Below are 288,358 nucleotides of genomic sequence, written 5' to 3'. Positions count from 1 at the left end.
CATTTGAGGAGAGCAGCCTGAGTTTACAGCATAGCTAGAAAACTGACCACACTGCGTTATCCTGCTTAGTGTGGTCAGTTTCAATAGGAAAGCAGAGGGACTGGCAGTAACACTGGGAATTGTACAAGGGAGAAATACAAAGAGAACAGGATACTTTTTCATACAAGTACATTATACAGCAGGAACATATACCTGGAATATAAAGTGTTGGGGTAGAAAATGCTTCAAGGTAAATACAATAGGTAATATAGACTGTCATGCTTGGCCAAATATCTGCATTGTAGATTATGGGAAGTTAGCATTAGGGTCTCATTACCACAGCCAGGTAAACCATAATACAGCAAGTATGTTGCACAAAACTGCACCTGGGAGTCCAAGAGTGGGTGGACAATCACATCTGGGAAGCCTGCACAAAGCAATGACAGAGAGATAATGGCTGCAGCTGCACACCAGTGTCTGGATAAGGGACAGATGATCATCCCTGGACACAAACTACTTCAGTCCAGAGGTAATCAGCAGTCCCTACTCACAAGTAATCGCTCCCTGCATGACTATTTCTGTAAACCAGTGGACCATTTTGACTGCTACCAGCCCATCATTACTTTGTACAGGCTTCCTGGCTGTGGATGTTTGATCACACCTAGGATCCCGGGTGAAGTTTGTCACAACATACATGCAGCACCTCAGCAAATTTGAATGATTTTTGAATGGACATAATTGGAGTCCTGTTTTAATCTTTGACTTCTCTGCCAGACTGCTATGGGCTTTCCTCACAGCATTTAACAATAGGATTAAAACATATAAATCTTCATGACTGAAGTGTACAAAAGACTATAAGCCAGGGGTCAGGGTCAGGTTAACTTCCACTAATGATGATTTGTACTAGTAATACTTAAGACTCAATACATTTTCTTAATCTACTGACTTTTGACATGAGACAAAAACATGGCTAATTACCAGGGATGAGCGGATTGATTTCACTCTCTGTGAATTTTTTCCAGAGCAGAAACTCCTAATTTCATTCCTTGATCTGCTTAGGCGAAATTTGTTTGAAAAAAAAAATATTTAGAGGGTTTTTCTTTGGGAGGCATTGTATTTATTTATATTTTTTATTTCAAGCATTGACAATTTGCGCAGCGCTTTTTACATATATATTGTACATTCACATCAGTCCCTACCTTCAAAGAGTCATGAGTCAAGAGTCATTCATGCACACACATGCTAGGGCCAATTTAGAAAGGAGCCAATTAACCTGCCAGCATGTCTTTGGAGGGGGGGGGGGGCCCACGCAGGCACAGAGAGAACATGCAAACTTGGTGCAGATAGTGTCATGGTTCGACGGGATTTCGCTCAAGCTGTCTTGCATACACACGGTCACACCAAATTCCGACCATCAAGAGCGTGGTGACATACAACACATATGACGGGATTAGAAAATAGAAATTCAATGCCCAGTAGCCAATAGCATCCATCTCGTAGTTGAATCTGAGCATGCATGAGTTTTTGCGCATCGTATTTGCATACACACGATCGGAATTTCCGATAGAAAGTTTTTCCATCTGAAAAATTGAGAACATGCTCTCAAATTTTTGCTGGCGGGAATTCGGCCAGCTACATTCCGATGGAGCATACACACGGTTGCATTTTCCGATGAGAAGGTCTCATCGGTCTTTTGTTGGCCGAAATTCCGATTGTGTGTACGCGGCATAAGAAGTCCTGTTTGCAGTATGCAAGAAGTCAGCAAACGTAAAATAAGATGTTCTGGTCAGATGAGACCAAAAATTAACATTTTGGCCTAAAAGAAAAACGCTGCACATCACCTTGAATACACCATCCCCACTATCCCCAAACATGGTGGCGGCAGCATCATGTTGTGGGGATGCTTTTCTTCAGCAGGGACAGGGAAGCTGGTCAGAGTTGATGGGAAGATAGATGGATCCCACAAGGTTCTCATGAATGCAGAGTGAGGGGCTCCGCAATGTTCATGTTGAGCAGAGAAATGTGAACTAAAGATTTCCCCAGGTTTTGGTATTACCAGATAGGGTTCTGGAGTTTAAAGAGTGTTGGTAGGAAAGAAGCCTTTAACCTGATGTCCAGGTCTTACAGGGGACTAATAGGCTGTGTGTGCAAGTGCACATGCCCTTTATACTCATAGGCCTTGAGTACTCTAGGTAGCTCAGTGATGCTTCCTGTCAGTGTGTAACTTCCTGCCCGTACGAGGATGAGCAGACAGCTTACACTGACAGCCTGCAAGGGCCCTTTGCAGGCTCCTAGTAAAAAAAAAAAAAATACACATTTTTTCTTTTTACATTTTTACAAAGGTGAATTCATACTTTAAACTTTTTTTTTTTTTTTTTATTTCTTCAGTTACAAGTGGGTATAGAAAAGGTTCACCCCTATAAAATAATCACATTTGCAACCTGAAATGAAGACACCGTTTTTGTTTTATACAGCTGTATTTACTCTTATAACACCCAAGTGAAAGATGTAACACCAACATGTCAGAAAAAAGCATCATCCCCCTCCTAAAAAAAATTTTGTAAACTCAATCAGATGTAGCCAATCGCCTTCTCAATGACACACAAATCCATTTGACTTTCAACTGTGATCACTTGCGGTCATTTTGATTAGCTTAGCATTAAAAGAGATTTCCTGGAACATTTCAGCCCGGGTAGTGCAACTGAAGCGAACAATCAACTAATGGTGGCAAGGCACTGTCAAAAGATCTCCAGGATAAAGTTGTGGACAAGCACAATTTCAAAGGCTTTATCAATGCTTAGAAGCACAGTAAAGTCTATTATTAAGAAAATGGAAGGTATTTGGTACAACACAGACCCTCCCTGGATCAGGACATCACTGAAAACTGGATTAACTAGCCAGAACAACTGGTCAGAAAGGCTACCAAGCGGCCTACAGCAACTCTGAAGTAGTTGCTGGAATTTATGACAAAGAGTGGTCATTGTGTGCATGTGACAACAATATCACAAATTCTCCATAAATGTGGCTTGTATATGAAGGTTGCAAGGAAAAAGTCACTCCTCAAGAAAGGCCACATGCAGTCATGGGCTTTGCAAAAATGCACCTTGAAGATTCTGAGGCTACATGGAAAAAAGGTGTTGTGTCAGATGAGTCTAAAATTTAACTATCTGGCCTCAACACCAAACAATATACAGTATCTCACAAAAGTAAGTACACCCTCACATTTTTTAAAATATTTTATTCTATCTTTTCATGTGACAACACTGAAGAAATGACACTTTGCTACAATGTAAAGTAGTGAGAGTACAGCTTGTATAACAGTGCAAATTTGCTGTCCCCCTCAAAATAACTTAACACAACCATTAATGTCTAAACCACTGGCAACAAAAGTGAGTATACCCCTAAGTGAAAATGTCCTACTTGGGCCCGATTAGCCAGTTTACCTCCCCGGTGTCATATCACTCATTAGTGTTACAAGGTTTCAGGTGTGAATGGGGAGCAGGTGGTTTAAATTTGGTGTTATCGCTCTCACTCTCTCATACTGGTCACTGGAAGTTCAACATGGCACCTCATGGCAAAGAACTCTCTAATGCCCCGTACACACGAGAGGGATTAAGTCTGACAGACCTCCAAAGGAGTTCCGCCGGAGTTCCGACGGAGTTCCGACGGAGTTCTGGCGGACTTTTCGACCGAACGGACTTGACCACACACCATCACACCAAACTCCGACGGAGTCGAACGTGATGACGTACGACTGGATTCGACGTAGGAAGTTCCTAGACAGTAGCCAATAGCTGCCCTAGCGCCGGTTTTAGTCCGTCGGAGTAGCACACACACGAGCGGATTTTTCAAAGGGGACCGGGTCCGGCGGAGTTCCGTCGGGAAAATTTAAAGCATGCTTCATTTCTAAAGTCCGTCAGACTTTAGCTTCGCTAAAGTCCGTTGCAGCCCACACACGATCGGATAGTCCGCCGGACTCAGTCCGTCGGAGTTTGGATGTCGAAAAGTCCGCTCGTGTGTACGGGGCATAAGGATCTGAAAAAAAAGAAATTTTGCTCTACAAAAAGATGGCCTAGGCCAGTGATGCCGAACCTTGGCACCCCAGATGTTTTTGAACTACATTTCCCATGATGCTCAACTACACTGCAGAGTGCATGAGCATCATGAGAAATGTAGTTCCAAAACATCTAGGGTGCCAAGGTTCGCCATCATTGGCTTAGGCTATAAGAAGATTGCCAAGAGCCTGAAACTGAGCTGCAGCATGGTGGCCAAAACCATATAGCGGTTTAACTGGACAGGTTCCACTCAGAACGGGCCTCGCCATGGTCGACCAAAGAAGTTGAGTGCACGTGCTCAGCATCATATCCAGAGGTTGTCTTTGGGAAATAGCTGTTTGAGTGCTGCCAGCATTGCTGCAGAGGTTGAAGGGATGGGGGTCAACATGTCAGTGCTCAGACCATATGTGGCACACTGCATCAAATTGGTCTGGATGACTGTCGTCCCAGAAGGAATCCTCTCTTAACCTCCCTGGTGGTATTCCCGAGTCTGGCTCAGGCTGGAATTTCAGTACCACGAGCGGTAACCCAGAGCCAGACTCTGGATCGCATCGCAGGATACAGGGAGACTTACTTACCTTGTCCCCTGGATCCAGCGATGTCCCCCCGCTGTGTGTGCGAGTCGTCCTCCGCTCGATTCACACAGTGCCCAAGTGCCGCCGAGCTCCATTCCCTGCGATGTTACGATGCACGGGAGCGGAGATCAGCGCCAAATTCAAAAAAGTAAAAATACACAATACATATACAGTACTGTAATCTTACAGATTACAGTACTGTATAAAAAAAAATACACATCCCCTTTGACTTTAGTGGTCTGTCCAGTGCCCTGCATGCACTTTTATATTATAAATACTGTTTTTTTCTGCCTGGAATTTGGAGATTGTCCATAGCAACCAAAAAGTGTCCCTTTATATCAAAAGTGATTTTAGACCAACTAGAAAACAGCAATAATAAATTAAAATCACTTGCACAATTGAGCGATAGCAATTTGTGGGGAGATCCATCATCAAACACTAAATCTAATGACAGCGACAATTGTGCAAATGAGCAAGTTTCAGTGTTTTTGGATTTGATTACATTATTGAATAATTTTTATTATTAGTTGTTATCATTATTTATAGTTATTTATTATATTATAAACGTTATCATACCCGGGATGTCTACTAGACCCTTGTTTGAACAGATTTAAGAGAGTTATTCCTAAGAATTGCAGGCCTACAATATAAAACGCCAAATTTCAATGCAAAATAATTGTACCGCTTTCAGCACCTAAAATCAGAAATAATCATACCGCCAGGGAGGTTAAAGATGATGCACAAGAAATCCCGCAAATAGTTTGCTGAACACAAGCAGACTCAGGCCGCGTACACACGGGCGGACTGTTTGCCCAACTTTGTCCGCTGAACAGTGTTTCAGCGGACAGTCCGCTCGTGTGTGGGGTTCAGCGGACAGTTTCAGCGGACAGTCTGACGAACAAAGTTTTTCGGAATTCCCGTAAGACAGTCCACTGAAACTTGGTTTGAGCGGACAGTCCGCTCGTGTGTAGGCTTGTTCGACAAACTAAGTCTCGCGCATGCTCAGAAAGAATTTACACGGCGAAGGTTGCATTGCAGTGTATAGGACGTCGTTTTTCGAGTCCCGTCGTACGTGCCGTTCACGTCATCGCGCACGCTTTCAGCGGACTGTTCGTTCATTGTGTGTGGTCAAGTCCGTTCATGCTAATTTTGAGCGGACTGTTTGTCGGATTGTTTGACGAACAAGGTTGGGCGAACAGTCCGCCCGTGTGTACGCGGCCTAAGGACATGGATTACTGAAACCATGTCCTGTGGTCTGATGAGACCAAGAAAAACGTATTCGGTTCAGATAGTGTCAAGCATGTGTGGCGGCAACCAGGTGAGGAGTACAAAGACAAGTGTGTCTTGCCTACAGTCAAGCATGGTGGTGGGAGTGTCATGGTCTGGGGCTGCATGAGTGCTGCCAGCACTGGGGAGTTACAGTTAATTGAGGGAACCATGAATGCCAACATGAACTGTGACATACCAAAGCAGAGCCTAATCCCCTCCCTTCAGAAACTGGGCTGCAGGGCAGTATTCCAAACACACCTCCGAGATGACCACTGCCTTGCTAAAGAAGCTGAGGGTAAAGGTGATGGGCTGGCCAAGCATGTCTCCAGACCTAAACCCTGTTAAGCATCTGTGGGGCATCCTCAAACAGAAGGTGGACGAGCGCAAGGTCTCTAACATCCACCAGCTCCGTGATGTCGTCATGGAGGAGTGGAAGAGGACTCCAGTGGTAACCTGTAAAGCTCTGGTGAACTCCATGCCCAAGAGGGTTCATGTAGTGCTGGAAAATAATGGTGGCCACACAAAATATTGACACTTACGGCCCAATTTGGACATTTTCACTTAGGGGTGTACACATTTTTGTTGCCAGTAGTTTAATCAATAATTGCTGTGTGTTGAGTTGTTTTGAAGGGACAGCAAATTTACACTGTTATACAAGTTGTACACTCACTACTTTACATTGTAGCAAAGTGTAATTTCTTCAGTGTTGTCACATGAAAAGAGAGAATAAAATATTTACAAAAATGTGAGGGGTGTACTCACTTTTATGAGATACTGTATATCTGATGGAAATCCATCCAAATAACAGGATTCCCACAGTAAGCATGGAGGTGGTAATATCCTCTTATGGGAGTGTTTCTTTGCAGCAGGGACTGGAGCACTTGTCAGGATAGAAGGAAAAATGGATGGGGCAAAATACAGTGAAATTCTTGAGGACAATCTGCTACCCTCTGCCAGAAAGTTGTCAATAGAAAAAAGGTGTACCCTTCAACATGACAATGGCCCACAGCACACAGCAAAAATGACCACACAGTGGTTGAAGAAGAAAAAGGTGAATGTCATTGCATGACCTAGTCAGAGCCCAGACTTAAAGCTGAAAATCCATGGAATGATTTGAAGACTGCAGTCCACAAACTGTCACCATCAAATTAACTGAACTTGAGCAGTTCTGTAAAGAAGAGTGGGCAAATATTGCAAAGTCTAGATGTGTAAAATTAGTGGAGGCATATCCCAACAGACTAAAGGCTGTAATTAAAGAAAATGGTGATTCAATAAAATACTGACACACGGTGGTAATCCTTTTTCCAACCCAGTGATTCTCTTTTTGAATTTGTTTTATTATTTTCTGACATGTTGGTGTTACAGTGCCTTGAAAAAGTATTCATACACCTTGAGATTTTCCAAATGTTGTCATGTTACATTCAAAAATGTAAATGTATTTTATTGGGATTTTATGTAATAGACCAACACAAAGTAGCCCATAATTGTGAAGTGGAAGGAAAATGATAAATGGTTTCCAATTTTTTTTACAAATACATATCTGAAAAGTGTGGCATGCATTTGTATTCAGCCCCCTTTTCAATTATACCCCTAACTAAGCAAAGCATAATCATGTTTTAGCCCACGTACACACGGTCGGAGATTTTGCCAACCAAATCCGTCGGATTTTGTCCGACGGATTGTGTCCGAAACTGTTGCATACACTTGGTCGATCCAAGTTGGCGAAAAATCCGATCTTTCAGAACGTGATGACGTAATTTCGTTACGATGGGACTACATTCAGGCTAGTAGCCAATAGCTTTGATGTAGGAATTTGATCTGAGCATGTGTGGCACTTGGTCCGATGAAAATGATCTACACATGATCGGATTAGGTCCGTCCGGCCCAGTTGGTCGGGAAATATTTCCAACATGTTGGAAAATTGGGTCGGACGGAGATTCGGATGGAATCAGTCCGATGCATACCACACACAGTCAGATTATCTGACGTCACGGTCCGATAAGACTCATTCCGACAGATTCTCCGACCGTGTGTACAAGGGCTTAGAATGGCCCAGTCAAAGTCCAGACCTAAATCCAATTGAAAATCTGTAGCAAGACTTGAAATTTGCTGTTCACAGACGCTCTCCATCCAATTTGAAAGAGCTTGAGCTATTTTGTAAAGAAGAAAAATGTCACTCTTTCGATGTGCAAAGCTGGTAGAGACATCCCCAGAAAGACTTGCAGCTATAATTGCAGGTGATTCTACAAAGTATTGACTCAGAGGGGCTGAATACAAATGCGCGTCACACTTTTCACATATTTATTCGTAAAAAAAAATTCAAAACAATTTATCATTTTCCTTCCACTTTGGAATTATATGCCACTTTGTATTGGTCTATGATATAAAATTCCAATAAAACACATTGACGTTTTTGGTTGTAATGTGACAAAATGTAAAAATTATTACTTTTTCAAGGCACTGTATATCTTTCACTTGGAAGTTATAAGTAGCACTTTGTTAATACAGCTGGATAAAACAAAAACTGAGTCTGTCTTCATTTTAGGCTGCAAAGCAACAAAATGTGATTATTCTAAAGGGGTGATTTTTTTTTTTTCTATATCCACTGTACTTTCTAGTTTCTGTCCTAGTTTATGTCATAAATACAATGAGTCTTCATGGGCAATTTTCTTTTTGATCTGGAGGAAGGGAGGAGAGGCTTTCTCAGCTAAGCACACCCTCCTGTCTGCATGCCTACGCTAAGGAAAGATGGATTCTAGGAAGTAAATGCTAAACAAATCAATAGCGTTTACTCCAAGATGGCCGTAGCTAAAAAAAGGTAGAGGGTGTTTTTCAAAGTGATTTCTTGACAAAATAAAAGCATGAAGACATGGATAGATGGGTGAGTTTGCTGTGAACATTAACAATAATTAAATCACATTTTCTGTTTGTGGTGCTCAGATAAAGATAATTTCTGCTTTAAACACCGAATTACCTTAAATGGATTGTCACTGTATATTAAAAAAAAAAAATGTAATCATTTTATTTATTTAGATTTTTTTTAAAGAACTCTTTCTTGTATACATTTATGTTGCAAAGGTAAATTGAATTTCCTAGTTGATAAGTCTGAGACAGTCTACCGTATTCATTAAAGGACTTGTGTGTCATTTGGATAAACATTAAAAAGTGGACCAAAGATAAATTAAAAGAGAAAAAAAAAACTTTAATACACATATTGCCTACCTGTAGTAAGTGTGGCGGGATGATGGCTTTCGGCCTTGATGAGATTCCCAGTAATGCTGAGGTTTTATGGCTCTATGTAACCACAGCTAGACGTAGCTGCAGCTTAACACATTTTCATTACAAAGTCTCAGATACTGCCAACTGCACTATGGCACATCCTCATATTTCCATGAATGAATATGCAATGAGGCTGCAATAATTTAAAGCACATATTTAAAATGTGTGTTAAGTCCATTTGGCACAATGTGTTGGCTTCCCTTTGTTAAAGATGTCTTCATAAAACTGTGCAGAGCATTTTAAAATGAGTAAAATCCCACTGTCTAGGCCAAAGCCTCTTACAGACCAAGATAATAACTACTCAAGAGAGATATCCTGGCAAACAGCATTGAGGAAAATGCTACATAGACTTTGCCTCATTGTTATTTATAAATACAATAATAGGAATATTTCCATTTAGTGTAGGCTAGCTGCACATGACAGTTTGCCTTTGGGACATACTAATCCTGAGAGCAATTTTTGTATTTAATTGTTGTTGTTTTTTGTGACACCGCATTAGAACTTTATATGTTTTCTTTAGATGTTATGACGTGTCCTGAAATACCAGAATGTTTATAGGGAACAAAAAAAATCCTATAGCCAAACTGGATGTATGCACACTCCAAAACATAACAAACATTAAAGATAAAGAGGATAGCTTTATAACTTAAATTTACATTAAAGACCACTTATCATAAAATACAAGTGGAATGGGAAAAGGCATCTTGAAGCAGTTAAAGGATAGTAGTCACCAAGGGCCAAACTGTCTTTAAATTTCAGAGAACCACTCTGTAGGCCCAATTTTCTTATGATTTATTTGTTGTTTTTTAACTATAGCCAGCATGGCCACTTTAAAGCTAGCATCGACACCGGTTGTTTGGATTTTAGGAAACAATCAGAATCACTACTTACATACATTTGTCGGCTCATATCTTATGTCTTATATTCTAATGAGAGGGTTTCCAATAAAGAAGAAGTGTGTTAAAAAATAATTAAACATATGTAGCACCCTCTACTTAGGTAGGTGCTAGAGCTGGGATTTTTTGTGAGAGTAGGTAAATTTAGGCAGGCCTAGCTGGAAGCTAGGCCTGTTTGTTTTGATCTGTGTGGGCTGGGAGTGGCTCAGAGTAGGCTGGTGACTTACAGATAGCATCACTTCTTGATTACCTCCTTCTGGCTTCTAGAGGATTAGTGAAGCTGCCTGGGGTGTTCAAAGGAGACCTGACCAATCCCCAACCTAGATTGGCAGGGGGAAGGCCTCCTGAAATACCTAGCTGGGGAGTTGTCGGATGGAAGAACTGAGGATGGAGTGCTAGGTTTTCGGGGGGCCTTTTAAGCCACTCCCCAGTCTAGGGGGGTGACCTTGGGCCTGGGGCTCAGGTGCAGGAAGGATCCATTCAAGAATGCATGAAGGATCTTGACAGAAGGCACAGAGAGGAGTCAAGGAGGACAGCGGGAGCTAGTACTGCTGGGCAAGTCTTCAGGAGGGATCCACCAGTGTGTGTGAGGCCAGGAGGGCCGATGAGTGGCAGGCACAGTCATGGAGGCATGCCTGAGAGGACTGGGAGTTTGCAGTCTAGGATGGGTGCAGAGCCATCGGTAAGGACTGTTATATCACGGGCAGTGGAGTTGGGCAGCTGCAGCCAGGAGGGATGGCAGGGCCTGAAGAGGGATTACTGGTAGTAGTAGTCCACCATAGGACAGCTAGCACTAAAGACTTTCTATTCTATTTTTGCTACACCAAAAGGGACCCACGGTCCCTGCCTACAAATGGCAAATTCTAGGGCCTGACTGGGTGAGTGTTGGGCCAAATCATGTGCTAGCTGTGCCTGGAGTCAAGTGTTGTGCAGGAGGGAAGGAGGGAGGGAATGATAGTCTGCAAGCAAGTGTTGTGCAGGAAGAGTTTGAGGAAATATCGTGTACAAGGAGTTTTCATAGTTCTGTCCCAATTTGACTGTTCCATAATTCTACTGGGAATCTACTGGGAATCATATATATTTCCATCCCTATCCAAGTTTAAATTCCTCAATAAAAAAAAAACAAGCATATGGACTGTTCACTGTCTCCGAAGTGATTGGGAATTGAATGCTGGGCTGGGCCGTGTGACAGGTGGGCCACAGCTTTCAGCAGCTCCTATGGGGGTACCGCTACATTTGGGGGCTTGTCCAGGATCACCTGGTCGCACATGATCTGCCAGCTGTTGCTCCTAGCAACCGTAAAAGCGTGGCGGGAACTGTGTTTTTTCTACCAGTATTGAGGAATTGAACCCTGGGAATGATTTGTGTGCTCTGCCTGCTATTCAGAACTGTAAAAATAATGCTGTTTCCCATAGCAACCAGCAGAGCCATTGTTAATTATTGCCATCTGCCTATCCAGCTGCCTCAACCAGCACTGGGTCAGACACTTATACTGTCAGGAAAGGTTCCCTCCGCTGGTAATATCAATCATGTGGCATGCAGTACTGCGATCCACCAGCAGGTGTCTCCTGCTGGAATTATGTCATCTTTGGTCCGCAGTACTGGTGTCCACCAGCGGAGGGATCCTGGCAGTATGGAGCAGGTATTGCCCTCTGCAGTCAGGCGTCACATGACTGACAGCAGCCATTATAAATACCCGGCAAGTTCATATACACTTCGCCTTGGTATTGTCCTTGAGCCCTGACCTGCAGCCTGTTTGATACCTGATACCTGATACCTGATACCTGATACCTGATACCTGATACCTGATACCTGATACCTGTTACCTGTTACCTGTTACCTGTTACCTGCATCCCTGATCCCTGCATCCTGCCTCCTGTACCTGTTCCCTTCTCCTTGTCCCCCCATCTGCTGACCTCCTATTTATGACCCCGGCCTGGCTTGACTACGATTCCGGTACTCCCTTTTTGTTACATATACTGGTTTATTTACTGTTCGTATTGGTGGTGTGTTCACATTTATATGCGTTTGCTTAATAAATTTACCTTCACTTATTTGTGTCTGGTTCACTTGTCGCAGTCACACAGTTCTGGTCACATCTGGTTCATGACAGAATACCAAGGCCATTCCTGACCAGAAGTGGCTGCACAAGGGAACCATTTGCTTCAGTTTGGTTGCAAACATGAATGCTGATGAGATCATTTATCTTTCTCTGCTGGCATCTGAGAGTGGTGATTATTGCCGCCAGGCTTTGAAAGGATGGTCTAGTGACCAGTTGTTTGCAGCTATGCGTTTGGCTCACTCCCTGGTCGATCAGGGTTATACATTGTTTGAGGAGGTGCAGCCTTTGATAAAGATCTGTACTGAGCTAGCCCTGCCCTGTATCCCAGATGGCCGTGATGATTTCACTCCTCCTTTTAATATGAATCAGGTTGTATCTTTAGTATGGCTTTTTGAAGATGATCCTTCTGATTTTTGTGAACACTACTCAGCCTGTTCCCCACAGGTGATTGCTGAGTGCATTGTATCTGCTCAGTCTTGGGTTAGACAGGGAGGCTTAAAACTTCAGTTTGTACAACCCATACTTTCAGCATGGTCTGACATGGTGCAATCAGCCCCAGCCAAACAATCCACCTCTGCCATCAGGTATGAGCCTACCCAAAAGTATGTTTCCCCACCAGCCATGTCAGCCTCAGTTGCACCCCAGTACACGCTGCTCCCAACCAAATACTCCTATCCAGTCTCTACTCCCTGTACTTATCCTGCATTCAACCCACCTGCTTCCTCTCCGCTGTCTACAAACCCACAAGTTCTTTCCCCAGCTACTGGTACCTCTTCTCTGCCATATCACAATCCTCCTTTCCAGTCTGCTGCACCCCTTATTTACAGTCCTGTAGTCACCTACAGAGCTTCAGTGGCTAAGCCAAAGAAAAAACGAAAGTTTTTCCCAACCAAAATGGTCTTACCATTAACCCAACCTGCCTCCACACCTACCAATCTGTCCCAGCCCGGAGTGCCAGAGCCGGAGCTCCAGCCCGGGGTGCCAGAGCCAGAGTTCCAGCCTGACACCTTCCAGCCTGATGTCCCGACCTTCCAGCCTGACGCCTTCCAGCCTGATGTCCCGGCCTTCCAGCCTGACGCCTTCCAGCCTGATGTCCCGGCCTTCCAGCCTGACGCCTTCCAGCCTGATGTCCCGGCCTTCCAGCCTGACGCCTTCCAGCCTGATGTCCCGGCCTTCCAGCCTGACGCCTTCCAGCCTGATGTCCCGGCCTTCCAGCCTGACGCCTTTCAGCCTGATGTCCCGGCCTTCCAGCCAGACGCCTTCCAGCCTGATGTCCCGGCCTTCCAGCCAGACGCCTTCCAGCCTGATGTCCCGGCCTTCCAGCCAGACGCCTTCCAGCCTGATGTCCCGGCCTTCCAGCCAGACGCCTTCCAGCCTGATGTCCCGGCCTTCCAGCCAGACGCCTTCCAGCCTGATGTCCCGGCCTTCCAGCCAGACGCCTTCCAGCCTGATGTCCCGACCTTCCAGCCTGACGCCTTCCAGCCTGATGTCCCGGCCTTCCAGCCAGACGCCTTCCAGCCTGATGTCCCGGCCTTCCAGCCAGACGCCTTCCAGCCTGATGTCCCGGCCTTCCAGCCAGACGCCTTCCAGCCTGATGTCCCGGCCTTCCAGCCAGACGCCTTCCAGCCTGATGTCCCGGCCTTCCAGCCAGACGCCTTCCAGCCTGATGTCCCGGCCTTCCAGCCAGACGCCTTCCAGCCTGATGTCCCGGCCTTCCAGCCAGACGCCTTCCAGCCTGATGTCCCGGCCTTCCAGCCAGACACCTTCCAGCCTGACGTCTTGCAGTCTGATGTCCCGGCCTTCCAGTCTGACATCTTGCAGTCTGATGTCTCGGCCTTCCAGTCTGATATCTTGCAGTCTGATGTCCCGGCCTTCCAGTCTGATGTCTTGCAGTCTGATGTCTTGCAGTCCGATGTCCCGGCCTTCCAGTCTGATGTCTTGCAGTCCGATGCCCCGGCCTTCCAGTCTGATGTCCCGGCCTTCCAGTCTGATGCCCTCCAGTCTGATGTCCCGGCCTTCCAGTCTGATGCCTTCCAGTCTGATGTCCCGGCCTTGCAGTCTGATGCCTTCCAGTCTGATGTTCCGGCCTTCCAGTCTGATGCCTTCCAGTCTGATGTTCCGGCCTTCCAGTCTGATGCCTTCCAGTCTGATGTTCCGGCCTTGCAGTCTGATGCCTTCCAGTCTGATGTTCCGGCCTTGCAGTCCGATGCCTTCCAGTCTGATGCCCCGGCCTTGCAGTCTGATGCCTTCCAGTCTGATGTCCCGGCCTTGCAGTCTGATGCCTTCCAGTCTGATGTTCCGGCCTTGCAGTCTGATGCCTTCCAGTCTGATGTTCCGGCCTTGCAGTCTGATGCCTTCCAGTCTGATGTTCCGGCCTTGCAGTCTGATGCCTTCCAGTCTGATGTTCCGGCCTTGCAGTCTGATGCCTTCCAGCCTGATGTTCCGGCCTTGCAGTCCGATGCCTTTCAGTCTGATGCCCCGGCCTTCCAGTCCGATGCCTTCCAGTCTGATGCCCCGGCCTTCCAGTCCGATGCCTTCCAGTCTGATGCCCCGGCCTTCCAGTCTGATGCCTTCCAGTCTGATACCCCGGCCTTCCAGTCTGATGCCTTCCAGTCTGATGCCCCGGCCTTCCAGTCTGATGCCTTCCAGTCTGATGCCCCGGCCTTCCAGTCTGATGCCTTCCAGTCTGATGCCCCGGCCTTCCAGTCTGATGCCTTCCAGTCTGATGCCCCGGCCTTCCAGTCTGATGCCTTCCAGTCTGATGCCCCGGCCTTCCAGTCTGATGTCCCGGCCTTGCAGTCTGATACCTTCCAGTCTGATGTTCCGGCCTTGCAGTCCGATGCCTTCCAGTCTGATGTCCCGGCCTCGCAGTCTGATTCTTTCCAGTCTGATGTCCCGGCCTCGCAGTCTGATTCCTTCCAGTCTGATGTCCCGGCCTCGCAGTCCGACGCCTTCCAGTCTGATGTCCCGGCCTTGCAGTCCGACGCCTTCCAGTCTGATGTCCCGGCCTTGCAGTCCGACGCCTTCCAGTCTGATGTCCCGGCCTTGCAGTCCGACGCCTTCCAGTCTGATGTCCCGGCCTTGCAGTCCGACGCCTTCCAGTCTGATGTCCCGGCCTTGCAGTCCGATGCCTTCCAGTCTGATGTGCCTGCTGTCCAGCCTGATGCGCCCGCCTTCCAGCCTGACGTGCCGCTGCCCGCCTTCCAGCCTGACGTGCCGCTGCCCGCCTTCCAGCCTGACGTGCCGCTGCCCGCCTTCCAGCCTGACGTGCCAGCTTCCCGGCCCGATGTGGTTCTGTCTGCTGCCCTGCTTGAAGTGTCTGTTACCCAACCTAATGTGACTTTGCCCATAGCCCAGCTTGACGCAGTGGACTTTCCCCAGCAACTGCTAGTTGGAGCGTCCGGAGGTCGCTCCTTTGAGGGGGGGTACTGTCAGGAAAGGTTCCCTCCGCTGGTAATATCAATCATGTGGCATGCAGTACTGCAATCCACCAGCAGGTGTCTCCTGCTGGAATTATGTCATCTTTGGTCCGCAGTACTGGTGTCCACCAGCGGAGGGATCCTGGCAGTATGGAGCAGGTATTGCCCTCTGCAGTCAGGCGTCACATGACTGACAGCAGCCATTATAAATACCCGGCAGGTTCATATACACTTCGCCTTGGTATTGTCCTTGAGCCCTGACCTGCAGCCTGTTTGATACCTGATACCTGATACCTGATACCTGTTACCTGATACCTGTTACCTGTTACCTGATACCTGTTACCTGATCCCTGCATCCCTGATCCCTGCATCCTGCCTCCTGTACCTGTTCCCTTCTCCTTGTCCCCCCATCTGACCTCCTATTTATGACCCCGGCCAGGCTTGACTACGATTCCGGTACTCCCTTTTTGTTACATATACTGGTTTATTTACTGTTTGGTTGTTTGGTTTGTTCACTTGGTTCGTATTGGTGGTGTGTTCACATTTATATGCGTTTGCTTAATAAATTTACCTTCACTTATTTGTGTCTGGTTCACTTGTCGCAGTCACACAGTTCTGGTCACATCTGGTTCATGACATATACCAATTCTGCAATTCAGGGACTTTCCACCATCTGCTATCACCCGTGGCAACCATGGCAGGCGATCACACCCATGGATTACAACTATGTCCAGCGTTCTGCTAATTCTGGATATTTCTCACTGGATTAGAAATATGCCCAGCGCTCTGCAAATGCTGGGCATCTTGAATTTTTGCTCCAAACTCCTGCTATAGACAGTAAAGTATGCCTGGAAGTGTCTACTGTGATCAGGGTAAGCCTGCGGGTGCCTGCAGGTGGGACTGTGTTGAGATAGTGCCCTTCAGTGAGACATTGGTTACAAACTTTATTGTTGCTACCAGCAACCATTGGGAAAGTCAGCAGTAATCTGTCTTCAGTTGCTCGGGCACAGTCAGTGATGGGCAACATGCCTGGACAAGTTCTGGTAGCATCAGCATGCTTGCAACCTTCAGTTTGTCTAATAAGGGGTTACAGCAGCGTGCCCAGGGAGGAGCCTGCCTATCAGTTTCTCAGACGCCAGCCTGTCTGGAAGCAAAGAGGGCAGTGCCACGCCCTGGAGGAGACCCAGTGTTCCCTGCTAGCATCAGACACCACAAGGTGAAGGAAGATGGCGGAGGGTGATAGTCTATTGCCAGCCTTAACCTGGTTGCCAAAATTCTTGGAGCAGACACTGGTGGACACTGGTGTTCGATTGGAGCACCGTGGGGTATTTGCCTTAGGAATAGTCGACGGGACGGAGCAACTCTGTCTACTATGTCCCGAGTGCCGGATACCAACTGTGGTGGTCAGTGCATGGGTCCAGTGTGGCCATTGCGGCAAACTGCTAAAATGGCTAGCATCTGCCCAGGAGGCCCTTGAATCATCCCTTAAAGGAGGAGTGGAGTTGCGACCTGGTGACTCCCCCGCGAAGATAAAAGATGTCAGAAAAGAGAGGACTGCCATGACCCGTGGCCTGGTCAGGAACCTGGTAACTGTGAGTACTGCCCAGCGGGAGCCAGAAGTCCCTGAAATGCTGGCTGCCCCTATGCCCCTCACCATCCTAATTCCAGCCGAGCCAGTGCAGGAGGGGGGTGCGCCCTCAGGTGTACTGGATGGGAAGTGTGAGGGCAGGGTCATCGATTGGGGTTCCCCCAGACTATTGGCAGAATTTGGGTCCCTGGAGAAACTGGTAGAGTGGTCATCCCCTGAGAAGAGTGATATTGGGATTGGGAATTGAATGTTTGCTGGGCAGGGTGACAGGTGGGCCACAACCTTCAGCAGCCCCTATGGGGGTACCGCTACACATACACCCTGCTGCAGCATCAGTCTGTTTGCTTAGGTTTTCTTTTATTATATAACCAATAGCCCTTCCTTTCCCAACGCAATTTTTTATTTCCATTATGAATGTTTACAGCCCTAGAGAAAAGTTGTAGGATCTCATGGCTCCATAATGCAAATCCCACATCAGCCATTTATGAGCCACCTTGAGGTCTCCTGGTTCTTTCTAGGAGAAATATTGAACCCATATGAATAATGTGTCAACAATGGGGACAGCAGGCAGCAACAACATACTCATCGTCCCTGTTCAGGGAATACAAATGGCGTTAATATCCTAGTGCAGATGTGCTCCCAGAGCAGTTGGAATTGTCCCTGGTTGTAAGTAGCTGGTTGCTAGTAAATAAAACACAACTTTCCGAATGTGTCCTCAAGCCAGAGGTCCATTCTGTTCAGGTGTCTATATGTATTGCAGGTATAGCTATAACAGCTTCTAATCATCTTGCATTTCATAAAAAATTACTATACATTTACAAATGCAAAAAAGCCTCAAATATTTAATCCTTTCACACATTTATTTTTCAGTCTAATATGCCATCAGGTTGCAATAGATTCATATATAGCATAGACATTCTTATAGATAGCTCAAAGAAAAATTAAAACCATATACAAAGGGAACAACACTGCCACCTCCTGGCCTTAGCAAAAATGTGTTTTAATACTGTATCAATTCAGTTACACTCTTTATTTACTGTTCACAAATTTGAAATTACATTTTCTTTCCATTTGCTTATTTCATCTGTTTGGGGAAAAGCAGACATTACTTTTTTGTCTGAACAGCTTTTGCAGTGTATGTAGTTTAGCAATGGTTTGTAACAGCACACATCAGTGTATTAGTATTAAAAGAAAGAAAGGACCACCTGCAAATACAAATGAAAAAAAAAAGATAGAAAAAATAAAATAGATAACTAACCCTTTCATTACCAAGGTAGCTCTACACTCAGCCACTGTTTCGTTCAGGGACATTGCTAGTAAAATACCTGTGACACCCTTGGGCACATAGTGGTACAACAACGTTAGTTTTTTCCCTTCCTCTTCTCCTCATCTTCCCTTCCCATTGGCCACTAGCTCACACAACCTTGTTATTGGTCATATCATTAATCTAATTTATTCCATCCTATATACAGATATATTTATGTATATACAGACATCTAAATATATTTTTTCTTGCTGTTTGCTTCTCCCCATGGGCCGATTTGGTGTTTTCTTCTCCCCACGGGCTGGGCAGACTCTACCGTTGGCCACCCACCTATAGGTTCTTTAGAGTTGAGAATATACATTCTTTTGAAGGTGAACGCATTTTTTAATAAATCATATATGTACACATGTGTGGTTACATATTTGTTTGTTTTATTTATGTTGTTTTATTCTTCTTTTCCTCTTCTCCTTCTTCTTTCTTTCATTCCAAAGCTGATGTAGGATGTATATGTTAAGAAGAACTTCTTTTTTCTTTTTGTGTTTTTTATTTATTGTATATCTAAGATTTTGTATAAAATATCACAACAATAATAATCTTCATAAGTATTGTTACAGCACTTTTACATTTGACATCCCAGGTCCTGATGAAGCTAGGGTTCCCACGAAACATGTTGATCTTGACAGGACATTGGGTGGCGGATATGGATATTGTTTTGAAAATGTTTTTAACTCATCTATATCTTATGTGTTGAAATAAAGTGATAGATTTTAGCATCATATATTCTTTGTCTCTATCACATCATTGGAGGTATATTCAAAGTCCCATATTCAGTGTACATTTGCTTCTATTTATTGTATCAGGCATGATACCTCCAGTGGTATACACTTACTGCATATGCTGGCAATTAATTCAACACACTGTCCCTATACATAACAGGGTTCTTTTCAATAGTTTCTAAGAGTACACAGCAGTGTATTAGTATGAAAAGAAACGAGGATCCACAAACAAAAAAAAAAAAAGAGAGAAATAGAAAAAAATAAAATAGATAACTAACCTTTTCATTGCCAAGGTGGCTCTACAATCATTCACTGTTTATTTCATTGCTTCTTCATAGAATAACAATGCATAAACTGTGTGAGCTAGTAATGTTCCTATTGATCTGAACATTTGCTGCAGGTTAGTAATCACTGGACCTGATAGTAAAAGACCCATGGGACCCTTGGGCAAACAGTGGAACAATGTTAGTGGCACATGTTGGATGCTTTGGTGAACAGTAAGCTTTGCTAAAAGGGCCTGGTTTAATAAAACGTAAGCCCACCTACTGTATATGCTACCACAGTCCCAGTATGCACAAATTATGACTTGATTGCTCTGCCATAAGTCCCATAGACACACATAAACCTCAAGACAAAAGACCTTTTTTTCCATTATACTGTATAGACTGGTGTCAGTGGGTGGAAGGCTGATCTATACATTCAAGGGTCTGTTGGAGTTAAAATGGCCAAGCATGACCATCAGTGTAAAAAAAGAATGCCCCATCATTGGTGCCAGCAGTAGGGGCTGCCCCTAACATTCAAGGGTAATTGGGAGGAAGCATTGCTGCCGTGGTGTGTATGTCTCCTGTTCTGCTGAGTCTCATAGGATTGCGGGCATTCTCAATGGCTAGCGAAGCCTATGTGTCTGGATCACTCTCTGCTGCTTATGTCACTTGTCCTAATGACAAAGTGGCCAAAGACATTGCCAGGGGTCTGGTGGAGAAGAAGCCGGCAGCCTGTGTGAACATTATACCACAGATCACCTCCATATATGAATGGAAAGGGAAGATCGAGGAGGACAGTGAGGTATTACTGATGATTAAGACCAGGTCATCCAAAGTTCCATCTCTAACAGAATATGTCAGGTCTGTCCATCCATACAAAGTGTGTGAGGTGATCAGCGTCCCCATAGACCTCTCATGGGTTGAAGATACTGTGCCAAAATGAGACTTTGATATCTCCACCATCGCTGTGTGATGATCTTTCCAGTATTGGTGTCAGTGAGAGGAAAGGTGCTCCGATATTAGTGTCAATGGTAATTTACTTAGAAGATAAGAGAAGACACTTGAAGTGACATCAGCAATGAAACTATTCAGCCACCATCTGGAAAGAAATCAATCTGCTGGACATTGCCTGCAGCTAAGAGAATACAGTGATGATAAAATCTTGGCTTGCTTTCTTACTACTATACACTGTTTGTAAAAGTTAGTGTTAAAGTCTAATTTTAATGGGGAAAAAAAACCTTAGCACAAGGGACATGTTTACCTAGCAAAGTGAATGTTAGAAAATAAGGTGAAGCTGTGTTCCCTTTATATTTGAGGAAATTAAAAAAAAAAGATTTATTTTTAGCACATGACCCAAAGCTACACAGATGTATCCTCTTTCCTAAAATTCTCTTTGCTACTGTAGCACAACCCCTGTAAGGGCCACTGGTGAATGTGGCCATTTCCCACCCTGCACAGCCAGGCACACACGTTCTTGCAGCTTTGTTTGTTTTTTTATTAGGAAAATTTAACTTGGATAGGGAATGGATGATATGGGATGCCCATTTGATCAGCGGAACTTGTGAGGGGCTAGAACTATATAAACTCCAGTATATACATACACATTCCTCTTCTACCTCCTGCACAATCTTGATTGCAGCACAACAACTCCCAGGACCAGCTAGCACAGCTTTTAGATCCATCATAGATTCAGCTCGATCTTAGCAGAATGCCCTTTGCAGGCAGGGGCCGTGGGCCCCTATGGTGTAGCAAAAATAGAAGTCTTTGCTGCTAGCTGTCCTATTTGTGGCTACTGCTCCCAGTACCATTTCTTCAGGCACTACTAGCCCTCCTGGCTGCAGCTGCCCTTTTTTACTGCTCGTGCCACCACAGTCCTCCTGACTGGCTCTGCACCCATCCCAGACTGCGGCCTCCCAATCCTCTCAGGCATGCCTCCCAGTCCTCCTGACTGTGTCAGTCACCAGCCCTCTTAGCTGTTCCTTGTCCTCCCAAAGAATTGCCTGGCAGTGTACCCCCCTGTCATCTTTTTGCTCCCGTGCCTCCTGGCCAGGACACCTCTGTGTGTCTTGAAGAGGGTCCTTTCCACACCCAAGCCCAGGCATAAGGCCCCCCTCTAAGGCCACGACAGCCTAACACTCCAGCTTCCACCCAAACTCTCCTCCACAGCTGGGCTGACCCAGAGTATTTCAGGTGGCCTGCCCCTTGCCAACCCAAGTTGGGGATTGGTCAGGGCCCTCAGAATACTGCAGGCAGCTCCACCTTACCTCCCCCACCATTCTTCTGGAAGTTTCCAGCAAGTTCAAGAAGTAGGGGAGAGATCGCAGTGATGTTGCCTGTGAGTCAAACAGCTCTCCCTGGATCTCTGTCCAACCCAGGAAAAACCACAGACCTAATCTAAGACCTTACACTAATTAATACTTTTTCTACTGGTTACTCACTGACTCTACATTGGGAGATCTAAGCATCGGAATAACTTTTAGTGAATTTGCCCTACTTGTATTCAAGAAAAGTTATATAAACATCAGAGCTGTATTTCCATATTAGCATTGGTGACTAATATCCAAGACAACAGGGTTAGGGAGTCAGCACTAGACATGTGCGATTTATTTCTTACGAATTGAAAATTTGTACGAATTTCCAAAAATTCGTACATTCGTACGAATCTAAAATACAAATTTTTATCCATATGAATTCTGTATGAAATACAAAATTTTGTTTACGAATTTTGGATCCAAATTCATAACGAACTTTCATTATTTTAACAAAAAGTTAACAAAACTAAAGTTTAAAAACCCAGGAATTCAGCACAGCACAGGGATGGTTGGAGCCCCTCATAATGGGCACAGTGGGTGTACTCTTAGACCCGGGAACTCAGCACAGGGATGATGGGAACCCCTCATAATGGACACAGCAGGTGTGCAGACCTGGGAACTCAGCACAACCCTATGGGAATTCCTATGTTTACAATGATCTATATGCAGGTATATGCAGTTAATAAAACTGACGTGATCACAAAATGTTGACATGTGCTCAGTGTTATACTGTATATTAAAGTGTGTGTAAACGTGAAATCCAGAAATTTTTATCCCTTTCATGACCAGGCCATCACAGCAGAAGCGGCACACCAATCTTAGTCCGTAGGGTTCAATGTTGAGTTGGCCCGCCCTTTGCAGCTATAACAGCTCCAAATCTTCTGTCTATGGGAATGTTTGACCATTCTTCCAGAAGCACATTTGTGAGGTCAGGCACTGATGTGGATGAGAAGTTCTGGCTCGCAGTCTCTGCTCTAACTTATCCCAAAGGTGTTCTATCAGGTCGCGGTCAAGACTCTGTGCAGGCCAGTCAAGTTCCTCCACCCCAAACTTGCTCATCCATGTCTTATGGACCTTGATTTGTGCACTGGTTCGCAGTCATATTGGAACAGGAAGGGGCCATCCCAAAACTGTTCCCACAAAGTTGGGAGCATGAAATTGTCCAAAATGTCTTGGTATCTTGATGCCTTAAGACTTCCCTTCACTGGAACTAAGGGCCCAAGCCCAACCCCTGAAAAACAACCCCACACCATAATCCCCCCTCCACCAAATTATTTGGACCAGTACTCAAAGCAAGGTCCATAAAGATAAAGATGAGCAAGTTTGGGGTGGAGAAACTTGACTGACCTGCACAGGAAGAATGCAATTGAGTCCTGACCTCAACCCAATAGAACGCCTTTGGGTTAAATTAAAGAGGAGACTGTGAGCCAAACCTTCTCATCCAACATCAGTGCCTGACCACACAAATGCGCATCTGGAAGAATGGTTAAACATTTCCATAGACACACTCCTAAACCTTGTGGACAGCCTTTTCAGAAGTGCTGAAGCTGTTATCGCTGCAAAGGGTGAACCAACTCAATATTGAACCCTACAGACTAAGGCATGTCAATAAAGTTCATGTGCTTGTAAAGACAGATATCCCAATACTTTTGGTAATATAGTATATAGAACTGGGGAGATTCCACCAAACGCCTCCATTTATAAAAAAAAAAAAAAAAAAAAGATTGTAATGATTTAATAATGGATAACCAGCTTAGTAAAATGGAACGACACTGCAGCACAAGGGAAAAATGCTTTTTCAATAATTTTTAATCTTGAAAGCAAACTTCCCCAGCTATCCATGTTTCCATGCTTATTTGCTGAGAAAGCATTCTGAGAAACACCCCCTAGCATGTCTGGCTATGGCCATCTTGAGTAAGGGCAGATATTTCATGTAGCATTTACTTCCTGAAGTCCTTCTGCCGTTAGCTCGGGCTTGCAGGGAGGAGGGTGTTCTTAGCTGAGAAAACCCCTCCTCCCCTCCATAAGACTCCGGGGATGTATGACATCATTTGCCCAGGCCTGGAAACCAGGAAGTAACTGAAGAAATGTAAAAAAAAAGTTTAAAACAAGTAAATGTGATAAACTTTCCTGTCTATTTACTAATGTTAGCAGCTTAAAGCGGAGTTCCAGTGAATTTTTTTTTATATACAATGATCAAGATCGCTTGTTAAAAAATATACATTTCTTACTATTATCTTTTATGCCTCCGTTTGCGGGCGTTTCCATCCTGAATGTGGGCATGTGAAGCCCAATCGAGATCACTTCCTGGAATAGCTTGGGAGAGGTGCATGCTGGGTAACCAGCATGTGCCTCTTGATGCGCGATTCAACGGCGGCTGTAGCGCCGATTGTTTCTAATATTGCCATAACAACGGGCAGCGATGGAAAAAGGTCCCACCCCATTGTTATGACAACTTAGATAACAACACTCTGAACAAAGATGGGGCTGTGATCCGCCTTAAATAACATTATTTGCTGTCAGGAAATAACTGTCAGGAAATAACGCACAGTACTGCCCACAGAAATTATCATTTTCCAGGAGCACAGGCAAGGGAGTAAGTCACCAGGAGCTCTGCGGACCAGGAAGTGGCAGATTACAAGGACTAGATAGCAAAAGGGCCTTTCTGGGAAGTATATAAAAAAAGTGTCCTCCAAATGATTGTTTCTAGATTAAAAGGAGTCTTTTAATGTCATTTTTTTTTTAGGGTGGAACTCCGCTTTAAGGATTGCACATAGTCAATGTTGATTGAGAGAGTCAAGTTTTGCTTTAAGGTGTAAGCCCTTGTACACACGGTTGAAAATTCTGACCACAAAATCCGTCAGATTTTTTCCGACGGATTTTGTCCGAAACTGGTGTTGCATACACACGGTCGGACAAAGTTGTCGGAAAATCCGATCGGTCGGAACGTGATGACGTTCGTTCGTTCCAACGGGACTACGTTCAGCCTAGTAGCCAATAGCTTTGCTCTCGTACTTTGATCTGAGCATGCGTTACACTTTGTCCGACCAGAATTCTCTACAAAGTCGGTTCGGATTTTGTTGTCAGAAAATTTCAGATCCTGCTCTCAAATTTTTTTCCATCGGAATTTCCGACGGAAAAAGTCCGATAGAGCCCACACACAATCGGAATTTCCGACAACATAATCCGATCGGACCGCTTCCGTTGGAATTTCCGACCGTGTACAAGGGCTATCTCTTACATCTGCTTGGACCTAAGTTTTGACTCGCCATCTACTAAACGCTGATATTTCTGTTTTGGGTGAACTTATTCTATAAAATTTGAGTTCTTGTCATAGAACTATCGCTTAAAGGATAAATTCACCTTTAAGAAAAACATAATAAATGCACATTTTTTGCAGGTAAAAAAATATGCATTTATTATTATTATTTTTTTTAATATGTTCCACCCTAAAAACAGGTGGAATGTGGAACATATCCCCGAAGGTGAACTTATCCTTTAACACAATCTTGTTGATCCATCTGGCTTTATTTAGGGGGTCATTAGTAATATTAAAACTATACAAAAAACAAACCCAAAGGTCTCACAACAATAAGAAGAAACAAAATGTCGGTTAACAAAATGAATGCTCTAAGACATTTAGATACGTTGTTTGGGAAGACACATAGATCTTGGAGAAACATGTATAATGGAAAGCATTACAGGAAAGTATTCTCATCACTTAGTAACATAATGATTAGTTCCATGAAATATTTCTTACCTCAGGCTTTCACACATCCTTGTTCACCCTCGGATTGGATCAAGTTGTGAAAACTCCGGGGAACCATTATCATTTGGTCTGGGTATAATCTAAGCAATATGTAAAATGCAGTGGGCCAAATTCCCCTCAGATTCTTCTAGTAATATGTAAATTCTTATGCTATGACTAGCCCAACACTAAAAAAGAATCTGTCCCACGAAATGACTTTACTCTACAGCCATGGCCACCAGCCAGGACCAGATTTCCATCTCAAGAGCTTGCACCTAAAGAAACCTGGCACGCCATGCAAAGTCCTTCCTTTAGGGTGGTGACCCTTTTTCTCTTTTTTTATTATTTTATTACAAGGCATTTTCATTTTTTCTTGGCCCTAACTCAGCTTAGATAATAAATGAACAACCTTATATGAATTAACTAATCTGGCTGAGAATGATAATAGTGTATGGCCAATAAATATGCATGAAAAAGCTGTCTTTTTGCTTCTGGCGCCTATATGTGTATACATATTGTGCTGATAGTACATCTCACTCTGATACTAGTCTACTGATTTTTTATTTTTTTAATGAAAGCACATATTTAACAAAAAAAACAAAAACAGCATGGAGTTACCCTTAATATTCAACCCAGACCTACACTATATTACCAAAAGTATTGGGACACTTGCTTTTACACACACATAATTTAATGGCATCCCAGTCTTTGTCCATAGGGTTTAAAGGGGTTGCAAAGCTTTATAACCCCTTTAGAAGGGGTTGTAAAGGTTCAATTTTTTTCTTAAAGTAACAACCATATCATACTTACCTCCACTGTGCAGTTTGTTTTGCACAAAGTGGCCCCGAACCTCATCTTCTGAGGTCCCTTGGCAGCTGTCTCGGCTCCTCCCCTCCAAGAGCTAACCCCCCTCTGGGAAGCTCTCTCCCAAGGGGGTTAGCTTGTGGGTGCGCTCCCCTGTGATACACTTGTATATCACTTGGCCCCACCCCCCCGGCACTCCGCGTCATTGATTTGATTGACAGCAACGGGAGCCAATGGCTGTGCTGCTATCAATCATACGATGAAGAGCCCACAAGAGCTGGGGGAAAGCAACGCGGGATCACGTCCACAGAGATTCGGGGCTCAGGTAAGTAAAACGGGGGCTCGGTGGGGCTGGAGAGTTCAAGTTGTTTTTTCCCCTTAATGCATAGGATGCATTAAGGTAAAAAAACACAAAGCTTTACAACCCCTTTAATATTGAGTTGGTCCACCCTTTAACTCTTCTGGGAAAGCTGTCCACAAGGTTTAGGAGTGTGTCTATGGGAATGTTTGACCATTCTTCCAGAAGCCTACTTGTGAGGTCAGGCACTGATGTTGGAGAAGGCCTGGCTCACAGTCTCTGCTCTAATTCATCTCAAAGGTGTTCTATCGGGTTGAGGTCAAGACTCCACCCCACACTCGCTCATCCATGTCTTTATGGACCTTGTTTGTGCTCTAGTGCACAGTCATGTTGGAACAAGAAGGGGCCATCCCCAAACTGTTCCCACAAAGTTGGGAGCAAAAAAATTGTCCAAAATGTGTTTAGTAAATATGAACTGCTAAATAGCTTTTTTCATCAGCTGTATATAGCAGTCATGTGATGTCATCAGGTATCAGCTTCTATTAAAGCTTGTTGGGGGGGTTTTCATTCTCCCCTGACTGTCCTATGTCCTATGTATATAGCAGTCATGTGATGTCATCAGGTATCAGTTTCTATTAAAGCTTGTTGGAGGGGTTTTCATTCTCCCCTGACTGTCCTATCAGGTTCAATACCCCTTACCTTCTGTCTGGACAGTGTTGATTGACCCTGTGCTGATCACATGCACCCTCCCAAAGAAAAAAAAAAAACTCTAGCAATACACACCAAACTGAGCATGTGCAGCCTGACTCTATATACTCTGTAAATATCAGGTTATTTTTTGGAGTATGTGGAAGAAGGATATGATCAGAGAAGACATGATCAAACATCCTTTTTAAACAATACGGAGGATTAACCCCTTAGGTTCCACACTAAGGGGGTATAACAAGCATGCTTTACTCCATATACAGACTTATTTTACAGTTGTGGGTTTAATAACACTTAATCATTCACCTGGGATGGTATCTTTATTGTTAACTGAGTGTTTCATATTTCATTAAGCCCCATCCACAGACTAAATTACCCACTGCAACACATTTGTGGGGAGGAGACCCTTGTTCTCTCAACATTGGAATAAGTACTTTGTCAATGTGGGTGTTTGGAAGCTGGCAGCAGTTTAAAGCGGGGGATAAGGATGACAGGAGGTAGGGTGTTAGCAAGGTGACAGTGGGGTGCCAGGTGTGATGAAGATGAGGATAAGGATGGCAGTAGGTAGAGTTTTATCAAGGTGACGGTGGGGTGCTTGTGTGATGAGGATGAGTATGACAGGAGGTAGGGTGTTAGCAAGGTGGCAGTGGGGTGTCAGGTGCAATGAATTTGAGGATGAGGGTGACAGGGGGTAGGGTGTTATCAAGACAACAATAGGGTGCCAGGTGTGATAAAGATGAGGGTGACAGGGGGTAGGGTGTTAGCCAGACGACAGTGGGGTGCCAGGTGTGATGAAGATGAGGATGACAGGAGGTTGGGTGTTAGCAAGGTGGCAGTGGAATGCCAGGTGTGATGAAGATGACACATATGAGGATGAGGGTGACAGGGGGTAGGGTGTTAGCCAGACGACAGTGGGGTGCCAGGTGTGATGAAGATGAGGATGACAGGAGGTTGGGTGTTAGCAAGGTGGCAGTGGAGTGCCAGGTGTGATGAAGATGAGGATGAGGATGGCAGCGGGTAGGATGTTATCAAGGTGGCAGTGGGGTGCCAGGTGTGATGGACATCATAGCTGATTGCTGCACGTGTAATATACAGCGCAGTAGTAATTTACAATGGTGTTATCTTGTTTATGGGAATAACTGCCTCTTTAAACACACTACAGCCTGTGTCCTCATGCTTTTATGGAAGGGGAGGATCTGTGCATACAGGATCAAACAGCCTTTTTACATAATGCAGAGGATTAACCCCTTAGGTTTGAAAGTGAGTATAACAAGCATGCTTTACTGCATATACAGATTCATTTTACTGTTGTGCGTTTAGTAAAACTTTAAGAGTTCCCTTCACTGGTGTATGTCAGTTTACCACCAAAAATTCTCAGCTGCTCTTCCCCCCCCCATCCCAAGTACAGAGCTCTCCCCCCAAACACACCTAACACACCTTTCCAGTACAAAGCATCCCTTCTCACCCAAATCTCTCTCCTCCATCTAGAGGATACCATATAGAGGAGTGAGGGGCAGCTACAACTTACAGTTTCAAAGCTTGAACAGGGTGCGCAGAATTCAGAACTGAAAAAAGCCCTGCATATGATACATTAACATTAGTGATGGACAAACTTCCGACGGGACGTTTCGCGAACGCGGACCATGAGCGCGGCCGATAGTTCGCGAACCGGAACGTTCGCGGCGGGCCCCATTGACTTCAATGGGAGGCGAACTTCGCAAACCTACAGGTCAAATTTGCAGCCACAAAATAATTAATAGCTGTGCAAACATAGTCCCACCACATGGCCAATGACATAACACATGTATGAGGTGAATCTGGGATCGACAACTACAAGCATTCTTTTTTTATATGGGAAATTGTTGTGACAATTCAGGACTGTGGAGCGCATGAAGGCAATGGAGGAGAGGGAAGGTCAGGGACCAGGGTAGGCAAAGAAGGGGGTGCAGGAGATGATCACCAGCAGCATGACATACAGCAATGACACCTGCACCGTGATAGAGTCATCTGACAACAGCACCGTGATAGAGAGCACTGACATCAGCAGCGTGACATAAAGCACTAACACCAGCACCGTGATATACAGCACTGACAGCAGCACCGTGATAGAGAGCACTGACATCAGCAGCGTGACATAAAGCACTAACACCAGCACCGTGATATACAGCACTGACACCTGCACCGTAAGCAGCCCCAGGAGGAAGTCAGCATAGCACAGGGATGGTGGGAGCCCCTCATAATGAGCATAGCACAGGGATGGTGGGAGCCCCTCATAATGAGCATAGCACAGGGATGGTGGGAGCCCCTCATAATGAGCATAGCACAGGGATGGTGGGAGCCCCTCATAATAAGCAGCCCAAGGAGGATGTCAGCATAGCACAGGGATGGTGGGAGCCCTTCATAATAAGCAGCCCCAGGAGGATGTCAGCATAGCACAGGGATGGTGGGAGCCCCTCATAATAAGCAGCCCCAGGAGGAAGTGAGCACAGCACAGGGATGGTGGGAGCCCCTCATAATAAGCAGCCCCAGGAGGAAGTCAGCACAGCACTGGGATGGTGGGAGCCCCTCATAATGAGCATAGCACAGGGATGGTGGGAGCCCCTCATAATATGCACAGCAGAGGTACAGCCCCAGGAGGATGTCAGCACAGCACAGGGATGGTGGGAGCCCCTCATAATAAGCAGCCCCAGTAGAAATATGACACCGCTCAACCTCTTCAAACAGGAGGGTACAGGCATATAGTACGGTTTGCTTTTTTTGGACAAGGAAGTGAGCCAAATGAAGAAAGAAGGTCTTTGTGCTCGATTAAAAAAAATGTTTATAGACATATACATGGTCTACTGGTCACATGTGTTGAATTCCTCCGAGATCCATGCCTCATTCATTTTTAGAAATGTGAGGTAGTTAACACTGTCGTGAGCTAGGCGAGTACGCTTATCGGTCACGATCCCCCCTGCTCCGCTGAACGTCTTTTCGGACAGGACACTGGATGAGGGGCAAGCCAACAGTTCGATTGCAAATTGGGCAAGCTCTGGCCAGAGGTCAAGCCTGCCCACCCAGTAGTCCAGGGGTTCATCACTCCTCAGAGCGTCCACATCGGCCGTTAACCCGATGTAGTCGGACACCTGACGGTCTAGGCGTTCCCTGATGCTGGATCCGGATGACACCTGTCGATGGGTCGGCTGAAAGAATGACCTCATATCCGAAGTCACCAACACATCTTCAAACCGGCCTCTTCTTGCAGGCGCTGTTGGATTGGTACCCGCAACTCCTTCTCTGGGAGTGGGAATTGCTCCTCTGCCAGCGCACGCAAAGGCAGAATGCAGCATTTCTCGAAGCAAGGCCTGGAAGTGCTCCATTCTGCCAGCCCTCTGTGACGGCGGTAACATTTCCGCCATTTTGTGTTTGTACCGGGGGTCTAAGTACGTTGCCACCCAGTACTGGTCCTTGACCCTTATGCTTTTTATACGGGGGTCCCTATTAACACTGGAGCATGAAGGCCCACTAAAGTGGAAGCGGTGTGGTGGCCTGGCTCCTGCTCATCATCCAGGATAATGTCGTCCTCTTCATTCTCCTCTCCCCATCCACGCACAACAAGGATCCCAGAAAGGTTTAAAGCATGCTCTTCTTGCTCCTCCTCATCCGCCCCGGCACCATCCTCCTCTGACTCCTCTTCAGACTCCTGTTGTTGGCTTGTCTCAGATAGAGTAGCCCCCCCTGGGAATTCATCCAGCATTGCAACTTCCTCATCTTCCCGCTCCTGCTCCTCCACAGCTTGATCAATGACACAATGCAATGCACGCTCCATAAAGAAGGCATAAGGTACCATGTCACTGATGGCGCCATGGCTGCGACTGACCAGTTTGGTGATCTCCTCAAATGGGCGCAGAAGTCTGCATGCGTCGCGCATGAGCAGCCACTGGTGCGGTGAAAAAAAACCCAGCTCCCCAGAACCTGTTCTGCAGCAGAGTTCCTACAGGTAGACGTTAACTGCACGTTTCTGCTGGAGCGGCCTATCAAGCATATAGAAGGTTGAGTTCCATCGCGTCGGGCAATCGCAAATAAGACGTCTGACCGGCAGATTGTGTCGCCGCTGAATGTCAGCAAGGCGAGCCATGGCCGTGTAAGATCTTCTGAAATGGGCCGAGATTTTCCTTGCCTGCCGCAAGATGTCCTGGACCCCAGGGCATTTGACAAGGAATCGCTGCACGACCAAGTTTAAGACGTGTGCCATGCATGGCACATGCGTGATTTTGCCCTGTTTCAATGCGCTAAGCAGATTGGCACCGTTGTCACACACCACTTTACCAACTATCAAATTGAGCGGTGTTAGCAACTGATCTGCCTGTGAACGCAAAGCTGAAAGGAGTGCCGGGCCAGTGTGGCTCTTGGCTTCCATGCACAACAGACGCAGCGCGGCATGGCAACGTCTCACCTGGCATGACGAATAGGTTCTAGGGAGCTTGGGCGGCGCAGCGGAAGAGATGCTAGCAGCGGAAAAGGAGGAGTCAGCCGAGGAGGAGAGGGAGGAGGATGGAGTAGGAGGAGGAGGAGAAGAAGAGCTAGGCCTGCATGCAATCCGTGGCAGTAAAACCAAATCTACACGGGTGCCACGGGTTACATGCTTGACGGCCGCCAGAAGGTTCACCCAGTGGGCAGTAAAAGTGATATAGCTAACCTGCCCGTGTTTTCTAGACCACATTTCTGTGGTCAGATGTATCTTGGCACCGACACTGTGTGCCAGAGATACATTCACTTGCCACTGAACATGGCCATATAGCTCTGGGATGCCCTTCTCTGAGAAATACTTCCTTCCTGGGACCTTCCATTGTGGTGTTCCAATGGCCACAAATTTGCGAAAGGCCTCCAAGTCCACCAGTTTATATGGCAGTAGTTGGCGGGCTAGGAGTTCTGACAAGCCAACCGTCAACCGTTGGGCAAGAGGGTTATCCGGCGTCATCATTTTTTTACACTCGAACATTAGGCCCACGGAAGCCTGCCTTTTTGCAGAAAAACGTGAGCTTGGCGTGATGGAAGGTGGAGTGGAGGACAATTGTGAGGAGAGCGGAGAAGGAGAAGTAGAAGACGAGGCTGGACGGTGAGAGCCTGGAGTGTGGCTTTGTGTGTTCCATTGCTCCCACTCGGCTCGGTGATGGCTGCTCATGTGCCTTCTTAAGGCGGTCGTCCCTAGGTGAGTGTTGGGCTTACCGCGACTAATGCGTTGACTGCAAAGATTGCAGATGGCAACGCTATTGTCAGCAGCGGACACGTTAAAAAAAGCCCACACTGCGGAGCCATGTGCCGGTGTCCTGGGAGCACCAGATGTGACCGTACATGGTCGATGACTCGCTCCTGATACATTTGCAGTCTGCTTTGTCCCTCCTGTGCAATGTAAGTTATTCCTGCTTCTCCTCCCTATCTGCTGGTCCATATCTCCCTCTGAACTCCCCTCCTCTTCCTCTCTTGTGGGCACCCACGTGACATCACTAGACACGTCATCGTCGACGTCACCTTCTCCACCGCTATAAGTAGAGATCTCGGAGTAGGCAGCAACACCGGGGACCAACCTCCTCCTTGGGCTGATCTGGGTACTGTCGTCAGACTGCTGAGTAGCGGTTGTTGCTACCTCCTCTGCCTGATCCAATACCAAGAGTGGCTGCGCATCAGAAATGTCTTGATATGGATCGGAAAATAATTCCTGTGACTCAAGCGGAAGGTATGTGGTGGTGGTGGTGGTGTTGTTGGTGGTAGTGTCTTTGGGGGTGCACATAGCAGATAGTGAAGAAGAGGGTGCAGATCGAGAGGATGAGGAGGGTGCAGAAGAGTAAGGCTGAGTGAGCCACTCAACCAAGTCTGGTGCGTCCTTTAAAGTAATTGAACACACCTTCTGCAACTTCCCACTTTGGCTCAAGCCTGTTGCTCCTGCCCTACCCCTACCACCCCTGCGGAAGGGCCTGCCTCTTCCTCTGCCTCTCATTTTTTTAAATGACCCTGTGACAAAACTCTCAGTCCCTATACCGATGAAGGACTGCTGCAGTATAGGGCAGCGGTCAGCAGTAGTGTACCTCAACCCTATGTATTGTGGACCTATACCAGTCCTTATAGAATGGCAGACTGTACCTCACTCAGCCCTATGTACTGTAGTACCCTATACCTTACCAGTCCTTATAAGGACCTTTGTGGAACAAGTAGGTTGTGTGTGAGTGATTAGCAGCCTGTACGTCAGTCCCTATACCGATGAAGGACTGCTGCAGTATAGGGCAGCGGTCAGCAGTAGTGCACCTCAACCCTATGTATTGTGGACCTATACCAGTCCTTATAGAATAGCAGACTGTACCTCACTCAACCCTATGTACTGTAGTACCCTATACCTTACCAGTCCTTATAAGGACCTTTGTGGAACAAGTAGGTTGTGTGTAAGTGATTAGCAGACTGTACGTCAGTCCCTATACCGATGAAGGACTGCTGAAGTATAGGGCAGCGGTCAGCAGTAGTGCACCTCAACCCTATGTATTGTGGACCTATACCAGTCCTTATAGAATGGCAGACTGTACCTCACTCAACCCTATGTACTGTAGCACCCTAGACAGACCAAGTTACCAGTCCTCATAAGGACCTTTGTGGAACAAGTAGGTTGTGTGTGAGTGATTAGCAGACTGTACGTCAGTCCCTATACCGATGAAGGACTGCTGCAATATAGGGCAGCGGTCAGCAGTAGTGCACCTCAACACTATGTATTGTGGACCTATACCAGTCCTTATAGAATGGCAGACTGTACCTCACTCAACCATATGTACTATAGCACCCTACACCAGGTTATTACCAGTCCTTATAAGGAGCTTTGTGGAACAAGTAGGTTGTGAATGATTAGCAGACTGCAGCAGAAGGACAGCAGTCAAGTATTATATTCTTTCTATATTTGGAAGAAAGAATATTATACGTGTACAAGCCTATTACCATACCACTGATACCAGTCCTGAAAAGAACCTTTGTGGACCTAATATAGTAACAGCTACTGATTAAACTGACCCTCACTGCCTCACACACTGCTTCCTGCCTATCCCTATATAAACTGACAAAACAGAGGCTACTGGAACAATAACTGGAATAGCACTTTTGTGGACCTGATAGTAACAGCTAATGACTAAACTGACTGTCCCTACAGCAGACACATCTTCCTGTCCCTTTCTCTTAACTGACAAAAGACACTCAGGCTGCTGCAACAATCAGTAGCACAGCAAACCTATATACACCTAACACCTATACCAGTCATGAAAATAACTTTTGTGTACCAAATAGCTAGTGATTTGGGTCACTGCAATCTCTCCCTGCTCCACACAGCAACCTCTCCCTATAGTGACAGAAGAAAGAATGTAAAATGGCCGCCGGATCGGTTCTATTTATAAGTTAGGGGGAATGTCCAAGTGTCCATGTGCTGTAATGTCTCAATTGGCTGTCCTGTACCCCATGATGGATGTGTCATCATAGGTCAAAGTTCTTTTACTCAGTAAACACGGAAGTCCGCCGGGTGAACGGCGCCAATAGTCCGCCGAACGGGCGGACCGCGAACAGCCGAAATTCGCCGCGAAACGACCGCCGTCAAAGTCCCTGCCCTCAAACAGCTTACAGTCTAAGGTCCCTATCTTATAGATATGCATTCTGTGTATGTTATATGTGTTTGGTTTTAAAGGAATTACGTGGAAAGCATACCTACAAAGATGCCGATGCTGAATGGTGCCTTAATAAATGTGGTGCAATCCTTCAGAATAGAAAGGAAAGGAAGATAAAGGAATTGTCAGGGGAGCACTATGATTTCTGTGAGAGATAATACATGTCAACTAGAGATGAGCAAACCAGGTTCAGTGAACCCAGGGGAAGTCCCTGAACCCCAAAACTAGTGCCAACGTCTACTGAAGTTTATAGGAGACAAAACTAGCTATTTTTTCTGTCCCTTTTCAAGGCTAACAATTGTTGAAAAAATGGCATGGGTAGCTGGGCACTGCCATGGGTCATGTACAATTGCAAATAAATAAATAAATAAATAATACCATTTAACAATGAGAGAGTGTTTTCAGGTGACTTAAGTCTGCACATGGTATTACAGAATAGTACAGAGTAGTCTTTTAAAGATGGCATTTAAAAAAGGCCTTGAAAAAGTATTCACACCCCTTCACATTTTCCAAATTTTTGTCATGTTACAGCCAAAAAGTGTAAATGGATTTTATTGGGATTTTATGTGAAAGACCAACACAAAGTGGCACATAATTGTGAACTGGAAAGGAAAATGAATATATGGGGATGTCTCTTTGTTGAATATTTTGGGATGTCTCTTTACTTTATTGGGCTGTCTCTTTTAATATATTGGGGTGTCTCCTTGCTGGATTGGGCTGTCTCTTTGCTGGATATATGGGGATGCCTCTTTGCTGGATTAGGTCATCTCTTTGCTGAACTTATGTGACAGTCTCTTTGCTAGGTATATGGGGAGGGCTGTCTGTTTGTTGGATATGGGAGGGCTGTCTATTGGTGCTGGAAGAATCTATTCTTGCTGTGGTGGGTCTATTATTGCTTTTACTTGAATAAGAAGCTCTAAGGGCTCATTCTAGCCCCCCCAAATTATGTTTGGTTCCCTCTTCTCTAAAGGGGGTGGTACTAGAGGGGTAGCTCTAGGCATGGAGACAAGTGTGAGCTAGGTGAAGGGGGTGAGTTCCTGCACCTTCTCTCTGAGAAAAAAAAGCCCTGATCATATGTAAAAATACTGTATAAATTGTTGGTGCTATATAGAGTAAAGTAAACAATACAATTGCAAATGTTTTATTTATATATGTTTTGTTAACAGAGATAAGATGGCAGCCCGTATATGAGGCAACCCTGTATATGAGTCAACGGTGGGCTTCAGCCCGCTGATAGCTGAAAATGGGTCCCAGCAGAACAAACTGCACTACTGTGATCCACATGGATGTAATAAACATTAGGTTTAATGTCACATATATCTAAGAGAATTAAATATAATTTAAAAAAAAGTTTAAATTGTGCATATAAAAATAATTTGATTACTTACCCCTGACAATTTAAAAACATTGATTAATCATTTGGAGTTTGTAAGGCAAAGTGGGAAATATATAGATTATACTGGAGCAGCTTTAAGACTATTTTGTGCAAGATGATTGTAATTATAGAAGGTTATATATTTTTTTTTCAGGAAAACTTTGATCAGCACCATTTTATGTTAATGAATTAATGCCTCGGGGTAAAAACCATGAAAATATTATTTTTGTTCCAAATCATGATCTTTACACATATAAAATAAATATCTGTGTTATAATAGAAGTTCCATGCCTCCCTTCATTTCTTTAATTTGCTAATACTGAATAACATGCTCTCTGCATAAAAATAATCTACATAAATTGTATGTCTTGGATCCACCCTTTAGCTGACCTCATCACACACAGGCATGTTTCAAAGCCCTTTTCATCAGGATAAATTTTCCCTTGATTCAAGAAATTGCCCATAATATTTAACATTAACCATGGCTAATATGGGTTCTACTTATGGATGATTCAGTGTACAATTGAATCATACTGGAATGTGTGTCTAGACCCTTTTTCCAATACATTTTTCATAAGAGAAAAAACATGAATCACTATTGAATGCCCATATCAACATTAAATAACATTTTATTTACATTACATTTAATACTAGCCCTTAGTTTTATATTAAACACATCTCTGGATCTGACTAAAATGACCAAAGTACAGAAATTCCAAACTACTAAAATCACATGTTGATCAGTTACAATTTTTTTAGGAACAGGATCACAGATGTTACAGTAGTAACTGCACCACCCAGCAAGTCCCCCCCCCCCCCCCCCCCAGCAAGTAAATGTGATGCCTGCAGACATATTCAAAAAAGAGTTTTAATTATTAAAACAAAACAAAACAAAACAAAAAATTAATAAATGTGTTTTTTAAACCCCTTAATGCCACCTCCTGGTGGCCCTTTAAGTGGTCTTTAATGCCAAAGAGTCAGCATGGCTTCTATATCATGTGACTGCTGTGATTGGCTTTCCCAGTGGTCACATAATCAGTAGTCTGTCCCACTAGCTCCTGATCAGAAGCCGTGACCGAAAGCTGTTGGCGAAAGCTCAGTCAGTGAAATGGGAACGCACAGGCAGCAAACAAGTTCAGACCACTGTGGATGGACGTGGATGTGGCTGGGAAATAAAGCCCACTTTTCTTGCCACTGCATATACATGTTCTTGGCCGAGACAAAGTGTTGGAGGGTGGATGCCGGAGGGGTGGTTGCCCCTGGCACAGTGAACTAATGTATGCGAGGGGGGTGAATGGTGAATTACTACTGCTGCAGGAGTGTTGACAGCAAATTCCTGACAACAGTGACAGAGTGGAGGAAAGTGGTGCGGGCTGAGTTCTCCCTATTCCAGCAACTCCATCTTGTCAGAACAGCACCTCTTCATAGAGGATATAATACAGGAACGTTCAGATCAGGAATAGTACAGGGTTTGATTACGTTCCCCCTATATCCTAACTAGACTGTGCTTCTCCCAGCAGCAGAAAATGTGGTAAGAAGCAGGTAATCAAATTTGGAAAAGTTCCGATCTGAGACTGTTCTGGTGTCATCCTCTGTGTGCAGATTGTAGAAGGGATGGCACAGCCTGCACCTCCTCCCAGTTCTCTCCTCCATTCTGCTGTCACTGCTCATGTGTTTCAGGGAGGGAGGGAGGAATTATACTGGGGAGCAGGATAACAAACATTTGGGCTTGGAATGCCTTTTTGTAGATTATCTCCCCATGTGGTTTAATGTGAGAATCCAGATGGTAATTTGTGTGGATTCCTATTCAGAGAAACTCCATCCCAGGACATTGAAGCATGTCAACATCAAGATCATCATCAACATCACATAACAAACCACAACAGTAAGGCATTTACACATTCTTGGCTATATCATTAAACCAGGGTTGTCCCATATATAGCCAACACAGAAATCCATATTTCACCATCACAAAAGCATGTATGATAGGATTTCGATAAACTCTCTTGGGGGAATGCTCCTGGTTAGTACATGGTAAAGCCCAGAAAATATCTGCCATTCAATAGATGTTCCAAAAAGTCCCAAAGGTATAAGATATACTTATCAGGCTCAGTTCCCATCAAGACACATGTACATGGGAGAAGCAGGTAGTGGTGGCTACATGACCCAGTTCACCAGTATAAATGGCTGCTCAGAAGCCCATTAATGCTTACCCTATTCCCAGGGGTTTTTAGTGTATGCTGGTGCCATCCAAATTGTGTTTGCACCAGACAGCGTGTAGCATCATAATGCAATCCTGTCATGTAGCACCATGGCATCATCACACAACAATGCAAAGTGTTTACGGAATGTAATAACATTACTCTGCAAATAGAGTGAATGTCACTGTGAGATACATGCCCATACCAGGGCCAAAATACATCCATATGTTGTAAATACACACAAAACTCAATTTGAGGCATACTGTAAGGGCATTCTAAATCTCTTAGAGCCCTTTCACACTGAGGCAATTTTCAGGAGTTTTAGCACCAGAAAAAGTGCCTGTAAAGCGCCTAAAAACTGCATCCCATTCTCTGCAATGGGTGCTTTCACACACGGGCGGTGTGCTTGCAGGACGTTGGAAAAAGACCTGCAAGCAGTATCTTTGGGGTGTTTTGGGAGTGCTGTATACAGCGCTCCCAAAACATTGGAATGAATGGGCAGCACTTCTAAAGCGCCGCAACATGGGAGTTTTTAACCCCTTCTTTGGGGTTAAAAGCTCCCCGCTAGCAGCTGAAAAGCACCTCTTAAACAGCGCTAAAGCGCCGAGCGGCACTTTAGTGCTAACGTGGCCCCAGTTTGAAAGGGGTCTTACAAGGCCACAGCTGGTGATCAATATACATCATTTACAAATAATTATATTATTAATGTCAATATCCAACTGATCACAATGGTTGGCCCATACATTTTCTTTTTTGGAAATAGCCCAAGTTTGAAATGTATAATTTACAAATAAGATAGTTACCTACACCTTCTTATATTATTTCATAATAATAATAAAAATAGCAAATACAAAAAAAAAAATTGCTCTTTGTGATTGTTCTTTTATTGACTTTTATTGTTATTAACATTTTAACAATGATTATATATAAACATGCTAAAAAAGAACTAAAGCTCAGACTATAGCTCAGTCATTCAAACTTGTAGATACCTCTAAATCCCCTATATACGGCTTATGGCTGTGGTGTGCACATTGGGGAGATGTCTCTTCACTTGCTGTTTCAGTGACAAAGATAACAGAAAGTGCAACATACTCAGAATTTTACAGCTTTTACAAGAACAGGGGGAATATCCCAAAAGGGGCACCAATTCTAGTGAAAACTGACAAAAATGGACTTTCCCTCACTTGGTAAATGAATTCTCTTTATCGCTGACGTATCTGCAGTATTACAGATAACACTAAAAATCTTCCTTCCTGTACTAAAGAAGCTCTGTCTGTTAATGTACCTTAAATGTGCTTTAAAGAATCTTCATTGTTCCATATATTAATATATATATATTTAACATTTAAACAACATGCCTATGGGGTGTCTTAATTTTGCCTATGAATGGAGCATCTATGCGATGTACAGAAAGTGCAGAAAAAAAGTTTTAAAATTGCAAAAATGACATTTATTGATAGCACAGAGGCCCCTCCAAGAGTCTGCTATGTATTTATGTATTTTGGGGACCTTTTTTTTTCTTTGTAAATGTCATTTTTGCTGTTAGCACATCGTACATCAAGCATGAAAATATATTACAAAGAGACCCCCCCAAAATACATACCAGACCCTCTGAGTATGGATTTTAACCACTTAAGGACCAAGCCTCTTTTTGAGATTTGGTGTTTACAAGTTAAAAACAGTTTTTTTTGCTAAAAAATTACTTAGAACCCCCAAACATTATACATTTGTTTTTCTAACACCCTTGAAAATAAAATGGCGGTCTTACAAGCGCATTTTTTTTTAAAAAAAATACACGTTTTTGAATTAAAAAATAAGACAACAATAAAGTTAGATCATTTATTATTATTTTTTGTGAAAGATAATGTTACGCCGAGTAAATTGATACCCAACATGTCACACTTCAAAATTGCGCCCGCTTGTGGAATGGCACAAACTTGCTCATCTCCATACCCAGCAAGGGAGAACATCCGGTCGCCTTCGCCACTACCGATGGCTCCGGTAAGCAGCGGAGGGCACCATAGCACGGTGGGAGGGGGGCGATAAAAGTGATCTTGTGATGAATCCGCTGCAGAGACCACTTTTATCAGAAAGCAGGCCATTGGCCAAAGAAGAGGATGCTGGGGTTATGGCAGCTAGCTGCTGCCATAACAACGATATTCCTCTTCAAAGTTAGGACATATATCAGTGTACGGCGGTCCATAAGTGGTTAAGCTGGACTACACGTAAAATAGAAAAAAAGCATGAGGTCCCCCTAAAAATCCATAACAGACCCTTAATCTGCCCAGGAAGGGCCAAATATCCTCCACATGAGGACCCTTCCAGCAGAGAACCCTGTCCCTATGTTGATAAAGACAAGGGCCTCTTCCCCACAACCATTGCACAGTGGTTGTGGGGGTCTGAAGGCAGGGGTTTATAGCTGAACTCTGGGCACAAACAAAAAAGTATTTCAATAAATTTCTTTAGAGCCACAAAGGATGTGTGCATTAAAGAGGAGCTCCAGGCTCAAATGCTGTAGCTGCTGGCTTTTAACATAAGGGTGCTTACCTGTCCAGGGATCCAGCAATGTCCTCCCCCGAGCTGATTCTTCATTCAGCTTCGAGTGCAGGTGCCATCATCTCTAGTAAGGGAAACAGAAAGTGAAGCCTAGTTTTCCCACACTAGGAGACAGAGCAACAGTGACCAGTTTTTAGTACAGGAAGCTTCTGCACAGAAGCAACGTTTCATACTGGATTACTGCACAGGTCTGGAAAAAATTCACAAAGAACACCAAGATTACACTAATAATACATATAATTTAGACAATTTGTGCTTATCCCTGAGCTCAGATTCAAATTTATATCCAGTTAGGTATCTACAGCACCCTATCTGCTGGTACTTTCCACCAGCCATGATTTCCCTACATTAAAAAAGGAGAAACACAACCAACACACTCAAACAATACATATGGCAAGGTAAACGAGCCAGATGCTCTATTAACAAACTTGTACCACACAGAAAAGTGGGGGGGGGGGGGTGGGACTTCCTGACATCAGAGACTATTATTGGGCAGCTGTATTGACACAAATGAAGCATTGGTTCCTACAAGACTCTGAACCACTGTGGGTGAACATAGAAACATCTATGGTTAAAACTCAACACATAAGCCTCCTTCCCTTAGCAGACTCCTGGAAAGTGAATTCATTGACGCATTTCTCCCCAACCATCCAAGCGACAATATTAGCGTGGCGGCACCTATTGCATCAAACCCCATTAGACAGTTCCAGATCCAATATTAAAATTCCAATCCAAACTTTCGAGATCTTACTCCCGTATAGTCCCATCAATAAATGGAGGGAAAAAGGAATAGAATGGGTGGATGACATATATGACCGAGGGCTTTTAAAATCTTTTGACGCTCTGAAATCTACATATAATATTCCACACACCAACAGCCTCTTGTAAAATCAGGTGAAATCTTTCCTTTCAAAAAATCCTCCGCCATCCATAGAAAAAAGCAGGACTGTATGGCAATATTACATGACACCGGACACCAGCAGCAAAGGCATCTCGCTCATATATAACGTATCCCAACACAAACAAACATTTTTTAAATCCCCATCCATCCTAGCATGGGAAAAGGATCTACATCAATCTTATGGAGAGGACCAATGGATCAAAGCGATCCAATACAATTGTATTGCTACACACTGTGTTACCCATTGGGAGCTCACACAAAAAGTACTTCATAAATGGTACAGAACACCCTATCAGTTAGCTAGGATATTCCCTACCCACTCTTCATTATGCTGGAGGGATTGTGGCATCTCAGGCACTATACTGCATATATTCTGGCAATGCAAAAACCTATCTAGTTATTGGAAGAAGTTATTTAGTATCCTAGCAGAAATCACCGGAATACTGAATCCTCCAAACCCTGCATTAGCGGTGCTCCATCTTGGAATAGATAATTACCCTACAAAATACAGTATAGTAGTAACTCATATTTTGATCACTGCAAAATTGGTAATAGCTAGACACTGGAAAAACACTTTATCCCCAAACCCCTCGGAAGTACTGGTACAAGTAAATCTGAATTATCAGTACGAGAGACTATTAGCTATTAGGAACTCCTCTTGTCATAAATTTGATGTACACTGGAAATGTTGGACAGATTGGTATAAAAAGTAAGGTCACTAACCCCATCAGGAGTGATGTCTGGGCAATAGCAATGCAATTATACTATCATAGTGGATTAAAGATGGTGTAACTCTGTGCGGCCCTCCGGCACAGCAAGATCCCAGTTGGGGTGCCGGGGGTGCCAACAGGGCATACTATACCAAACTTTTGAGTCAACGTAAGAGAATGTAATTTGGAGATGTAGTAAAGAGATATGTTTTATAGTAATGTGGTAACTTGGGATGTCCAGAGATAAGAGATTTAAGGGTACAACTACAAGCGCTATGTTGAAACATGTATTTTGGATTGTTTTTCACTGCATGTTATATTGTTATAAGCGATGTACTGGAAATATCTAATAAAAAACATTTAAAAAAAAAAATTAAAAATAAAAAAAAGGAGAAACACAGAGACCCAGTGATGACATTATTGGGTCTAAAATAATATATATAATGAAAACAGAAATACCATATTTATCGGCATATAACACAGTAACTTTTTCCCCCTGAAAATAGGAGGCAAATCACGGGTGCGTGTTATATGCCAATAGTGTACCTCGGAGGGGAAGGAGGAGGACGAGTGCCGCTGGAATTCACTGAGCCGTCATCTCCTGTATAATCGGCTCTCACTTGGCTCTGACGTGACACACACAGTCCCGCCTTGGTCACCGTCATTGGACCAGTGCTCTGTCAATCACAGGAGCTGGTCCAATGCTGATGGCGGAGGCAGGACTGTGTATGTGACTGCCGACTGAGAGCCGAGTAAACAGGAGATGACAGCTCGGTGAATCCTGCATGATTTTACTGCATGAGAGAAGGTGAGGCTACAGCTGGGCATCAGGCTGCATTGATGGGAGATGGGCGCATGTCAGGTTGCAGATGGGTGCATATAAGGCCGCATTGAGGCTGCAGATGGGCACTAATCAGGCTGCATTGAGGCTGCAGATGGGCACTAATCAGACTGCATTGAGGCTGCAGATGGGCACTAATCAGACTGCATTGAGGCTGCAGATGGGCACAGATCAGGCTGCATTGAGGCTGCATAATTTTTTTTCGGAAACATTTTTGTAATCCAAAGGACTCGTATACCAAAGCAAATTTTCCCATAAGATATAATGGAAACTCAAATGAACTCAAACCATTTATTCATAAATCTTTCAGTTTATAGTCCAAATAAAAAAGATTATAGCAACGTGATAGGTTGTGTAACCATAAAATGTCCATCCACAAAAGGCTGCCTCCACAAGGGGATTAGAAGCAAAATCCAGCAGGAGCTACAGAGTATAAAAGAGAAGAGAGGCATCTCTAAGTGTAGCAGTATGGTTACATTTAATGAAGGTACAACATTTAGCAACTCACATGGTTGATGATTAAAAGAGGCACATCTAAGGATGCAGACATCCGAGGTAAAGCTGTCCACATAGACCGTCCTCCGCACCGCCGGTTCTCACAGCTATAAGTCTGCAATCATGACCAGGAAGACTACCCTGCAGTAGAGCGATCTGAAAGCGAGGCTTGAAGGGCTTGTGGAGCGCAGCTTGGAAGAGATGACGTCAATGGCAGTGGACGGTCCATGTGGACAGTTTTACCCCGGATGCATGCATGCTTAGATGTGCCTTTATTCATCAACCATGTGAGTTGCTAAATGTTCCTTTCTTCTCTTTTATATTCAGTTGTGACATGACACTCTTATATCAAGACATCGCTTGCATATCAAGTCAAATTTGCTTGTCTTGCAAAATGCTCTCAAACCAGTGGCGTAACTAGAACCTTCAGGGCCCCAAAGCAGAAAACCATGGCGCCCCCCCCCCCCGACCTCCGGACAGGGCTCTTTTCTCCGAGCCCGATTGTGGAACACCAGGGCCCAGTCCCAAGTGGGTGCCCGCATATAAACGAACCGATTTAAAAAACATCAATTACAGCCACTGTGCCCATCAAACGCCACCACTGTACCATCTAATGCCACCACTGTACCATCAAATGTCACTACTGTGCCCATCAAACTCTGCCGCTGCGCCCATCAAGCTCTGCCGCTGTGCCCATCAAATGCCACCGCTGTGCCCATCAAATGCTGCCAGTATACCCATCAAATGCTGCCACTGTGCCCATCAAATGCTGCTACTGTGCACATCAAATGCTGTTGGTGTGCCCATCAAATGCTGCCACTGTGAGTTCCCACCGCCCGCTCACTGTCTGCCCGCCACTTACCCTGTCTTGGTGGGGCAGCGGGTAACGGCCATGAGCGGGGTCCTCCATGCATATACTGCCATCCTCATCTCCCGTCCTCTCCTCCTGATGGGCATCCAATAGCTGTGTCTATCGTTTCAGCCAATCAGGTGATGGGTAAAAGACCCACACACCTGATTGGTGGAGAGGCGGTTCAGTGTTAGGAAAGTGAATATTAATTCACTTTTCTAACATACCTGGGTAGACTGTGAGCGTCAAGCATGGCGCTCGCAGTTCACCTATTTTGAAGCCTATTAGAGCCCATGGCTCTAATCAGGTGCTGCAAAAACACCACCCGCCGCTGTAATTCAGGCACCCGGCACCCCAAAAGGGACCAGACACCTAAATATGGGGGTGGCAGCCGTGGCCATGGATAGATTCATGCTATGCTATGCATGAATCTATCCATTGGTCATAGAGGGGGTGGAACCTGTGCATCCTTTTGGATGCTCCGCCACTGATAAACACATGCACACACACATGCATACATACACATACATATATGAACACACACACACATACATGCATGCTCTCACACACACATACAAGCATGCTCACACACACTCACACACATACAAGCATGCTCACACGCACACATACAAGCATACACACACACACACACACACACACACACACACACACACACACACACACACATACACAAGCATGCTCACACACACACATACAGTAATGCTCACACACACACACATACATGCATGCTCACACACATACAAGCATGCTCACACACACACACATACATTAATGCTCACACACACACATACATGCATGCTCACACACATACAAGCATGCTCACACACACACATACATTAATGCTCACACACACACACACACACATACATTAATGCTCAGACATACACATACATGCATGCTCACACACACACACATACATTAATTCTCACACATACAAACATGCTCACACACACACACACATTAATGCTCACACACACACACACATACATTAATGCTCACACACACACATACATGCATGCTCACACACACACACACACACATACACACACAATCATGCTCACGCACATACAAGCATGCTCACACACGCACACATACAAGCATGCTCGCACACACACACATACAAGCATGCTCGCACACACACACATACATTAATGCTCACACACACACATACAAGCATGCTCACACACACGCACACACATACAAGCATGCTCGCACACACACACACATACAAGCATGCTCGCACACACACACACATACATGCATGCTCACACACACACATACATGCATGCTCACACACACACATACATGCATGCTCACACACACACACATACAAGCATGCTCACACACACGCACACACATACATGCATGCTCACACACACACATACAAGCATGCTCATGCACATACAAGCATACACACACACATACAAGCATGCTCACGCACATACAAGCATGCTCGCACACACACACATACAAGCATGCTCACACACACATACATGCTCACACACACACATACATGCATGCTCACACACATACAAGCATGCTCACATGCTCACACACACATACATGCATGCTCACACACACACACACATACAAGCATGCTCGCACACACACACATACATTAATACTCACACACACACATACAGGCATGCTCACACACACGCACACACATACAAGCATGCTCGCACACACACACACATACATGCATGCTCACACACACACATACATGCATGCTCACACACACACACACATACAAGCATGCTCACACACACACACACACACATACATGCATGCTCACACACACACATACAAGCATGCTCATGCACATACAAGCATACACACACACATACAAGCATGCTCACACACACACACATACAAGCATGCTCACACACACATACATGCTCACACACACACATACATGCATGCTCACACACATACAAGCATGCTCACATGCTCACACACACACACATACATGCATGCTCACACACACACACACACACACATACATGCATGCTTACACACACGCACACACATACATGCATGCTTACACACACACACACACACACAAGCATGCTCACACACGCACATACAAGCATGCTCACACACACACACACATACAAGCATGCTCACACACACACATACAAGCATGCTCACACACACACACACACACATACAAGCATGCTCACACACACGCACATACAAGCATGCTCACCCACACACAAGCATCCTCACACACGCACACACAAGCATGCTCACACACACGCACATACAAGCATGCTCACACACACACACACACATACAAGCATGCTCACACACACACACACACACACACGCACACACAAGCATGCTCACACGCACATACAAGCATGCTCACACACAAGCATGCTCACACACACACACACAAGCATGCTCACACATACGCACATACAAGCATGCTCACACACATGCACATACAAGCATGCTCACACACATACAAGCATGCTCACACACACACACATACAAACACAAATACAGTAGATAGTATAGATAGATAGATAATAGCTGTGTCTATCGTTTCAGCCAATCAGGTGATGGGTAAAAGACCCACACACCTGATTGGTGGAGAGGCGGTTCAGTGTTAGGAAAGTGAATATTAATTCACTTTTCTAACATACCTGGGTAGACTGTGAGCGTCAAGCATGGCGCTTGCAGTTCACCTATTTTGAAGCCTATTAGAGCCCATGGCTCTAATCAGGTGCTGCAAAAACACCACCCGCCGCTGTAATTCAGGCACCCGGCACCCCAAAAGGGACCAGACACCTAAATATGGGGGTGGCAGCGGTGGCCATGGATAGATTCATGCTATGCTATGCATGAATCTATCCATTGGTCATAGAGGGGGTGGAACCTGTGCATCCTTTTGGATGCTCCGCCACTGATAAACACATGCACACACACATGCATACATACACATACATATATGAACACACACACACATACATGCATGCTCTCACACACACATACAAGCATGCTCACACACACTCACACACATACAAGCATGCTCACACGCACACATACAAGCATACACACACACACACACACACACACACACACACACACACACACACACACACACACACACATACACAAGCATGCTCACACACACACATACAGTAATGCTCACACACACACACATACATGCATGCTCACACACATACAAGCATGCTCACACACACACACATACATTAATGCTCACACACACACATACATGCATGCTCACACACATACAAGCATGCTCACACACACACATACATTAATGCTCAGACACACACACACATACATTAATGCTCAGACATACACATACATGCATGCTCACACACACACACATACATTAATGCTCACACATACAAACATGCTCACACACACACACACATTAATGCTCACACACACACACACATACATTAATGCTCACACACACACATACATGCATGCTCACACACACACACACACACATACACACACAATCATGCTCACGCACATACAAGCATGCTCACACACGCACACATACAAGCATGCTCGCACACACACACATACAAGCATGCTCGCACACACACACATACAAGCATGCTCACACACACATACATGCTCACACACACACATACATGCATGCTCACACACATACAAGCATGCTCACATGCTCACACACACATACATGCATGCTCACACACACACACACACATACAAGCATGCTCGCACACACACACATACATTAATGCTCACACACACACATACAGGCATGCTCACACACACGCACACACATACAAGCATGCTCGCACACACACACACATACATGCATGCTCACACACACACATACATGCATGCTCACACACACACACACATACAAGCATGCTCACACACACACACACACATACATGCATGCTCACACACACACATACAAGCATGCTCATGCACATACAAGCATACACACACACATACAAGCATGCTCACACACACACACATACAAGCATGCTCACACACACATACATGCTCACACACACACATGCTCACATGCTCACACACACACACATACATGCATGCTCACACACACACACACACACATACATGCATGCTTACACACACACACACACATACATGCATGCTCACACACACACACACACACACACAAGCATGCTCACACACGCACATACAAGCATGCTCTCACACACACACACACATACAAGCATGCTCACACACACACACATACAAGCATGCTCACACACACACACACACACATACAAGCATGCTCACACACACGCACATACAAGCATGCTCACCCACACACAAGCATCCTCACACACGCACACACAAGCATGCTCACACACACGCACATACAAGCATGCTCACACACACACACACACATACAAGCATGCTCTCACACACACACACACACACACACACGCACACACAAGCATGCTCACACGCACATACAAGCATGCTCACACACAAGCATGCTCACACACACACACACAAGCATGCTCACACATATGCACATACAAGCATGCTCACACACATGCACATACAAGCATGCTCACACACATACAAGCATGCTCACACACACACACATACAAACACAAATACAGTAGATAGTCTTATTAACCACTTAACAACCGGCCCATAGCCGAATGACGGCTACAGGGCGGTTGTTTAACTATGGGAGGCTGTCATATGACGTCCTCCCAGAATCCCCAGGGGGCGCGCACTCGAGAGCATCCGTGACCACAGGACCCGGCGCATCACGGATCATGGTAAACTGCCGCTCATTGAGGTCGTTTACCACGTGATCGCTCCGTCAAATGACGGAGTGATCACTTGTAAACAAACCGGTGTCATGTTATGACGCCGGTTCCTCCCTCCCCCTCTCTGTACCGATCGGAACAGCGGAGGGGGAAGAGATCGGTGTCAGCAGCGCTGTGGGCTGCATCTGCAGTGCCCACATCGCTGCTCACCGAAATGTAACCCCTCAATTCCCTGCCAATACTCTGCATTACTCTACAATACTCTGCATTACTCTGCAATACTCTGCATTACTCTGCAATACTCTTCATTACTGTGCAATACTCTGCATTACTGTGCAATACTCTGCATTACTCTGCATCACTCTGCAATACCCTGCAACACTCTGCAATACCCTGCAACACTCTGCAACACTGCAATACCCTGCAACACTCTGCAATGCTCTGCAACACCCGCCAATACCCTGCAACTCTCTGCAACGCTCTGCAACACCCGCCAATACCCTGCAACACTCTGCAACACCCGCCAATACCCTGCAACACTCTCCAATGCTCTGCAACACCCGTCAATACCCTGCAACACTCTGCAACACCCACCAATACCCTGCAACACTCTGCAACACCCGCCAATACCTTGCAACACTCTGCAATGCTCTGCAACACCCGCCAATACCCTGCAACACTCTGCAATGCTCTGCAACACCCACCAATACCCTGCAACACTCTGCAATCCTCTGCAACACCCGCCAATATCCTGCAATGCTCTGCAATGCAATACTCTGCAACGCCATACTCTGAGATACCCAGCCATACCCAGCCATAGTCGATGATACCCTGCAATACCCAGCCATAGACATCCCCCCCCCCCCTCCCGCCGCCCTCTGGTGCTTCTACCGACTCTCCAATACGATCAAAGCCAGGATCTTTTTTTTTTTTATTATTTTTTTTTTTTTCAGGCTTCCCAGCTTAGAGGTGAGATGCGGGGTCTTATTGACCCCATATCTCACTGTAAAGAGGACATGTCATGCCATATTCCTATTACAAGGGATGTTTACATTCCTTGTAATAGGAATAACAGTGATTAAAAAATTTATTTTTGGGGAAAAAAATGTCAAACTAAAATAAATAAAGTAAAATAAACAGTAAATTTTTAATTTTTTTTTAAAGCGCCCCTGTCCCCATGTGCTCGCATGCAGAAGCGAACACATACGTAAGTCCCGCCCACATATGAAAACGGTGTTCAAACCACACATGTGAGGTATCGCTGCGAACATTAGAGCGAGAGCAATAATTCTAGCCCTAGACCTCCTCTGTAACTCAAAACATATAACCAGTAAAAAAAAATTAAATCGTCGCCTATGGGGATTTTTAAGTAGCGACGTTTGGCGCCATTCCACGAGCGTGTGCAATTTTGGAGAGTGACATGTTAGGTATCTATTTACTCAGCATAACTTCATCTTTCACATTATGCAAAAATTGGGCTAACTTTATTGTGTTTTTTTTTTTTTTAGCACAAAACAGTTTTTTTCCAAAAAAAGCATTCGAAAAATTGCTGCGCAAATACCGTGCGAGATAAAAAGTTGCAACGACCACCATTGTATTCTCCAGGGTGTTTGCTAAAAAAACATATATAATGTTTTGGGATTCTATGTAATTTTCTAGCAAATAAATGATGATTTTTACATGTAGGAGAGAAATGTCAGAATTGTCCTGGGTGCTCCAGAACGCCTGATGGCGCTCCCTGTATGTTGGGCCTCTGTATGTGGCCACACATGTGGTATCACCGTACTCGGGAGTAATAGCAGAATGTGTTTTGGGGTGTAATTTGTGGTATGCATATGCTGTGTGTGAGAAATAAACTGATAATATGACAATTTTGTGAAAAAAAAAAAAAGTAAAAAAATCTTGATTTTGCAAAGAATTGTGGGAAAAAATGACAACTTCAAAAAACTCATCATGCCTCTTACTAAATACCTTGGAATGTCTTCTTTCCAAAAAGGGGTTATTTGGGGGGTATTTGTACTTTTCTGGCATGTTAGGGTCTCAAGAATTGAAATAGGCCGTCAGTACTTCAGGTGTGATCAATTTTCAGATATTGGCACCATAGCTTGTGGACTCTATAACTTTCACAAAGACCAAATAATATCCACCAATTTGTACTTATTTTTACCAAAGATATGTAGTAGTATAAATTCTGGCCAAAATTTATGAAGAAAAATTACTAATCTGCTAAATTTTATAACAGAAACAAAGAAAAATTCATTTTTTCACAGAATTTTCGGTCTTTTTTCTTTTATAGCACAAAAAATAAAAAACCGAGCGGTGATTATATACCACCAAAAGAAAGCTCCATTTGTGTGAAAAAAAGGACAAAAATTTCATATAGGTCCAGTGTTGCATGACTGAGTAATTGTCATTCAAAATGTGAGAGCACCGAAAGCTGAAAATTGGTCTGGTTATTAAGGGTGTTTATGTGCCCAGTGGTCAAGTGGTTAAAAAAACACGGCAGACATTTACCTTTGCTCTTCCTGCCGGGTACTGCACTCTAGGGGGAGACAAAGAGCACACGCTGCTTTCACTATGCCTAATGTGAGGAGCTCCCTGCACAGTGCCGATTTCAGCTCGGCTGATGATTGTGAGCTCCTCTCAGCCTTCCCTCCTATCGAAGAGTACAGGGGGCCCTCAAGGGCCCCCTGCAGCAAGGGGCCCGGTCGCCATGGCGATCTTGGCGACCCCTATAATTCCGCCACTGTCTCAAACCAAGTTACTCTCAAACTAAGGGTTTACTGTATACTGTTTGCAAAACCACACCTTCCAATTAATAGACCAGATTGAAACAGCAATTAAGAGACATCCAAAACAGCAGGTGAGGTGTAGCGCTTGGCAATACAAACATGGACAATACTTTCTAGCAATGGATGTACAGTTGTGCTCATAAGTTTACATACCCTGGCAGAATTTGTGATTACTTGGCAATTTTTCAGAGAATATGAATGTTAACACAAACTTTTCTTTCACTCGTGGTTAGTGTTTGGCTGAAGCCATATTAATCAACTGTGTTTACTCTTTTTAAATCATAATGGCAACAGAAACTACCCAAATGACCCCGATCAAAAGTTTACATACCCCAGTTCCTAATACTGTGTATTGCCCCCTTTAACATCAATGACAGCTTGAAGTCTTTTGTGGTATTTGTGGATGAGGCTCTTTATCTTATTAAATGGTAAAGCTGCCCATTCCTCTTGGCAAAAAGCCTCCAGTTCCTGTAAATACTTGGGCTGTCTTGCATGAACTGCATATCTGAGATCTCCCCAGAGTAGCTCAATGATACTGAGGTCAGGAGACTGAGATGGCCACTCCAGAACCTTAACTCTGTTCTGCTGACCGGTTTCGTCATTCACTGACTTCACTGAAACCGGTCAGGTGACCAGCACACTATCCCGGATGTGACATGTACGCTCCACCTAGCCATTGCCATCCACCGGAAATGTTTGCAGTGTCTGTAAAGGAATGCATACTCTCCCCTGATGGCTGGAACATGGTGACAGCACCCTCTGGGTGATTTATATTTTGCTTGTTGATAATTTATGTGATGTACGTAGCTAGTATTAAGGGGGCTTCTGTTGTATGGGGAATTATATCATAAATAAACACAATTACACTATTAGTATTATTCTTGTATTTTATGGTATGTGTTTGAGCTCCTGTAACCGTCGTTTTCTGGGTTGGTGAGGACCAGTGATTAAAGCAACTGATATATACCAAACCTAAGGCTTGCATATTAAAGGCATCTGGTGAGTTTGACCCCCTGGGGCAGTGTAGTGCACATGGTGGATTACGGATCTTTCTATTCTCTGGTGGAAGGCATGCTTGGATAACAACTATATATTACCTTTAACACCTCAGATATTTTGAACTTTCCCTTACACCCCGAATGTCTTCAATGCTTTGAACTGTTCTACCTTTACCGTCTGCTACATATGAATTGGACTAGGGTGTTTTCCACTGGTTTATAATATTACTATATTATTAATATAATTATTAGCGCTGTTTTAGTATTTATAACATCCAGTGTTTTGAACTGTTTACATTTATACTACCGGTTGCCAGCAATGGATATATGTTTGTCCATATTACCGACACAATAGGAAATAACAGAAAGTGTGTAAGACAAGGCAAAAAGGTTACGCCAAATGAAATAAATGAGAAACAAGTCTGCATCATATCTTGAGTTGAAACCATATGTGTAGTCATGCAGGGATATGTAGTCCAATGCTGGGATATGCAGTCCCATGCTGAGATATGTAGTCCCATGCTGGGATACATAGTCCCATACAGGGACTATTTGAGAAACAGGTCTACATCATATCTTGAGTTGAAACCAGATGGTGTTCTTGTTGTGCTGTAATACTCCCTGAGTCATGTCCTTCTGTCATGCAGTGACGTTATTTTCTTTCTCAATTTTGTGTGTTGTGTTTTCCCCGTGTAAAACAAGGCATGTACGTGTGCTGATAAGTTATCTTCTTGAAAACACATTACGTGGGGGAAAAAACATAAATACATAAAGAAATGAATCAGCACTTTACACCATGAGGAAAGTGATGTGTTATAGCATTTGCAACATGAGATTAACCTACATTTATATTAGAATTTTGTGTTTTCACTACGGTACAGTATTCTGCATTAAAACTACAATGGCCATTTTGAAATTTTGAACCTAGCCTTAAAAAACAGACTATAGTGACAAAAAATCTATATACAATATTTAGAAACATTTTTTAAGGCATGCTAAAGACACATGTACAGTAATTTGTATTACATTCATGGCCTTTAAATGATAAAGTCCCATTCAGACCAACGTAACCTAAAATGCAGGATCTTGCTGGTGGTGGTATTAGCCCTTTTGGCCTCTGTGATATCAATGATGTGTAGTTAGTGGCACTTGCACTGATATTACACACTAATGATAGACTCATTGGTTGCTAGAACAGAGGCAGCTCCTGGCACTCAACAGCCTTGGTTTCTGGGCTGTAGGTGGCTGTTGACACCTAGTGTCCTTGCTTGTTAGGATGTAGGCAGTTCTAGCTGCCTAGCATCCATTGTTGCTAGAACACATGTGGCTCTTGCCACCTAGTGTCCTTGGTTGCTAGGGTACAGGCGGCTCCTGACACTAAGGCTAGCTTCACACTAATGCCGCGTACACACGGGCGGACTGTATGGCCTACTTAGTCCGCCGAAACACATTTCAGCGGACAGTCCGCTCGTGTGTGGGCTTCAGCGGACTTTTTCAGCGTGCAGTCTGGCGTACTAAGTATTTCGGATTTTTGGAAATTCTGTCCGTCGTACTTTGGTTTCAGCGGACAATCCGCTCGTCAGTAGGCTAGTTCGACGGACTAAGAATGGCGCATGCTCAGAAAGGATTTACACGGCGGAAAGGTGCATTGCTGTGTATTGGACTTCCTATTTCTAGTCCCGTCGTACGTGCTGTACACGTCATCGCGCAAGCTTTCGACGGACTGTTTGTGCATCCGTGTGTGGTCAAGTCCGTTCACTCGAAAGTATGACGGACTGTCCGTCGGATTGTATGACGGACTAAGTAGGCCATACAGTCCGCCCGTGTGTACGCGGCTTAAGACGCACTGCACTTCAGCATATGCATAGATCAGAATTAATGGCACTTTCAAACATCTGTACCTGCAGTGTGATTTCACACTTGTAGGCAAGTGCAGCTAGCTAGTCTGCCACTGGGTGGCTCTGTGCCAGAATGGTGGCTGGTTATAGCAGACAGTGTCGTCAGAAGCCTTTCTGCAGTGATGTCATGGGTGAGTCAGTGCCCAGATATGTGCTGGTAAAAGAACCATAAGCAGTTGGGGCATGAGCGACAAAAACTTTACACCAGTACAGATGTAACCAGCACATGGAGGCCCTGGACAGAGTTGGAGGCTGAGGAGGAATAGACCTGCACCAAGTAGAGCCAGCTGTAGTCTTCCTGACCCTTTTAGATGTGGGGGTTAGGGTGGGTTGCAAAAGAGTTTTTAGTCCAGGTCAAGAGTTCCTTGATTGAGGCTATTCCCCTGGGGGGGTCCCATGAGAGTTGTACCGATGATGGAGGTGCCTACAGAAAACCCAGTCTTGTAAGTACTAATGACCCTGGGTGAAAGGAGAGATTGTCTGAGGGAGATGGCTGCTTAAAGTGCTGCATATGCTTTCACGTGTGACTGCTGCAGAACATCCACTAAATGTGATTGACTGTGTATTGCCAAGTGACTCCGGGGTGAATGTTGATGTGATGCGACTGTTATGCCATTTCCCGAGTACTACCAATAAAGTGTCATGTGAAGGCCTCTGGCATGAAATTGAGCACAATATGGCAGAGGGTACAGCCTCAATAGGAGGGACAGTATTCTAGCAAAGACAGCAGTAGGGCAGGGAGTTGTGCTCATGGCACCATTATTAGCCAATAGCAAAGCCCCTGTTACATGCTCACCAAATTGCATGGTACTGCAGCACCATGTGATTAGGTGCGGTGTGTTTAAAAAAAAGAGTTTAAAAAAGGGTCCAGGACTTCCTTTCCTGCATTTCTCAGAGGAACAGCAACCCATTTATCAAATGCTAATTTTTAGGAAAAAAAATACACTAAATCAATTTTAGTGCATGCAAAAAAAAAAAAAAAAAAACATATAAAAGATGATGTTGTGCTGAGTGAATAAATAACAGGCATGTCAAGACTTAGAATTTCGCATGCCCCTAAAATGGTAACAAACTGCAGCATCTAAAAATACCCATAGGTAATATTTTAACATTTTTTACAGATTACCAGTTTAGAGTTAAGCAGGAGGTCTGACACTAGAAGTATTGCTCTCACTCTGGCAATCATAGAGATACCTGTGTGTTGAAATCAAAGTTTACATATGCATGCATGACCTATGTGCGTGTTTGCATTTGCGCATGGGACGAGGAGCTTTAAATCTTTTATTATTTATTTTATTTACATTTTTTTTACCCCTTTTTTTAAATAAAACTTTATTGCTATCACAAGGGATGAACAACATCCCTTGTAATAACCTAGGCAGTGACAGGCCCTCTTTATTGAGAGATCTGGGGTCTATTAGATCCCTGATCTCTCCTTTCCCCTCCAATACAGCCGATTGGCTGGTATCGGTCAGCAAGCAAAGAGCCAAAACCAGAAGTGACGAGATCATTGCTGCTTTCAGAGTCATACACCATAAAGAAGTTCAGAGAATGCATCTTCCCCTTTCTTCTCTATGGTAAGCCGGCCCGATTGCCCACATCGGCCCTGAGCTCCCCGGTGGGATGGCAGAGCCCAGGGACAGGGGCGAGCGGCAGCAGGAGGGTAAGGGCCCCTTCCTCTCCTTGTAAAAGTGATCCGCTCTGATCACTTTTATGAAAAAAAGCCCACCATATTCAATAAACAAGACATCATCTAGTGCTCTGTGTACAACAGCTTTATTAAAACAAGTGTAAAAAACAACAACTTTTCACATAAAATCTAAATAAAAATTACTTTCCATATAAAATCTCCCGATAGAGAGATTTTAGAAAATGCTTACAGGCTCGTCCTGATTACAGAGCACCAGTCTCTGATTTCCCGTCGGCTAGTACGGCTCTTCTTTGGCAGGGTGGCGGCGTCACAGATTGACAGGCAAATCTCACTTCATATAACTGTTCATCTGCAGAGTCAGAGGCACTGCTACCTGTGACTGCTAGTCTTATGAGTTTTGGTAATGTCTTAATGCGCTGCTCACTGTTCTCCTTGCTAGAAAGAAAGCTACAATATAAAGATCTCCTCACTTCTGCTTCATTCATTCTATGAAACCTGTGCTTGCTGCACCTTCTCTGCTGCTTCTTGATTATTCTCCCCAAAGTTTTCAGATCACCAGTCAACAGGGGGGTAACTCTGACATAAGGAAGCAAAGCCCTGCTCCTCTACCAAGATGGCTGCCTCCACACAGAGACATAGTGCAGGACAAGGCATTGTAAGTTAGTAACAGGCAACAGTTTAGTTGCAGGCAAACCACAGGCAATAGTTGTAACTATTCCTTTGTCCACTGCCTGTCTTTTCTTTTGCTGAGATTTCACAGTTTAGTTGTAGCGCTACCCCTGCAGGAGCCACTGATGACGATGATGCATTCTGTGTGTCTATGGATTTGGGAGTGGGCCCACACAAGTGCCCCCAGAGCATGAGAAGAGGAGGATCGGGGCTGCTCTGTGCTTGCAAAACCATTGCACGGTGCAGGCAAGTATAACATGATTTTTCTTTGTTTTAAATGTTATCTTTTACAATCACTTTAGGTAAGTGGCAGACTCAGTTGTCATTAACTGGTTCCCTAACCAGCCGCCGCAGTTGTACTGCAGCAGGATGGCTCTCCTGCGTGAATCGCTGTCATTGTACGTTGGTTGCATGCGTGCCCATTCGCTAACAGGGGAGCCAATCAGCAGGTCTACCAGCCACCTGCGATCGCTCCACAGAGAGGCAGAACGGGTATCTGCCAGTGTAAACAAAACAGATCTGCGTTCTGTCAGGGGAGTAGAGTGAGATTGTCTTTTTCTAGTGATTAGAAACTCCCTGTCAGTCCACTCCCCCCACATTTGAAAAGCACCTCCCTATGGAACATTTAACCCTGCCCTCACAGTTAGAAACACCTCCCAACCAAGGAACACATTAAAACCCCTTGATCTCCCCTTCCCTGCCAGTGTCATTTAAACAGTAATCAGTGCATTTTTATAGCTGTATAAATGTCTCTGTTCTCAAAAAAGTGTCAAAAGTATCCAATCTGTCCGCCGCAATGTCGCAGTCCTGCTAATAATGGCAGATCACCGCCATTACTAGTAATAAAAATAATAATAATAACATTTACATAAATCTATCCCCTATTATGTAGACATGATAACTTTTGCGTAATCCAATCAATATATGCTAATTGTATTTTTTTTTTACCATAAATATGTAGAAGAATACATTATGGCCTAAACTGGCCGCATAATTGTCAGTTAAAACTACGCAGTGCCGTATCACAAAAAATGGCCTTGTCAGGACGTGGGAAAATCCTAACTGGGCTGAAGTGGTTAACTGTGGGAAGCAAGGGGGTTGAGCTTGATAGTTCCGCTCGTCCTCTCGGTAGGCAACAGATCAGGTCCAGTAGGCTTGGTGATCAGTTGTCCTAATAGTCTCAGTTCACAGAAGGCTCAGTATCTCAGCTCCTGTCCTCAGCCACTTGCCTATGGTCAAGCAGTATACAGGTCATAGCCCTTTGGTCCCTGTGCGGCTGGGTCCCTGTTGCTCAGCAAACAATCTCTGGGCATTGCCGTCCTCAGGCTCCCATGGACACAGTGAAAACACCTTATCTCTCTAAAGGCTCTGACCTCTCTGATGCAGTGCACAGATCCCAGCAGGGACCCACTTGGTCTCACTCCGAAAGCCTCCAGTGATCAGGAGTTGGAAGCAGAGGGTGAGTGGGCACTCCAGTTAGGCTTGCCACCTGTACGGGATTCACCCGGACAGTTCGGGTTTTGCATCATGTATCCAGGTTTCAGGCAGACTGAAACCCGGACACATTATTGAATTCAGACCAGGCTGTGGCTCCCCAAGTAACTAAGATAGTCACACACAAATATGTTGCCGTCCGAGAGCTGTAGCAGCCATCTGGTGTGCAGGTTTGGCATCACTAGAGGGCAAGTTGATGATATCAGGAAGAGTAATCTGGCCACACCCACCATTCGCTGAGGCACGCTATGTGCACCACATTACTACTCTCCTTGGGGCACCCAAAGGTGTCCCAGGGCACTTAAGTGTTCGGGTTTGGCTTGAAGAAAAGGTGGCAACCCTAGCTCCAGTCTTCCTGCTGCAGTGGTGCAGGTGCATTGATGTGGGTGATTCTGTGCTGCCCCCAAGAGTCCTCACTTCAATCTCAGGCTCGGATCTCTGCTGTTATAGTCTCTAACTGACAGGCAAATATCCACACAGAGTATGCTCTCCCTCTGACTCCTGCTGGCCTAAAAGGAAGAACTTTCTTGGGCAGTTTAAAAAGAATCCTCACTCCATTTCTCCTGTTCCACAGTGAATATTGGGATCTGTAGTGTAATCATTATAGTGTAGCCATTATGGCTGCCGTTTCAAACTGCAGTTGTTAGCATTCTTATCTCTGTGCATAGAAGTCTATGGGCTTAGTTGGCTTTAGCTCTCCCCCTGCTGGCCAGAGGGGAATGGTGCAGCATACCATCAGTATCCCAAGCAGAGGCAAAGAAGGATAAAAAGCAATGTCTCCTTCTCAATAGTAGTGTAGTCCAGCACCTGGCTACAGGTGTTACAAACCATTTAACACTGACAGGGGTGCTAAAAATAATCAGCTTTTATTTATTTTTGTAAAACCTTTATCACAGAAGGAAAACATTTTTTTTTTTTACTGCAACTGCTTATACAGTGTCGATGGAGGTTGGCTTCAATTTGTTAGTGTATTTAAATCTGCAAGTACATCTAACACGCCTCATTCCCAAGATTAACAATGTTGTTTTCCAAATGTGCCCCTGTGCTTCTTCATCCAGAGTACGGGCACTTTAATACAGGAGGTGTGTTATAGGCCAGATCACCAGGTGAAAACATAGGGAAAACCTAAGAAAAGAAAATGAATGCAACCACCACATCTAATGATTGGTAAGCTGAAATATGTTACATGTTTGTTTTTGTGTTTAATACTGCTTTAATAGTTAATGTTTATATGCTATTTATATGAGATTTTGGTTATCCACTAGAGATCCGCGCTATAGCCAAATGACGGCAACAGCGTGGACCTCCTTTGCCGGGACTACGTCTATTGACGTCGTCCCGTGCACGAGCGGCCTGCGCGCCCCCTGAGGGGCGCGTGCGGCACAATCTGTGACCAGCGAGTCTATGAGACTCGCCTGATCACGGATCCGAGCAAGGGGTTGATCCCGACCCCTTACCACGTGATCAGCTGTCAGCCAATGACAGCTGATCATGTGATACAACGGAGCCGGTAATCGGCTATTATTCCTCCTCGCACTGACAGCGCAAGGAGAAAAAAAAAGAGCCGATCACCGGCGGCCGTGATCGGGACATCAGTCCCGATCACGGCCAGCCCTGCCAGTGCCCACCTGCCCCCTGCCAGTGCCACCTCATTAATAAATAAGTGCCCCCCGTCAGTGCCACCCATCAGTGCCCATAGTGCCACCCAGCAGTGCCCATAGTGCCACCCAGCAGTGCCAACAGTGCCACCCATCAGTGCCCACAGTGCCACCCATCAGTGCCCACAATCTGCCTCAACAACGGTGCTGCACCCCAGTGCCACATATCCGTGTCCATCAGTGTCATCTACCAGTGCCCATCAGTGCCCAGCAGTGCCACCTATCAGAGTCACCTATCAGTGCCACCTATCAGTGCCCATCAGTCCCATCTATCAGTGGTACCTATCAGTGCCCCTTAGTGCCACCCATCCGTGCCACCCATCCGTGCCATCTTATCTGTGCCCATCTTTGCCCATCAGTGCCACCTTATCTGTGCCCATCAGTACTGCCTTATCTGTGCCTATCGGTGCCACCTTATCTGTGCCTATTAGTGCCGCCTTAAATATGCCTATCAGTGCCCACCAGTGCAGTCTATCTGTGGCCACCAGTGCAGCCTATCAGTGCCCACCAGTGCAGCCTATCAGTGCCGCATCATCAGCGCACTTCAATGAAGGAGAAAAATGACCTGTTTGCAAAATTTTATAAGAAACTATTAAACATGATTTTTTTTTTTTTGCATCTTTTTTTGTTTGTTTAGCAAAAAATAAAACTCCCAGCTGTAATTAAATACCACCAAAAGAAAGCTCTATTTGTGGGGAAAAAATTATAAAAATTTCATTTGGGTACAGTGTTGTATGCCCGCGCAATTGTCATTCAAAATGCATCAGCGCTGAAAGCTGAAAGTTGGTCTGGGCAGGAGGGGGGTTTAAGTGCCCAGTAAGCAAGTGGTTATTGTATGTATGTATACTTATATGCTGCATATAAGATTCCTCCATTCATTTCCTTCTTCACAACCTCCAGATACTGCCGCTGTCTTCCAGCACTGTGAGAGATAGCAGCCACTGCTAGTGTAAAGAGTTGTGCTGCTTGTCTGCCCCCTTCTGCCCTCTCTGCCATTCATATTGTTTGTATTATCCATCTCCCACAATGCTTTGCATTTTGTGAATGGAGGAGGCACAGATGAATGACAGGATCTCCACCACCCATTCACAAAACATTATGCATTATGTAATAAAAATAATACGAGTGATCTGATTGGCAGAAAGGACACAAGGGTGCAGTACAACTGTTTACACTAACAGAGGGCACTGTTAACTCTCAGCACCAGAAGGTAGTTGCTTAGGGCAGTATCTTGCAGCTATAAAAGAGGCAATGTACGGAAGATTTTTATAAGGAGTCTATACATAGCTGATGTTTGGTGTTTTGTCCCCTATAGAATCCTCTATATTAGTTTTAATTCCATGTAAAGCATAGCTATTTACTATATCATGCATATGCAGTAATAAAGAATTGTGTGTGTAGAGGCGACAATTATATTTGTACCTTATCTAAACTGAATTTTGGCCCTCTACGCAGTTTTGAGTGCACTATGAACAAATGGATTGTTTATATAGGAACCCCCTGGAGCGATGTGCTTTGGTTTTATGAAAGAGTTTACTTGAAAACAATGGCAGCTCTCAGTTATTGATAGAAAGTGGAACTAGTTCTCAATGGTCACAATGGGCTATACAAGCTAAGATGCCACATATAACCAAAATAGTTTACAAGTAAATAAAGCAGTCCTGTTAGGATTGGGGATGTACGGTATTTTTAAAATGGTAATTTTAATCTTGGCTCAGCAAATCTACATATAGAAGTTTAATTTTCTCGTTTGATGATTTTAGTGAACACAGATTCACTAGACACTAATAAAATACTCTTGCAGAATCTGCTAAGCATAACATACCCACTTCTACTGTTATACTTCTCTAACAAATGGGAAGCATCATATGTGCAAGTTTGAATCCAACCTATGCTACTAATCTCTCCCCCCACCCTCACCCCTATAGTAGTCAATGATTAAAATATGCCCTAAAATACTTATTTGTCCTGTAGAAAAAACTACCCTGAGCTCATATGGCAACATATCACCATATTCACAGGCACTGGTCCCATGATCTAAATCAGGGGTCTCCAAACTTTCTAAACAAAGGGCCAGTTTACAGTCCTTCAGACTTTAGGAGGCCAGACATTGACCATCGGGAGTAAAAATTGTCTTGGCGTCAATGGGAGTAAACAGTTTATCTTTTCATTAGGGGGAGGAATACTGCCCCATCATTGGTATTAGTGGGAGGAATAGTGCCCCATCATTGTTGTCAGTGGGAGCAATAGTGCCCCATCATTGGTGTCAGTAGGAGGAATAGTGCCCTATTATTGTCGTTAGTGGGAGTAATAGTGCCCTACCGTTGGCATCAGTGGGAGCAATAGTTCCCTATCGTTGGTGTCAGTAGGAGGAATAGTGCTCCATCATTGTTGTTAGTGGGAGTAATAGTGCCCTACCGTTGGCATCAGTGGGAGCAATAGTGCCCTATCGTTGGTGTCAGTAGAAGGAATTGTGCCTCATCATTGGTGTCAGTGTGAGGAATAGTGCTCAGTTGTTGATCTTGGTACCAGGAATTATGCCCCATTGTTGGTGTCAGTGGTAGGAATAGTGTCTTACATCAGTGAGAAGAAAAGTACCCAAGGGCCAGATAAAGGCAAGCAAAGGGCAACAATTGCCCCCCGGGCCGCAATTTAGAAACCACTGATCTAAATTATAGGGCTTTGTAACATGCAAGCATAAGCTAAATAGCAGCTTTATGAACACGATCAGGTTATCCCTTTATCACTGATTCACGTTCGATTCATATGGCATATAGCTAGGCAGTCAAAGGATTGACCCTATTGGAGCCCACAGTGGCTTCTTGTGAGTCAGTTAATATAAAACTTGTCAGCGCTGATGAGTTACATAGAACAGGTACAAAAAACAAGAATCATGTTAAGTGAAAGCAGTGTTCATCTTACTTTAAAAAAGTAATCAGTTAAGTTACAAATTACTTATCCCAAAAAGTAATTGCGTTAGTAACTTGGTTACTACATTGGAAAAGTAATTAGTTACTCAGCAAAGTAACTGTGACAGGGGTGGCAGCAGTGGTACTTTAGGGGGTGGCAGTGGTGGTACTTGAGGGGTGGTAGCGGTGGTACTTGGGGGATGGCAGTGGTGGTGGTGTACTTGGGGGGTGGCAGTGGTGGTGGTGTACAGTACTTGGGGGGGTGGCAGTGGTGGTACTCGGGGGGGGGGGGCAGCGGTGGTGTACTTGGGTGGGTGGCAGGCAGCGGTGGTACTTGGGGGGGTGGCAGCAGTGGTAGTGCCATCCTCTCCCACCACCACCTCTGCCTCTTACTGATCCCACCCCCACTGATCTCATCCCTCTGTTGTAGAAGTGATGGTGGGTGGGTAGGGATGGGATCAGTAATGCCCCGTACACACGAGCGGACTTTTCGACATCCAAACTCCGACGGACTGAGTCCGGCGGACTATCCGATCGTGTGTGGGCTGCAACGGACTTTAGCAAAGCTAAAGTCTGACGGACTTTAGAAATGAAGCATGCTTTAAATTTTCCCGACGGAACTCCGCCGGACCCGGTCCCCTTTGAAAAATCCGCTCGTGTGTGTGCTACTCCGACGGACTAAAACCGACGCTAGGGCAGCTATTGGCTACTGTCTAGGAACTTCCTACGTCGAATCCAGTCGTACGTCATCACGTTCGACTCCGTCGGAGTTTGGTGTGATGGTGTGTGGTCAAGTCCGTTCGGTCGAAAAGTCCGCCAGAACTCCGTCGGAACTCCGGCGGAACTCCTTTGGAGGTCTGTCAGACTTAATTCCTCTCGTGTGTACGGGGCATAAGAAGCAGAGGTGGTGGAGGACTTGGGATGGATCGATTGCACTGCAATTCGAATCATCAGACAGTCACTTAATTAAATGCTTCCAGGGATGCCTTTCCTCACTCGATTGGTGTCAGCTGGTCAGCTGACTTCATTTTTCAGTGTCTGCCCCGCCTCCCTACATTCTCTCTCTCTGGATAGGCAGGGTGAAATGGGATGGTCCAGACAGTCTCTCTGAGTCTCAACCTCTTCTCAGCTCAGCGGGCGAAAGCCCCCCTCCCCGCGGCGGAACGAACGGCCAGTCAGCGCGGCCATGGCGGGCCTCCCGGGCGGTAGATGTAATTGTGGTAACGCCGCCCAAGTAATGGGAACTGAGTTACCATGAGGGGAAGAGTAATCAGTTAGATTACGCGTTACCCTCTAAAGAAACTGCATCAGGTTAACTCTGTTTATTTTAACTGAGTTACTTACATCACTGAGTGCAAGTAACACTTGCTGGTATTTATTACCTGTCAAAGATCATGCCTTGCTTTTAATTCCTGGACTAAGCTACTGGCTCATAGTAGACAGTCATTTAAACCCTGATGCTTGAGCAGTGGTATTTATTTTATTGGCTCTGTATAAATCTGTACATGTTGTCAAGTCAAAGTAAGTGCTCACTTTGGGACTGAGGGAATGCTTCCTCTGGTTTGCAGACTACTGATGACGTTATTCTGTTAAAGCAGCCTTTCTCAACCTTTTAACGTGGAAGAAAAAACAACAACTTTCAGGTCTCAAGGAACCCCTGCTAATAGTTACATTATCTGCAGATCACGGTACATTAGCATGAACAGTGAGTTGAAACAGGATACAGAATAAGCAGTAGTAACATAGGGTACCTAGCGCGTTTAACTCCTAGGGCTGCTCTATATAAAAACATTATTTTCAGTTTTTTTTATAATTGATTATAATACGAATAATATTTAACATTAAACGAATATGAATAATAATAAAAAAAAAAAATAATAATGGAAAATTAGACAGTAAAAATTGTAAAAAGTGTTTCTTCACATTAATGGTCAGTGGAGAAATACCCAATACATTGGTGGTCAGTGGAGTAGGGCCATCTTAGATTGAAGCACAATGAAAACGTTTTCTTTACTTTGTTTGTCAGTGGGAAAAATTCCCAGTTACAAATAGCTTAAAAGATCCCTGGGGTCCATGATTACTTACATGAGATTTAAAAACTGCTGATAGCTGAAGGAAGGAACCCCTAGTAACCTCTGGAGGAAGCCTAGGGTCCCACAGAACCCTTGTTGGGAAAGGCTGTGCTAAGGTGTTCCTCAGACCTTGGTGCAGTCACTTGGCTGGAAACATATTCATAAATGTATCTCTTGCTATATATCATGATATGGCAGTTATTTAATAATGAAGATTAAGGTCTCATTTCCACAGGCACTGAAACCCGTACACTGGGGGGGGGGGGTGTATTTCAGTGGCGGCTTGTCCAATAGGGGCACAGGGGCGCCGCCCCCATCCATGTATCCAACCCCCTAATCTAAACGTGGGGCACTGGACGCATGGATTCCCAAATTTTTTTTGGAAGCACTAGAGGCTATAATTGGCTTCACAAAAGGGTGGGCTCAAGGTGCAGAAGGGTGGGCTCAAGGTGCAGTGCCCTGAGCTCACCCAGTTGTGTGACAATAGCGACTGGCCTAATCGCAGAAGTGATCGGTACTGGGGGGCAGGGAGGATGTATGGGGAGATCCGGAAGAGAAGATTGGAGCATTAGAACTATCTTTCTGCTCTGCATTTCCGCCGAGCGCATGAGTACTACCCTTGGGGGGGGTGGCCTGATTTCCACTACCACGGGGGGGGGTGGATGGATGGTTTGTTTGCCGCCCCAAAGGCTGGAGTCCCAGCCGCCACTGATGGATTCTAAATCGGTTGCATGTAAAATCTGATGCAGCTCTGCTTTGAAACCAATCAGCTTCCAGGTTTTTTTGTTGAAGCTTAAATGAGAAGTCCAGCCTGAGCTGTTTAGGCTGGGCTTTTCCTCTGGGTCACAGGAGTGCAATTCATGTTGCACTCCTGTGACTCATTTTCAGTGGAGAGCGGTCTGAAGTCCGCTCTCCGCTGACGTCACTGCCATCATTCGAGGCATCGCATCATCCCGACTTCCCATGTCTAGATCCTCCAGCTGCCTTGATTGATGGCACTCTCAGCATCTAAGTGAGCCGCTGAGATGGTCGCTTCCCGCCCCTCTACAGCTCATCGCTCCAATGAGCGTGGAGGATCAGAGCAGAAGAGGTGCTGACTGAAAGGCAGCATCTCTGCTTGGGGAGGAGTGAGAACCGAGCCATTGGCGGTGTTCGGTGGCTCAGTTCTCAGTGCAGAGACGCTGGGGGACATATGTAGCATCGGTCTGATGCTCCATCCACCGAGGTAAGTATGAACCTACAAAAAAATGAAAACCCATACTTCTCTTTTAATTGAACATGCTGAAGTTAAAAACTGATTGGCTACCATGCACAGCTGCACCAGATTCTGAGTGCTTCAGCTTTAGTGGATTTCTCCCATTGTGAACAACACATTTGTTTATGTGGCTGGAACCATCTGGAGCTGAGCACTGGTCTCTCTCTGTATATCTATTCAGACCTGGTCATAATTACTGACACTTTGCTTATCTGCGAACTGGCGGTAATTCTTGTAAAAATGGTCGCATACTTAGTGCCACATTATAAAAGTTGAGCAAGTAAGAATTACCTAAATTTGTCACACAAGTCGGTAATCTGAACAAAACTGATGGAATGCTTACCTGAATTTGGCACAGGACTTTTTGATGAGGTAATACTATCAGAAAAGCGTTGCAATGGCTTTCACTGAATTTCCCCAGTGTGTGTGCGCACACAGACAGCGGTACCATCGCACAAAGTGACCATTTATGCCAGGGGTAGTTGGGGTCATTAAAACTGGGTACACACTATGAGAAAATCAGAAGAAAAATTCTGTAGAAGGTACAATCTTTCGATTGCCGTACCTGTTGACATCCAATATAGACTTTCCAAAAGAAAATTTCCAAAGCGTCAATCTCCAAAAAAAAATTCATATGTGAACAGAACGTACAATTTTCATTTAATCTATACTGTTTTCATACTGTTTTCCTATGAGACAAATCAGATACAAAAGACTGACAGATACGAAGACGAACAACAACAAAAAGCCTGTGTCATACGAGAATTTTAATACATTATTACCATCCTCAGTTTTGACTTGCTGTGACAGTTTGAGGAATACCAAACAAATGTTAGCCACATTTCTTATAGTGTGTACCCAAGAGGCAGCATCTGTCCCTGGCACACTCCTGGGTACCATTCACAATGAATATGTAAAAATCTTTTGAGCTGCCAAGCTAAAAACTAAAGTGAAAATTAAACTAAATTAAAGACAGCTGCCAACACTCCCCACACTTCCCCAAATGTGATGATACAAATTGAAATGACACAATGTGCGGCGCTAGTAACAATTGCAGTACAAAAAAATATATATAAAGTGACAAGCTTGTATATATATATATATATATATATATATATATATATATATATATATATATATATATAAAATAAAATAAAATAAAGATATATAGTCCAAAATAAAGCGCAAAGTACTCCGTGTATGGCACACAATCCTTAATGATGTCTTATAGCAAACAATAACATTACATTATAGTAGCATGAAACAGGTGATAATAGTTTAAAATAGTGTTTTCATGCAGTGTGTACACACCCTCCACCAGGGGTACCCTCACCTTAAGGGCTTTATAAATAAGCCTGTAGTATATATCAACAGCTTGAAAAATGGTGGTGGCTATTTAACTAAAATACAGATCACAGATCACTTCCTCCTCCTGGTTATAGCACAGACCGAAACAAAAACATTTCCTACTCCATCAGGCGATCAAGCTCCTCCTACCGGTTTCATCACAATCTCGTGACTTCCTCTTCCTCCCAAATGAAGTCACGAGATTGTGACGAAACGGGTACTAGGAGCTTGATCGGCTGATGTGTGAGGGAGCAGGAAGTGTTTTGCAGAGCAGGCACAGGATGGGGTGAACGCCGTGAACCGGGGCTCCAGAACCTGACTTCAGGTGACACTACCACCCCTCAGCATACCAGTATATTATAAGCGTGTTTTAATTATTGAAATGTGAGTGTAAATGTACGTGGAGTCTAAGGCCGCGTACACACGGGCGGACTGTTCGCCCAACTAAGTTCGTCAAACAATCCGACAAACAGTCCATTCAAAATTAGCATGAACGGACTTGACCACACACGATGAACGAACAGTCCGCTGAAAACGTGCGTGATGACGTGTACAGCACGTACAACGGGACTAGAAAAACGACGTCCTATACACTGCAATGCAACCTTCGGCCGTGTAAACCCTTTCTGAGCATGCGCGATACTTAGTCCGTCCAACTTGCCTACACACGAGCAGACTGTCCGCTGAAACCAAGTTTGGACGGACAAAACCAAGTTTGAACAGACTGTCTTACGGAAATTCCGTAAGACTTTGTTCGTCAGACTGTCCGCTGAAACAGTACGCTGAAGCCCACACACGAGCGGACTGTCCGCTGAAACACTGTTCAGCGGACTAAGTTGGGCGAACAGTCCGCCCGTGTGTACGTGGCCTAAGTTGCAATTAAAACCTTTTTAAATGATATCACGCTATTGTACGCCTCTGTTGTTTTCTGCATGTGATATGCATGAAGAGGCTTCTTGAAACACCAGGAGTAGTGGCTTTCAGTCTGTGCTATTACCAGGAGGCAAAAGAGATCTGTGCTCTGTTTTTGAGTTAAATAGCCACCATAGGAGACAGGAATTATAGGAGGATTTTTCAAGCTGGTGATATATACTACAGGCTTATTTATAAAGAACTTAAAGTGGAGTTCCACCCAAAAGTGGAACGTACGCTCATTTGTCTCCCCTTCCTCTCCAGTGCCACAATTGGCACCTTTCGGGGGGTGGGTGGACAGGAAACCCGTCTTTGACAGGTATCCTGTTCCCACTTCCGGGAGCTACGGCCTGTGACATCACCACAGAGCTCCCTCCTCCTCTCCCTGCCGCGGGGCCAGTAGGAGAGAGGAGCGGGGCCTAGCGCCTGAGCAGTAGGGTTCCCGGCACTGGGTACACTTACCCGCAATGGCGGCAGCAGCACCCAACAGCTGATGGAAACATCAGCTGCGGTGCCGACATTGCTGGACTCCAGGACAGGTAAGTGTCCTATTGTTAAAAGCCAGCAGCTGCAGTATGTGTAGCTGCTGGCTTTTAATTTTTTTCTTTTTTGGGAGGCTGAACACCGCATTAAGGTGAGGATACACCTGGTGGAGGGTGTATGCACACTGCATGAAGACACTATTATCAACTATTATCACCTGTTTTATGCTACTATAATGGACTTTTATTGTTTGCTATCATTAAGGATTGTGTGCCCTTAACGGAGCACTTTTGCACTTTATTTTGGAGTAGATTTGTTTATTTTATTTTATTATTAACTTTTTGGTTCACAGGATATATATATATATGTAGCACCCACCCGCGAAGGAGCTGCTGATTTTATTGGGCTTACCGTTACCTTCTTGACCTCGTGTATGTCTAGGGGTTTCCCGAGGCTGATGGCTCAAGAATTGCAGAAACTGACACCAGATCCGCTTTAGGGATTTTTACTTGCAAAAAAGAGAATAAACAAAACACAGTCTCTCGATAAGGGTTAGAGGGTTTCAGGTAGAAAGTTCAGGTACTCTTGGAAGGCCTAGAAGCCGATAGAGTGCTCAGACAAAGCGAAGCCTCTGCCACAGACTTGCATATGGAACGGTTGAATAAAGTCTCTGCCACAGACTTGTTGTAAAACACTTGTAGTAAAGTCTCTGCCACAGACTTGTTGTAGAACACTTGTAGTAAAGTCTCTGCCACAGACTTGTTGTAGAACACTTGTAGTAACTGAAGGATGTAGACCAATTTAGAGAGCCCTCATACGGTACCAGTATCTTGCAGCCGGCCCGGCGATACCGTACGATTGTAGATTCACTTGGGGTCTTTCCACTAAGCCTCCAGGCTCTTGCTGAGAAGCCAGCCTTCAGCGTGGCCTTCTCCCGAAGAGTCCTTCCCTGGTTGCTTCTTCAGTTTCTGGGCCTCTCCACAGATGAGATGGCACTGGACCACCTCCGAATCCTCCCTCCAGTTACTTGGCCTCAGGCTAGCCAGCCCGAGATTCGGAATTGGATGGATCCGCACCCCAGGCCATGAGAGCCATGGGGGCTGGTCAGGAGGACCAGGACAAAACAGACAGAAAAGATCTTCTGGACCGGAACCCAGAAACACGTGTTGTCAGTACCTTAACCACTTGCCGCCCGCCCTATAGGCAATTGACGGTGGCAAAGTGGTTGCATAATCCTGATCGGACGTCATATGACGTGATCAAGATTATAAGCCGCTGCGCGCCCCCGGGGGCGCGCATCGCGGCGATCGTTGTTGCGGGGTGTCAGTCTGACACCCTCCAACTACGATCTCGGTAAAGAGTCTCCGACGGAGACTCTTTACCACGTGATCAGCCGTGTCCAATCACGGCTGATCACAGTGTAAATAAGGAAGAGCCGGTGATCGGCTTTTCCTCACTCGCGTCTGTCAGATCGGCTGCTCCTCTGACAGGGGGGTCTGTGCTGATCGATTATCAGCGCAGCCTCCCCGAGGATACCCACACTGGACCACCAGGGATGCCACCAGACCACCAGGGATGCCCAGCAAAAGGTAATCCTCCCTAGACCACCAGGGATGCCAGTCAGTGCCACAATGGATGCCAATCAGTGCCCATAATGGATGCCAATCAGTGCCCACAATGGGCATCACTGATTGGCATGCATTATTGTTTGGCACTGATTGGCATCCATTAGTACAGTATAACAATACAATGCCGCCTATGAGTGCCCACCTGTGCCGTCTATCAGTGCCCACCTGTGTCTTGCCAATAGTGCCCACCTATGCCGCCTATCAGTGCCCATCCGTGCCACCTATCAGTGCCCACCCATGCCCATCTGTGCTGCCTATCATGCCCATCTGTGCCGCCCATCCATGCCCATCTGTGCCGCCCATCAGTGCCACCTATCAGTGCCCATCCGTTTCGCCCATCAGTGCCCATCAGTGCCACCTATCAGTGCCACATATCAGTGTCCATCAATGCCACCTCATCAGTGCCACTTCATTGGTGCCACATCATTGGTGCCCATCAGTGCCACCTTATCAGTGCCCATCAGTGTAGTCCCATCAGTGCCCATCAGTGAAGGAGAAAACGTACTTATTTACAAAGTTTTGAAACTGAAACAAAAAAAAACATATTTTTTTTCAAAATTTTCAGTATTTTTTTATTTGTAGCGCAAAAAATAAAAACCGTAGAGGTGATCAAATACCACCAAAAGAAAGCTCTATTTGTGGGGAAAAAATGATAAAAATTTCATTTGGGTACAGTGTAGCATGACCGCGCAATTGTCGTTCAAAATGCGACAGCGCTGAAAGCTCAAAATTGGTCTGGCCAGGAAGGTGTTTAAGTGCCCGGTATTGAAGTGGTTAAGTACCCTCTCCCAGAATGCACAGCAGGATGATACGCCCGCTGAGTTGGTTCCGAGAAAAAGTGGCACTCAATGCATCCAGCTGTACTGCAGTCTCACACCTGCCAGCGAGGACAGTGCCACCTATGGCCAAGCAGAACACAGTGCAATCCAGCCAAACTGGTACTGAAACCATAATTTGGTGTAATTAAACCCAAAACCAAACTGCGGTTTCAGGAATGTTAAAGCGGTTCTTCACCCAAAAGGGGAAGTTCCGCTAATCTGATCCCTCCCCCCCTCCGGTGCCACAATCGGCACCTTTCAGGGGGGAGGGGGGTGCAGTTACCTGGATAATCCAGGTAACTGCACCCACTTCCGGCCAGACCGCCGCAGAAGCCCCCCCCCCCCCCCGTTGTGTTCTGGGAAACACACAGTTCCCAGAGACACAGCGGGGGACCATAAGAGACGCGCAGCGCGACTCGCGCATGCGCAGTAGGGAACCGGGCAGTGAAGCCGCCATGCTTCACTTCCCGATTCCCTGACAGAGGATGGCGGCGGTGGCAATATTAGTAGCTGCTGGCTTTTAATATTTTTTTTTTTAGGTGCAGCTCCTCTTTAAATGGAGAAAAACACATAACGCATGCTGTTCAGGAGCCGGCACTACATATATATATATATATATATATATATATATATATATATATATATATATATATATATATGTGTGTGGCGCTAGTAATAAGTACAAATATATATATATATATATATATATATATATTTGTATTGCAATTGTTACTAGCACATTGTGTCATTTACATTCACAATGAATGGCACAGCAATGCAGAGCACATGTGTTGCCCAACAGATTGCCAAGCTCGCTAATGCAAGCATTTTAGCATGCCTTACCACGACATGTGGATGGGTCCTCAAAGATCTGACTTTTATACTTACTATGTAAGGATTCAGTTAGCAGTGCAGAAGAAAATGGGTCTGATGCTGCCATTATACAGATCCAATCATCACAGACTAATCCACAAAGTGGGTGGTGGAAATCAGGGACAGTTGGCAAGTCTAGAAGGTCTCTATAGAAGGTCTCTAGGAAGGTCCCTGCTCAATCAGAAGAGCTGTAGAGTGGAATGGTAGTAAGATGTTTCTTGTAGAGAACTGCCTCCTGCCAGTGACAAGAAGGAGGGGTGATGAGTGAGCAGAGGGAGGAGGAGAGACTGCACACTACAATCAGAGGATGAGAGGAGGGAGGAATTATTGTGTGTGTGTGCTCTCTCTTCTCTCACACTGCATTAGACCTGCCATCCCTGCATGCCTTCTATTACTGGATTAGCTCTCTCTATTCCCCACTGACATCTCCTTATGCCTGGCAGCACTGCAGACCAGCCTGGGCGTCCTGTGCCCTGCTCTGCCCCGACAATTCATTTGTAGCCATTGCCACCCCCTCTCTCCCATCTCCCCCATGCTGGCATTACTGGCTGGACGCAGGCTAGCTCGCAGCAACCCACTCGGATGTCCAGTTTCCTGAGACAACTTTCTTCTGTGACTTTGGATCGCTTGCTTGGAAGTGGCTGATGCTGCGGGGCTTGCTGGACTAAGGGAGGCAAGACTGGGAACACATCGGAGCCTGACTGCCGCCAGCACTAGAGCCAGAGCCCGGACTAGAAAATGCACTTGCTGGAAGTAGCGCTACTTTTTCTTTACACAGTATTGATCCAGGGAGACACTGCTTATGAGTCAGGACAAGGTTACTACGACGATCCGGATTTTGGCGACTTTAAGGTAAGGCATGACTAAAGGCTTTACAACCTATAACTAACCCATATATCAGATCGAGGATCACACATCCCCTGTGCACCCCTAAATAGTGACACTTGACTGTAAATCTTGTGTTGTAGAACTTTCTTGAGATCATGGGTTGTAGAGACTTATTTGAGTTCTTGCGTTGCAAAACTTTCTTGATTTCTTGAGTTGCAGAATTTCCTTGAGTTCTTGAGTTGCAGAACGTTTTGGTTCCTTAAGTTGCAGAACTTTCTTGATTCCTTAAGTTGCAGAACTTTCTTGAGTTCCAGAACTTTCTGAAGTTCTTGAGTTGCAAGGACTTTCTTGAGTTATTGAGTTGCAGGACCTTCTTAGGATGCAAGGACTTTCTTAAGTTCTTGGGTTGCATGAAATTTCTTGAGATCTTGGCTTGCAGAACCTTCTTGAGTTGCAGAACCTTTTTAAGTTCTTGATTTTGCAAAGACTTTCTTAAGTTCTAGGGCTGTAATAACCTTCATGAGTTTCAGGGAATTTGTAAGGTATAATAGCTCCAGAGTCAGCTAGTACAAGCAAGAAGGGTTGCAGAACTTTCTTGAGTTCTTAAGTTGCAGAACTTTCTTGAGTTCTTGAGTTGCAGAACCTTCTTAAGTTCTTGGATTGCAAGGACTTTCTTAAGTTCTTGGGTTGCATGAACCTTCTTAAGTTCTTGTGTTGCAGTTATATTCTAGAGTTCTTGGATTGCAGAACCTTTCTTGAGTTCCAGGGCTGTAATAACTTTCAAGAGTTGCAGGGACTTTGTAAGGTATAAAAGCTCCAGAGTCAGCTAATACAAGCACGCAGGGTTGTAGAACTTTCTTGAGTTCTTGAGTTGCAGAACTTTCTTCAGTTCTTGAGTTGCCGAACTTTCTTGAGTTCTTGAGTTGCAGAACTTTTCTTGAGTTATTAAGTTGCAGAAGCTTCTTAAGTTCTTGGGTTGCAAGGACTTTCTTGAGTTCTTGTTTTGCATGACATTTCTTGAGTTCTTGGGTTGCAGTTATCTTCTAGAATTCTTGGGTTGCAGAAACATTCTTTAACTCTAGGTTTTTAAGAGCCTTCATGAGTTGTGGGAACTTTGCAAGGTATAAAAGCTCCAGAGTCAGATCGTACCTCAAGCAGGTATGTAATTGTGGCATCAGGAAGACTCAGTGCAGTCCCAATTAATAGAAAAAGCTAATTGCCTTATGTCCTATTGTTTTGGTTTACATCAACATGGTGCTTGGGCATGTGCTTAAACAAAGTAGGACAGGTTGTATTTTCTGAAAAGGCTCACATCTATGTGTTCCCTGTGTGCCACATTTGGGGGGGAACAGCAGCCCATTTGTTTGAAAGGGCTGCTGACCCTATAAAAAAAACAGAGGGATAAGACCCCTGCACCTTTTCAAAACCGCAGCTGTAGGGAACATGAAATGCGCTGTCCTTCCAGATGCAGAATTAACAGCACCTACACGCATCTGGCAAAGGGCAGCGTGTTTTGCCTGCGGGTGCTTGTGCACACATACGAGTGATTTACTTTCATACGTGTGATTACATACAATTGTCACTCATTGCTACTCACTCCTGATTTAGACACTTTGCCCTCTGCAAATGGATAAGGGTAAGTTCACACTGGCCACTCTCTAAAATAGTGCATTTTATTGTAGGGCTGGTGTCCACTGTGTAGCAGCATTGATGAGCAATGCCTTGCATTTTTATTGGTAGCATACAGTGTTGTGCGGTGACCTGTGGTGCCATCCTGTGCCTTGCAGGAAAATGTAGCATATCTGCATTTTGCGCACTACGCCACACATTACCCCAGTGTTATGGTGTGAACAGTGACCTGTTGTGGTGTACAGCGGTGACCTGTGGTGCCATCCTGTGCCCTGCAGGAAAATGTAGCACATCTGCATTTTTGCGCACTACACCACACATTACCCCAGTGTTATGGTGTGAACAGTGACCTGCTGTGGTGTACAGCGGTGACCTGTGTTTATCCAGTGCGGACCGGGCAGGTCACGTGAATGAGCCCTAAAATATGGAGGAGGTATTCTGTAGTCCACAGAAGTGACCTGTGCTTTTTGGGAATTCATTTCCACAATATATAGTTAACTACAGGACTTTATCAGCTCACAAGGTTTCTCGCAGCATCAACAAGTATGTTTCTCCACTTATCAAAAAGATATAACAAAAGGCTTTCAATGGTATATTTAGCAGACCAAAAGCCAGCAAACAAGAGAAGTTCATAGTTAGGGTTTACTAACTGTGAAATTGTATTCAGATTTATGACACAGGTAGCCCCCCCCTGCTGTCAGTGTAATGCCACAATGACTCTTGACCCTACTGTGTGTGTCACTAGTAATTAGGGGAGCCCCAGTCCGGAGTAGATGTAGTATAAATGGACTAGCTTTGCAAATGACCTGACCCGGCACCATAATGAGTTATGAAATATATTCTTACATGCTAGTTACTACTGTGTCTGTGCAGCAGCTAACAGGTTAACACACATTTTATGACATCCTAGGAATTCCTTGCAGTGGACCAGCACGTGTTTTCACTCACTCCAGGCTTTCAGAGACAATTTGTTTCTATAACCTACAAAACTTTTATGTTTTAGGGAACTGCTTTGTGACTTTGAGTTTGATTAGTCAGCAAAAGAGTCAGCTACTATGTTGCGAAGCCATAAAGTATGGTAGGTAAGTCCTTAGATAGGTAGTGTGGGATTCCAAAGGAGAAAGTATTTGGCAAGGGGGGGGGGGGGGTTCAAAACCAGAGCAGATCTCCCATTTACAACTAGGTGAAATGATTATTCTTAATTACTCTTAGATAAACAGAGACATTAGGGGATAACGGCTATTTACTCTACCGACCAGTAGCTAGAACTCTGGATTACAGATTGTACTCTTAATGTTTACCTCTTTTTTTTTTTATCTTTCTGCCCAATATGCTATTGACTTTTTAATAAGGTCAGTTTATTTAACCTTGCTTTGATGTTATTGTACAAAACTCTTATGGTGCTTGCCAAAATATTTAACTGTATTAAAGGATGTTCAGTTTAAGTACCTTATATAGAAATAAAAATATTTGTGCAAAAAAAAAAAAAAAAGATCTGCCAGTTTTTGTACAATGTCTATTTAAATCCATAGCGCCTCTGAATATATTCCAGCAGTTTGTTAGCTTGGCTATAGTGCCTTACTGTCATGTTGTGATGTCACGGCTGGATTGGATAAGATCTGCGGTCGTTTTATTATTACATGGAACATTGCATATGCCGTGTGGAATTTGTATTTAAGGATAGGGGATTTTGGGAAGTCTCCTAATCAGTCACATTACACATTGTCACTGAAACAGTCATGTTTATATAGGCATGTCTCCCAGATTTCGTCTTTGTGCCATAGTCAGTGTATAGAAATGGTAGCCACTTTTGTGTGATGCAATATCTTTTCTGTGTTATGTCTAAAGGAATAAGTGTTCCAAAAGGTTACTAACTCATAGCATTGCTGAAATATGCACATTTGCAGTTTGATGTGACTTCCTCATTTGTGTCAGCGGTTTTATGATGCCTGTCAAAGCTTAAAGAATGCGTGTCTCATGTACTCTTCATAGCCAGGGCTTATATTCTGCCCTAAATAATAGCAGACTTTAGATCAGGGGTCTCAAACTGGCAACCCTCCAGCTGTTCCCGGAACTACAAGTCTCATCATGCCTCTGCCTTTGTGAGCCATGCTTATAACTGTCAGCATTGCAGTGCCTCGTGGGAATTGTAGTTCTGCAACAGCGGGAGGGCCACCAGTTTGAGACCCCTGCTTTAGATTATGTTACTTTTTTACCTGAATTGGGTCCCCACTTGTCTCTATGGGTATATGATGACTTATGCCGAGTACACATGACTGGACTTTCCGGCAGACTAGGTCCAACGGTCTTCCCGACGGACTTTGGGTTGAGTTTAGACGGACTTTCCGAACGAACGGACTTGGCCACACACATAGGGACTAATTCCATTCAAAAGTCATTTCGTGATGACGTAAATGGGACTAAAAAAGGAAGTTCAATAGCAAGGGAAGCTATTGGCTACTGGCTATTGAACTTCCTTTTTTAGTCCCATTTATGTCATCACGAACGGATAATTGTTTTTGTTTATAGGCATTTTCAATGCAGAAAATGGAGAGAGAGAATTTAAAGGGTAAATTCACCTTTACAGAAAAAGCTATAAGGTGAACTTACCTAGGGCCCCTTCCTCAACCGCCCCCTGCAGTGAGGTGATCTCCTGTTCTGAGCCCTGCTATAGCTGCCTCATGGCTCCAGGACTTAGAAACCTCCAGAGCTTAATCTCCTAAATGTACCCCGTCAGGAGGGATGTTTAAGCGCATTCTAATTGGTCGGCGCCGTCACATGGGCGGTGCCAACCAATCATAACCCTTGTAGTCCGTCCTCTCAGTGGGGAAGAACACATGTGAATGTCGAGGGGATTTCTAAGCCACAGAGGCATGAGGCGGCTATAGCAGGGCTAAAAATGAGAGATCACCGGGCTGCAGGTCAGCAGGACTGGGGGGGGGGGGGGGAATGAGGACAGGGGTCCTATTCTGCTATTTTCGTGCTAGTAGAAGTTTGGTGAGTGTTGATTCATTATTTTCAGATCGTACAAAACAAATGCCTTTTAAAATACGTTTGACATCTACATCAGTATCACCAGAAAAGCAGCTTCATTATCCCATTAAAGAAGATGAGAATGTGTGCTGCATTTTGCGATTTCATCAATTGCCTCGTCACGAATGTTAATTCCAGATTACGAACGGTAGTTTACAAGACCAAACTCTTCTCAGTCGCTCCTTGATTCCGAGCATGCGTGTTTGTACTTTCGACTTTTGTGTGTCGATTTCTGTACTCACCATCCGAAAATCAGATGTTGAGTTCACATCCAAGAAAAATGTTATAGCCTGCACATCCAGCTTTTGTCTGGTGAAAAAGTCAAATTGGCTGTCGAAAGCGCCGCACTAATGATCCGAAAATCCGCAGACAGCACACATTTTTCCTTCTGATTTTCATATTGTGTGTACGAGGCCTTTCTGTGTGGACCTTCAAACAATAGAATGCATTAGCTAAATTGATTGGATGTAACAGAAAACTCTTCTACTTTCTGTTTACAAACAGATTACTACAGTCTCTCATTCCAAGAATTACATATGTAATTAGCCTGGAGCAAAATAGTAAAGTGACAGTTCGAAGGCCGGCCTGTGGAGCTGTCAGACTGAACCGGTTGCTTAAATAATGCTTTTTTTTTTTTCACTGTGCTAGGCTTCAGGAACGCAGTCGTTTCAGCGATGGAAATTTGAATAAGCTGAGATTACAGTGCTTATGATACAGTACGACCAAACTAGAGGATTAATCCAAGTCTTCTGACCCCTGTTCGCATTTTTGGTAATGCTTACAATCCCCTTCCAAAAAAAGCAATTTGACATTTTGCAACTTTTCTTTATATTCTTGGCAGATCCCAGCATCCCTAATCTCCAACGCTATGGGCTTATGTGTCATTTGGTGTTTTCAAGCTTTCCTATGATTATCATCTCAAATTAATCATTTTACATGCAAAAACAAAACAGCTCTTAAGATTTTTAGCAAATGCGAAATCCCTTTTCCTTTTACTCTCGTGCTGACACTTCACTTTATAACCCAGAAGTGAAATGTATTTCTTTCCTCTATCAGGTCTCGTCAATTCCAGAATGACATCAGTACAACTGGGAGTGCCAACTGGTGTCCAGTACGAGGTTGTCTCCTTTTATTTTCCAGGGAGAATAAAGGAAATCAAGCCATTAAGGAAATTGTCCAGGAGCTGTAAAATAGTTGGCAGAAAAGAAATGTCAGGAACAATGTAAGGAATAATTAGGAGACAAAAGTCAGATTTGAGACTAAGCACAATGGGGGTTATATACAAAAGGCAAATCCACTTTGCACTACAAGTGCACTTGGAAGTGCAGTCGCTGTAAATCTGAGAGGTAGATCTGAAATTAGGGGAAGCTCTGCTGATTTTATCATCCAATCATGTGCAAGCTAAAATGCTGTTTTTTATTTTCCTTGCATGCCCACCTCGGATTTACAGCGACTGCACATCCAAGTGCACTTGTAGTGCAAAGTGGATTTGCGTTTCGTAAATAATCCCCACTGTGTAGGGAAGCTTGGAGTTGTGGCTAAAAGTCAGTTTTAACAAATGGCACAAGCAGATTTATTTAAAAATCAATGATGTACTAAGAATGAAGACCCATCGCAGCCAATCAGCAACCGCCATTTATTATTCTAGCTCTGCTCATCCAAGGGACAGTAATATTTCTTTGGCTGGTATTGATTACTACATTACCCCTGCACTGCATAAACTACATAATATGTGTAGAAAACAGATTGATAATCTATTGTCAGAGTTAAAACTGAATTCCAGGTTTGGCAAATTTTACATAATCACATTGGTCCGGCTTGGACTGTAAGCATGTGCCATACCTGTGGGATCCCTCTAGAACAGACATTCTCAACCAGGGTTCTGCGGAACCCTAGGGTTCCTTCAGAGGTTGCTAGAGATTCCTTGAGCTGTGTCTGATTAACCTCTTATCCAATGATGCCTGCCTAGTTCTGGGTCCAAGGCCATTTAGCAGAGTCAGCTTCATGACACCAATGACCTTTTTTGCTGTCTGTAAGGGTGGCATTTTAATGATCACAGTAGGTGAGGCATTCTGCCACCAGCCATCAGTGCAAAGAGCTTTTCTCCCACTGATGGCCAATAAATTGGTTTTAGCCGTGGCTCCCCAACCCAAGACCTGACAATTATTTTAAGGGTTCCTTTGGGTCAAAAAAGCTTGAGGAAAGCTACTGTAAAAACTGGAACTCACTGTAGTAGGCACTGCTATTACAGTGATCTCCACTAGCTTTTCTGTCCCAAGCTAAATGATTGCCCTGCTGTATTGTAAACACAGAAAGTCACTCACCCGCAACGGGTGCCATTTAGAGGATTCTTTTCTTAAAGCATTCTCTGACTGGAGGTTAAGATTGTGACATCACCACCCTGACTCTCCACTTCATCCAACCATTATTGAACATGCACCAATCACCATTCATCGAGAAAATGTAAAATGTTTTCTGAATGGTGCCCCTGCTGAGCAAGAGACCTCCTACAGTAGGGCAGCTGCTTGGCATGGGATCCGGAAGCTAGCAGAGATCACTGGAGTCTACTACCTAATTTCCAGCCCTCAGGGGGATCCCACGGGCTTTGGACTTATGCAACTATGTAAAAATTGCCTCACCTGGAATTCTTCTTTAACATTGTTCCTTGCCTTATGATTGCCATGTCCTTTCTTTCCATTCATGGTTATAATCATTGAACAGATGTAGTGTAGAAATGTCTCTCCAGAGCCTGCCTATTATTTACAATGAACTGAATATGCTGAGTTATGCGCAATGGCAACAATTCACAAGAAACAATTAAACTTATCTTTAAGGGAAGTGAGAACTCTAAACTATGTAAAAGGTTTGATCTGGATTACTTCTCTTTCTACATCACCAATTCTCATTAAGAGCCTGTTCACACTACCCGCACCCTAAAATACTCAGTGTACCAGATTAATGTACATTGTAACAGGCAATGAGTTACGGTGCAGTGTCCTGTTAACTTTTTCCCTTTTTTCTATTTTATTTTATTAAAGTGTGACAAATGCACACCGCATTCATCATCGCTGCACAGCAATATGTTACAGATAAAATGCAGACATCTTGTGCTTTACCGCAGAGCATCAGATGGAACTGCAGGGCGCAACAGTTTTCTATGTGCTCTTGGGATGACTGAACTTCACCTGGTGAAGAAAATTCTATTCACCGAATATTCACAGAATATGGTGTGAACAGGCCCTAAATTGTTGTAATAATTTGACCTCAGAAAGCATTTAGTAATGATATGCTTACACACACACAATCAAACACACAACACACAGTGTGTGTGTTTGTGTATATATATATATATATATATATATATATATATATATATATATATATATATATATACACACATGTGACAACGCTGAAGAAATGACACGTTGCTACAATGTAAAGTAGTGACTGTACAGCTTGTACAACAGTGTCAATTTGCTGTCCCCTCAAAATAAATTAACACACAGCCATTAATGTCTAAACTGCTGGCAACACAAGTGAGTAGACCCCTAAGTGAAAATGCCCAAATTGGGCCCAAAGTGTCAATATTTTATGTGGCCGCCATTATTTTCCAGCATTGCCTTAAGCCTCTTGGGCATGGAGTTCACCAGAGCTTCACAGGTTGCCACTGGAGTCCTCTTCCACTCCTCCATGATGACATCACTGAGCTGGTGGATGTTAGAGACCTTGCGCTCCTCCTTGCGTTTGAGGATGCCCCACAGATGCTCAATACAGTATCTCACATAAGTGAATACACCCCTCACATTTTTGTAAATATTTCATTATATCTTTTCATGTGACAACACTGAAGAAATTATGCTTTGCTACAATGTAAAGTAGTGAGTGTACAGCTTGTATAACAGTGTAAATTTGTTGTCCCCTCAAAATAACTCAACACACAGCCATTAATGTCTAAACCGCTGCCAACAAAAGTGAATACACCCCTACGTGAAAATGTCCAAATTGGGCCCAAAGTATCAATATTTTGTGTAGCCACCATTATTTTCCAGCACTGCCTTAACCCTCTTGGGCATGGAGTTCACCAGAGCTTCACAGATTGCCACTGGAGTCCTCTTCCATTCCTAAATCATGACATCATGGAGCTGGTGAATGTTAAGGACCTTATGCTCCTCCACCTTCCATTTGAGGATGACCCACAGATGCTCAATAGGGTTTAGATCTGGAGAAATGCTTTGCTTAGCCAGTCCATCACCTTTACCCTCAGCTTCTTTAGAAAGGCAGTGGTGGTCTTGGAGGTGTATTTGGGGTCCTTATATTGGACTACTGCAATGCAGCCCAGTCCCTGAAGGGAGGGGATCATGCTCTACTTCAGTATGGCACAGTACATGTTGGCATTCATGGTTCCCTCAATGAACTGTAGCTCCCCAGTGCCAGCAGCACTCATGCAGCACCCAACAATGACAGTCCCACCACCATGCTTGACTGTAGGTAAGACACACTTGTCTTTGTACTCTTTAACTGGTTGCCGACACACACGCTTGACATCTGAACCAAATAAGTTGGAACCAGACCTCAAGACATGGTTCCAGTAATCCATGTCCTTAGTCTGCTTGTCTTCTCCAAACTGTTTGCAGAATTTCCTGTGCATTATCTTTAGAAGATGCTTCCTTCTGGGACTACAGCCATGCAGACCAATTTCATACAGTGTGCGGCGTATGGTCTGAGCACTGACAGGCTGACCTTCCACCCCTTCAACCTCTGCAGCAATGCTGGTAGCACTCATATCTCCCAAAGACAACCTCTGGATATGATGCTAAGCACGTGCATTCAACTTCTTTGGTCGACCATGGCAAGGTATGTTCTGAGTGGAACCTGTCCTGTTAAACCACTGTATGGTCTTGGCCACCGTGCTGCAGCTCAGTTTCAGGGTCATGGCAATCTTCCTATAGCCTAGGCCAGGGATATGCAATTAGTGGACCTCCAGCTGTTGCAGAACTTCAAATCCCATGAGGCATAGCAAGACTCTGACAGCCACAAGCATGACACCCAGAGGCAGAGGCATGATGGGACTTGTCGTTTTGTAACATCTGGAGGTCAGCTAATTGCAGATCCCTAGCCTAGGCCATCTTTATGTAGAGCAACAATTCTTTTTTTTCAGATCCTCAGAGAGTTCTTTGCCATGAGGTGCCATGTTGAAACATCCAGTGACCAGTATGAGAGAGTGAGAGTGATAATACCAAATTCAACACACTTGTTCCCCATTCACACCTTAGACCTTGTAACACTAACAGGTCACATGACATCGGGGGGGGGGGGGGGGGGCTAATTGGGCACAATTTGGACATTTCCACTTAGGGGTGTACTCACTTTTGTTGCCATCGGTTTAGACATTAATAGCTGTGTATTGAGTTTTTTTTGAGAGGACAGCAAATTTACACTGTTATACAAGCTGTACACTCAGTACTTTACATTGTAGCAAAGTGTGTCACATGAAAAGATATAATAAAATATTTACAAAAATATGAAGGGTGTATTCACTTTTGTGAGATACAGTAGGTTTTAGGTCTGGAGACATGCTTGGCCAGTCCATCACCTTTATCCTCAACTTCTTTAGCAAGGCAGTGGTCGTCTTGGAGGTGTGTTTGGGGTTGTTATCATGTTGGAATACTGCCCTGCATCCTAGTCCCCGAAGGGAGAGGTCCATGCTCTGCTTCAGTATGTCACAGTACATGCTGGCATTCATGGTTCCCTCAATGAACTGTAGCTCCCCAGTGCTTGGAAGCACTCATACAGTCACAGACCATGACACTCCCACCACCATGCTTGACTGTAGGCAAGACAAACGTGTCTTTGTACTCCTCACCTGGTTGCTGCCACACACGCTTGAAGCCATCTGAACCAAATACGTTTTTTTTTTTTTGGTCTCAGACCACAGGACATGGTTCTAGTAAGCCATGTCCTTAGTCTGCTTGTCTTCAGCAAAATGTTTGTGGGCTTTTTTTGTGCATCACCTTTAGAAGAGGCTTTCTTCTGGGATGACAGCCATGCAGATCAATTTGATGCAGTGTACGGCGTATGGTCTGAGCACTAACAAGCTGTCTACCACCCCTTCAACCTCTACTGGCAGCACTCAGATGTCTATTTCCTAAAGACAGCCTCTGGATATGACACTGAGCACGTGCACTCAACTTCTTTGGTCTACCACGGCAAGTCCTGTTAAACCGCTGTATGGTCTTGGTTACCATGCTGCAGCTTAGTTTCAGGGTCTTGGCAGTCTTCTTATAGCTTAGGCAATCTTTATGTAGAGCAAAAGTTCTTTTTTTCAGATCCTCAGAGAGTTCTTTGCCATGAGGGGCCATGTTGAACTTGCAAAGACCAGTATGAGGGAGTGAGAGTGATAACACCAAATTTATCACACTTGCTCCCCATTCAAACTTGGGACCTCGTAACACTAACGAGTCACATGACACCGGAGAAGGAAAATAGCTAATTGGGCCCAATTTCTACTTAGGGGTGTACTCACTTTTGTTTCCAGAGGTTTAGACATTAATGGTTGTGTGTTGAGTTATTTTGAGGGGACAACAAATGTACACTGTTATACAAGCTGTACACTCACTACTTTACATTGTAGCAAAGTGTCATTTCTTCAGTGTTGTCACATGAAAAGTTATAATAAAATATTTACAAAAATGTGAGGGTTGTAATAACTTTTGGGAGATACTGTATACAGTGTATTTATAAGGTATTCAAACCCCCTTGACTTTTTTCAATTTTGTTATGTTGCACCCTGATACTAGAGTTGTTTAAATTCATTTTTTCCCTCATTACACTATTACACAATTTATTAAAAACAAAAACTGAAATATCACATCTACCTAAGTATTCAGACCCCTTTACTCAGTACATTGATGAAGCACCTTTAGCAACAATTATAGCCTTGAATCTTTTTGGATATGATGTGACAAGTTTTTTACACCTGGGATGGGAAATTTTCTGCCATTCTTTTTTGCAAATCCTCTCAAGCTCAGTCAGGTTGAATAGGGGCTGTCAGTGGACAGCCATTTTCAGGTGTCTCCAGATATGTTCAATAGGGCTCAAATAAGGGCTCTGGCTAAACCACTCTACGACATTCACAGAATTGACCTTCAACCACTCCTGTGTTTACTTGGCTGTGTGCATAGGATCGTTGTCATGTTTGAAGGTGAACCTTTGGACCAGTCTGTGGTTTTCATTGAGGATATCTCTGTACTTTGCTCCATTCAACTTTCCCTCAACCCTGACCTGTCTCTTAGTCCCTGCTGCTGAAAAACACCCCCAAAGCATGATGCTGCCACTATCATGCTTCACTCTTAGGATAGTACTGGGCAGGTGATGAACGGTGCCTAGTTTCCTACAGACATACGATTTAGAATTGAGGACAAAAAGTTCATTCTAGGTTTCATCAGACCAGAGAATCTTGTTTCTCACAGTCCTTTAGATGCTTTTTTGCAAAGTCCAAGCAGGCTTTCGTCTGTTTTTCAGAAGAGGCTTCTCTCTAGCCACTCTGCCATAAACCCAGATCAGTAGAGGGTTGCAGTGATTCCTTCTGGAACTTTGTCCCATCTCCACATCGGGTCTCTGTAGCTCAGTCAGAGTGATCATCTGGTTCAAGGTCAGGGGCGGACTGACCATTGGGGCACTCGGGCACTTCCCGAGGGCCCCATGTCACTAGGGGGCCCCATCAGGGTTGCCAGCCTTAATAAAACCAGGGACAGTATGTAAAAATCTGTGTTTTTTTAAAAATCCCAAGATTATAGTTGCCCCGCCTCTCCAGTACCTTTTCAGTGTGTGTATATGTATACTGTGTGTCTGTGTGTGTATACTGTATGTGTGTGTGTATACTGTGTGGGTCCATAATCTCCTATTGCCCGAGGGCCCCACAATCTTCTATTGCCCGGTGGCCGAAGGAGTTGTCAGTCTGCCCCTGTTCAAGGTCACCTCTGTTATGGCCCGTACACGATCAGAAAATCATCCAAAAAATAGCCCGAAATTTTTTTTCGTACGATACTAGATTGTACGATTTTTGTTTAATTAGTACAGTTGTCATTCACAAATACAATACAAATACACTTCAACACATTACATCACTTCTGAATTTTTATTCTGTCGTACGAGAATTTTTGTAACTTTAGTAAACTCTTCATTTTTGATATAAGATTAGCATGCAAAAAAAATGGACTATCATTAATCCGATAATCTCATCATGTGTACTGGGCATTACTCAGGCCCTTCTCTCCTGATTACTCTTGGAAGAGTCCTGGTTGTGCAAAACGTATTCCATTTAAGAGCTTATGAGGACGCTATGTTCTTGGGAACCTTCAGCACAACAGAATTGTTTTGTAGCTTTCCCCAGATCTGTGCCTTGCAATAATCCTGTCTCCAAACTAGTTCTATGCTGTGATCTTCCGGCCTGCAATCAGTGTTGATGGGAGGATCCCTCCCGCACCCCGTGTTCTTCCAGCAGGGGGGCATAGACAGGCTATAGCCAATGACAATAATCACATCCTTAAAATCTGGCATGCTGCTTGTACCCAAGTTGATCGATAGATCGACTTGGGTATGATCACCCTGCCCATTGATGGTTTGAATCTTGGTCTGTCCCTGCTGAACTGACCCTGATTTGAAATTTCCGTGGCCAGCTTTAGATGTGGTGGCTTATGGTAGTGTATAAGGACGCCAAAACTCCCCTTATCTCCACAACATATAGGGAAGGTGTTTTATAGTTCACAGTGAGTATCTGACAAAGTTGGTAACACTGCTTGAGATTTAAGTGCATCAGACGCAGAGAGATCTCAATGGCTTTCTGGCAAGATAAACAAACTGATGTAAAAAGATGTATTCAAATCATTCAGATCAAAAGGAACCAAATAAGAAAAGTACACTGTTGGGGTTAATGCACACTTTAAAGTATAACTAAGGACAACACTTTTTTTTAAAGTTTGGATAGAGTGGAGAGGGATTAGAACCCATGTCAGGTTTTTATTTCTGTCTGTGTCCCCGTTAGGGAGAGTCACCCTCTCTATTTGTCCTGGTGACCGTTATCACTGAGAGTGAAAGAATAAATCATATTTTGGGTGATCACCAGAACAGTAATAGAAGGGAAATCTTCTCATGTGGACACTAGTTTAACCACTTGCCGACCAGCTGTCGTCATTATACTGCGGCAGGTCGGCACGTTCCCGTGAGCCGTCTGATTTTTTTTTTTTTACCAAACACATGTAGAAGAATACATATTGGCCTAAACTGAGAAAAAAATAAGCTTTTTTTAAAAAAAAATTGGGGATATTTATTATAGCAAAAAGTACAAAAATGCAGAGATGATCAAATACCACCAAAAGAAAGCACTATTTGTGGGAATAAAAGGACGTCAATTTTGTTTGGGTACATCGTCGCACGGTCGTGTCAATTGTCAGTTACGATGCAGTGCCGTATCGCAAAAAATGCTCTGGTCATTGAGCATCTAAATCTTCCTAGGCTGAAGTGGTGATAACCAGGCATTTACCTCTTTTTTTGCCGGATTTTCTCTCATTACTGTTGTGGCTATGGTGCAAAAAGTAAAGGGGACACAGATAAAAAAAAAACGATACAGCAGTGCCGCTGAGCTCAGGTTGTCCTGGGATAGCCGGCCCCCACCACCCCTTCGCCAGGGCGGGGGCCGGCACGTAGTGCCGCTTGCCTCGGGACCGGAGCGCGGACGGAAGCGGGCCGCCTCTCTCCCGGAGCGCATCGCATGTTCGTTGGGAACCCGGTGCTAAATCATTCGTAGACGACCTGATTCTGGGTCAGGGTTTCGTGCGTAGCAGAGCAGTTACCTCGCTGCGATCTATTGAAAGTCATCCCTTGAGCCAAGCTTTTGAAAAAAAAAAAAAAAAAAAAAAAAACAACAGGTGTTATAACAATCCCTTGCTCTATCCAGAAAAAAAAAAGTTATGCCTTCCGTTCTGCTTTAAAGTGGTTGTATAGTCTTTTTTATAACTTTTACCTACAGGTAAGCCTATAATAAGGCTTACATGTAGGTAAAAAAAAAAAATGATATTCCCCTCGCAATGCGCCGCTGACTGACATGCGCACAGGGGATTCTTGGCTGAAAGTCCGGCAGATGCCGGACCCTGTCGGAAAGAAATCTCCCGCGAGCATGCGCGGGAGTGACAATATCATGGCTCTGGCCACTTACAGCACCGGAGCCACGATACCCAAAACATATCAGCTCCCTCGGCGTGGATCGGGCGAGATGTCGAGGGCCTCGTTCTAAGGTAAGTATTTCATAATGAGCTAGTATGCGGTGCATACTAGCTCATTATGCCTTTTCCCTTGCAGGTATCTACTAAAACTGACAAATAGCGAGGGGAATAACTGCTCAGCTCTATAATCTTCAGGTTATTTTTTTTGTAGCCCAGATAAGAAAAGGAGGAATGAATTAGAGCAGTGACCACAAATATCAGCATACCCAACCTCATTGATTCAAGTGATCTCCTCATTTCCCTGAACACAGTCCTGTAGGTGTTTCAGACTCTGTAATGGTGAAGCATACATTTCTCAGACGTATTCAGTTCTTGAATTTCAAAACACCTGCTACCATGCAATCACCACCAAACTCTTGAATAATAATTAGAAACAATTGGAACTGTCTACATTATGTGCCAAACTTGTGTCAAATGTTCTAAATTTCTACTGTCAGTTTGCAGCGATTTCTGGGAAGACTTGGCCGTAATTATTCAGCAGATCATCTTCCCAATCATGACGCAATGCGCTGCTAGGAAGCAGTATGATAATCATATCTGGATATTCCAATATTTCTTAATCGGCTATATTGTCAGAGAAAGTCCAACCAGGTACACACACTTTGTACTATCTTCTATTATGAGATTGGTAGTATTTGTAAGCAGATGGGGTAACAAAGGGTAATTATTTTACAACAGAAAATGAAGTATAAAAAATGTAATTTTACAGTCCTATTAATAAATGCTGCATCTAAATATACATTATGACATGGACTGAGATTATGCAGAGTTCACTTTACCTATTTAATTCATGCCGACACTAAGGAGTAATCAGCAGCGAAGAATTACTGGTTCCTGTATCTTTTATATCCATATCTGTGGTGTGTCTATTAAATACCCAGACTGATTAACCACTTGAGCCTGGAAAATTTCGCTGCTCAATGACCAGGCCATTTTTTGCAATGCGACACTGTGTCGCTTTTTTTTTTTTTAATTACATTTCTTTATTAATTTTGTCTGTATCAAAACATATCACATTTAACATGGTACAGCCATGATAACATCCATATACATATGTGCTTAATACATTCTAGACCAAAGACACCAACCCTATGCCCACCCCTTTCCCCCCCCCCATCACGATACCCCCTTTCTACCAATCTCACTCCAAATCACCTCTCTCATTTCCACTGTTTCTCTACTCTGTTCGTCCTTTCTCTTTGTATGACGAATTTAGTTGTTCTTTACTGCAATTTACCGCTTTTGTGTCGCTTTAACTGTGTGATAATGTATCCAAACAAAATTGACGTCCTTTTCCCCCCACAAATAGAGCTTTCTTTTGGTGGTATTTGATCACCTCTGCGGTTTTTATTTTTTGCGCTATAAACAAAAGAAGAGCGACAATTTAGAAAAAACACAATATCTTTTACTTTTTGCTATAATAAATACCCCATTTTTTTTTTTTCAAAAAAATTAATTCTTTCCTCAGTTTAAGCCGATATGTATTCTTCTATATATTTAAGTTATAGCATCTACAATATAGGTGATAGATTTATGGCATTTTTATTATTATTTTATTTTTACTAGTAATGGTGGTGTTCTCGATTTTTATCGAGACTGCGATATTGCGGCGGAAAAATTGGACACTTTTGACACATTTTTGGGACTATTGACAATTATACAGCGATCAGTGCTATAAAAATGCACTGATTACTGTTTAAATGTCACTGGCAGGGAAGGGGTTAACACTAGGGGGTGATCAAGGGATTAACTGTGTTCCCTCACTGTGTTCTAACTGTAGGGGGGATGGGACTGTCTAGGAGGAGAGATAGAGAGAGAGATTGGTGTTCATACATAGACAAATGAAAACACAATCTGTCTCCTCTGCCCTGAGAGAACTGGGATCTGTTTGTTTACACACACAGATCCCGGATCCTGCTTTGTCACAAGTGATCGGCCGCTCCCATGGGCTCCGGGCACACGCTCTGGGCGCACGCAAGCCCCTAGTGTCTAAAAGGCAAACCGACTTAAGGTAAAATCGCTTCGCCCAGCCATGCCATTCTGCCGCTGTAAAACTGCAGTGGCTGGTCTGCAACCAGTTAAATAACTCACCTTTATTTATATGTATTACAAATTGAATTCTTGTGCCCTTTAACATAGTCCCTATTTGCACTAATACGTTGCGGCAGACTTGTTTTCCACTAGTCGAAGGCATGTAGAAAGTCTATTTCTGTCAGCTGTTTGTACACATCCGCTGTTTTCTTCTTTATGGCATCAACTGACTAAAAATGTGTCCCACTGATTTAACTTTTGGGAATTCATTCTCACGTCCCTCGCGGAATCTTTTGTGCCACTCAAACACACATACACGTGACTGGCCATAATTCCTATAAACTGTAATAGGCATTTGAAAACATTCTGTTGGTGTTTTGTGCAATTTTACTAAAAATTTCAAATTGACACGTTCAACTTTAAAACTTTGCATTTTTTCAGCACATTACAGAAAACACAACCAAACTAAATGGTGACTCACAATCAGCTGAACGTCATAGAGTGTTGCTGCTTGTCATGGAGGTTCAAACATGCTCAAGGTCGCCATGCTTGCAGTTACAACCGGTTATCACTGCTTTGTTTACTAGATGGGATCACAGTCTCGTTATTTAATAGACACAATTCGTATATCAGACATTTCTGTAGAAACAGGTGTAGAAGTTGCTCTTGGGCTGATTCCTGAAAACTTCAAATAGTTGTTCACCATGGCCTTATACAGAGTAAACTTTGGGGTTGATTTACTAAATGCAAATAGGCAAGTGCAAGTGCAGTTGCTTTAGAGCTTTGTAAAAGAGGCAAAGCTGCACTTTGCAAAGAATACCTAATCACATGTAAGGGAAAAAAAAACAGCATTTTTGCTTGCACATGATTGGAAGATGGAAGTCAGCAGAGCTTCCCCTCATTTACTTAGCTCTGGAGAAACTGCTCTTGCAGAGTGCAACTGCACTTTGCAAAGCACATAGTCTATTTTTATTTTCCTTTAGTAAATCAACCCATTTGCATCACTTTGCTGTGTTATCTGGCAACTTCAGGGCTACGATGATCTTCTTCACAAAATGCTAGTTGTATGGCTGCCATGCTGTCACTTTTGTTTCAATACCTTGATTCACAACCCAGAACAAGAATGTATATAAACTTCAAAATTATTTTGCCAAAGTTCCCCAAATTCTCGGTTAGTGATCTAGAAAGTATTGAAGTGGCAGGCGCAGCATCACAGCCAGGCAACTAACTTTCAGGAGGCAATAATTGTATCTCTCACAAATGTGTTTTTACCTGGACTCTGACACTTGAGGAGCGTAGCTGTTTGTCCATTGAAATGTAAAAAGGAAATACATCATGCGGGAATGGGCAAAGTTGAATGTTTACAGGGTATATTCTCTGCAAGGTGTGTGTGTATAAACAAGAAAAAAATACAGCATTATGGCACCTAGATAACATTGTGGAGCATGCTCTTTCCTATGATAGTCGCCGCCATCTAGTGGCCATAATGCTGTAATTCCTATTTTCACATGTGAATTACATAGAGAGAGTAACTATTCTGGAAATAATCTACTTTGATCAATTTAAATGCAGTTTTGATGGACAAACAGCAATGCATTTTTTTTGTACATACATCCTTAAGCCCCGAACACACGGGAGACATTTGCAGCTACAAAAAATACCTGCCACCATTCTGCCCGTGTTTATGTCAGACATGTATGCTGGAAAACCAGCAGCCGACTGACTCCCGATCATCACTCTCAGCCAATGGCAGAGAGCGATGATCGGAATGTTCTGGTGGGGGGCCGCCCCCCTGCTCAGCAGTGGAGATCGCTGGACTAACCTCGCATGGTTAGTACAGTGGCTCCCGCCTGGAGCTGTCAAGTTTTATTTTGTGCAAAAAAAACTGTAGTGTGTACCCGGCTTTAAAGTAGAAAGAAAAGTTCAATAATATATCCACATTTAAATGGTCCTTTCCCCTTTCTTCCCATGGTGTATTTAATCATATATGTATTTCCAATCTATGTTCTCTGCAATTCAAATGTGTTTGATAACAAATCATAGTTTACATACCCTTTTAACAATGTTTGTTTCTATGCGGTCATGTGACTGGAAAGCTATGGTTCAAATTGTGTTTATGGAGGGGCAACAACGGGGTTAACTAACATAGAACAGAGACGTCACCTGCCGACATTCACTGGTCTAGCCATTGTGGAAGGGGCAACACCAGGGGGGATGAAAGATTGGAGGTTTGCGGTCTCATGACCACACATAAAAAACCCTAAATGTATGCAGGGACATTGGGAAAAACAGGAGGAGGTGAGGGGATAGGACATCTAAATACTGGTTTATTGGTTGAGAAATAGAGGGACTCTCATTCCAGTGACTGGTTTACTTTAACCACTTCAATACAGGGCATTTTCACCCCCTTTCTGCCCAGGCCAATTTTCAGGTTTCAGCGCTGTCACACTTTGAAACAATAGCGCGGTCATGCAACTCTGTACCCAAATTACATTGTGATTTTTTTTCCCCCCACAAATAGAGCTTTCTTTTGGTGGTATTTGATCACCTCTGCGTTTTTTTATTTTTTGCGCTGTGAACAAAAAAAAGAGCAACAATGTTAAAAAAAAACACAATATTTATTACTTTTTGGTATAATAAATATCCCATTTAAAAAAAAAATTAATACAGTTTTCCTCAGTTTAGGCCGATGTGTATTCTTCTACATATTTTTGCTAAAAAAAAATCCTCATTAATGTATAATAATTGGTTTGCACAAAAGTTATAACATCTACAAAATAGGGAATAGTTTTGTCATTTTTATTATTCATTTATTTTTACTACTAATGGTGGCAATCTTTTTATCGTGACTGTGACGTTGGGGCGGACAGATCGGAGACTTTTGACACTATTTTGGGACCATTCACATTTATACACACATCCACATCCCGGCTCTGTTACTGGGGCAATCGCGGGTGCCCGGCAGACATCGCGGGCACACGCATTTCGTCCCCAGCAATTCGGCGAGCACGCACTCTCCGCAATGCCGGGAAGCAGAGGACATCGTATGATGCCTACCCGGAGGGACGGTTGGTTCCTGCCACCGTCATTTTACAATACGGCAGTAGGGAACTGGTTAATTAAAGCAGTATTAACCTCCCTGTCGGTATGATTAGTTCTGGTTTTAGGTGCTGAAAGCGGTACAATTATTTTGCATGGAAATTTGTCATTTTATACTGTAGGCCTGTAATTCTTAGGAATAACTCTCTTAAATCTGTTCAAACAGCAGACAGCAGACATCCCGGGTATGATAAAATGTATAATGTAATAAATAATAATAAAAATTATTCAATAATGTAATCAAATCCAAAAACATTGAAATTTGCTCATTTGCAGAATTGTCGCTGTCATTAGATTTAATGTTTGATGACGGATCTCCCCAGAAATCGCTATTGCTCAATTCTGCGAGTGATTATAATTTATTATCGCTGTTTTCTAGTTGGTCTAAAATCACTTTTGACATAAAGGGACAGTTTTTGGTTGCTATGGACAATCTCCAAATTCCAGGCAGAAAAAACAGTATTTATAATATAAAAGTGCATGCAGGGCACTGCACAGACTAGGGACAAAGGGGGTGTGTAATTTTTCTATACAGTACTGTAATCTGTAAGATTACAGTACTGTATGTGTATTGTGTGTTTTTACTTTTTTGAATTTGGTGCCGATCTCCGCTCCCGTGCGCCGTAACGTCGCAGGGAACGGAGCTCGGCGACACTCGGGCACTGTGTGAATCGAGCGGAGGACAGCTCGATCACACAGCGGGAGGACATCGCTGGATCCAGGGGACAAGGTAAGTAAGTTTCCCTGTATCCATCGATGCGATCCGGAGTCTGGCTCGGGGTTACCGCTTATGATACTGAAATCCCAGCCCGAGCCAGACTCGGGATCACCGCCAGCGAGGTTAAGCTCAAAAATAAAAATTTATTATATTGCAGTTTACCAATTCTTAGTGCTCATGCACACGGACGTTTTAAAAAACTGGCTGCAAAGCTAGCTCCGACGCCTGGAAAAATCGGCGTTAAAACGCGATTTTTACCGCGTTTTGCATTGGCGTTTTTGCGCGTTTTTGCGTTAGCGTTAAGTAGCGTTTTTAAAGAAACACATATCTTGGCTATAGCACTCAGAAAACAAAGAAAATATGATATGCGTTTATGCGCGTTTGTGCGCGTTTTTGCGCGTTTTCCCTGCAATTCGCGTTTTTACAGCTCTAGCTCCGCGCCACGGAACGCACTGGTCCTGGTTTTTTTTTACAGCTTAAAAACGCCTATGCCGTTTGCAGCTCAAAAACGCCTAGGTGGGCATGAAGCCATAGACTAACATGGACAGGTGTTTTTAAGCTGCAAAAAACGCTCAAAAAAGCGGCTGTAAAAACGTCCGTGTGCATGAGGCCTTAGATGTGATGGTTGCATTAGTTTGCTTTTTATATTTTTTTCTCACCTGGTGATCTGGCCAGTAACACACTTCCTGTCTTAGGGTGTCTGCACTCTGGATTGAGGCACAACTGAGACACCCTTGGAGAGCAGCATTGTCTGGTTACCTGTTCTGTTCCTGTAGTGTCTTTTGGGATGTCCTAATAAAGGATCTTGGATCATTATTTTTGTATGCTGCCATTTCTTCTATTTCGATGGCTGGCTTAAGGCTAGGTTCACACTATTCAATGGGCTGCCGTACCTTCGAGAAATGCAGGGAAAAGGTACCTGTATCTCTTCTGAAACCATAGAAAATGTGCCACCATTTCCAATGTGTGAGGGTACCATTAATAATCAATGGCACCCCCACATGTCCGCTAGACAGCAACGCGGTTTTGCTGGGGGTGCAGGAATGCATGCGATTTACACTCAGTCCTGCACCCGCATAGATGTGAGCCTAAACGTATTGGCCAGATCACCAAGGGAAAAAAAAAGCCCAAAGAAGAAAATGAATACAGCCACCACATCTAAGGATTACATTGCACTGTATTACATTTTTGTTTTGTGTTTAAAACCACTTTAGTCAACTGTTGCAAGTCCAGTTCTCTCTTTCTGGTGACAGACTATGGGGTTTATTTACTAAAATTGGAGAGTGCAAAATCTGGTGCAGCTGTGCATGGCAGCCAATCAGCTTCTAACTTCAGCTTGTACAATTAAGCTTTGACAATAAAACCTGGAGGCTGATTGGTTCCTATGCAGCGCTGCACCAGATTTAGTAAATCATCCCCCAATTTTTTTTGATTTTTTTTTTTAATTCAATATTCTGATGCTGTTGATTTTTACGCTTTTTATGATTTAAGATACATTTATTTCATAGTTCATCATCTGGATGTGATGTGAGTACTATTCATGTAGACAAGACAAGATAAATGCGGCTCTCGAAGCAGCAGTGCCATCTGCTGGATATTCCACCTCCTTGGAAGTGTTCCATCTCTCTGATAGTCGTATAATGTGCAATGCTCATCTTCGCACAGCTCATCTGTATCTCCCAGCTTGTTCATACTGTAAATACATCAATTGTTTTTTTCAGTAGCTCAAAGATATCACAGCTCATTTGTACAGCGTAGATCTTGGATAAGTGTTATCAAATTAAATCTAAACTGTTATTGTACAGCGTTTAATGTAGTAGAAAATGAATAGACATCTCATAACTATGGTATTTACACACTGATACAATAAATAGAAATAGCAAAATAAGAAAAAAAAAAAACCCTGGACACTTTGGCGCATAATATTAACAGCTCGTTGCAAAAAGACAATAGTAAGGAAAAGCGGCATTTTAGCACATGAAATAGTCCAAAAGTATCAGTGATATAACAAAAAATAAAGTTTATGCACTAAACTTGTGAGGTCCTACTGCTCCAAATATAAATCAAGGACAAAACCATGAGCGCTCTTCGTGTGCTAAGTCCCAGGTGCTGCATCACCATCCCGCCAGTGGCCATGGAGGGGAGTGGGATTATTTAACATCTGCCTGGGCTGGTTTATATGGGCTATGTACTTCCATGTTTGTAAGCAGATGCTTTATATACAATTAAAACCTTTTCAACACAAAGGAATCCATGAAATAACTTTAAAGTGTTTGATAAGTCCAAATTAATGGTCACTGCCAGCTCCTCTATTAGAGCCTGGCATACAACTATGGAAGTCATTTCTAAAAACGAGCATTCTAAATACCTTTTTAGAGCTATCTTCAGGCTGGCCACGTGACTCGCGACCGCTTTAAGTGCAATGCAATCCCGTGGCTGGGGGGTTACCACTAATGGTACTCAAATGTAACTCTGAGCCACACTCGGAAATATCGCCAAGAGGGTTAAGGGACCAGGATCTGAAGTCTCAAGGAACCCCTACTAATAATTATTATATCTACAGATATATCTATCTATCTATGGATCATTAGTGTGAACAGTAGGATGTTGATATAAGAATAAATAAAGGAATAAGTAAGAGGGTATATTTAGCATATTTGACACCAAGGAGTCAAATGGACTGGGACCGGCCAGGCCAAGACAACACTATAAATGTAGCAGGGTGGCCATGACTCTATGTACTCGCTCACTGCTTATTCTAATCTCTCTGGCTGGGTATTGATGAGTTATTGGCAATAATAATGGCACACAGAGAGAGGTGGAGATCCTGCAAGTCACAGCCATTAGGTTACAGCCCATTGAAGGCTGGGCAGCCTTTATTTACGAAAGCTGGACTCCTTTATTGATGGTCAGTGGGAAGATGCCCTCCTTACTAGCTGAACAAATCTTTGTTGTCAGTGATAACTTATCTAAGAGGTAGAAATTGTTCACTGCTCAAAGAACTCCTACCAACCAATGGAAGAACGCTAGAGGACCACGGAATCCTGGTTGAGAAAGGCTGTATTAAAATGATATCTCTGATGATGCATTCGTTTTGTGCATTGGGCCTTTCTATATCCTCTTTAGAGTTTTTGGGGGACTGTGAAGATTGCCTAACGTTTCATCCCTGGGCTAGTTGCTATTCTGGGTGGGGCGATCCGCGTTATGGTGGACTGTTGTGTTCATGTTGGATTTTTAAGGTAAAAAACTAATGGTTCATCCCACTGTGGGTGCAATGTTTTTTTTTTTTTCCTACACTATTGAGTATTAATGATATTTGTGAACAGTCCATTGACTGGCATAGATAATGCACACTTACCATGTTTTTAGGAACCTGTGTAAACATTTTCTGGCTTGTAACACATCCTGTAATCGGCAGAGATATTTTAGATTTTTACAGAGTGTCTAGTGAGGGTAATGTCTTGCTCGGTGCTTTCTTTGATGCCCCTGCTGTAATGGTGTTTAGCATTTAATTTGTCCCAAAGTTGTCAACGGTGGATTGCAGTCAATGAATGCAATTTGGTTGTGTTCCTACTTTGTTGCAGTACTTACAGTTTGTAGCCCACCTTTACCTTGATAAGGTCAAGAGACAGTTGTCTGCATTTTAATTTCTATATGAAACACAAAGATCATTTGTGCCGCAAGAGAGTGGGTCTTACTTCCCCCTCTTTACAGGAATCCACATGTATTCCAGACCTTGGCTGGTCAAAGGGCATGTATAAAAACACAAATCTAGGTCCACGCTACTCATACACGGATATACCATACATTTAATGTACAAACAGATTTGTAATGCAGATGCACATCAAGATGAAAAGCTTTGATGCATTTTGCACACAGCGTGCTTATACTTTAAAGGGGTTGTAAAGGTTTGTTTTTTACTTTCTAAATAGGTTCCTTTAACCACTTCCCGACCAGCGCACGACGATGTACGTCGACAGAATGGCACGGGCAGGCATATTGGCGTACAGGTATGTCCAATATTCAATGCCGCCCTGCCATCGGGAGCGCGCCGCCGGCGGCACGCTCCCGCGCTGGTCGGGACCCCCGTGAGTCCGGTCGCGGGACCCACGGACTCGATCGCCGCGGGCATCCCCGCGATCGTCTCACGGAGCGGCCGAATGGAGGAAATGCTGTGTAAACAAGATTTCTCCATTCTGCCTAGCAACTAGTGACGCTGATCTCTGCTCCATGTGATTGGAGCAGAGATCAGTGTTCACTAAATGAAAGCCCAACCCCCCCACAGTTAGTAACACACCCCTAGGAACACTTAACCCCTACACTGCCACCCACTGGTTAACCCTTTCACTGCCAGTGTCATTTACACAGGAATCACTGCATTTATATAGCAGTGATTACTGTATAAATGACAATGGTCCCAAAAATGTGTCAAAAATGTCCGATGGGTCCCCCACAATGTCGCAGTCACAATAAAAATCGCTGATCGCCGCCATTACTAGTAAAAAAAAAATAATAAAAAATTATTAATAAAAATGCTATAAAACTATCCCTATTTTGTAAACGCTATAACTTTTGCGCAAACCAATCAATAATCGCTTATTGCAATTTTTTTTACCAAAAATATGTAGAAGAATACATATCGGCCTAAACTGAGGGAAAAAAATTTTTTTTATATATTTTTGGGGGATATTTATTATAACAAAAAGTAAAAAATAATGCGTTTTTTTCAAAATTGTCACTCTATATTTGTTTATAGCGCAAAAAATAAAAACCGCAGGGGTGATCAAATACCACCAAAATAAAGCTCTATTTGTGGGAAAAAAAGGACGTCAATTTTGTTTAGGAGCCACATCGCAGGACCGCGCAATTGTCAGTTAAAGCGACGCAGTGCCGAATCGCAAAAAGTGGTCTGGTCTTTGACCAGCAAAATGGTCCGGTCTGCAAGTGGTTAAGCTAGTGCATTGTTGATTCACTTATCTTTTCCTTCGATTTCCCTTCTAAATGTTTTTTTTTTTCTTTGTTTTCTTTGTCTGAATTTCTCACTTCCTGTTCCTCCTCAGTAAGCTGTTCAGTAAGCTGTTCTGGCTGACTAAACACCGCTCGGATGATGGTGTGAAGTTTACTGAGGAAAAATAGGAAGTGAGAAATTCAGACAAAGAAAAAAAACATTTAGAAGGGAAACCGAAGAAAAAGGTAAGTGTACTAACAATGCACTAGCTTAAAGGAACCTATTTAGAAAATAAAAAAACAAACCTTTACAACCCCTTTAAGCCTAAGCACTTTGTGTGTAGCTGTGTAAAAAGTTCTGTGAATATCTCATATGTTTCCTTTAAAATGATAGGCCTAATTGGTGATGAGCATATACACTACTCATAGTTACATTCAAACAGTAATGTAAAATGAAAATATATGTCAAGCCAAAAACATTTTTCTAAGTTTGGAAAGAGCGCAAAAGGATTTGTTTTCATGACAATTTTTTACTGTTATTTGAGGCTCCTTTAGAGCGATCTCTCCTCACTTCCTGTTCTGCTGAGTATTGGCTAGCCATACAATTTAAATGTAAAAAAAAAAAAACTGTGTGGGTTATTTACTTAAACTGGTGAGTGCAAAATCGGCTGCAACTCTGCATAGAAACCAACCAGTTTCCAGGTTGTATTGCCAAAGCTTAATTGAACAAGATGATGTTAGATGCTGATTAGCTACCATGCACAGCTGCACCAGATTTTGAGTACTCCAGTTTTAGTAAATCTACCCAAGGCAATTGGAAATTATTTCTAGTCCATTGTAATTCTTAAGTGGCTGATCTGTATACAGCTTTAAAGCGGTTGTATTTATATTTTTCTACACCTGTAAGGCAAAAAGGCATAATGAGCTAGTATGCACCGCTTACTAGCTCATTATGAAATACTTACCTTAGAACGAGGCGTCGGTAACTCACCTGGTCCACGCGGAGGGAGCTGACATGTTTCCTCGGCCTGTCTTCCGGGTATCGCGGCTCCAGCGATGTGAGTGGCTGGAGCCGCAATGTTGTCACTCCCACACATGTGGACTTGTTTCTGGCAAAGTCCGGCATCTGCCGGGCTTTCAGCCGAGAATCCCCTGTGCGCATGCGCCGCTGAAGTCAGTGGCTCATTGCAGGGGGAATATCTCCTAAACCATACAGGTTTAGGAGATATTCTTTTTACCTAAAATTAAGCCTTATTATATATATATATATATATATATATATATATATATATATATATATATATACAATTGACTATACATCTTTAAAGGGTTCTCAGTTTCAGAGAAAAATTTGGAAATGTACATTTCTGTCCCTGCACTATTGACTGGTATTGTTGTCCCAAGATGAGTCACAGCCAGCTGTTTTACTGACAATGGCCAACGGCCCAGGTTCATTTTTTGTCTGGCAACTTTATACAAAGCGCAAGTCTTCAATATTGTTAGGTGTTGCCCAAAGAAAGCCTCCAAAATGGTTTACAGTGCTAATAAAAGAGCTAACTGATGGTGCCTCTGGTCAATAGCAATCAACAGTTTCCGTGGAAGGCAGTTTTGTAGGTTTTCTACTATTTTTTAGAAAATAGAAATGACACTGTTACATTGAATAAAAAAAATCTAACATAAGGGAAAACATTTTAGGATGGAGTTAAACTGCGATCAACTAAAAGTAGATTTCAAATTTTACTATGCTTTATAACGGGGGCCTTCAAGCTATGGCCCTCCAGTTGTTCAGGAACTACAATTCCCAACATGCCTAGTCATGTCTGTGAATGCCAGAGTTTTATAATGCCGCATGGGATGTGTAGTTCCACAACAGCTGGAGGACCGTAGTTTGAAGATCCTGGATTTATAATGTTTGTTTGCTTTCTTCTGGAGCGATTATAGGTGTAAGGTTCTAGGAATGCAATTTTTTTTTTTTTTACTTGAAGGACATGTCTTTTTTCAACCTGAAGATCTACCTAATTTCCAGCCCCGCCTCCTTCCCCTACTGCCTTCTAGGACACACAGAGGTCCCAGAAAACTTTGAGACCATTCAGAAAGTGCAGCGCAAATCGTGCATGCGCAGTAGGAAACCGCAAGGCTTAACTTTCTGTTTCCCTTACTACAGATGCTGGCGTCTACACCCAAAGCCGGTTCATGAATCGGCTAGGGGTGCTGACATGGTAGGATCCCTGGACAGGTAAGTGACCTTATAATAAAAGTCAGCAGCTACAGTATTTATAGCTGCTGACTTTTATTTTATTTTTTTTACAGACTGGAACTCCTCTTTAGGCGTAGGTGGATTCCAAAAAGTAAGTGCTATCTGCCCTTACTCAAGATGGCCACGGTCAAAAAGGTGGTGTTTTTCAATGTGACTTCTCAGCAAAATTAAGTATGGAGACATGAATGGATAGGGGAGTTAACTTTGAATATTAACCCCCCTGACGGTATTCCCGAGTCTGACTCGGGGTGGATTTTTCATACCAAAAGCGGTATCCCCGAGCCAGACTCGGGACCGCATCGCTGGATCCAGGAGGAGGTTTACTTACCTTCTCCCTCGGATCCAGCGTTGTCTCCCCACTGTACGAGCGAGCCGTGTCTCGCTCGATGCATTACATCGCCGATCTCCGTGCCCTGCGAGCGTTGCGACGCACGGGCACGGAGATCGGCGCCAAATTCAAAAAGTGAAACAAACAGTAAACATACAGTATAATGTAATCTTACAGATTACATTGCTGTATGTAAATATTTCACATCCCCTTTGTCCCTAGTGGTCTGCCCAGTGTCCTGCATGCAGTTTTATATAATAAAAACTGTTCTTTATGCCTGGAAACTGGAGATTGCCCATAGAAACCAAAACTGTCACTGTACATCAAAAATGATTTTAGACCAGCTAGAAAACAGCGATAATAAATTAGAATCACTCGCAGAATTGAGCGATAGCGATTTGTGGGGAGATCTGCCATCAAATACTGAAAAGTAATGACAGTGACAATTCTGCAACTGAGCAAATTTCAGTGTTTTTGATTTGATTACATTATTGAATAATTTTTATTATTGTTATATTATTATTTGGTACAATTATTTATAATTATTTATTATATTATAATTTATGATTTCATTTTTCAAACTTTATCATACCCGGGATGTCTGCTAGACTCTGGTTTGGACAGATTTAAGAGAGTTATTCCTAAGAATTGCAGGACTACAATATAAAACGCCAAATTTTCATGCAAAATAATGGTACCGCTTTTAGCACTTAAAATCCGAAATAATCGTACCGCCAGGGAGGTTAAAAAGAAATGAAACAGCGATTTTGGTTTGAGGTGCTCAGATCCAGTGAAGTTCTTGCTGTTAGATCCTGTGGCTACTTTTTTTATTTCCTGGATTTCATACATTCCAGGAGTCTTCATGTCTGAGCTAAGGGCAGATGGATTCTGGGAAGTAAAATGCTACATAGGCCACCTGTCCTTACTCAAGATGGCCACAGTTTTTCAAAGTGATTTACCAGCAAAATAAAGCATGGAGACACAAATGGAAAGGTGAGTTTGCTTTAAATATTAAAAATTAATTAAATAGCAGTTTACAGAAGTGTTTTTTAGCTGTTTGAGTTTGTGACTATCTATTCACATGTGTAGCACCTACTGTGCTAAAGCATCGCAAAGCTTGGTTCCATAGGAAAAGCGCAACATCACAGGGTATCACGAAACAAACCAACATGACACATTCACTGCGTAATATCGTTTTTTTTACTACGGACAAGCAAATTATAAGACCTGGAAAAAAAGGGTTAATAATATCTGGTTACCATCACACGGATCTTTGATAAAATAGAGGTTACAGAACAATCTCCAACAGACTTTATCTATTCAGCTGACAAATAGCAGATGTCTTGGACAAAGAGAAAGAGATACCTGCATGCCAATTTATTCAACCTGTGGTTTGCGGTTGTAATTTAAATACGGCACATAAATCCACATCATCTACTTTTATGCCCCATTAGAAAGTAGTGAAGTACTTAAAATGGATTGTTTTTTCCAACTTTTTACAAAAAGAGGACCTGTCATTTCCTCTACTTTAATCTTCTCCTTCCCTTGGGCAGCTTAAAATTTTAGCTTGATTGTTTTTTTGAGTGAAATATTATCAGAATAGGTGTATTTATGTATAGAAACTAGAGCTGCGTGATTATTCGGTAAGAAATCGATTCAACCCCCCTCACGATCTTAATCCAGCATTGCCACGATTCTAAACATTCTCTGCTCACTCAAAGCTGTCAAAATAAGAAAAAAAAAAAAAGAGCCTTCGGCAAATGTGTATCATCATTATCAGTGCTGAGCGAGATAACTATAAACAATGGGGGTTATTTATGAAAGACAAATCCGCTTTGCGCTGCAAGTGCACTTGGAAGTGCAGTCGCTGTAAATCTGAGGGGTAGATCTGAAATGAGAGGAAGCTCTGCTGATTTTATCATCCAAGCATGTGCAAGCTAAAATGCTGTTTTGCATGTCCCCCTCGGATCTGCAGCGACTTTACTTCCAAGTGCACTTGTAGTGCAAAGTGGATTTTCCTTTCGTAAATAACCACCAATGCAACCTTTGGTTCTTTTAGATGAAAGGGATGAACTTCAATCTGCAAACGAGGTCAGTTTAACCACTTAAAGCGGACCTTTAGTAATATTATCAACTTTCCATCTATTAAATCTTCTGCCCTTGTTGTTTTAATTTTGGATAGTAAAACATTTTTTTTTCTGTCAGTAAATACCATATACAGCCCACTTCCTGTTTTTTGTCTGGTAAAAAGCCTAGGCTTATGACATCATGGACAGCTCTCTCTCTCACTCTCATGAGAGTTTGCAAGGAAGGGGGGGAGGGGGTGAGTCACAAGAGGACCAATGAAAGCTGCATAGCTGTGTGTCTGTCAAACATTATATACATATTTTTAGCAGAGACCCTGGAGAATAAAATATTATCTTTCTGCCCTGCCCGCGGCCTAGTTCTTTTGTGTTACCATAGGTTACTATGCACCAATGCATCCTAATAAATAAGCAGTATAATGTTACCTATTAAACAATTAGCAAACATTGCATGCCTTATTGTATACGTTCCTACATTTCTTGTATCTTCGCTGACCCACTTCAAGTACATTTAATTTGCAGTGGTGAAAACCAGGCTTAAGTAAACAGAGGCAAACAGCTACTGTTCCACTATGTAGTCACAGAGGAGTTAGAGTGGAAGGTTACTATAGCAGACTTTAAGTAAGTGAGCCAAGTTTCAGTGACGGTGCTGAGATTTATGAAGTTGAAGAGGAAGTGGTCGTGTACTGTGAGAAATGTGTTACAGTCTGAAAGAGGGACAGCTAAACCCATTGTATGACAGCGCATATGGTGGAAAGCCAAAATTCTGTATTGAGTGATTATTGCTAAACCATCCTAAGTAGAACCTGAGTTACATAATTTCTAAAATGAGAGAAATGTCAGTTGGAATTAATCTACCGATTAATATTTCAACTTTTGGTAGATGCTGGAGACAACAACATTACCTGACACATTCTAAAATCTCTTTGGGACTTTGTTGGTGAGATCCATCTGCTTGAGTTCCTCAGTCTGCACCTTGGCTTTGGCCATTGTGAGGGATTCCCACATATCCTATTGAAACCCTTATTTCATGCTCTGAAAAGTTAAATGGCTGATGCTGGGACATATAAGGGTGAGCTGGTAAAAACATAAACACCTATGTGGAGTCGGAATTATGGCAAAAAGATCTTGTTTTTTATTGCAGAATATATTTTGAACTTTCGATCATCCAAATTTGCCCTTGCTGTTGACACAGGACATAGCTGCCGGCACCCTTATACCAATGAGGTGTATTGCAAGTAACTGGCACACATAGTTTATCAAGTGGGTCTTAACACATTGAGATATGAAGGTATTCCTGGGGAATGGAGTAACACGAAGACAGAAGTGGTTGCCAAGAGCAATAAAGGTGTAACAAGCAGCCTTTCAATAGAGTGTACCTGCTATAGGTTAAATGGCCTCTAGCAGTAAGGGAGATGTTGTTGGCACTCCTTCTGCCAGTGGCCTGTCTTCCATAGAAATAGGAGCAGATTGCACCGCAGAGGTACCCTTTGTGTACAGAGGTACCCATTCTGTACAGAGGTATGGAGGTTCAAGATTTAAGTTAAGTTCACGTGTGGAGCCTGCTCAGAGTGCATGGCAGGGCCTACTTTGTTACTTCAGAGTAGCAGTGGAAATCGCTGGACAGGTGAATGTGGACATTGGCTCAGCATGTCCTTCTTAAATGCAGATTACAGAGAAGGTGTACATTGTCACGGGGAACCGAGAGTTAACTGGAAAACAGTTACAGTGTTGGTTTAAATGGTGTATGTTCATCTCTAACAGTGGAGGTCCATCTAAAGGTTGAGTATTTCCCCATAGCAGCTTCAGCCTTGCCTAGAGCATTGATGAAGATGGCATAAAGTGAAGGTATCTCATGTGTAGTAAGGCGACCCTGTATAAGGTGCCTAGCTTAGCCCAGAAGAACCCACCCCAGGGTAGGCCTGTATGACCCTCATTTACTATGAGGTGTAATAAGCTTAAGGAGCTTTAAAGTGAATATCCTTCCTCCTCTGTTTTCTGCATGTTGCTCTGGCAGAGGTGCAGTGTCCTGCCAACACTTACTGTATATGTTCTGCCCCCAGAACTATAGGTGAAAATATTCTTCAATGTCTTGACCTACGTGTTCCCAATATTGTCAGCTGACTGGGGTCTTTCAAAACAGTTGTAAAACATGTCCAATGTTTAGATGTAGCCTTACAAAATTACAATGGGCTGCCTCACTGGCCAATAAGCCATGTGCAAGGTTGACCACTTAAGCGATCACATAGGGTTCTGGATTCTCTTTCTACCCTCATGTGGCAACACTGGAATATACGTTGTGCGTATATGTGTTAGAGGAGGGGCTGATGGTCGAATTTGGTGAAATTGTTGAATAGGCTTAAAATAATTTACTGGAATCATTTTTAATCATGCCAATCCTTTATATGCACTAAAGTGCATTACAATTTTTCAAATACTTTTGGCTGATGAGCCATTAAAAAAAAAAAAAAAAAAAAAAAGAAAATGTGTATTAAGATACTGTTTTTTTTTTTTTTTAGTAGTATAGATTGTGAATGAGTAGGAACCCATGTAAGGCTTTTATTGCTGTCCTACGGAAGAGTTTCAGCCCCATTATTGGTCCTGGTAACCATTTTGTGAATCTGCTTTAACCAACTTAAATAAAAACTCTTCAAGAAAAGGCCATAAACAGGTTAACATTTGATAGATTCACCAGGGACTGGACTAATATCACCAGGGACTGGACTAATATCGATCAGTTTGAAGCTGTCTCCGTTCAATAGAATTTAAATTTTAAATTTTCGATTGACTTCTGTCAAACAAACAAGTTGGAACACTTTTATTGATCAGCGGCTGCAGCACCAGGTCCCTCTTTCAGAATACAATATTCCAACAGGGAGGATTCCAACATTTGTGTGGATGTAGGAATTTGTTAGCTGACTGAAGAAAAAAACTGTCAATGGCCAGCTTTAGTCTGGTAAGCTTAGCCCTCTTCTCTACGAGAAGCATTTAATTACTATCTGTGATGGCCAAGCTATTCTGCCCCTCACCTCCCTACATAACCTGTTATTTAACAGCGAGGGATGAGAGAAGGGGAATATTATACATTGTCACTAAAGTGACAGCTTTGAGTCTGCTGGGGCTGCTGACATGACATTTAAGATGATGTTACCCAACAGTAGTCCCAAGGCTTTTCACAGTGCACATATAACCTTCTAGGAAGATGCATGGTCTGGTGACAGGGGCCCTTTTTAAGGTGTCCCTGCATCCTGCCAATGCAGATACTTCTTTCCTAGAATACAGGCCATTAAATCACTGCATTTAATAGTTTCTATATCGGTCACTATTGTAGACTACCCTTCAAAGTCGTATGACTGATTTAAATTCACAGATGATATAAAAAATAATTATATATCACCTTGGCATGACTTTCATTAAAAGTACAACATGCAGTTTGTTCCCACACCTGCATGTGTTGCAAAACAGATCTCAATGACAAGACTTTGCCTTGGCAGTAAATGGAGCAGGTTGCGGTTGATATTCAAATGGTATGTAGTATGTATTTGGGGATCATTGTTAAAGGATGAATGCCTGCTCTTCTTTTGTGACTATTCACTTAAAGTCACACTCTAAGCAGAATTGCAAATTTAACCTTAAAGCTGTGGATATGCATAGAGAAATGTCCCAAACACCGCACACCTAGCAAAGCCATTAGTAAACAGCCTCAGCCAGCTTTGTCCAAACCACATCCCAACGTGTTTCACCCCACCCACAGGGCTTAATCATGGAGGTCCTTGTGAACTATCTTTATGATGTATACAGACAGTACAAAATAAAGGAGAACTCTAGGCAAATATAAAATGATTATATAAAAATACATAAACATAGACAATTACTGCAGCTCTGTAGTCATTAACCACTTGCCGACCAGCTGCATTCATTATACTGCAGTAAGGTAGCAGGATCCCACGCCGTAGCTGTACGTCAGCTCAGGAATGCTCTCCCATTGGCCAGTGGGACTCAATGTCTGCCGGCCACCCCCAATCATTCCCTGCAGCTTAATGTCTGCCAGCCACCCTCAATCGTTCCCTGCAGTGACAGCACGGGAATCTGGCTGTGTAAACATGGTTCTGAGATGGCAGTCGACAGCAGGCTTTATCCCGCTGTTGCCTGAATCTGGGTCACATTAGTGCAAAACTAAGTTCACTCCTGTGACCCACGGGACCCACGGGAGAAAAGAGCTTTGGTCATACTAGTCCTTTAAATCCAAAACCAAAAATGTAATATATTGCAGCTTACCAATCCTTAGATGTGGTGGCTGCATTCATTTTGCATTTTTAGGCTTCTTTCCTCTTTTTTCACCTACTGATCTGGTCAGCAACTCACCTCCTGTATTAAAGTGCCCCCCACTCTGGATGAAGAATCACAGGGGCACCTTTGAACAGCAAGCGGCACCTTTGAACGGGGGTGTTAGACCTACTTGCAGATTTAAATGCACTAACAAATTAAAGCCAACAAACTCCAGCTAACACTGTATAAGCAGTTACATCAAACTGTTTTTTTTTCCTTTTGGGATAAAGGTTTTCCATAAATAATAAATAGTAATGATTATTGCAACCACCCCTGCCAATTTTAAATGGTTTGTCTCATCTCTGTAACTGGTACATCTGCAGGACAGCTTGTTGTGATTTAAAAACAAAAAACAAAAACAACTTACAAGCCAGATCTCCAGGTGAAAAATAAAGGAAAGAAAACCTAAAAAAAGAAAGTAATACAGCCATCACATCTAGGCCCCTGTACACACGGTCGGAGATTTCCACAACCAAATCCGTCGGATTTTGCCCGTCGGTTTTTGTCCGTCGGATCTTGTCTGAAACTGTTGCATACACACGGTCGGACAAAGTTGGCGAAAAAATCCGATCTTTCAGAACGTGATGACGTACGATGGGACTACATTCAGGCTAGTAGCCAATAGCTTTGATGTAGGAATTTGATCTGAGCATGTGTGGCACTTGGTCCGATCAAAATTCTCTACACATGATCGGAGTATGTCCGATCGGCCCAGTTGGTCGGGAAATATTTCCAACATGTTGGAAAATTGGGTCCGACGGATATTCCGACGGAATCAGTCCGATGCATACCACACACAGACGGATTATCTGACGACACGGTCCGATAGGACACATTCCGGCGGATTCTCCGACCGTGTGTACAAGGGCTAAGAATTGGTGAGCTGCAACATGATACATGTTTGCTTTATGGTTTAATACTGCTAAGGTTATCTCTAAGTTTCTGTATTGGTTCGCTTATATAGGAGTATAATATTTTTCTGTGACTAAGATTTTGTCCAGTGTGTGTACTTGTAAGGTTAATGTAAGTGTATTGTGCCTGGTATGGTTACATAACGGTGTTATGACATTTTGTGACATAAATCATATTTGAAATAGCCTTAATGCTTGTTTCTAGGATATCATTTTCTTTTGGTTATCAAAGTGGATTCCAACCTCTAAACAAAAAAAAATTAAAAGTCAGCAGCCGTGGGTCCTTAGCAGCTAGGTGCAGGAAAATGGTTCCTGGAGTCCCCTACGGTTATAAAGAGATTGCGGTGATTCAAGTCACCAGTACAATAAACTAAAATCTCAGCTTTGGGTGGACTGACCCTTTAACTAAAAGCAGTCTAATTCACAGAACCTTGGAAAAAGACAAATATATATATCTATATATATATATATATATATATATCTATATATATATATATATATATATATATATATATATATATACACACACACACACATACATACAATATATATAGGCCTTGGAAAAACTCTCATATGAGTAAGTAGTTGTTCATGATATTTTGAGCATGATATGCATTTGGTCTCCAGATATCGTATGCCGATTTAGTCATGTAAACTTGATCTATGAGTTGCTATTTGGAATTTCCATAAGAACCCCAGTGCTTTAAATTAAAATGTCATTCTATAGTGGTTACCACATACTTACAGTGTCAGAAATATTCCACAATTCTTTTTTTTTTTTTTATTTAGGTTAAAGAATTCCCCTTTTTATTACACACACCAGGCAAGCAATGAGAGGCATGTCATGTAAACTGTGGCAGCAAGTCATAAACGTCTAAACTGCCAATGATAGTTTGGTAGTCTAGGTGAAGGGTAGAAATTAGCTGTTTAGTTCCTATCATCATAGAGAAGACATGCTGAATCCCCTAATCCTTATACAGATGTAAAATGCCAGAGGCCATTGAGAACATTTCCCAGGGTCCCAGGGTCTCAACCTGCATCAATCTTCTTGAAGATGTGCTCCTGAAGTTTGAGGTTTGTGTAAAGTGTAAGTAAGGAGCCCTAGTTCTTCATGGAGCTCTTGTGGTTAGAAATCTTGCCTTACAGCCCTAGGTCCTAAGTTTGAATCCCATCTGAAGCACAATCTGCATGGCATTTGAATGTTCTCCCTGATTGTGGATTCTTCCAGGTGGTTGGTTCAGTTTCCTCCCATGACAAAACATACTGGTATGATAATTGGCTTCCTTCCAAAACTAACCCCAGTGTGTGTATGGGTGTGGTAGAGAAATACATTGTGACCCCCGCACAGGGACTGTAAATGTACTCTCTATACTACCCTATCATATATTAGGGCTAAGTAAGTGCTGTAAATAAAGAAATATTGTTTTGCCGCATACACACGATTGCACTATCCGGCAGACTTAGTCCGGCGGACCATTTTCTTCCCAAAAGTCCTGCGGATTTTGAAAGAAGTCTTGACTCAAAATTGTCCGCCTGACTCGGCTTTCCGCTCGTCTGTGTGCTGTGCACCGGACTTTCCAAATGAATGGACTAGCCCAGACATGGACTAAAGTCAGTTTATTTTGAACGTGACTTCAGGTATGACGGGACTAGCGAGATTGACACCTCGAGAGCCCGTCGCCTGGTATGGGTTTTAAGTGTAACCCCTATGCCGAAAAACGGCATGGGGGTCCCCCCAAAGTCCATACCAGACCCCTATCCGAGCCCGGCTGGTCAGGAAAGGGGGTGGGGACGAGCGAGCACCTCCCCTCCTGAGCCGTACCAGGCCGCGTGCCCTCAACCTGGGGGGTGGGTGCTTTGGGAAAGGGGGCACCCTGTGGGCCCACCACCCCAAATCACCTTTTCCCCATATTGATGAGGACAAGGGCCTCTTCCCGACAACCCTGGCTGTTGGTTGTCGGGGTCTGCGGGCGGGGGGCTTATCGGAATCCAGGAGACCCTTTAATAAGGGGGCCCCCAGATCCTGGCTCCCCACCCTATGTGAATGAGTATGGGGTATGATTTACCCGTTCACCTGGGGGAAAAAAGTGTAAATAAAAAACACACAACACAGGTTTTTAAAGTAGTTTATTAGGCAGCTGCGGGAGTCTTCTTCCGACTTCGATGGTCTTCTCGCCAAGCTCCTCTGCTATCTTCTGCTCTTTTGACGCTCTTTTGCTAGCGGAGGACCCCGGCTTTCTCATTCATCGTCGTCGCTGACCGGGTGTCTTCTTTCGACTTCGGGGGTCTTCTTCCGACTTCTCTGAGCTCTTCAGTTCTTCTGCCAGGCTCCTCCGCTATCTTCTTCCAGCTCTTTTACTAGCGTTGGCCCGGTCTTCTCGTTCGCTGTCACCGCCGCTTCCTTCTTCTTCTTTTTCCTTCTTCCTTCTTCTCTTCTTCCAATGTTGACACGACGCTCTCTCCGGCTGTAATGCCAGAGATGCGTTGTGTGGCGACTTATATAGGCATAATGGGCGGGGTCACCGGGTGATGTCACATGGTGACCCCGCCCCTTATGATGTCACAGTCCCAGCATCCCCCGGGACTGTGACATCATAAGGGCGGGGTCACCATGTGACATCACCCAGTGACCCTGCCCCTTATGCCTATATAAGTCACCGCACAACACGTCCCTGGCATTACAGCCGGATAGTCGGATACAGCCGGATAGTCTGATCGTGTGTACGCGCCATTTAATGCACTTCTAACTTTAACAGAAAATTATGGACCCCAACACCTGTTCACTAAAGCCTAGTACACACGGGCCAGCATCGGCTGGTTCAATAGAAACTGGCTGTCGTCTTAGAGCCACTATTCGGCCACTACCGGGGCGGTTTTAACCTCCGCTAGCGTGCAAAAGCAGCGTTTTTCCGGCGGTATCGCAGCGCTGCCTCATTGATTTCAATAGGGAGCAGCGGTGGAGGAGTGGTGGAGGAGCGGTGCCAGCGCACCCCTCCAGTGTGAAAGCCCACACTTGTCTTAACAGCCAATTATAAAATTGTGTCAATGCAACTTGAAAAGTCTGGAGATATGGTCAACTCTACAATGGAGAAGAAACATGATCTAAGGCAGGCTATAGATGGTGAAAATGTATTTCCTGCAACTATAGATTCCCCCCATCAACACAGACAGCCCAACAACAACAACATCAACAACAGCTGCTGAGCCATTGTCTGCTGAGAAAACAGTGATTATCGCTAGCGGCTATAGCAGCCGCTTGAGATTATCACGAGCAAATCCAGCAGGCTGGTTGTACCCAGGTTGATCGATCAATCCATTTGGTATATTCAGCCTGTCCATTAATGGTTCGAATCCCGGCTGGTTCCTGCTGAATCGTGTATGGACAGCATAAGAAATTTAGACAGAGGCATGATAGTTTGTAATTGTGCTAAGTGCAGCATCGCAGAAGCTGCTGACCCAGAAGCTGCTGATGGATATTCTTATAGTACCATCTTAGAGTTTATAGAGAATTGTGCTGACACTTTGTCATGTGGCATGATCAATCTCAATTTCTGATGCGACATGTGACAAGTAAGGTCATATCTGGCATAGACAGCATGAATCCTGTAGGAAACAGTAATATATAAGATTCACAGCATGAATCTGTGGTTAGTAAATATGCAAAAATTGCATGACGCTGTTGAATCAACCAAAATAGCTAAGGGACATTTCCAGTAAGCTCTTGTACACACGGTCAGACATTCTGACTACCAAATCCGTTGGATTTTGTCCAACGGATTTTGTCCGAAACTGTTGCATACACACGGTCAGACAAAGTTGTCGGAAAATCCGATTGTACATAACGTGATGACGTTATTTCGTTACGACGGGACTACGCTCAGGCTAGTAGCCAATAGCTTTGGTCTAGGAATTTGATCTGAGCATGCGAGGCACTTTGTCCATCGGAGCAGGCTACACATGATCGGAGTATGTCCGATCGGATCATGTTGTCAGAAAATGTTATAGACAAGTTGGAAAACTTGGCCGTCGGATATTCCGACGAAAACAGTCCGATGGAGGACACACACAGTCGGATTATCCGACAATACGGTCAGATCGGACACATTCCGTCGGAATCTCCGACCGTGTGTACAAGGGCTTACATTTTGAATCTATCAAGACTTTGGTTGCACCAGACTTAAATCCAATTGAGATGCTGTATCATGACCTTAAACAGGCCGTTCATGCTGGAAACCCCTCAAATGTGGCTGAATTAAAACAAAGAAGAGTGGGCCAAAATTGCTCCACAGCAATGTGAAAGACTCATTGCCAGTTATCGCAAACGCATGTTTGCAGTTGTTGCCGCCAAGGGTGGCACAACCAGTTATTAGGTTTAGGGGGCAATTACTTTTTCACATAAAGCCAGGCAGGTTTGGACAGGTTTTTTGCTTTAATAAATGAAACCATCATTTAAAAACTGCATTTTGTATTTACTTGGGTTATCTTTGTGTAGTGATACAATTGTTTGATGATCTGAGCCATTTAAGTGTGACAAATATGCAAACAAAGAAAAAAATCTGAAAGGGGGCAAATACTTTTTCACACAACTGTATATATAGTGTATCCAGTTAGGAATGAAACTAATATTACTCAGAGCATTGGTTGCTTAAACAAATTCATGCTTTTCTTTCAGCATCTGGAAATCTATTATAAATATTAAAATAAGTGTTGCCCCGCGTAGCACATGTCATATAAGAATAATGAGGTGAACTGTCAGTGTTACACAAGAAATATTTTGGCATCTTTCACTTTGCTGTATTGTTCTTTCATTTTGGATGTACACATATGGCAAAGCATTAGTCAGTCTTGCGTAAGTTAGATTAATGAATGTGAATGTCTGGTTCATTTCGTATCTATTGTAAATTCAAATTTAAGTAAACCTGTCATGTATCTAAACTGGTAAGGCCACAGCATACAAAGTTAAAATCAGGTACCGTGAGGCCTCCTGGGAAAACCTGGAGCCCTCATCCCCAGAATGGTTTCATTCAAGTGTGCTCGGCTCTCTAGAGCAGCCCCTGCCAATACTATTATCTGCTCACACTGTATGCATTGGGCTGCACTGGGCACCCATTGCCCACTGCAGTCCCAGCACATGGACAAGATAAGTTGCCTTATGTCATATTAGCTAAAGGAGTTGTAAAGGTAGAAGTTTTTTTTATCTTAATGCATTCTATGCATTAAGATAAAAAAAAAACTTTTGAGTGTAGCAGCCACCCCAGTACCCCCCTAATTACTTACCTGAGCCCCATCTCTCTCCATCTCATCTCTCTTGCAATGTCCACGAATATCTAAGCCATCTGGTACACTCCTCCTAATTGGCTGAGACACAGCTGTGATACCATTGGCTCCCACGGCTGTCAATTAAAGTCAGGCAGCCAATCAGGGGTGAGAGGGGGTGGGGCTGGGTCCAGTGCTCCTATAAGAAGCTACTGACTGTGGGGGCACTCAATAGTAGGGAAGGGCCAGGAGCAGCAAAGAGGGACCTGAGAAGAGGAGGATCTGGGCTGCTCTGTGCAAATCTGACTGCAGAAAGCAGGTAAGTACAGGCATGCCCCACTTTTAAGTACGCAATGGGGTTGATTTACTAAAGCTGCAAAGTGCAAAATCAGGCTCACTTCTGCATAGAAACCAATGAGCTTCCAGGTTTTATTACCAAAGCTTAATTTAACAAGCTGGGGTTAGAAGCTCGTTGGTTTCTATGCAGAAGTGAGCCTGATTTTGCACTTTCCGGCTTTAGTAAATAAATCCTATTGTGTATTTAAAAGTGGGGTATGCCTGTAATATATCACATGCACAAATACTCACAGAATATGAGGTATTGAACATATGGATGTTTTGATATATCTTTATCTTTATAGAGCAAAAAAATCCCCTGAAGAAGACTATGACCGGATAAGTTGAAACGTGTTGGGGTGTTTGTGTGAATATCATTCTTGTAATGTACTATCAATTGATAGTTGTACTGTGTAATAATTGACAGCTGTAGTAAATAAACCTCATTGTGTACTTAAAAGTGGGGTATGCCTGTATAACATGTTTGTTATTTAAAAAAAAAAACACCTTTACAATCACTTTAAGTTCACACCACTGCACAGCAGTAGGACATGCTGTACTTTTTTTTATCTTGGCAGTAGTGCAAAAAAAACAAAGATGGAGTTGTTCAACTTCCATAAGTTGAGAGTACATTTATTAATATCATCCAATAAAGGGAACGTCTACCTGCTGCTTTTATGCGTTTCACTCCATCGCAGCTTAGTCATTTTTTGTTTAAGCAGCAGGTTGCAACGCAGTACACCACCTTGCAACCTGCTGCAGTGAATAAATACAAATGAAATGTCACTTTGGAGGGGATTTACTAAACCTGGAGCACTCAGAATGTGGTGCAGCTGTGCATGGTAGGCAATCAGCTTCTAACTTCAGCTTGTTCAATTAAGCTTTGACAATAAAACCTGGAAGCTATGCACGCCTGCACCAGATTTTGCACTCTCCAGTTTTAGTAAATTTTCCCATTTGTGACATTTTAATAAAGTTAAAATAGTAAACATTACAACATGTGATTTATGATGCATAGGCACTGCCCCCTTCACTACGTTGTGGTATACCACAGCCACTGGCGCAATTGAGCCCTTACAGGAATTTTGTGTCCTTTTAGAGATTTCGGTACTGTTTCTGATGATGCCTTCATCTGTTTTTTTTTTTTTTCTAAAGAAAAACAGCGCTGTCTTTGTTTGGCAGTCATCCAGGTTAAGCTTCTTCTTGCTGGACTGAGGTGATGGCCCAGGGATGACTTGGTCATGCAAATCCTGGTTCCCGTGCATTCTTGGTTGAGTTAATACATTTATGACTCAGATCACCCCCCCCCCCCCCCCCCACTGCATCTTCACATGATGTGACCTGGTACAAAGCAAAGTTGCAATGTTGAGTCTAGTCAGTGGGAAAGAGGCGACTGAAGAAATGCTTTCTTCTGGTTGCAGCAGACTGATGACATCATCTTAGCCTGGGCACAGTCATTTGACTAGAGCTCAAGGACGACTTTCAATGAAAAGAGGTAGCTTTTATAGAACATTATACCATTGCAGTATAGTCTGACATGTCAGCAATTTATGGACTGATAGAGGTACAATTCTAAAAAATATATGTGGCTGTATGAGATAGTTGGAGTTCCCCTTTTAGTGGCGTCAGGAGTGAGGATGTGCTCTAGTGCGGGTGTGCTCTTGTGTGGTAGTTAAATGTGTGCAAAAAGCCAACATACTGTGCAAATCTGAGCCATAGCAGATTGCTACATATACCCGGGCCACCTTTTAGGCCTGCGATTTCCATTGCGACTTGAGTTGCACGCAATCACATGGAAATGGAAACACATAACTCTGTATAGTGCCCATTCACATTAATTGCATTTGCAGCACAGCACAGTGTGTTTTTTTGGAAAAGGGTCCAGTGCGACTTTGGTGTGATTGCAGTGCTGTTTTGACTTCAATCAAAATCCTTAGACTTCAAAGGAAATGCACCAAAAACACATTTGTATATGTGTTTTTGATGCACTCAGGCTTGTTAAGGCTTCCAACAGCCAGCATCCAGTCTCTTTTCCCCTACCAAAAATGCAGTAGTATCAAAAGCACATACAAAACAAGTCAAAAACACAGCGATAAAACAAATACTCTTAGATAAATTGTATTTTTTTTTATCTGCAGTCTTCTTGTCTCTACAGCCGTTCAAAGTGCTGAATTTTTAAAGCTTGTCTGGGAGTTCAGAAAAAAAGGGGATGGATAGCTGAAACTATACTCCACAGAGCTCAGTGAGGAGAGGTCTGACAACTGATTGGAGGGAAGGGACACACCCCCTTCACACAGGAACAGAGCTGAGGCTGTCAATCAGCTGGGGGTCCCTCCCCTGTCACCTTATTTATCTAGATGTCAGGAAAACTTGTCAGAAGTGATTCAAGCAGATAACAGAAATTACATGTAGTGCTCTTAGTTGAGACCAGGGTTGTCTTTAAGGCAGGGTAAAAGGGGCAGCTGCCCTGGGCCCTGTCATTGTTGTGGGGCCCAAAGCAGCTGCCTCATACTTGCCAACTATCCCATTGATATCTCAGTGTGAAGTGATGCTACTAATGCTGCCCAGCTCTGCCTTGTTGTTGTGTACAGATGACTCACCTGCAGACCTTGTGTTTACATGTAAATAACCAGCATTCATATGTAAATAGTGGCGGCATTACTAAGTAAATATATGCAGCTGGCAGCATTGATATGTAAATAAAGGTGGCATTCATATGTGTATCATGCTCCCCTGCAGTGAGGAGATGATGTGCTGTAACCTCTAGCAACCAATCAGTGAGCAGTATTACTTAACAGTAATCTCTAGCAACCAATTAACAAGCAGAAATCATTTGCTGTAACCTCTAGCAACTAATCAGTGAGCCATAATGTGTGCTGTAACCTCTAGCAACCAGTCATTTAGCAGTAATGATATGCTGTAACCACTGGCAACCAATCGCAATTGCTGCCTGATCTGATACAGTAAACTGATTTTAAGTCTAGCTGCTATTTATTGTATGTCTCAGAGCAGGTGGAGAACAAAATTGCTTGGGGGGGGGGGCAAGAAAAAATTTGCCCAGGGTCCAATCAATATTAAAGACAGCCCTGGTTGAGACAAGTACACACTATGGAGGGATATGCGTTGTGCATATTTCAGAAGTTTACAACCACTTTAAGGTAGACTGCTAATGCAGGAAATGTATGAAATGTCTAGTGACGGTGATCTGTTGATATGTCCAGTTCCAGTTCATGGACTTTCATTCTCTAGGCAAAGTGCCAAGCAGTTTTGGAAGCTTTTGGATTTCCAAACTGCTATGCCTCACAGGGTTGGGACTGTAGTCCAAACAGCCTTTAGAGTAGCATAGGGTTGCCACCTGTATGGGTTTGACCTGAACCGTCCGGGTTTTGCAACTTGTGCCCGGGTTTCTATCCCCCCTGAAACCTGGACAAAACATACCTCAAGTCTGGTCAGGTAAATCTGTCCCAGTGCAGTGAGGGAATTCACTTTGCAGCCATTGGTTGCTAGGACCGCTTGTGCTTGGACCGCTGGTGCTAGGACCGCTGACGCTTTTCTACAGCACACGTGAGATTTTCCACTTCCCAGCTCCGCCCCCTATATCTGCCCATCTCCCAGCCTCTCACACACTTGCATGCAGTTGCAGCAGCTGCAGAGTCCCTCCTTCCGGTAAGGCGTTGAACAATCTTATAGAAGAGGGCAGGGGGTGCTGTTATAAAGGGGTGATCTCCCTCTAGTGGAGGTCTCTAAAGAATGGGGGGGCACTGATTAAAGGGCACTGTGAGCTAATGGGGGATGCTGACTTCTGATCTAATGCTGACCAACCATTAGATCAGTAGTCAGCACCCCCCGTTAGAGACCCCCAGTAACCTTTTATTAGCCCCCTCCCTCCCTTACAGACCGCTATTAGATTAGAGTCCCTGTATATAAGCAACCTTAGAACCCCCCCCCCCCCCATTAGGTCATCGACCCTCCTTAGAGACCAACGATTGGTCTCTAAGGCAGGGCTCGACAAAACCCGGGCGCCAGGTCGCATTGGCGACTAGAAATAGCGACCTCGCGCCTGGGGCAGCACAGCTGGGGGTATCCTGCCTCTGTGGACCCCCCCAGCGTGATTGCGTCGGGCCGTTCCGCCGGCGGCCGAAAATTTAGGCCACGGCTTTGAGGCCTTCTGCAGTCTTATGATTCCTTATGGAATCTGGCGCCCTCTTGTGGTCGCCGTTGGTATGACAAACCAGCAATGCTAATGAAGCTTCCTCTGAGTGTTTTATATTACCTGCCTCTTCTTCCCTTTATTTAGAACCCCCTAAACATTATATATATTTTTTATTCTAACACCCTAGAGAATAAAATGGTGGTTGTTGCAATACTGTCTGTCACACCGTATTTGTGCAGCGGACTTACAAGCGCACTTTTGTTGGGAAAAATAATTTAGTTAATAAAAAAATAAGACAACAGTAAAGTTAGCCCAATTATTTTTTATATTGTGAAAGATAATGTTACGCCGAGTAAATTGATACCCAACATGTCACGCTTCAAAATTGCACCCGCTCATGGAATGGCGACAAACTTTTACCCTTTAAAATCTCCATAGGCGACGTTTAAAAAAATTCTACAGGTTGCACGTTTTGCGTTACAGAGGAGGTCTGGGGCTAGAATTATTGCTCTCGCTCTACCGATCACGGCGCTACCTCCTATGTGTGGTTCGAACACCGATTTTATATGCGGGCAGGACAGGGCGTGTTTAAAAATTATTATTTTTTCTTCTTATTTTAACTTTTTTTTTTTTTTTTTTCCCACTGTTCTTTTAAAAAAAATGTTGTGTCACTTTTATTCTTATTACAAGGAATGTAAAAATCCCTTGTAATAGAAAAAGCATGACAGGTCCTCTTAAATATGAGATCTGGGGTCAGAGAGACCTCGGATCTCATATTTACACTAAAATGCAATTGAAAAAAAAATTGTCATTTGAAAAAAATAAATAAAATGTCCCTCTAAGAGCTATGGGCAATGACTTGGAGACGGGGGGGGGACGGGACGGGACGGGGGGGGGGGGGGCGGCGACGGCGCTGCTATCTTCCCCTCACTCGTCTCCATGTCAGGCCAGGGACAGGTCCGGATCGCCGTCACGGACCTGGCTCCTAACTTTTTAAGCTGGCTCCTAGATTCCAAGCAAATTTGTCAACCCCTGCTCTAAGGGGGGTTTGCAAATATAACAGGACCCTTATCTAAAAAAATAAAAAATAAAAATGGCTTGTGCCGCTAAAGTGTTCGGCTTAAGGAAAGCTGGAAACCCTAGAGTAGCATATTACAAAGGATTTATGGAAGCACGATTGACTGCAAACATTTGGGTTAATCCAAGGGGGGAAAACATGTTAAAACAACTCCCCCCTCCACTCCCTTCTCACAATGCAGTCCTTGATGCCTGATCGACCGGTCACCAGGTCTGAACTATGGAGAAGTATCATAGCCCTGAGCAAGTTCTGAGTTTGTGAAAGTCAAAACGTGTCAGTCCATTGTGGTAATCCCTTACCAAAGGTGTTGGGCCTGCTATTCAATAAAACACATTAGTTTGCTTTCATCAGTCTTATTTGGTGAATTATCAGTTTCTCCACAAAACATTAAAAATGGTTTAGTTTAATGAGTGACGCTGCACAAAGCGGGCAAACTAAGGTTAATCAAACAATACCGTATGATGTTGTATTTGTACAAAGTTAACTGTTGTTTCATGTTTGTTTTATGTTTGCTTGTCATATAGCTTGACCTTTTTAGGTTTATTTTTTTCAGATTTAGTTATTGATCACTGGAGAATCAGCACCCAGTTGTGGGCTATTTTTACTTGCACTGCAGTCTGACTGTAGGCTACCCAAGTAGCGCATTATCCTGTTTGCTTAGCTGCACACAGCAGAATAAATAAATAACTCAACATATAAAACTCAGTAAATAACTAACTCAATAAATATGAGCATAAAAGTCCCCAGGCAGAACAATTCCTATCTTAATGATCAGACACAAAATAAACTTTAATAGGAGGAAAAGGAAACTAAAATTACACTGCTATTTAAAAAAAATATATATATATATGACACTAATAGTATTAATGATAACATGTATATTGTGAACATGCAGTTACTGCAGTTAGATATGGCAACTTTGCATTGAAACTGAATTTGAGAATATAGCTTCTCTATTGGGGAACGCAACCAGCTTGCAGAATGGTGCTGGTTTCATCCTGGCATTCCCTTCTCAATGTGCTGCCTGCGTGTCTCACTGATGCATTGGCTTCAGAATGTATTTAGTCACTGACTCAGAACAAGTAAGCAGATCATAAGTCCTGACTTGAAGCTAAACTTACAGTATCTGCATTGCATACTTACGTTAGTCCAGCTTGACACAATGTAAGTATGCAATACTCATATCTGATAGACCAGTAGTCATCAACCCTGTCCTCAGGGCCCACTAACAGGCCAGGTTTGCAAGATAACTGAAATACATCACAGGTGATATCATTTGCTGCTCAGTGATTGCAGTATTCTAGTCTACATCTCCCCAAGGTAAGACATAAAACCTGGCCTGTTAGTGGGCCCTGAGGACAGGGTTGACCACTGTGATAGACCACTGATAGGTGGTACTACTACAGTGAGTAGGGCCTGCTTGGGTTCTTTATGAGAGTCTTACCCTCGAGTGAATAGATGAGCTGGAGAAGGACAGTGGCGTCATGATCTCCATCTCGTCCAACCAAGAACTCCTTGTATACAATTGAAATAATACAAGGCAGTGGTGCGAGCAAGTGGCCATCTGTGGTCAGTGTGCAGAGGGGAAACCGCTTGTAAAGAACCCGAACAGGACTTGGAAGATTGCAGCTATCACTGTAGTAACACCAATTACTAAAGGGACTTCTTACTTTCCTAGTGGCTCATCAAGTAAAATAAAGATAATTACTGGAGTTTAGCTAATTGTAATTTTACTATCCACATGCTTGCTTACAGTATTGAAGCAAGGGATGGCCACTTAACTTAAATGATATTTCTCTCAGCACAAGTTTACTGCTTGTATGCAGTAATATTTTTAAAAGATCTACTTCAGTTTCCAAGAAAAAAGTGAGGTCCAAGTAATGTTTACTATCCGAGAGCAGCAATGAAACCCTACATCCCTCATATGTATGTAAAAATGTTGGAAAAATCATTAACTTAGCAGGCCACATCGATCAATGTACAGGAACCTGTGTTATCCTTGGTGAAAATACAGCACGCCATTCATCATATTGAGGAAATCCTGTTTCGTTCATTGAATACATTCAACTTACATATTTCATTTCATTACTATTTTACTCAGTGGGTATAATTTCTTATCTGGTGCACATCGTGACTTGGTTTACATGCACTACATGTAATAATGTATAATTTATCCTTTTGTGTAGTCACTTTCAGTTTGTCACATTACAGCCCTCAGGGACATTCATAACAGTTTGTGCAAATTTTTCTCCCTAAAGCACAGAGCATACGAAAACCTTATTTAAATTACTTTCTTTTTTAGATTATCCAATGTATAGTTTCTATAAATAAATAGCAGGTATAGAGGAACTCATGGGTCTTGCAGCGGAGATAAAGGAAAACAACAATGTTTTATAGTCAATGTTTTGATAGAGCTCAGTTCATCTCAAGATGTGATCTGCACCCCAAAACACACCACTGTCCAATGCCAGTGCCATAAATGAGATCTGCATTGCAGTACAAACTCTATCCGCAGTATCCATGACACCAGTAAGATCTGCTCTCCAGTACACACACCTCATTCCTAAGTATCCATGGTGCTGTGAGATTCCCAATGGAGCAGATTTTTCTGGTACCTTTCAATCTACTAATCCATAAAGCAGCCCTCAAAATTTGCACTCGCCTGCTCGCATTTGGCGAGTGAATTTATGAGTAGTGCGAGTATGGACAGGGTTGTGCTGTATAAGGTATGTATCCATTTCCCCTCCCGCCGCGCACACACACTTACAGTGCGGCCAGTTTAATATGTATTCTACAGCTGCCCTGGACCACACATCTCTGCCCCGCACAGGCTCGCAGCGCAACCTTTGCAAAGAAATGGTGTACCAGCCAGCACCTTCCACACATTGCCACTTGGGACCGCCCCTCTTCACCTGCCACACATCCCCTGCACTGCACAGGCTAGCAGCAAAGCAGCGCTTTGCAAAGAAGTGTACCAGCCAGCGCCACCCGTCTCCACCTTCCACACATCTCCATCCTGCACAGGCTAGCAGCAGATTTGTGAAAAGAAATGTACCTCAACAGGACACCGGTGCCGCTTGGGACCACCCCACTCCACCTCCGCATGGGACCGCCCCTCTCCACCTACGATTGAGACCGCCCCTCTCTACTTCCGCTTGGGACTGCCCCTCTCCACCTCCGCTTGGGACCACCCCTCTCCACCTCCCACAGGCTAGCAGCTTTGCAACAAGTGTACCAGCTGCCTGGGACCACCCCTACCCACCCCTACCCACCTCCCACACATCCAAGGAGTGCACCGATTCCTGACCCCTGTGGCTGCAGGACAATGGTATGTGAAAATGTGACAGTCTGTTGTGATGTTCTGGAGGCATTGGGGGATTGAACAAGAAGTTTGCTGGGAGTAAGGGGGGGGGGGGGGTTGAGGGAACATATGTGCTGGATGGGGGGGTTAATTGGAGGCATAGGTCTGAATTCCCCCCCCCTAATCCATTATACCTATGCCCCCAATTCCACCCCCTCCCCCCAATCTATCATACCTATGTCTCCAATTCCGCCCCCCAATCTATCATACCTATGCCTCCAATTCTGCCCCCTCCCCCCAATCTATCATACCTATGCCTCCAATTCCGCCCCCCAATCTATGATACCTGTGCCTCCAATTCCGCCCCCCCCATCTATCATACCTATGCCTCCAATTCTGCCCCCAAACCCCCAATATATCATAACTATGCCTCCAATTCTGCCCCCCCCCCCATTTATCATACCATATGATAGATTGGGGAAGGGAGGAGTGGAATTGTAGGCATAGCTATAATAGATTGGGGGGGTGGAATTGAAGGCATAGGTATGATAGAATGGGGGGAGGGGCAGAATTGGAGGCATAGGTATGATAGAATTGGGGGAGGTGGCCAGAATTGGAGGAATAGGTACGCTGGTAAGAGGAGGTTGTAAGACAAGGTGTGCTGGAGGAGGCGTTGCAGGTAGAGGTGTACTGGAAGAGGCGTTGCAGGTAGAGGTGTACTGGGGGAGATGTTTCAGGTAGAGGTGTACAGGGGCTGGAGTTCCAGTTAGAGGTGTACTGGGGGAGGCGTTGGAGGTAATTCTGGCTAGTAGCTCAGAACTTGAAATTTTGAGGCCTACCATAAAGCATTGGGTTTTGGTAATGTATAAACATTTTCACATACAGTATTTATTTGTGAATACTCTGAGGTCACTTTCATTTGGAACGTGGCTACACATGGGCAACCTTCCCTTTTCCATACTAACCAAGGGAGTAGTTGCCTAATTCTGCCAATACATGGCTTAACTTTTAGCCAATTGCTGCTGAATCCATTGAAATTCAAGCCACAGCCGGCACTTACCAACAAGGTCAACAAACTTTGATTGAATAACAGGAGAATAATAGGAGACCGGTGGAAATTTGTTTGTCGACCAATGACTGCATCCGTTTAGATAAAGTCATTGTTTAGATATTAAAGGAGAATTATAGCCAAATTATACTTCACCAACGAATCACAGGAGTTCAGTACGTTCTGCACTCTTGTGACCTGTTTTCAGCTGACAGTGGGCTGAAGGTGCTGTCACAGAGCCAGTCCAGGCTGTGAAAAGATCCCTACCGTATGGTTGGGATCCACCCTGAACCCTAAACCGGCACTGGCCTGAGCCAGCCCTTCCCGCCAGTGAGCGCTGGAAGGGAGAGCAAAGAGCCGCTGACTGACAGTCACAGTTCTCTGCTCAGAGCGGGGGGAGGGGGGAGAACTGAGCGATCAGGTGTGTTTGATTGCTCAGTACTCACTACAGAGCCAGCAGGGGACAGATGCAGCGTCGGGTCGATGCTGCATCTACCTAGGTGAGTAAAGACAAACCTTTTTTTTAAGGTAGCCGCTGGTGTAGGTGGAAACAAAAAAACACAGTCACTTATAGCGCTAAGGGGTCTTCTGAAGTGAAGGGCTGCAGGGACATTGGTATCCCAAAACCAGATGGATGCTTCCTTAGATGGGGTAATCCGATGGAAACTACAAAAAAGACAAAAGCATAGCTCTGAGGAATCGTGCACCCCTGGAACACATCAGCCATACCCCGTGTAATAGTCTTGCACATGTCCATACACTGTGTTAATTTTATGGCTCAATTGAGAGTTGTGTTTTGTGAGTACCCACATTTTATAGATTGTATTCATCAAATTGTCATTGGTAATGCACTAGGTATGTGCGCCTTCCATTTTGTCTTTTTTCTGGTGTAGGTGGCTGTTAGAGTATAATAGCCTGCGGGTTCTATTCATCAAGACATTGTTATAGTGCACCAGCTACCCACTATGGTTCCTCTCTATTTTGGTGATCTGGGAACACTCCTGTTGCTGGTGCCAAGACCACCCTCAGGCTCCTTGTTGCCTTTCATGTACATTGAAATAAATGTCAGTATTACAAAACCCCAATCAAACACTGATTTAGTCATCCGGTGATTCAATACATGTAGAGCGCAGCTCCCATAGGACTTGTCTTTCTCAATTGGCAGAAACTTACAAGGGAGGGATGGAAGCGCACCCCAAAAGCCGTTCAGTTTCAAGTATGACAGGAAGGCTTCGGCTCCATCCCCTCGCGACCATGCCCTCTAATGCACTCATCATGGGCTCTATGATTAAGCCCATAATGGGAAAAACATGTTAGAGGGCATGATTTGGGAACGGATAGAGCTTAAAGCCTTCCTGTCATACTTGAAACTAATACTTATAGCATGCAATTACACTTTGATTTCTCTTGTTCAGTCCCATGAGCTGAATAGGAGAAATCAATATATTACCACTTCCAGGGATGTCCTAGCACCAGCAGTACCAGATCACCAGAATACAGAGGAACCATAGTGGGGTAACTGGTGCACTATAGCAATTCCCTGATGAGTAACAGAAGTACTAACTCTGTCTGTGCTATGGCCAAATACAAACTGGATGTTTAGCATCATCTAGTTTGTGTATGGCCAGAGCCTACAGCCATTGTGTCCAGGGCCAATCTGAAGCCCTGTTTGCATGTAACTGCTGGTATAAATGGTTGCTTACGAACACCATATGCACCTGCCCATTGATTTTTACAGAGTATAAATCTGTCCATGCCACTGCTGTTTGTACCTTAAATGTGCTTGGTGCTAGTTTATCCACCTCCAAGTCCACCACACTGAGTCTCGCTGTTGGCGGCCCATATGAATAAAGCCTAAAATTTATAAAACTGTGGGCTGCAGTCTCCAGGTCTGTCAGGAGGGTATCCCCACGTCCAAGTGTGTTCCCAAGGGGATGGTGTGGCAGCAGTCCTCCTGGCAGATGGAGCCTAGCCAACCCACCTGGATGAATCTCAAGTAACTTAGACTCCTTGGAGCTTCAGGACCAAGGAGAAAGCATCTTCTTCTAATCTGGAGGAGACTACTGGTTAATTCTTGTAACAATCTCTTCTCTAGCCTTGATAAGCTATGGGGGTTATTTATGAAAGGCAAATCCACTTTGCACTGCAAGTGCACTTGGAAGTGCAGTTGCTCTAAATTTAAGGGGTACATTTGAAATGAGGGGAAGCTCTGCTGATTTTATCATCCAATCACGTGCAAGCTAAAATGCTGTTTTTTATTTTCCTTGCATGTCCCCCTCAGATCTACAGCGACTTTATTTCCAAGTGCACATGCAGTGCAAAGTGGATTTTCCTTTAATAAATAACCCCCTATGTCTACTTACTCAACATATCCTTCAAGTTTGTATTTTTGTTTTTTGAAACTGTATTTTACTATTGTGGGCTTTACAGGCCAACCATTTATATTGTTTGCATTTTTTTGTCATTTGTCAAAACTCAATAAAAATATTGAAACGAAAACATTGAGGGAGATTTACTAAAACTGGAGCACTCAGAATCTTTTTTTTTTTTTTTTTTTTTTTTTTTTTTTTTTTTTTTTAACCAACAAAAGTTTTATTGAGAAAAGGTATGAACATTTACAGCATGAAAAGCCGACATAAAGTACCGCAGGTACTCAATAAGTCATTCAGACATACCACTTCTGAGAGAAGGGAAAATACCTTAAAATGGTACAATACATTAAAACAACTTGAATAGCTTTAAATTCTTGAAACGATCTACAGAAATAAAGACCTCAATGAATGGAACATTTGCGTAACCCAATAATGAAGACAATAGGTGTTCATATACTCAACAATTTTCTTAACAAAAAGACTACATTAGACCAGTTGTTAGACAGTGGAGAAAGAGTTAGGGAGAAGCCCTAACGAATGGCTTAAGTTGAAATAAAAGTGGGAGTACAAGACCCTAGGAAATCAATGCGGAATATTCCGATGAATTTCTGAAATGCTGCCAGCAAGCCCAAATTTTCCAGAAACTGAATGGAGAATCTTTCGATTGGTGTATTAATTCTTCCATCTCAGCCACCTTAGAAATGCGATGGAACCAATCCGAGATGGAAGGAGGAGTACTGGATTTCCATAGGACTGGGATGCACATTCTCGCGGCATTAATGAGGCGCTGCGTCAGTGATCCTCGATATTTTGATCTCGAGATCGAGGAATGATGAAAAAGAAATTGTGCAGGAGTAAAATCAACAGAGAGTGTAGTGATTGTACAGAGAAGACGGTGTACCTCCGTCCAGAAGGGTTGGATATTGGGACATGACCACCAAATGTGTAGGAGAGTTCCCTCTTCCTGGGAGCATCTCCAACAGGTAGAGGGTACTTGGGGGAAAATTTTGTGTAACTGGGAGGGAGTCTTATACCATTTAGCGGCAAGTTTGAAACCATTTTCTTGGACTGACACATTAACAGATCCCTTATGTATATGGAAGAATATAGTTTCCCACTCTTCTTCTGACCATTGCTGATCCAGGTCTGATTCCCAACTGCTGGAGGATTTAAGAGATTTGGGATTACAGTCTGTGAAGAAGAGGGTGTAGATTTTAGATATGAGGTGTCTTTGGGGTTCTATCGTGTCGCAGAGAGATTCAAAAGGAGTGAGTGATCTAGCAAAGTCTGATTGACGCTGGTGTGATAGTAGGAAATGTCTAATTTGAAAGTATACCCATTGAGGAATGGGTTGTCTTGTGTCCAAACACGGTACCGATGAACGTGATAAAAGGTTCCCATTGTTAAAAAAGTGCTGCGCTAGCATCTCTGAATGTGGCCATGTGGAACGGAGAAAGGACTCAGACCGACCAATCGGAAAGTCTGGATTATGTCTGATAGGTGTTAGAGGGCTGCGGTGTGACGAGATACGCTGTGTTTGGCACACTGAGCGAAACACATGTAAGGTAGGAGCAATTAACGGGTGCTGTTTGCAGATCGTGGGAATGTGTTTCTGGTCCAACCAGGGTAAATATCTCGTCGGAATGGGTGTAAGCGTATTTTCCTGGAGCACTCAGAATCTTGTTCTGTTATACATGGTAGCCAATCAGCTACTAACTTGTTCAATTAAGCTTTGACAATGAAACATGGAAGCTGATTGGTTTTGTGCAGAGCTACCCCAGATTTTGCATACCCCAGTTTTACTAAATCTCCCCCATTGTCTAATTGTTGTCTTTAACCACATTATATATTATCCCCTTTGCATGTGAATACTTTAATAAAATGTTTTATGTGCGTGCTCTTTCTTATCTGTTTTTTTTTTTAGCAATTTGCACAGCACATTGCCTTGTGAGTACATTTTCTGGTTTCATATATAATGTGTCATTGGCTATCACATTCTTGACTGGCAAAGTCCAATCTATCTCTCCAGCTCCCATACTTGCACAGTCACGCTAGCAATGCTTACATAATTCCATGACGTATATTTCCCATTGCTCGGGGATACGACGCTTCAAGCACCTCGGTGAAGATTTACGATTTACATGCACTCTTATACAAACAAATGCCTTCATAGTATTTTTTCTGGTTTCATACATTATGAATCATTGACTATCGCATTCTTAACTGGCAAAATCCAATGCATCTTTCCAGCTCCCATACTCACACAATCACGCTAGTGGAGCTTACAAATCCCTCGATGTTCCTTTCCCATTGCTTGTGATATGACACTTTTTTCAGAAAAGACTAACAAATGCTCTTACACAAACAAAAAGCTGAATAGCTTTGTGCTTTATGTCAACCTCTTGTTGTTTTAAGCGACCCTTTGTTCTTTTTAGGGAACACCAAGAATCTTATTTTTTTTTTTGAGAAACCACAAACTATTTGGCCGAGATTCTCTATCTTTCAGAAAAATCAGCAGTGTGCCTAATAAAATGAATTTTTCTAAAATATGAGACCACATTAATAATATGTGTGACATTTGTGAGATGAAGTGGGACATTTTAATTACGATATTTTGGATATGCACGGGGTAATTTCAGGCCATGCATATTAAAATATGTATTTACTTTAAGTAATGGTTGAAAAACATTTTGTCATTGTTGGAAATACTTGTGTTTTTATGGTCCTGCTTTTCAATGTATTATTTTTTTATGTGGTGTTTAACAACTTTTATCTTTATTGTTGCCTGTTTTCGATCCTTATTATTGGTTCCATTTTGGACTAAGCCTCCATTCACACCAGTGGGGATTATAGTGTGTCTGCTGTCATATTGCAATGCCTGACAATGGAAATGACATTATTCTCTATGGCGCTCATTCACTTTATTTAAACTTAGTGTAGTGTGGATTTTATTAGGGTGCATGTGCTTCTTTTTTGTGCTACATGGTGCATTTTTGGCCCACATATTTTATTGGGAGCATGTGAAAAAATGCATGTACATGTGTTTTTGGTGAACTTTATTTTCTCTTTTCATCCTAGCAAATGATGACATAGCAATATATTATTAGTTATTAATAAAAACAAAAACACATGAAGCATGAAAACACATTAAAAAACATGCAACGCAAATGCACTGAAATACATGATTATGCAGTAGCACAAGTGTGAACCTATTTTATATAATGTTTCTCTCCTTTTTTTAAGCAGAATCTAAATAAAAAGCTCTTATTATTATTATTATTATTATTATTATTATTATTATTATTATTATTATTATTTTATGGGTCCCTAGGAGGAGTTAGCCATAACGTACTAGTATGCAGCACATATTAGCACATTATGGCAGACTTGGCTATCAAATGATGCCCTCCAGCTTTGCTCTGTCAGTGTTCCCACTGGTCCTGGGTGCTTTTATCTTCTACAGGTCTTCCTTCCAGGTTCCTTCTGTTTCGCGATGCAGCCAATGACAAGATGTCTCTCACGGGCACATGGTAGTTACATCATTACGGCACAAAGGGGTGCCATACATGTACATTGAGCTGCGCATGTGCAGCTCAGTGTACATTAGTGCTGATAGACAGGGAGAAGAATTTATGACAGAAGAGACCAATAAGGTCTTGTGTCATAAAAACCCTATTTGTCAGCATTTTATTTTAAATTTTTGAGTTTAATCCTCCTTTAAGACCAAAAAAAATCACAGAACAGAATAATGCTTTGAAGTGTTAATAACCTTAAGAAGGTTTGGGTCTCGAGCATGTAATAAAATGCTTGTGTTCCATTCATACATTCTTTTACCCTGTAGTATTGCACTCATTCCATTGCAGTAAACCTGAGTAAACAGATTCTAAAGCAAAAACTTGTTGCCCACAGAAATAGATCCGATTTTTTTGTTTAATCTTCAGTATTGCAGAATGCCAATTGTTGGGTGCCGATGGGTAAGAACAACAGTTTTCCGTGACCAGTTGACCTCTGGAAGATTTACCCCTTTCATTACCAGGACAAATTCGCAGTCATGCGTTACTGTACCCAAACAAAAGCTATATCCTTTTTTTCCCCATGAATAGAGCTTTCTTTGGTGCCATTGATCACCACAGTTTTTTTTTTTTTTTGTGCTATAAACACGATTTTGAAAAAAAAAAATATTGTTAACTTTATGCTATAAAACATCCAATAAAAAAAAAATGTCAAAATCCAATTTCTTGATAAATTTAGGCAAATATGTATTCTGATACATATTTTTGATTAAAAAAATATGCCTCTAAAGTCCATGTTTCCTTCTTTTGAATACATTTTGCAATATATTTAGGATATTGGCACACTCATACCTATCTGTATCCACAATGAAATCTTGTGGTGATACATTTAACTGTTGGCAGGGGTGTTTGGTTTGGTACATCTATATAGTTACACAGTAGTGTATACTGAGTGGGTTTGGAGTTTGAGTGCACTCTCCGTCTCAACCTGATGGATATGGAGGGGTGCAATCTCCATCTTAGGCCTGGAGGCGGCTTGGTATGTGAAGACAGGAAGGAGGCTACAACATTGGGGATACAGTGTTGGCCAGCACTACCGAGAAAAAGGATTTGGGTGTACTTATTTCAGATAATTGTAAAATGAGCAAACAGTGTGACCAGGCAGTGGGAAAAGGGAATAGAATTCTAGGATGCATCTCTAGACGTATCACCAGGAGGAGGAAGGAGGTCCTGCTTCCCCTATATGGATCTTTAGCAAGACCTCATTTAGAATACTGTGCCCAGTTCTAGAGACCTCACTTACCAAAAGATATTGATAAGCTAGAATGAGTCCAGAGATGGGTAACAAAAATGGAAAAAGGTTTGGGGGATAAAACATATTGAGAGCGACTTCAGGAACTTAATATGTACAGTGTGGATGAAAGAAGGGTAAGGGGAGACATGATTGAAACCTTTAAACACATCAAGGGGTAAATAAGGTTTAGGAGGGCAGTTTTTCAAAATGAAACCAAAATCAAGAAGAAAGTTCAAAACTAATCTTAGAAAGTATTTCTTAACTGAAAGGGGAGTTGATGCTTGGAATAAACTATCAGCAGAGGTAGTGAGACAGTCAACAGTAAATAGCTTCAAACATGCTTAGGACACACATAGATCTATACTCAGCGTTAACAAATAAAAAAAAAAAAAATGGACAGACTCGAAGGACTACTTGGTCTTTTGTGTTACTATTCCCTCTGTGAAGTATTGGACTTGTATTAAAACTTGGGAAGCGGAAACTGGCTAAATCATGAGATAAAGGTATGCATAAGGATGTTACTCAGCATTCTTTTTGGAGCTGCACCAAATTTTACTGTTAGGGTGTATGCTCCTAACATATAATAATATAATATCTTGGTGGGATCCTTGACCAGTGTTCCCTCTGCTCACCCCTATATCTGTCCATGGGAATGTTTTTTTAACAGTTTTGACTTGAGACATACATATGCAATACAATTAAGTTTCAGTTTATGCCACCATTCTGCCCTCAATAAGCGGACAAAGTTGTCTGTAAAAAAACACTCCATTTGTTGGAATTATATTATCTACACAAACTTGACTTATGTCTTCTAAAATCAAAGATATTTATAAGCAGATGAAAGAATGTAGTAGGGCATTTCATTTTTTTTTCATTAGGAACAATGTTTTGACAAACGGAAATATGTTGCATTGTCTTTTAACATGTTTCATATTGAACAATATAATATATGAGGGTGATAACATTTTTTTTTACTTGATTTAATTATATATGGATTTTTTTATGTGGTACCTTTAAAGTCTGAGTATCAATTCCAGTGGTGTTCTGTGAACTTAAAGTGGTTGTAAATGCTGAAGGTTTTTTTACCTTCATGCATTCTATGCATGAAGGTAAAAAACCTTCAGTGTGCAGCTCCCTCCTCAGCCCTATTAATACTTACGTGAGCCTGATCCAGCGATGAGACCCAAGGCTCTCCCGGGTTTCTCCCTATTGATTGTCTGAGATGCAGCAGCAGGAGCCATTGGCTCCAGCTGCTGTCTGTGACAGCCCTTGAGGCAGGAGCAGGGGATGGGGCTGAGCCACACTCTCTGTGTCTTATGGAAGCAGAGAGCTGGCTCAGGAGTGAGCATGCAGGAGTGCCCCCACAGCAAGTGGCTTGCTATTGGGGCACTCGGCAAGGGGGATCAGCGCTGCTCTGTGCAAAACCACTGTACAGAGCAGGTAAGTATGCCATGTTTGTTATTTTTTTTTAAGAAATATTTTTCCTTCACAATCACTTTAAAAGCTCCACCCATAAGTGATATTTTAGTAGTAGTTTAAGCCTAGTGGGCTAATGTCAAAGATGCCCCGACCATGTGATTTCCTCATCATAATTTCCAACTGTATTCATTCTGCTTGGGATTGTTGATTGTCTCTGCCTTCTTCGAGTGTTTAGACTTCTAAAGTATGCTGCAATTGAAAGTAAAATAAAAATCCAACAGTTATCCAGGGACCTGTGCTCATCTAGACGCTAAAGCTCAGCGATCTCATTAGGATTTCTGAGATTTTTATCCATCTATAGCTTTTCCCGCTCGACGGAAGTCAATCTAACGTCAATTTTAGTCGAGCGGGATTGTTGGAAAACTTTTGTCAATGAGTGGTTGCAGCCACTGAATAGTGTATTAGGACGGCAGAGGAGTCCCACTGTCAGAATGCATTGGCACAATGGGGAGGAATCCTCTATCCACTTTGGATGCAGGAATCTGTTCATTTTAAAGCTGTTAATCTATGGCCAGCCTAAGTTCCAGCTTTTACCTAAAACAGAAATGATAGTTTTGGGAGGACTATTGCTTCAATGTTGAGACTAAGTACAAAATGAAATCCATGCCTACTTCATGGGAAGTGCAGCCTGGTACTGTTGTATTTTGACCTTTTGTTGTCAACAGCTGATAGAGATCAAGAACTTTTTACCTCTTTACTAGGCTCTTATTGTACAGCTTACATTAGTTCATGGAAAAACACCAGTCTAATGTATTAACAGTAACACTAATGCCAAGCATATATCAAGTAACAGTGGAATAAAGTGTTTAATGTGAAAAAGCTTTCAGTTACCTTCTTGGCAATAAAGACTTCCTTCCTTCCCTTTTTGTCATTAGCAAGGGTTACATTGGCTTCTGCAGCAAGAATAGAAGTGTATAGAAGACTACTTAGAAACATGTACAACAAAACCGCCAAATGTATAAATATTTTAGAAATTAGTATTTATGTGTTAGGATGGATCATAATATTTAGATGTGCTCGTGTTTGTTCACTATGCAACGACAGTTCTCCTAATTTGTTTCATGGAGGTTGTACTGTTACTGGATCGGATGTCATGGATAGACGTGGTCACAGATATAAAGGTGGTGAGATGATCTCAGGTTCTAGATTACATAGTAACTGATGTCCCAATAAAGTGTCACTAAACCCACATCAAAAAAACTATCAATAAATGGTGTATTACATGCTGCTCATATTCACTCAGTCACTATGAGATTTGTTTTCTGTATTCTGCAAAAATCCAGGTTGACCCAGCTGTTCTTTATCTCTCTTTTTGATCATGTCCACAAAGCAAGTTGGGGATTTTGCAGAGCAGTGTTGGCAGCTCTGCACATGCTCAGTTTTCAGTAAGTTTCTATGCTGAGCATTCCCTCACTATCACATCTGAGCAGCCCATATGACTATAGTGTTACACATGTGGGACAGTGGTAAATGACAGCCCACTCCCTCCCTCCTCCTCCTCTGCCTACTAACCAGCTAAAGACAACAGGGGTGGGATATTACATCTTGATTGATGGAGGGGTCTCCTCCCTGTTATTCTAAGACACAAGCTAGAGGAGCGTGACACAAGCTGTGACTGGTAAAAATCCGCTTATGTTTACTTGCAGACAGGCTGGGAAAGATCTAAGTTATATGACAGCTGGATATTGATTAGGAAAAAGGTACTTCAATTTGTTTTTTTTTTTCTTTAAATTAAAATAATTACAATGCCATCATCCACATACAGAAAGAGAATAGCCACTGATCAGTGTATTCTAAGAACATCCAGTGCCCCTGTGAGAATACAATATCTCAGCTGGGGAATTCCTCCATCTGCCTTGTTTGAAAAACAAAAAACAAAAAAAAAAAAACTATATGGTCAGCTTAATGGAAATCTCTAAGCCCTTGTACACACGGTCGGACATTCCGACGGAAAATGTCCGATCGGACCATGTTGTCGGATAATCCGACCGTGTGTGGGCTCCATCTGACTTTTTCCATCGGAATGTCCGATCAACAAAGTTTGAGAGCTGGATATAAAAATTTTCGACAACATGATCCGATCGGACTTTGTCCGATCGTTTGTAGAAAATTCCAATCGGACAAAGTGCCACGTATGCTCAGATCAAATTACGAGACCAAAGCTATTGGCTACTAGCCTGAACGTAGTCCCGTTGTAACGAGCGAACGTCATCACATTCCAAACGATCAGATTTTACGACAACTCTGTCCGACCGTGTGTATGCAACACCAGTTTCGGACAAAATCCATCGGAAAAAATCTGATGGATTGTGTGGTCGGAATGTCCGACCGTGTGTACAAGGGCTAAAAGACAGCTGTCACCAAAAAGTGTCCCCATTAGAAAATGCTCTCTCTGTTTCCATTTTAGTGACTGATCAATATATTTTATATTCCCCTGACTTTCATTCCCATTGGTAATGATCACTAAAGCCAGCCATAGACAGTTCAAATCTTGGCCGGTTTAACAGGGACCAGTGGAGATTCAAATAATGAATGGGCAGGCTGACTGTTCCCAAATTGATCAATCAAACAACTTGGGTACAACCAGCCTGTCATGTGATGTCATGTGATAATTGCCAGCAGCTATAGCCGCTAGCAATAATCACTGTGCGTTCCCCCAGAAGGGAGAACACATAGTGGGGGACTTGGGGTTGCAGAAAAGAAAATAACAATATTTAAGACAAATAGAAAGAGTAAATAGTAAATCTCCCCAGTGGGGAACACAGACAGCAATTAAAGCCTAACTCCAGTAACCAGAAAAAACGAAAAAAAAAAAAAACGACCCTTTCAGTGAGAGTGAGGTTTAATACTTATCTTACAACTCACTTCAGAAGGTCCCTCCAGTGGTGCTATCGCCTCCTCTGTAAAGTCCTCCCAGATGCAATTGCACTTTTGCCTCCCCAATGTACAATACGGGGCATTGTACATGATAACGCTGAAGCTCTGACCAGAGCTCTGGAGGGAGGAGAGAAGAGAGCGATAATGAGGGTAAAGTAAGTAATACAACCTTCTCATCATATGTAACCTTTAAAACATAGTTCCTGACCCCTCCATACTCTATCCAAAGTGGAAAAAGAATGTGGATAGCCCAGTGAAGGTACATGTACATTTGTCCTGTGCTAGCTAATAGGACAAAAAAAAAAACTATTGTAAGTAGGCTGTGTCCTGTTCTGTTCAATTTTAAACAGGAAATACTGCATTTGTCCAATAGATGGAGCTAAGTATTATAGGAAATTCCTATTATGCCTAGCTCCACTTACTGACCAAATGAGGAATTTTTCGTTTTAATATTAATGTTTTATTTTCGAACAGCACAAGATATAGTCTATATACTTTTATTTATTTTTTTGCCCCATTCACACAGAACGTATGTACACGCACTTCACTGGACAAATAGCTATACAAATTCATTCTGTATCAATCCCTTACTGTTTTAGCAGTTCCCGTTTTAAAAAAAAAATACTTGACTTTTTTTTCATTACTGCAGGATTGCTCTTTACAACACCATAAAGCTGTATAAAGCTAAATGAGTGTATTGTTTAAAATCAAAAACACTGATTCAGGAAACAAAGAAGATTATGGTATTGTATCTTGTATGTATTATTTGTGTTGTAGTATTAGACACACAGTGAGAAAACAGCAGCTGTCTCATTTCAAGCAGCTGATACACAAGACACTGCACAGTGTCACCGGCCTCAGACCTCTCCACCAGGCAGAACAGATCAAGCTGATACAGGATATGATTGATACCAAGTGATTGCTTCCTCTTTCCGCCCACTACTTGTCTCTATCTCCAGAAGTTCAACTGCCATTAAAATTCTTAGCAAATATTAGCCAGCTTGTCTGGGTTTTCAATATACAATAGAGCTCTGTATAGACTGCAAAAGTTTTCATTCTTACTACTTTGATTTTTGCTATTGATTTTTCAGTTTTTAGGTATCAAGGGATAAGGAGCATGACCTTTCTTCTGCTAAGACCAGAGTGGTTATTAGTTGGTAATATATAGAAAAATACCAATTGGTCATTTAAAAACAAATATGTTTATTATGCTAACCTAAAATGTTTGTCCTTTAGTAAATGATCTCTTTAAAATAAACTTGTGCTCTATTTTTTAACTTTCAAAAGTAAAAGAGCAGATGCCACAATATGCCTTTATTAGCAAGAAAAGCCTCTTTTGATTTACATTGACTTTGGGACTGGGGTCTGACTTTCCTTGACTTCATAGCCAAGCTCCATCCACTGCCATTCACAGTCAATGAGAGTGTCATTACTGACTGCTGAGGCAAACTCCCTGTTTAGTTTGTGGAAGATTCACTTATTATAACTGCTCACTTAATATACACAGGGGTCTCTAAACTTTCTAAATAAGGGGCCATTTTATTGTCCTTAAATCTAAGACTGTGCCCAGTGGGAGTAAACAATTCACAATTTTTGGTATTAGGGGGGGGGAAATAGTTGGTGTCCTTCTGAGGAATAGTGCCCCATTTTTGTTGTCAGTGGAAAGAATTATACCCCCATCGTTGGTGTCAGTAGAAGGAATAGTGCCCCATTATTGGCATCTGTGGCAGGAATTATGCCTCAAGGGCTGGATAAAGGCAAGCAAAGGGCCCCAGGGCCACAGTTTGGAGACCACTTATATATATGTTCATGCAGAGAACCTTTGTCACAAGAACTGCCACACTTACCTTTTAGATAGTAGCCATGACCACAGTTTGTCAACAGCTTTCTTCTCCTCTTTGATATGAAGAACATGACTGGACCCCCAGGACAAGTTAAAACTAGGTAACATAGCACCCACTTTGGAGACTTGTATTTTGAGGCCAATCCAATATTAGCCAGTATTATTATTTTTTTGGCCTTTCATCTTGAGATCTTCTATTAACCTCCCTGGCGGTATGATTAATTCTGATTTTAGGTGCTGAAAGCGGTACAATTATTTTGCATGGAAATTTGGTGTTTTATATTGTAGGCCTGCAATTCTTAGGAATAACTCTCTTAAATCTGTTCAAACCAGAGTCTAGCAGACATCCCGGGTATGATAAAATTTATAATATAATAAATAATAATAAAAATTATTCAATAATGTAATCAATTCCCAAAACACTGAAATTTGCTCATTTGTAGAATTATTGCTGTCATTAGATTTAGTGTTTGATGACGAATTTCCCCACAAATCGCTATCGCTCGATTCTGCAAGTGATTCTAATTTATTATCGCTGTTTTCTAGTTGGTCTAAAATCACTTTTGACATAAAGGGACAGTTTTTGGTTGCTATGGGCAATCTCCAAATTCCAGGCAGAAAAAATAGTATTTATAATATAAAAGTGCATGCAGGGCACTGCACAGACCACTGGGGACAAAGGGGGTGTGTAATTTTTTTATACAGTACTGTAATCTGTAAGATTACAGTACTGTGTGTGTTTTGTGTGTTTTTACTTTTTTGAATTTGGCGCCGATCTCCGCTCCCGTGCGCCGTAACGATGCAGGGAACGGAGCTCAGCGGCACTCGGGCACTGTGTGAATCGAGCGGAGGACAGCTCGATCACACAGCGCGGAGGACATAGCTGGATCCAGGGGACAAGGTAAGTAACCTTTCCCTGTATCCAGCGATGCGATCCCATATCTGGCTCGGGGTTACCGCTTATGGTACTGAAATTCCAACCCGAGCCTGACTCGGGATCACCGCCAGGGAGGTTAAACAATATGACAGGGCCCTGTTGACAGGAAGCACTGCTAGGCCACTGCTGCTTGTTGCTGGGTTCTCGGGTAAGCTGAATGACAATCAGAGATGGTGAGCACAATTTACAAGTATACTGTGCCAGCTGTGCCTTCCTGCAGCTGCCAGGTGCCACTAAAATAGAATTGGGTGCTAAAATGCAGTGCAATGTCACCTGAGCTACAAACAATGTCACAGAGAAGTTAATATAACAGCCCATTTCTTCAGTGAACTGGAGGAGGTGGGTAATACTTTTCGAAATATAAGCTGTTTATGTTTATGTATATCTTAGACCAATGCTTTTTTGTTGTGCAAAGAGTGGGGAAATGTGACAATCCCTTTCGAGTCCTGTTACGGAGTCACAATAGGAAGTAAGAGGTCATCTGAATTAGGAAGTTCTCCCTACCTTTTTATTGTTGACTATTATAACATTTTGGATTGACAATCACTTTTTGCCTTGGTAAAAATGGTGACCTGAACACAGAAAGAGGGTAATACTCCCCAGCAGGTGAATTCCCTTCCCTTATTCTATATCAAACAAGAAAAAAGGTTTATACTAAAGATACATTTTAAGCATATGAATCTGTAGTAAGGTTACACTTCAGCAATATATTTGCTATTGCTGCATGCACATATCAGTAAATCAGTATACAATTTTGGCATTTTCTGGGTGCCGAGATGAATTAACTCCTGTTGACACACAATGAAGTAATGTCATCCTGCACCTGCCAATTAAGACGACTTAAGACTGTACCAGCGAAATGTTGACGCTTGTGAACATCGGATTGCCCGAGCAGTGGTGAATACTGGTGGACTGCCAGTTAATGCATGCCTCCCAAAAAGCTACGTTCAGATTCTGGTTGTAAAGACCTATATAAGGTATAAGTTATTTGAGTCGTACCTTACACAGGGCTGTGGTGGACTCCTCATGTGACAGCATTGATTGGCTTAGCACTGTCATATGGGGTAAGTCACATGATTCGCCATACCCTGGAGGACATTTATTTTGCTCCCAGCACTGAATAGAGTGGCAGGTGAGCAAAGGGAATGAAATTGTGTTGCTGCCGGGAAGGGGAACATTCATACAAACTAGCTGTTTGCTTTAAATGGGCAAAGCAATGGTTTGCTTTAAAGTTCACCTCTTGGTAAAAAAAAAAAAAATCCCATGCAGTGTGCCCATACTGCAAGGGTTAATAGCTCTTTTTTTCCCAGGGTAATGAAGAAACAGTTTTACTTACCTGAACCTCCGCTCCCCTTTAAGACAACACTCCCCCATGGTGGATGGTCCCTGCTCTTGTCTTGATGACGTCAAGATCATAGACTACTAGAGCATTGGGGTGCAGAAGCTGCAGGGGCTGGTCTACCAGTGGGAAGGAGCAGAAGATCAAGTATATATACTGTATCTCCTTTTATTGTTCCCCTAGACATAAACAAACAATTAACTCTTGCAATGCAAGCATATTTCCACTGCAATGAATAAAGTTTTATTTGCCTGATGTTGGGTTTTAAAACAAAATCCTGTTAGATTCATATAAAATAATAACTAATACAGAAAATCCCTTTAATCACCAGCAGAATCATTACCACTAATATCTAAGTGTTAGAATGCTGTCTACATGGATGTAAAGTAAAGCCTTAAAAGGATTCAAATAAGTAAAGCGTACCCATTAAATTAACTGAAGTTGAGTCATCCAGCCTGTTTATAAATCATTCCCAATGTCTATACTATTAAAGCTGTAATCAAACACTTAAGTTGGGTTGATGTTAGTCACCACCGTTTTGTGGTTTTGAAAGATTGGACTAGTTAGGAAGGTGCTGAAAGTTCAGATTCCTCAGCACTCATGATAATCATTCCGAAAATCGTACCGTATTTTTGTTACATACAGTTTGGCTTCTTTAGAAAAACAGTGCAAACAAAAGGAATAATGGATTTAAAACTAGATTTTAAATTACTGTAGTATCAGAATCATTCCAGATGAATTTAATCCAGTAATATGGTGACAGGTAAATTCAACTCTTAGGCCGGGTTCACACTGGTACAATATGACTGTCGTATGACTGGCGATCCTACTTTACCCATCGGTCCTGCATCGGTCCTACTTCCATCCGACTTGAATGAACAGTATACGATTTTCCTCCGACATTGAGATAGTCTGACTTGTCCTTGACCAATCAAAACAATCAAAGTGTAACATAAATTCATTTTCTTTCTGCTGTAATCATCATGTCGGATGTCACAAGTTGGATGGTTAGGACAAAGGTCTGACTTTGTTCCGACTTCAATGATATTCAGGCTTCATGCACCCTCTGATTTTTTTTAAGCTCCTAGAAGCTGTTAGCATTTTTCTTCTGTGCCTAGAAGCTAAATAGTGTTATCCTATGTGTCCTTTCACGCTCCTTTAGTCAATTTGCATTTTTTGAGCTTCAACATGTAGGAGCAGAAAAAAAAGATTTTTTGTAGAGTTTCTTGGAGCGTTTTTCCAGCAGAAAAAATGCTGAATGCTCCAAACTCCTTTTAAATGCTACTAAAATGCTGCTAACCACTTTTTTTTCTTCATGTACTGCAAAGTACTTCATGTACTTCGCTAATAAAATGCTATTATTCCTAAATGCTCCTAAAAACCCCTAAATGCTTCTAAAAATACTAATATGCTACTAGAAGTGGCACAAAAATGCTATTATCAGCATTTTTGATCCAGCATTTTTTTCTAGCTTTTTTTGAGCTTATGAAAAATGCTAGTGTGCATGGAGTCTGAATGGGCTGAAAATGAACCAAAGTCAGACCAATGTAGTGCAAGAAATGTTGTCAAAGTCGGGCCGACTTATGTCGGACCAGTTAACCAGTTAAGATGGCTCTCATAGGGAACCATTGATTTCGTACACATGTGCTCTCAAAGTCGGAGCGTATGTCGCACAAGTGTGGACCAGGCCTTAGGGCTAATCCATAACCATTGTAAATTAGCCATTACATGTGCAAAATGGATGTGTATAAGTAATCCAGCCATCTCACTGTGTCTTGTGTCTCAGCTTCTTCCCTAAACAGAACTGCAGTGGTCATATGACCATTCCTGTGTAGGAAAAAAGGGAAGGTGTCCCAGTGCCAGTTTATGCCAGGGAAAATAATTATGATTGGGTGAAGTTTTTATTTCCTTCACATGGCTTTGTCCCTCAATAAAGCTCATTCAGGGCTGATATTAGATTATCCCCCCACTTGTCCAAAAACATCCAGATTGGAAGAGTGTCCTTTAATATCTGTAGGCACCTTACAGTAAAGCTTTGCTAAAAGGACTTTGGATTGGTGGACTGATGTTAAATGGGGTGGGTTACCCTTGTAGGAAGCTTACTAATATGATGTTTGCCATCGGTGCTGCCCAGATTATTTAGGCATTAATTGGCCTAAAGCTGGCCATAGACGAATCAAAAATCGGCTAGTTCAGCAACAACTGACTGATTTTCAGTGTGTGGCCATCTCTGTTCGAAAGAAGTTAATCGTTAGATTGACTTCAGTTGAATGGACAAGCCCGAAAAGTTTTGCCAATCAGCAGCTGTAGCTACTGATCAGTGTATTCTGACAGCAGAGAGTCCCACTTTCAGAATTAAATGTCCTAGCAGTGGGATTTCTGTAGACAATTCACTTGTGTGGATGGATGTCACTCCTCAACTTTGGTTGTTACCCAAGTTTTCTTTCCTGATATGGACTACAAACATGCCAGTATATCTATTACTTGGGTGGTAGGGCAATATGTAGTTTATAGACACTGGGAAGGAAAATATTATTTGGTGCAGCCTATGGGAATTGACAAGGACACTGCATGTCTGACAAGACAAACAGTTATTTTCTGTACTCGCTGAAAATGTTCTTAGCTTGAAAAAATTAATTAATGCAGCCACCACATCTAAAGACTGTAAGCTGCAATATATAAAATTTTTGTGACGGGCATGGGCTTTAAGCTAGTAAATTGTAGTGAGTTGCAGTAAGAAGCTTAGGGGTTGATTTAGGCATGGTTCATATTGGTGTGATGTCCGACATCGGATGTAATTCGCACCGCACTGCAATACGTAGTGCAATGCAAACTCAGCCATATTGATTGTATGGCTGAATTTGCATCGCATTCGGACCAAACTCACACAGGACCCCTTTTTTGGTCCGCACTGCGAAATGCAAACTGATTTGGGGGTGTCATTAACTTTCTCTTGACACTCCCAGCAGTTTGCATATGGCAGTGTGAACTACCTGCTTAGTCGGGTGCGATGCAGGAACCCGCAGTGGATTTGCAGGATTCTCGCATCGCACCAATGTGAAATGAGCCTTATTAAAAGCAAATAGACTGTGCACTTTACAACGTGCAGTTGCACTCTACAAGTGCAGTTTCTCAAGAGCTTAGTAAATGAGGGAGGGCTCTGCTGACGTCCATCATCCAATCATGTGCAAGTAAAAATGCTGTTTTTTTTATTTTGCCTGCATGTGATTGGCTATTCTTTGCAAAGGGAAGTTTTAACTCATTTACTGAGAACTGAAGCTACTGCACTTGCACTTTGCAAAGTGCTTAGTCAATTTGACTTTAGGAAATCAACCTCTTTGTATCTCCATGCAGCCACACTGTATTGATCTGTGTTCCTCATTAAAGTGTAACTAAAGTAAAAACATTTTTTCTCATTTTGGATAGAGTAAGGGAGGGTTATAATGCCATTGTTTTTCTTTTTGTTAACCTGTGTTCCCCTGTGAAGATTTTCCTTCACTTCATATCCCATAGCCAAAACAGGTGTTGGAGTCGCCGGATTCCCCGACCCATCAGAATGTGTAATGGAGGTGACGTTCTGTCGCCTCCATCATCTTGCTTCACCTTGCACTTCTCTACAGTAAGCATACACTGATGAGTGGAAAGCGGACATCTTGTTACACGCACCTGAGTTTATATAGTGAAATACAGTACTTAGAACTCCGTCTGACTGGTTAGATGTTGAATTTTAAAAACAGCGGCAAGCCTGCTCCATCTCACAGGTTTGCTGATCTGACAGAAGTTCGCTGCTTTTAAAATGTAACATCTAAACAGTCAGACGGAGTTCTAAGTACTGTATTTCACTATATTAACTCACTGTACTGTTAAAAATAAATGTAACATAGAAAACTCCAATGGGTGTAACAAGATGTCTGCTTTCCTCCTTCTCAGTGTATCCTTACTTTAGAGCAGTGCGGGGGGTGTAGGAAGATGGTGGTGACTATAGGTCACTTCCGTTACACATTCTGACGGGTCGCTTAATCTGATGAATCATATGAGAAAGTTACGCATACCTAGTGTAAAATTTCTCAGCGGAATGTCACTTCCATAGCAAAATGTGATGGGTTGCTGAATGTGACGAAACACAGGTACTGAGAAGAAATCGTCATGATGTAAGGAAACCCCCTGGTATGTCACCAGGGTCACCAGAACCAGTGTCCCCATTTGAAGGTTTTCCCCTCTATTACTGTTCCGGTGTCAACCCAAAATGTGGGATTTTCTTTTACTTTCAATGATATCAAACAGAGAGGGTGATTCTCCCTCCTGGGGCCACAAACAAAGAGGTGTCAATCAAGTTCTACTGTATCCAAAAAAAAGTTTTGCTTTTAGTTATCCTTTAAATAGTCAACCCAGTGAAACAATTCCAAGTGCAGTAACTTAGTTGCTAAAGAAAATAATTTACTTTAAATTACAGCAGTTGCTAAGAAAAGAAGGTTCTTGAGGTCAAGGCGCTTGTAAGTTTGAATTAAAATTTGATGGATATTTTACAAGTATGCTAGGATCTATTTTATCTCAAAGCATCTATAAATCTGGTCTTTTTAATCATTTTTCTGTGTGTAAACACTGCAATGAATGCACACTTATTGATCTATTGCCAATTTAAGGATTTAGATATACGTTTATTACACATGAAACTCCACCTACTTCACTTTTTTTGTGTCTGAAGATGCATGCATTATGCTCCATTAATAAAGTTAAAAAAGATTGTTAAAATGATTTAAATGAAACACCAAAATCTATAATTTTTAAGAGAAAGCAAGTTCCGTATTTATTAAGCATATACTTATTTAACACATAATGTGTAATGTTTACTTCGTGTGTATTACATCTTCTTTTGAAGAGTCATCCAATCAAATCTTTATAATTTATATTGGTGCCAAGGTTTACCCATGTTTTCCCATCCAGGAGGCCTCATGCACTTTTTAACAGCCGCTTTTAGCAGCGTCAGATGTTTTTTACAGCTTAAAAACACCTCTCCATGTTATTCTAGTGCCTCGTGCACACACAAGCTTTTAGGAGCTGTAAGTGGCTTTGGCATTTTCAAGCTGTTAAAAAAATACAGGGCCTGACGCACCTAAATGCTTTATGTGGCGTTAGGCTGTGTTAAGTGTTTTTAAGCTGTAGTAGTTGGATTTGAGAGTGGAAAATAGAAGAGGGCATAGAAAGGCTGCTAAATGCTAACGCAGCATTAACACCAATGCAAAATGCTTCTAAAAGCACGTTTTTACAGCTGCCTTTTCCTGGCGTCAGAACTGACTTTAGAGCAAATTTTTTTAACTGTCCTGCATGCAGGAGGACTTAGATCATTAGAATACTTTACATGATAAATTAGGTTTTCAGAGTGAACTTTAGCATTCCAAGGTGAAATCTTTCTCCATGAAACCACAGATGTGATGACATATTTAAAAAAAAAAAAACACCTACTAAATTTCTTTCAAACTGTAGTTAAAGTGGACCTTTCCCTGAACCGTCACAAAGAAAGTAAAGCCACTATGCATAAAGTTGTGAACATAAAAAAATACAAATTCCCTTTTCCTTGCAGGCTTTTCCTTCTCAGATTTTTCAAATTTTTTCCTCTCTCTAGCACTCTTCTTCCAGCGGTCATTAATGACTAAGTTTACCTTTTCATGCAGAATTTCACTTTTTTCACTTACCTTGTTCACGGAAGCTTTGAAATTTCATGTTTCTGGTTGAATTTTTAAGAAATGCTTATTGCTTCCATCACTTCCTGTAGATCATCTCCCATCATGCACTGCCTTAGTGCATCACAGAATAGGCGTGTATTATCAGTCTGGACCACACCTTCCTTATTACTAGACCATTTTGTTTTTTTTCCACCTACTTTCTATACAGTCTGATAATACAATCTCTTTTAGATCTACCATCAGCTATGTAGTGCAAGGGCCTATCTGATTTGATACAAATTGAATGGCTTGTTCAGGTAGGCCGTCCTTTTCCATGTCTGAGAATTTAAGTAAGGAGGGGAAAAGGGGATTATAACGGTGCAAAAAAATGTAATCCTTATTCCTGACTGGACATTCCGATTGTGTGTGGGATAATCTGATTGTTTTTCTAAAAAAAATCTGACAGACCTAGAAATAGAACATGTTTCAAATCTGTCCGATGGACTCAATTCCTATCGGGAAAACCGTTCATCTGTATGCTGGTCCAACGGACCAAATACAATGCAAGGGAAGCTATTGGCTACTGGCTATGAACTTCCTTTTTTAGTCCTGTCTTACATCATCACGTTCAAAATGAACAGACTTTTGAACAGACTTAGTCCGTTCGTGTGTGGACAAGTCCGTTCGTTCGGAAGTCCGTCGGAACTCCGTCAAAAGTCAGTCGGGAAGACCGTCTGACCTTTTCTGCTGGAAAGTTCGGTCATGTGTACACGGCATTACTCAATTTCTCAAACAATATTGGGCATGAGGTCTCTTACATATTGAGGACCTTCCAGCCACACTCCATTTTTCCATGTCTGGTGAGGGAAAGTAGCTAAACCACTCCAGGTGAGCACGAATCTTCTCTCCAACCTTTAGGTGTGAGTCCAGTCTGCAAGTTGGATGAAGAGCCACTGACACAGGAAAAGGTTGACCGCACTCACAGGTGTGAAGAAATGAAGAAACTTTATTGAAGATAAAAATCCATCAAACGATACGTTATGACATCCAAACACATCAACAGCACACTGGCATAGATTAACGTGTTTCACTAATCCAAATTTGCTTATTCATAATCTAGCAAACACCACTAAAGTATAACCCTTAAATAGTATAACTGCAGCTGAAACTGGTCAGTGTTAGATAATGCCAATCAACCCATAATTGGGAGTTTTCATCAATAGACAAACAGAAACCATGAAAACTACAACCTACATGTTAAAAACATAATAAATATAACTATAATAAAATCATAAAAAAATCATACCATTACTGTTAGCGGGATAAACTATCCCCACACAGAATGGAAAACATTTGATTGTAAACCGTATTCAAATACAGATATAGAGCTCTGCAGTGGTGGATGTCCTATGTGCTACACACTCTTTTCTCAGCACATGGTATTTTTCTGCATGCATTTTGACAGAGATATATGTTATACTAGTAACATTGGATAGGAAATTATATATGTGGAAATCATATATGTGGAAATAGATCATCAGAGTTTATCACATATTGTCAGCTGTGATTTATAACAATGAGATATATATACTCATGGTTATTTATTTATCTATGTAAATTTATATGGGCTAAATAAGATGTGACTGTTACATTATGATTGCTTGTCACTAGTATATGAAATATTTATATTTATATCTGTATTTGAGTGTGGCTTACAATCAAATGTTTTCCATTCAGAATGGGGGTAGTTTATCCTGCTAACAGTAATGGTATGATTTTTTTTCACGAATTTATTATAGTTATATGTATATTGTTTTTAACATATATGTTGTAGTTTTCATGGTTTCTGTTTGCCTATTAACGGAAACTCCCAATAAGGGATTAATTGGCACTATCAAACACCAACCAGTTTCAGTTGTATTTATACTATTTAAGGGTTATACTTAGTGGTATTTGCAAAATAATAAATAAGTGAATTTGGATTCGTAAAATGCGGTAATCTCTGCCAATCTGCTGTTAATGTGTTTGGATATCATAACGTATCATTTGATGGATTTTTATCTTCAAAAAGGTTCCTTAATTTCTTCACACCTGTGAGTGTGGTCAACCTTTTCCTGTGTCAGTACCTCCTTTCCCATAGTTTTGGTAAACCTAAAGGAAATTGAACAGAGATTGTAAAATCAGATTTGTATTTTGGAGCACTTCCTTTCATTATGCATAGGGCAGCCCATTCACTTGAGCCATTGCCACTTGAGTACTCCAAAAGTAAACCACTTGCTATGTCTTGCCAAGATGGATCGAAAGTATCTGCCTGTGTCCATTAACATGAGATCATTATCCAATCCAATCCAGATCTCCCAGTCATTTAATTTCTGTAGTCAGCTTTACATTTCCTAATTTAGATTCCCTTAAAGAGTGGAGGTTAGTTTTGAATCGGAGTCCTTAGGTGAAAACAATAGTGCATAGCTATCCTCTTCTCAGTGATCATGCTGTGACTGGATAGCTAATGTCTTATAATAATTGCTATGAGTAATTTAGTGTGTCTTTGAATCCTGAGCTTTGAATAAAAACTGCTTGTAAATATATATATATTTTGCATCATAAATACAAAAATAATATTTTTTTTATATTGTATTTCTATATTAGTTCTTATAATACATTGATAGACAAGGCACGTGAAATGTATTATTTTCATTTTTTTGGTGGATGGTTTCTGTGTTAAACAATAAAAAGACTATGGTACTAGAAGAAAGCCATGTTCTACATATGTACACTGGGATTTTTTTTGTTAGTATTTAACTACAAAAAAAGGAAAATATTTTAGAAGATAAGGATCCTTATTGTCAAAAAAGTGTTTTTTTTTTCATCCAGTCCAATGAGATTTGAAATTGGTAAAAATAATATCTTTATCTTTGAGCGAAAGCTTTGTGAATTGAAGCTAATGATGCGTAGACACGACCAGACTTTCTGCAGACTAGGTCCGACGGTCTTCCCGACAGACTTTCGGCGGAGTACCGACGGACCTTCCAAACGAACGGATTTGGCCACACACGAACGGACTAAGTCCGTTCGAAAATCCATTTGTTTTGAACGTTATGCCATAAAATGGGACTAAAAAAGGAAGTTCAATAGTCAGTAGCCAATAGCTTCCCTTGCGTTGTATTTGGTCCATCGGACCAGCACACAGACAAATGGTTTGCTACCATTTTACTTTAGGATATATAATTGTTGGAGGGTTTAAGGAACTTTCTAGCACAAAATGCTAATTTTAACACATGTGTGAAAAATAAAAACTTTGGCCCAGTAGAAAAGTGGTAAATATTTTCCTCTGTGGCTGAGTGAAATAAAAATAAATGAAAGTTGTTCAGGCGAGATACGCCCAGAGCAGAAAAGTGGTCAAATTTACAATGGAGTTTTATCCTCATTTACTTATGTTGTATATAATGGTGCAGGTTGTTGCAACTGCAAACATAAATGCATTTGTTAGTGGTTTGTTTTTTGTTAAATTAAAGCAGTTTTAATTATATAACACTATCTGGAGCACTATGTTTTTTATAGATTACCCAATAAAATCTGGTATAAATAGTACAGGAGTGACATGGAGTTGAAGCTGAAACAATTAATCCCTTCTGGTCCAGCTCCGTTGTCCCTATAATCGGATTTGGGCACCCGTGAAAGGAAGAAGAACAGCAATCATGTGACCATTGTGATTAGCTGTCACAGTGGCCACATGATTGGAAGTTGATCTTACCAGCTACTGATTGTTAATATCTTTGACAGCTCAGCCTCTGTGATGGGAGCAAGCAGTGAGCGTGCTCTCAGCACAGAAACAATGGCTGCCCAGTGACGCATATGTGCGACGTACGGGCATTAAAGCCCGCTCTTTTGACACCAGACATGTTAACAATAGGATAAGGGGGGACATTCTCACAAACCACATGTGACCCAAAGTAAAAAGTAGGGTCATAAAACTCTTGTGAGTTTGGAACCAGCACAAATGATTGAATGATGATGAAGAGTCACATACAAAGGTGGCGGAAGAAATAAAGGGCTTTTGTATGGACACATTGAAAGAGTTGTGTTTTTTGATATTATATACACAATCAAAATTGTTTTATGAGAATTTAAAGTTTCAGTTATGTGAAATGTATGATTATTTGAATGAATAAATATGATGACAGTCCTGATAACCTATAGATATAAAGATATTTTTAAAGGCTATTTTAGCACTTATTGGTGGGTACTTCACAATATATATTTTTTTTTACAGATAGCAAAGAATTGTATATAGAATCCTCAGGAAAAAATGACCTTGAATTAGAAAAAGTTGTAAGAAGGCAATGCGATTAGTAAGGAGAATAGAGGTCCTAAATTAAACTTACAGTATGTTGCTTGAAAAATAATCACTTAGGAGGGGGATGTTTTTGCAGCAATTACCAAGTAAAAAAGAAGACAAAGCCCAGCAGGTACAAATGTACAATGTAAAACAATAAGAAGCATTTTCCTCTAATATAACTCACACTTAAGGACTCTAAAGAGGGTACGTGGCCACTGGCCACAACATATAGCTGGACGAGAAGCAGTTTTAGCTTAAAGAATCACTAAACCCATATCATAAAAAAACTATCAATAAATGGTATTTTACATGCTGTTCGTACTCAGCCACTATGAGATTTGTTTTCTGATTTCTGCAAAAAAACTGTTTGATCCTGCTGTTCTCTATTTCTACCTTCTGTCAAAGTCCCTAATTCAGTTGGGGATTTTGCAGAGGAGTGTTGGCAGCTCTGCACATGTCCGGTTTTCAGTGAGTTTCTATGCCACGCATATCCTCTCTATCACATCTGAGCAAACAATGTGATTATAGAGTCACACATATTGGTGTATGCACAATTGTAAATTACGACCCACTCCCTGCCTCCTCCATGCCCACTAACCAGCTAATCACAATCGGGATGGGGTATATATGTAGATTGATGAAGACTGCACCTCCCTCTTATTCTAAGACACAGGCTGGAGGGGTGTGACACAGCCTATGACTGGCAGAAATCCACCCATATCATGTTATTTCCACAAAATAATAAAGATTTGATTTCAAATATGTGTTTGTTCAGTACAGTGACCTTGACCTCTCTTGGCTTTTCTATAATTTTGTATTATTGCTGTAATGTTTGTATGTTACCAATTGTCTAAAAAAATGTTCTGCCAAAAAAAAAAAGGTGCTTACATTTTTTCTAATGGAATACATAGTTAAAGTCTTCATTATGCAGACCATTGTGAAAATGTTAGTTTTATATAGCATTTTTGTCCTACATGATGACATATATAGAGTGTGATGTAGATGTGATATTTTTCTCAGGAATTCATTTAAAACTTGCAAATGTAAGCCAACAGATGTGTGTTTGCAAGAATCATTGTACTGTAAAAATAGTGTGAAAGTGTGAGTTATATTAGAGGAAAATGTATCTTATTGTTTTACATTGTACATTTGTACCGGCTGGACTTTGTCTTCTTTGTTGCTTGGTAATTGCTGCAAAAACATATCACAAACACTATATACATGTTTACACTTCATTTATATTTCTATTACCATTTGTATTACCCATATGTGTACCTTGTACACTGCCATGACAAATGATTGCACTATATAAATCAGTAATAGTGTATGTAGGTGTGCTTATTGTGTAGTAAATTAAATACAATATAATACTTACTCACCTACAGCAAGGAAATGTATACGATCTTGGGATGCCTTACCTCAAAAAATAATTTGGTACCTGATTAAAAAAAAATATATATTTTTTTGGGGAAAATAAAGGTCATGCAGGAAAGAGGGTGGGTTTCATCTTGTAAATTAGAGAATGCATGGAGAACAGATAAGAATGGAAAGAACGTTTTTTTAGAGCTGACATATAGCTAATAACCTTTTTTCCAAGCCATCCAATTGTTACATGGTATGTATTCCTTTAGCCATCTTATTATGACCTGTTTTTTGCTAGTGTTGGTCATAATACTAGCTATATAAGTTGTTCTCTCTTGCTAGTACTTGTGAGTATTCTTGTAAAATACAGAGCACAAAATCATTTTTGATAGATTCATTTCCACAAATATGCATTAAAGCATGCGGTTATGACCCATATTATTAGTTACATGGACATCATTGTATCTGACTTATGTTCTTGTAACCTTGTATCCTGCACTAATTGACATATGCTATTTCCTGCGTGAGTTTATATTTTTTTTGTAATGTACTTTTCAATTTTGATTAATGGTAAATAGTTTGAAGCATATCCTAAATGAAAATTAAAACTCCATATAGGGAAAAAAGTCTAGGCTAAGTAACCGCTAAGGAGCATTGGGTAATACATGAGGCTAAGCCAGGCCATTTCATTTATACATTTTGTTCTTAAAAAAAAAAAAGAATCTCTTGAAATTAATTTAGCAATTTGTTAGGAAGAATATTGTGGAAGAGCTCATCTTTGTTTATAGCTGAGGCACTAAATAAGTAGTAGTTAATGATACGTATTCATCACAATTTAGTATCCCTTGAGGAGCTCAACTGGAAGGAGAATTAAGCTCATCGTTCTTGAGTATATACATAAATTGTTTTGAGAAACAGATTGAGAGCAATGTCTGGCTCGGCAGACAATGCCAAGTAATACAATAGGTGGAATTTAGAGGAAGATATAAAAAAGAGTTACATAATGACAGGATGAGGAATGGGAAAGATATATAGCACTTTAACCATAATCAAGATAAATGGTCTGAAATGCATCAGGGTACCAAAAAGGATCTCTTTTAGATGAGTTTGGATTAATGTAGTTAAGAAATAGAATGTAATGTCTATGCCAAGCTGAACCAATGTACAACGTACTTCACACTTATGGAAGCATGATTAAATGTGTCATGTCACGTCCAGTTGAACATATAAATCTTATAGAAGAATATAAACACAGTGGACTATGTTATGATAATAATTAACTTTATAGATTGTACAGTTTTCTAAGACTTCTCTCCAGGAAATGGTTCACAAAGAAATGCTGTTGTTTTTTTTGTTTTTTTCATTCTCTGTCCACAACAATGTTAGTCTGGTATATTGTATTTTACAGATTTTATTGATTTATATAGTGCAGGTGTATTTTGCAGTTAGAGAGCAAACATAGCTATTTTATATCCGATGTTGCCCTTGAAGGAGTTTACAGTCAGTATTGTTCTAATAGTAGAAGCTAGTTATTAGATGTTAAAGTGATTGCAAATGATCACCTTGTAAAACAGCCCATTCAGTTTAAAACTGAAACAGGCAAAACATTTGTCTATAAATATAAAAATATATTTTAAATACCTTTTTTCCCCCTTTTTTATAAGTAATCACATTCCCTCTGTTCTCAGCTGCATAGAAGCTGGAGGGAGGAGAAGCATCAGTACACTGAGCTTCCCAGTGAATGGCTGTGCAGGGGGGCGGGGGCATGTCAGGACAAATCTGATCATTGGAGGAGAGCAGGCTGAGGTCCCAGCACAGATAGAGAACTGACCATGGTGTACTCTCCTGCTTAGTGTGATCATTTTTTAATAGGAAAGCAGCGGGACTGGCAGGATCACCAGGAAATTCACACAAAGGAAGCAATACAAAGAAAATTCTCTAAGGCCACATCTTTCCTTCAAGTGAGCATCAGAAAGATACTCCAGCATCTATACTCACACACAGCACAGACATCTTTATTCAGTAATCATAGAATCTATAGATGATGATTGTCCAAGAACAGGGTGGGAAGTGTGAAAGTAGTGGAACCACAATGTTCTAGTTACATAGTCTCATTATCGGTTACAGGTTAGTTAACCTTTGAAAGAAAATTGCCTATGCAGTCAGGGGGTTCATTAAAAAAGTTGACTATTATAATTGCCATACATGTAGGCCATTTTTGCCCCTTGGCCAAAAAAAAACTAGTAGAGATGTACCGAAATTTCGGCAGCTGAAACATATTGACCGAAAATGGTGGAAAACACACAATTTTGCAGTGATTTTACCGTGATTTTTACTACATTTTTCCACGATTTTGTGTGATTTTATTGTGCTTATGGTGTGACTCAAAAACTGCATCAAAAAATTAACACAACTGTGTTATTGATGCCGTTCTTGCTGCGTTTTGAATGCATTTCTTTCTTTTAATAGTTTTTTTATGGAATCTTACACATATGAAAGAAATAATTTATTGTACAATACGTTAACCAAGACTATTACATAAAGATAAAAAAAATGATTTAATAGCTCAAAATGTATAGTCTAAAGTAAAGCATTGAGTTAATACACAAGATGAGTATCATGGTGCCCATGTTGCATAGTCAAAACTGCACAGTAGACTATTTATGTATACTGAACAATAGTAAAAAAGAAAACACATATAACAATAACAAATAACAAGCACCAGTTTACAGAGAGATTCCTTAAAAACCACCTGTAATTAGATTTGTAATCAGTTTCTATTAGTCGTCAACTGGGAAACATAAAACCCAAGGGACCCAACATGGTTTAAAAGTGGAGGTAGCAGCAAAATATTTTTCATACAATTGTTGTGCCTTGACCCTATAAATTACATCACTAACATTAGGAGCCATGATTGTTTTCCACTTTGATGTAATGGTCAGGCATGCTGCAATATGTATGTGAGTTATAAGAGCTCTAAATTGTTTAGGTATATTGTGTATATTGAGATTAAGAAATGTCAGGTAGGGAGTTGGAGGGGTGATAAGGCCAGTAACTGATGTGATAAAGTGAATACCACGTTCTAGAAACTACGCAAGCATTTACATTCACAATACGCAGTATACATCCTCTCCCACCGCTTTGTCTCCAACACATGGTTGGTGCTGATTGAAAGATTTGGGAAAGTCTTACTGGTGTTAAAATACTTCTCTATAAAATTTTTAGCATGGGTTCCCAGTGGGTAACACAATGAGCATAGCGGTAGTATGATTGAATAGCATGTTGCCATGCAATAGGGGTACAGTTAGAACAAATTTCCCTTTCCCAGTTAGCCATACTAGAGTCCATGGTGAATTTTCTTTTGTATTGAATGAGGGAATAAAACCAAGACAGGCCTTTGGGTTTGTTGAAGTTATTTAGTAAGTAGTCCCATGTCACCTTATGGACTTTATAATGTATTTCTGGGTAATTAGTATGGAAGTGGTGCATTTGAATATGTGCATAGGAAAGAGGCTCCAGTTGTTGGACAACAATTCTTTGTACGTCAGAATAGTGCATTGCAGCCACTGGAGTTTCCCCCGAGATCGGGTATTAAATATTTGTAAATCTGTAGTGGGATATTAGAACAGGTCACAGTGGACTCTGGGGGTATCATATGATGCAGTTTATCCCATGCAAACAGAGTAGCTTCAATGGATGGAAATGAGGGGTAGGTTATCTGTACATACGTCAGTTTATCTAACAATAATGAGGGCAGATCTCTATGACCTAACATTCTTCAGCTTTCTCAATATGTACCCAGAGTTTCTCAGACTTTGAATCAACCCAGGCCTTCATTTGGTCCAGAATAGCCACATAATAATAATTTCCTATAGCACACCTCCTTAAATCCTATGTTTGAGTAGCATTGGGAAAGATAGTTTAGCGATCCTACCTTTTTGCAAATATTGTCTAAACGATTGTTCAGTCAAGGTAAAGAAGACCTCCGGTAAACATATTGGGATTGTTCCAAAATAGTAAATAAGTTTAGCAAAAGGAGAACTTTCAAGGCCGCCAATCTCCTTATCCAATACAGCTCATGAGTGGAAATATGTTTTAAGTCTTTTGGAATCACATCCAACAGATTAGGAAAGTTTGACTCATAAGTGGTGGAAGTAACCCCTAGATAGGAGAGAGTTTTAATAACCCACTAAAACAGAAATCATAGTTTGAGTTGTGCTGCTAGTTTCTCTGGGACTCCCATAGGTAAAATACAAGATTTAGTAACATTTAGTTTATAGTAAGATAAAAATAGCTCCAGTAATTCTTGTACTTTAGCCAGAGAAGATGCTGGGTTGGTAAGTGTAAGGACCATATCATCTGCAAATAAGCCCATCTTGTGTTTGTAGCCTACTATGTCAATCCCTGATATAGAGTCATCACACCTAATAGCCTCCATCAAGGGTTCCATCATAAGTGAAGATATAAGGGGTGAAAGTGGGCAACCTTGGCAGGTGAAATTTGTGATATAGAATTTATCAGACAACATATTTGACTTGTAGACTTTGGCTGAGGGAATAGTTTATAACGTGGAGACTGTCGAGAATATAAAGCCTTGGAAACCAAATTTTTGAAGAGCTGCACAGAGATACCCCCAATAAACCCTGTCAAACACTTTTTCAGCATCTACCGTAAGGATCACTGTAGGCGTATTCCAGGTTTCTGCAATTTTTACAGTTTTCAATGCATTTCAACAGGAGGGTGCGTTTTTTTTTAACTGACCAAAAATGCAGCAAGTACCCTTTTTAACACCACAACAGAAGTGCAATGGGCCAGTGGGAAGGCATACATAGAATTTAAAGGGATGCATTTTTCTTGAGCTTTCCTTTCGCTAAAAGCGCCGATAATGGTAGACAATAAATTCCTATTCATGATATTAATTAAAAAGTTGAATATAATACAATTATATAAAATATATATATAATATATTTTTTTAAACTGTAATTTTCAGTTTTGTTTTTTGTCCAAGTGCATCCTGCATTTTCAGTTTTGATTTTGGCAACAAAGTTTCCATTCGATGCACCTTTTATAGCTTTGCCCCATCCTGTCCTGTTCCTGGGATGCTCCAACGTCACAGGAGTCAGTGTGTTCCTTGTTCTAACCCCCCATGCACATATAGTGCGCTTTGTTATACAGCAGCTCTGAAATATCAGACATATAAATGCCACTATAAATGCTAAAAATGTATTAGTTAATTTTAAAAATCAATTATACTTAAAATTCTGATAAAGTTTTTATTTTTTATTAGAGTATTACATTTTATATACAGCTTATTTTTAGCTTTGCTAACTGTATCCTGATAAATCTTAAGATCTGGTACTTCCATGTAAGTCAGGTTTCCAAACAGCTGTGTGCTAAGTAGATCAGATTTCTGCAATCTGACTTGAGATTTTTTTTTTTTTAATGGTTTATTATTGCTTCTGTATGATCCATACACTAGTCTGCATGTCTAAAAGACTTTTGAAAGCTCAGGTGATAAAGTGCATGTCTAGTTGTTTCGGAGTTTGGTCCATATCTCACAAAGTTACACAGTCCACTCAAAATGTAGTTTTGGGTCAGTGCCAACAAGTGAAATCTCTCTTTGATTTGTTGTATCCTTTGGGAGTTCTTGGGTTACGTTGAAGCTTTTGGTTTTGCCTAATGATTACAAACTGACACTCTCCCAGTTATTTATAAACTATATCAAATGCAATAAAAAAACTGAGACTTTGTTGTCCACTTATACATACCTGACATGTATTTTGTGGATGAAGCAAAGCTTTCCCCTGTTTTAAGAATCTTTTATTTACCTTGCAGCAACCTCTTGATAGACATGCGTAATCCTGTGGGAACATACAGTCCTACTGTGTGAGCATATTATTATCCAATCTAGTTGTCTTTCAAGTTGTGTATGTACTGTATATTTATAGAAAACATAAATGAAGATGCGATTCATTAGCAAAAATGTCCTCAACTCCTGGTGAGCACCTAAGGTGTACAATGCAAATGGCAAATGGCAGGTGAAATATTGATCCTCCACCAACATCACAACAAACCAGGCCTCTTACCCTCAGGAGTGGACCACTCAATTATAGGTGGTCTGTAGTACTCAAAACACCCATCAGCTTTTGATCGTATTCACCTTGGACTGTATAAGCACAAATCCAATCCTGTTTTTTCCTATTTTTCTATCACTGATGTTGGGACCTTTTCTACTCCCAATGGTCACAGTCCGGCCCTCCTAAAATCTTAAGGACAGTAAACCGCCCCTTTGTTTAGAAAGTTTAGAGACTCTTGTTTTAAATTATAATAATTAGGCATAGAGTTCAAAAATTAATGGACAACAGGTTCAATAGTTTAGGAAGGAGTCTTTTCTGTCTTTTATTTACAAATGTAATATAAAAATGTTTGCAATTTATCATCTTTAAAGTAAAGGCATTGCTATTTTAAAAACAAGAAATCTAACATTCGGCAAACATTCTCTGCAGGTGAGTTCTAGGTGCTTGTGTTCCATATTGATTCTCCACCAGAGAATGTTTGGGGAAACTCATAGTAAAGCTGTCCATGAGGTAGTAGATTTTCAATTGAATGTTTGTATGAATATTTGTACAAACATTCATATGAAAATACTCATTACGTTTATTGACTTGACAAATGTTCAAAAGTATTTTTAAAAATATGCTTTTCACATTGATTTTTGAAATTAATCTAATTACCCGAACTAAAACTTCACACAAATTTGTTAGTTTGAAAAAAAAAAAAAATCTATCTTGCGTCATTGAATTTTCTTCTCACTAACCATTAGAACGTCAAATGAATGTTCTTAAAACAAAAAACATTCAAATAAAATTTTACTTGTGTATTGCCAGTTTTACTGCTTTATATATACAAACTTCAATTTTGTCTAAAATAGCTGTATAACATAACCTATTATAATTTTAAAAAGCACTCTGGCCTAAATAAACTGCTAATTATATAATAAATACGTAAACATAATTATTTATTATATAATAAATAGTTTGTTTAGGCCACTTTACAGCACATTTAAAAAAAAATATTTTTAACTTTATGATGTTCATGTACCTTTGCCTGGAGGTATGAGGACGTGTGTAGTTTTTTACTCCCTACAGTTACGCCTTATTCTCTGCAAATCACATGTGAATATATCAGTTCCAATTAAGCAATTCATGCCTTCAGTGATTTGCCATGTGATAACTGTGCTTTCAGTCAGCATAATATAATGAAAGGGTGCGTATAGAAACATCATTCCCATTTCCAGGTAATGGGATGCATGTTTTATGTTTTATGCTTCCTATTACAATCAACAAAATATTTTTGTTTTAGCAGTTGCTTGTTAAAAAAAACATATTTTTTTTAGATTATCATTTTTAGAGCCCACACATGATTGGATTTTCTGATAACATAATCCAATCGGACTTTTTCCGTCGGAATTTCCGACCGCGTGTATGGGGCATAAGACTAAAATGGCATTTTAGTCAAAAGAATATGACTAAAACAAAATCGTCAAAATTAACACTGCGCTACCACATAAGAATAAGTAGGGGGCATCTACTAAGCTGCTGAAGAAAAAATAAGTAAAAAGTTTTTCATTTTTTTTCTTAAGATTTAATGTTGGTAATATATTCAGGTAACATATGCAATGACATTTCAGCCAATAGAGTTGACAGTTTTTTTTTTTTTTTTTTTATAGATTCACTTCTCTTTGTCAAAAAGCAATATTTTTGCTTGTTTATGGAGCTTGGTTTTATTTATAAAGACATTATATATCACAACGGCTAAATCTGTGTCTGTAGTGCATGATCAAACCTTAATACCATAAATAATAACATGTTATTCAATTTTTACTTTTTATATGATGAGTTTGGCAATTCTTGAGAAATGGCTGAATAATGCATTACAATTAAACTAAACCCATGAGATTTTAGTCAACTAAAATGTACTGGAGATTTTAGTTCACTAAAATACAACTTCAACTAAAAACAATTCAGGTGACTAAAATAGGACTAAATTTAAAATGGCATTTTAGTTAAAAGACTATAACTAAAATTAAATCAAAGTCATTACTGTAACACTTGACATGAGGATAGTCAACTGTACAATTTAGATCTATTAATCTCCATGAAATAGCACATCCAGTCATGGTTTCAACGCTGCATTAAAGAGGGGGTTCCCACTTAAAAAAAAAAAAAGAAAATTAAAATTCAGCAGCTACAAATACTGCAGCTGCTGACTTTTAATAATCGGACACTTACGTGTCCTGGAGTCCAGCGTTGCAGGGAAGCGAAGCCCCGCTCCCCCCCTCTGCTTGGTGGCGCCGGCATTTTAACTGTGGGCTCCCAGCTGTGAAGCACCCACTGCACATGCGCGAGCCGCGCCACGCGCCATCACTGGCCGCGCAATCATCTCTGACCGGTCACGTGTCCCAGATGATTGACAAGAGGGAGGGGGGGAGGCAATCTCCCTTCCTGGGAAGTGACATCAGTGGCCTAGGCACTGAAGGAGGCAGACGACAAGGGACCCCCTATCTACAGGCATTTAGAGGTGAGTAAAAAAAAAATGTCTCCAAATTTTTTTTTTAAGCACATTAATACATTTTTGTTTTTTTTGGGGTGGATCTCCACTTTAAGTACTTTTACCAAGGTTTAGAAAAAATTGTGGCAGCCTGTTCACACTACACCACTTTCTGTTTCAGGATTATCAGTGGAAATCTGAGGATAGAAACACTTGATCCTACTACCATTTTTGAACAGCCATACAGCACAGTTGTGTTTAGGTTTCACATGGCAGATACTCTACATTGGTACATACCATACACTTGCTGACTGTATCATTGTTTATAAAAGCTATTATCTCTTTGCCCAGAGGATAAGTGACATTTCTTACAGAAACTTGCCTGCTCAAGTTCTGATGATAATTGAAGTACATAGTTACAGTGTTTTGCATATTTGCAAGGCAGATGGGCCACGCAGATTGATTGTTACAACATTTTCATGTGAATCAATGATTTCTATAATTGTTAAACAATGTGATAACATATCTGTACTATAGTAAATGAGAACCGTGTCAGTGTGGTTTCTAAATGGAAAGCTACACGAAACTTTGACATGATTAACATGCACTTATATTAAATTCCAGTCTTTCATCGGACAAATATGTATTCTTCCCAAGTGCAAGCTCCACTATACATTGTTTGGCTGGATTCCTTTTAAATGTATTATTAACAAAAATTCTTATTCTGCTTGCTACACTTATGTTGTTCCTGAATGGCTGCTTTGTTTTTTTCGTTTTTTTTCCCGTTTATTGAGAGAATTAAATGCAACAGAGACTGCAATGAATTCCAATTATTGTTGCAAGATAGGCCTTATGCACACTGGCAAGCCTGAGTTTAGCTTTTACGAATGCAGAAGATGAAATCTGGGAAGTGTAAACAATTTTATGATTCCCAGATGACTTTTTCCTATGTTTAGATGTTTCTGCTTTAAAGCAGGTTTAGTCACATTTACACTCCTTCAGTTATATTCACTTTCCCAAAACCAACACAAAACGAACCATGAATGTTCTTGATTTGATAAGTGCATCTAAATGATGAGCATGTAAACACCTCTAAACGTTCAGTGTGCAAATGTATATAGAAGACCATAGGATGAGTTTGTATCTGTTTAAGAATTTCACTTTGCAGACCTAAATGGTCCATTTTTGATTCTAGTGTGCACATAGTACATAGTATTAGAAAGGTGGCTAACAGACTTGCACTGTTGCTCATCAGCTCTAGGTTTAAAACACACAGGACTCCGTCATTTAAATGTTCTTCCAGGGTTTGCAAGGTTTGCATGGGTTTCATGCTCTGGTTTCCAACATTCCAAAGACATACTAATATGGCAATTATCTTCCCCCAAACATCAGCAAGTTATCTCTTAAATCTCTTGAACTCACAGAATTGGATTGCCTTGCACTGAGCTGTGCGGGGAAAAAAATACTTCATTCAGTACTTTTTTTGAGTGCACTGTGCCTGCATACCACTGCAACACAGTGCTGTGAACCAGGCAAATGGGAGTCAAGGCACTTTGCCTTGTCTATGCAGTGGGACTGCGCTCACACCCAGAGCAGTCCCACTGCATGTGGTGTAAACCTAGCACCTACAATTTATTTGGGTTTTAAAGGAAATTGAAAGGTTGAGTCTCACAGGGTTTAAACTGAGGTTTAGGTAAACAGATGCAGGATAAATTATATGTAACACTATGAAGGACATAAATTAATGCAGCTTTTGTAAGAGGGACAGGCTCAACTGGTATTGGCAGCAGAAAAACCTTTCATGAAACAGGGGCACCAAGGACCAGTCCGAGCAGCTTGCTTCTATACTTTTAATCAACAAGGTTGTAAACAAACACAGTTAATTGCAGGAGAGTACAGAAAGTTCATAGCATAAAGAAAAAGAAAAAAAAAACTGTGCTTGTCCAAGCCGATATCTAAACCCATGTCATTTCTTGATTTAAAGGGTGCCCATAATGGGTTCTCCAAAACAAACAGGCAGCTCTTGTACCTGTGTAGTATTCTGTCAGCAGTCAGCCTATTTCACTCCAGTGAGCAGGGGTCTCAAACTAGTGGCCCTCCAGCTGTTGCAAAACTATAACTCCCATGAGGCATTGCAAGGCTGACAGTTACAAGCATGACTCCCACAGGCAGAGGCATGATGGGATGTGTAGTTTCGCAACAGCTGGAGGGCCGCCAGTTTGAGACCCCTGCAGTAGAGAGAGTGAGTTTGTGAGACCCCTGAGAATGTAAACATCCCTTGTAATAGTATTTACACTAAAATGCAATAAATAAATAAAAAAAGTTGTCATTTAAAAAAATGAAAAAGAAATGGCCCTTTAAGAGCTATGGACGAAAGTGACGTTTTGACGTCGCTTCCACCCTGCAATGATATGGAGATGGATGGGGGCCATCTTGCCCTCACTCATCTCCATGTCAAGCTAAGAGAAGTATTCGAACGCCTCCGCCACTACCGACTGCTCCGGTAAGCAGCGGAGGGCACCGGAGTGCGTCAGGAAGGAGGCCCCTTTCCGATAAAAGTGATCTTGTGGCGAATTCGGCGCAGAGACCACTTTTATCTGAAATCGGACCACCCGCTGAAGAAGAGGATACCAGGGTTATGGCAGCTAGTTGGGTTATGGCTCTCTTAGCAGAGGGTGCTGTGATTGGCCAAAGCATGCAGGTCAGATGCATGCTTTGGCCAATCATCATACAGCATCTCGCAGTGTATTATGGGGCATTCCGCGGCACTCAAATTTGCTGCAAACGCCCCATAATGTTGGCTGTTCTGCAAACAGGGAACACTCAATGTTCGAGTCGAACTTATGTTTGACCCGAACATCAAGCTCATCCCTAACAACAATGTGATGAATGCTAAGAGCGAGGCTTGGATTAATTCTCTGAATAAAGACAATAAAGCTTCCCTTATGGAGTGGATGGAAAGGTGTAATATTAATCTTGTACAGGGTGATGGTCAGAGGAAACATGGCGACCCTCCTGCAGACTGAGATGGAGAAGCTCCTCCACATGAGATAGAAATATTTATTGACAATCTGCCTTAAGAATTTTTTAAAGATAAATTAATTCCACTTTTTTCAGACTGCTGAAACATTGTATGAGTTTTGTCTTATGGTGACTTGCGTAGTGGACAGATTACACAAGTGAAAGTTGGTTAATGAGATATGCACAGCCCTGAGTCTTCTTTCTGGGGAACTGGTGTCAAACTGTCTGAGTGGGCACTGACCTGAGTCACCTAGGCTTGTCGAAGGGACTTGTTGCTAATAAGCTTACTGTTAAATTAAGATCACTGTTTATTTGTATGTTAGCTGTTCATTAGATGGACTGATGATATTACTGTTTACAGTTTGCATTATTTAGGATAATGTGATCAAGCTCTTACCTGATTTTGTGTGGTATATATTCTTTGTGAATTTACAGTAAAGTCAGTTCCAGTTTGCACCTAAGCTAATGTCATTTAGTTTTTGGGTGCAGTGCACAGCTATAATACCTTGTTCCTGTTTCCAGAGTGGAGGAAGCTTTATCTTGGTGTAGGCAGCCAGGCTGGGTGCCAGGCGGTCCATCACAGTCCTCTTTACCATTATCATTGAAAGTAAAACAGAATCCCCTGGAAAGAAATAGAGGAGAAATCTTCCAATTGGCACACTAGTTCTTGTGACCTGGGGGTTCCCAAGAGATTCCCTTACTTTGCAGGGATTTTCTCTCACTTCCTGTTTTGGCTATGGGACAGGAAGTGAAGGTGAATCTCCCCATTGGGGCAAAGAGGGCAAAAATAAACCTAACAGGGATTATAACCCTCCTTTACTCTATCAAACAAAAATAAGTTTTGCCTATACTTCTAATTTAAGATCGAAGAAAGCAAAAAGTTTGTTTTCTCTATAAAAGTTACAAATCCTGGATACTTTCACAATGGGTAGGTGAGAAACACATACATTGTCATCAATTCTACCTGCCAGTTCCTCACACTATGTGTTCTTTAATTAATGAATAAAAGTATTCCCTAATGCAAGTATTTGAATTTCACATGCAAAGCATCTGAATTTGACCTGCTATCAGATTCTTTCAAACCCCATATAAAGCAGCATTTAGACCAGAATAGGAAGGGGCAAGACTGGGAGCCAACCAGGTATGATGCATGCAAATGTACTAGCGAGATAAATGATTATAGATGAAAAAGTAATGGTATAACGGTTTTCCTATCCGGTTAGCCGGCACGGGTGAGGAAAAAAACACCACTGTATCCCCTTTGTGTGCTGCGTGGCAGGGCAGTAAAAGCTCAAGACTTAATAAACAGAACTACCAATAAATACTTTGCCAGGTAAAACAGCTCCCATATGTATATATTATTTCAACTATTATTTAGCTGTTTGCCTGAAGTTTGAGTTCTTTCCAGGATACTGCTCAATGCAATAGATTTATCAGTTAGAAGCAACATAAACCCCAGCTGGATAATATAATTATTTAAATTATTTTAGGGCAATTAAACAAACATCTACAGTCTTATTGGTTCTTCGTCATCCCTCTCATGTTGCAGTATTAAAGTTTGGAAGCATTGTTTTTATGATGCTTCAATTATTGCAGAATGACTGCCTCTAATTGAATTCAGATCAAGAACTCGACCTTTGCTACACTTCATTTGCAGCTTTCCACCCGTCTTGATGGAGATTGCGTTAATTACTAAGCTCAGAGGGTCATATTTGCATTGTATCTGCAGCATCAGACATCAATTATCACCACATTTATTTATCTACAAATTGACTTAGCTTTAATGTGTATATCCGAGTAGGAAGATTGTAGCATTACTCTATGATAAACAGGAAAATCTATTTATATTAGGATGGTTTATGGAAGTGTACCAGACAGTTTATTGGATAAGTGATGTCCATTTTAGCCGGATCCTGCCTAATATGAGTGTAGCAATTTAGCACCAATAACTGTAAACAATGGCTGCGTATGACTTCGAAACAGGACCTAGACAGAACGTGTAAACTGATAATTTAGTAAATTGAGAAATTTTACTTAAGGCATTTAGCCAGAGTTTCTGATTACAGTTTAATGATGTTATTATTGTTTTTTCACATTCTTCAGTTCTCTTGCTGCTGTGGGCCTGCTTATTTTTTGCACTGTGTAAGCAATTCTTTTTCAAATACGCTGAAGAAAAGCATACTGCAGATTTCAAAGTTCAAGATCTTATAAAACGTATATCTATCTATATATATATATATATATATATATATATATATATATATATATATATATATACTGAAACCTATAGAATGAAAAGATATTCATCACAACAATTTCTTTTCACAGAGTGGCCCCGATCATCCTCTTCTGGGGTCCCTCAGTGTCGCTGGTGGCTCCTCCCCGTATTGGGTGTCCATGCTGGAGAAGTGCTCTCCTTGGTGGATATCCATGCGGGCGGGCTCCCGGGTCTCGCATCTGTGTCCATTCACACAGAATGCAAGACTCTCCGGCACTGCATCATTGGATTTGATTTACAGCAGAAGGAGCCAATGGCTGCGCTGCTATCAATCTATCCAATCAGAAAACGAGACACCAAGTACAGCTGGTGTGCTCGTTCCCAGCTGGAGAAGGATTAGGGCCAGGTAAGTAAAACGGGGACTCGGGAGGGGGCTGCAGCACCACAGAAGGATTTTCACTTTAATGCATAGAATGCATTAAGGTGAAAAACCAAGAGGATTTACAACTCCTTTAATAGCCTGACTGTGGAATAGACTACACTAGAGGTGCAGGGATTCTCATCTGAGGTTGTTCAGACCATGGTGACCAGAAGATTATCCATGAACGCTACATATGAGAGGATATGAAAGACGTTTGTTTTGTTTGCTCAGCAAAAGCTTCCTCTCCTGTGTTTCCTGCTCTAGCCAATATCCTTGACATTTTACCATCAGCACTAGAGGTTGGTCTAGCATACAACTTAATTTAAGGTACAGATCTCTACTTTATCGTTTCACAGGCTGCAGATGGGTACAAAAGCCAGTTGACAGATAATTTTTCCAGATGACAATCTATATATGACCTTGAAGGAAATCTTTGTTCCCTCTGTGGGACTTAGACTTGGATCTGAGAGCACCCTTTGCTCCAATATGTTTAATTTCCATTGCAGTACCTCACGGTAAAACTAGGTCTACTACTTCAGACAGAAGGATGTTTAAGATTGCAACACTTTCCTGCAAGGGCCCTGTGGTGCCTTTTTTTTTCCTTTTTACCAAAGATAGGGATAGAAAAACTGGGAAGTGGTCCCTCTGAGTTTTTACACAATAGTCACTGAGTGCACAGCAGGAAGACTTCAGTTTTCTTATACATGGTTGAGTTACTAACAGTGTACTTGGTCAAAAGAAGAAAGTGTACAATCTTTTCATTTAGCCATCAGGCCCTCAAGAGTCATCCACTCTTGGGTTACCAGGGTGATTAGATTGCATGCAGGTAGTACGCCTTTCTGCTCTGAAACAATTGTAAGCCTATTAGACTAGAGGGGTGGCAGCCTTTGGGGCAGTTATGCCAAAATTGCTTGGAAGATATAGGTAAGGGCTAGCTTGAAGGTCTGGTGTGGCCTTCATTCAATCTTACAAACGAAATATGCATATTTAGGGTCAAGAGAGATCAATTCTTTCTAGCTATTCTTTGCTTGTCAATGTCTCTTTTCATTTTGTTCTCTCCCGCCCTATATTAGTTTTGGTATATTCCGTTGTGTGCTGACGTGAGGTGGACCAGGAAAACTGAAAATTGTTATTAAATCCTTACCGTAATTTTCCTTTCCTGGCCCATCCTCACGTCAGCACAGGACTCCCTCCCTAGTGGCCTGTTGCAGGCTAGGTTATCGGACATCTTAGTTGGGGGAGAAGCTGTCTTTTATTGAGTTTGGAACAGGTGGTCATGTGGGGTCGAGAGTAGGTGTTAACTCTGTGTACTGAGGTAAGGATGGGCCAGGAAACTTAAATTATGATAAGTAATTATTTCAGTTTTCTGTACATCTTTTATAGTTTAATACCAAAGATGGAATAAATCTATGCAAAACTACTGAATATTTTTAAACCTTTAATTTTGCTTCTTTTCTATTCAAAAAACTGTAGATATGATTGGAAAAACTAAATGACAAGATTATGAAATTAAACATTTATGGGCACCCTGGTACCTGGTAGGCAGGGAAGAACTGGGCTGGGAGTATTTGCCTCCAGGGCCAGTACAAACAGTATATGATAGGCTGGTGAGTGTGTGTCCCTAATTGGTGAAGCTGCTGTTACATGTTTTGTGATTAGAGTTGGGTGAACGGGTCGGACCGAGCAAAAGTTTGGCCCAGACATCGCCCATTCGGCGAACACACGAATTTGCAGGGCATTCGGTGGGTGTTCGCCCTGCTGAATGCCCTGCAATGCACTGTGCACTGCACAGGGTATTCTAAGCCCTGATCAGGCAAAGCTTTGCCCGATCAGGGTGCAGTGACTACCTGGTTGTTAAGGCGCAGGCCGGGAACTGTCAATGGGCTTCCCCGCTGACAGCTGAATTGTCAGCAATAAAAAAAGTGTAAAAAAAAAATTGCAGGGTTCCCCCAGCAGTCCATACCAGGCCCTTTAAGTCTGGTATGGATTTGAAGGCCAAACCGACACCAAAATGTAAAAAAAGAAGTTGTTGGGTTCCGCCCCAAAATCCATACCAGACCCTTATCCGAGCATGCAGCCTGGCAGACCAGAAAAAGGGGGGGACCAGCGAAAGCCCCTCCACGAACCATACCAGGCCACATGCCCTCAACAAGGAGGGTGGGTGCTTTGGAATGGGGGCTCTGCCCCCCCACCCCAAAGCACCTTGTCCCCATGTGATGGGGACAAGGGCCTCATCCCCGCAGCCCTGGGCTGTGGTTGTAGGGGTATGTGGGCAGGGGGCTTATTGGAATTTGGAGGCCCTCTTTAACAAGGAGGTCCGCAGTGCCCTACCCATTCACCAAAAAAGTATCAAAAAGTAATAAAAACACAGAGGCTGCTTTTGACATTTCCTTTAATAAAAAATTAAAAACAGTGTCTCCCGATGTAGATCTATCATCAGTCACAACGCTGCTGCCGCCACCACTGGCCCCAAAAAGAAAATATATCCCTCCACTGTCAACTAAGGCAAACTGCCGAATGCCTGGCTTACTGTTTCACAATTTTCATATAGGTAAGGGGCAGAGCCACCTGGCGAGACCTCCCCCTTGTGATGTCACTGACCACTGCATGTTGGGTCGTGACATTTCAACGGGGTGGGATTTTTAAAACATTTTTTATTTCCGGCAATGCTATTGTATTGTTGTCAGCAATTTAAATGGCATCTCATAAATTTTTTTTTTTAGAAATTTCATTTTTGCTGCAGCATGTTCTATACATGTTACAGATGTGCCACTTTACAGGCAGACGGGACACCCGTGAGTCCGGTCGCGGGACCCACGGACTCGATCGCCGCGGGCAGACCCGCGATCGTCTCACGGAGCGGCCGAATGAAGAAATGCCGTTGTTAACAGCATTTCTCCATTCTGCCTAGCAACTAGTGACGCTGATCTCTGCTCCATGTGATTGGAGCAGAGATCAGTATTCACTAAATTAAAGCCCAGCCCCCAACAGTTAGTAACACACCCCTAGGAACACTTAACCCCTACACTGCCACCCACTGGTTAACCCCTTCACTGCCAGTGTCATTTACACAGGAATCACTGCATTTATATAGCAGTGATTGCGGTATAAATGACAATGGTCCCAAAAATGTGTCAAAAATGTCCGATGTGTCCGCCATAATGTCGCAGTCACAATAAAAATCGCTGATCGCCGCCATTACTAGTAAAAAAAAAAAAATTTATAAAAATGCAATAAAACTATCCCTTATTTTGTAAACGCTATAACTTTTGCGCAAACCAATCAATAATTGCTTATTGCGATTTTTTTTACCAAAAATATGTAGAAGAATATGTATCGGCCTAAACTGAGGGAAAAAAAATGTTTTTTTATATATTTTTGGGAGAAATTTATTATAACATAGCTCTACTTTTGTTTATAGCGCAAAAAATAAAAACCGCAGAGGTGATCAAATACCACCAAAAGAAAGCTCTATTTGTGGGAAAAAAAAGGACATAAATTTTGTTTGGGAACCACGTCGCACGACCGCTCTATTGTCAGTTAAAGCGACGCAGTGCTGAATCGCAAAAAGTGGTCTGGTCTTTGACCAACAAAATGGTCCGGTCTGTAAGTGGTTAAAAGTTGTCATTTGAGTTGTTCCCAGAAAAGTAAAAAAGGGGACAACTTCCATTTGGAACACTAGTTCTGGTGACCTGGGAGTCCCCAAAGAATTCCCTTAATTTGCAGGAATTTCTAAGGGAAATCTCGGCAATTAGACACATATAATAAAACATGAGCCATAAAGTTCAATGTAATAGTCCTTCTAGCAAAGCAGGGCTTCTCATTATATACAGTGCCTTGCAAAAGTATTCACCCCCCCCCTTGGCTTTTTACCTATTTTGTTACATTACAGCTTTCAGTTCAATGTTTTTTTAATCATCATTTAATCATATATATTTTTTAATTATACCTGATGGATCAGAACACAATAGTCTGAGTTGGTGAAGTAAAATTAGAAAAATATATACATAAAATTATTTTTCAGAAATAAAAAACTGATAATTGGCATGTGCATATGTACTCACCCCTTTGTTATGAAGCCCATAAAAAGCTCCGGTGCAAACAATTACCTTCAGAAGTCACATAATTAGTGAAATGATGTCACCTGTGTGCAATCTATGTGTCACATGATCTGTCATTACATATACACACCTTTTTGAAAGGCCCCAGAGGCTGCAACACCTAGGCAAGAGGCACCACTAACCAAACACTGCCATGAAGACCAAGGAACTCTCCAAACAAGTAAGGGACAATGTTGTTGATAAGTACAAGTCAGGATTAGGTTATAATAAAATATCCAAATCTTTGATGATCCCTAGGAACACCATCAAATCTGTCATAACCAAATGGAAAGAGCATAGCACAACAGCAAACTTGCCAAGATACGGGCACACACCAAAACTCATGGACTGGGCAAGGAGGGCATTAATGAGAGAGGCAACACAGAGACCTAAGGTAACCCTGGAAGAGCTGCAGAGTTCCACAGCAGAGACTGGAGTATCTGTACATAGGACAACAATAAGGTGTACATTCCATAGAGTTGAGCTTTATGGCAGAGTGGCCAGAAAAAAAAGCATTACTTTCAGCAAAAAAACAAAATGTCACGTTTTGAGTTTGCGAAAAGGCATTTGGGCTACTCTCAAAATGTATGGAGGAACGTGCTCTGGTCTGATGAGACTAAAATTTAACTTTTTGGCCATCAAAGAAAATACTATGTCTGGCGCAAACCCAACACATCACATCACCTAAAGAACACCATACCTACAGTGAAACATGGTGGTGGTAACACCATGCTGTGGGGATGTTTTTCAGAAGTCGACACTGGGAAACTGGTCAGAGTTGGGGGAAAGGTGGGTGGTTCTAAATACAGGAATATTCTTGAGCAAAACCTATACTACTCTGTGTGTGATTTGAGGCTAGGACGAATGTTCACCTTCCAGCAGGACAGTGACCCCAAATACACTGCTAAACAACACTTGAGTGGTTTAAGGGGAAACATGTAAATGTGTTAGAATGGCCTAGTCAAAGCCCAGACCCCAATCCAATAGAAAATCTGTGGTCAGTCTTAAAGATTGCTGTTCACAAGCGCAAACCATCCAACTTGCAGGAGCTGGAGCAGTTTTTCAAGGAGGAATGGGCAAAAATCCCAGTGGTGAGATGTGGCAAGCTCATAGAGATGTATCCAAAGTGACTTTGAGCTGCGATAGCCGCAAAAAGTGACTCTACAAAGTATTGACTTTAGGGAGGTGAATAGTTATGCACATTGAATTTTTCTGTTATTTTGTCCTATTTGTTATTTGCCTCACAATAAAACAAAAAAAATCTTCAAAGTTGTGGGCATGTTCTGTAAATTAAATGATACAAATCCTCAAACAATCCATGCTAATTCCAGGTTGTGAGGCAACAAAACACAAAAAATGCCAAGGGGGTGAATACTTTTGGAAGGCACTGTAGCAAACAAAATTTGACGGGGGTTTTAACCCTCCCTTGCTCTATCAAAAATGAAAAAAGAAGTAGGTTTTGCCTATAGTTTTACTTTAATTTTCAATGCATCCCCTGTTGTGGTATACATTTCACTTTTATATGTAAAAAAGGTGTGTTACAATAAACCATGCTTTTTAACCACTTCAGATCCGCGCTATTGCCAAATGACGGCATTAGCGCGGACCTACATTTTCAGGACTACGTCTATTGACGTCGTCCTGGTTACGAGCGGCCTGCGCGCCCCCTGAGGGGCGCGCGCGGCGCGCTCTGTGATCGGCGAGTCCGTGAGACTCGCCTGATCACCGATCCGTGTAAGGGGTCGATCCCGACCCCTTATCACGTGATCAGCTGTCAGCCAATGACAGCTGATCATGTGATAGAACGGAGCCGGTAATCGGCTATTATTCCTCCTCGCGCTGACAGCGCGAGGAGAGAAAAAAAAAGCCGATCACCGGCGGCCGTGATCGGGACATCAGTCCCGATCACGGCCATCAATACAAGGGACCACCTGCCACCTGCCTGTGCCCACCTGCCTCCCGCAGTGCCATCCTGAAAAAAAATAAAAGAAAAAGTAAGTGCCCCCCGTCAGTGCCCCCTGTCAGTGCCCATAGTGCCCACAGTGCCACCCACAGTGCCACCCACAGTGCCACCCCACAGTGCCACCCACAGTGCCACCCAATCTGCCTCAAAGGTGCTGCACCCCAGTGCCGCCCATCAGTGCCCAGCAGTGCCGCCCATCAGTGCCCAGCAGTGCCGCCCATCAGTGCCCAGCAGTGCCACCTATCAGAGCCACCTATCAGTGCCACCTATCAGTGCCCATCAGTCCCATCTATCTGTGGTACCTATCAGTGCCCATCCGTGCCACCCATCCGTGCCACTTATCCGTGCCACCCATCCGTGCCATCTTATCTGTGCCCATCTTTGCCCATCAGTGCCGCCTTATCTGTGCCCATCGGTGCCGCCTTATCTGTGCCTATTAGTGCCGCCTTAACTATGCCTATCAGTGCCCACCAGTGCAGCCCATCAGTGCCCACCAATGCAGCCCATCAGTGCCCACCAATGCAGCCCATCAGTGCCCACCAATGCAGCCTATCAGTGCCGCCTAATCAGCGCACTTCAATGAAGGAGAAAAATGACCCGTTTGCAAAATTTTATAACAAACTATTAAAACATGATTTTTTTTTTTTTTTTTTTGCATCTTTTTTTGTTTGTTTAGCAAAAAATAAAACTCCGAGCTGTAACTAAATACCACCAAAAGAAAGCTCTATTTGTGGGAAAAAAATGATAAAAATTTCATTTGGGTACAGTGTTGTATGCCCGCGCAATTGTCACTCAAAGTGCATCAGCGCTGAAAGCTGAAAATTGGTCTGGGACTGAGGGGGGTTTAAGTGCCCAGTAAGCAAGTGGTTAATAAAATGCCTACCTTTCACCATGTTCCCCTGTCTCCATGACAAGGAAATCAGTACAATGAAAGAGCATGTGTTTTCTTCCTAGGCCAGTAGTCCCTAGTCCAGGTGGTAGATTCTTTGTACAGGGGCAGGTTCTAGCAAAGGCTGTTATTACAGCAATGGAACGCTATCCTACGTAACAGCCTGCTTGCTTCGCTCTTTAACACTTAGGCTCCTTCCACATTTTGGCATTCTGTACCGTGGACGAAATCGCAGAGAATCTGCCCAGGATTCAAAATGGCAGCAAATCACGTGATGTCTGTGTGATCCCTATCACTTCCAATGGCACCCCGATCGTGGCATGATTTTGCTGCTAATCGTCAGGAGACAATCTCGATAAGATCGCACAAACAGAATTGCGGGGAACGGTACGCCTGTGGCCCAAAAGAAGTTCTTGTATGGTTTCGCACAAGATGTGAACGGAGCCTTAGCGGTTCAAACAGTTGTTTATCCTTCACAGGGTATGCAGAACATCACAATGGCTACATATATTAGGATGTAGGTATTCCCGTAACTGCACTAGGTGTTCTATCATTACAAATAGTCTGGTTCACATAGCTTTGGCAATGTCCTACATTATTACAATATTGGCAACCCATTATTAACCTCTTCCATAAAATGTTTGGTACCTATCTTGAAAATTCCCCACTGACTTGTATGCTGGGCAAGTTCAGGCTTGCTATTGATGACCCGTTTCAGACTTGGTCTGATTGCAGACTGTTATTTTTGGCTGAAAAGTTGGTAGCAAAAAAAAATATTCCCCCCAACACCCCCCATGGTTGATATGTGGCTCAAGGGGGTCAATTCCTATCTCAGGTTGGAAAAACTTGAAGTGGATTATTTTGGCCCAGCTGGCTCAAACAAACTATTTCCATTACTAATGCCCCGTACACATGAGCGGATTTTTCGGGGGAAAAAACTTGGTTGGTTTTTCCGACGGAATTCCGCTCAAGCTTGGCTTGCATACACACGGTCACACAAAAGTTCTCTAAACTTTTGACCGTCAAGAACGCAGTGATGTACAACATTACGACAAGCTGAGAAAATGAAGTTCAATGCTTCTGAGCATGCATTGAATCATTTCCGAGCATGCGTAGGAATTTTGCACGTCGGAATTTGTACAGATGATTGGAATTTCCATTTGGAACTTTTCTGACCGAAAAATAGAGAACCTGCTCTCAATCTTTTGCTGGCTGGAATACTGCCATCAAAAGTCCGATGGAGCATACACACGGTCGGAATTTCTGACCAAAAGCTCACATCTGACTTTTGCTGGCGGAATTTCTGATCGTGTGTATGGGGCTTAAAGTGGAAGTAAACTCCCCTATCGTTTTCAGCCAAGGAAGCTGCCATCTTTGCCTCTGTTTAATCTTCAACTGCTATGGTGCTGCACATGTGATTCGTTATGACACCAGCCATTGGATGGTTTGATAGTTTGGCTGAGAGCACAGCCAATGTGCAGTTAGCATTCCCGGCATGCCTTTTTTTTTTTAACTGTTTAAATCGATGGGTTTACTTCCACTTTAAGGATGGCTATACATTGTATAATTTTCCTTTAGATTTACCAAAACCGTATAATAGGAGGTCAAACCTAAACAGTTTCAGTTTGTATGAAACCAACCAGTTCCTTGCGCTACATAGCTGAAGGTAAATCTAAAGGAAATTGAAGAAGAAAATTGGATAATGTTCGGCCAGCTTAAGAAATGTGCCCTCTGTCCGTTTCATAGAAACTGTAGCATTAGCTCATCTTATGGACTTTCCATACCATTCCTGGAACAAATTTGAGTTGGGCTGAGTGCTGATCAGCCATTCACAGAAAGATTTATATTTTATGAATGAATACAAGGCTTGCTCTGATTGTCTGAGGTGGAGAGGCTGGCAGATGAAGGCACACACTCTACCTCAGCCAATCAGGGGAAGCCTTGTATTCATTTATAGCATGAGTGCTTAACCTGTGGCCCTCCAGCTGTTGCAGAACTACAAGCACCATCATGTCTCTGCCTTTGGGGGTCATACTTGTAACTGCCAGCCATGTGATGCCTCATGAGACTTATAGTTCTGCAACAGCTGGAGGGCCTCTGGTTGAGCACCATGATTTATAGGATACAAAGCATCCTGTGATGACTAGGCAGTGCTCAGCTCTACTCAATTTTGTTTCAGTAATGAGCCAGAAAGTCCCCGTACAACTGCTGGAGCACAGAGTTGTATACAATGTAGCAGATTCTACATACAGTTTATAACGTGCTGACAGTGGGCACATTTGATAGTAAAGTGAAATGGAACCTGAAGTTGTGCTTTAAAGCAGGAATTTTAGAGTAAACACACATATTCACCTCTATGCTGCTGCATTTTGTGATGCTACAGCTGTCCCAAGTCAGCTCTAAAGCTGAGAACTAAGGGATCACATGACCACTGATCGCTCAGTTCTCAGTCTACTCTAAATGGAGAGCAGTGACTGTCAGTCATTGCTCTCCATTCTACTACTTCAGTGGAGTTCTGACCAGGAGTGGAGCTGTGTACAGCTGGTTTTAGTGCTCAGCTGAGAGGTGGAGCCAACTGTCAAACAGGCAGCTGGATGCATCTCGACAAAATTGTCAGAATCTTTCCGGAGCTTGGAGCAGGTCTACTTTATCAGCTGACATCGGGCAATGGCCCCACCGTCAGCTGAATCTGGGTCACAAGAGAGCAAAGTAAGTGCACTCACAAGAGAAGTATGGCCAAAAAGCTTTTGCATACCTCTCTTTTAACACTTTTAACAGACAGGATACACTGGTATTTGTAGCTCGTTGGTTTTGCTCCAGGAATATGTGAAATCTTTTATGTCACTAGATTTCTGCTGTGGATTAAAGAATTTCGGCATTGGTTCTATTTTTAGCATTGCATATACAGTGTGTAAGCATTTTAGTTTATTGTAACTTTGTTTTATTTTGTGTTTAGCTTGTTCCCCTTTTTTTTTTAATACAGATTCCTCTTCAGAAAGTCATGTTTATTCGTGATATGTCCAAATCGCCCACATTCACTTTTAATTATGTTGTCATGAAGAAAATTTGCAGATGTTTTCCTTCCAGTTACAGCCTGGCTTTCATTGGGTGACGAGAGAATTAGCTCTACAAATTGTTTTAATTGAGAACCTTTCTTCACATTATTCACTGAAAATTGCTTTTGCAAACTGATAACTAACAAGGTCTGCCTAGTATTGCTGTCGCATTGTATGTGCTTTAAATATACCTCCACTGGTCTGAAACTCAGAAATGGCAATTAATATCAGCACGTCACATGCAGCAGTATCACCACTATGTCAATGATAGAGTGCTTATTGATACGTGAAAGAACATTTGTAGTTTGTCATGTTGTAATTGTTATAAATGGAGTAGTGTCCGCTTATTCCCTCTGCTTTTTAAACATGAGTTTTACATGTGCAGTCTATTAGCTGTACATTATTCAAGAGCCACATTCATCCATCTCAGCATGTCATAGACACATCAAGTAAATAGTGTAGCACTATGATCACGTATACCAGTCAAGGCTTTTTTTTTCCTGTGGATTTAGTAAGAAAGCAAAAAAACAAGCACAACAGACCCATATAAAAACATCTGTTTACCATTTAAACTGGTCTTTTGATAATGTTACATTTATTTTTTAAATATTCTTTGTGGAATCACCGAAAATCCTTCACTTTCTACATGTCCATAAACCTGCGTACACTGAGTGAAATTTTAATGCTGACATTGAAATGCTTGCTCCATCTATTGAATTAAAAGTTAAAGTGTCTCTAAACCCAAAAACAAAAATGCAATATATTTCTACTTACCAGCCATGGTGGTTGCATTCGTTTTATTTGTTCAGATTTATTTCCTTTATTTTCACCTCTGCCTGTAACACATTTCCTGTTCTAGAGTAATGACACTCACTGTACTGTTTCTATGCAGGAGCAGTGTTGTTACCCTAGGTTATACTCCTGCATTCAACTACAAACCACTTACCCTTTTTCATAACATGGGGGGGGGGGAACTCTAGTCCACAGAAGATAACTGGGAAGGCAGATAACATGGACAATTTGGCAAAAATTAAGAGCCCAGAACATGGGATTGTGGCCGCCACGTTTTTTAATAAATTTTTTAAAATTTGAATAGAAAAAAAAAAGAGAGCCTGTCACGAGGCTTTTAGGTAGAAAACATGTTTTCCTGCACGTGTATGGGGCTATAAAAGGCCCTGCATCACAGAAATTTTTGCAGTTGTCCTGGATCAGCATGGCGAGCTCCTCTGCTATTATACTGAGCTATAATATTGAGCTTGCTAGCCGTGACAGGACATTAAGTCACTAGTGAGGAAGGTCTTGGAAAAGGTGGCGTCTGAAGGCGGCGATGAGTGGTTGCGGCAGTGCCTGGCGATGGTGGAAGATGACCCGACATCTGAGGCAGAAGCAGCAGAGCATCAGATTCCCCCAAGATCCGAGACAGAAGAAATGACCCGCCCAACTGAAGAAGAGGAAGATGAGGCGCCTGTGGCTCAGTGCTCTGGTTGGCATATCGAGAGGAGAAGGCGGGTCTTCTCTCCATCCCTGATGCGCAGAAGTGAAGGGGTGGGCGCGATGTTCCCCACCCACACCTAGATAAAGCTACTCCAAACTACAGCTACAGCCAAAGCAATACCACCCACTTCTAGAGCTACTCCGCCCACAGCAGGATCGATTCCGTCCACAGCAAAGGTGACTCTGCCCCACAGCTGCAGCGCGTTCCAGGCATGTTTCTCTGATTTTCACACTGTCTCCGGCTGGATACAGTGAGGGCCCCTTCTCAAGCAGCATGACCAGTGAGGTCTGCAGTTAGCAATATGCCATCACAAGGAGACAACATTCCTGTACAGTGGTGTGAAAAAGTGTTTGCCCCCTTCCTCATTTCCTGTTCCTTTGCATGTTTGTCACACTTAAGTGTTTCGGAACATCAAACCAATTTAAACAATAGTCAAGGACAACACAAGTAAACACAAAATGCAATTTGTAAATGAAGGTGTTTATTATTAAAGGTGAAAAAAAATCCAAACCATCATGGCCCTGTGTGAAAAAGTGATTGCCCCCTAAACCTAATAACTGGTTGGGCCACCCTTAGCAGCAACAACTGCAACCAAGCGTTTGCGATAACGTGCAATGAGGCTTTTACAGCGTCCTGGAGGAATTTTGGCCCACTCATCTTTGCAGAATTGTCCTAATTCAGTTACATTAGAGGGTTTTCGAGCATGAACGGCCTTTTTAAGGTCATACCACAACATCTCAATAGGATTCAGGTCAGGACTTTGGCTAGGCCACTCCAAAGTCTTCATTTTGTTTTTCTTCAGCCATTCGGTGGTGGACTTGCTGGTGTGTTTAGGATCATTGTCCTGCTGCAGAACCCAAGTTCGTTTCAGCTTGAGTACACGAACAGATGGTCGGACATTCTCCTTCAGGATCTCTTGGTAGACAGCAGAATTCATAGTTCCTTTTATCACGGCAAGTCTTCCAGGTCCTGAAGCAGCAAAACAGCCCCAGACCATCACACTACCACCACCATATTTTACTGTTGGTATAATGTTCTTTTTATGAAATGCAGTGTTCCTTCTACGCCAGATATACTTGGACACACACCTTCCAAAGAGTTCCACTTTTGTCTCATCGGTCCACAGAATGTTGTCCCAAAAGTCTTGGGGATCATCAAGATGTGTTGTGGAGAAATTGAGACGAGCTTTGATGTTCTTTTTGCTCAGCAGTGGTTTTCTCCTTGGAACTCTGCCATGCAGGCCATTTTTGCCCAGTCTTTTCCTGATGGTGGAGGCATGAACGCTGACCTTAACTGAGGCAAGTGAGGCCTGCAGTTCCTTGGACGTTGTTGTGGGGTCTTTTGTGACCTCTTGGATGAGTCGTCGCTGCGCTCTTGGGGTAATTTTGGGCGGCAGGCCACTCCTGGGAAGGTTCACCACTGTTCCATGTCTTCGCCATTTGTGGATAATGGCTCTCACTGTGGTTCGCTGGATTCCCAAAGCTTTGGAAATGGCTTTATAACCCTTTCCAGACTGATAGATCTCAATTACTTTCTTTCTCAATTGTTCCTGAATTTCTTTGGGTCTCGGCATGATGTGTAGCTTTTAAGGATCTTCTGGTGGACCTTACTGTGTCAAGCAGCTCCTATTTAAGTGATGCCTTATTTGTGAACAGGTGTGGCAATAATCAGGCCTGGGTGTGGCTAGAGAAATTGAACTCAGGTGTGGACAACCACAGTTATAGTATGTTTTAACAAGGGGGGCAATCACTTTTTCACACAAGGCCATGATGGTTTGGATTTTTTTTCACCTTTAATAATAAACACCTTCATTTACAAATTGCATTTTGTGTTTACTTGTGTTGTCCTTGACTATTGTTTAAATTGGTTTGATGTTCCGAAACACTTAAGTGTGACAAACATGCAAAGGAACAGGAAATGAGGAAGGGGGCAAACACTTTTTCACACCACTGTACTTGCTATGCATTCAGAGCCTATTCAGGCAGGTGAGTGCTCTCAGAATGAATTAATTTGTTAATTAATTAAGTCTTTAGTTAACCACTTCAATACAGGGCACTTAAACACCTTCCTGCCCAGACCAATTTTGAGCCTTCAGCGCTGTCGCACTTTGAATGACAATTGCGCGGTCATGCTACATTGTACCCAAATGAAATTTTTATCATTTTTTTCCCACAAATAGAGCTTTCTTTTGGTGGTATTTGATCACCTCTACGGTTTTTATTTTTTGCGCTACAAATAAAAAAATACCGAAAATTTTGAAAAAAAAAATGTTTTTTTTTGTTTCAGTTTCAAAACTTTGTAAATAAGTACGTTTTCTCCTTCACTGATGGGCACTGATGGGGCTACACTGATGGGCACTGATAAGGTGGCACTGATGGGCACCAATGTGGCACCAATGAAGTGGCACTGATAGGCGGCACTGATGAGCGACACGGATGGGCGACACGGATGGGCGACACGGACGGACACTGATAGGTGGCACAAATTGGCACTGATAGCTGGCACGGATGGGCATGGATAGGCGGCACAGGTGGGCATGGATAGGCGGCACAGGTGGGCATAGATAGGCGGCACAGGTGGGCATAGATAGGCGGCACAGGTGGGCATGGATAGGCGGCACAGGTGGGCACTCATAGGCGGCACAGGTGGGCACTCATAGGCGGCACAGGTGGGCACTCATAGGCGGCACAGGTGGGCACTCATAGGCGGCATCGGTGTTATAGTAATGGATGCCAATCAGTGCCAAACAATAATGCATGCCAATCAGTGATGCCCATTGTGGCCACTGATTGGCATCCATTATGGGCACTGATTGGCACCCATTGTGCTGACTGGCACCCTGGTGGTCTAGGGAGGATTATGGATTTTTATTACCTTTTCCCTGGTGGTCTAGTGGTGTCCCTGGTGGTCCAGTGTGGGCATCCTCGGGGGGGCTGTGCTGATAATCGATCAGCACAGACCCCCCCCTGTCAGAGGAGCAGCCGATCGGCTCTCCTCTACTCGCGTCTGACAGACGCGAGTGAGGGAAAGCCGATCACCGGCTCTTCCCATTTACACTGTGATCAGCCGTGATTGGACACGGCTGATCACATGGTAAAGAGTCTCCGTCGGAGACTCTTTACCGAGATCGTAGTTGCCGGGTGTCAGACTGACACCCCGCAACAACGATCGCCGCGATGCGCGCCCCCGGGGGCGCGCAGCGGCTCATTATCCTAATCACGTCATATGACGTCAGGTTAGGATAATGAAACCACTTTGCCGCCGTCAATTTGTAATAGGGCGGGCGGCAAGTGGTTAAATTTAATGATTGGTAAAGAGTCTCCGTCGGAGACTCTTTACCGAGATCGTAGTTGCCGGGTGTCAGACTGACACCCCGCAACAACGATCGCCGCGATGCGCGCCCCCGGGGGCGCGCAGCGGCTCATTATCCTAATCACGTCATATGACGTCAGGTTAGGATAATGAAACCACTTTGCCGCCGTCAATTTGTAATAGGGCGGGCGGCAAGTGGTTAAATTTAATGATTTTTTATCTATTCAGCAGTTAATGTCTGTTTTTCTCCTGTTAATGTGTGGTCCTCTAATTCGGTGTCTAATGTTAATCCTGTTTCTACATTTACTAACGCTCCTGTCAGTATGTCTGCTTCTGTCCCTGAGGTATGTTTTAAAGAAGGTTTGCCATTTGAAATATCTCCAATAGGATTTCACTTGGCTCCCTCAATTAAAGATAAGATTTGGAAGGTCACATTTTTTACCTGTTATCTTTATTACCTACTACAAAAGATTTTTCCAGTAAGCATGAAAAGAGATCTGAAGACGGTGCTGAGGATAATAGGCGCTGTCCAATCTCAAGATCCTTTTAAAACTGGATCCAATCTTTCTGCATCATTTCTACGTTAATGGGTGAGAAGCATCCTTAAAAGTGTAATGGGTTATTTCAACATTTGGAGCACATGCTTATAAAAGCTTTGGCGGTCTTGGATGGTTCAATTACGATGAATCTTTCCAACAGAAGATTGCTATTTATCCTAACCTTAAAAGGGGTAATAAAGACGCTGGGTTGTGATTGAACCTTATTATGCCTCAAAAAATATTTTTTTCAAAACAACAAACACAATTAATGTATACTAATCCTAATTCGGTTTCAGTGTATAGGAAAGGTATATGCTGTGCCTATAATGAAACCCAGTGCTTAAATTCATGCTGTTACTGACATGAATGTTCTTTTTGCTTTGGGAATTACCCGGTATCCAAGTGTTTTAAAAGAACCTCAAACAGTGGATGGTTTGAACAATGAAATTGATCCTTTATCAGCCTCTGTCACTTATGCTACTTTTGATGATGTTTGCCATGGTGAGTTATTAGCTAAAGCTGATATTCAAGCAGCTTTCAGATTGTTGCCTATGGCTGCGGAGACTTTTAACTCTCTAGGTTTTGTTTTGAGGGATATTTTTTCTATGACAAATGCTTTGTTGGGTTGCTCTTTGTCCTGCAATTATTGTGAAGTTTTTGCCACTTTTCTTCAGTGAGTAATTATTTATGAATCGGGTCATAGAGGAATAATTCATTTGCTTGACAATTTCCTCTTTATTGGTCCTCCAGATGCCCCTGTTAGCTCTTTAATGCTACGCTTATTTTTTCTAATATCTAAATTCTTTGGTATTCCTCTTGCAATTGATATAACAGATTTTCCATCTCCTATTATTGACTTTTTAGGCAACAGAATTAATACATTATTGTTTCAATATGAGCTCCTTTCTCTCAAAATTGCTAGGCTTCAGTCTTTGTTTGAATTTTTTCTGTGACGTAAGAAAGTTTTATTAAAGGAACTTCAATTGTTTCTAGGTCTTATTGCTTTTGCGACACGGATTATGCCAATGGGCAGGATATTTTCAAGGCGTCTGTCATTGGCTATGTGAGGTTATAAATCCCCTTTTTTTGCATATTCGCATCACTTCTGATTTAAAAGATGTCTTGTTGATATGGTCACAATTTTTAATTGACTATAATGGATGGTCATTTTTTCAAGAAGAGTTTGTTGCTTCTGCTGATCTTAACTTAGTTACAGATGCAGCGGGCTCTCGTGGTTTTGCAGCCATTTTCTGCACTCGGTGTTACGATGAATGGCCCCCTTTTTGGGTATCTAGCAAAGCTACAAGAAATATAGTATTGTTAGAACTTTTTCCAGTCATTATTGCATTGGAAATTTGGTGAGATCATTTTGCTAATAAAATAATTATTATTAATTCAGATAACAAGGGTGTGATTTTTGCCATAAACTGCCTTTCTTCCAAATCTATGTTTGTCATCAAGCTTTTACGTCATCTGGTTCTTCTATGTTTAAGTTTAAATATTTGGATTAAAGCAAAACATGTGCCAGGTAAGCAAAATGTTATTGCTGATGTGTTATCTTGCTTCCATATGGCTTGTTTCGGAAACTTTTGCCAGATGCAGACATGGTTGGTTACCCCTGTCCAAGTCATCTGTGGGATCTGATGTAACTGCAGTCTATCAGCTATAAAAAATGTAATTGCTTCAAAAACATGGACTGACTACTCAGTTGCATGGGAGAGGTGGCTGTTGTTTAATACAGAACTAGGCCTTTCGGGTTTTTCTCCTACTGAACATTCAATTTTAGCCTTTCTTTGTTCACTTATGCAATACAATTTTTCTTTCAATCAAATTAATAAGACATTAGTTGGGTTTTCCTTTTACCTCAAACTTCATAATTTACCAGTAATAGTTTCTTCTCAGTTAGGCAGTCTCTTAAAAGATATAGAAAAGCAAAGCTAGCACCAGCTGTGAGTAGGCCAATTACATTGCATATTTTATCCAAGCTTTGTTTGGCTACTTCTATTGTTTGCATTTCAGAATATAGGCATTGCTATTTCATGCAGCTTTTGTTTTGATTTTCTGTGCCGCACTTCGTATCTCTGAGATGTTACCAAACAACAAAAGTTTGTCAGATTTAAGATTCACTGAAGTTTCTATTTTAGATAATAAAGTCCTCATTTTCATTAGGAGATCAAAAACGGATCAGGCTGGCAAAGGCCATTGGCTCAGTCTATATGCTTGTGGCGACTGCATCATTTGCCCTCTTTTAGTGTTAAAAGAAAATCTATCTTGTAGACCAGGTATTGGAGGTCAATTTTTAGTACATTTGGATTCTTCTCCTATGACAAAATTTCAATTCTTAATCGTTGCCTTTCCCAGTTAGGCCTTTCTCATTTAAAATTGTCCCCACATTCTTTTCACATTGGAGCCGCTACAGAAGCTGCTAGATTGGGTTTAAATGATGAGGTCATTATGAAATTAGGTAGATGGGAGTCTCAGAGGTTTAATATCTATATTTGTCTTAACTTATCTCTTTGATTTATAGGTATCAAATCTTAAATATGGATAGTTGGACATTCATATGTATATTTGGCTCATAAACTAGTTTCACAGTGTTGTTACAGTTGCAACCTATCCTTACCTTCAGATAAGTTTCAAATCTTTTGCAAAGGCATTCGAGGTCTACAATGGAATGATCTTTTCTTTCATGTTTCTACTTTGTTTCATTCATGGCCTTCTCCATCTATTTTAGCGATGAAAATGCTAGAATTGATGTTTCTAATAAAACAGAATTTGCAGCGTCTAAAACTCTCTTTTCCTAACTGTATAATTTTCTCTGAAATAGTTTCCTGTTTAAACTGGTTATCCTCTCCTGAATGTAAATCGCTTGAAAAAATTAAGAGCAGAGTCAATCATTCAATTGAAAAGTTCATGCCATTGCTGGGGGGTTTCTCTTTCCATCACGTTGATTTGGAGGGAGGCTTCCCTGGTTTATACAGGCAAGATGATGTCCATTTAGCTGATGTCAGTTTGGATATCTTTAATTTAGGCCCTCAGAATAGCATTGAAATGGCCGCAGTGCTGGGGTAGCCAGGTTTGTTCACAACCAGCTCTGTCAATAGCATTACTATCAGCACTACTATTAGCCCATCCCCACATGCCAAGGTTCTAGGTGTAATCCTGGACTCTGAACTCTTCTTTAGGCCCCACATCCAATCGCTGTCCAAATCTTGCCACCGCAACCTCCGTAACATCTCCAGAATATGCCCATTCCTAACCAATGACACCACAAAGCTCCTAGTTCACTCGATGGTCATCTCCCGTCTCGACTACTTAAACTCTCTCCTCATGGCATTACCTTTACATAGGCTGTCCCCCCTTCAGTCCATCAAGAATGCTGCTGCCAGGCTCATCCACCCAACCGTTCAGTGTTTGCTACCCCTCCTTGTCAATCCCTTCACTGACTTCCACTTAAGCAACAAATTAAATTCAAAATACTAGCAACAACTTGCAAAGCCAACCAAAGCTCGGCCCCCAGCTACATCACTAACCTAGTCTCAAAATACCAACCTAATTGTTCTCTTCCTTTCTCCCAAGACCTCTTGCTCTCAAGCTCCCTCGTCACCTCATACCATGCTCGCCTCCAGGACTTTTCCCGAGCCTTTCCTATCCTATGGAACTCCTTACCCCGATCTGTCCGATCAGCTCCTACTCTGTTTGCTTTTAGATAATTCCTGAAAACCCTTCTTTTCAGAAAAGCCTATTCTGCCACCTAACACCTGTTCTTTTATTTTCTCCATCAGATCATCCCCCACAGTTATTACCCTTTGTATCACTTGACCCTCCCTCCTAGATTGTAGGCTCTAATAAGCAGGGCCCTCTGATTCTTCCTGTATTGCATTGTATTGTAAATGTACTGTCTGCCCTTATGTTGTAAAGAGCTACACAAATTGTTGGCGCTATATAACTCCTGTATAAAAATGATAATAATAATACCAAGCCTAAGATTTAATTTCAATGCACAGGGATGTTACGAGGATTTTTGCTGGACGAACAGTTATATTTCTGTACTTGCAGAAAATAAGGAAATGAACACTGTCACAAAACACAAGGACTGGGTTCTTGAGGTTATAAACACTTAAAGAGCAGGAATAAGTCAATAAAATGACTGTAGCCCATTTGTTTCACTAACAGTGTCATGTTTCAGGATTTCGGGAGGCATGTGTCAGGAGATTTTTTTTTATGATGCAAACATAATTGCAGAGTAATTACTTACAGTTTAAGGTGACAGAGTTAACTAGCAAGGCTTGTAGTGATGGAGCTAAAGAATAGCTACACATTAACAGACAAAATATTACCAGTAGACAGTGGTTTTTACGGCTAATTGAAAAGATGTTAATTCCGTTGTACTGGATTTACTACAGCATCGAATCATTGCTGCTTAGCTCTGCATGGAAGGACCACACTAACTTTAAGCGGTACTTGAAAAGTGGAAGGACCAACCAAAGTATACATGAAATGTTACCATGAAATGTTGAGAGAAACCTGGAGGCTGCCACCGCTGTTGTCTTCTTCTAAAAATACTAGTTGATTGGTCATTATGCTGATATAACGTTTTCAGTTTTTTAGTTTTGGGACGAGGAGTTCTATCTTTAGCCTGACTTCATTTGCTGCATGTTTTTTCTAGGTCAGTGGCTAAAAATATGTCCAATCTAGGGCAATTTTTATGAGGGTAAAGAGTATCATGTTGCTCCCATGCCCATAACCTCATAAGGCATATGTGTGACTATAGGGATGCACCGATACCTGTTTTTTATAAGAGCGAGTATGAGTACTTGTGGTCAAATACTCGCCGATACCAATTACTGATACCATGCGGTGCACTGGGCTCAAATTGCACTGCAAAGAATGGCATATGATTTAAACAGGTATGCGGTGCAATTCCTGTCCAAATCACATGCAGTTTCCAGCAGCACTCCTGTATGAACCCAGACGGAAGTCACTATAATAAGCCTGCATTCGCACAGTAGCTGTACGAGGGACTACATTTGATTTGGACAGAAAATCACAGGTGATTCTTTGCAGTGTGATTTGAACCCGTTCATTTTGTATGGGTTCAAATTGTACCGCAAAGGTATTGGTTTTAGGTATCGGAGCATAAATGCTTAGTATAGGCACCGATACCGTTAACAGTATCGATGCAACCCTATGTGCATGATATCCCTGCTGAGAATCAATGTGGTGCATGGTATATTTTGAAGAGAATAAAGCACCTTTCCCTTCTATTTTTCTGTTCTAGTATCTGTGTGATTTCCTTCAAAAACGTTATATTTCAGCGTCATGTTGGTATGCATTTGCTAGGGTTCTATGTAACCTTTAGAAGTTGTTTTATGCTATTTCAGAGGATCAGGATCTCTGTTACAGAGAAATCAATCTGATCACATATATCAAAATACTTGTGAGCACCTCAAAACTGAGCAGAGTAATTAAATGTATCATCACAACATTTGGGACAAGAATCAACCCTGTGTCAGGCATTTGAACAGCCATGGTGAAATTCTGCACTCAGGGCCGGGACAAGGGGTGGGCTAGAGGGTCGCCTGTACTGGCCACAGTGTTTACTGTGGGGATAAGGGCACCTTCCTTCTCTTACAAGGCTGACAGAAATATTGACAATGGCAGTGATTTTGACAAGTGAGCGACTGCTGGGGAACTTGCACATCATGAACAGGTGAGGAGCACAGTTTGCCATTGTTATCCTGGGTGCTGGATGACCTTGTCCTGGCACTGCATCAAGGCAACAGTGCTAACCACTATGCCACTATGCTGCCTCTGTCCCACTTAAGGTTATGATATATACATACATTACAAACCAAACTCTAGGCTCTGAGCTAAATACACCAATGAAATTCATATGTACTGTAACATGGGAGACCATTAGCTCTCATAGTAGATGCTTTTGCCAGTGATTCAAACCAGTCAGGAACTATATTTTAGGGCATGGTAGGCCATTTTTATTAAAAAGGCAAACAAAAGTCCATAACATAATGGTTTTCCACACAGGGGTTCTCCTCCTGCAAATACACACAATGGAAAATGCTAGCTCACCTGGCTCTCTGTAGCAGTACTTCTGCTCTTTATCCTTGTCACACAGACCACTGGATCCTTCGGTGTGGACGGCTTTACTTTAGTGCCCACAGCTCCGCTCTGGCCTTAGTCCTCAGGCCATTTCACTGCCTATTGCAGTCACACATGTTCTGGCTGCCTCCTGCAGCCCCTCTGACTCCTGGAGACCTCCTGTCTCTTGGTGTGAAGCCTGAGGTATTCCCATAAACTCATTATAAGGGCTGAGCACACACCCTGCTGGCCATCTACAAAATCTGGACACAGGGTTGGAGATCCTGTCCCACTCAAGACACTATGGAATCTCCAAACTACAGAGCCCCATGCAGGAAACACCAAAACCTGGAGAAAGCTGTGAAAGCAGCCTTCTGCAGTCCACATCTACTCTTTGTAGTCTTGCACCAAGCAAATGTGCACGCCCTGTGTCCCCCAAACTACTAATTTTGCTATGACAGCATCTCCTACTGTCACAGTACGTACAGTTTTTGTCCTTCCACAACTTGTGACTCAACAATGAAGAAGAAGCAGCAGACTGAAGAGCTCATCGCTCTGCCACTCTTCTCTCGCCTCTTATCTGTATTTTTCGTGTTGGCACATAAACACTGCAGCGCAGCTGACTGGCTCCATGTGCTACTTCTCCCTCTCCGAGTCTGATGTTTGCTGTATTGGGTACTGGAAGAGGTGTTGATTGCAAATTAAATATAAGTACGTATACTGCTTACAGTACGTTACAAAAAATAAATGTATTAATGAACACAGAGCTGTATTAATATGCGTCTTTTATTTGTGCCTGGAGTTATATTTTCAACATAATTTTCGGATTCATATTTTATTCCAAAGTGTATCTAGGGTCATCTGCTAAACCTGTACAATTATAGTCACTCTTGTTTTATAAAATTCTGACTCCAGTGATATATTAGACATAAATGATTCGTTTTCTGCAACTTTTTCTGCCCACCTGTGGTGCATTCCTTTTTTCCCCTCGAAAGTGCTATTTATAAGTGCAACTACAAATTGTTGTAGAAAACAGCCCTAAGCGTATATCATATGTTCCTTTGTTCATTTTATGTCTGTCTGACTATAGGTCATAGTATATTATGTAGAGTGGTCTATACCATGACAGTGAAGGTGGCCTTCCTGGGTAGTAATAAAAATCAGATGCTTCAACTATGTGCATTTTTTTTCACAGTTCAAAAGAAATAACTGGTCTTCATATATGTGGTGTCCTAAGAAAAAAAAAAAAAACATTAATCAATCAACTTTCAAAATGATCTCTATGCATTACCGTAAAATGGGGTCCACACCGCAGCTGAGGTTAGACACCAGATATATTGTTGTATTTTTCACATCAATTACAAAGGTCCTCAACACTATAGTGGAGACAGCTTGTTTCACATGTCATACATGCTACTGAAAGGTTTTGTCAGAACACATGTAACCTCTAGCTTGGACTTGGGATTTTTTAGGTGTCAAGGTCTAACATCAGGAATGTTTCTTGTCCTTGTGACCTTCCTCTGTGTCAATAAATGTCTATTTATTGCACAAGTATGATATTTCAGTTTTAGATGTAGGGTGGTGGACTGAATCAGTTGCAAGGTTCTTATTTCTCTTGAGGTCGCAAACAACAAGATATGCTTGCAGTATTACCCGTATAGATGCCTATAAACATTACAGAACATTTTTTTCAATCCTGGCAGATATAGAGTCAGATTGAGGAATGTCTTTATGTCGTCAATGTTTCTCTGATGACAGAAGCCCTATACACACTATCAGATTTTCTGCTGATTTTTTCCTTCAGATTTACCAAAACCATATATTATGAGGTCAAACCTTAGGAGTTTCAATGTGTATGTAATCAGGCAGGTCCTTGCACTACATGGTTTTAGTAAATCCGAAGACAAAAATCATCAGAAAATCTGATAGTGTGTATGGGGTTTAAGACTGCTCAATGTAAAAATTGATGAGCATTCTCCATAAGCATGGTTAGCACTACTACCTGGTAGTACCAGGGTGATTGGTTTGGGTGATTGGTTTGTATCCCAACTGCGACACTAACTGCATGTTATCCTGTACTTCTGTGAGGTTTCTCTGGGTACTCAGACTTCCTCCCAGACTCCAAAGACATGCTTTTTTGGTTTATCAGCTTTAGTATGTGTTTGTATTTATGTGAGTTAGGGATCTTATATTGTAAGCTCTTGGAGGGCGGGAACCGATATATAAAAAGCACTGCATACATTTTTGGCACTATATACAGTAAATACTAGTATTAAATACCATAGATAAAATAAAAGTTTGCTTGATGTATGCTTGTGCAAGGAATGTTTGTAAGACCAATCATAAAGCTGCTGGATTGTGCATTTATGGCCGGTTTATGTCTAGTATACAGTATTTAAACAGAAAAGATGAGTTGCTACATAGCTCATTCTGGTAAAGAAATGTATCTGTCTGCATTCACACCTGAGCTTTTTCAGCTCATAAAAAAATCGTAAAATGCCTGAGAAACTCCCAAGAAGCAAAATTCCATTCATTTCAATGGTACCTGTTCACAACTGAGTGTTTTGTCACCTGAAGCAAAATGTCTGAAAAAGCCCTTAGCTCAAAAAAGAACATGAGCTTCTTTGGGGCAGATTACAGGCGTTTTTATGACTTTTACATTGGTGACCTGAACAAAATCACGGCTAAAATGCAATAAAAACCATGACAAATCGCGGTAAAATGCAGTAAAAACACATGACTTTGAAATGCTCAGATGTGAATGCAGCCTGAGTGTTAACGGGAGGCACAGTCTTTCTAAATTAAGAAGCAGTCCGAAAATAAAAGTCAAGCATTGAGTTTGGCTGCTCCTAGTGGGGTAAGGGTAATTCCCCAAAAGTAGTAGAGAGAAACACAAAAAAGGTCTCACAGCCCTAATGTATTAAATAATATATACATAGCACTCACAGATTGAGTGGGGAAGTAGAACTTTTAGCCACCTCAAAGTCCAGACAAGCCTATGAGGGTTATTCATGAAAGGCAAATCCACTTTGTACTACAAGTGCAAAGTGCACTTGAAATTGCACTGAAAGTGCACTTGGAAGTGCAGTCGCTGTAAATCTGAGGGGTAGATCTGAAATGAGGGAAAGCTCTGCTGATTTTATCATCCAATCATGTGCAAGCTAAAATGATGTTTTTTTTTTTTTTTCCTTGCATGTCCCCCGCGGATCTACAGTGACTGCACTTCCAAGTGCACTTTCAGTGCAATTTCAAGTGCACTTTGCACTTGCAGTGCAAAGTGGATCTGTCTTTCGTAAATAACCCCCTATGGCTTATGTCTGTAGGTACCTTATGGGCTTGATTTACTAAAGGAAAATGTACTGTTCCCTTTACAAGGGAAGTTGCACTGTGCAAGGGATATTTCCTCAAAGCTTAGTGAATGAAATCGTGTTCTGCTGACTACCATCATCCAATCACATGCAAGCAAAAATGCATTTTCTTGTTATTTTCCTTGGACCTGAATGTTTTTTTTTTTTTCAAAGTGAAATTTTATTACATTTACTAAGCTTTGGAGAAAATTCCCTTGCACCGTGCAACTTCCCTTGCAAAGTGAGCAGCCTATTTTCCTTTATTAAATAACTCCTGTGTTTCCTGTGTTACAATTGGATCCTACGCAATCTTATGTGGCACATACAGTATATGTATTAGGGCATAGATATGTTCTGGGGCTTAAAAAGACTCATCAACTAAATTAAATTTTAAAAAGCTGCGTGGAAAAAGTATTTTTTTTGCCACCTGTTTTGCTGCCTGTGTCTCCGATCTCTGCTGTATTGTAGAGATAAGGCCATGATTGTCCACTCTTGGTCGTTGGTTGCCCATTCATTTGAGTGGACTGCCTTAGGGCATCACATGTTAATGCACAACATAACGCACGCTAATACAATGTCATAAGTACTGTGAAGGTTTGACGGGTTTACTTATTTCTAGTCCTGCTGCCCAATTCCCTTTAACAGAGGCTTGTTAGGAAGAATTAAGGCACCTAGACACACAACATTTTTCCATCCATATAATAAATGTCATTTTATCTTGTGTGACTAAAGCAATCCAAAACTTGGATGGAAAAATAAAAATCTCTTTTCCTATAAAAAAAAAAAAAAAAAAAAAAGCTATGTGGTTTTGGAATTTCCTAAGGGATGATGTAGTTCCATGTTGAAACTCTGAACAATGTTCTTGGAAGTACAAATGTAGTACGCTAACCTGAAAAATTAAAGACACATGAGCCAAAGTTGTAAGCCATCAGATTGAAGATGTTCTAAAGAATTCGATTCTTTAACCTATACAGTGGCTGTTTTCAAGTGAAAACAGTAGGACCCGTCGCTGCAAGTTAAAATTTCCAATATTCACATTTTTCTGCCAGGCTTTTAGGTGTGAAAAAAGAACTGTCCTTGAGTAAAACGTTACTAAAAGATGCATCTCAGACTGAACAATGCATGACGTGGATATCTGGTCAAAACCTAAACTTACAACTGTTCCCATCCTCATTCTTAGCTCTATACTAACTACCCTTTAAAGGAAAGACACTAGCATTAATTCAATTATCTTTCGAGGCTGTAAATTCCTTTTTAATTCTGAATTATCACTTAACCATACACACCACAACACTAGGATATTATTAGTGTTGGACGAACGGTGTGTCCCGAGTCCCGGCCATGAGTTTATGCCTAACATTAGGGGACATCCAAACACCCGCTGAACACCCTACAATGCACTAGACGCTGCATAGCGCATTCTACGCCCTGATTGAACAAAGCTTTGCCCAATCAGGTAGCAGTAAAATCTGGTTGTTAAGGAGCATGGCCAGGAAGCCGTCCTTGGCATTTTTAACAAGCAATGAGTTGCCAGCTGACAAAGGACTTCCCTGCTGACCCTTCAGGTCTGGTATTGATTTTAAGGGGAGCCTGACACCACACCAAAAAAAAAAGGTGTGGGGTCCCCCCACAATTCATACCAGACCCTTATCCAAGCATGCAGCCTGGCAGGTCAGGAAAGGGGGGACGAGCAAGCATCCCCCCTCCTGAATCATACCAGGCCACATGACCCCCCCACCCCAAACCATCTTTTCCCCATGTTGATTGGCCAAGGGTCTCTCCCCCCACAACCCTGGGCTGTAGTTGTGGGGTTCTGCGGGTGAGGGCTTAAAAGAATATGGAAGCCCCCTTTAACAAGGGGGCCCCCAGATCCTGCCCCCCCATGTGAATGAGTATGAGGTACATAATACCTCTACCCTACCCATTCACCAAAAAGTGTCAAAAAGTAATAAAAACACAGAGACAGTTTTTGACAATTCCTCCGATGTAGATCCATCAATCACGACGCCACCGCACACGAAAAATAACAAACAAAAAAACAATCCGCCTGCCGTGGAGGCAAACTGCGAAATGCCTGGCTTGCCATTTGACAATTTCTTATATGGGTGAGGGTGGGGCCACCTGGCGACAGCACCAGGTGCCCCTATCTTTACCTATATAAGATATGTCAAGCTGCAGAGGACTCATTTGGCAGTCAGCTATCAATGAGTGCAGATCAATATTTTTTCCTTTTTCAGGTTCCGGTGGTGAAACAGCGTCGTGATTGACAATGGATTTACATTGGGGGACATCATTTTTTTTATTTTTCATAAACTAATTGCCAAAAACTGTCTGTGTTTTTATTATTTTTTGACATTTTTTTAGTGAATGGGTATGGGTACATGGGGGGGCTGGAATCTGGGGGCCCCCTTCTTAAAACCCCCTGCCCACAGACCCCCACAACCACATACCAGGGTTGTGGGGAAGAGACCCTTGTCACCATCAACAGCTCGCTCGTCCCCCCTCCTTTCCTAACCTTCCATGCTGCGTTCTTGGATAAGGGTTTGGTATGGATTTTTGAGGCGGACCCTACCTAATTTTTTTTTTCAATTTTGGAGTGGGGTTCCCCTTAAAATCCATACCAGACCAGAAGGGATTTGCATGTGTTGTTACTGACATGTGGTGAAAATTGCATGTCAATAGCACATTTAGACATATTTACCTAGAAAAATGGTGGCGCATTCAATACTTATTTTACCCGATGTATATAGATTATTTATATCATATTGCCCTACTTTGGAAATTATACAAGTCAAAAGGGGAGGGTACAAGAGTTATCAGTTTTCTGAAAAACAAAATATAACTTAAGCCTAGCTCGTGTTAAATGTTAATTAAATATCGCTGTAACCTGAGGGCAACCATGTAATAAGTTAAGCTCCAGAAATAACTTTAGAAAAAAGGTTTGAATTTCAGTAAGTCTTAGATAAACATTGTACACATATTTTTTAACTATACTGCACACATCGAGAACTTTCAAACATTTAACTAAGAAAATAATCAATGTAATGTATCATTTGTGAAGAATTGGTGAGACAAATTTGTAATGGAAATATGTAACCATTCACATTTCTTATTAAAGTATATACTGTAAACTGAGAACCTGTGTTTTGGCAAGCAACAGCTTTACTTAAAGTGACACTAAGCTCCCGAAAAAAAAAAAAGTTATTTTCAAGCACATATGCTTAACTCAAAAATAACCTTCTATTGCTCTCAGCCTCCTCAGCATTTCTAAATATTTTTTTCTTTTGCTGCTGAGATCTAAGTTCCTGTTAGAGAGTGGCTACATTTGTTCTCTGTTGTCTCACTGCATGTAGGAACATAGCTACCCACTGCTCCTTACACACTACAAATCTCATAGTCCATAGCCCATCTTGGGAGCAGGTAAGAGAGGTTGGGTATGTTCATTCTCCATGGTCTCACTGCAGCTAGGAACATAGTTTGCTCTCTTGATGAGATTCCCCCTGAGGAAGCCACGTGTCCTTGTGACAAAGCGTGGGGGCCTTGCATGACGTCAGCATACTTCTCTCCCATACAGAAAGTACAGTACTTATATTACTAACTGGAATATCGCCCTTCTTGGTTCTGTGCTGTTTCCGTGGGTGCACTTTTGTTCACCTTATAATGTGACTGATATTTTAATAGTGGTTCAGAAATAATGGTTTTATTTTATGGTAAAGCACCATGGAGTGTTTGTTCTTTTTGTGGTGACACTATGGTCTAAAGGAGTGGTGAGCAGAGGATTTTATTGGCAGAGGACCATGCTGGTGTTTCGGAGCAGTGGAGAAAGAGAGGCCCTGGAGGAAAAAGGGTCCCATTTAAAGGGGACACTGGCGCTTTATGACTTTCATTATATGAGGGCCATGTATTTAAGGTGAGAGCAAAACTGATGGTGGTTATGAAAACTTTTTTTCAAAGCTGCATAAATGTTTTAAGTGGCTATAACAGGGTTTTTTTTATGCATTCCCTGCATTAAGGTAAAAAAGTCACACTACTTGTTCTGCTCCTCAAACACCTCACAACACTGATGATCTAGCACTGTCCTTGTTGGCAGCCCCACTCTCCTTACTTCCTGGATTCACAGGCTTCACTGAGAGCATCTGGAGCCAAAGGCTCCTGCTGCTGTCAATTCCTATGAGGGGGTGGTAGAGGGTGTGGCTGAGCGTATGTCTATGGTCGCACACAGCCTGGCTCTGGAGCACGCCTGCTCAAGTGCGCCCATAGCACACGGCTTTCTATGGGGCCTGTTGATAGAGAGGAGGATCAAAGAGCGCTGGCGGGGTACCAAAAAAAGATATAAGGGACCACTTTGTGCAATACTATTGCACAGAGCATGTAAGTACAAAAAAAAATGGAGAAAATTAAAAAAATTAGATGACATTTTTTTTCATAGCAGCAGTAAGTAGGGGGTGGTGATCTGACGTTGCACACACTGCAGAGGTAAAGCACAGAACAGTGAGAACTAATTGGAGAAAGTGACTTTCAGAGTAACATAGAGCTGATGTTAAAGTGATTGTAAACCCTTTATAACCACTTTATACTACAGGCAAGCCTATAATTAGGCTTGCCTGGTGCTACACTGGATATCTCCTAAACCTGCATGGCTTAGGAGATATCCCTGTGTTTGCATGTGCCAACACCATCGGCACATGCGCACTTAAGAAAACTGAAGCAATGGCATGTACATGCCATTGCTTCAGTTATACTGTGCCGTTACCGGCTGCTCCCGTGCCCATGCGTGGGAGTGACATCATTCCGACTATGGCCAATCACAGCGCCGGAGTTGCGATACCCGGAAGTAACCCCTGGGAAAGATGTCGGCCGCTGGATCGGTGAATGAGGAACGCTGCAGGGGCTTCGATCTAAGGTAAGTAATTCATAATGAGCTAATATGCTATGCATACTAGCTCATTATGCTTTTGTCTTGCAGTTTTTTGTTTTGTTTTTCTTAAGGATTTACAACCACTTTAAGAGTCATCTGCTGTGTGCTGGGGTCTCCTGGGAGGCTGTGGTGTTGGTTCAATCTATTACGAGTGAGTCATGTAGTTAGCAGAGAGAGGAGAAATAGAGAGAAAAGCCACACTCAGTGCTTTGGATTCAGGTTAGAACACACTATAGTGTGATGCACTTTGTTCATTTTTCATGTCTGAGGTTTGTAACCAGTTGTATTGGACTTACCTCCTCCCAACTGCTATGTCTTACTATTTTTCATTTAGACGTTCTGTCATAATGATGGACCAATAATGAAGCAAGAAGGGAGGAGGATGGGTCAACCTTCTTTAAAGAAACCATGGTTGATGTTTGTATGTTACTGTTCATCAGGCTTTTGGGCTGTCATGTTACTCTAAAAGATAGGCCATATTACTTCATATGTCTGCTTTGCATGTGTACCTGTAGTTTACGACAAATGAAAACAGGTTCACATTAATGTTGAACCTTACTAAATACATTATTATCTAATTATGAGTCAAGAGTGATGGCAGGCAGAAAAATAATAGCTTATATTCTGCAGTCATTTATGCAATGTGTATGGTTTCAGGATGATCAGTATCTGTTTTGGATTGTGCTTTGCTCAATAACAGATATAATATAGATGTTAGTAAATGCTTGTATTTATCGCAAGGGCTGTCTGTACAGAATGATTTTCCAACAATTTAACTGGTATCTCCCATTCTTATGGACCCAAGTTGTATTTGTATGTAGAATGCTATTTGTGTTTTTAATATCGGTGTTGAATTTTACAATCATATCACCCTGCATATGGCTAACCTAAAAGAGGTTTGTATTTTTATAGATGCTGACCTAGGCATTAAAAGCATGCTTCTTTGTTAAAGTAATATTAAAGAGGACGTAAACCCTCCTTTTTCCCCTGCTTTCACCTGCAAAGTAATACTGGCCCATTATGTGGCACTTCCCTGCAAATGAAGCCCGCGTTGTCCCCGCTGGTGGCAGCATTCATCTTCGCTCCTCCTTCTGGGGCCACAGACACCGGCTCTGTGACTGGCCAGAGTCGCGTGACGTCACTCCCGTGCATGCGGGAGCTGTTGCTCTTGGCACTTGCTAGTGAATAAATGGCACAGAGGGCCGTTTCTTCACAGCGCTTGTGCCAAAAAAGGCAGGCGCAAGAGTATATGGTAAATATCTCCTAAACTGTGCAGGTTTAGGAGATTTTTACAGTACCTACAGGTAAGTCTTATTATAGCCTTACCTGTAGGTACACGTGGTGTAACTAGGTTTACAACCACTTTAAACCCTCAATGTTTTTAGATGACATTGAGAACAATTAAGTTACCATTCCCCTAGTAAATTATTTGGTAATTGCAGTTTAGATCTTTCAATCTTACTGACGTCTATATTTTCAGTGCTGCTTCGCTGAGCATCACAGGAAAGAGTTAACAGTGCACAATGCAGTCTGGAGTCTGTCTGATAGCATGGAGAAGAGAGGGGGAGAAAGAGGGAGGAGTGGGGGAGTCTCTTGCCATTCCAGCCTAGTGTCTGTGTGTTTCTATTGATGCACACAGTGTAGGAAGACACAACTCCAGTCCCTTAATGCAAGAGTGGCCCCATATTATGCTAGTGGTGGTGGCACCAGCTTAAACTGGAACATAGGCAAAGAATAAAAGATAAAGAAGCTGCATACTCCTTAAGTGCCTAAAGCAAAGCTCCACCCAAAAGGGGAGGCTCTGCTTGTTTGCTTCCTTCCCCCTTCCGCTGCCACATTTGCCACCTTTCAGGGGGAGCGGATACATGTCAAAACCAGGCACCCGTTACCACTTCTGAGTAAGAATGTTGCAATCATTATGCGGTGATCTACGAAATTTCTGACCCCTTCTCCTTACTTCCTGCTGCCTTCTGGGACACACAAACAGGTCCCAAAAGATAGCAGGACCATTCAGAAAGAGCAGCAGGACTTGTACATGCGCAGTAGGAAACAGGCTGTGAGGTCGCAAGGCCCTTAGTGAAGATGCCTGTGTTCCGTCAGATATGGCGACCCGTCACAATTGGTAACGTCGCTGCCATCTTGCTGCACCCTGCACTCCTCCACAGTAAGCATACACCAAGAAGGGGGCAAGCGGACATCTTGTTTCCCACTGGAGTCTTGCATTTCACAGTTATTTTTAACAGTAAACGGAGCATATATGCTGAAATACAGTATTTGGAAATCCATTGGACTGTTTACATGTTGAATGATAAAAGTGGAGGTGTGCTGTCAGATTAGAAAACCTGTGAGATCAGCAGGTTTGCTGCTGCTTTTAAAATTCAACATCTAAACAGTACGTCGGATTTCTAAATACTGTATTTGACCTTATAAGCTGCAATTACTGTTACAAAGTGAGTGTGAAATACAAAACTCTGGTGCGTGTAACAAGATGTCTGCTTGCCCCCTTCTCACTGTAGCCTTACTGTGGAGGAGTGTGGGGTGTAGCAAGATGGTGGCAATGGAGCGTCACTTCCGTTACCAATTCTGACGGGTCACCTAATCTGACGAAGCACTTGGGGTGCTAACATTGTGGGATCCCTGGACAGGTAAGTGCCTTATATTAACCACTTGCGGACCAGACGCCGCAGTTTTACTGAAAGTTGGCAACGCTATTGTACAAGATCTCGCGAGGCTTGGATAGCAGGTACGCGCGTGCCCGTAGACTCGATGTCCATGGGGATACCCGTGATCGTCTCACAGAGAGGAAAAACTGAGAAATGCTGATGTAAACAAGCATTTCCCTGTTCTGCCTAGTGACACGGTCACTGATCTCTGCTCCTTGTAATCGGAAGCGGTGATCAGTGTTGTGTCACACACGGCCCCTCCCCCCCACAGTTAGAATCCTTCCCTAGGACACACTTAACCCCTGCAGCGCCCCCTTCTGGTTAACCCCTTCACTATCAGTCACATTTACACAGTAATCAGTGCATTTTTTATCGCACTGTTCACTGTATAAATGTGAATGGTCCCAAAATAGCGCCAAAAGTGTCCAATCACAAAAAATAACCACAGAGGTGATCAAATACCACCAAAAGAAAGCTCTATTTGTGGGGAAAAAAGGACATAGATTTTGTTTGCATGACCGCGCAATTGTCAGTTAAAGCGTCGCAGTGCCGAATTGCAAAAAGTGCTCTGGTCTTTGGTCAGCCAAATGCTTTGGAGGCTGAAGTGGTTAAAAGTCAGCAGCTACAGTATTTGTAGCTGCTGACTTTTCATTTTTGTTTGTACAGGCTGGAACTACTCTTTAAATCTTTAAATCAGCTGCTGAAAGTGCTTAAAAACTGAGGGTTTAAAGTGGTTGTAAACCCTTACAAACCACTTTGACCTACAGGTAAGCCTAGATTAAGGCTTACCTGTAGGTCCAAGAAATATCTCCTAAATCGTGTAGGTTTAGGGGATATTTACAAAAAGACAGGCACAGCTGCCTTAACAGCGGCGCATAGGTGCACTATTGCAGCAGCAGCATGCTGCCGCCAACGGCGATATATCATTAGTGGCGGCTCCCGTGCGCATGTGCGGGAGTGACGTCATCACTGCTCCGGCGCTGTGAGTGGCCCGAGCAGCGATACCCGGAAGAAAATGGATGCTCCGGACTACAGGGGACAGCAGTGATTTCGCTGGCTCCTGTGTCAGGTAAGTGACACATAATGGGCTACTATGCGATGCATAGTAGCCCAGGGCTCGACAAAACCCGGGCGCCAGGTCGCATTTGCGACTAGAATTAGCGAACTGGCGCCTGGGGCAGCACAGCTGGGGGTATGCTGTCTCCGCGGACCCCCCCGGCGCGATCGCGTCGGGCCGCGCCGCCGGCGGCCGGTAATTTAGCCCCCGGCTTTGAGGCCTTCTACGATCCTATGGTTCCTTCTGGAATCTGGCGCCCTCTTGTGGTGGCCGTTGGAATTACAACCAGCAATGCTAATGGATGCAATGCTGATTTTCCCTGCCTGCCAGCCTATCTTCCTTCCCTTTACTCAGAACCCCTAAAAATTATATATATATTTTATTCTAACACCCTAAAGAATAAAATGGTGGTCGTTGCAATACGGTCTGTCATACCGTATTTGCACAGCGGACTTACAAGCGCACTTTTTTGGGGAAAATGTATTTAATAAAAAAAAAAAAAATAAGACAACAGTAAAGTTAGCCCAATTTTTTTTAATATTGTGAAAGATAATGTTGCGTCGAGTAAATCGATACCAAACATGTCATGCTTCAAAATTGCGCCCGCTCATGGAATGGCGACAAACTTTTACCCTTTAAAATCTCCATAGGCGACATTTAAAAAATTCTACAGGTTGCACTTTTTAAGTTACAGAGGAGGTCTGGGGCTAGAATTATTGCTCTCACTCTACCGATCGCAGCGATACCTCACATGTGTGATTTGAACGCCGCTTTCATATATGCGTTCGCTTCTGCACGCAAGCTTGGCGGGACAGGGCACGTTTAAAATATATATTTTTTTATTTTAACTTTTATTTTTATTTTTTTCACTGTTCTTTAAAAAAAAAAAAAAAAATGTGTCATTTTTATTCCTATTACAAGGAATGTAAAAATCCCTTGTAATAGAAAAAAGCATGACAGGTCCTCTTGTATATGAGATCCGGGGGGTCAGAGAGACCTCACATCTCATATTTACACTAAAATGCAATTTAAAAAAAATTTGTCATTTGAAAAAAATAAATAAAATGTCCCTCTAAGAGCTATGGGCAATGACTTGGAGACAGGTGGGGGGGCGGCTATCTTCCCCTCACTCGTCTCCATGTCAGGCCAGGGACAGGTCCAGATCGCCGTCACGGACCTGGCTCCTAACTTTTTTAGCTGGCTCCTAGATTCCAAGCAAATTTGTCAACCCCTGTAGTAGCCCATTATGCTTTACCTTTGCAGGGAGAACCCATCAGGGTTTACTTCCTCTTTAATATCACTTGAATTACTCTTTTAATAGATTCCACCATAGATGACTGCATAATTTCCTCAGGTAAATGCAGTTATTCCCCAATGGAACTGTCAGTCAAAAAAAGGAATTTTCTGATATTTAATTATCCTTTGTGACTGTCAGTTTTATATATTGTTGGTGCTAAGAGCTGCGTTGTGCTGTAGCCTATAGTAAAGCCTGAGCAACCATAATTCCTTTAGATCAGGTTTTGTTAGTTGTAGGTTGAGTTGTAATTGGATACCAATGGCTAACTAAAAAAATCTCTTATTTTTAAGAAATCAGGGTAGAGCTACCCGCCATGTGAACTTACTCATATATCCCAGCTATAGCAACTGGAAATTCCGTGTTTATTTTTGTAGTCTATTTTTAAGAGAACATTGCTTGTAAGCCGTTGCTCATAGCGGTTTGTTTGATTTCAGAAACGTCTTTTGTGATTTTGCACAAGAATAACTGTTACTTTCATTATTTACGCACACTAACCACAAAAGTCAGCAATTCTGCAACACACATGGTTTAGATTCCACACCGCATTAAAAACTCTAAATTCAAATTATTCACATACACCCTTAGTCAAGTGAATGGATGCAAATCTCCCTTAAAAGTATCTGTCACTTGTACACAGCTTCACATTGAACAGATTTCCCTACAGATATAAATATTGTATAATGTGAACCACGCTGCTGCTATACAATGTGTAAAAAGGCACCGTGTAAGTGCAGATCTACCTTTCTAAATCTTTTAATATGGAGGAAACTTTGAAATAACTTTCAAGGTCTCAGGGAGCCCCTGTTCATAATTACTATATCTACAACTTATAGCACATTGGTATGATGGTCAGTGGGAAGAAGACTCCTGATATTTGTGGTCAGTAGGAAAAATCCCCAGCTTACAGAGAGCTTAAAATTAAATTGGTGTCAGTGGAAACTGATCTGAGATGATCAAAAAGTGCCTTTTGAATTTGAATTAGATGTGCAGCGTTGGAGTATGCATGCTATGCGAACGCGCTATAGCCACTAGGGATGCACCATTTTTTTTACAATGAGTATAAGTACCGATACTTTTTTTTTTAGTACTCGCCGATACCAATTACCGATACCTACTGCAACTGTTTTGTTTTTACATCAGCTGTCAGCAATGGTACGAAGCATTGAAACGTTATTTAACTACTTCCCGACCAGTGCATGCCATTGTACGTCAGCAGAATGGCACGGACAGGCATATTGGCGTACAGGTACGTCCAATCTTAAATGCCGCCCTGCCATCGCAAGCACGCCCCCAGCGGCACGCTCACGTGTCGGTCGGGACCACCGTGAGTCCGGTCGTGGATCATCTCATGGGGCAGCTGAACTGGGAGATGCCGTTGTAAACAGCATCTCCCCGTTCTGCCTAGCAACAAGTGACACTGATCTCTGCTCCATGTGATTGGAGCAGAGATCAGTGTTCACTAAAAGAAAGCCCAGCCTCAACAGTTAGTAACACACCCCTAGGAACACTTAACCCCTACACTTTAAAGAAAATTAAAGCTGTTCTTTACAAAGTTAATACGCTTAGAGCGGTGCTGCTCTCTTTCTCTCCTTTTTCTCATTGCCTCAGAGTTGCTACTGCTCTCCTGAGCTGGCTACCGCCTCCTACTTCTGCCAGAACTATAAAATACATGCCTGGACTTAAAAAAGGAAAAACTAGAACTCAAAAATTACTAGCAATTACCACTAACATTTCTTATCCACCCACCTATTTACTTATTTATTTTAAAAGTGGTTCCAGCTAGTGCTCCATGCCATCCTCTTTATTTTTATTAACAAACACTTATTCAAATAACATTCTTTATATCAACATCTGAAACCAAACTAAACAGTCCTCAGGCCTGTTGGTCTATGATGGCAACCCCAAAATTCCAAAACACGTTCCAGGCTACACTGCAGGACCTTTACCATGATAAGGCCTCCAGCCATGACACACCAGCTTGGAGACAACCCCACTAACCGCAATGCAACCGTTACCCTATTCCAGCTAAGCCATGTTAACTGGAATCCACCACATACCACAGATAAGTCCCCCACACTTTGATCTCATAAGTAATTTCTTACTTTGTCACAGACCAAACTACCGCCACTGTCCGTAAGGGGGACACTTTACCCTTAAAGGCCCCTCCATACCCTCAAAGCACGTTAAATCCCATTCTGCAACCCCAGGGACCACATATCTCTCACCACCGCCGATAGATGGACACCATCCTTCCTTAGGTACAGCCTGGAATCCGACTCTAATTCCATATGGCGAATGAACATGCCCCCATTTCAAATAAAAAATCGGCCCACCACTTTATTGACTTTAATGCGAGTCTTGTTGAGTGTTGCAACCGACCTCACCATTCGACAAGTTGTCCGAGCAACCATGTCGGACCACAAGACCAGAATATCGGGGAAGGCAATACGGTGCCGCATGAAAACTATCTTGATATATATGATAAGCTCCCTACTGGAATGAATCCCCAGATCGTTCCCTCCAACATGGAGCACTATAATTTCAGGTGACCTGTCAAGGCACGCAAAGTGATGCAGCTCCGGCACCACCCTGTTCCACATCATCCCTGGTACGCCTAGCCAGCGAATACATGCCTCCCTCCTTGAAATACCTAGCTGCCTGCTATCCGGCCTGACATCAGCTCGCCTGGCTCCCCAAAATACATATGAGTGGCTTAAAATCCAGACGAGTCATATCTGCACTCCATCTGAAAGAAAATAAACGAGAACCACAGGATAACACCAAGATCATCATGACTAACTCACCTACATGCAAGATCCACAGCAACCTATCCTTTATCGGTCAACCCCCGCAGCCCCACGCCCCATGCTCAGCTAATCAGCTAACAAATGCGGGCGAATGTAGGTATGAAATCTCCTGAGTCCCCCCTACCAATCCTCCTCACAGCCGCCTCATCCAGCCCACACCGAGCGACCTCCATGGCCACCCCAATACGGAAGGAGTGCAAGGCACACTGTTTTTCTTCCATACCCGCCACCCAAAGACTCCTACTGAAAATGGCCATGAACTGAAATGTGGGCAACGGTGACCTATCCCCATGTAACAGAAAGGGCCCGCACACTTCCTGTACAACCCCCACTGAACACACTGTGGAACCTGGTGGTTGAAACGGTCGTACCCACGCACCCTTGCCCAGCTGGTCTGTCTTGGACCTGCATTGCAATACCTGCACCCTGTCCCTCTCCCAAATCACATCCCTCACCAATATCCCCCCTGGAACCTTATTAGGACTGACCAGCTTGCTGATCCGGAATGCCCCAAAAAATTCCAAAGAAAAAGCCGCTTTAAACAAGCATACCTCATACCTGGGAGTACAGATGGTGCCCAATTGCAAAAAAATGGCCTGCAAGATAGCAAAGGACATGGGCCACCTAGCATCCTTGTGTGTATGCAACTTCTGATACCCCTTTAAAGCCTGGCAGACCCAAAAATGTTTTGTAAATTCAACCCCACCCTGTAATTTAAAGAAAAAGGCCAAGGCCGACAATTTCCACTCAATGGCAGACACCGACACGCCCCACTCCAGGTTCCTGGAAATGAAGTAAAGGACCATCAGCCTTACCTCTGACTCCTCACAAACTCCTTCTGTGTTCTGCACCAATTCCAACCATTCCCACCATTCCTTGGTACATGCCGCCCATGTGGCCTCACTGACCGACCTTCTGATCCATCCAGCAACGGCTCCAAGGCAGTCTTCCACAGCCAACCTGGACAAGGAACTCCTCATCGTTCCGCCGCTGGTGCCAGCTCTCGGAACCTGACCGAGACAAGGCGATTCAGTTCGCATTGTGCGCTATACAAGTATTTCATTCATTCATTCATTCATTGTCTACCCCCGGGAGGTGTACAGCATACAGAAAAATATTCCCCCAAACTTACATGATCCCTCGTATTGCAAGCATATACCCCATTTTTTTATTGCCCGGTTGTCCAGTGGATGCTTCCGGGCCTGCGCTGAGTACATGAGTTGCACAGACGGGACGGACGGATAGCCCTACGCTGCCGAAACTGCTTGTCATAATGTAGCCAAGCAGTTCCCCCATAGGCTCTGTGAGCTTCACCGATGGTGTCCATGTAGCAAAAAAGTGCAGAACAATGTTCTAGATTCTTATCCCCAATAAGAATAACTAATAGCTAAGTACATTGTATCTTTACTCTTTTTTTTATAAAAAGATTCAATATAAAAAAAGGGCACACATGGTATTGTACAAAAGTTCAATGTAATTATAGTGGAAAAAGGGAGATAAAGAGCAAAGTCCAGAATATGGTCAGATACTCAGTCAAAGGATAATTTTGCAGCTCCATGTGGACTAAGATCATTTACACAAATGCTGAAGCCCATACATATACTGTGAATGGGCAGTTTATGTGGCTTGAGCCAGTATATGTTGCATGCAGGCAACCTATGTAAGTGTATGGAGGCACAGTGGCTGCACAGACACAGCTGCTTGTAATAATTTGACAGACATGCAAGTGCGTGGCCCCAAACACACACTGTCTACATTCAGGGCTGCTCGTCTACACCCGCAAGCATGCCAAATATAATAAGTCAATATGTAGCTGATGATGCAAAAAAGTTTTTTGCAAACTTCTTGCTGGATGACAGACCCATTAGGTTTTGGCTGGATTGCAAAGCAGGATGCAATGTTATTTCTTACTCTGTAATTAATATACCATGCAATGATTCAGCCATACAATCACATATTTATGATGTACAACAAAAGCACCCTGCAATCCATGAGTATACGCAGACTTACATTAAGGAACCCTTGTGATAAAAAATGTTCATACTTGTATTTACTGTGGTAATTGGTGGTATTAATATTACACTTTTGGAATTACCGTATATACTCGAGTATAGGCCGACCCGAATATAAGCCGAGGCCCCCAATTTACCCCCAAAAAACTGGAAAACTTATTGACTCGTGTATAAGCCGAGGGTGAGATATGGCTGTCCATCCCTGTGTGTCCGTCCATCCCTGTGTGTGTGTCGGTCCATCCCTGTGTGTGTGTCCGTCCATCCATCCATCCCTGTGTGTGTGTCCATCCATCCATCCCTGTGTGTGTGTCCATCCATCCATCCATCCATCCCTGTGTGTGTGTCCATCCATCCATCCCTGTGTGTGTGTCCATCCATCCATCCATCCCTGTGTGTGTGTGTCCGTGCAGCCTTGTGTGTGTGTCCATCCATCCATCCATCCCTGTGTGTGTGTCCATCCATCCATCCATCCCTGTGTGTGTGTCCATCCATCCATCCATCCCTGTGTGTGTGTGTCCGTGCAGCCTTGTGTGTGTGTCCAGCCTACCTGTGTCCCGAGCCTGTGTCCCGAGCCTGTGTCCCGAGCCTCCGTCCCGAGCCTCCGTCCCGAGCCGCCGTCCCGAGCCGCCGCCCCGAGCCGCCGTCCCGAGCCTCCGTCCCGAGCCGCCGTCCCGAGCCGCCGTCCCGAGCCGCCGTCCCGAGCCGCCGTCCCGAGCCTCCTCCGTCCTTCCAGGATCGCCGCTCTTCTCGGCGGCCATTCTAAAATTCAAAAGCCGCGCCTCCGCCTTCGCCTGTGATAGGCGGAACACTGAATTTCCCAGCAGCCTGTGTCCGTAGTACGAGGATGAGCGGATGTCCGTGATAGGCGGAACACTGACTGCTGGGAAATTCAGTGTTCCGCCTATCACAGGCGAAGGCGGAGGCGGAGGCGCGGCTTTTGAATTTTAGAATGTCCGCTGTCTGTCTGCTCGATACGCTGATCGAGCAGTCAGACAGCGGTGACTCGAGTATAAGCCGAGGGGGCACTTTCAGCCTCAAAAAAGAGGCTGAAAATCTCGGCTTATACTCGAGTATATACGGTAGGCTAATAACATTCTGCCAGTTAACACCTCCTAGAGAATTAAAACTTAAAAATAAAAGGCTTAGAAAAATTGGGTTTCCAAACTTTACAAGCACATGGAGATCTTTGAAGGTGATGGGTGCCTGGAAGCCACATACAAACTTGAAACTGATTCAATAACATAGCCTACTCGATTGCCAAAAAGAAGAATGCCTGTATCTTTAATATAACTACTAAAAGATTAGCTAAAGCAGTGATCTCTCCAAACTGAGGCCTGTGGGCCAGATGCAGCCTTTGTTTGCTTTTATCTGGTGCTTGGGGCACCGTTTCTGCCACTATTCCTCCCACTGACACCAACAACGTGGCACCATTCCTTCCACTAATACCATCAGTGGGAAACTATTCCTTCCACTGACACCAACATTAGGGCACTATTTCTCACACTGATATAAATGATGGGGCACTATTCCTCCCACTGACAGCAAAGATGGAGAACTATTTCTCTACTTAAAACCACAATCCCTCCTCCTACTGACCACAGGTGCTATGTATTTTTTTTATTCCCACTGATCACCAAGTCTGAGACATAGGGGGTTATTTACAAAATTCAAATACACTTTGCACTACAAGTGCACTCACTGCAAGTGCACTTAGAAGTGCAGTCGCTGTAGATCCGAGGGGGGCATGCAAGGAAACAAAAAAACAGCATTTTAGCTTGCACATGATTGGATGATAAAATCAGCAGAGCTTCCCCTCATTTCAGATCTACCCCTCAGATTTACAGCGACTGCACTTCCAAGTGCACTTGCAGTGCACTTGTAGTGCAAAGTGGATTTGCCTTTCACAAATAACCCCCCCCCCCAGCCTACTGGTGCTGGTGCATTTTTCTTTCATTTTTTTCTTCCAATGGTTTGGCCCTATTATAAGTCAGAGGACAGTAAACTGGTCCTTTGTTTAGAAAGTTTGGAGACCTCTGAACTAAAGGTTCCAAAGGCCAAATGCATTATGGCACCAGTACTCAAATGCACAGGCTGGATAAGCAGTGGTAACAGTAAAGAAACCATCAGGCAAACTAAGAATATGCATGGACCCCAAACCACAAAAAAGCCCTGAAAGTGAACTATTACCCCATACCTACAACAGAAGAGATTTAGCCACATTAGTCAAAATTAGAATCTTCTTAGATGTAAAAGATTCTGGCGTGTGAAATTAGATGAGAAATCAACATTTTAGACGTGGACAGTATCAATGGCTTAGCCCTTGTACACACGGTCGGACATTCCGACAACAAAATCCGTCCGATTTTGTCCGACGGATTTTGTCCGAAACTTGTGTTGCATACACACGGTCGGACAAAGTTGTCAGAAAATCCAATCGTTCAGAACGTGGTGACGTTATTTTGTTACGACGGGACTACATTCAGGCTAGTAGCCAATAGCTTTGGTCTAGGAATTTGATCTGAGCATGCGTGGCACTTTGTCCGATCGGAATTCTCTACAAACCATCGGACAAAGTCCCATCGGACCATGTTGTCGGAAAATTTTATAGCCCAGCTCTAAAACTTTGTCGGTCAGATATTCAGACGGAAACAGTCCGATGAAGCAAACACACGGTCGGATTATCCGATAACATGGTCTAATCTGACATTTTCCGTCGGAATGTCCGACCATGTGTACAAGGGCTTAGACTTCCCATGAGAGCAAATCCTGCTCCAGAAGTTTTTCAACAAAAGCTAAATCAAGCCCATGAGTGATTCTTTGGAATAGAAACAATATCAGATGACTTACTAATATTTGACGAAGGGGATGACATGGAATGGGAAAAGAAAGACCGTGATCAGAATATGATACAATCCTTGGACATATGTAGATAAAAGCAGATCAAATTAAACCTCAATACATTCCAAATAAAAATGACAGAGGTTCCTTACAGTAAACATCTGCAGACTTCATTTGGTTTGAAAGTAGATCCAGAAAAAGTGGGAACTGTGCAAGAAATGCTTGCTCCTACAGCTGTCTGGGCAGTTATGCGATTCCTGGGTATGGTAATTACCTTCTCATAGTCTGTAAGTATCTGGCTGATATGTACCATCCTTTGAGACAGTTAACACATAAAGATGTGCTCTGGGAATGGACAAACATTCAACATTCAGGCCCCATTAATACCTGAGTGTATTGGAATCATGGAATCATGGGCAGAATCACCACTGCAAAAACGCGCAACTCGCTTGCGATGCCATTAATTCTTTAATGGCACCCCAAATGTGGTGCGATTTTGCCACAACTGTTGTGCCAAAAAACGCACAAGAGTCAAGGCAAAACACGCAAATCCAAACACACCTGGCTCAATGCCAACCAACCAACCACCCCCCTGGGGACGTGGCACTACCCGTCCCCTCCCCCCGCTTACTCCTTCCAGGTAGTGGGCGGGGGATTGCAGGCAGTGGCTCCGGTGTCCTCAGTATGGTGAGTGGCTGGTGACAGGCTGGGAGAAACCACTCCAGTGTTCTCACGGTGGAGGTCTGGCAGCAGTGGCTCCGGTGTCCTCAGCGTGGCAGGTGGCTGGCAGCAGCGGCTCCAGTGTCCTCAGCATGGCAGGTGGCTGGCAGCAGTGACGCTGGTGACCTCAGCATGGCAGGTGGCTGGCAGCAGTGGGTCCAGTGTCCTCAGTGTGGTGGATGGCTGGCAGCAAGCTGGGAGCAGCGGCTCTGGTATCCCTTCCTCCATGGCTTCTACCATGCGTGTCCTCTCTCCTCTTCCTTCTCCTAGGCATTCAAAAGGATCAACTGAGGTTTGGACAATCAGGCAACAGGTTTCAGACCTGCTTCCTGATTGGCGGGGAGGAGATTTAGTGTGAAAATAGTGAATATTCATTAACTATCATCACACAACTGGGTGGGCTTGGAGAGCAGTGCTCTGTCTCGAAAGATTTTATCCCCTTCCTGACCAGAGCACTTTTTGCGATTCAGCACTGCTTTAACAGACAATTGCATGGTTGTGCGACGTTGCACCCAAACAAATTCAATGTCCTTTTTTTTCCCCACAAATAGAGCTTTCTTTTGATGTTATTTGATTGCCTCTGCGTTTTTTATTTTTTGCGCTATAAACAAAAAAAAAGCATCAATTTTGAAAAGAACTCAATATTTTGAATTTTTTTGCTATAATAAATATCCCCCAAAAATGTATAAAAAAATATTTTTTTCCTCAGTTTAGGTCGATACGTATTCTTCTACATATTCTTGATAAAAAATATCACAATAAGCGTACATTGATTGGTTTGCGCAAAAGGTATATCGTCTACAAAATAAGAGATCGTTTTATGGCTTTTTTATTATTATTATTATTATTTTTACTAGTAATGGTGGCAATCTGCGATTTTTATTGGGACTGCGATATTATGACACATCGGGCAATTTTGACACATTTTTGCGACCATTGGCATTTTTACAGCGATCAGTGCTATGAAAATGCATTGATTACTGTAAAAATGACACTGGCAGGAAGGGGTTAACAGTAGGGGGCGGTGAAGGGGTTAATGTGCTCCCTAGTGTGTGTTCTAACTGAAGGGAGGAGGGGACTATGCAGGGGAGATGACAGATTGCTGTTCATACTCCCCCAGAGAACTGGAAACTGTGTGTTTACACACACAGATCCTGGTTCTCTGTGTGCCCCGAGTGATCACAGGAGCCCGACGGTGATCGTGAACGCTGGGCACTCGCATTTTTTAATCACTACTATTCCTTTATACTGGCATGATTAATTTACAAATACAGCCGTTTAGAAATTAGATGAATGATTTAGTCCTTGGAAACACTTTTGAAAGATAAAAAGTTTTCTGTACAATTATATAGATCAGACCAAAAGGAGTGACAAATGAGGAGGAAAGAGGGACAGAGGGACATTGCCCCAAATCAGGGACAGTTGGGAGCTATGCTGTTCAGCAGGAATTAAACTCAAATTCAAGCTGTCTGGAACAGTCTTTATTTTATGCGCTACCATGTTTGTCAGCAATCATAGGAAAGAGTAACTACCGTGTTTCTCCAAAAGTAAGACCGGGTCTTATATTCATTTTGGCTACAAAAAACACACTAGGGCTTATTTTCAGGGGATGTCTTATGTATTTATGGTATTAAAGTAGTTGTAACCCTAAAAAAAAGAATGCTGTTCCTTTAAAGCATGATAGATTGCACAGAGCTTGTGCTGTGTCATTTACCCCTCTCTATGTTCTAAAAATCGATCTGGAATAAATCAATAAAAAATAAAAAGTTCCTGTGTCACCCCCCCCCCCCCCCCCCCCCACTGTCAGGTCAGGAGTCAATCATTTCAAAAAATCCATCTTGCTTAAAATCCTTATGAAATACTTTTAATAAAAATATTATACTGGTACATTAGTGTGTCAACAGTGTGTTCACAGTTTTAAACCGTAGAAAATACGGTGGGCATTTACATGATCTGCTTTTCTTCTCTGAGATCCCAGTTGACGTCAGCCTGCTCTGAGTACTGCAGAGGGAGGGGCCACAGATGTCAGCTGGGAGGAGAGGAGGAGAGAGAAGAGCCATGATACCCTCTGACGTCATCCCGCTCTGAATACTGCAGAGGGAGGGGCTGCAGACGTCAGTGGGGAGGAGAGGAGGAGAGAGAAGAGCCGTGATACCCTCTGACGTCATCCCGCTCTGAATACTGCAGAGGGAGGGGCCGCAGACATCAGCAGGGAGGAGAGGAGGAGAGAGAAGAGCCGTGATACCCTCTGACGTCATCCCGCTCTGAATACTGCAGAGGGATGGGCCGCAGACGTCAGCAGGGAGGAGAGGAGGAGAGAGAAGAGCCAAGATCCCGCTGGCGTCAGCATGGAGGAGAGGATGAGAGAGAAGAGCAGAGATCCCACTGACGTCACCCTGCTCCATACACTGAAGAGGAAGGGGCTGCAGACGCCAGCCGGGACGAGAGAAGAGGACCTCCGGCGGCTGTAAAACATTGTATTATTAATACAGTAATAAACAGAGACACTGCACCAGTATACAGTAATAGATTACAGTTTTTTTTGTGAACTTTGATAGGGCTTATTTTCAGGGTATGACTTAGATTTCAGCCCGTCCTGATCATCACGCTAGGTCTTACTTTCGGGGTAGGGCTTATTTTTAGGGAAACACGATATTTAAATATTCCCAGCCGAGTCAGAGCTGGAGCTGTATGATTATCATTGATTGTGAGCTTTGCAAATTGCACAGCTCTAGCTCTAAGTAGTGGAAGGCCTACAACTGATTTGGCAGTTGAACCACAAGTATAAGTTGTATTGTAGTGTCTGACAGCTTTTTGCACACAACCTTTAGGAGAACCTGTCACAATAGTAAAAAAGAGCCTAATAATACCTTGTGAATGACCACTCAGCACCATTTTACAAACCCTGGAGACACGGCCCTGCATCTGTCCTATGGCATGCATCCTCCCCCTGTATTAGATGTTGTAATTTGCATGAATTGCCTGTAGTAATTAAAATTCTTTTCATTTAACGAAAAAATATTTATACTTTAAAAGAAGGCAACAGCTTGAAATCAGCAGGCCGATGACATAACAGCCATGTTTATTATGTCTATCCCCATGACACATTGCATTAGCCTTTATAAACACTGATAGAAATATTATACATATTTTTGTAATATTTCAAGTAGCGGTCATTGAACGGTGCCATTTTTCCAGCGATGGCATTACAAAACATGACACGCATTATTAGCATCAACCTCGCAATGGACATTTGCCAAGGAAATAAGAATTTTGACCCTTCTGAGAGAGAGGCATGTGGACGATAAGTGAAACAAATTTCAACCAAAGCTATCAATGTGTATGTAGATTTCATGTCTTTTTTTTTTTTTTTATGAGCGGATTCATGTCTCAAAACAATAGCTTGAAGCGCACAGCTTTATTTGTTGAGAAATAACATCTGGAATCTACAAGCTGCCTTGATTATTTTACGGTGCTTTAAAAATAGCACAAATTGTATAATTCTTGGCAAGTCATATGTGTTGAACGTGTTTCGGGGTATAGTTTGAAATCTTGCCATGCACACGAAGAGCTAGGATGAGTGTTAGTTCTGGGCATATCTGGTGATACTTTGCATCCAACTTTGTGGTTGTTTGTAGTGTTAAAGATTTATATGGAGAAAAATTAGATTTTCTGACCAAAAGTTCTATCCCCGTTTGGCTTTGTTTCTTCATTGACTTACGGTTCTTAAGATGAGTTTACCACATGATGACATGAGTCATTAATGCAGCCATTTTTTCTTGTGAGATATCTCGGCTGCTGCTGTCATTATCACTCTACATTCTGTCAGGGCTCTTATGGCTAATCTTTTTTTGTCTGTCAATCTTCAATGCAAAGCAATTTACAGGGCCTGATTCACTGAAGTCAATGTAATGCCGCGTACACACGACCGGACTTTCCGGCAGAAAAGGTCAGACGGAATCATTTAATCGGATATTCCGATCGTGTGTTGGCTGACGGAATCAATTCCTCACGGGAAAAACGTTCATCTGTATGCTATTCCAACGGACCAAATATGACGCAAGGGCAGCTATTGACTACTGGCTATTGAACTTCTTTTCTAGTCCCGTTGTACGTCATCGCATTCGAAGCGAATGGACTTTGGTGTGATCATCTGTAGGCAAGTCAGTTGGAACTCCATCGGAACTCCGTTGGAAAGACCGTCACAGTTCATTCTGACAGAAAGTCCGGTCGTGTTTATGCGGCATAAGCCTTCCTATTAGCCAGTGAACACCCTCTCTCCTGTGAGAATGTTGTTTGCTTACTGGTTCCCCTACACAGACAGATGTGGTTGTTCACATGCCTTCTCTACTCAGCTCAGTGGTCAGTCTTTGGGATTTGATTTATTATAGAGGATCAATTAGCAAATAAGTAGTTTGGTTGAAACTATTTTGGCTACAGCCTGGTGCCCAACAAGCAACCCAAAAGCCATATGCAACCTGCCAGCGCTTTACTGGGTTGCATTGCTTATATTTATGCAGAAGCTGCCCATCCATGACCACCTCTTCCCTGTACTGCTTCAATCCTGGCCATCTGCCTCTGCCAGACTGCTGCAATCCCAGTCATGGCCCACCCTCAGTCATCTTCCCAATTAGGCAGCTACATTCCCACCTACCTTCCCTTGTCATACTGCTGTGGTTTTGGCCACCTTCTCCTATCAGATCTCTGTGGTTCTGGCCATCTTTCCCATCAGACTGCTACAGTTCTAGCCATCTTACCTAACAGAATGGTGCGATTCAAACCATGGTACCCTACCAGACTGCTGAGGTCCCGGCCATCTTACCTATCAGACTGCTGCGGTTCTCCCCATCTTACCCTATCAGACTGCTGCAGTTCTCGCCATCTTAGCCTATCAGACTGCTGTGGTTCTGACCATCTTCCCCATCAGACTGCTGCAGTTCTAGCCATCTTACCCTATCAGACTGCTGAGGTCCCGGCCATCTTACCCTATCAGACTGCTGTGGTTCTGGCCATCTTCCCCGTCAGACTGCTGCAGTTCTAGCCATCTTACCCTATCAGACTGCTGTGGTTCTGCCCATCTTACCCTATCAGACTTCTGAGGTCCCAGCCATCTCCCTTCATGTCAGATTGGTCATTTCAACTCACAAATCAGCAGCTTCTAGGAACTGGTATGAATGGCTTTGTTTATCCTCAGATTCATTTATAATGCATACCACATCCGAATCACTAATCCATTAAGAAACACAGGAGAGAACAATGGACTTTCTTGGTACTCCATCGACAATAACACACTTTTGAATAATAAAGAAATAAAACAATATAAAACAAACAGTTACTATATACAAAATGGTCCCTCGTGGTCTGATGAGTGTTGTCTTGCAATAGGAAAAGTATACAAATACTCATAATATCAGCAAATATAACATAAGCACAATACCAGAAACCAACAGACTGTATGAGATGTTATCTACTTCAACAGGGGTCTCCAACCTTTCGAAACAAAAGGCCGGTTTACTGCCCTCCAAACTTTAGGAGGGCCAGACTGTAGCCAGTGGGAGTTGAAAATGCCCTGACATGGGTGGGAGTAAACAATACCATAGACTGGGTGGTCAGTGGGCGTAAAGAAATTACATCATTGGTGCCAGTATGAGAAATAACGCCCCATCACTGGTGTCACTGGGAAAATTGGTTCTTCCTCTCTGGTGTTAGTGGGAGGAATATTACCCTATTGAAGAGTGCCCTGGCTGAGAGCCAGATAAAGGCAAGCAAAGGGCCACATTTGGCCCACGGGCCGCAGTTTGGAGACCTCTGCTCTACAAGCTTTGTGGGTTCAGACTACTTTTTCAGGAGGCAGAGGGGGAATGAATTAAAATCTAGATAAAGAAAAACACACAAGACATAATAAACATCAAAAATAATATACATTGTAACACAAAGTAAATACCAGACTATGCTTTTTTGTACATTTAATTTTAAAGACACCAGACACATATTAAAAACGCAGGTATACCTGCTGAAAACAATACTCCACCCCCGACCTTTATACTATATAAAAAACTTCCTAAGACAAAAACCTACTGTATAAACTGACCAATAATACATGTATCATACAGATATATACTAGAAAATAAATGTCGCGATCCAGAAGGAAAGCATAGATTTCTAGATTAATCAAAAAAGACTCATGAAAGATATAATATATTGCTGCAAATTATCATCTATGACTGTAAAGATAAGACGATCAGAAGCAGCTATATAGACACTTGATAAATCGAACCTACAATCCTCTACTGGATCGTGTGGATGATCTTGTATATCTTTGATTCATTCTTGAGTAACGGTATCCTTCACATAAAGTATCCAGAGAACTTTTGTACTTTTAGGCCCATTTCACACGGGACGGATCAGTAATGATCTGCCCTGTGATGATCCGCTTGCTCAGCGGGGGATCGCTCCGTTGTCCCCGCTGAGCCGGCGGTGGACAGGGCGGTCTCAGCACACTGTGCAGGGACCGCCCTGTCATCTCTCCGCTCTCCTCTATGGGGGATCGGATGAGCACGGACTGTCTGTCCGTGTTCATCCAATCCACTCTGCAGACGGATAGAAAAATAGGATTTTCCTCCGTCTGCAGAATCGGACAATAGCGGAGGCGGACAATAGCGGGTGTCTGCGGATGTTTATCTGCAGACACCCGCTATCCCATAGGAATGCATGTATGTCCGTATTTCATCCGCAAATGGATGGATGAAATACAGACATACTGTCCGCATGTGTGAAAGGGGCCTAAGAGAACACCACTATTTCTTCAAATCCTGTATGTTGCCAATACATCGTTTTGACATTTATTCTATAGAATATATCTGTATTATACATATATTACATGTATACATATATTATTGGCAGGTTTATGTTTTTGTCTTAGACTGTTTTACACTGTAAAAATTGCTTTAAAGTGGTTCTAAAGGCAGAAGTTTTTTTTGTACCTTAATGCATTATATGCATTAGGGTAAAAAACCTTCTGCAATCAGCCCCTTCGGAGACCACCTTATACTTACCAGAGTCCAGATCTAGCGATGTGCTCAACAGCAGAGGCTCTCTCGGCTCTCTCTCTCTCCTCATTTGCTTAAACACAGCAACGGGGGGGGGGGGGGGGGGGGGGTGACGCCTGCTGCTGTCAATCACAGCCAGTGAGGAGGGAGAGGCTTGCTGTGGGGGCACTTAGTGGTGGGAGAAGCCAGAAGCTCTGGCCAGGGACCCGAGAAGAGGAGGATCGGGGCTGCTCTTTGCAAAAACCATTACACAAAGCAGATAAGTATAACATGTTTGTTATTTAAAAAAGAAAATTGCCTATAGAATCACTTTAACTTTCTTGAAATTACACTGCCATTGCTAAGTAATCTTTAGAAACATTGTCGTTTCCATGTAAACATTGCAGTTTGCAAACAAGAATCATAATCTGCACCCCTGATTCTCCCCGTCAAAGAAAAAGTTTAAAAAAAGCTCTCCAATAACAGCTGAATTCCAGCCCTACCTTCAGTCTTGCACATTGTACAGGCAAGCAGGTAAGTTAATATTGCACAAGAGATATGCAATAAAAAGCTGCTTACAGTTTTACAAAACAAATGTCCCGTACACACAAGCGGATTTTCTGTTGGAAAAAACGTGGATGTTTTTTTCCGACGGAATTCCACTCAAGCTTGGCTTGCATATACATGGTCACACAAAAGTTCTCTGAGCTCTCGACCGTCAAGAACGAGGTGACGAACAACACTACAACAAGCCGAGAAAATTAAATTCAATGTATCCGAGCATGCGTTGAATTGTTTCCGAGCATGCGTAGGAATTTTGCGGAATTTTCCGATCAGAACTTTCCAACCCAAAAAATAGAGAACCTGCTCTCAATGTTTTGCTGGCAGGAATTCCGCCAGCAAAAGTCTGATGGAGCATACATATGTTCGGAATTTCCAACCAAAAGCTCAAATCAAATTTTTGCTGGGGGAATTTCCGATCGTGTGTATGGGGCATTAGGTTTAGTTCCCCTTTAATGTTACAGCTCCCAACACAGGGTTTGTGGTCACTATGGCACCCATGGGTGACAGCTTAAAATAACAGAGGGGCAGGAATGCTAACATCATTATTCAAATATGGCCATATTTGGGTAATGACATCAGCCAGAATCTTTGCCCGTTTTGTTTACTTTTAGCTGTTGGCCAGGGAATCTCCTTACTAGCAGTTAAATGCCCAGGGATGAGTCATCTGTTGGTATGACCTAGCTTGTAAGAGACTACACATGCACTGAGAATGGAATGTCAGTAATATGGATACTCCAGCCTCATTGCCAACCTTCTCAATGTGACAGATTTATGTACCTGTTCCTCACAGTTACCTGAATTGAGGAGGAACAAAGGAATTTGAAAGTATGTCTACAAGTATGTCTACAACTTTCTTTGTGAATTCCTCAGTGTGTGTCTAAGTGCATCAGGTCAGACTGGTATGTTAATTCGAGCATGGCCTGGCCGGGCAATGAAAATCTGCTGTCTAAATCTCAGGTCTGATATTTAATGTTTACTTTGATGAGTAAGGAAGATGGCCATGAAGAAAGGACATAATAAACTTAAGCCCCATACACACTATCAGATTTTCTGCTGAGGTTTTCCTTCAGATTTACCAAAACCATATAATATGAGGTCAAACCTTAGGAGTTTCAATTTGTATGCAATCAGGCAGGCCCTTGCACTACATGGTTTTTGTAAATCTGAAGGAAAAAATCTGCAGAAAATCTGATAGTGTGTATGGGGCTTTACAATGACTAAACTGAAAGTATCCCTTAGTTATCTGCCCATGGATTTGGTTCTGTGCTTAGAAACTGCACATAGTTCTTATATCCACAATTTAATTCCTATCGTATTGTACCACTATGCTGCATCAGTGTTGCCAATCGTTAGAATTTTTACTGGCAGCCAGTAAAAAAAAAAAATGGGCATGCCAGTGACAGGAAAAGGTTGCCAGTTAAAAAAAATGGCTGTGGCACATGTGCAGTTCCAGTCCAGAGCCAGCTTAGACAAACCAATTGCCTGCTACATTGTGTTCGGGCGGCACCGATGGGGTGGGCGCGGGTCTGGCAGAAGCAGTGCTTAAGTGTGTTAAGGAGCCAAACAAAGTGGCCATAGCCTTGTGTGCGGGGCTGCAGGATGGGAGCAAGGCAAGCCAGGAGTGCGACTGTCAGTGATGTTTGGACTGGAGTGGACTGAAGGGACCACCTAGCATAGAAAGAGACTGTCACTGTGGCTCTGGAGTTGACGTGCCATGTCGGTGAGGTGTCACCATCATCTGTGCTGCTGCACACTGCTGTCAGTGTCACTGTGAGAGTCAATTTCATGTGTGTGTGTCTGCCTATAGTGAGCTACTTACTATATTGAAGATAAAATAAGAAATATGTTTTTTGCCTTAATATCTACCTTAAATCACATTGTTAATTGCATAGTATACTTGTTTGTAGCCTAAATACTGAAATTTGCACTTAAAACTGTTATTTTGTAACTTTTGGAAATGCCAGTAAAAACTTGGCTGTGCCAGTAATTGGGTGTTGTGTCATTAAATTTCAATCTGGTAGGTTGGCAACACTGATCTGGATAATGACAGGGGAACGTGTTGTACTGTGTCTAGTTATCAAACTGATGCATTTCTAGTCATTCAGCTGTACAAATTATATTTAATGTGCAGTAGTCTGAGAGGTAGAAACCAGTAAATAATGTTTTATGTTTTGTGTATAATTGCCTTTTCAACCTCCAGTTTACCACCAGAAAATGTTAACTGGTCTATAAACAGCTATTTCTGTGAATTGTATTAACCATGCTCACCAATATTTTGGAAAAGATCCACACCATTGTGATCTAGAATAAAAATCAAAATCACTTTTTTGTTTTTCCTAAAGGATCAGCCTGGCAAAGAATTGGAGGAGCAACTTCGGGCCGTGTCCAGCGTGGATGAACTTATGACACTGCTTTACCCCGAATCGTGGAAGATGTTCAAGTGTCAATTAAGGCAAGGAGGACAGTCCGGCTTTGATTCTAGAAGAGATGATAGTGTTAAATTTGCAGCTGCACATTACAATTACAATGCTGATATCTGGAAAAGTAAGTGTGACGGAGGATAGTTAAAGTAGTATCAGTCCTGCCTTATAAATATAGCACAACAGAAATGAGTATACTCTGTATGGAATATTTTCCTTGTTGCACGTGATCATACGTGCACTGTATGTTGTGCATTGCTGCATGCAGAGACCTGTGGAAGTGAACCTGCATAAACAAGTGTGCATTTCCTCTACCACGACCAAGCTGCAAATCACAACTACAACTGTAATGACAGGCCTAGGACTCATTAACACTGGATCCCACCTTGCTAATCAATATAAAGAAGCCCTGCCTTGTCATATAATATAATTCTACAATAAAGCAGAATCTGTTGCACACATGGGCTTCCATATAGCAAATTGCAGTGAGGCACAGCAGCCAATCAGAATTGATTTTCAGTGATCTTTCCAGAAACCGAGTTAATACAAGTTGTACAAGTCAGCTTTGCACTGCTCATTGCATTACTGAATAAGCCTGCTAGTCTGCTGATTACAATGTATGCAGAAAAGAAGGCCTAATAGAACAGCTAGTAATGAAGAAGTTAAAGTGAATTAAAACTTAAAGGTGTATTTCAGTTGATAGAAAAAAAAAATAGCAGCTACATATACTGTAGCCAGAAACAGAAGTAGTGGTGCGCTGTACTATGACAGGAAGTCCAGCCTAAAGGCTGGTAAGCTCTATAGGCACTAGAATAATATAGAGATGTTAGACGGCATATTTGTCGTCACATAAGGCAAAAAATATATATAAATCGGTGTGCGTTTTTTATGGGGGGATAATAAAGCTGATGAAGTCACGTGACCGTGACGAACACACGTTGGGACATAGAGTGACAACGCTCACTCACTGCACTGTATCTGTCGTGGAGCAGCTTTGTCAGTTTACACTTATAACAGCCATTCCAATTTTGCATGTCAAAGGAGACCAGAATTGTTGTCAACACCCTTAAAGCAGTCCTAAAGCCTTAAGGTTTTTCAACTTAATGCATTCTATGCTTTAAGGTGAAAAAACTTCTGTGCTGCAGCATCCCCCAGCCCCCTCATTTTCTTACCTGAGCCCATCCGATCCACGCCGTGCATGACAGCAGCGTCTCTTGCTGCTGTCTCCCTCCTTCTGGAGCAGCTCCCACTGCAGTCAATCAAATGGTGTGACAAGGGAGCGAGGGGCGGGGCCGATTCTCTCGGTCGCTGTCACTAAACAGACAGGGCGGCTCAGGAGCGAACACCCATGGAAAGCGTCTTTCCATGACGGCACTCACCGAAGAGAAGAGGCCTGGGGCTCCGGCAGGGGGACCCCAGAAGAAGAGGATCAGGGCTGCTGCAGGTAGGTGTGACATGTTTGTTATTATTTTTTTAAAACAAAGCTTTAAAGAATAAGTTCACCTCTACAAAAAATAATACATGCACATTTTTTTGCAGGCAAAAAAAATGCATTTATTATTTTTTGTACACACAGAGCTGTGTGCATGAATGATGTGGCCATGTGGGCAGATCAGTGACAGCTAGTACAGGGAACTTCTCCCCGTACTGCTGACACAGGGAGGGGGGGCAGTGGGCGACAGCTGCACTACTGGAAAAATGTAACATGTTCCCAAAGGTGAACTTATATTTTAATGTCACTTTAGGCCAGCCATAGATTAATAAGATCTCAGCTGGTTCAGCAGGGACCAACCGAGATTCAGTTGATCTGTGGGTAGGCTGGTTAATCCATTCTATCGACTTGGGTACAACCAGCCTGTCAGACATTTTACATGTGATTACTTCCAGTGGCTGTAGCTGCTAGCAGTAATCATTGTGTTCTGCCAACCGGAAAGGCTCCCCTCACCCACCAATCCCCCCTCCCCCCCTCACCACCACCATCTCCTCCCCATGGCCAGCAGAACACAATAGTGCTGCAGGAGGGATTCCCACATCAACACATCAAGTTAATTTTCCATTGCCCAATCATGCAGGTCTTGGGAAAAAAACTGTGTATAATACGTGTTCTAAACAAAACTGGTTATTTTTGACAGCAAAAAACTAGTACTGCTTTTTATACTCAAATCTACCCCAGAAAAATGAATCTGGAATAAAAATTGACTAATGGAGAATAAAATACTCTTTCAGGAAGCCCATAGATCTTTATAATGGGCTGCGATCATCTTCACAAAGAAGAGTTGCTCTCGAGAGAAGATAGTACACCAAGGCTTACATAGCAATGTGCTCGGATCCAAGAATATTTCCATTCAGATCTCTTTTTCTTTGTTGAATTTAGATGCTGCTAACAACTTTGGCAGCTTTGTATACTTTTTCTGAGAACTACGTTTCAGGAGATATAAACTTAACATTTTTATCCAATCATTTATTTACAACATACTACACTGCAAATTCCTGTACGCCTGGCAACCGGGGGATTAACAAGAGATCAAACTAGACACAAGCACTGCATGACGACCTTAATCCACCCAAACCTCCCTTAATCGTTGTGTGTGATTTATGCCTCTGTTCTACTTGAATCACACAGTATTTGCACTCCTTACCTTGCCACAATTTTACAGAAAGTTGTATTTAGTGATTGAGGCTGGTAAAAGTGGTACTGAGTATTTGAAGCCATTGTAGAATATACATTTAAAAGACCAGTCTTTTGAAAGTGTTAATATGCAAAGTTTATAAAGAATTTACCTGCTTCATATACTTTGACTTGCTTTGTTTCCCTGCAAAGGCAAAGCATAATGGGCTACTATGCATCACTTACCTGACACAGGAGCCTGCGATGTCCCCGATTTCCTCGCCGGTTGGAAGCGTCCATCTTCCTCCCGGGGTCACGGACTCCGGCTCTGTGACTGGCCGGAGTCGTGTCACGTCACTCCCGCGCACGCCGTGACCCTTCTAAAGTGTGCAGGCGCCGAATACATCGGCACGCGCGGACAGAAGGAATCCTCATACGGGGATTGTAAATATCTCTTAAACCATGTAGCTTTAGAAGATATTTACAGCACCTACAGATAAGCCTTAATCTAGGCTTACCTGAAGGTTAAAGTGTGTTGTAAGGGTTTACAACCACTTTAAGTCCAAAAAAAAACCTCCCAAAATGATCCTACATCGATTCCAATCTTATCCAGCACCACTAGTACTATACATAGCAATGTTTTAATTTGCAACTGCGATTCTCATACCTGACCATTTTATATATTAACTTTGCCAAGCTGCCATGATAAGGAAAAGCTCAGTAGGTCATAAGCATGACATCTCTGGAAAATGCTCAGTTTGAACCCTAATTGCCAGAACAAAATACAGTGTCTTCCTCACCTACTGTCCTAATTTACATAATCTTGATACTATTACAGTATTTGACTACTGCTACTAGCCAGGACTATGTTAATAATGTATTTAGTACAGTGGAACCTTGGATTGCGAGTAAGGCAGTTTACCAGCATTACAAGCTATTTAAAAATAAAAAATCCTGACTCGCTTTGCGAGCATTGTCTCGAAAGACAAGCAGGACTCAAGCCGCTGGGGTGTGCAGTACCGCATTTGGCCAGAGGTGCGGGGGTACTGGTGACGCTCGGCAACACTCAGAAACACTCCATTCCCGAGTGTCCCTGAGCATCTAAGAGTGTTTCTGAGCATCTCTAAGTGTTTGTGAGTGTCTCCTGCACCCCGCACCTCTGGCCACATGCAGTACTGCATAGACAAGCAGTGGCTGTGGATTATCTGAGTTTCCATTATTTCCTAAGGGGAGACTTGCTTTGATATATGAGTGCTTTGGATTACAAGAATTCTTCTGGATGAATTATGCTCTTAATCCAAAGTATTACTGTATATATGAAAACCAACCTTAGGAAATAGTTAAAACACCTGTGCTTATTTATTTATTTATTTATTTATTTATTTATTTATTTATTTCAGTGTCTGTGTTTTGTAGAGTTTTTTTTCTACAACTTCCTTTTCCAGAGTCTGAACAGGAAGTGAGAAAAACTTGCCCCTAAAAAAAAAAGAGAAATTGCTTATTAGAAATGCATTATTTGAACACCTGCTGTCATTGACAAGATCCCACTCCCCTATCCACACACACACACCTCCGTTCTGATGACAGCTGTCATATTTTCTATCACTTTTATTTTCAGTATCAATGGTCACCATGATAAAAAGGACAAATCACACTAGTGGGATTACAGAATACTATAAAAACCTTGAATAGATTTTAATTATCCTATTCTTTCCAAATAAAAAAATAAAAAAAGTTATAGTTTTAAATGAATTTTAAGAAAGATATGGACTATCATAAAGAGCATACTTTATACAGGGTCTGGATAATTTCTTTTTAAACACCCCCTGCTCCAGTGGACACAATTTCAGTAACAATTATGAAACTAATAATAATAATAATAATAATAATAATCATCATAATAGCCTGTGAAGAAATGCAGATGTTGTCAATTCTAGTACCCCTAGGTGGTTAGTGAAAAAATCCCCCCTTACATTGATGGACAGTGGAAAAGTTCCCCCTTACATTGGTGGTCACTTGAGAAAAACCCTTTACAGGCACCTAAAAAGATCATTCAATCAGTGGTTACCTACATAAAAACTAAGGGAGATTCTTCATATATATATATATATATATATATATATATATATATATATATTTACACTATATTACAAAAAGTATTGGTACACCTGCCTTTATACACACATTAACTTTAATGACATCCCAGTCCTAGACCATGGGGTTCATTATTGAGTTGGCCCGCCATTTGCAGCTATAACAGCTTCAACTCTTCTGGGAAGATTATCCACAAGGTTTAGGAGTGTGCCTATGGTCATTTTTGACAATTCTTCCAAAAGCGCATTTGTGAAGTCAGGCACTGATGTCGGAGAGAAGGCCTGGCTCTGCAGTCTAATACATCCCAAAGGTGTTCTATTGGGTTGAGGTCAGGACACTGTGCAAGCCAGTCAAGATCCTCCACCCCAAACTCACTTATCCATGTCTTTGTGGACCTTGCTTTGTGCACTGGTGGGCAGTCATGTTGGAACAGGAAGGGCAAACCCCAAACTGTTCCCACAAAGTTGAGAGCGTTAAATTGTCCAAAATGTATTGGTATGCTGATGCCTTAAGAGTTTCCTTCACTGGAACTAAGGGCCCAAGCCCAACCCCTGAAGAATAACCCCACACCATAATCCCCCTCCACCAAATGATTTGGGCCAGTGCACAAAGAAAGGTCCATAAAGATATGGACGAGCGAGTTTGAACCCTGCGGACTAATGCCGCGTACACGGAATTCTCATTGGAAAAAGCTCTGCTGTCTTGCCTACACACAGTCACACCAAATTCCGACTGCCAAGAATGCAGTGACATACAACACATACGACGGGACTAGAAAAAGGAAGTTCAATACCTAGTAACCGATAGCTTCCATCTCGTAGTTGAATTTGAGGCTGAGCATGTGTGAGTTTTTGCGCGTCGGAATTGCATACACACGATCGGAATTTTCGGCATGAGACTGGGTTGCCATTAAAGTTCACGAGCTTGTAAAGGCAGGTGTCACATTACTTTTGGTAATACAGTGTGTGTGTGTGTGTGTGTGTGTGTGTGTGTGTGTGTGTATATATATATATATATATATATATGTATATATATATATATATATATATATATATATATATATATATATATATATATATATATATATATATATATTTATATATATATATATATATAGTATATAGCTCTATGCTGTGTATATTTAGATCATTATAAAATAATCTTAAAATTCTTTTGTACCTATTAGGTATTGAAAGTGAATGGAGAAAGACCCAATGTATGCCACGTGAAGTGTGTGTAGATGTGGGGAAGGAATTCGGTGCACCGACAAACACGTTCTTTAAGCCTCCATGCGTGTCACTGTACAGATGTGGAGGATGCTGCAACAGCGAAGGATTGCATTGTATGAACACTAGCTCCTCATATATCAGCAAAACGGTGAGTTTTAATCACAGCCAGACGTTTGCAGTAGAATAAAGTGAGTAGCTATACAATACCTTTTTGATAGATGTTCATATTCCAAGGACCGTGCCATCTGAAGCTTTTTAATGTGCTTCTAATGCATTTCTATTTAATTATGAAATTAAGATTACATCTGTCACATAACCTATACTTTGAAGTTAAATGTTAATGCTGGTGCCTGAAAACCTCAGTGGTTTTGGATTTAAAATCAAATGTATTTGAGCGAACCTTAACTTTGGCAGTGATTTGTCGACTCATGGAGATCAAAGCAAAAGAAGATGTATTCTGTATGTTCACTTCAATTACAAGAGCAGTAGAGGCTAAACGCAGTACATTTCAAGCTTACACTGTGTCATGCTGACCACTTTCACCCAATTTGTTATAATAAACACGCTAGAGTTACTTACGGGGAAAAGTAGTTCCAAGATTTGCAAAAGGTTCTGTTTTTGATATTAAAGTTCTCTCAGCATTTTGTAGGAATTATATGATTTATTTTCTAAAAAGCACTATCACACTGCCATGGAAAAAATACAAATAAATTAAGAGCGTACTAACTAGGAGTAGCAGTAATCTACCCAGCTGCTGGAGTGAATATGTTAACCTTCTGGCACTGAAATGACAAGCTGTTCCTTCAGCTTCTCATTTAGGCTATAATGAGATATTACTAACATAAAATGCTAAATATATTTAAAAAAAAAAAATACCCAACAAACAAAGAGTCCACAATTCTTACCTACATGCAGAAGGATGATATAGTACCTTGGCCACCCACGCCACTGTCAGGTAAGGGGTTAAAATGGAGGTAAAGGTAAAACCTTTTCTTTTTGATAAATTGAGATAGGGTTAAACTCTCTGTCCAACTTGGTTGCTGTCTTTGTTCCAGCTGGAAGGATTCATCTTTGTACTGACCATTGTCAGCAAAATAGATGAAAGGGAAAATCCTCATTTTTTAAGGTTGTCGCCAGAGCAAGAGGTGAGAGTGAATCCCCCAGTTTCAACAAATGTTCTGACAATAACTATTTAATATGGGATTGACCCTTATTTTGTTGCAATATGTGGATGTCCGCTTAGCAGAATAGAGCCAGTCCTGAGCAAGTCCACATAGATCGTAAAAAGCTGCAGGAGATCCACAGCACTGAAATAAAAAAGTGAAAAGAGTATTTGAAAAAAATAATTTGGAAATTGTTTTTGATACACAGTACTTTAGCAGACTAAATGCCACCCAGTTAAGGTCTAGAATTTTTAATCTGTTTTGGAATGCTTTCATCTTAGCCATGACCTGATTGCCCCTAGCTGATGTGCAGATACCATGATTACTCTTCTCATTCATAATGACCCTCAGATCTCAGCCGTTAATAAGAATTTGATTCAGCTGCTAATACTAAAGGCCATACACTGAACTGTCAAAATACACTAATCAGGGACTGCAACCGATTACCCACAGCCACTGATCAAGAAAATATTTCCAACTTGTCTAGTTGACAGAAATCAATCAACAATCCACTTCTGTTGAGCAGGGATGGCCACACGCTTATAAATATTTGCCCATTCCCCGCTGAACCATCCAAATTTCAGTCCCTGGCCAGCTTAAAGAGGAGCTCCAGTCTCCTTCTCAAAAAATTTAAAGTCAGCAGCTACAAATACTGTAGCTGCTGACTTTTAATATAAGGACACTTACCTGTCCAGGGGTCCAGCGCTGTTCTCACCTGAGCCTGTTCCATCTTGAATGGCCGAGCCGCGAACTGGGAGTCACAGTTTATGGCACAGAAATCTGCAGAAATGGGTATGCCATTCTTTCAGAGCTCATTTGCCAGTGACGTTACCAGCTGCTGCTCACTGGAATATCTCCTAAACATGCACCAATTAACTTTACTTATAGGTAAGCTTTATTATAAGCTTACCTGTAGGTAAAAATAGGCGGAAAAGCAGTTTACTTCTACTTTAACTAAGGGAAACTGGCATTGAAGCTTTGCCACGTTACAACTTGTTTCCCATTGTGCATGTACGAGCTGCGCTACACTTGGGTGAATGGTCCTGCAGTCTTCTGGGACCTATCAAGTGTCCTAGAAGGCTATGGAAGAAAGAGAGGGGAGTGAAGTTCCACTCAGATCACCACAGCTATCTGATCAAAGTCAGCCCCCTCCACCCAAAAAAGTGCCAGTTTTTAAACAGTAGAGGGGAGAATGCAAACAAGTGCAATGTCCCCTTTTGAGTGAGGTTCTGCTTTAAGTGTCAGACCACTGAAGAAGGACTGTTTGATAAAGGTATTAAGGGTAACAAAAAAAGCTCTATGAACTACAGCTTGTATGGAATCTGATATGAAGCAATATGGACGGTAGGCCAGTGATTATTACTATGTTGCAGTCATTTTTCATCTCTTTTTTCCTTGTTTCTTCTATTTAGTTGTGCGTGTATAAATTGCATTTATGCACATGTTAAATGTAACAAAGAAAATGAAGGTTCTTTCTGTGTGCATCACATTCCCTGTATACGTACAAGGCATTTATCAAAAACAAAGCTTGCATATTCTATAAGAACTAAATGTGCTCCTTTTCTCAGTCATGAGATCTTTGCACTAGAAGTATAACTGGCAAGGGGAACAGTACACGGTGACAAAATCAATTTGGTATGTTAATCCAGATCCAAGCTCTTGCAATCTGTGTATACAAACTCCTTTCTAATAGCCAGTACCTCCTTAACATTCCAGTCCATTGAAAACACTTGAGTTGTATACAGTGATATGTAAAAAGTACAGTAGCATGCTTCTCTTAAAGCGGTTACCCAATGCATAGTTTAAAGGTGCCATTTTTTATATTTTAAAGTTACAGTCTTGATTCTAAGACTGGCCATGCAATTTAATGATTTTCTGTGGCAATGCCTCAAACGCAATCATTGGCAGAGATCATTGAGTATGGAGTGTGTGAACTATGAGGTAATTCACTTCCAGCATTCTGAGAAATCCTTCACATGTTGAATGGCTTGTCAACTCAAAGACAATATCCGATTCTCAGCATCTGCCTCACATACATTATATGGCCTTTTCTGGCTGGACCTAGGCTGGATTCACACCACATGCATTGCGTTTAGTGCACGTTGACACACATTAAACATTGCATTGACCAAAATACCAGCAAGTGTGTTGCCAGTGCACATTGGTGCAAAGAGTTGGTGTAACTGTGCCTAATGGGAAAGTGGATTTCCTCCTGTCATTACGTTGGGTCTGCATTCAGCAAAGCATCCCAATGCAGTCCAATGGGAGTTGTGTGAACGGGCCTTCCATATTTAAAGGCTAAGTTCTTCTTTGTTCACCTTTTTTTTTTCATCTAAATTCCAGCTCCCATATGTACCAATATAGCATTAATGTACTTCTTTTGCAAAAATAAAACAGCTTTCCATTTATTCTACACACGCTTACCTCACTGTCTTGGATGTTTAAAAACACTGATCGATTAGTTCTGCCATTCTTCCTGGAGAGACTTTAGGTCATGACACAGGAAGGAGTTGACCAGCGGAGGGTAGATGATGCAAGCTGTTCAACTCCTTCTTGTGTCATGACTGATGAAGAAATTTTTTTATTTGTTTTTTGGATATTTATTATAGCAAAAATTACAAAATATTGTGGGTTTTTTTTTTTTAAATTGTCGCTCTTTTTTTTTTTATAGCGCAAAAAATAAAAACTGCAGAGGTGATCAAATACCACCAAAAGAAAGCTCTATTTGTGGGGAAAAAAGCACATACGTTTTGTTTGGGTACACGACCACGCAATTGTCAGTTAAAGCAATGCAGTGCCATATCGCACAAAATGTCCTGGTCATTAAAGGGGAAAATCTTCCGGGGATGAAGTGGTCAAGGAACATTTTGGCAGAATCACTCACTGACTTTTTATATTTCTCTTGAAATCTTCCAAATTTCTGTGTCTTCCACGTCTTCTGTCGTCAATGTAAAATTCAGCAGGAGGAATAAATAAAACAGTGGTGGCAGCAATCAGCTGGAATGTCAACATATTACCTGCAATAAGGGAATTTGAAGCATTGTGTGGGCATGCAGCTTCACTAGGTATAAACCAAAAGGTCTGGGTAGACATATTCACCACTCCCAGACTGACTGCTTTAGTTTAAATTTAACTGGAGTGCACCTTTAATTATTAGTAATGTTGATGTGCAAGGAATTGTACATCATTCTAATCGTATTAGTTATAAGATGAGTAAAAAGTTGAATATTGATTGGCTGATATGGGATATAGAGTTTGACATATTACTATTTACCTTCTTAAATTTGCATACTATATGTTTTCACCTACTTTAAATCTCTTGCCTCTTTTTCTTCTCTTATCTGTTGTTTGGTATTATTTGGTATCTGTACATGTTTAAAGTTATTGTTTCTGTGTATAATTAGTAAAATGAACATGGTGCCAGCCATATTTACTTATTACATATCCAAGTTGTGCTGCCTGCTTGCAGTGTTAACCACTGCCACTTCTCTTAATGTACGCCAGCCGACTTATTGTAAACTTGATAGTCTCTGGCTGATACTTCATCCCTAAAGAATAATTTAAATGGAGTAATTGCCTGAAAGTTCTCTCTACTGCCAGTTTTATATTTTATATATTATAAAAACTTGGAAGAGAAAGCTTATGAAAATGTCAAATAAAAAATATTTTCAAGTGCCTTTCCAAGCAAATAGCTAAATAGACAGCTAACATATACAGTATCTCACAAAAGTGAGTACACCCCTCACATTTTTGTAAATATTTTATTATATCTTTTCATGTGACAACACTGAAGAAATTAAATTTTGCTACAATGTAAAGTAGTGAGTGTACAGCTTGTATAACAGTGTAAATTTGCTGCCCTCTCAAAAAAACTCAACACACAGCCATTAATGTCTAAACCGCTGGCAACAAAATTGAGTACATCCCTTAGTGGAAAGGTCCAAATTGGGCCCAATTAGCCATTTTCCCTCCCCAGTGTCATGTGACTCGTTGTCGTTGTAGGTGTGAATGGGGAGCAGATGTGTTAAATTTGGTGTTATTGCTCTCACTCTCTCATACTGCTCACTGGAAGTTCAACATGGCACATCATGAAAAGAACTTTCTGAGGATCTGAAAAAAATAGTTGTTGCTCTACATAAAGATGGCCTAGGCTATAAGAAGATTGTCAAGACCCTGAAACTGAGGTGCAGCACGGTGGCCAAGACCATACAGGGGTTTAACAGTTCAGGTTCCACTCAGAACAGGCCTCGCCATGGTCAACCAAAGAACTTGAGTGCACATCCTCAGCGTCATATCCAGAGGCTGTCTTTGGGAAATAGACTTATGAGTTCTTCCAGCATTGCTGCTGAGGTTGAAGGGGTGGGGGGTCAGCCTGTCAGTGCTGCACACTGCAACAAATTGGTCTGCATAGCTGTCATCCCAGAAGGAAGCCTCTTCTAAAGATGATGCACAAGAAAGCCTGCAAACAGTTTGCTGAAGACAAGCAGACTAAGGACATGGATTACTGTAACCATGTCCCGTGGTTTGATTAGACCAAGATAAACTTATTTGGTTCAGATGGTGTCAAGCGTACGACCCAAAACACACCTCCAAGAAGACCACTGCCTTGCTAAAGAAGCTGAGGATAAAGGTGATGGACTGGGCAAGCATGTCTCCAGACCTAACCCCTATTGAGCATCTGTGAGGCATCCTCAAACGGAAAGTGGAGGATCGCAAAGATCTTTAACATCCACCAGCTTTGTGATATCGTGATGGAGGAGTTGGAGAGGACTACAGTGGCAACCTATGAAGCTCTGGTGAATTCCATGCACAAGAGGGTTAAGGCAGTGCTGGAAAAAAATTGTGGCCACACAAAATATTGACACTTTGGGCCCAATTTGGACATTTTCACTTAGGGGTGTACTCACTTTTGTTGCCAGTGGTTTAGACATTAATGGCTGTGTGTTGAGTTTTTTTGAGGGGACAACAAATGTACACTGTTATGCAAGCTGTACATTCACTACTTTCTATTGTAGCAAAGTGTAATTTCTTCAGTGTTGCCACATGAAAAGACATAATAAAATATTTACAAAAATGTGAGGGGTGTACTCACTTTTGCGAGATACTGTAAATGTATATTTTTGTGTTTTACATGCCAAAGGATTTATCTTATTTTTTGTTTGCTAGTTACATGCTAGTCAGGACAATCACTGATGCTAATTAATTGTTCACGGATCCATCTACTGTAGATAAAGAGAAGTAAAAAGTAAAGCGTGAGTATTTGGATTTACCTACTTGGCCAGACTTTTACTTTAAGGTGGGTCATATGCTAAATTACAAGGTTCCATTTAGTTAGTACCCTCATCCCCCATCCCCTGTTTACAAACGCTAGATTAAAGCAGAGAAGTAGCAAAAAAATATAAAATATAGAAAGAAAAAGATAAAAATAAAAGATAAAAAAGATAAAAATATTCACCTTGCTCCCCAGGTTTCCGGCTGTTTCCTGCTTGCTATCACCAAAGTCATCACTGGCACTTAGCGCGTTATCTTGGAATAGCTATGGATCTCAAATCCCACAAGAGGATTACCTATTACTGTGCAAGAGCACTTTCTCATGGAGTTTGGGATCCTTGGCTTGCAGGATCCTGTAAGAAGACACAGTGGGCAGCCACATAATCAACCCTTGTATTTTAGTTTAAATATTGAAATATAAGGGGCATGGTCTGACGCAGCATGGAGTAGGACCTGTGTGCCCTGAGCTCTGTCCAATACGCCTGATCTAATTAATCCTGCACTCCACAAACATCATCATCCACCTTGGGAACCCTCCTGGGGACATATAATACACCCCATATTGACCTTACAGGCGCTTGGATAAATGGCAGCCTGAACGGAGTGGCGGCCACATTCAGGCAAGTCCACGGCTTCTGCCTACTCCCAGAGGTCCACAGCCATCTTGGTCCACCCAAATCCCCAGCCTGCAGTCCATACTCACCCTTCTGCCTTCTGGATTCACTTTAGCAACCCTCCTGGGGACCCTCACCACACCCCACCCTAACCTTACAGGACTCCCGACAAACAGTGCCCCAAATAGAGCGGCAAACTCCCACCCGGTGGCCGCATCTAGGAAAGTCCGCGGCTTCGGCCTACACCTGGAGGTCTGCGGCCATCTTGGTAATCCTAGAGCCAAGGCCGGACCCACAAAGTGACACCCCAGACTCCCCCAGCGTGTCACCAACAAAATCACAGAAAGAGGCGGTGGTAAAACTCGGGCAGTACCACCGACAAGACAAGGAGGACAGGGAGGAAGATGGCACCCCTAAGAAAGCAGGGAGGGATAACGAACGGCAAGCGATACTGACAGATTACTCAAAGTGATCACTCTCTGCAGAATGTCCCTCACAGCACAAATTGAGGAGGTAAAGATCGATATTTCCCTTATTAGGCAAGACTTCCAAAAGCTCAGGGACCGGGTGAAGGGAGCTGAGACCAGGCTGAGCACAGTGGAAGATGCCAGTCCACCACAGACATCCTCAGACAGCATGCAGCAGAAAATAAACCAACTGCTCACCCAACAAGATGATATGGAGAACGGGCTGAGAAGATGTAATTTGCGCCTTATAGGCCTGTCAGAGGGGACCGAAGGCAAGGACACTACCACATTCTTGGAATAACTCCTAATCAACACTTATGGGAGAGAAGACTTCTCCCCAATGTTTGCGGTGGAGCTAACACACCTCATGCCAGCCAGAGTTACATAGTCGCACTGGCCCCTGAAGTCCCATGAAACTTGAAACCACCCACTTCTGGATGCAGAACATCTTGTGCCATGCACAGCAAGTTCCTTCATGCGACATGGAACCGATTATGCACCAATGTGAGTACCAAACACAAACACAAACCCCAGACATTTACCATACAGGAGTCCAATTACTCTCCGGAGCTCCGGAAATACAGAAGTCCTACCAGCCACATGCATCGTGCATCAAGACTTTGCCACACACACCACTGGGAAACATTACTATGTTTACTGGAGTTTTCTCTGGAGCATGATTGATGCCTTTTGCAGAAAACAAGGGGATTGAATAACTGCGACCTACCTTGACCTACTGATATGGGTGATATCCCTGGATCTATCCAGACCCCAGAGACTCAACCAGTTGTACTATATCTTCTATACAGCTTGGAGGATGGAATTTTTCCAAGTTGGAACACACAAGTTAAAGCGGGAGTCCCACAAACATTTTTTTTTTAAAGTCAGCAGCTACAAATGCTGCAGCTGCTGACTTTTAAAATAAGGACACTCACCTGTCCCCGGGTCCAGCGACGCTAGCACCCGAGATTGAACCATCCCTCGGTTCTCAGATGCTGCCGCCACCATCTTCAGTTAGGGAATCAGGAAATGAAGCCTTGCGGCTTCACTTCCCGGTTCCCTACTATGTTGCGCATCTTTACTGGTCCCCACTATCTCCTGGGACCCGAGTGTCTCAGCAGACAGCGCGACGGGACAGGAAAAGGCATAGACTCCCGTGGGAGTCTATGCCCAGAAGTGGGTGCAAATACCTGTCTTAGACAGGTATCCGCACCCCCTCCCCCTGAAAGGTGCCAAATGTGACACCGGAGGGGGGAGGGTTCCAAAAAGCGGAGGTTCAATTTTTGTGTGAACCTCCGCTTTAAGGGAATACAGAGCAGGGCAGGGAGAGGGGTGGGAGTTAATTTGTTTACAGTTTTGTTGAACTTGATTGTGCATTCTAACTTCAGAAACAGGTAACATCCCGAAAGCTATATTCATGTAAGTGCTCTTATATGTTGTGGGATGCAATATTGATGCATCCATATCTGAATATTGGGAACCTAAGTGCTTCACGCACAAAGGGAAAATCGCCTAACATAGCAATGTCATTTGATTTCAAAAAGTTCTACCCATGACATCTTTAAAATTTCTTACGTGGAATGTGAGGGGCATGCACGAGAAAATTAAGCATGCAGCAGTCTTCACAGAAACAACATGCCGATGTGATAGCCTTGGTGGAGACACATATTGAGGGGAGTATCCGGATGGCACTCCGCCGTCCATGGGTTGGATGGGTGTTTCATTCTACCTACACACCTCATACCAGGGAGTCTGAATCTTGATAGCTAAATATGTACTTTTTGAGTTATGTGAACTATCCACTGATTCACATGGACGATACATATTTCTTCTATCTAAATTATACGGTGAACCCTTCCTTATACTGGCCTTTTAATGTGCTACTTCCGTTTAACATCACCATAAAGAGGGATTGTCGTTTATGGTCCGCCACCCTGCAATTTCCACAGTCTGGTTGGGCGACTTTAATACCACACTAAATCCGACCTTAGACAAGCTACATTCGACTCCACCCACCCCAAATGCTCCTAAAGAAACTAGGTTTTATAAGCTTATTTCCACCTTTCATTTAACAGACACTTGACGCCACAAGTTCCCACATACGAAATCATACTCTTGTTTCTCATCCTCTCATAATTTCACGTCCCGCATAGACTTTATATTAATTTCTCACAGACTGACACCGTGACTACTAGAGGCCACATTCTGTCCCAGAATACTTTAAGACCATAGTCCCTACTGGGTCACACTAAGCATCCCCATCACCAAACCACCAAGATCCTGGTGTTTAAACCCATTTTGGCTCTCACTCCTATCAGAGGATGATGAGCTTGTTAATAAATGGAAATTATACTTTGCAGGGAATGACAATTCAGCATCACCCTCTGCAATATGGGACTCCTTTAAGTTATTCGCTCGATCAGCGTTATCCATTGGTATCAATAAAATTAAGGCAGACTCCGCCACTGCCCTTGATAAGGTGATGACAGACTTGTCCTCCTCTGAGTGAGACTTTGCCACCACCCCAACTCCCGCAAATGCAAACCAGCTTCAGCTACAAATTAGAGTAGTCACCCAGCTACAATTTCAAAAAGCAAGACAAAAACTCAAGAAATGTTTGAATATTGGGAAAAAGCGGGCAAGCTATTGGTGTACTTGGTACACAGTGAAGATAGACCCCCGGTGGTTATTACACTACATGACCCTGGAGGACCTACGGTAACTTCCATGTTTAGAGACTTCTTTGCTGACTTGTACAAAACGGCAGCTCCCACTGAGATGCAACCGATGTCCCTCTTTCTTGAGGGGATGTTTTCCCATAACTAATGAAAGAACAGATAGACATCCTAGAGGCACCCCTCACCACAGACAAAATTACAATTTCCATCGCCAGTTTTGGCAGGTCCAAATCCCCAGGATCAGAGGGGCTCCCAATTGAATTCTGTTCCCAATTTAGCGAAGTACTCACCCCTAAATAACTAGCTTTATAAAACCATCTCTTTGAGACTGGTACATTACCTCCATCCATGACAGAGGCAACAATATTCCTCATCCCTAAATCAGGAAAAGATCCAGGATACCCAGAATCTTACTGCCTCATATCCCTATTAGAGGTTGATATCAAAATACCGGCCAAAGTGCTATCCATCAGGCTCAATCAGGTCATCCTATCCCTGATACACACAGACCAATGAGGCTTCATGCCCGGCCGCAATACCTCGTTTAATCTCAGGAAATTATACATAAATATACAGGCCACACATTAGGAGGTTGGTTCACGAGTTGTAGTGACTTTGGACACAGCAAAAGCTTTGGACTCGGTGGAGTGGAGGTATCTCTGGAGATGCTTAGAAGGCTATGGCTTTGGTCCCAAATATATTAAGTGGGTTCAACTACTATACCAGGCACCCAAATCCAAGGTAGTAGCCAACAGGTGGCCATCAGTAGAGGCATGAGACAGGGCTGCCCTCTATATGCCCTTGCGGCAGAACCCCTTGCAATGTCCATCTGAGCAAATCCAGAGATTAAAGGACTGAGAATGAGCTCCTTAATTGAAAAAATCTGTATGTATGCAGATGGCACACTGTTATATTTAGCAGACTCAGGCCCATCTCTACATACCGCACTCCACACGATCTGAATATTTTTAGGACTGAGATAAGTCCCAATTCTGCCAATTGACAGCTTTTCACCCCTAGAATCCCAAGCCAGACTACCATTACAGAAAGTTGAAGGGAAGCTATTGGCTACTGGCTATTGAACTTCCTCTTTTAGTCCTGTCTTACGTCATCACGCTCAAAACGAACGGACTTTCGAACAGACTTAGTCCATTTGTGTTTGGGCAAGTCCGTTCATTTGGAAGACGGTCGGAAGTCCGTCAAGAAGACCGTCTGACCCTTTCTGCCAGGCAGTCCGGTCATGTGTACGTGGCATTAGAGAGGCAAGATACAAATGCACCCAATACACAATATGCCTGATGTGTGGACAGGAGGCAGGCACATGTTTCCACCTGATCAGGACATGCCTCAATATACAAGGCTTGTGGAAGCAAATTGTGAAATTTCTAGACGATACAATGGGTTCACCCCTGGCCAAAACAATGCCTTCTTGGTATATTTGACAGGTACCTGCTTCCATTTCCGTCTCAGACCGCCTGAGCATTTACAGGTGCTTTAAAGTATATGTGAAGGTTTTTTTTAGTTTAGGATTTTAGAGGGTGAAGAGGATTAGACACGTGTCAGTTTTTTGTTTTTTTTTGTCATATGTGTCCCATTAGAGAGATTAACCCAAACAACAATAGAGTAAACATCTTCCAATGGAAACATTAGTTCTGGCATTTCTGTTGACTACCAGGGATTCCCTTTCACTTCCTGTTGTGGCTATGGGACATTTAAATCTCTATAATGGGATACAGATGGCAAAAAAAAAAAAAAAAAACTGACAAGGATATAACCCTCTGTAACTCTATCCAAAATGGCAAAAAGTTTTACCTTCAGTTCTATTTTGGTGGTCTGTGAGCAAGGTAAACCGGTTAGTAACTTGCAACCATCTATTGCTCAATCATGTACTTTTACTTGCTGTATAATGCACTGATATAACTGTTCAAAGTGAAAGTAGATTGGAACTTTTCCAGACAAATTAGATTTTAGACCTAATCCTGCTGACAGTTGGCATATTTGTAAGGTGAAGTATCTATCTTCCCAAATAAGAATCTTCCTGGATATCAAAAAGCCAGAATGGAAAATCTAATAATATAATGGTTAACATCTGCTCATTAATGGGGTCATTGTGTAACTTCTTCTTTTGGCTCCTGCCCAATAAGGATGTTTGAATTAGTATATGAGCTTACAGGACTGTGACATGTTACCATAGTTGTATCAAGTCACATGATCTGTTAGGTGTATGTCCAAGTTAAAAATGTATCTAAAACAATTTTTTTCTTATTTTTAGTTTTGTAAGAGGGCTGAGAGGTTAGAACCCCTGTCATGTTTTATGGCTGTCTATGTCCCATCTGTGGAGAATTTGTCTCTGTATTTATACTGGTTACCTCTGTTCCTATCCTTCTCTTTTAATCTGGACACTTGTTCCAGTGACAGATGTCTAAGCCCTTGTACACAGGGTCGGAGATTCCGACGGAATGTGTCCGATCGGACCATTTTGTCGGATATTCCGACTGTGTGTGGTCTACATCGGACTGTTTCCGTTGGAGTATCTGACGGACCAAGTTTTCCAACTTGTTGGTAAAATTTTACGACAAAATGCTCCGATTGTACATACTCCGATCATGTGTAGAGAATTCCGATCGGACAAAGTGCCACGCATGCTCAGATCAAATTCCTACACCAAAGCTATTGGCTACAAGCGTGAACGTAGTCCCGTCGTAACGAAATAACGTAATCACGTCGGACTTTGTCCGACCGTGTGTATGCATCAGTTTTGGACAAAATCTGTCAGACAAAATCCAACGGATTTGGTTGTCGGAATCTCTGACCATGTGTACAAGGGCTAAGAGGCTATTACTCTTATGAGATAGGTCTTTCTGTTGTATCTGCAGGGCAGGAAGTGAAAGGAAATCTCCCACAGTGCTGGGACAAGGTCATCCAGTGCAGGACGAAGATGCCAAATTGTGCCCTGTCAGTTTATTACATGAGTCGGTGTCTTTTTTGAGACGTAATATATTTAAAGCATTTACAAATATTATTTTAATTAGGTCAAAACTAAATTCTGCAAGTTACCATCTTTAGCAGTCATCTTCTCACCTGCCCTATAGCGGCAAGCCCTAGAATTTGTGTAGCACATACATGTAGCTTAAGGACACATTAACATATGTGCAATGGGGTACTGCTTAGTACCATGGTGAATGTGCATTGTATGCATGTTATGTTGACAGACCTTTTAAAATGAATGGGCTGCCTTAATGCAATGCACTTTAACACACAGAACAATGCAGTTAATTCATGGATCCTTCATCTTCAAATAGTAAGTGCTCCGTACTCAGTAATTCATAAACAAAGGGCTTCAAACCAAACATGCTGTGACGTGAACTATGACACACATGCCTCTTGTGCCCCTACTCACCAGAGGAAATGGGCCCTCAGTTTTTCAGTCTGGGGGTCAAACTCGCTTGTATCTGGTGAGGGGGTACAACAGATCGTCTTTGTTTATGTATGCTTCCAGGACATGGGCGTTTAAGGAACAAGTATTGCTATTCTTTGTGCATTCTTCACCAGGCTCAATAAAATGAAAGAGCTTTCACAGTGTTGTATTTCCACATTTATTAAAAACACAATAGTAAAATTGCACTTACATTGTAACAGACAGAGTACGCTTATCGCAGTGCATGGCTCTTTTGGGTTTTCTGCAGATCCAGAAATACTTGTCACACCGTTTACATACTAATAACTTAGCATAGGACCACCAAAGCTGAAACACCTAGAGTGGTGGGGGCTTCAACATGTGTTTGTGTATGTTGGTAAAACATCTGTATGTATTGTTAGTTCATAATATTACATTATAAATAGGTATTTTGCTGCTCAGAAGAACTTCTGGCTGCTAGCTTTCCAGACTTTCTAATCTCCGTAAGGGCAGTTCCAAAAGGATCTGAGCTGTGTTGAAAATTTGTAGATTAATCTTCTCAGTCTGTAATGCTTATGACCTAAAAAGTAAGGGTATGCAAACAACTAACTAAAGAGTTGAAATATCTGCCTTACCTGCCAAAATATTTCTAAAACTGCCCAGCCAGTGTTCTAATCTAGAAATTGGCTCTGACCATTTACTTTTCTGCAATGCTCTCAAAGCAGTATGCTGTGGTCAAGGTAACTAATGTGGCTATCTCTGTGCTCTATTGATAACACTAAAGCACTCTACTATTGACATTTATAATTTTATTGGTCGGCGTTCATTTTTTTTTCAAATACAAGTATAAATAACAGTGTAAAACAGTGTAAAAATTGAGGAATTGTGTTCTGCACTGTAAAGACACTGTTCAGGAATATGGATTATGGACTGTAATTCTATGCAAACATTCTACACTGAACCATTAAAAAGCACTGTGTGTGGATATTCTTTATTCTAAAGGTGGGCTACTCTCCAGGTGTAACAGTGACACAAGATAGAAATCTCTTCCAAGATATAGGTATGTAGGTGCCCTATCCAGAAAAGAAGCAGGGCAGGACCTGATCCAACTTGGCAGGAACCATTGCCTAGTCCAGGTCCTTTGCAAGTATTGGAACCACAGTGACTGCAGTGCCTGTATTCCAGACTTCCTCTAAGTTTACAGACACCATAGGCCTATCTAAAGCTGGTCTTAGATATAAGGTGGAGGCCAGTCTTACCATGGCATTTTTTATAGTATATAAATTGGGATTGACTGTAAAAACTGATTTTTCCTCAACTATATGCCTGCCTTGGTCTAAATGTAGTGATAGACATCCAGTCTTTCCCCAATGTCACATTTGATATTGAGAGACAAGGTTGAATTTACAATAAGGCTCAGTAGGCACATGCCTATAGCTGGCAAAGGCCACACCTCTTTTCTCCATTATCAGAACAAATAATCCATGCATATAAGGTTATTTACATATTATAAGAAAATTGTAACCCAAGTAAAAAAAGTGTGATGTGTTTTGGGCTTGCTTCAATGGCATCAGTTTGACAATAGTTTGAGATGCTTCTGAGATCGTTGAGAATTCGTTGACAGATGCATTTGACCTTCAATTGACCACATTCTGACCTGCATTTAACCTGCTTCAAATGTCAGGTCACCTGAGGCCAGGTGACGGATGCACCCCATTGGGGTGAGGAGTGCACCACTGAGGTAATGGACCTTTCGGCTGACTGCTACAGACAGAGCTCTGGGTGGTTCAGGAGAGCAGGTACTCTGGAGCACCAACATGGATTACACTGGGAGTTAGAGCATGAGATTTCCCAGGGAGCAGAATCTAAGAGCCAGCAAGTGTTCACCAGGGTCCCCGATGGTGGGGAAGGACTTTGCTGCAGTCTGGCTCCAGGTCGCAGCCCCCAGGGTGTCCAGGCTCACGCTCATGGTAGACTACTGGAGGTTAGAAGGGAAGCAGCAGCCTGGGACAACAAGGATAGTCAGGAGATAAACCAAAAGTCAGGGCAACAACCAGATAGGGATAGTCAAAGAAAATGCCAAAGCTCGGGATATGAAGCAGATGAAGACAGTCAAGAACAAGCCAAGGTCGGTAAACAGAATCAGACGTAGGACACACAGCAATGAGCACATGGAAGCCAAATGCACAATATTGATCAAGGCTTGGCTTGCAGTGCACAGATAATATAGTGTTCCTAATTACAGGCTGGGGTGGAGCCATGCTTGAGGGAAGATTACTTAAGTATACAGTGACTGGCCTCTAAGCTGAACGCAACAGAAAGGTGAGCAAACAGACAAGAACACTACTGCAGAGACATGACATTAGGATTCCATAGACTTCTATGGGTTTGCAAAACCAATTTAAAGCAAACAAAAGTCCTGTATGTAAGCCATGTATGACATATGAAGCATCAAGTGTGTGAAGATAGACTGGTTACAGCAAAGAGAGAAACAGTTTAACACTATTATGAGCTGAGCTGTTAAACGCCAGTGCTGTAAAGCATTTACTCATTGCAAGGTGAATGTTTTTTTAAAAAAAAAACAGGTTTCGTCATGATTTCACACTTCTTTTCAAGTTGATACTGTGATGTTTTTTTGAGAGGTCTGTTGCCCTTATGAAGTTCTGAATTTCCTACCATTATCGATATACAAAAGTTATGCCATGCTTTGGCTTGTTTGTTTTCGAGTTAATATAGTGATGAGAGGTCTTTTGCCCTTATGAAGTTTGGATTTTTCTACCATGATTGGAGCTCTGTATGAGAGTTATTAGGTGCTACACTCTTTCTGTAATAGAAAGGGTATAGGAAAGGTGAGTGATTTTCAAGCTGTGGGAACCCCTGGTGAGCGGGTTTATGATTGTGATTGAAGGAAGGGACAGCCATTTGAATATTTGTAGCTATTTATAGACTTTTACTTTTAGATGATAGAAGATATTTTTACTTAATTGACTTTATCGGTTACACATTGAGATTTGCATGCAATACATTTAGAGTGATGTTTATGTATTAAATTATTCTTTCAAGAAACAGTAGTGATCTAAAGAGGGTCAACTTTTACCCCCAAAATTGGTCTGCTAGGGGAACATATTTTTACCTATAAACATTAAGTTTTACCTGCTTCTTAAAAAAAAAAAAACATTTAGGCAGGCCATACATGGATCGAATTTCGAAAGAATTTTCTTTCGAAAATCTTATCTAAGAATTTTTTGTTGGAAATTTTTTGAAAAACAAACGATTTTCTAATCAATAATGGGAGAGAAATGTAATTGAAAAATAAATGCAAGTGTGACAGAAAAGAAAATTCCCAGAAAAAAAAGAAGATTCCCAGACACTAAAATTATTTTCTCTAGCAACATAAGGTGATATTGAAGACTTGGTTGGTCTAATTTTGAAATCAATGTTGGCACCATCGATCACAAAACGCACAAATTTTCTGATTTTCAAAAGAAAATTCTTTTTTTTTCATATGTAATGGATAAATTACTCAGTAGAGTGATGATATGTCCCCTATGTTGAATAAGATAACAGATAACAAAGGTTTTGTCTGTCTGTTGAGACCATTGCAATGCCCTGCTTACTAAGATAATCATGCTGTATGGGGTGCACCTGTAATAGTACAATAGTCACCTGTACAGCATCTTTTACCATATGTAATCACTGCAGCTTTTTGATCAATTTAAACTACAATGCTTCATTGTGTCAGTTAATCCTAACTCCTAGTTAGGGTTAATTTTTGAAAAAATTGTTTTCCAGACAATAAAACTATTTTCAGACAAATACATTCCAAACTGTCTTTTTCAACACACTGAAACAATTACTGACAGTGTACTTAAATAATGTATTTTACCAGTGTTCATGTCACCACATATGTAGCATTGCATATTTCCATTATGAAGTGATAATGCAAACAGAATAACACATCTGGGCTCATTCTCCTCTATCTAGTGTAATATTGTGGTATACTATATTCATGTTTTAGGAATCTTGGGCTTTCACTTGTCATAGCCAATTATAATTCCGTCCATGAATCCAATTTAATTTTATTTTTAAACACGTGATTTTCACCATGTGTTTTACTTGGGATGCTGTTAAAGGGAAGATATCCATAGCTACAAAGAATTTGGGGATATATTGAGTTTTGCCTTTGGTTTAAAAATGCAAGGCAGCCTTTGTTTGCTTTTTAAATAATAAAAAAAGTCAGGCATGGTTGTCTGAAACTAGTTAAAGAACAGTTCAGGAACAGTTTAACAGCTTTGCATTATTGCACATAAATAGCTTATTTAATAAAACAGTACAAAAAGAAGTAATGGTGTACAACAAAATAAAATATATAATCTGTAGCAAACAATCAGATTTCAGTTTTCTGTGGTAACAACACGTAAATATGAATTCTTACTGGTTGTTATTGGGATATTGCAATTTGCCTTTTACTAACTGGGTTATTGAATATAAGGATACAGTTGCATTGCACCAACACTAGGTGGCAACAGTGGGTTCTATTTAAGTATTATGAGTGCTACATCCTTATAATTCATATGAATTCTACAAATCTATAAAAATGTATAGGCACCACTTACAGTTAAAAACATATAAGTTTATTCAGAATAATATTTCATGAAACACATAGTTTGTTCATCCTCAAACCCCGACATATCAAGATACCCTGTCAAGACTATCTACACAGATCTGGTGTACAGAAATACTTTAGTCTAAAGGGTCTTGTATGTACTTACATTTTTATGAATATGTATTTTTGAAATTATTTAAAATTATTCTAAATAAACGTATGTTTTTAAATGTGATGCCTATAAAATCAATTTTTGTAAATTCCTAGAATTCTTATGCGTTATTGAATATGACTAAAAGAGTTAATAGCTGCAAATATTTGCAAACTATTCAGTGTTCCTTGAATATGTTGTGGAGGTGAGCCTTCACCTGAAATTAGGTGGGGCTAGGATAGTCATTGCTATGCTATTTTGACAGGGTATATTTTGATTAGGATTGAATTTAAAAATGTCCCCTAATAATCACAAATGATTTGCAGAACTCATAATAAAACTTTTTAGGTACGGTATTCTTATCCTTGCATTAGACAACTCGAGGCAGACCTTTACTCACCAGATGGTGCTTCCATTAAATAGACCAGCTCAGTATACTAGTTTCTGGCATGGCTTTATTTCCACCCTTGAAGTTGCCTAGAGTCCAGTATTCAGTTGTGCTAACAGATGGGATTGCGATGCCTATGTGCCTCATGCACATGGGCTTTGCAGTTTTAAAGTTTTGTTACCAGTGCTTAAAAGTTTTTTGTCCTTAGTCCTGATTATAATTCTTCTTTAATTTTTACCAGCTTTGTTGTCAATATCAACATCTTTAAAGAACAGGAAAATGGAATAAAATATGGCAGCCTTTGATGATGTTTTAAATCTATTAAATTGCTTTGAAAAATGTAAATGCCTTACATGTTACATAGTTACATAGTTAGGTTGAAAAAAGACACAAGTCCATCTAGTTCAACCATTATGTAATACTATATAACCACACATGAAGTACAGTGGGCTACTTGTTTGCATGGCCACCTTCAATGTGCTATAGATTTGATATGCTCTTTGACCAATATGGCAAGAATCCTTTTGTGGATTCCACAAACACCTATGAAGAATAGGCTTTAGGAGAAATTAAAGATAGGATTGGAAGTTTTTGGCCATTTTTTCATGCTGCCACAAAGCACATGACTGTTATGCTTCTCTTCTCCTCTATGTACAAATTGATGTATCCTAGGATCAACCAAACATGGATGGTAACAAGACTATGTCCATAATGTCTATGGACAATTCCTTTTTAAATTTTCACTGGAGATACAAATTTAGAGAAGAGTTGTTCAAATAGAGCTTGAATCAGTAATAAGTCTGGACAAAGCTGTCACTTCTTTAGTGGCAAAATATTTGGAAAGTACCAAAGAATTTAGGATTTGGATAATGTAATTGGTTTAATTTTTTTTTTTGCCTTTACGTATTCTTTTTTCTTTTGGAAATAAAACAAAATTTTATGGTTACACTATGTCAACTATAAAAAGAAAGCCACGCAAACTTTGATGCACATCATGGAAATGAAAGTAAATGTAGTCTCTGCAGTGCACAGTATGTTCTTTAATAAAATGCTTAATTTTTAAGACCGTTTCATTATAACTGAGTCTAACAAGAGATCCCTTTAGGAAAACAGTGCTCACTTCGCATTCCAGAAGAAAGGTCAATTGTCTAATAATAGTAGTGGTCTCAGAATTACACAGTATAATTAACTTTTATACATGATAGGTGCTTTGAAATAAGGGAGTAGTGAAGGAGTATGTTATGAGGCTTATCCCTATTGTGTTACGTTAGTATAACTAAAGTGCAGATCATGCTGAATTTAGAAATCTTACAAGATATGTTCCCAAATGAATACCAGACATTGAAACTTGAGACTCACATACTCTGATATAAAAAATAATAATAATTCGGCCTAGTTATAAAAATCCTGACTTTGCAGTACACTGTACTTTGCTGGTTTATTTACGGCACACCTCAAGTTTTTGTAAAGCCCCAAAATGAGAGGTGAACGTGAGAGGGTATGTAAAATCTGACATTAAAATGGCATAAAAGATGTGTAAAAGAGGTGTGAAACATGCAAAGAAGTTGCAAAGTATGATATTGATAGTATTCAAAGAAAACTGACTTATATCACCCAGTTCCCTAATACTTAAAATCAGTACGGTTGAATAATAAGCTATGGATATAGAGCAGGTTTAGATAAACTTCATCCCTTCAGCTGTTGCAGAACTACAAATCTAATTGGGCATTCCAAGACTCTGACAGCTACAAACATGAATCCAGTGAGCATAATGACACTTGGAGGGTTAAAGATTTTCTACTTCTGGTACAGAGAAAGGCGTACCAGTTTTGGGTTTGCGTTTTTCTATACTGCACTCGAACCCTCCTGAAATCTCCATCAATCCATGCATTTTTAAGCCCTGTAACTAAACTGTGGTCCATACACATAATAAAGAACAGAAATGCATAGAGAAATGTTATGCTGTATACATTGCACATCACCAGTTCTTAAAAGTGGTGATTGCAATAGTTTCCTTTTTTTTTTTTTTTTTCTCATTTTCACCTGGTGATTCAGCCAGTAACACACTTCCTGTCTTAGCATGCTATTTTTTAGGCAGTTAGAACAACAGTTTTTTTTTTCATTTTGAGATAAAGGTTTTACCTATGTAAATGAAAGCTGGTCATTGTCAGCACCCTTGTTTGTGTTAAATGGTTTGTCCCAACCTTCTAAAGGAAACTTTTGCTCGACAGCTTGGTTTGTTGAATGAAGTTGTCAAATAACAGAAATACTGTCCGGATCAACAAGTGAAAATAGAGAAACTTAAAACAAAGAAAACGAACGCATCCACCACATTTAAGAATTGTTAGGCTGCAACATAATACATTTTTGTTTTCAGGTTTAATACTACTTTAAAGTGCATTTCCACCTTTGCAGCCAAATTTGAGAAACCCCCACCGTATGTTTTTATGTGTTCCTATTCATACAGGGACTTACCTCATGGCTGAGGACTATACCTCTATTATTGTTGTTCAAAAAAGCCAGAAAAGCGTGAACAGATTGAAGATCACTATCCCATATGAAGAGGACATCATCGATAAATCTTTTTCACACAACAACGTCTGATCACCTGTTGTGTAGAACTATGTCCTCCTCCCATTTTGACATGAAAAGGTTGGCCGTGCTTGGAGAAAACTTTGCTCCCATGGCCACTCTTTTAATTTGCAGATAGTATGCTCCATCATGCCAGAAATAGTTGTGTGTCATTGAGAATTCAAGCAATTCCAAGATAAAATTACTCTGTGTAATTGAAATATTGGAGTCATGAAAAAGAAAATGTTGTACCGCCTCATATCCCAATTTATGCGAAATTGCCGTGTACAAAAATGTGACATCTGCAGTTACCAAAAAATGTGTTGGTCTCCACTCTATGGTGTCCAGTAGGTTAATAACATGTTTGGTGTCTTTAAGAAAAGAGGGACTACCCACCACCAGTGGTTGCAATTAATGATCAATGTACTTAAGGCCTTGTTCTCCCGAGATGATTGACACATAGCTTTACTAATGGCTACACAGATCACTTGTTTATTTCACCTGTGATGGGCCATGTTTGAACTTCCAATGAGTGCCCTTGGGTCAATTTGTTTGACCAATGGCAGCGCTCCCTTATCTTGTTAATAGAGTATTTATAGCATGGAAGCAGGCTTGTGGGAGTACCCCTGATGGCATCACATATGATGAAACGATCGTCGGGGCGCTACGCACACACAGTTTACGTATGCGTGATCGCTTTTATGGACCAGTAACTTACAAGGAATCACTTTTGGCTTGTTTTATACTGGGGATTTACGCAGAGTTTGAAACCTGTGTATGCAGCACTGCAGCATTGCCAAAAAATTGTTAAAGAGACAGTATTACACTAACTTGAGTCTCTTGTCTCTTTGCATATACAAACATCTTGTTGCTGAGGTTGTCTGAACTTCAGGCTTTTGATCATCACCAGTGCACACAGAGGCTGCTAATGGGACACTTGGAGACCTCTTCAGTGGATCTTTGATCCAACAAAGCTCTTTGTGACCCCCCTGAGTAAGGGTGCTCGCAGGCTTTCTGGTAAGCCTTTAATCCTACTATGGTGATGGTTATCACACTGTCAAATGCCTGATCAATGCTCTTACACCTATATGGGATCTCATTTATTGAATATCAGCTACTGAATATCAGTCAATTATGACGTTTTTGCTTCAGTTTTTTTGTATTGTCACCAATTTTTATTGTCGTATGTTTTTTAGTGTCGTTTATTGCACATTGGTCTTAATTGTTATTGCACGTTTGCACTTCCCAGTTTATTATATGCTTGATATACATTGTGCTATTGATACAGGCATACACCACTTTTAAGTACACATTGGGGTTTATTTACTAAAGCTGGAAAGTGCAAAATCAGGCTCACTTCTGCATAGAAACCAATCAGCTTCCATATTTTATTATCAAAGCTTAATTGAACAAGCTGGTGTTAGAAGCTCATTGGTTTCTACGCAGCAGTGAGCCTCATTTTGCACTTTCAGCTTTAGTAAATAAACCCCATTGTGTACTTAAAAGTGGGATAATGTTGGGAGCACTGTGTCTTTTGACTATGAACATACTTTGGTTACTGAGTGCTGAGGGGTTAACCTACACAAGCTTGGTACTGGATACTGAGAGATTGATATACATGCCTGGGGACTGAGCACTGTGGAGATAATTCACATGTGCCAAGAAATGGGTGCTGAGGAATTAACGCACCTGGGGACAAGTCACTGGGAAGATAATGCACATACATTGAATATTCATCACTAAAGGTTGATAGCTGATTGAAGCTGATTATATACACTGTAGACAGGTCACTGAGGGGTTAATACCTATAAGATGGGGGACTGAGGAGTTAATGCTTCTTCTGTGGTGACTGATCGCTGAAAGGTTAATGCATATACACTGTAGAATGGCTAGTTATTGCACATACTTACTGAACTAAGCTTCATTCTGAGTTACTGATCCCCCAGACTGTGTGTCTGAACTCAGTGTGTAGTGTTTATAGGGAGGACAATATGCAGTTTGTGGGTGGGAAAGCGTGTGACTGCAGAGGAAACTAGAGAGTGTGTGCTGGAGGAGCAATAGAGGGGAATGACCAACGTGTCTGTTCTGGAGGCCGGATCTCACAAGGGAAAGACCAATGTGTGTGATTTAGAAGTGGGATCTCACAGGGGAAAGACCAATATGTGCATTCTGGAGGTGGGATCCCACAGAGGAAAGACAAATGTGTGTGTTCTGGAAGTGGGATCTCACAGAGTAATGATCAATGTGTATGTTCAGGAGGTGGGATCTCACAGGGGAAAGCCAAATGTGTCTTCTGGAGGTGGGATCTCACAGGGGAAAGATCAATGTGTTTGTGAGGTTGGGTCTCACAGGGGAAAACCAAATGTGTGTGTTCTGGAGATGGGATCTCACAGGAAAAGACCAACGTGTGTTCTGGAGGTGGGATCTCACAGAGGAAATATCAATATGTGTTTTTAGGAGGTTAGATTTCACAGAGGAATGACAAATGTGTGTGTTCAGGATGTGGGATCTCACAGAGTAAAGACCAATGTGTGTGTTCTGGAGGTGGTATCTCACAAGGGAAAGACCAGTGCGTGTGTTCTATAAGAGGGGTCTCACAGAGAAGGAGCAATATGTGTGCTGTTACTGGATAAGGACACAGTGTCAAAGTTAAAAGTATACTTTATTAATCAAATATAAGATCTAGTAAATCAAAAGGGACCAGTTAAGACAAGTTCATTGTCAGGGTTTACATACACTTTAATGGTCCAGCAAAGATGATGCACCATTTTTAATATTTTCGGGTGAGTATGTTCTTGCTAGTCATAGCTGAAAAAAAATCCTCATAAATCTTTTAGGGTTTGCTATAACAATATGAAAATACATGACTAGCCAATCCTAAAAAGAGCTAAATACAACCCAAGTCAAAAAATATGTACACATACTTCATAAAAATGTCATAAATCCAGTGTTCCATATATAAACCATACAAGTATATAGTTTAACACAGTAATAACTTTGAAAACTAAGTTTATAGAAACATGTCCAGTATTATGCAATCCAGAGTCCATTTTGTTAGAGTCTGCTTCTTAAATGGTCATGAAGAGATAGCAATGATTTTTTCACAGTGCCAACATCCAAATATAAGAATATAGAGAAAAAGGGGGTTCCCTTGGGGTAGGACTTTAACGGCACTTATGCAAAGTCACAAAATAATATGATAGAAAAAGCTCAAAATTTATTGAAAATACATAGGTAAAAACATAAATCATGGAGTGTACATGTCAACCATAACTGATGCTGCAAGTAGTTAAATTAGATGGTAGGTAAAATTGATCCTTCACCCAACACGTTTTGGAGTCTACAAGAGATACTCCTTCCTCAGGGGTAACTAGAATACAGAGAATAATTGCAGCAATCAGGCACTTACGACACACTCCATATAGTTAAAAACAGCATCAATCACAATATTTTGGCCACCGGAGATTGCCATTATCCTGGGCATATGCACATGGACAGGCTCAGGAACAAATATCCTTCATCCAATTAGTATGCAAGGAGACACTTAAATGTAGAGATGTTCATCGTGTGTCTCTCCTGGTGGTCTCCTGTTCAGGGGTAATGTTTTTTTGTTTACGAGAGAGAGGTGTGTACATGTTATTTTGGTTGTGTTTGGTGTGTGTGTGGTACCAATATTAATATATGGATTTGTATATTCTAATTATTCTTGATCAATAAAGTAATCATTTTATATAATCCAGTGAGTTCCTATACAGTATACATATATGTTGTCTTTCCTCTGGCAGTTGAGTTAAAGGAGTTATAAACCCTTGTGTTTTTTCACCTTAATGTTACCTATGCATTAAGGTGAAAGAACCGCTGGCTGTCACCGCCCCCCTAGCCCCCCCTGTTTTACTTACCTGAGCCCCTTCATCTTCTTTGGCAGGGACGAACTGTCCTTCTCTCCACGGAGTCCCGGTTTTGATTAGACAGATTGATAGAAGCACAGCCCGTTGCCATTACTAGTAACAAAAAAAATATTAATAAAAATGCCATAAAACTATCCCCTATTTTGTAAACGCTATAACTTTTGCACAAACCAATCAATAATCGCTTATTGTGATTTTTTTTACTTAAAATATGTAGAAGAATACGTATCGGCCTAAACTGAGGAAAAAAAATGTTTTCTTATATATTTTTTGGGGATATTTATTATAACAAAAAGTAAAAAATAATGTGTTTTTTTTTTCTAATTTGTCACTCTTTTTTTGTTTATAGAGTAAAAAATAAAAAAACGCAGAGGTGATCAAATATTACCAAAAGAAAGCTCTATTTGTGAGAAAAAAAGGACATCAATTTGGTTTGGGAGTCATGTCGCAAGACTGCGCAATTGTCAGTTAAAGCAACGCTGTGCCGAATTGCAAAAAGTGCTCTGGTCTTAAGCCAGAAAAATGGTCCTGTCTGAAAGTGGTTAAATCAAGTTTTTAACCTCAGTGTTTGCTTTATGTAACAGTGCTTCCATTGTTAAAAGCGACGAAGACTGAGTATTACGACATACGGCATTAGTAACTTACTGTATATTGATAGTACTGTGAAACTTCTGGATGACTTGCATTTGGTGTATTGGGAAATGGAGAATTCATAGTGCTGTCTCCCTGAGAAGTATAATGCCAAGACTTCAAGTTCTTCCAAATGGGAACATACATGCATTATGACTGCTGAAGAAACTTGTTTTCCAAAGAATTTAATCTATAACTGACATGTTTTGAAGTAAATACAAGAGAACGCAATGTAAAAAGATCTCCTATGTTTCCATAAGGTTGTCAGTATTTTGCCCTTTTTTCCTTTATACGGTGTGAAAAAATCCTGCTGTATGTGGTTTTAATCTCTCTTGCTTATGAGCTGTGTCTAATGTAAAAGCTTGTATCAGGCTTCCCACATTGGACACAGATGCTTTGCAGAAAGGTCTGCATGCCAGCAACCAGAGGAACGCTAAGCTGTTTGAATTACATAGATTTTTCTACAGCATCATATGAAGCATAATGTGCTTAAAATAATTCAATGTAAATTTATTTCTAAGGAGAGTATTAGCAGACACTATAATGACTTTCCCTTGTTCTACAAGCCATGCTTCTGTTCTGTCAGCAGCTAATTGGTTATTTCACCCACCTACCATGGTCATTTCAAGGTGACCAAATTCTCCCTAAAAAAGATTTAATATATTTTAAAGCTGTAGAAGAATTAAGGGTATTTCTATTGTGAAGTAAGAGAGTTAGAGTAAGACTTTGTGGGGTCAATTCACTAAATGCACAGCTCTCTCTCTCTCTCAGTCTCATGAGAGTTTGCCAGGAAAGGAGAGGAGATGAGTCATACGAGGACCAAATGAGAGCTGCAGAGCTGGAGGCGTGCCTTTGTGTGTCTGTGTAAATCCAGGAAGTGAACAGGCAGCAGCTTCAGCTGCCCACATTTAAAATGGATGCAGCCAGGCTTAGTGGAGTGAGATTTCTGCAGCATATTTGGCAAGTACAGAATCACAGTATATATAAAATAATATGCAAAGTGGTTGGAGGGAAGCTTCAGAATGGCAAATATGTTTTTATTACAAATGATGTGAGCAGACTGCAGTTCCTCTTTAACTCCAATTCATAAAAAAAAGAAAAAAAGAACGATTATGCAGTATTGACCGCAGAAAGAAAAAAAAAATAATGTGCCTGTAAATATAGTTTAACCACTTGCTTACTGGGCACTTTAACCCCCCTCAGTCCCAGACCAATTTTCAGCTTTCAGCGCTGATGCACTTTGAATGACAATTGCGCGGGCATACAACACTGTACCCGAATGAAATTTTTATCATTTTTTTCCCACAAATAGAGCTTTCTTTTGGTGGTATTTAGTTACAGCTCGGAGTTTTATTTTTTGCTAAACAAACAAAAAAAGATGCAAAAAAATAAAAAAAATAAATCATGTTTAATAGTTTGTTCTAAAATTTTGCAAACGGGTCATTTTTCTCCTTCATTGAAGTGCGCTGATTAGGCGGCACTGATAGGCTGCATTGGTGGGCACTGATGGGCTGCATTGGTGGGCACTGATAGGCTGCATTGGTGGGCACTGATAGGCAACACTGGTGGGCACTGATAGGCATAGTTAAGGCAGCACTAATAGGCACAGATAAGGCGGCACCGATGGGCACAGATAAGGCGGCACAGATAAGATGGGCACAGATAAGATGGCACGGATGGGTGGCACGGATGGGTGGCACGGATGGGTACCACTGATAGATGGGACTGATGAGCACTGATAGGTGGCACTGATAGGTGGCACTGCTGGGCACTGATGGGCGGCACTGCTGGGCACTGATGGGCGGAACTGCTGGGCACTGATGGGCGGCACTGGGGTGCAGCACCTTTGAGGCAGATTGTGGGCACTGTGGGTGGCACTGTGGGTGGCACTGCTGGGTGGCACTGTGGGCACTGCTGGGTGGCACTGACTGGGGGCACTAACTTTTATTAAATTGGCACTGCAGGGGGCAGGTGGGCACTGGCAGGGGGCAGGTGAGCGCTTACATTACTGGCCATGATCGGGACTGATGTCCCGATCACGGCCGCCGGTGATCGGCTTTTTTTTTTCTCCTCGCGCTGTCAGCGCGAGGAGGAATAATAGCCGATTACCGGCTCCGTTCTATCACATGATCAGCTGTCATTGGCTGACAGCTGATCACGTGATAAGGGGTCGGGATCGACCCCTTGCACGGATCGGTGATCAGGCGAGTCTCATGGACTCGCCGATCACAGAGCGCGCCGCGCGCGCCCCTCAGGGGCCGCGCAGGCCGCTCGTACACGGGACGACGTCAATAGACGTAGTCCCAGAAATGTAGGTCCGCGCTAATGCCGTCATTTGGCAATAGCGCGGTACCGAAGTGGTTAAAAAGCTCATAAGACCAATTCACAAACAGACCAGAGAGTAAAAAAAGCATGCAATATTTACCACCAGGGTTTTGCTGGCGGTGTCACATGTGGTAATTGTCAAAAAACAGTGTGGATGTTGGGGGATCCCCACTCTATTTTTTGACAAATAGCTGGTTGCCCCCTGCTGACAGCTGAATGTAATGCCGACAATTAAAAATTATGAAAAAAAAACAGCATGCCAGAAGGGCCTGGTATGGATTTTAAGGGGAACCCCATGCCAAAGTTAAAACAAAAAATGGCATTTGGTCCCCCCAATAATCCATACCAGACCCTTAACCAAGCATACAGCCTGGCAGGCCAAATGCCCTAAACATAGGAGGATGGGTGCTTTGGGGTGGGTGCTATGGGGTAGGGGGGTGCTCTGCCCTCCCACCCAAAAGAACCTTCTACCCATGTTGATAGGCACAAGTGCCTCATCCCCATAACTGTATCCGGATTTTTGGAATCTGGAAGCCCCCTTTAACAAGATGTCCCCCAGAGCCCACCCGCCCCATATGAATGAGCATGGGGTGCATTCACCCCTACCCATTCACCAAAAAAGTAATAAAAAGACATAGACAGTTTTTGACAATTCCTTTATTAAAAAATACAAAATAAAATAAGTGTCCCCTGATGTAAATTCATCGTCAATCCCGCTGCCTGCCAACCCGAAAAAGCGAAATAAAAAATGTTCTCCCCCCATCCATGAAATCTGGCTGCTTACTGCAGGCTCTGGTGTTTGACAGTTCTTATACAGGTAAAGGTGCATTTTATGCACCATTGTTTAACTCTTAGTGAATTGGCCCTGCCACTAGATTCCAGAGAGTTACAAGTGAATGGTTGATTTAGCTCACCAGTAGTGACGAGTGAATCACTTTGCTTGAAGCAGGTCTTGACTTGAATGGGGTTGATTTTGGATATGTAAATGCTATGGATTACCAGTCCACAGGCCAAACTGATCCAGTCATGTGGTGAACTGGTAAACAAGTAATAGACAAGATCTAATAAGAATTATTTGACCTATGATTTGGTTCCAGCTTAGGTGTTTGACTGCTTTATCAGTGATTGTAGGGTATTAATTATGCATTACCTCTGCGCTCCCGGTCTACTGCCTAAGCTGGGGATGTAGGGTAGCTGGAAGGTCTTTCAAACTAAGTTTAAAGCTGCAAATCTAGAATTGAGAACAGTTATCCATGTCTTGTCAAGAGGTCTACATTTTGTAGAATGCCTGTTCAGTTTTTGAACCTAGTTTTCAGTTCATGCCACGTGAAACCCAAATCAAAATTAATGAATGGGCAATTTATTAAGCAAGATCTGGATTATGCCCCATGATCACTAACATCCAGTCACAACCCAGGGAAGTCACCACATGACTTCAGCACACCCAATCATGCTGAGGTGTGGAGCAGCCAATCCTGAAAGAGCTGAAGAAGAAAGGAGGAGGGGATCTAAAGTACACAGAATGTACACAGAATGTCTCTCTCACACTTGTGCATGAGATATGTAAATCCCCTATAACTCATAGCAAGGGGGAGAAACAGACATCTATTTCTCTGTCTGACTATTTTTATCTCACTGAAAAAAGATAAGAGGACTGCTCAGAGGTGGATTAACTATTCATGGCAAGACTGGGCACAGATGACATGAAATCCTAAACTGTACAAGGTGCAAGCCTTAATTAAAAATGATTTTTCGGGTTTACATCCACTTTAAGTTAACACATTTTAAAAACAATTCTTTAATCCAACAATCCTGACGATTATAACATACATTATATTAGAGACATATAGGGGGATAAAACACCTCATATCTTAACAAACATACCAACCGGCATTTCACTAGCCCAACACATTTCTTGGATGGAATCCACTTCTTCAGGAGCAGACAGAGGGGGTAGGTAGAGGTAAACTGCCCCAAACCCAAAAGGAAATGCACAGAAGAAAATGCAATTTCACAGTATACAATTTAACAATATTCCACAATATTTACTAAAAATCTTTCAATCCTCCTTATTATATATCACCAATCCAATTATTACATCCTATTATATATGTCTCCAGACTGGTGTAAATATCTGGGACAAAGTTGATGTATCACAATTTTTTATTTAAAGGGTTAGCTGGGCCAATAAGCATAAATGCCCATTTATTCCCACTATACATGAGGACACCACCCCCTTCTATACATTTATCTTTCTGCCCAAAAGTTACAGTACCATATCTGCTATTTTGTCAAATCTTATATTACTAAATATGCATTACCTTTAAAAGGCTGCCAGTCATCAACATAGTGTGGAATACATATACATACAAATCATAAACCTCCTATATAGTGCTTTACCCTAACCGCAAGGGCATCATCCAGGATACATAGATGCCCGAGGGCAACACCACACCTTAAATAGTCCCCAAATTGGCAGCAATTGCCACCCTCCAAATGCCACACAGTGTCCAAGATAACAAACACGGTGGTTCCTGGCTGACTCAGATACTTATAAGTACTTATAAGTAGTACTTATAACTACTTTATAAGTAGTCACATTGTAAGCACCTCTGCCAGTGGCAAATGATCTGTCGCATCCCTGTAACAATAAGACAGCTTTTCTGTTCAAAAAAACTGATTTACTGGCTGGATCACCAGCTGAAAATAGAAGAACAATTGCTTAACAAAGGAAACGTATGCAGCCATCCCATATAAAAGTTGGTAAGCTGCAATATCATAAAAGGGTTTCTCTTAGATACATACTAATAGACTTATGGCTCATACACACAATCTGAAAAACTGCCAAAAAATAGCGCTTTCGACACCATCGTACGATAATCGGATTGTTAGTACAGAGCTTTCGAGAGCCAATCATGACAATTCATCCGATATTATTCGATCGGACAAGCACAAAAATTTTCCTCGTACGATACCAGATTGTATGATTTTTGTTTAGTCAGTATAGTTGTCATCCGAAAATACATTACAACACATGACACCACTTCCGATTTTTTTTTTTCTGTCGTACGAGAATTTTCGTGACTTTAGTAACCTTTTCAATTTCTACTTGCGACTATTAAGCTGAAAAAGTCAGACAATCTGTTGTTTAATTTTCGGATCGTGTGTACGGGTCATTGATTTAGTGCATATAGCTGGCAGTTTGCCTTGAGTCTTCATGTTTTAGTTCCTAAATGTTTTATAATATTATCTGTTACGCTAGTTGGGGCGTTTTTCCACCTGTAGCTTGTCAACTACTGATAACCTGTTTTTGATTGATAAATGTTTGATAGTAATAAATTATAACTGAAAATGTTCCTCATTTTTATTTTATTTTAGTTATTTGAAATCACAGTCCCGCTGTCTCAAGGACCAGTAAAACCAGTAACAATTAGTTTTGCAAACCATACATCCTGTCGGTGCATGTCTAAGTTGGATGTTTACAGACAAGTCCATTCAATTATCAGACGATCATTGCCAGCAACACAAATACAGTAAGTATCGAGAGGGTTTTCATTTCATTATGTGCATGCTGTAAAGATATAGATGCTATTCATAAAAATTGCATTAAGAAAATATTATGATGGTTGAACTAGGTGGACTTCTGTCTTTTTTCAACCAGACTAACTACAGTATGTAACTATGATGTGTAGAAAGGGTTTAACATCATTGTCCAGTTTGCACCAAGATTGTCTAAGGCTCAATCCTTGACACACATAACGTAAGAGCTGGTAATACAAGCCCACACAAGTGCAAACATTGCATTCTTTAGTTTCAGTTTGGTCCGGCTACATTAAAAACACCCATTAAGTTTGGCAACACATCCCAAATTTGAAAAATGTAGTAAAGAGAGATTGAGAAAAGGTATTTTAACGGTGCAAAATAATGATTCCAAAGTAAATATGTAGAATTTTTTTTTATACGATTTAATTACAATCAGGATTAAAATCGTTCAAGAGAAACAATGCAAAAAACTTTACAATGGTTTACATTGACGATCTTTAAGGATCACAGATGGATGTAAAAGAATATCTACTGCACACTAGCCCGACATGCTTCGCTATTTGCTTCTTCAGGGGATGTGCAATAGAAGAATACAGACACTGTGATATACAAGGATCATCCTTGTATATCACAGTGTCTGTATTGTGTCTCTGTATTGTATTGTGTCTCTTTATTGCATTCTTTACATTAAAGTGGCATTAAAGGTTAAACATGTCACACTTACCTGCTTTGTGTATCAGCAAGGTTGCACTGCACAGGCAGCATCACCAAAGGAGAAGGCCACAATACAGCTGGTAGTAGCAGGAGGCAACTGAGATGAGAGAGAGGTGCAGTGATACAGGGAGTACAGAGGTGATTTGTGGAAAAGAGGTGCAGGGGGTTCAGAGTTGAGATGTGGACAAGGGGTGCAAACGTGAGCTGTGAAGGAGTGTGGTAGAGGTGAGCAGTGAAGAAGTGCAGAGAATAGCTGTGAATCACCAAGTGCAGAGGTGACCTGTAAACCAAGGATATAGAGGTAAGCTGTGAAGGAGAAGTGTAGAAGGGGCTGTGAACCAAGCATATAGAGGTGAGCTGTAAACCAAAGTTGAAGAGGTGAACTGTAAACCAAGGATATAGAGGTGAGCTGTAAAAAGGATATAGAGTTAATCTGTAAACCAATGATATAGAGGTGAGCTGTAAACAAAGGCTATAAAGGTAAGCTGTAAACCAAGGGTATAAAGTGAGCTTCGAAGGAGAAGTGCAGAGGGGCCTGTGAGCTGTGGAAGAGGGGTGTAAGGGTGAGCTGTGGACCAGGGGTGCTCTTAAAGGGGGCTTGGCCAAAAAGTTTGAGTACCACGTCATTAAACTGTATGTAAAAGCATGGTAGTGTTTTATGGCTAAGTATTGCTAAAATTCTAATTTCCACATCAGGACAAACCTTTTTCTCAAGAAGCGTCATAACATTCGATGTGTGTTTCTATTATTTCCTACTTTTTTGCTATTAGCCGATGTATTTGCCTTGATTTTCTGAGTTAAAATGAAATTGAATATTGGCCTTGTACCTGTTCACATCTGGAAAATGTCAAAAACATTTTACACAAAAATATGTAAGAAATATATTGTCTATTCTTATATACTCTATGTGCCATAATATATTTTCAGTGAGAATCATGTTACATTTGTTTGGAAAATCTAGTACATACCGTGTCTTGCAAAAGTATTCACCCCCTTGGCTTTTTACCTATTTTGTTACATCACAGCCTTTAGTTCAATGTCTTTTTAATCTGAATTATATGTGATGGAACAGAACACAATAGTCTAAGTTGGTGAAGTAAAATTTGAAAAATATATACATAAAACTATTTTCTAGAAATAAAAAAACTGATTGGCATGTGCATATTCCTTTGTTATGAAGCCCATAAAAAGCTCTGGTGCAACCAATTACCTTCAGAAGTCACATAATTAGAGAAATGATGTCCACCTGTGTGCAATCTAAATGTCACATGATCTGTCAATACATATACACACCTTTTTTAAAGGCCCCAGAGGCTTCAACACCTAAGCATGAGGCACCACTAACCAAACACTGCCATGAAGACCAAGGAACTCTCCAAACAAGTAAGGGGCAATATTGTTGAGATGTACAGGTCAGGGTTAGGTTATAAAAAAAAATCCAAATCTTTGATGATTTCTAGGAGTACCATCAAATCTATCATAACCAAATGAAAAGAACATGGCACAATAGCAAACCTGCCAAGAGACGGCCGCACACCAAAAATCACAGACCAGGCAAGAAGGGCATTAATCACAGAGGCAGCACAGAGACCTAAGGTAACCCTGGAGGAGCTGCAGAGCTTCACAGCAGAGACTAGAGTACATGTACATAGGAAGACAATAAGCCATACGCTCCATAGAGTTGGGTTTTATGGCAGAGAAGAAAGCCATTACTTTAACCCCCCTAGCGGTAATCCCGAGTCTGGCTCGGGTTAGGAATTTACTAGTAGGATCGGTAACCCCGAGCCAGACTCGGGATCACTTCGCTGGATGCAGGGGAGGACACAGGAAGACTTACTAACCTTGTCCCCTGGATCCAGCGATGTCCCCCGCGCTGTGTGATCGAGCTGTCCTCCGCTCGATTCACAGTGCCGAATGCCGCCGAGCTCCGTTCCCTGCGACGTTACGGCGCACGAGAGCGGAGAACGGCGGCAAATTCAAAAAAGTAAAAATACACAAAACACACACAGCACTGTAATCTTACAGATTACAGTGCTGCATTAAAAAATACACACCCCCTTTGTCCCTAGTGGTCTGTGCAATGCCCTGCATGCACTTTTATATTATAAATACTGTTTTTTCTGCCTGGAATTTGGAGATTGCCCATAGCAACCAAAAAGTGTCCCTTTTTCAGTGTTTTTGTATTTGATTACATTATTGAATAATTTTTAGTATTCTTTATTATATTATAAACTTTATCATACCCGGGATGTCTGCTAGACTCTGGTTTGAACAGATTTAAGAGAGTTATTCCTAAGAATTACAGGACTACAAAATAAAACGCCAAATTCCCATGCAAAATAATTGTACCACTTTCAGCACCTAAAACCGGACGGAATCATACCGCCAGGGAGGTTAAGCAAAAAACAAAATGGCACGTTTTGAGTTTGCGAAAAAGGCATGTGGGAGACTCCCAAAATGTATGGAGGAAGGTGCTCTGGTGTGACAAGACTAAAATTTAACTTTTTGGCCATCAAAGAAAACGCTATGTCTGGCGCAAACCCAATACATCACATCACCCACAGAACACCATCCCCACTGGGAAACTGGTCAGAGTTGACGGAAAGGTGGATTATGCTAAATTCAGGGATATTCTTGAGCAAAACCTGTACCACTCTGTTTGTGATTTGAGGCTAGGACAGAGGTTCACCTTCCAGCAGGTCAATGACCCCAAACACACTGCTAAAGCAACACTTGGTTTAAGGGGAAACATGTAAATGTGTTGGAATGGCCTAGTCAAAGCCGAGACCTCATATAAAATCTGTGGTCAGACTTAAAGATTGCTATTCACAAGCGCAAACCATCCAACTTGAAGGAGCTGGAGCAGTTTTGCTCAGGAGGAATAGGCAAAAATCCCAGTGGTAAGATGTGGCAAGCTCATAGAGACTTATCCAAAGGGACTTGGAGCTGTGATAGCCTCAAAAGGTGGCTCTACAAAGTATTGACTTTAGGTGGGTGAATAGTTATGCACATTGACTTTTTCTGTTATTTTGTCCTATTTGTTGTTTGCTTCACAATAAAAAAGAAAAAAAAATCTTCAAAGTTGTGGGCATGTTCTGTAAATTAATTGATGCTAATCCTCAAACAATCCATGTTAATTCCAGGTTGGGAGGCAACAAAACACAAAAAATGCCAAGGGGGGTGAATACTTTTGCAAGGCACAGTATATACAGCTGTTCTGTACAGTCCATACTACTAAACAAAATGTTAAAGGGCATCTGTATAAGACATGCACTAGTTCACTGTAGTTGTTATTCTGCCTCAGATCAGGTACCCAAAAAGTGAAGAAGGTGTCAAAAGGGATTACTCTCTTTAATCCATGGAACCACAAAATGTGATGGTCCATTCCTCTTCAGGCAGTATTACATCATGACTTGTAACGCATGATCAGCAGCCACATCATCAGGATAGTATCTGGTGGCTGATCCTGCATTGTACCAGAGGACTGCTTGTCACAACGAAAATTGGCGGGGAGATAGATCGTGGGATTGTGGATTAGGATTATGCCCCATACACACGTCGGACATTCCGACCACAAAATCCGTCTGATTTTTTCAAAGGAGAACCTCTCTGGTGCAGTCACAGAGGACAGGGGGACCAGGCTAGAAAAATAATACAAAATAAAAACAAAAAATAAAAATAAATACAAAAAATAATATACCAAGACAAAATCCCAGCTGTATAAATAAAAACAGCTGTGGATAACGGAGAAATATAGCTCACATAAAAAAATGAAAATAACAATTAAAATGAAAAAATAAATGAAATATTGAATTATATCTACTTACTTAAAAAAAGTATATACAGGCATACCCCACTTTTAAGTACACAATGGGGTTTATTTACTAAAGCTGGAAAGTGCAAAATCAGGCTCAGTTCTGCATAGAAACCCATGAGCTTCCAGGTTTTATTATCAAAGCTTAATTGAACAAGCTGGGGTTAGAAGCTCATGGGTTTCTACACAGAAGTGAGCCTAATTTTGCACTTTCCAGCTTTAGTAAATAAACCCCATTGTGTACTTAAAAGTGGGGTATGCCTGTAGATGAAGCTTAGGATGAAGGGAGACCAGAAAACAGCTTGCAGAGATGGTAATAGCAGGGTATATGTCTGGTGAAAATAATATATAAGAAAAATAAATAAAATCAAAAGAAAAAAAAAGAGAGAAATATTTTAATCTTCAATTAGATTTTTATAGTGTTAAATAAGTGTGTACAAGGGAATTTACTGAATGTACTGTTTTGCAACTGTTTGCAAAACAGTTTTCATCCTCAAACTTCTAATTTTCCCATCACTGCAGGTGCAAATGAATGAGGGTTTGACCCCACTTGCAATTAGAAAATCAAACCAACGTTCTTAAAGTTAAAATTTTCAAACAAAATGTTACTAGCATATAGCTAGCATAGGAGTAGCTTAGGGATTAATGAATATTTTGCTGTTGAAAATACAGAAAATACATGTTGCATCTATTTAGCAGCAAGGTTCTAATATTTTCCAAACTCTCATGGAAACATACGTTGCATTATCATTTCCCAAATACTTTTTTTTTTTTTTACAATATATATTTCTTAACAGGCATCACTTTTGAAGGTTAATGGATTGTCTGTTTCACATTGCTAAAACACTGGCAATCGGTCTGTCATGTACTCGCAGCATTCCACATTCCATTGTCCTGACTTGGTTTTATTTATGTTTGGTGTAACGCAGATGGTCCTGTAGAAACATTTTCATTGGCTGCTGGGAACTCCTGACAATGTGCTTCGGTTTATGTTCCAGGGCAGCCCCAGTTTCATGTGTTGAAATCTCAGTAGGGTAGTTCAAATGTTCAGTGGCAAGCTCTTGCTTGTTTGCTAGGTAAAAGTTCTGAAAAAAAAAAACTCTAGTGTTAATGGTTTGTTATAGATTATATAGCTATAACTTGTAAAATAATTATTCAGAAAAAGCCATACATTATGGGAAGGCTTTGTACAATAACATATCAGACTTCACGTTAAGCTCCTCTGTGTCACAAGGTACATATTAGAAGTAGAATTACTGTCTTGGGATCTGCTGCAGCCAATCAAAATCTTTTGTCAGAAACATCTGTGCTGAGTTTAAGATAAATGATACTCATTCAGAGCAATGAGATGTGGGATATTGATTGGGCGGTTAAAGTCTCACACAGCTTCAGAAACACGTAATAAATAGGGCCCTTGGGATTTTCTCAAATATCTATATGTATACGAGTAAAAAATGTTTTAGAGTGTTAACTGATTTGTAATGATTTCCTTTAAAAAGTTAGGTAAATATGCAGCCGCTCAAGGTACTGTACATCTTGTTGAACGTTGAATCAAGAAAATGTTGCTAAATGGATATCTGAACAAAATAAAATAAATAAATAAAATAAAAAATAAAAATAAAAAAATAAATAAAAACTACAACCTTAGATGCGGTTGCTGCATTTGTTTTCTTTGTTCAGGTAAAAGTAGTATTAAACGCTTATTTTTTTTTAAATTGACAACAAAAAAAAAGAAACCTATCAGTCTCCTCTGTCATAAATGCTTCCCAATGCCTATCAGCTGTAATGTACACTTATCTGGGTACGTGCATCTCAGTGTGCATTTATGGCACTGCTCTGATAATGTGTCTTCAATGTGCATGCGCCACAGTGATGTTATCATGGCCTGGCAAATCAAGCAAACCTGTGACCCACGGAGTGCCCAGCGGTCGTGATCACTGCCGAGCTCCCACGATCGCTTGGGGCACACTGAGAACCGGGATCTGTGTGTGTAAACACACAGTTTCCGGTTCCCTGAAGGGAAAAGAGACTGATCATCTGTTTATACAGAGTATGAACAGCGATCTGTCCATGTGACCCACGGAGCCGATGTGAGTGCCTAGCAGTCGTGATCACTGCTGGGCTCCCGCGATCGCTTGGGGCACACCGAGAACCAGGATCTCTGTGTGTAAACAAACAGTTTCCGCTTCTCTCAAGGGAAAAGAGACAGATCATCTGTTTATACAGAGTATGAACAGCGATCTGTCATCTCCTCTACACAGTCCCCTCCCCCCTCAGTTAGAACACACACTAGGGAACAAAATTATCCCCTTGATCGCCCTCTAGTGTTAACACTTTCCCTTCCAGTGACATTTTTACAGTAATCAGTGCATTTTTATAGCACTGATCGCTGTATAATTGTCAGTCATCCCAAAAATGTGTCAAAAGTGTCCGATGTGTCCACCATAATGTCACAGTCACAATAAAAATCGCAGATCCCCACCATTACTAGTAAAAAAAAAAAAATACCATAAACCTATCCCCTATATTGTAGATGCTATAACTTTTGTGCAAACCAATCAGTATACACTTATTGCATTTTTTATTGCCAAAAATATGTAGAAGAATACATATTGGCCTAAACGGAGACAAAAAATTGCTTTTTTAATAAAAATTGGGGATATTTATTATAGCAAAAAGTACAAAATGTTGTGTTTTTTTTTCAAAATCGCCGGTCTTTTTTTGTTTATTGCGCAAAAAATTAAAACCCCAGAGATGATCAAATACCACCGAAAGGAAGCTTTATTTGTGGGAAAAAAAGGATGTCAATTTTGTTTGGGTACAGTGTCGCACGACCACGCAATTGTCAGTTAAAGCGAAGCAGTGCCGTATCGCAAAAGGTGCGAGCATCCAAATCTTCCGGGGCTGAAGTGATTAAGGATGTGTACTGTAATGAATGAGCTCCAAGTAAACCTGTCATAAACTAGCAGGTGTTTCCTCTTGGGGCTACAACATTTTATGCAGGTGTTCAATTATACACATGCCTAAAATGTTGTGTATTACCTGCACAAAGTAGTGGCATTAGTAGTAATATTTTCTTTTTTTATTGCAAAGGACTAGTTTATTAGACCTTCATTGTTTTGAGTGACAGTAATATATTGGTGTTATTTTTGTAAGTCAAAAACATCTGTAGCAGGGAAACTAAAGTGAAAATCTTTACATTTATATTATTATTATATGAAATGAATCCTGCAAGAGCTCATTGCTCTTTTTGAAAGACCTGCAATGTATCTGTTAGGTTTCTATCACTTGATGGATGACCAGACTGGATTTTTAGCATTTAAAAAATTGGTAGTAATGTGTAGTTTCTTTTCAGTTACATCATAATGATTAAATGTACCCACTTAGGACATGTGGAAAGACTTGAATTACACCCAAACCGATTATTGCTGTAACAAATATGCAGTTTGTCATTAATAATCATCACAGTTATGGAAAATATGCAGAATTCCGGTTTAGCTGGATTAAAGTGAAACTCCTCTTTTACAGAGAAAAATTAATCCTCTCCAGGCTAGTTACATACGCTGTAAAAAGTTTATAAAAATGTCATTGCAAGTTCTTACCTGCTGCTGTCCTTGCTACTGAGTTTACCCTACTGTAAAATGAACATTAAGGGAAAAGGTCTGACTTGTGTAACCACATAATCAGTCCCACTGTTGTATTAGAATGGATAGGGCATCCCCAGCTATTCTGTAGACATACAGTACATAGATTAGTCATAAAATGATGACCATTGGCAGGTAATTAACAAGGATCATTGTGTTACACTAGCACCTGAAAGTGTATAGAATATATTAGGCAGCAAGAGAGTGGGCGGCCAGAGATCACTGATGCACAGAGGGAACAAAAGCTGGCCCATGTAGTCCAATCTAGCAGAAGATCTACTGTAGCTCAAATTGCTGAAAAGTTCATTCTGGTTCCGACAGAAAGGTATCAGAACACAGAGTGAAGTTAATTGCATATTGGGCTGCATAGCTGCAGACTGGTCAAGGTACCCATGCTGACCCATGTCCACAACCAAAAGTACCTACAATGGGCATGTTAGCATCAGAACTGGATGGACCACAGAGTGGTGGAAGAAGGTGGCCTGGTCTGATAAATCATGCTTTCTTCTACCTCATGTGGATGGCTGCGTGCTTGTGCATTGCTCACCTGGGGAAGAGATGGCACCAAGATGCAGTATGGGAAGAAGGCAAGACAGTGGAGACAGTGTGATGCTTTGGGCAATGTTTTGTTGGCAAACCTTGGGTTCTGCCATTCATGTGTATCCTACTTTGGAATATATGTCTAGAAGGGTCAGGGCTGTTTTGGTGGAAAAATTAGGACCACTCAATATTAGGTGGGTGGTCATAATGCTGATCAGTGTATGGTGACTGTATCACCGAAGATGGAAGGCTTACTGCCGTAAGTTAAAGTGCATTGCTTGCCAAGACTGAAGTTATACCTCAAACTCTGCACAGACCTATGGGAAAATAAGTAAGCCAATCACATGAGTATAGAATGTTTAGAAAACCATAACTAGCAGCCAAAGGGTATTGAAAGGTAATGACTAATATCATTAAATTATAAAATATTTCCCCAGGATTACCTGAAGTCATTACCTACAGCCTGAATATACTTCATTGAATTTGTTTTTAAAGTTAATTAGCTTAGTGATTCCCAAGCTATACCTCTGCAATGTCATCTTATCTCTCTGGAGGATTTGCTTCTATATTAAATCAGAAATTAAAAATAGATTATATCTCTTAACACAGTTTATGTTATATTAAAAGTATTCATAATGTTCTATGTCTTTGTAATAACATAAGATACAGAAACAAAATCTTCATGACACAATAGGGACTGTCTCTGTAATGTGTTTCGGGAATAGTATTTTTCTCTATTCTATATGCTGAAAATACAAAATAGCTTGTGTAAGGTGTAGCTTTCTGTTAATCCCACCAAAAACTGCATTGGTTTTTCATCATTACCTTTATGTATTTTATTTCTACCTCTGAAAGGGCAGTTATAGGAGTTGTCATTTTAAAGAGGTTTTGTTCTGAACAACCAAAAGAGAACAAAGTCTCATTACAGGTTGGTAGCAAGTATTATAAGGTCAGGTTATGGTCATGGGGAGCTAGGTCCTGCTTTCCAACTACAGTGACAACCGTACCCATCTGACAAGACCTTCATTGGCCTTCATTGGGGGAGCTTTGTAAGCATTAATTACCCTCAGATATTGAAAAGCATACTGGAAATCATTGTACCACGGAGGGCAGAGGTGGTGTTGCATACCTGGGATCCAGAGCATTTTCTTATGTCTAGTGAACCCTATAATGGAAAACAAAGACACTTCTTCTATCAAACACTCCAGATTGTGACCACTGGTCAAAATGTTCCGATCCTGAATGCGATTCTTCCACTTTCAGGAGAGGACGATTTAACCTCACCTAAACGCAGCAGCTCTTAAACACTGCTAAAAGCCTATGGGGTTTATTTACTAAAGCCAAATCCACTGTGCACTACAAGTGTCCTGCAAGTGCACTTGGAAGTGCAGTCGCTGTAGAACTGAGGGGAACATCTGAAATGAGGGGAAGCCCTGCTGATTTCTATCATCCAATTACCTACAAGCAAAAATGCTGTGTTTTATTTTCCTTGCATGTCGCCCTCAGATCTACAGCAACTGCCCTGTCTAAGTGCACTTTCAGTGCACTTGTAGTGCACAGTGGGTTTGCCTTTAGTTAATAAATCCTTATGTGTACATGGACACCAGGGCTTAGTAAATCAGCAAAAGCTCTGCTGACTTCCATCATCCAATCATGTACAAGCAAAAATGCAGTTTTTGTTTTCCTTGCATGTGATTGGGTATTCTTTGTAAAGTTAAGCTTTACCTCATTTACTAGGCTCTGGAGAAACTGCACTTGCAAAGTGCAAAGTCTATTTGCCTTTAGTAAATCAACCCCATAGGCTTTTAAAGCATTGAGTTTAGGAGCTTTGACAAAAATCAAAAGCTCCTAAACTCAAGTTTAGGAGCTGCTCGTATACACGATCCTTATGTAAGTTAGAGGGTACTAGTAATACATGTGCACACAGTTGGGTTGATTTACTAAAGACTAATCGACTGTGCCCTTTGCAAAGTGCAGTTGCTGCAGAGCTTAGTAAATGAGGTAAAGCTTCACTTTGCAAAGAATACCCAATCACGTGCACGGAAATGAAAAAAAAAACAGCATTTTTGCTTTCACATGATTGGGTGATGGAACTCTACAGAGCTTCTGCTCATTTACTAAGCTCTGGAGTAACTATTTTTGCAGAGTGCAACTGTATTTGCCTTTAGTAAAGTAACCCCATTATGAGGTCATGTACATGCATTGACATGAATATGGAGGTATTTTATAGACATCCAATAATGTAAAGGACTTTCTAAAAAAAAAAAATGGGATTGAGAACCAATTTTTGAATCATAACGTTCTTAGCAGAGAGCAGCAAAGTTTGTTGGAGGGGAAGGGAATAGAAGTACAGAGTACAAAATAGTGAAAACCTGTAATATTCAAATTACTTCTGTAAGTATTTGCTTTTTTTGGATTACTATATGTAATATGTAACGTCATAATTATTTTTCAGCTGTCAAGTGGCAAATAAAACATGTCCTAGAAATTACGCATGGAATAACCATTTGTGCAGATGTATAGAACAACATGACTCTGGGTTTTCATTACATCATGAGGAATCAGGTAAGAGATACCCACCATGTTGAATACATTAGGAGAAAATGTAATTCATTATTTGCTGTACTGATGATCTTCATTTCTTTACCTTCTTTCCAATTGTCATGTTTATAACTTCTATTGTACATACATCATGTAGAGTATAGGATAATTAGGCAAATTAGAAGGTGGTGACGTAATATCATATTACTGGTCTGTTTTCATTCTTATGAATAATGTGTGCAATATGACAATTTTTTGTATCATCAAGATAAGAAAATTACAGCAAAGAAATATGATCCACATTATATTCTATACATACTGTGTATGCTTCCCATGCGTGATCATCTGTCAACCATTTATTTTAAAGAAAAATGCTTGTAATTATTCTGCAGACATTTTATTAGCTCAGATCACATGTACTATTGCATTTAAGTTGCACTAAAGATTCCTTTAATGAGCAGCACCATGATGACATGTTATGTCACTGGACAATTGTTAAAAATTACAGAAAAACCCAGTTTGCTGGCGGCTGCCCCAAATCAGCTAGGGAGGTAAAGTTGACTGCATTATGAGCATCATTCATACACTTTGCATTGTCTTACACAATAAAAATGTTACTAGTTTAAAAACACCAAATAGATGTCTTATGAAGAGTACATCAGCATGATACCCCATGTAGCCAAATATATTTGGTCCTCTGATATGAGTTCAGGTGTTTCCAGTAAGGGGTACTTTTACAGATACAGCATACAAAGAGATTTTAAGCAAACGTATGTTTTCAATTTGAATGTATGGCTACAATTTGAGGAAGGCCCTTTTTGTTTTTCAGCATGATTGTGTCCCAGGACCATAAAAGCATGGTTTGTTGAGTTTGGTTCAGAGGAATTTGCAGGTCAGGGCTTGTTGTCCAGAATCAGTACCTGACTTCACAAATGAATGAACATACATTTCCACAGACACACATGGCAAACTTCTGGAAATCCTTTCCAAAAGATCAAACAATTATATAGGAGTTGATTTCCTAAAACTGGAGAGTGCAAAATCAGGTGCAGCTCTGCATAGAAAATCAGCCTTTAACTTCAGCTTGTTCAATTAAGCTTTGTCAATACCACCTATGTTTCTATTCAGAGCTGCACCAGGTTTTGCACTCTACAGTTTTAGTTAATCAACCTCATAGTCGCAAAGGTAGTGAGTGGGTGGGTGAGTGAGTGGGCACTATATATAAATGCTGATTGCTTGGAATACGCAGTAGTTACATAGTTATATAATTAGTATGGTTGAAAAAAGAAACAAGCCCATCTACAATGGATATAAAAAGTCTACAAACCCCTGTTAAAATGTCAGGTACTTGTAGCTTGCACTTGTAGTGCAAAGTGGATTTGCCTTTTGTAAATAACCCCCTTTGTTAATCTTTTATTTAATGTCCATCTAAATCCACTAGCCCACTTAGCACTAGCATTTCTGGACAGTCTGTCCAAGGGTGACTCTGTTGCTCCTACATAGATAGAAGAGCCACTCTATTATTGGTTCAATCAAAAGGAGAAAAACAAAAACAAATTCAGCAACCACATTTAAAGCGGAGGGCCACCCTGAAAAAAAAAATATTAAAAATGTAAAAAAAAATCAAAAAAAAAAATTTTTTTTTTTTTTTTTTTACTTACCAGAAATGCCTGTTGCTAGGCACATAATCCTAATCTTCCTCTTCCTCCTCTGCGGAGATCTTCTGTCTTCTCTCCTCGTCACGTTGTCTTCTGGGTAATGGGTCGCGCTGTGTTCTGGGAACTGTGTGTTCCAGAACACAGCGCGTCCCATTCACAAAGCGCTGCGCGACTCGCGCATGCGCAGTAGGAAACGGGCAGTGAAGCCGTAAGGCTCCACTGCCTGTTTCCCTTAGAAGGAATGGCGGCGCCGGGACCCGAGAGCCTGGTAAACTGCAATTAATTACATATTTTGTGTTTGTGTTTAATACCACTTTAGCATTTATTAGTAAGAGATTGTTGATCCAAGAAATATCCAATTGCCTTAGGGAATCAGGAACGATTTTTTCCCCTGTTGGAGCTAAATGGATCATGCTTTAAGGTTTAAGGTTTATTTTGCCTTTTTCTGGATCATCTGTGGGTATAGGATTCTGTATATGGAGGTTTTAAATGTACTTATTTATTAATACTGTTTTCTATTGTTGGATTCGATGGACTTGTGCTGCATTTGACCCTAATTATGTAAAAGATATAAATTCTGCAGATACTGAACTAGGTGTGCAACAGTGTTCCACTGCTCCCTACAGGTGCCCAATGCCTCTCAAATACCTAAACCTTCCAGCAGATCATCTAGCCAAAGCACTGCATTGTGGTATGTGGCCAGGATCATGCAAAAACTCCCACTGCCAGTACACATCCATGTAATCAGGCACTTTGGTAGGACTCCGGGGAGTGTTAAAAAAGTATGCCTGGTACCTTGTATTGCTTTTGGTCCTCAAAAATTGCTTGTTTACAGAGTATCCTGTTTCCTGAGTCTGGATCAAGCTTGACCTGCACTTTCATTTGCACCACGGAAGTAGATTTGTGAATGATTGCATGTTATCCCCCTACTTGTGAATTGGAAGACCATTACATAGATGCTTCCTATGCATGTGTTTCTATGCACATATCATGTTTATTATACCTGTTATGCACCACAAACCCTGAAAAAGGGAATGTGCATTCCTGGGTGCAATGTAGAACCAGAGATAGTTCGAGGTGAGGAGCTCTGTTTCCTAATATGTTAAGCGTATTGACAACTGCTGCAAACTTTTTTATACCCCTCTGACTTGTTCGACTAATACAGTAGGCAAAGTTTATTTCATGTTTTCGTTTTCATTTATCTTATTTTTGCTTGCTCTTAGATTCCGATGAAGAATTTAATGATATTTGTGGACCAAACAAAGAATTAGATGAAGAAACCTGCCAATGTGTTTGTAAAGGGGGATTGCTACCCTCCAGCTGTGGCCCTCATAAAGAACTGGACCGAACATCTTGCCAGTGTGTCTGCAAAAATAAGCTTCTGTCTACTTCCTGTGGGATAAACAAGCAATATGATGAAGAGAGATGTCAGTGTGTCTGTAAAAAGACTTGTCCAAAACACCAGCCACTGAACCCTATAAAATGTGCCTGTGAATGTGTAGAAACACCAAACACATGTTTCCTTAGAGGAAGAAGATTCAATCGTCAAACATGCAGGTATGCGTACATGAAGAGTAGTGCAGTAATTGCAATTTAGTGCAGTAAAGAATGAAGTGTTTTTAAAAATCAATATAATATTGGAACATTTAGCTAAAAAAGTGATAAACTTTTAACAATAATGTGTAACTCTCCAACATGCTTTTTTTTTGTAGAGTAGGGGAAGGCTAAAACCGGTCTGTGTCTCTGTTGCAGTTGTTTCCTTAACTCCCATTTGGTTAAAAAAAAGTGTCAGTAGGATAGTAGCTAAGGGTACATTTGTCTGAGTCTCAGCAAGTAAAAACCAGCCAGGCTTTCTAAATATTCCCCACTCAAGAAAAAAGTGTTTGCCTTGATTTATGCTACAAGTTTGTAATTGTAAATGGGTTTGGGTCAATATAGTTTCAGTTATTTATTCAAATAAAAAGTTTTAATAAAGTTTTTGCAAATAAAAAAGAAGTATGGTTCCCACACCACTTTGGCCTAGCTCAGGGGTGCAAAACCCATTACCCCTGGAGCTCTCTGATGTGGCCCATAACCTCATTCTCTGGGATAGCAAGTCAACAAACCCACATCGCGGGTTGCCGATTTACCATCATATAGCATCAGAGTGCATACGGCGGTGTGACTGGTAGCTCCATGGAAGCAGGGTATGTGCTCCTGATTCTGACCTGTATCCTGCTCAGCTATCCTCAGGGACCTGCTGGCATCCTCCTGGTGTTCTCTTGGTCTTTCTACCTTTACTGCTTCTGCTCCAGCTCCCGCTTCTCACTCACTTGTCACTTGCAGACAGCGGTATTGTGCCTCCTGCCTCTCCACCTCCCCCTCTCTCCTATACTCGAAATAGCCAGCTCAGCCTGTTTGACTTCTCAGTGTGGATCACTGCAGTCCTCTGTCTGCCTGGCTGTGTTGTCTTCACTGCACTCCTGTTACAACTGCCTCTTGTTTATACCAGGTTGCTTACAAACAACTTAGTTTCCTGCAGTTGCTCTTAATCAGCCCAGTGCATTTTTAACACAGTCTAATCAACATCTGTATTAGAGGGACAATGAATTGTTACATGGAGGGTGCGGGTAATGAGCAAGACCCACTTGACCTGACCAAGATGCCTTCCCTGTATTGAGGTCCATCAAAAAGCCTAGAGCTAAAGAGAAGGGGAGAAGTTGGGGGAATAGGCTGTAGCAAGCCTACATAAATTTAGCAGACAATCGGCAGAGTTGTGCACCTGGCTGTGCGCTTTCAGAAAGTGCACCACACCTGCAAGATATAATAGAAGTTTATGGAAAAGCGCAGCCAACCAGCAGGAATACCGCAGGTTCACTGTGCTGCAACCCATGGTGTGGGTAAACTGCAGTGCATCAGTGTGAAAGCAGCCCTATATGGGGCTCAGCACAGTAATGGCTCATTTACGTTTGGGAGGAGGTTACCCCCATAGTTGAGGGGTATTTTTACCACATCCCTCAACCAATGCTCCAGGGGGCCCATGCAGCCTCCCTGTCACATTCTGTTTTACACTGGTTTACACTTGGACAGGAGGGGTGGCGGGGGTGGCATATAGAGTAACCAATCCTTCCCATTTTCCTCCTGTAACCACTGAAAGCCTCTCCCTCCTACCGCCATTCAGTAGTTGCAGGAGGAAACTTTTCATTATACTATTCAAAATAATTTTTTAAAATTTTGAACCATTTTATTTCATTGTGGCCCATGACCAGTTACCAAATCACTTAAGTGGGCCCTCGCTCTTCAAAAGGTTGAGCACCCCTGGCCTAGTTAAAGTGATATTACTACAGAAGCAACCAGTCTTGAGGCAGACATTTGCTGTCTAATTTCTGCAAATAGGCTAATTTTTTACAACAGAGGGGCAAAGAAAAATACAAAACTTATATTGAACCTAAAGCTCTGACTGATAATTCCAAATTGTATATATATATATATATATATATTATTTTTTTTTATTTATTTTTTTTACATTTGTATTCATTGTTTTTTTTCCCAAGTACATTTGTATTCATGAACATAGTAGAGGAAACATACAAAACCAAAAAAACGTTAACATTTAAGACTATATTAAAAGAAAAAATCCTTAATTAGGAAGCTTTGTAACCATTTTAAATTGAAATGGGCATATTTATTTAAAATATACTGTATGCATGCATTTGCACTGCTTTCCAACTGACAGTGAAACTGTTGAAATACAGCTGTATAGATTAGGCTGCACCTACAATATTGCAATGCAAAGCAAAGGCTACTAAAAATGTCAGTCCATCCCAGATGCCTATATATACCAAAATGCTCTCAAATTTTATATACAGTATATGCTGTATACAGGGCTTTGTTTTCTCAAATAATAGGTGCAGGTGTGGGTACTCTTCCCTTCTGAGTCAGCCCTTGCCTCTGCCCCCTACCTACCTCTGGGCTCCAGAACGAAGTATAACCTTGTGGAAATTTGTATGGGCTTTGTTAATGATAACAAGAAACACATTACAATAGATCCCCTCAGCAACAATAGATCCTCCCAGCAACAATAGAAACCCTACAACAAAATACCCCCCAACAACAACAGATCCCCACCAGCAACAGCACAGTCAATCTCCCAGTAGCCAACAACAAAAAACCCCTCCCTCAAGAGTAGATCCCTACCAGCAACAATTAACCCCCTAGTCATATAAGACCCCACAGTAACAATAGACCCCCCACCAGCAACAACAGACTTCCCCATAAACAATAGACCCCCCCAGACAATTTATCCCCCAGCAACTAACATCAGTAGATCCTTCAGCACACCCCAGCACCCCATTCAGTGCTGGATGTGCCAAAGCTGTTTTCCCCCCTGTGTTCCAGCTAAAAAAATAGCCTTGACTGTGGAGTTGATTTACTAAAACTGGAGAGAGGAGAGTGTTAAAATGTCAGGTTTCTGTGATGTAAAAACAAAAAGACAAAGATAAATCTTTTCAGAATTTTTTGTGGAATTTAATTTGGAATTCATTACTTCCTTTTCCTCTTTTCAGTTGTTACAGACCACCATGTAAATCTCGACCGAGACCCTGTGACTCTGGTCTATTCTATAGTGAAGAAGTGTGCCGCTGTGTTCCTGTATATTGGAAAAGACCATAAACAAATGGATTCTACAGTCAGCGGATATATTTCTTCTGCTTCTGAACGTAAAGAAGACTTTTTCCTGTTCTGAGTATTGGATCAACATTTCCATTAAGAACTCTGTTCAGAGTAGAGACAGTGCAATTTGCATCACATAAGTCCAGGATCCACATTTAAAGATCGACCAAGATTTTTTATTTTACAATTTTAAGGGCTTGAAAAGACATTTTTCTGCAATGACACACAAGTCCATATTTTCTCTGTGATTTCTTTTTTTTTTTTTATCAAGATAATGACTATATAATTTATTTCCACTAAAAATATTGTGCCGCCTCTTTGTTTATAGCAATATCAATGTAAAAGCGCACTGTGATTAATATTTTTATATCATGTAAAATATGTTTAATAAAAAAAAGAACAGAAACTTGTACTATAAACCACCAAATATGCCCAGTTGGACTCCTTTCTGCACCTCAAGAGTACATGTATGTAAAGCATTTTATTTTTTTACTCTAAGCTATGTGTTTTGGATATTATAATTAAGAGACTGTAACCCTATGGAAGATTACCATCAGAATTGCACTGGCATCATTTTTGCAGGCCTTACAATGCAACTCTACCATCCTAAATTGTTTATTAGTGTAAGACAGAGACATGGAATAATCAATTATGTAAATAGTATTTTTGTATTTCGTACTTGTTATTTGTCTGTCTCTCTTGCTGTCTATAGACTCATTTTATTAAGGTATAATGATCATTGTTTGTCCTAAAGACTTATTTTCATTACAGTCAATGAGAAAAGAACATATCAGTCCAATGGCTAAAAAATAATGATTGCTATATCAAAAAATACATTGTATAATTCAGTAATTATGCCTTATGTGTCTACAGGTTGCAATGGTGTCTATGAAATGTTTCCGAATGTATCCTATTTAGCTTATTGGTGCCTACAAGAGCCTACCAAAATATATAGGACAAAATAAGTAATACATACTATATGCACAAGTTAATTATGATAATATCTGGACCGGTTGTGCAAAATCTAATTTGTCAGCGAGGTAGACTTTTAAAATTAAATTTAGGCCTAAAAACAGATACCATGCACTATTACCTTTAGTCAGAAAAGCCTCTTCTGGTCCCATCCTTAATTACATTTTACTTCGATACTGAGGCCTGACTTTTTCTGATTGTGTGTGCCCTATCCATTGAGATTGCCACCAGTTATCATCAGTGGGATGAAATCTGGTAAAGCATATCCACAAAGTCAGCGGAAGTTTAATTCCCTGAGTAAAACTAAATCAGAGATGGGTAGAGAAAATCGAAAATACATTTTTATAGAAATAGAACACTCTTAAAAATGTAGAAAATCAGTCAATATAAATAAATGTATATAAATGCTTATACGTGTATATAAATGCATAAATACAACTATAATAAAATAGGAAACACTAAGACTGGCCAGTGGAGTGACCTCTTCATGAGATAAGGATCTATAAATTTAAATATAAAGGTTTCTTAGTCACTATTCACTATAACACAAAAAACAAATACTAAAATGACAAATTAGTATTTTATAATCCTTAAAGACAAAGTAAAGGAAGTAGAGGAAGTAAACTCAGTTTTTTTTTTTTTGCTTTTTTCTTACCTGCAAAGTAAAGGCATTATGTGCTAGTACATTTTGTGATACTTACCTGCAAAGGAAGCCCCCGTTGCCCCCGCTGGAGGCCGCTTCCATCTTCGCCTGTCTTTCTTCTGGGTCAGTAGACTCCAGCTCTGTGACTGGTTATGACAAAGGGCTCTTAAGGAACAGCACCAGCTCCTTCAGAGTGCATGTGCCTATGACATAATCGGTGCCGTATACAGTAAATATCTCCTAAACGGTGCAAGTTTAGAAGATAGTTACAGTACCTATAGGTAAGCCTTATTATAGACTTACTTATAGATACAAATATTAGAGGGAAGTTCACTCCCTCTTTAAATATGCACACAAATGTATATATATATATATATATATATATATATATATATATATATATATATATATATATATTAATGTTTAAAACACTATCCTGGAATTCATAAAGACAGGCATAGACAGAGTTTGCAAAAGTGTTTTGCTTGCATTCTTAAATTGGCAAAGTGTACGCTAAATTTATGTTCCTGTCTAGAACTTGTAGGTAAATTTGGTGTATGCTGTACCACTTTTAGAATGCATGAGAAAGAAAATCTGTCTGTGCCAGGGTCTCTCTCTGTATGTTAAAAGATAGTTGGTCTTAATTAGTTCCACTTTCATAAGATACAAACTATTGGTATTTAATTTTGAATTTGGCGCTTTCGTTGCACCACAATGTAAAAGTGGCATTTTTTAGAACTGCCTGAATTTGGTGCATGAGTCGCTGTCAGAACCAAAAGTGTATGAATTTGGTGCAATAAATTACCAAGGAAGATTAGCGCTACAAAATTGGGGCAGCAGCTTTATTGATTTTCCCCCCTATATTTCTTTATTAAAGCATGGCTAGCCAACCAAAAATATCATTGTACTATGCTATCTTATGTTAGCTTACCAAGATAAATTCTAGTAAAGCATATAGTTAAATTAGTTCGCGTGCACTTAATATATGTAGTTATTGTATGATACGATAAGAATGATCCACAAGCCCATATAGTTCTTATATCCAGAGAAACTGCTCCAGCATATAAATTATAATCTACTAGGAATGAAACAAAAACGTTAATTTGCAGTGACACTGTTGGGATATTTTTGTTCCGAAGGAAACCAGAAAAGGCTCCTGACCAATAGCAGGCAGCTGTAGTATCAATAGCACTGTAAAGTCTAGCTGAAAATAAAAATAAATGCAACCCCGGTAGAATTGCAGGTTGCGTAATTGATTGTACAGCAGAACCATAAAAAGCTGTGAGGAAACAAACAACCAGGCAGTGTAATGTCAAATGAGAAGAGACTCTTGTCCAGAAAGCAGGCACTCCGTTAATTTGTAGAGCTACTACTAGGTAGGTTTTAAACCAAAAGCATAAGCAGCTGCAAATAACCAAACAGAAGTAGAAATTTGACTACGCTCCAGAAATCAGATAATTTAACAATGGTTTGGTCGATAATACATAATTATGCTTTGCTTGTTTTTTTATATTCTGAGATTTAATAATTCAGATATATATACATAGATGGAGCAATCAAAGAATGGTATCTCTCAGCAAAAAAAGTCCACAATGCCATCATCCTTGTAAAAAGTGTGGATTCATAGTAATTAGACTAAATAGAAAACTTATCAGTATATTTAACTGGAAGAGCAGAGTGGTAAGAGCTCTAGAACCGAATGTAGAATAGTAAAGGTGTCCAAAAAGCACATAGCATATCCATATTATGTTTCTCTCTAAATTTCATTATTTAGAGGGTACGTAGAATAACAGTTGGTCAAATGTAACCACAAAGTCAGGGGAAATTAGATCCCATTACCAAATTAAAAATTATTAAGAGATGGGCAGAAAAAAGGCTTACCTGGCTAATAAAAAAAATAAAAAATAGGGCTCTTGAAAAAAAATAAAAGCAGGACTTGTGGTATCTATTCTCTACAGGACTTATGGTATCTACTCTGATACAGGACTTGTAGAGTACAGCTGTTTGGATTTATTTTTGTAGATTATAATTCATTCATGTATTTTAAAGCCGAACTCAGAGAAAATTAGAGTCCTCATTTGCAGTGTGGTTGCACCCACACTGTAGGGATTAAAGGCTTGTTAAGTCTAGGGGGTGGTAAAATAATTTTACTTACGCAATCTTCCACTCTCCCAGCAAATGGTGCTTCTTTACACTCTGGCAGTGGACTTTCCCTCTGCGTCCTCATGTCCAAAGCAGGGCTAGTCCCTGTTTTGGTTTATATGACAACAGGGGCATCTCACTGCCGGAGTGCAGGGGAGAAGAGGTTAAAGGGACTGGTCTTGGAGCACAAAGATGCCTGTGGGAGCAGAGGATCAGGTAAGTAAAACTGCTTTGCTGAATCATCTAGACATAAACAAGCAATCATTGCGGAGGCAGCCCCACTTTTACTTTTTCTGGAGTTTAGCTTTAACAATTTTGATTTAATCGAAATAGCTAGATAAGTTAAGCAGAACACAATAATAACTATGAATCTTACAGCTAAATGCTTAGCTGAAAATCTTTTCCAATTTCCAATACTTTCTCAAAACATGAAATTCAGTATTAGCTTATTTTACCATGAGTTTGAAGCAGTTCATATGTAGTTGACCTAGACTGGTCAAATTTAGTTAACCAACAAGTTATTTCAGGCTTCAAAGGTTTCTGCTTAAATTGGAAATTTAGTATTTTTGTTTTTATGTTTTAAACACACTAGTCATGGGTTATCAGGGCCATTGTACTAGACTTTACTGCAACATCCAATCATGAGTCTGGATTAACAATTTTGGTTTTCTTGGCCTGTTTGTTCCCAGGTTTTCTCTCACTACATAGTAGACATGCAATAGCCCTATGTACTTACATGCAAGTTCTGAATGAGGGTCTAATTAAAGGTATCTGCAAGGTATCTGCAAGGATCTTTGAAACTAATATAGGGTTATAATATAACTGAAATAACAAAATGCTAATTAATCCACAATAATTAGACCCAAGTTGTGGACTGTGAGCACCGCTGCATATGTGCCTATGTCCACCATACAGATCATGCCCAGCATCTTCTTGAAACAGGCTGTGTATTTTGTGTATGCACAGTGCTGCTGAAACTTCTAACTCGAGGAAGCATATAAACATTCTCTGGTCATTGGCATCTAAAAAAGTCTTCACATTAGCTATAATATGTTTACAACATCAGAAGAGAAGGGCTGGACAAATACTCATTTTTATTAAGGTGCCCCTTTAAGTAATTATAAGCACAGTTATTCACAGTTATACAACTCTCAGTTCTAACCTAAAGCACATCAACAACAACAAATTATTGGATGTCTTTGCAAGAGTGTTTAATGACTCCATCTGTTCATATATAAAGTCTTCATGCAGACAAGCCCCTAAAGTACCAAAAGTACCAACTAGATCATTCATTCAGCCATATATACAGTATTTACAGACAAATCCAGATTTTTAAATAACAGCCACAGGAACCTGGTTCATAATTTAAAGTTGGCCCTAATATATCAAGAACAAAAACCTTTGACTGTCACGTTTAGGCATTTAAGCTCTAAATTTAAAATAATGTAATACAATTTGCCTTTTATTGGATTAACTAACAGAAACAGGGATGTGAAGAAGAGTTCAGTACTGATGTGTTACTTAAAGATTATATTGTAAGTATGTGGCTGTTAAATAATGGGGAGGACACTTTTACTTCTATACATTTTGCTGGAATCTTTGCCTGAAGATCGTTGGTAACCATTAAACCAGAGAATACACCTTAGGAATATTATACCTGCTACTTTTTAGACCTATTGTTTTAAAGTCAAAGGTTTTAATTTACTAAAGGTAAATGGCCTGAGTTTAGTGAATAAGGTGAAATGGGGGTATACATACACTTTACTTTTTTTTTTTGGACTGAGCAGGGGATAGTTTGAACTCCTGAAGGTTTCTTTATCTCTGTTCTTAGTGGAAGAGAAAGTGATAGGAAATCTAAAGATAATGTTTTCAATGATTGCACTGCTCTTCCATCAGATTAGGCTACCTGTCAGAATGTGTAACTGAAGTGATATTTCGTTGCTGCCAACTTGCTACACCCCCATACCTATCCACAGCAATGATACAGTGAAAAGGAGGCAAGCAGACATATTGTGTCATTTTACACTTATTTATAACAGTAAACTGAGGTTATATAGTGAATGACAGTACTTAGAACTCTGTCTGACTGTTTAGATGTTGAATTTTAAAAGTAGCAGCAAGCCTGCTCATCTCAAAGGTTTGCTACTCTGACAGACGTTGGCTGCTCTTAAAATTTAACAGCTAAACGTTCAGACGGAGTTCTAAGTACTGTATTTCACTGTATAACCTCACTTTACTGTTATAAATAAGCATAAAATGTAAAACTCTGGTGGGTGTAACAAGATGTCCGCTTGCCCCCTTCTCACTGTATCCTTACTGTGGATGGGTGCAGGGTGTAGCAAGATGGCGAAGAAACATCACTTCCATTACAGATTCTGACGGGTCACCTAATCTGACGGAACACCGGCTCAAGTGACAGCTGTCTAAGAGGGGACTTCCCATTACTACAGTATAGAGAGATTTCCTCTCACTTCCCCATGTCTCCCCAGAGAAGTAAGTGAAATCTCCTCAATGGAACACACACAATGTAAAAATGTGGTGGTGATTATTGAAATATGGCCAAAAAAAAAAAAAATCCCTTTTTTTTAATTAATAATTATATTTACAATTTTACAATCCCCAAATTATTTTAGTTTCTGTCAAATGATAGCAAAAATGAGTTGAGAAATTCACGTTCAAAGCTGTGAAAAACCTATCACATCTTTTTATATACTGGAGGCTCCTTAACTGTCTCTTGAGATAACTGCCAGAAGTATTATAATATATTGAAATAACCTAGTAATAATAAGAGCCAGTGCTGTGTGTGTGATTTTTTTTTAAGATAAACATGTATGTATTATAGGTTTGTGGCTTAGTATTTATTTGTAATTTCTTTGCTTTAGTAATGATGTAATGCATTGTTCTTAGCCTTGTCATTTTTATTATGGAAAAGTCAACCAAAAACAGCTTTGTGAGTTAATACATTTGTGCACCAATTTATGAATGTTTGGACTTATATATAAATACATGACAAAAGAAAATTCTTTCTTGTAGCAACCAACTCTATACTTTGATTTTCGTTCACTACAAAAAAATGACAGATGGGATTGTTCCAGTTTTTATAACCACTATCGTACGTTTCTGACAGCGGTACAGGCAGCAAAGACAATCTAAAAATGCACTTAAATAGAAATCAATCAAATTTGAACTTTTAACAGTTCTGGGACATGAATATTATTCTGCCAACCACATTAGAAAAGTAATGTAGAGCTATGATCATGTACGTATTTATATAAAATAAATAAGTATAAAAAAAAACAATCCTGGTTGGTCAGTGTAGTGTCAGACACTGTGGAGCTATTGATCCGTAACGTAAACAGCAGAAGAACTAAAATTGTCAGGTCTTTCTCTCAGCAGCTCAGCTCACCTCTCACCTCCTTCCCCAGAGCTCCTGTATTTACATTAGAATGTCTGCTGTAAACATTGCTCTACAGTGCCTGCAGCTACATAGATCAGTGAAACCTTGTTTTAAGGCTCATTTAGTCTTGTTAAGAATATGTAAACACTTGACTATCTATAGCATGGCCAGAGATTCACTTTATGGATCCATCCAGCATCTGAAGCCCTTTCTAATGTGCTGTATCGAATCTTTATCTACATAGTATGCATATGTGGATTCTAAGGCAATCAACCATTCTGTCTCAAAGGCCCTTTTCTCTATTGTTACACCTTTGGCTATGTTATAAATTATGATCATATTCTCAGACAAATTGAAATCTTTAGTTTTGGAAAACAAACTACAAAGCAAGATAGTTGCAATTGTGTTATTTTTCTGGAAATTTTAGGACCATTTAATTAAAGAAATGCCTTAACATACAGTATGTGGATAACGACAATGAAATGCACAAAACATAATTGCACTTTTGATGTAAAAGGCTAAAAAGCATTAAAATAACTATAGCTCTAGTTACGATAGCTAGAATTTAAAAGCATGTATTGCTGGTTAGCCGCATCTTCCCTGCTAGACCATCTGGAACCTACCTTACATTTTAGACGTAATGAAGGAAATGAATGTATTTTTATTAATGACTTTATTTCCATAGAGATTTTTTAAAATGTCTCTTGTAAGATTTTCTATGATGATTATTCTTCGAAGTGCAAATATTACTGATATGCTTCAGGTATTACAATAAATATTTTAAGAAAAATCTCAGAAACATAACTTTGATACTGTTTACTGTATGTTAAACCATAGTCTTTATATGTTTGTTTATATCTGTGTATAGATGTGGAGACATACCTATTATTTATTACAGGTATTTATAAAGCACATACAATTTATGCAGCACTTTACAGTACATATATTGTACATTCACATCAGTCCCCGCACACAAGGAGCTTAAAATCAAATTCATGTCCCTGGTGCCGCCATGCTGTGTGTGGGAAGCTGGCTATGAAGCTATGTTGCTTCATAGCCCGCTCCCCACTGTGTATGCACAAGCCAGGCTTATCCGTGGGAATTGCCCCACAGCCTCTTGGAACCTGTGATCTGCCCCAGAAGGTTGCAGGCAAGGAGAGATGGGGCAAACTTCCGGTGTAATCACTTAGGTTATTCCAGCAGAAGTGGGGACCAGGTACCAGTTAAAACTAGGTACCTGATCCCCAAAAACAAATGGGGTTTATTTACTAAAGGAAAATCCACTTTGCATTGCAAGTGCACTTGGAAGTGCAGTCACTGTAGCTCTGAGGGGGACATGCAAGGAAAAGAAATAACAGCATTTTTGCTTGTACTCGATTGGATGATAAAATCAGCATAGCTTCCCCTCATTTCAGATCTTCCCCTTAGATCTAAAGTGACTGCACGTCCAAGTGCACTTGCAGTGCAAAGTGTATTTGCCTTTAGTAAAGCAACCCAATTGTAGAAGAGGAGGGAGAGAGGAAGAGTTAAATGTCTGTTTTTCAGTGAAGTTTGATATTAAGGATTTTATTTCTATCTTTCACACCATCTTACCTTGTCCATGTGCTGTCTATCTCTTTTCTCTTTTTATTTTTCCTTTTTTTAATGATTTTTTTTGATCTTGTTGAAAGTAATATCAAACATGGCACAAGTAATTTTTATGAGAATTGTAGGGAGTACAAACATGGAAGCATTGATTTATAAAAGGGTAGCAATAGCTGTTATCTCTAGCTGTCTCATTTAATGTGTCTCTGTGATGCTTATCCCTAACATTGGTGGTCAGGTACCTTAGCTGGCTTCTTTCCCATAAGGCAAGCAGACATACTGGCACTCAATTGCCCCCAGGTTTTATACACAATACTATAGTGCCTGGTTACCAGGTCGGGGCAGGTGCATGCTAAGCACATACTTGCGGTTGGCAGACAGACAGAGTGGTCCAATGGCAGTCTGGGTTCAAAGCAGGCAATGTTCGGGGTGTAGTCAGAGTCAAACCCATGGTCAAAAGGCAGGTAGAGTTCAGAGAGTAGTCTAAAGTCCAATCTGAGGTTGATATTAAGGAAATCCAAACTAGCAGGCAGGCCGGGGACCAGGTGAAGGCAAAGGTCAAGGCATGGGAACAAGGTAGGCAAACAGGGAGCGAGAAGATGAGCCATGACACTAAGGGCTCGGCAGGCTTAAAACAGATTTGGTCTCCAGCCAGTGTTCACATCAACCACCCTGCAGGTGGACAGTCATATAGGGAGAGTGCAGCTCGGCCAAAATCAGGATGCTGGAATGAGACCAGCAGCTGCCATAGATCAGGAGGATTACACAAACCCGTTTTTGACAGTCTCCAGGCTGTGACTATAAATACAAAAAGTCCAGCACACACTCCATTCAGCAATAAGACCCAGTCATAAGAGGGTGATAAAATCATGGATGGTGCAACCAAAGCATAAATCCAATCACTGACTGTCACTGCTCCCTAAGGAAGAGAACCCTAGTATCTTCCAAACATTCTGTCTGTTAGTGACATGAAAGTGTTCTGTTTTGTGATATTTTGGATTGATCCAGGGTATGACGTCTCCAAAAACATGTGCTCAGTCTCTAATAGCATCTTCACAGTCTTTGACCATCTCCTGTAGCATTTCATTTGTCTCTTACAGCTTTCTTTACCATTATATTCACTGACAATTATGTGTAGCCCTATGGAAATGTCAGGGGCCTCACTTGAAATATCTGTTTCAAGTAACTTGACCTTCACTAAATTAACAATTTGGTTATCACACCCAAACACTGCAAGCAATCCCTGCACCCACCCTACATAAAATGGCCCCTGTGTCCTAGAGGGCTCTTGTGTAGCTACACAGTTCACAGAAATATAATACTCATACCTTCTGATTCCCAAAGGCAATTCCTCTTTTTAGGAATCATCATTTTACAGGTTTATTTCTTATCAATAAAAATAGTTTGATTTGTGCATTTGAAACCACAGGCAGCCTACTTTTGAGTTGGCTAGAACTAGTCTATTCCACATTTTGACACCTCTTACTGTAGAGAAGCCTCTTTGTATGCAGAAGAAAAAAACTATTTTCCTCCAGGAGCAAAGAGTGTCCCCTTTGTCTTTTATCAATAATCTCAAACTGAACACCTTTCTACCAAGTTAACTATATCGACCCTTTATGAATTTATACAATATAATCACATCTCCTGTTTCTTTTTTTGTCTCAAGACAAAATACATTTCATAGGTCAGTAACTCAAAGTGATGAAACAGGAGTTTTGACATATTAGCCCGCAATCAAAGTTGGCAGAAGGAGAATGCAGCAGTGTCTCCCTGCATGGTTCTCTCATTACAGATTTTTCTTAAACAGTGACTCCACTTTTGATGAGAAAAAGCAGTCTTCTCACCATTTATGGATACTGCAAAGGATTTTAGCAAACTTCATTGCATAGTCATGTTTGCTTACTAAATTGAAGCTATAGTTACATACGGTAGTTGGTAAGGTTGAATAAAGACAACAGTAGATCCAGTTCAACCTTTGTAGGTGTGTGTGCGTAGAAAAATAATTTCCCATATCCCTGTATATTGTTTTCACAAAGATACCCATCCAAGAGTCTTTTAAAACTATCCATACTTCCTGCCGACACCACCGATTGTGGAAAAGAGTTCCGCATCCTTCCCGCCCTGACAGTGAAAAACCCCCTAAGCATCGTAAGGTTAAACCGCTTCTCTTCCAGTCTCATAGTGTGGCCCTATGTCCTCTCACTCCCTGGGACTGAAAAATGTCATACTTACGCTGGGATCCCCATTCAGATATTTTTATAATCATCATATCATATCCTCTCTCAAGCATCTCTTCTCCAGGGAGAATAGATTTAGCGCTTGTAGTCATTCCTCATAATTTAGGTCCTCCAGTCCCCATATTAATTTAGTTGCCCTTCTCTGGACTCTCTCCATCTCCAGCATACCCCTTCTGAGGATTGGTGACCGGAACTGGACGGAATACCCCAGATTCGGCTGAAACCAGAGTCTTATAAAGTGGCAGAATAATAGTTTTATCTCTGGAGTAAATTCCATATTTAATGCATGCTAATATTCTGTAGCCACAGCTTGACACTGAATACTATTGCTCAGTCTGTCCTCAACAAGGACCCCTAGATCCTTCTCCATTCTGGAAGCTCCTAGGGGTTCTCCCCATAATGAGTAACTTGCGTTTATATTTTTAACATTACCTTACGCTATTCAATGTTAAAACTTCATTTGCCATGCAGTAGCCCATTCCAATCATTTTTTCAGGTCCTCTTGTAAGGTTTCTATATCCTGCTCTGTTGTTATTGCCCTGCATATTTTTGTGTAGTCCTCAAACATTTATAAATAAATGAAACAGAATTGGTCCCAGGACAGAGCCCTGGGGTACCCCACTAACCACTTTCGACCATTCTGAGTATGTGTTATTTATCACAACCCTCGGACACATAATCATTTATGGTGTGTAATAACTGTTGGGAACAGCTGATATCTAATCACAAAACAAGAAGTTTTCTATTTCTAGGGTAGATCTGCACACCAGTGACATACATACAATATACAAGGAAGCCACCTGTGGATTAATAAAACTTATTGTGGAAACCCAAACCAATAAAAACCTGATTATGACTCAAACTCCCACTCTACGTCCAAAAATATTATATTACAATGAATATGGAGGAACATATCCAATGACTTTGATGCTGTTACAAAACTTGTGTCTTTTTTCAACCTCACCTACTATGTGACTATGTAACTTTGTATTAACACAAACATTAGGCCCCACACTAGATGTTTTTATAGGTGTTGTTTTTGGTTTCAGGCATTTTTTTCTGCAGCCAGTAAATTCCCCAGCATGTTATCCTATGTGTCCATGCAGTATGCAGGGGCATTTTATGGTTGGAAAAAAAGCAGAACCAGTGGGTTTAAAGGGGAGTTTTTCAGCTGTAAAAATGCTCTAACGCTGATAAAAGCTGTCTATGTTTTTGAGCCATAAGCTTCTGTGGGAGTATAGTTTTGCTAAAAAAAGCTGAAAAACGCTGCAAAACCGCTACTGCAAAAACACTGCAAAACTCATTCTACAGCTACAGCTTTCTACAGCTAATGCTACCAGCTTTTTTATAATGTCCAGTGTGGGAAGTCATGAGGCCTTATTGAAGTCAAATATGTTTGGATATACAGTGGGAGTTTAAGATTTATAATCAGGTTTTTATTGCTTTGGGGGTAGCTTGGGTGGAGTTATCATTAAAGTGGGGTTCCACCCATTTAAAAGTCAGCAGCTACAAAAAGTGTAGCTGCTGACTTTTAATAAACAGACATTCACCTGTCCCATGATCCAGCAATATGGGTGCATGAAGCCTCGCTCCTCTCCCCCTTCTTTTCCAGAATTGTAACTGTGGGTGCCCAGCTTTGGCTTCACAGCTGGTGCGTGCACTGCACATGCATGAGACGTGCTGCACATTGTGAATGGCCGGGCAATCTTCTGAGAGATTTGACGTGTCCCAGAAGATTGCAGGGAGGGAGGGGGAGAGGTGAACTTCCTTCCGGCCCCGTGGAACCAGGGGAGGAAGTGGGAGCTGGGTGCCTGTCAAAACTGGGTACCCCCACCCCCCCCCCCACCCCACACACCAAAAAAAATGACATGCCAAATATTGCATGTCAGGGGGTCACCAATACTTAAAGCGGAAGTTCCATTTTTGGGTGGAACTCCGCTTTAAATATTAAGATAGGAAGATCTAAATATTACCTTATAAACACAATTCCACTTAAAACCTAGATTGCTTAAAGGTGAGCAGTGCATAAATTAATAACTTCTAATGCCTCATAAGTGTATGCAGTTTCTGCCACGTAATGTTTAATTTTGATACATTTTTTACCAAGCCCAAACTAGAACATCAGTTTACTGAAGAGATGATGTATGTTAAAGTATTTCTAATATCTCCTGCCAGGTGCCACAGCCCTTTGTGGGTATTTTCCTGCTAGGGGTGGTGTTTTCCAGTAAAGATGTCACAAATATGTTTTGTACAATTGTAAGAATTTGAATCTTTGTTCTTTTGTATGCAACATATTCTGCTCAGTGTGTTATATTTAAAGCTTAATTCTAGGGAAATATAAAAGATACAAATTAATAGAGCTCTGCAGGCAATATACTGTACACAATTACATTTATTTTTAATGCAAGCAGTGTAAGTACCCAATATCAGGTTTGTATTAGCCTCTTACGGTCTCTGTATATCAGAACAGGAGTTAGGAAGAAAGGAAGCAACATAAGGAGCCAGTCATTTCATGTACTGACAAGAAGAATGGTGATAGGAGGACAAAGCAGAGTACCAGAGAAATTAGCTCATCATTATGCTGCTTCTATTTCACTGTCCACAGGCTAGATTATCCCAGAGTGGGGCTTTAACTGTTGGTATATGCCAGGGGTCTCCAAACTTTCTAAACAAAGGGCCAGTTTACTGTCCTTCAGACTTAAGGGGGTGCACTGTGGACATTGGAAGTTGAAATGGTTCTGACGTCAGTGGGAATAAACAATGCCCTATATTTGTTTTCATTGGGAGGAATAACATTCCATTGTTGGTGTCAATGGGAGGAGAGGAATCGTGCCCTATTGTTGGTGTTATTGGGAGGAATTATGCCCCATTATTGAGTCATTGGATCCCCTGGTTGGTGTTATTGGGGGGAATTGTGCCACATCCTTGGTGTTATTGGAAGGAATTGTATCCTGTCGTTGGTGTCTTTTCAGATTATAACTTAAGCTTGTTCAATTAAGCTTTGACAATAAAACCTGGAAGCTGATTGGCTACAATGCACAGCT

General features: G+C 41.7%; 2 protein-coding genes across 2 annotated transcripts; both read left to right on the top strand.

Annotated features, from left to right (window-relative positions):
• The first annotated feature begins 19,999 nt into the window (after positions 1-19,999).
• Positions 20,000-20,368, top strand: LOC143976130 (protein CutA homolog). The gene has a single exon (XM_077478577.1). The coding sequence runs from the start codon at positions 20,000-20,002 to the stop codon at positions 20,366-20,368; it is 369 nt and encodes a 122-aa protein (XP_077334703.1).
• A 53,060-nt stretch (positions 20,369-73,428) lies between these two features.
• Positions 73,429-275,002, top strand: VEGFC (vascular endothelial growth factor C). Its single transcript, XM_077477249.1, has 7 exons — positions 73,429-73,993; positions 219,058-219,259; positions 225,024-225,214; positions 256,614-256,768; positions 267,946-268,055; positions 270,913-271,246; positions 274,234-275,002. Exons 1-7 carry the CDS (start codon positions 73,880-73,882, stop codon positions 274,337-274,339), a joined length of 1,212 nt encoding a protein of 403 aa, XP_077333375.1. The 5' UTR covers positions 73,429-73,879; the 3' UTR covers positions 274,340-275,002.
• The last annotated feature ends 13,356 nt before the right edge of the window (positions 275,003-288,358 follow it).

The sequence above is a fragment of the Lithobates pipiens genome, unplaced genomic scaffold (genome assembly GCF_037356315.1).
Source record: "Lithobates pipiens isolate NorthernLeopardFrog02 unplaced genomic scaffold, aLitPip1_a1.2 Scaffold_13, whole genome shotgun sequence".
NCBI classification, from domain to species: Eukaryota; Metazoa; Chordata; class Amphibia; order Anura; family Ranidae; genus Lithobates; species Lithobates pipiens.
The sequence above is the reverse complement of the archived record's forward strand: the minus strand, read 5'-3'. Positions and strand labels throughout refer to the sequence as shown.

Excerpts from the sequence above, each read along its gene's own strand:
- LOC143976130 (XM_077478577.1), top strand. The coding sequence starts at position 20,000 with ATGTCTCCTGTTCTGCTGAGTCTCATAGGATTGCGGGCATTCTCAATG.
- VEGFC (XM_077477249.1), top strand. The coding sequence starts at position 73,880 with ATGCACTTGCTGGAAGTAGCGCTACTTTTTCTTTACACAGTATTGATC. Across the intron at positions 73,994-219,057 it reads CGGATTTTGGCGACTTTAAG|GATCAGCCTGGCAAAGAATT; the intron begins GTAAGGCATGAC and ends TTTTTCCTAAAG. Across the intron at positions 225,215-256,613 it reads CCTCATATATCAGCAAAACG|TTATTTGAAATCACAGTCCC; the intron begins GTGAGTTTTAAT and ends ATTTTATTTTAG.